Source organism: Salvelinus fontinalis, chromosome 41, assembly GCF_029448725.1.
Source record: "Salvelinus fontinalis isolate EN_2023a chromosome 41, ASM2944872v1, whole genome shotgun sequence".
Taxonomy (NCBI): domain Eukaryota; kingdom Metazoa; phylum Chordata; class Actinopteri; order Salmoniformes; family Salmonidae; genus Salvelinus; species Salvelinus fontinalis.
In genome coordinates this window covers 22,578,217-22,843,049 of record NC_074705.1, presented here as the reverse complement: position 1 = coordinate 22,843,049, position 264,833 = coordinate 22,578,217, and the positions used below count along the sequence as shown (strand labels likewise).

Here is a 264,833-nt window from a genome sequence, read left to right as displayed (position 1 = left end):
ATACAAACTGTTATCTCATACCATTCTGATAAAACGTGGTTGTGATGTTAATCATTTGGTTTTTATTCCATTGGTCACCTCAAGGCAAATGGCATTGAATATGGCACTTTTAAATGTTAGAGCAATCACAAATAAAACCTTTATTGTGAATGACCTAATTACTGAGCGCAAAGTTTATTGCATGTTACTCACTGAAACATGGCCGTCATCAGACTGTAGTGCTGCTCTTATTGAAGTCTCCCCCCGGACTACAGCTTTTCATGCTCTATCAGAAAATTGAAAAGTGGAGGGGGACAGTCTCTATTTTCAGTAATGCTCTCAGCTGTAAGGACTTTTTGTTTGGCGACTTTGGGTTTTTTGAGCATCGTGCTATACTGTTTAAATGTCAGCCACCAGTGCTGGCCATAAGACTCAATAGGCCACCAAAGCACTGCCCCACTTTCTTTACTGATTTATCTGAACTATTGTCTATTGGTCTTGAGAACTATGATAAAATCATTGTGTTGGGCGATTTTAATATTCATGTTGACAAAGAGACTGACTCCAAGGCCATTCAATGTATTAATCTTTTAAGCTCTATGGACTTTATCCAACATGTTACTGGGCCCACCCATAACCGCGGCCATTCTCTGGACCTGGTAATTACCAAGGGGCTTTCTATTGACATATCCTCCATTGTTGGTGTTGCTTTATCTGATCACCACTTTCTATTTCTTGCTACCTTGTTGCCCATAGCACAGGGTAATACTGAACGCATTATTAAGAAATGTTATCTTACCTTGCTGCAGATTTTTTTGAGTGTATGAACAATACTCCACCACCTCTTGTGATTATTTAGTTTATAACTTTAATAGCAAATAAAGGGCAACCATTGACGCCATAGCTCCAGTGGCATCAATGAAAGTAATCATTTAAAGAGAAATTGCAGAAAGCCAGAGCGGAAGTGGAGAAACTCAAAGTTGCAGGTCAATTATGATATTCTGAGAGAGCAACTTGGCATATATAATAAGGCAATTAGAAATGCCAACCAGGGTAATTTGTTGAACTTCATCACTATTAATCAGAATAATTTGAGTCTCGACCAATAATGGCCTGATGAATCCTACCCCCGCAAACCTATTTGAACTTTCCTCCACATCTAAATGTAATGAGTTTGCAATGTATTTCAGAGATAAGATTAGATAACATTAGGCTTGGTATCAGTCAAGCAAGACCTGATTAGAAGTTTGATGATATGTGCCCTAGCCTACCAAGCAAAGGCACTATGGATGACACAGACATGCTCAGGAAAGTGATATCACAACTTAAGCCTTCTACCTGCCTTCTCGATCCTATCTCCACCACCTTCTTCACAACCGTTTTCAATTGCATATCTGAAGAAGTGCAAGCTATAGTTAATTACTCCCTGTTCACTGGCACTTTCCCCACTGCACTAAAAACTGCTAGGGTGAAACCCCTTCTGAAGAAAAGTAATCTATTATTCAGCTCTTAGCAATTTTGGGGCAAATCTCCAACTTTCCATTCTTAAGCAAAATTCTGGTGAAATTAGTGTTTGAACAGCTACATGATTTTTTAAGTGCCAACTGTATTTTTTTTAAAATCTAATCTGTTTTTTATGCCCACCACAGCACAGAGACAGTCTTAGTTAAAGTGGTAAATGATCTTAGAGCCAACACAGATGCCAAAATACTTTCTGTCCTTGTACTCTTAGATTAAGGTGCTGCATTTGACACTGTTGACCATGATGTCCTTCTGGAAAGACTAGAGAGCTGGGTCGGCTTCTCCGGTCCAGTTCTAAATTGTATTAGGACCTATTTAACCAGTCAAGTGTTTTTTGTAACATAACTTGGAGAAAATACATATCACATGTGCGTTCCACATGGCTCGATTTTGGGTCCGGTACTGTTCAGTTATTATATGTTATTATATTGGCAGCTGTGGACATATTTTACAAATTTATTTTTACCTTTCCTTTTCCTTAGGGTTCTTTTTAGTTGTTCAGTTGGGTGTCATCATATTTTTCCTGTCTATTAGACACATACCCAGAAAGACTCACAGCTGTAATCACTGCCAAAGGTGACTCGGGTGTGAATACTTACGTGAATTAGATATTTCTGTACTTAATTTTCAACACATTTGCAAGAATTTCAAAAACATTTTTTCACTTTGTCATTATGGGGTATTGTGTGCAGATGGGTGAGGATTTCAAAAAATATTTAATACATTTTGAATTCAGGCTTTCAGCACGCTTATAGGGAAGGACACTCAACAAGCACAGCGCTTACACAAATGACTGATGATTGGCTGAGAGAAATGTATTTTATTTTTATTTTTATTTCACCTTTATTTATCCAGGTAGGCTAGTTGAGAACAAGTTCTCATTTACAACTGCGACCTGGCCAAGATAAAGCAAAGCAGTGTGAACAGACAACAACACAGAGTTACACATGGAGTAAACAATAAACAAGTCAATAACACAGTAGGAAAAAAAACTAAATGAGTCTATATACATTGCGTGCAAAAGGCATGAGGTAGGCAATAAATATGCCATAGGAGCGAATAATTACACTTTAGCAGATTAACACTGGAGTGATAAATCATCAGATGATCATGAGCAAGTAGAGATACTGGTGTGCAAAAGAGCAGAAAAATAAATAAATAAAAACAGTAAGGGGATGAGGTAGGTAAGTTGGGTGGGTTGTTTACAGTTGGACTATGTACAGCTGCAGCGATCAGTTAGCTGCTCAGATAGCAGATGTTTAAAGTTGGTGAGGGAAATAAAAGTCTCCAACTTCAGCGATTTGCAAATTGATGATAAAATGATTGTGGGGGCTGTCTTGTTAGACTTCAGTGCAGCTTTTGAGTCTGCTGCTGGAAAAGCGTATGTGTTATGGCTTTACACCCCCTGCTATAATGTGGATTAAGAGTTACTTGTCTAACAGAACACGGAGGGTGTTTTTTAATGGAAGCCTCTCAAGCATAATCCAGGTAGAATCAGGAATTCCCCGTGGTAGCTGTTTAGGCCCCTTGCTTTTTTCAATCTTTACTAATGACATGCCACTGGCTTTGAGTAAGGCCAGTGTGTCTATGTATGTGGATGACTCAACAATATACACGTCAGCTACTACAGCAACTGAAATGACTGCAACACTTAACAAAGAGCTGCAGTTAGTTTCGGAATGGGTAGCAAGGAATAAGCAAGTCCTAAATATTTCTAAAACTAAAAGCATTGTATTTTGGGACAAATCATTCACTAAACCCTAAACCTCAACTACGTCTTGTAATGAATAATGTGGAAATTGAGCAAGTTGAGGTGACTAAACTGCTTGGAGTAACCCTGGATTGTAAACTGTCATGGTCAAAACAATTTACAACAGTAGCTAAGATGGGGAGAAGTCTGTCCATAATAAAGCACTGCTCTGCCTTCTTAACAACACTATCAACAAGGCAGGACCCACAGGCCCTAGTTTTGTCGCACCTAGACTACTGTTCAGTAGTGTGGCCAGGTGCCACAAAGAGGGACTTGGGAAAATGACAGTTGGCTCAGAACAGGGCCGCAGGGCTGGCCCTTTAAAGTACAGAAGCTAATGGGGTTCCCTAATAAATACAAATACAACAAAACGTGAAATAAGTCAAGGGCTATGAATAGTTTCTGTATGTTGTGCCCATATGAATGGTAGTAATCATTGAATAGTCCAGCCTTGTTTTCTGGTGGAGTGACAACAGCTACTTTCAAATGAAATAAAACAGAGAAAAGTTTAGCAAAATATGGTGTTCTGTTTCTAAGAAAAATTCCTGAACATAAATGTACAACTAAATTTTACTCTCGTAAGTGCTTCCTTATGAACCTGGATCTGAGGGCAGTTATGGTAACTAACATCTACAGTATTTCCATAGACCTAGATAGATATCTTCATAGACCTAGATAGATATTTCATAGACCTAGATAGATATCTTCACTATCTGGAATGTACCTAGATTGAATGGAAAGGAATAATGATAAGAAACAAGTGCAGGCCTATTCTATCCCTATTTGTTAATAACATAAACACATAATAGAGTACAGGATACATTCCATTGTCACGCCCTGACCTTAGTTATATATGTTTTCTGTATTATTTTGGTCAGGTCAGGGTGTGACGAGGGTGGGTATGCGTGTTTTGTGTTGTCTAGGGTTTTTGTAGATCTATGGGGTTTTTGTAAGTCTAGGTGTTTGTAGGTCTATGGTGGCCTGAATTTGTTCCCAATCAGAGGCAGCTGTTTATTGTTGTCTTTGATTGGGGATCCTATTTAGGTTGCCATTTTCCATTTAGGTATTGTGGGTTATTGTATATGTGTAGTTGCATGTCAGCACTCGTTTGAGTAGCGTCATGTTATTTTTGTTAGTTTGTATAGTGTTTAAATGTTCATTTATTAAAGAATGTATTCAAATCACGCTGCGCCTTGGTCTCCTCGTTACGATGAACGTGACATCCATGCCATCCTGTTACAGTATTCCATTGAATGTCAAGGCTGGCTTCCTCTCCATCAATAATAAATAGTTGAAAGAAGGAAGGGTTCACAGGATATCAAGCACAGGTTATTGTAATTTGTTTGTACTTTTACCCCTTTTTCTCCACATTTTCGTGATATCTAATTGGTAGTTACAGTCTTGTCGCATCGCTACAACTCCCATGCCGACTCCAGAGAGGCGAAGGTCGAAAGTCATGCGTCCTCCGAAACACGACCCTGACAAGCCACACTTCTACTTGACACACTGCTCGCCGAAAGCGAGCCCCACCATTGTGTGGGAGGAAACCGTACAACTGGCGACCGTGTCAGCAAAAAAGCACAGGTTTTTGTAGAATGGGGTGATGCCATATTCCTCACTAATTGGTCTCCTGGGACCAGTCCCTTTTCTTGATGAGCGGATCTCTGTTTCACCGCCTCTTTCCTTGTATGGTTTTCCATATTTTCCCTGCCATCAACCTCGATGTTGGCGCATTTGGAGAGATGAGGATAGAAACTACCCCGGTCTCTATTGTTTTCTGATGTTGGCTCTGATAGGGACGTGTGAGGAGGAGTGAGTTCTCTCGCCAAGTCTTTATGGTGATCCATGCCCCAGAGTGCGCTTTCACACAACATCCCTGTGTAGAACAAGACAGTAAATATATATAGTATGAGTTTATACTGTATGTTCCGCTGTAGATGTAGAGTTACTCGGATTGCAACTGAAAAGCCCCCATGCTCTAAACTGTTTTTTCGCTGTGATTTAGTATCTCTACCTTATCAGTTACACCACTGTCCCTGTAACGATTGTATACTCTTCCTCCTCCTCGGACGAGGAGAGGAGAGAGGGATCGGAAGACCAATGTGCAGCGAGGTATGTAGCCATAATGAATTTATTAAACAAGACGAAAAACCACGAAACGAAATACACTTGAATAAATAACAAAACGGAGTAGACAGACCTGGACATGGAACTTACATTAAACACGAAGAACTCACGAACAGGAACAGACTACATAAACCGAGACAGTCCCGTGTGGCGCGACAAACACTGACACGGAAGACAACCACCCACAACGAACACTGTGAAACAACCTACCTTAATATGACTCTCAATTAGAGGAAACGCCAAACACCTGCCTCTAATTGAGAGCCATACCAGGCAACCCTTAAACCAACATAGAAACAGAAAACATAGACTGCCCACCCAAACTCACGTCCTGACCAACTAACACATACAAAACTAACAGAAAACAGGTCAGGAACGTGACAGAACCCCCCCCCCCCCCCTCAAGGTGCGAACTCCGGGCGCACCGCTAAAACTCAAGGGGAGGGTCTGGGTGGGCATCTGTCCGCGGTGGCGGCTCCGGCGGTGGGCGAGGACACCACTCCACCACTGTCTTTGTCCCCCTCCTTAGCGTCCTTTGAGTGGCGACCCTCGCCCCCGACCATGGTCCAGGAACCCTCACTAAGGCCCCTCCACAATAGAGGAGACAACTCAGGACAGAGAGGTAGCTAAGGACAAAGAGGTAGCTAAGGACAAAGAGGTAGCTCAGGACAGAGGGACAACTCAGGACAGAGGGACAACTCAGGACAGAGGGACAACTCAGGACTAGTGGCAGCGCCGGACTGAGTGGCAGCTCCGGACTGAGTGGCAGCTCCGGACTGAGTGGCAGCTCCGGACTGAGTGGCAGCTCCGGACTGAGTGGCAGCTCCGGACTGTAGGGCAGCTCTGGACGGACTGAGTGGCAGCTCCGGACTGTAGGGCAGCTCCGGACTGTAGGGCAGCTCCGGACTGTAGGGCAGCTCATGACTGTAGGGCAGCTCATGACTGTAGGGCAGCTCATGACTGGTGGGCAGCTCATGACTGGTGGGCAGCTCATGACTGGTGGGCAGCTCATGACTGGTGGGCAGCTCATGACTGGTGGGCAGCGCATGACTGGTGGGCAGCGCATGACTGGTGGGCAGCTCATGACTGGTGGGCAGCTCATGACTGGTGGGCAGCTCATGACTGGTGAGCAGCTCATGACTGGAGGGCAGCTCATGACTGGAGGACAGCTCATGACTGGAGGGCAGCTCATGACTGGAGGGCAGCTCATGACTGTAGGGCAGCTCATGACTGTCTGGCGGCTCTGGCAGCTCCTGAATGGCTGGCGGCTCTGGCGGCTCCTGACTGGCTGGCGGCTCTGGCGGCTCCTGACTGGCTGGCGGCTCTGGCGGCTCCTGACTGGCTGGCGGCTCTGGCGGCTCCTGACTGGCTGGCGGCTCTGGCGGCTCCTGACTGGCTGGCGGCTCTGGCGGCTCCTGACTGGCTGGCGGCTCTGGCGGCTCCTGACTGGCTGGCGGCTCTGGCGGCTCCTGACTGACGGACGGCTCTAGCGGCTCCTGACTGACGGACGGCTCTAATGACTCGGGACAGACGGGCGGCTCTAATGGCTCGTGGCAGATGGATGGCTCAGAAGGCGCTGGACAGACGGATGGCTCAGAAGGCGCTGGACAGACGGATGGCTCAGACGGCGCTGGACAGACGGATGGCTCAGACGGCGCTGGACAGACTGATGGCTCAGACGGCGCTGGACAGACGGATGGCTCAGACGGCGCTGGACAGACGGATGGCTCAGACGGCGCTGGACAGACGGATGGCTCAGACGGCGCTGGGCAGACGGATGGCTCAGACGGCGCTGGGCAGACGGATGGCTCAGACGGCGCTGGGCAGACGGATGGCTCAGACCAGCTGAGGTGCACAGTAGGCCTGGTGCGTGGTGCCAGAACTGGTGGTACCGGACTGGAGACACGCACCTTAAGGCTAGTACGGGGAACAACAACAGGGCACACTGGCCTCCCGGGTGGCGCAGTGGTCTAGGGCACTGCATCGCAGTGCTAACTGCGCCACCAGAGTCTCTGGGTTCGCGCCCAGGCTCTGTCGCAGCCGGCCGCGACCGGGAGGTCCGTGGGGCGACGCACAATTGGCATAGCGTCGTCCGGGGTAGGGAGGGTTTGGCCGGTAGGGATATCCTTGTCTCATCGCGCTCCAGCGACTCCTGGGGCGGGCCGGGCGCAGTGCGCGCCAACCAAGGGGGGCCAGGTACACGGTGTTTCCTCCGACACATTGGTGCGGCTGGCTTCCGGGTTGGAGGCGCGCTGTGTTAAGAAGCAGTATGGCTGGTTGGGTTGTGCTTCGGAGGACGCATGGCTTTCGACCTTCGTCTCTCCCGAGCCCGTACGGGAGTTGTAGCGAAGAGACAAGGTAGTAATTACTAGCGATTGGATACCACGAAAATTGGGGAGAAAATGGGATAAAAATGTAAAAAAAAAGAAGTAAAAAAATAAATAAATAAATTTAAAAAAAAAACAGGGCACACTGGACTCTCAATGCGCACCATAGGCCTGGTGTGTGGTACCGGAACTGGAGGTACCGGGTTGAGGGCACGCACATCAGGGCGAGTGCGGGGAGAAGGAACAGTGCGTACAGGGCTCTGGAGACGCACAGGTGGCTTAGTGCGTGGTGCCGGAACTGGAGGCACTGGGCTAGAGACACGCACCATAGGGAGAGTGCGTGGAGGAGGAACAGGGCTCTGGAGACGCACTGGAAGCCTGCTGCGTGGTGTAGGCACTGGTGGTACTGAGCTGGGGTAGGGAGGTGGCGCCGGATATACCGGACCGTGTAGGGTACTGGCTCCCTTGAGCACTGAGCCTGCCCAACCTTACCTGGTTGTATGCTCCCCGTCGCCTGACCAGTGCGGGGAGGTGGAATAACCCGCACCGGGCTATGTAGGCGAACCGGGGACACCATGCGTAAGGCTGGTGCCATGTAAGCCGGCCCAAGGAGACGTACTGGTGGCCAGATATGTAGAGCCGGCTTCATGGCACTTGGCTCAATGCTCATTCTATCCCTACCAGTGCGGGGAGGTGGAATAACCCGCATCGGGCTATGCACATGTACAGGAGACACCGTGCGCTCTACTGCGTAACACGGTGTCTGCCCGTACTTTTGGGTTGTACTTGCGGGCTTTTTGGGCTTCCGTGCTAGACACGTCCCCTCATAACGCCGGATAACGCCGGTTCCTCTCTCCGGTTTCCTCCGCTCTCAGAGCTGCCTCCAGCTGTTCCCATGGGCAGTGATTTACTCCAACTTTAGCCCATGGTCCTTTTCCTTCTATGATTTCCTCCCAAGACCAGAAATCCTGTTTCGTGCGCTGTCCGTTTACCCGCTGCTTGATCCGGGTTTGGTGGGTGGTTCTGTAACGATTGTTGTACTCTTCCTCCTCCTCGGACGAGGAGAGGAGAGAGGGATCGGAAGACCAATGTGCAGCGAGGTATGTAGACATAATGAATTTATTAAACAAGACGAAAAACCACGAAACGAAATACACTTGAATAAATAACAAAATAACAAAACGGAGTAGACAGACCTGGACATGGAACTTACATAAAACACGAAGAACTCACGAACAGGAACAGACTACATAAACCGAGACAGTCCCGTGTGGCGCGACAAACACTGACATGGAAGACAACCACCCACAACAAACACTGTGAAACAACCTACCTTAATATGACTCTCAATTAGAGGAAACGCCAAACACCTGCCTCTAATTGAGAGCCATACCAGGCAACCCTTAAACCAACATAGAAACAGAAAACATAGACTGCCCACCCAAACTCACGTCCTGACCAACTAACACATACAAAACTAACAGAAAACAGGTCAGGAACGTGACAGTCCCTCCATGTCAAATGACTCACGCTGATTACAAAACCCATATAACACAAAAAGCGTTGAGAATGGTTGTGATCTGTTGTCGATTGTAAAAACTCAGTATTTAAAGAAATAAATGTTCAAGGTCTTGCCTGCTTCTCCTTTGGCAATGCTGCACTTGATTCAGCTGTAGGCTATTGATTCTTCTCTTCCTGAAGTTACACCAGAGATGGTCTGGGAATGATTTCTCTACTGTCTCTGGATACACACCGCGCATAAGCACTTTGCTGATGGAGGGGATTTCTTTTGGAAAAGTACATTGAATTAAAGATTAACAGAAAATACTGCCAACTGTTAAGATCATTGTAAAATAAAAATTGCTGTGATGTAATGTCAGAGCAATTTTAAGTCCGTTAAAAAAAAGTAGTTCGCTTGTTGGTTCACTCCAAATCAATGTTTGTTTGATTACAAATCATCTTGACATTTGACCCTCCTTAAGGGGTCTGGAACTTTCCGACAAACTGAACATGAACGTTACTTTGATCCTGAGCAAATCCACCTTTTACAACAATGATCAAAGTAACTTTGCGTCAGTTCACACTTTATTTTAGGGAGCCATTTGTTTTTTGGAAAGCATACCAGGAAGTATCAGTTTTTACAATTTAGTGTCTTGTTTTGTCTTGTCTTGTGTTACATGTGATATGTTGTGTCACTGGTAAAATTTTATTGGGGGAACAACAGCATTTATAGCTCGTGGGAAAGCATAGGCAGCGCAATCATAATTGTTTCTTTGTATGTTTATGGGGGCAGTGTCTAGTATAGGTGTTTGTATGCCTATGGCTGCCTAGATTGGTTCTCAATTAGAGGCAGCTGTTGTTCATTGTCTCTGATTGAGAGCCATATTTAGGCAGCCATTTTCATTGGGTATTTGGTGGGTAATTGTCTATGTCTATGTTGCATGTTAGCACTTAGTTTGTATAGCTTCACGTTCGTTGGTTTGTTGTTTTGTTAGTTTGTATAAGTATTTGTTTCGTCTTCATTTTATTAAAGAAGATGTATTTATATCCCGCTGCGCCTTGGTCCACTCCTTCACGTAACGACGATCGTGACAGAATTACCCACCACAAAAGGACCAAGCAGCGTGATAAGCAGCAGCAGGAGCAGCGAACACAGGATTCATGGACTTGGGAAGAAATACTGGACAGTAAGGGACCTTGGGCACAACCGGGATAATACCGACTCCCTCGTGAAGAGCTGGAGGCAGCTAAAGCCGAGAGGAGGCGGTATGAGGAGGCAGCACGGAAGCGAGGCTGGAAGCCTGAGAGTCAAGCCCAAAAATGTCTTGGGGGGAGGCTACAAGGGAGTGTGGCGAAGTCAGGTAGGAGACCTGCGCCAACTCCCCGTGCTTACCGTGGAGAGCGAGAGTACGGGCAGACACCGTGTTATGCGGTAGAGCGCACGGTGTCTCCTGTACGTGTGCATAGCCCGGTGCGGTACATTCCAGCTCCTCGTATCGGCCGGGCTAGATTGGGCATTGAGCCAGGTGCCATGAAGCCGGCTCAACGCGTCTGGTCTCCAGTGCGTCTCCTCGGGCCGGCATACATGGCACCAGCCTTACGCATGGTGTCCCCGGTTCACCAACACAGCCCAGTGCGGGTTATTCCACCTCCCCGCACTGGTCGGGCTACGGGGAGCATTCAACCAGGTAAGGTTGGGCAGGCTCGGTGCTCAAGGGAGCCAGTACGCCTGCACGGTCCGGTATATCCGGCGCCACCTCCCCGCCCCAGCCCAGTACCACCAGTGCCAACACCCCGCACCAGGCTTCCAGTGCGTCTCCAGAGCCCTGTTCCTCCTCCACGCCCTATGGTGCATGTCTCCAGCCCGGTACCACCAGTTCCGGCACCACGCACCAAGCCTCCTGTGTGTCTCCAGAGCCCTGTGCGTCCTGTTGCTGCTCCCCGCACTAGCCTTGAGGTGCGTGTCCTTAGCCCGGTACCACCAGTTCCGGCACCACACACCAGGCCTACTGTGCGCCTCAGCCGGCCAAAGTCTGCCGTCTGCCCAGCGCCGTCTGCGCTGTCCGTCTGCCCAGCGTCGCCTGCACTGCCCGTCTGCCCAACGCCGTCTGAGCTGTCCGTCTGCCAAGCGCCGCCTGCGCTGCCCGTCTGCCCAGCACCGTCTGAGCTGCCCGTCTGTCCTGGCCTTCAGAGCCGCCCGTCTGTCCTGAGCCTTCAGAGCCGTCCGTCAGTCAGGAGCCGCTAGAGCCGTCCGTCAGTCAGGAGCAGCCAGAGCCGCCCGCCAGTTAGGAGCAGCCAGAGCCGCCCGCCAGTCAGGAGCAGCCGGAGCCGCCCGCCAGTCAGGAGCAGCCAGAGCCGCCCGCCAGCCAGGATCTGCCAGAGCCGTCAGTCAGCCAGGATCTGCCAGAGCCGTCAGTCAGCCAGGAGCCGCCCGCCAGCCAGGATCTGCCAGAGACGCCCGCCAGCCAGGATCTGCCAGAGCCGTCAGTCAGCCAGGATCTGCCAGAGCCGTCAGTCAGCCAGGAGCCGCCCGCCAGTCAGGAGCTGCCAGAGAAACCCGCCAGTCAGTCATGAGCCGCCCGCCAGTTATGAGCCGCCCGCCAGTCATGAGCCGCCCGGCAGTCATGAGCCGCCCGCCAGTCATGAGCCGCCCTTCAGTCCAGAACTGCCCCTCAGTCCGGAGCTGCCCCTCAGTCCGGAGCTACCCCTCAGTCCGGAGCTACCCCTCAGTCCGGAGCTGCCCCTCCGTCCAGTGGCGCCCTCTAGGATAGTCTTCAGTCCGGGACTCGCTGAAAGGGTCGCCGCTCCAGAGGCGCCACCAAAGCGGGTTTTAACTATGGTGGAGTGGGGTCCACGTCCCGCACCCGAGCCGCCGCCGTAAGAAGGCCCACCCGGACCCTCCCCTTCTATGTCAGGTTTTGCGGCCGGAATCCGCACCTTTGGGGGTGGGTACTGTCACGCCCTGGCCTTAGTTATCTTTGTTTTTCTTTATTATTTTAGTTAGGTCAGGGTGTGACATATGTGTTTTGAATTGTCTAGGGGTTTTTGTATGTGTATGGGGCAGTGTTTAGTCTAGGTGTATGTATGTCTATAGTTGCCTAGATTGGTTCTCAATTAAAGACAGCTGTCTATCGTTGTCTCTGATTGGGAGCCATATTTAGGCAACCATAGTCATTAGGTAGGTTGTGGGTGATTGTCTATGTCTTTACATTAGTTGCTTGTGTCTGCACTTTCGTTTTATAGCTTCACGGTCGTTTGTTGTTTTTGTATAGTTTGTCAGTCTTCGTGTCGTGTTCGTCTTCGTTAATAAAAGATGATGTATTGTTATCACGCTGCGCCTTGGTCCTCCTCTCTTCCACAATATGACGATCGTGACACATGCAGACTGTAACATTGACCTGGACTCTATTTCAGGACCATGGACAAGGACTTCCAACCAATAAAAGTTCAGGCAGCTGTACAGACTACAAAACATTAGGAACACCTTCCTACTATTGAGTTGCACCCCCTTTTGCCTTTAGAACAGCCTCAATTTGGTCGGGGTATGGACTCTACAAGGTGTGGAAAGCATTCTACAGGGATGCTGGCCCATGTTGACTCCATACTTCCCACAGGTGTGTTAAGTTGGCTGGATGTCCTTCTGGGAGTGGACCATTCTTGATACAGATGGTAAACTGTTGAGCGTGAAAAACCCAGCAGCGTTGTAATTCTTGACACAAACCGGTGTGCCTGGCACCTACTACCATCTCCCGTTCAAAGGCACTTAAATATTTTGTCTTGCCCATTCCGCCTCTGAATGGCACACATGCACAATCCATGTCTCAATTATCTCCAGGCTGAAAACCCTTTCTTTAACTTGTCTCCTCCCCTTCATCTACACTGATTGAAGTAGATTTAACAGATGACATCAATAAAAGAACATAGCTTTCACCTGGATTCACTTGATCATTTTATGTAATGTTTTGTACACTCAGTGTGTATTTTATCCACAGGAGATTGGTGGCACCTTAATTGGGGAGGACAGGCTTGTGGTAATTGCTGGAGCGGAATAGGCAGAATGGTATCAAATATATCAAACGTGTGGTTTCCATGTGTTTGATGTCATTCCATTCACTCCGTTCCAGACATTATTATGAGCCGTCCTCCCCTCAGCAGCCTCCACTGATTTGATCAACTACCAAGAGAAAGAATACACATTGAGAAAAATAAAATAGTTGGAAGAATTGAAGACAGGATTCATGAAAAAAGAAGATGGGACTGGATGCCATGCAATGTCTAATTCTCACCATATGGTGGCAGAATAATTCCATTGTGTGTGTGTGTGTGTGTGTGTGTGTGTGTGTGTGTGTGTGTGTGTGTGTGTGTGTGTGTGTGTGTGTGTGTGTGTGTGTGTGTGTGTGTGTGTGTGTGTGAGAGAGAGAGAGAGGAGTCAGGGGTTCTGTACATAGAGAGTACAAACCAGGAGGACGAGGACAGAGAGATACCAGAGAGATGGTGAGTACCAAGATGTCTGTTTGTTGATTTTAACATCAAGTCATTCTAGTTTTGCTTTTGACAACTATGATATCTCATATCGCTCTCTTCTTCGCTGTTTGCGTTCACAGTACGGATTCATAAACACCTGTCTGAAATCTCTGGTCATTGAGAAATTTGGTGAAGAAACATGGGAGAAACTGAGGTCTGGTGTTTTGTGTACTAAGTTGATGTAAATTTGAAACGATTCAGGACATGAGTATGCCAATTCTCTCTATCTCTTCAGGACCCTGGCAGAGGTCCAGGACACGTTCATGACTTATGAGATATACGATGATGTCATAACTCTGCGTCTGGTGCAGGAGGCATGTACAATGCTGGGTAAGTACCAGTCTCTACATTCTTTACAATTCTAAAACGATGTTTCATCTTGAACCAGAAACACAGGTCAGTGTTTTTGATACCCTTATATCAGTGGTTAGGAGTGTCTACCTCCTCGGGGGGGGGGTGTAAGGCCAGGGGTTAACAACGTCCCTGCTGAGGCCCTCCAGGTGAGGTCAGGTGTTAACAACGTCCCTGCTGAGGCCCTCCAGGTGTGGCACAGGTGACCCAAGTGTGTCCCAGGTGTCCTGTATCTGAGGAGTCACCCCAGAGCCTGTGGACATGACACGGTGTCAGGGTTAGAATTACGTGACAGTCCACAGTCCCAAACTAAAAGAGATAGGCACCATTTAGTTTGATAGTTGGTGATGATATAGTGATGACAATGATGATGTGGTGGTGTTGTGGCCAGAGACATGCCTTCTGAGGTGGTGCTGAAGCTTTTCGGGGAGTACTTCTTCAGCTTCTGTAAGATGGCGGGGTACGACACCATGCTGCGTACGCTAGGGGGGAACCTGGTGGAATTCATTGAGAACCTGGATGCCCTTCACAGTTACCTGGCTCTCTCCTACCAGGTGACCTTCTCTTTACGGCCTCTACAATGGATTATCTACTATGTATTTCAATCCATTAGAGCCCAGAATTAAAAAAAGATGATGTATGCAATAAATATCCTTCTTCCAGGAGATGAACGCTCCCTCGTTCCGTGTGGAGAAGAACGACGATGGGAGGATGTTGCTTCATTACTACTCGGACAGGAAAGGCCTATATCACATTGTGCCAGGTACGGTAATCATCCATACCTAAAATGTACCTTTAATCCAAGGAGGTTATCTCTTTTCTCTCTGTGCAGGCATCATTGAGGCGGTGGCCAAAGACTTCTTTGACAGCGAAGTGTGCATGACCATCCTTAACCAATCAGAGGAGGATGAGCGCACAGGGAAGAAAGAGCATGTGGTCTTCCTGGTCTCTCAGAGGAGCAGAGGGTCAAAGAGGGATTTCTGTCCCCAAAGAGAGAAGGAGGTAACCAAGGAGGATGAGGAGATTGATAGGAGTGTGAGAAGTTTATTTTTTATTTAAATTTGTCATGATTCAAAACAAGAGTCAAGTAGCAGTGTTTAAGTATTAAATGTTTATAATGGAATTAAAGTAGAATGAGGTCCAGAGGGTTAAAAAATAAGAGCAAAGTAGTCTACACCCAACAGACACTGTGGCCTCTAGGGGTAGAGTGTGAGATCTCTGGTGTATTCCTCTGGTCTGGTAACAGCATCAGGCAGAGGCATTGGAGAGGAAGAGAGCCAGGTGTGCCAGTCTGCCCCACTGCCCTGCTGGGAAAAGATCACGCTGGGACATGGTTAGGAGCGTTGTCATGTTTGGAAAAGGTTGGGCACTTTTTTTTCCTTTAAGTGTTCACTCCAAAATCAACGTTTGTTGAATGCTATCATGTTGATAATGAGAACGATTGAGAAGCTTCTGTGTCCCCCCCACAGACAACCTTCTGAAGTCGTTCACACCCTGCTACCCAGATAAGCTGTGGATGGAGGAACAAGCATTCTGCAATGCCTTCCCTTTCCACATTGTCTTTGATAAACAGGTAAGGCAACTTGTATCTTTAAGTTTATGCAAAACGATAATTAAGCAGCTATTAGTCCTATTTGTACATTGTTACCAGTACTCTTCTCTGTGTGTGCCCAGCTCAAGGGTGAAGCAGACTGGGATTAACATCCAGAAGTTTGTCCCTGGGCTGCAGACGATGGACATACGTCTGGATGAGTACTTCAGCATTGTCCATCCGCAGGTGACCTTCAACATCGAGAGCATCAGGAAGTTCATCAACAGCCAGTTTGTCCTGAAGACCAGATGGGAGATGGTGCCACTGGCCTCTCAGCATCAGTCCATGCTCAAACTCAGAGGTTCAGTCAAACTCCCCTTCTCTGATCCGATGTCTGATTGTGCAGGTTGGCTCTGCATTGTGTCCATGGTATGACTGAATAACGCCCCTGTACCCAGGTCAGATGGTGTGGATGGAGTCTCTGGGCTGTATGGTGTACCTGTGCTCTCCGAAGCTGCGCAGCCTGCAGGAGTTGGAGGAGAGGGGTCTGCACATCTCCGACATCGCCCAGCACGACACCACCCGGGACCTCATCCTGCTTAACCAACAGCGTCTGGCCGAGATGGAGCTGTCCAATCAGCTGGAGCGCAAAAAGGGACATACATCTCCCCTTCTTTGTCCGTTTCTCATCTCCGTTTTCTCATCCTCTTTGTCTATCATGTGGTAATTTCATAGGAGGAGCTGAGGATCCTCTCACGCCACCTCGAGGCGGAGAAGAAGAAGACGGAGACTCTGCTCTACGCCATGTTGCCTCGCCACGTAGCCAACCAGCTGAAGGAGGGCAAGAGGGTGGAAGCAGGTACGATAGCAATGTCTGGCTAATTCCATATCTACCTGGTCCTCCAGACAGGGCCAGCATATCTGCTGCCTTTTATTTTGTTCTACTCTTCAAATGAGCTAGAAGACCTGTGTAATGAAAAGTATGGCCGTTACAAACATCTCTGCTTCACCTTTCTCCCTCTATTTCAGGTGAGTTCCAGGTGTGCACCATCCTGTTCAGTGATGTGGTCACCTTCACCAATATCTGTGCTGCCTGCGAGCCCATCCAGATCGTCAACATGCTCAACTCCATGTACTCCAAGTTCGACCGCCTTACCAGCGTCCAAGACGTGTACAAGGTATACAGAGAGAAAGAGAGAGGTACATGAAGAAGTAAATGAAAGGTTGAATGAAGGAGAGGAGATAAGGGAAGGAAAATACTTTAGATTATTGAGATGTAACCAACCTTTCAACGAGTGCTATGAACGCCTCGGCTCTTCCAGGTGGAGACTATTGGAGACGCCTACATGGTGGTGGGTGGGGTTCCCATTCCAGCTGACAGCCATGCAGAGCGGGTGGCCAACTTTGCCCTGGGTATGCGTATCGCTGCCCGGGAGGTGACCAACCCTATCACTGGGCAACCCATCCAGGTGACTTTATAGTCCAAAATGAGCTGTTCTTTAATGAAGCTATGGAATTGTGATTTAAAGTGGCGGTGTGTGTGTGTCTGTGTGTGTGTGGCGTGCGTGTACCAGATTCGGGTGGGTCTGCACACAGGTCCAGTGCTGGCTGGTGTGGTAGGGGACAAGATGCCTCGATACTGCCTGTTTGGAGATACGGTCAACACTGCCTCCCGCATGGAGAGTCACGGACTGCCTGACCACATACACCTCAGCCCCTTCACATACAGGTAGTGCCAACATGGCTCCCATTCAGATTTGCCAATAAAGTTGGCCGAAGAACTTAGTTCTTGGTTCTGATTCTCTCTAACTATACCTATCTGCAGTGCGCTGGAAGATAAGGGCTTTGACATCCTGGAAAGAGGAGAGATCCAGGTGAAGGGAAAAGGCCTGATGACCACCTACTTCCTGCTGCAGAACCTGTGTGTGTCTGAGGACACCATCATGGCCAGAGGGACAGGAGAGCCCTGCGTGTACAGAGACAACCAGCAGGGGGCGGGAGAGAGCGAGAGAGGTGAGGCAATTTGGGTTTGTTCGAATTGCTAGCTAGTAGAGAAAAAAAAGGTTATTAAACAACAAAATGTGTTTATTATTGGACAAGTTATACAGCCTTCATTACATATCAGAAGATATGAACGATTCAGTTTCATATGATACAGCCAGATAAAGGAGTCTTTCTTGTCCCATTTAGACACAGAAGAACCAGACAGTGTGAGAAAGGAGGAAACGACTGGCCAAACCACGGCATCTGCTTCTTCTTGCAGTGACCTCACCAACGAAGACACACCTTTTCTGGGAGACACTACACCTTTTCAAAAGGGCTACCTCAACGACGTGAACTCACGATTCTGCCGACTGCTCTAAGTATGTGGAGTTGGACTCCATTTGGAAGCACATCATTTGAAAATCTGAGACCATTTAGAAAATGAAATGTTGAACTCCACAAAGGCATGCTAGTTCTGACAGTTTTCAAAGAATCAACAATGTTTCTACACATGCTTACTAACCCACTGGGCACAGATGTCAATTCAATGTCTATTCAATGCTGGTTCAATGTAATTTCATTGAAATTACGTGGAAACAACATTGATTAAACCACTGTGTGCCCAGTGGGAAGTTTTATAAATACTGTAGACAAAAAGTGATAAATCGGTATCTCAAATTTTTGTTGATGATCCAATGGTCTCCACGTTGATTCAACATTGTAACCACATTGACAAAATTATGTTTAGACATTATAAACAGGTTGATTCAATCTGTGGGAGACTCCTGGGTGAGCTCTGTGTTGTTGTCGTGACTGCCGCCTGCTGGGGGACACCTGGGGTTGCCATGGGGTGGGGACACCCTGTCGGTGCATCATTGATTTTCCGTCATTAGCACTTTCCTGGGCCTTCAAATGAGTGTAAATGAAATAAGAGACGAGGAAAGGTAGCAGCCATTATAGAAACGACAAGCTCCATGTGCAGCTGCTGTCAACACCAGAACTCTGCCATAGCTAATACAAGCCCCCCAGGCTTGTATTCGATAGCAGAAAGATAGCAGAGAGACGGATCTATTGAATAGAGATGCTGTAGTTTTGGGCTCCCGAGTGGCGCAGCGGTCTAAGGCACTGCATCTCAGTGTAAAAGGTGTCACTACAGTCCCTGGTTCAATTCCAAGCTGTATCACATCCGGCCGTGATTGTGAGTCCCATAGGGCGGCGCACATTTGGCCCAGCGTCGTCCGGGTTTGGCCGGGGTGGGCCGTCATTGTAAATAAGAATTTGTTCTTAACTGGCTTGCCTAGTTACATAAAGTTTACATTTTTTTTTTTTTTAATGTTATAGTTTGGGATCTGCTAGACAACAGCAAGGAAAGTCTCCTTTCTCTCCTCTCAGCCTTTCCAGATGCTAATCATGAGTACACAGTAACTGTAATCTGCATAAGGAGGTGTTGATGTGTGATCTTATATAGTCTAAACCTTGTACAGTTGGGATGTTCTTAGACGTGTTTACTTTAGGTCTGGTTCCTCATTTTCCAACTCCCTGTGGCCCTTTTCGCTGACTAAAGTAAACAGTTAACAGTTGAGAAAAATGGTCATGTGGTGTGTGTGTGTGTCTATGTATGTGTGTATATGTTGGGAAAGTGGCTGTCATTAACATTTAACCACCACAAATACCAGCGATAGCGCAACAATTGACTCGTGAGTGGGAGAGGTGGAGACTCTTGTGACTTAAGCGCACCTAGGTGCTCCCGAGTGCTATAGAAAACACTCTAAAATTATATGAAATTCTAATTTCTTGGTGAGTGATGGTGTGTATCTGCTGCTTTTCATAATTTGACAAAAAAAATTGATATATTTCTATTTGGTTGATAGGCTAGAGATTAGAATAAAAATGATTATGAATGAGAAAACAATATTGTATGGTATGGATATCGAAATATTTAGTATATGTTGAAAAAAAACACTGCATTTGTTATGACTGCCTCGTGTTGGCTAGACGTAAAAGCTTACCATACTCTTCCCAGTCGAAATAGTTCACGGATATATTATGACGACGTTTTAGTGACGTTTTGGTCTTTTTTTCGTGAAGGGTATAATTGCAGACCGCAATTAGGGGCGTTTTCTGAGATAGGTGTTTCTTGATATCAAGTTACACCAATTGATGCAAGCCATTGGTCTGTGGCCGTTTCTTTTATGTCGGGAGTTAAGCCTAACCCTTTTCCTAACTTTAACCGTTAATTATCCTAACCTGACACGTACGTTATCCTAACCTTTACTTTTTAAATTGTAAATCAATTCAAAATGTCAAATATAGAAAGAACAAACAAAGATTATACAATTAGCATTCCTTGTCTGGTCTTACCAGAGTTTCTAAACGGTCGTCACTAGTTACCACAGCCACAAAGTTCTAAGGCTCCCTATTTCTACAATTTCTCTTCTTAAAATGGGATTTTGAACCTAACCATAACCACATTGCTAACCTTATGCCTAATCATAAATTAAGACCAGTTATAGATCATTTGTAGTCAGCAATGGAGTGATTTCTTCCTACAAGAGCACAAAACGTGTACATTTGAAAGAAAATCTAGAGCTTTTTTTGTCTTAAAGGCGCAGTAGCCGATTCTGTAATAATGGTATGTCAATAATAATGCATTTTATTTTGTAAAGTGGTTCCTTGCATCAAACAACACGAACCCTTTCAGTCACCTCCTTGTCTGAAGGACAAGTGGATAAACAGGTTAATGTCAAACCCTGATTGTTCCCCCCCAAAGGTCTCGTGGAATGTAGGCCTACATTGAACACAACACATTGGCTGCTACCGTAGGCTGAATGATAGAACAGCCATTTCCAAGTTAACTGTTATGGAATGCATTTTCTCAGTTGTTTTTGATGGTAAGACACACTGGTAGGCCTATATTATGATCAAATCGCCACAGTAGCTTACTTGAACACTGTCTGAAACTGTAACTTAAAGCGGGTATAGCCTCAGTGTTGACAGTAAACTCGAGCTGGAAGTTGAAATTTGCTCAGTGGCAAAAACATTTTGAGGAAACAATGCTTCTATTTATGTGGATTAGTCCACATTAGTTATCCTAAACTGCGATGTAAACAAATCATCTGTGGCAAGAGCCCATCAGTCTAGTCTGACTAGTTTTCATGCACATTTTTTCACTTGAGAAATACTGCACCAAACATCTAGATGTAAATAGACATAAAAAATGTCAATTTATTACAGATTTCTTGATTTATCTTAATTAATTTAAGCTATTTTGAGGAACTGTACTGGCTATGTTATTGCTATGATGACACGAGCGACAAACAAAAGTAATATTGCCGCTTTTTCTTTTTTTCAAACAAAGGTTTTAGGGAGTATGCGAGCAGAGATGTTCGCCTACCTGAGTTCTGCTAGGCGCAAACCAAACCTATGTATGCGGACGCCTCTACCAAATATTTTTTATAACTAACCCAAGATAGACCAGAGCCTGTCGTTTCCAATGGGAGCAAATAAATCATAGTGGGCGTGCTGCCATCCTGTTAGAAGGTAACAGATTATTTTATTACAATGGTTAAAATGGATCTTCATTGTGTTCCATGGTATTATTCGCCCCCTAGTGGAGCTTTCTGGTACTTAGAAAGACTGTACGCAAACAGGAAGTAGATAATTCGTTCTGCACGCATAGAAGCAGCTAAAAACAACGCAAGGTCTCTGTGTAGTTATTTCTTGTCACGCTTCAGCCTCGGAAAATATTTGTTTGTAAGTTCGATTCAAGCATTTAGCTAGTGATTAAAAGTCTTGTTATTGATAGAGTTGCTTACATATCAATGATGGTTGGTTGCATTTACTCACACAAATTGCAATGCCTTTCATGTATGCTGTCAGCTGTATTACTTTGCTCGTGTGTCATGCAAACGAATTGTAAAATATACAATACTGTAGTTTTGTTACTGTTTCTAGTGTAATATGCTTTGTTATTCTACAGAGATGGTTGTACATTATTAGAGTAATGAAAGGAGTTAGCCAATTACCACAATTAGCTATATGGTTTGGCATCATGCCAGATGCATGGTACCTTAGCACGTGCTTTGTATTCATGCAACTTCAAATGTATAATGTACAGCTACAGTATGTCCGTGTGAATTGAATACTAAAGTATATTCTTTTCTGTATTTTGCAGTTTCACAACATAAACGTTTTCAATATATTCATTCAAGAAAAGTCACGCTGTGTGTGTTTTATTGAATACTTAGTTGTTAGTTATCTGTCTAGTTTTGGGAACGCAATTCAAGGGCAGACTAGTGAAAAAACGTCATCATGGCGGACTCAAGCACAAGAATAACTGCACATCAGCCCTGTTCCTAGGGAAGACCAACAGTCTATGATGCAACAACCAGAGCCAGGTGTTCACAGAGAGAGATGGATGAGCCTCTTCAGCACATTGGGACCAAGTCTCAGTCTACAAGATCAAGGTCATCAAAACAGTCAAGCAGATCCTCAACGGTGAGTTCTGCAGCCATCAAAGCACGCGCCAAGGCGGACGCAGCATGTGCTCAAGTCTCCTATGCTGAGAAGGAAGCTTCTGTGATGAAGCAAAAAGCTGACCTCGATGCAAGTTTATATGTTCTCCAAGTTGAGAGAACAGCTGCTGCTGCGTTGGCTGAAGCTGCAGCCTTTGAAGAAGCTGTAGGATCAGAATGCAGAGAGCTTCACAAAGAACTAGACACAGGGACACAGCCCTTAAGTCCAGTCCAGCGTACCTGTGAATTTGTGCAACAACATGCTAGGCCCTACTTTGCTGAACTTCCATTTGAAGTAGAGAAACAAGTGCTTAGTGTTGACCCAGCTACATGCCATAATCCAGAAAGTAGCAAACAACAGAGCATGAGCAGAGACTCTCCGTTCAAAAGATATGAACAGCAGCATGGTGGAAATGGAAAACAAGCCCACTTCCAGTCACACACACAAAGCATCCCTGAGTCACAAGTGGCACCAGACCTCATCAAGTACCTCCTACGCCATGAGATGGTGAGTTCCGGACTCCTGAAGTTTGATAATCGCCCTGAAAATGATTGGCCATGGAAAGCATCCTTTCTCAATGCGACCAGAGACTTGAATTTATCAGCCAGGGAAGAGTTAGATCTAATTACCAAGTGGCTAGGGGCAGAGTCGTCTGAGCAAGCAAAGATAATTAGATCTGTCCATATTTTCAACCCAACAGCAGGGCTTAACATGGTCTGGCAACGACTAGAAGAGTGCTATGGTACACCCGAAGTGATCGAGAATGCACTGTTGAAGAAAATTTATGATTTTCCAAAACTAGCTAACAAAGACAATCACAAACTAAGAGAACTAGGTGACATTCTTCTCGAACTGGAGTGTGCTAAAGTAGAAGTGTACCTTCCAGGCCTCGCTTATCTGGACACATCTTAGGGGTAAACCCTATAGTAGAGAAACTTCCATTCAGTTTACAAGAAAAAGGGATTGCACAGGGATCCAAATACAAGGACGACTATCGGGTAGCATTCCCACCATTCTCGTTCTTCTCGAGATTCATCAGGAACCAGGCGAAAACTAGAAACGACCCCAGTTTCACCCTCTACACCTCAACTAACCAGGTGTCTATGAAAAGTGAGAAACCTGTCAGGTACACCAGCAAGACACCTGTGACTGTATACAAAACCAATGTGTCATCTGAGCCCTCAGACCACCAAACCAAACCCAGTAAGACAAAGGTTGAAAGCCCTGACCATCACTGCCCGATACATAACAAGCCTCATCTTCTTAAAAAGTGTCGTGGGTTTAGAGACAAATCTCTAGAGGAGCGCAAATCATATCTCAAAGAGAATGGCATTTGTTTCCGAAGTTGTGGGTCAACTCCGCTAAAGACTGTAATGTGTCAATCAAGTGCTCTGAGTGCGACAGCGACAGCCATCTTGCTGCTCTGCATCCAGGCCCAGCCCCTTCAAATACAGACACCGCTACAGCAGAGAAAGAGCATGGCGGGGAGCAAGGTGACGATGCTCTTCTGTCTGTCACCTCAAAGTGTACGGAGATCTGTGGTGAGGCAGTCAATCCAAGATCATGTTCAAAAATATGCCTAGTCAAAGTTTATCCGGCTGGGAAAAGAGAGAAAGCTGTCAAAATGTTTGTAGTGCTTGATGAACAGAGCAACAAATCTATGGCCAAGACAGAGTTTTTCAATCTCTTCAACATCAATGACAACTCTGCTCCATACACCATGAAGACCTGTTCTGGGGTAACAGAGACTTCAGGCAGGAGAGCCGTCAACTTCATGGTGGAGTCTATAGACGGACACATGCAGCTCACTCTCCCTACTCTGATAGTGTGACATGATGATAGGATGGAGATTCCCTCCCCTGACATTGCGTATCATCATCCCCATCTGCAACCAGTTATGGACAAAATTCCAGCTGTGGACCCAGACGCTCCCATCCTCCTGCTCTTAGGACGAGACATCTTAAGGGTACACAAGGTACGAGAGGAAATCAATGGGCCCCACGGCACTCCTTATGCACAGCGACTCGACCTCGGGTGGGTCATCGTGGGTGAGTCTGGGAACGGCTCACCGACCAGCCAATGTTAAGGTGTTCAGGACAAACATACTTCAAAATGGTCGCACATCCTATCTGAGTCCTTGCCCTGACATCATCCAGGTAAAAGAGAACTACAACAGCCTAGCTCAGAAACACATCTCTCCCTCTACAGTGCACTCGAGAGATCCAAGCACAACTGTGAACACAGACAGCCTGGGATGTTCCGTGTTCGACAAAACACCACACTATGATCAACCAGCACCATCAGTGGAGGACAAAGCCTTCTTGGACATAATGGACAAACAGGTTTTCCAGGATGATGGAAACAACTGGGTGGCTCCACTACCCTTTCGCCCCACTAGACGTCGCCTTCCTAATAACAGGGAGTAGGCTATGAACCGTCTCACATCACTTCGCAGGACTTTAGACAAAAAGCCTGACATGAAGCGTCATTTTATTGACTTCATGCAAAAGATGCTGGATAACGACCAAGCCGAACCTTCTCTGCCACTAGAGGGAGACAAAAAACGCTGGTATGTGCCCATATTTGGTGTTTACCATCCACAAAAAAAACGGAACAAATAAGAGTAGTATTTGACTCCAGTGCTAGGTGTCAAGGCGTGTCACTTAACGATGTTCTGCTCAGTGGTCCAGACTTAAACAACACACTCTTGGTTGTTCTAATGCACTTCCGCAAGGATTGCATTGCACTAATGGCAGATGTGCAACAAATGTTTTACTGTTTTGGTGTACGTGAGGATCACAGATTACTTAAGGTTTCTCTGGTATGAAGACAACAATCCAGATAGAAACATAACTGAGTACAGGATGAAAGTCTATGTATTTGGGAACAGCCCCTCACCAGCCGTAGCCATCTACTGCATGAGACGAGCAGCTCTGCAGGGTGAGAAGGAACACGGGTCAGAACCCAAGCAATATGTATTGAGGAACTTCTACGTCGATGATGGGCTGACATCAGTAGCTACTACAGAAGAAGCTATCAACATTCTAAGAAAAACACAAGCAAGGTTGGCAGAGTCCAACATGAAACTACACAAGATTGCATCCAATAGCAAAACAGTTAGGGAAGCCTTCCCTATGGAGGACCGTGCTAAAGACTTAAAAGATCTGGACCTAGGAGTGGATCCTCTCCCCTTTCAACGGAGTCTGGGACTTTCCTGGAACCTGGAAACAGACAGCTTCTCATTCCAGGTGTCCCACAATGAGAAGCCTTTTACGAGGAGAGGCATCCTGTCCACAGTGAATAGTCTTTATGACCCCCTTGGGTTCGTGGCTCCAATAACAATGCAAGGTGAAGCCTTAATCAGAGAACTCTCTTCTGATCTTCCCACAGATAAAGAAGAGGAGTGGAAAATGTGGAAGGAATCTTTGATGGATGTATATTCAGCGGACTTAAATCCCAGTTTCTTTGTCTACCACTCAAAGAAGAGAGCTACACATCTTCTCGGATGCCTCTACAGTGTCACGACTTCTGCCGAAGTCGTTGCCTCCTTGTTTGGGCGGTGCTCGGTGGTCGACGTCACCGGTCTTCTAGCCATCATTAATCCATTTTTCATTTTCCATTGGTTTTGTCTTGTCTTCCTACACACCTGGTTTCAATCCCATTCATTACCTGTTGTGTATTTAACCCTCTGTTTCCCCTCATGTCTTTGTCGGAGATTGTTTTATGTCAGTGTTGTTTCTGGTTGTATAGGTGCGCGACGGGTTCTCGTACCCATGTTTATTTTATGTATGTACATATTAGTGTTTGGAGCATGTTAAGTGGACATATATTAAAAGACTCCATTTACACTCTGTTTGACTCCTGCGCCTGACTTCCCTGCCACCTATACACACGACTCTGACATACAGTAGCCATAGGAGTGGTAGCCTACCTGAGAGTTATTGACTCGGAAGGTCAATGCCATGTTGGATTTGTCATGGGGAAATCAAAATTGGCCCCTCGTCCGGCCCACACTATCCCACGCCTAGAACTGTGTGCGGCTGTTGGGATGTATGAATTGATCAGAGACGAAATGGACATTGATGTAAATGCGGCAAAGTTCTACACAGACAGTAAGATAGTTCTCGGTTACATCCACAATGTCACCAAAAGATTCTATGTGTATGTTGCCAATAGGGTAACTCGCATCAGGAAGTCTACCCATCCAGATCAGTGGTGTTATGTAAACACTGACAGCAATCCAGCAGACCATGCAACCAGGCCTATACTTGCTGCACTCTTAAAGCACACCAGTTGGTTCTCAGGTTCACCTTTCCTGACCCAAACAAACTCAAGTGAGACTGAGAACATAAGTTTTGACCTTGTAGAGCCACACGCAGACGCAGAGATTCGACCAGGCGTCACTGTCTTCGCCTCTAAGGTTTCTGGAGCTCAACGTGGCTCTCATCGCTTTCAGAGGTTCTCAAGCTGGAAAGCTCTCAATCGAGCCCCAGTACGACTCATTCATGTTGCCAGATCCTTCCATGACGGTGCGGACAACACCAGCTGCAGAGACGCAGAAAATGGACAGCAGAAAAGCCAAATGTAAAAGTAGGAGATGTTGTCTTATTGAAGAAATGTCAGTTGGGCTTGTGGTCAAAACCTTTCCCAGTACTGACAAAAAGGTTAGGAAAGTAGAACTAAAAATTATCTGGTGTAGAACTAAAAAAGGTGTTTCTGAGACCAATCTCAGATTGTTGTTCTTCTTTCTGAAGCATCCTAGAGACAAAAGATAAAAATAGAAAGAAGGACATTATTTGTTTCTTGATATGTTTTATTTCATAGTGGCACAATTTCATTATACCAGGCGGGGAGTGTGCTGCCATCCTGTTAGAAGGTAACAGATTATTTTATTACAATGGTTCAAATGAATTTTCATTGTGTTCCATGGTGTTATACATCAAGCCCTATAGCCCTTGTTTAGACTGTGGATCCCAGGACCAGGATTGAAGAGCACTGTTCTTAAGAAATAGTGGGTTTTAAAAGGCTACAAGTTGTAAAAATGTTTTATAGTTAGACAGTTTTTTGATAGCACTACATACTCCTACTGTAGATAGATACTGCATTAAAGTAAGTTAGTCGACAGCCCTATCAAATATAGTTGTGAACGCGAGTTCTAATACTGGTCGACCGTTCATGGGTGGACTCCATTACACGGGCACATACAGAACTCTAAGCTTGTGACACATCCTGTTCTCAGGGTCTCAGACGGTCCTAGACGGCTGAGTCAGGAGTCAGGGCTTGGGTCAGGGCCCACCATGTGGTGCGTGGGTGTCCGGAGCAGTCTGCAGTCTGGCTTTAGAGGTTGTCCCAGGATGTATGGACCCCCAACCCACTCGTTACACTCTAGCATGTCTCCATTGTTTCCTAGGAGTTCTAGATAAAGTGCAAGATGATTAATTCAATAATTAATTCATCCATTGAGTCATCGTCTGTAATCTGAATTTCAGTTATTACCAGTTGTGGCTAATTGAAGACAATGTAGCCTGGCAGGTAGCCTAGTGGTTAGGAGTGTTGGGCCAGTAACCAACAGATTGCTTGTTGGAATTCCCGAGCCATCAACAGGGTGAACAATGTGCCCTTGAGCAAGGCACTTAACCCTAATTGCTCCTGTAAATCGCTCTGGTTATTAAGAGTGTCTGCTAAATGACGTTAATGTTCTGTCTACATGTGTTGTCTTTATGTACACTATGTATTTGACTAATAGGTAATGACAGCCTTCTGAACTCTGATCCAATCTTAACTGCAACTCTGGAAGTATTACAAAAAGTATCCTTTCTTTTCAAATGATATTCTCTAAACCCTGCACCTGTATGGAGTGATGTGATGTGTGTATACTGTGTCTATGTCCATTTGAATGGCTCCAGACAGAACCTTTGTGATAGCAGGAGAGACATGCAGTGACTCACCATTGTGGGAAAACTGTCGGTTCAAGAATCTGTCCCACAGCAGCATAGGGCTGTGGAGGTGCTAGACAGTGGGCGGTAGGTGGTGGTCAAAGGGAATTTCCCCCCCTGGTCTGATATGGGTCTAGGTAGTCCCTGACAGCTGATTGGACCTGTAACATGTTCTGTTTTGGTAGTTTAGTGTTAGCACTGTAAACCACATAGAGGGTTGTTAAAACGTCCTGGCAGTTTCGGTATCGTTATCAAGTTTCTACGTCTAGCGGAATGAAATCCCCGGGAAGAGAGTCACCGACTGACGGACAAGTCACGAGTCACCTTCTCCTCTCCTGGGGTGGGAAGGGTGATGTCATGGCTTAGATGTTGGTTGCCATGGTTGCTGCACACAGAGCGTGTGTGTGTGTGTGTGTGTGTGTGTGTGTGTGTGTGTGTGTGTGTGTGTGTGTGTGTGTGTGTGTGTGTGTGTGTGTGTGTGTGTGTGTGTGTGTGTGTGTGTGTGTGTGTGTGTGTGTGTGTGTGTGTAAATGTATGCGTGGGTGGGGGACTGAATTGACTAGTGGGTTTTCGTCCATGATGTCATTCTTGCAGGGTGACTTTGGCATGTGTGAATATGTGACTGATTGGGATCTGCTTTTTACCCCACAGAAGCAGTCCAAGAAATGACGTGCCTGCTTCTTGTGTACCCTCCAGAGAGACTTAATAATGATTTGATTTATAACCTTGAGATGGTCATTTGATCAGCCGCACACCTCAACCCCTCATGCCTCTCTCCCCTTCCTCCATCACTCCTCTAAGGCGCCGTTCACAAAGGTACTCAATTCAGATTTTTTTTCTCTCACTAATATGTCTTTTGACTAATCAGATCAGCTCTGAAAAAAGAGTTTGATTGGTCAAAAGACCAATTAGTGCAAAAAATATCAGAATTGTGCTGTCTCTCTCAATTCAATTCAAAGGGCTCCATCTCTTCATCTCTCTCTCTCTTTCCATCACTCTCTCTTCTCATCTTTCTCACTCGCTCTCTCTCCATCTCTGTCTCTAATTCCATCTCTCTCTCACCATCTCTCTCTTTCCACCTCTCTCTCATCTAGCTCTCTCTTTCCATCTCTCTCTCATCTATTTCCCTATCTCTAGCTGGAGGGTAGTAAGGCTAGTACAAAGTCAGTGTACGCTTTTAGGAAGGAATCACATTCATTCTCATTAGATCTGGATTATGTCAAATGGAAGGAATCACATTCATTCTCATTAGGTCTTGATCATGTCATGTGGAAGGAATCACATTCATTCTCATTAGATCTTGATCATGTCAGATAGAAGTGGAGGGAGCATGACAGGGCAGAAATCCATAAAACCCAAACCGCCTCCAGGCTTCATGATGACCTCATACAGATACAGAACACCCTGACGCCATCAGTTTGTCAGTTTCACCTTCACTTATTGAGGGGCAGGGCCGGCTCTAGCCTTTTACGGGCTCTAAGCGAGATTTGGTAAGTTTTAGATTTAATTTCTTCCAATTCTACACATTTTGCCATGGGTGTAGAGAAAATGTTGCAGTTTTATAACAGATTACATGCAATTCTACCCATTTGCCATGGGATGTAGAGAAAACGTAGCATTTTTATAACACATTTCATGCAATTCTACCCATTTGCCATGGAGTGGAAAGAAATGGTTGCAGTTTTAAAGCAAATTTCCTGCAATTCCACCATTTTTTTATGACTTATGCCATGCTAACATGATATCTGAGTGAGAATGACTAACAAAATTAATAGGGCCTCCTGGAGGTCAGGGCCCATGGGCACGTGCTCTGTGTCCCCGGTCGGTATTCGGCCATGACTTACTACACGTTTAGATACCATTCAAATCATTGTTAGCTGACATGGCTAATGGGGAGTGACTGACATACAGTAGCAAGAGAAAAACTGCTGATGCACAACTACATTTCCAAATTGCACCTGCTGTATTCTAGTATTCTTAGTATATTCAATAGTAAGTGGAGACCCCGGGGGCCCTAAGCAACCGCTTATGTCGCTTAGGACTTTGACCCTGTTGAGGGGAATTATCTACTGGACATGAAACAGCTAGAGACGGTTCATTTAGATGAGGATTTAGAATAGACTACAAGGGAATCAGTGAGTCAAGTTTCACTGAGGGGGTTTTTCGTTTCTTGTCGTGTATTAACAGTAGTAGTTCCTTATTTTTAGTCGAGTACACTACCATTGCTTTAGAACTTTTATAGCACTTTGTTTTCCCAAAGCAACTGCAAGATCAGATCCCTGCCTTGAACGAATTCCCAGCCCAGGTCTCTAGGGACTCACTGGTCTCAGTCTTTGTTTAGTCTACTACTGCACAACAGACAAAACACACCACTGGGGACGAGATGATGAGACGATCACTCGTCACTTCACTTCTGACCTCTCAGCTCTCTCAACACTGTCTTTACCAACCGATACTGAGCCTAGTATCTGTGTTGTCATGACAACGTTATACGCTTACAAGAGATTTCCATGTCAATGGAGGAATTACGTGACAAGAAGCCTCAATGTGTATCTCTGTGTTTAAGAATCCAGCAACGGTCGCTTAAGTTCGCTGCAATCATAAACCTTTGTTGCAATCATGATTTTTTTTTGTGACCTTACAACAAATAATGGTTTCTATGCCGACCCCAAAGACATCTGTGACACAGGAGACCAGACCCTGTCCACCAGTAGACCCCGGTCCACCAGTCGGAAAACTCACTCTCTGCACTACAATGCCTGTCACACGATCCAATTTTCCAATCAGAGTGATTGATAACCTTGTCTATACCAATCACCCTGAGGGACTCATTGTCTCATTCAGCAGATTAACAAAAGTCAGTGAGATGATACATTTTCTTTTCACTCAGTCAGTCTGCAAAGCGATGATATCATCCTATAGAATGAGTGTAATAAATGCTATGACAATATAGGTCCAGTATTCATCCCAGTAGTTCTATAATATACACTCATGGCTCATCTTCTGTTTTGATAAGCATTGAATTTCTTCAAAACACCCATATTGATTTGAAAACCATGTTGAACTGTTGTAAAAGGAACCAATGAAATGTATGACTGGGGAATAAAAGAGCAGCCATCCAGGGAGATAATCAATGTCAGTTCTCTCAGTCTGAGACGTGATGATGTCACCCTGTTCTGTAGAGTGCAGTGGGAAAGATAAACCGAGGCAGACTGAGAGACGGTATTCATCTCATTAGCTGTTTTTAGACTCATTAATCATTTCAGACTCTGGGGATCAGGGTGAATTACAGGGGCATTCCCATTAAAACCTCAGACCTCAAAAGAACCTTCAAATGCATACACACACACACTCACACAAACAAACACATGGTTTTTAGGTCAAACTGAGTCAGTGTATGAAGCCCAGCTTGGGACATCATACCAACACTACTACCCTATATTAGCAGATAAACATTCTCCCTTCTCTTTGTCTGCCACAGACTGAATGTAATTTCTCTCCCAGTGCATTTGTCACAAAGGATGCTCATTCAGACATTCACAGTATATACACCAGGGGTCAGTTAAACTAATTTAGACAACAGTGCTAACTAACCACGCTTAATTGTGCCATATATATACTGATCAAAAATATAAACGCAGCATGTAAATTGTTGGTCCCATGTTTCATGAGCTGAAATAAAACATCCCAGAAATGTTCCAAATGCACAAAAAGCTTATTTCTCTCAAACTTTGCCAAGAGAATCTATCCACCTGACAGGTGTGGCATATCAAGAAGCTGATCAAACAGCATGATCATTACACAGGTGCCTCTTGTGACCAGATCCTGAGGACCATTTTTTAAGGTATCTGTGACCAACAGATGCCTATCTGTATTCCCAGTCAAGTGAAATCCATAGATTAGGGCCCCCCAAAAAAAAATTCTCAATTGACTGATTTCCTCATATGAACTGTAACTCAGTAAAATCTTTGAAATTGTTACATGTTGCGTTTACATTTTTGTTCAGTATATTTGGGCGAGGACATTCCTGGGATGCTTTGTGGCTCTGTGTCATCACACCAGGAGCAGTTAATTGTTGGGAATGACCTCATCAGAATGCTGAGGTGATTGTATTCCTGTTTGACTGTCTTACGTTCTTGCGGTCAGAAACGTAAGACAGTCAGTAAGGAATTCCGAGGTTGAGGAATGAATGGAGAAATACAGGCTTAAAGACCCCAGACTGCGACCCAAACGGAGGCAGTCGGAATGAACGGCAGGATGTGTGGGTCATGTCTCATTAGACATTGCAGGTTAGTGTGACTCACTGAGACCCCAATAACCACTCATACACACATGCGCACACACACAACACAACACACATACCACTGATATACAGACAGGGTATTGTGACCTGTTGCTCTTAGGTGACGTGAGACTTAACCGGTAATATGTCTTCCAAGAGGCCCAGAAGACTAACTGATTTTATTTTATATGTGGCTGTTTTCTAACAGTGTCGTATTCTAGGTTTCTAATTTCCTCCATGCCGCTCCCCTCAGAGGCTTTTTGGATATGTTTGCTGCAAGTCGTAATTGCGGTTGAGAACAGTTTATGTAAGAAGGGACATGGAATAGTTTGTTGAAAACAATAATTACCGAGGCAGTTTGTAAAATGTAGCGTGAGATAGTTAATCTAACAAAGCCCATCTTTGATGATCTTCTCTCCTTAAAGTAACTGTAAAGTGTTTCCAGATTTCTATGCAATATGACCTAAAATGAACTACAATATGAGTGAAATCGTTTTCCTTTCAAACAATTGTAATGAAGTATGTTAAAAGATTTGATGTGTTTGAATGGTGAGGGGGTACCCCAACAACAGAATGGTGAGGGGGTACCCCAACAACAGAATGGTGTGGGTGTATACGCCAGCTCAGCCAATGAGCCAATATGACATCATGTTCTATGAGGAAATAGCAAGCATTTTTTAAATGTTCTGTTTGAGATACAAGTTTGAGGTGATTTTGAAGTGTTTTTTCTCCAATTTATGCTTTGGCCACAAATACAAGTATAGGAAAAGTCAACAACATTATTTGTGTATGAGTTAACAGAATATGAACTTTTTGATTTTCACTCCACAGTTACTTTCAATGAAAGGAAACATGGACACCTTCACGTACTGTAACTCACCAAGCCTTTTGGAAATGTGCTGAGGGCTTATGTCAGCATTCATGTAGTTTTTTGGTTGTAAGTCACAAATTGACGCTGGCCTGTTTTTCCAAAGGAAATATGAAAGGAAATGTGTTCTGTTCTTTCAAAATAAGGATGTTGTTCAGTACTACAAGTCCCAGGTCACATACCTTTGATCCATCATGAAACAAAATAAAAAATAATGGAAATAGTTCCACAAACGACAGCCAGTTCTACAAAACATTTACTTTAAAGGTTGGGGGTCAGAAAAACAGGCCAGTCTTTAGGTATGAGAGAGAAAATACCTCTGTGATGACTTAGAGAATACCAGACATTCCATTCACGCTTTCCATTCATTCCTTGGCAGAATGTTGAGGCGACATTAGACACGGGCCCATCGTTATGAATGCACACACATACACACACACACACTGGATCACCCTGCATTCTTTCCTAAAACTACAGTAGGCCATTCTTCCTGCCTATATTTGGTCGAGTGAAGAAGGGAATACCCTGTGATGACATCATGACTTTCTCCTGCCAAAGGGGAGCTTACAATCCGGAGGAGGACTTTGTAAAGTAAACTACATCTGTGTGTTTTTCCACCTGACATTCATTTGAATGGTTATCAATTCAAAGTTGCTTTTCCACTTAAATAAACCATGTTGATCTGTTAGTCAGAATGAAGCATGAAACAGTGTATACTGCAGTATTATAGATTCACCATGCATCTCAAGAAGACAGGTCATCAACCGTGCAGGGATGTTTTGGTGGGTTATTCTTTTAGCTCTGTCTTGGTCTTGGCAGGCATTTTCCACACTTCAGAGCTCCTAATGTAAACCTTGGTGGGTTTGAAAACAAACAAACAGCAAAGCCAGAGATTATAATCAGGGTGAATGTGGAGTTTAACAGCACTCAGATTCAACTGTTGTTTTTCCATTCTCTGGACACGCCCAATCCTAGAGGAATATTGTGATGCTGGCTCTTTTGTTGCGGGGTGGGCGGTGGGGAGGGTTGGAAAGCGGGGCTGTCTAGGGAAGTTTGTGGCCTGTCTGCCACTTTTTTGGGCACCGGCCAATGGAGCCGACCAAGGGCTGCCTGCCTTTCAATACCAAATAGTTTCCCCCTCTACTCTGCTCTCTGCCCTTGCTCACTTCTTGTCACAGATCTGGCTAAAACAAATAGGTGAATTGCAGTATAGCCTCAGCTAGGTGGACCTATCGCTAACTTACTTGAAGGGAAGTGACGGAGGATAGAGGGCATAGGAGGAAAGGGAGCGACTTTCGGGATTGAGACGAGGCCCTGGGCTCTGAAAGCAGTGAAGAGAGAGAGAGAGGCCTGTTATTTCCCTGGCGCCCACAGGACTGAGCGGTGTGAGGGAAGGAGGGAGGGAATGACGCCTGTCCTTTAATTAACTTCTACTACTACTCCATCATCCACTAGAAAGCAGCAGCAGGCTGGCTGGGTACACAGATCAACAGACTGTTGTATTGTGGAAATGGTTCGTTTTCTAGTTGAGCTGTTGGCTATATGGCTATAATAATATTGCTATGAATTTGGTTTATTTGCTATTTTAAAAAAGTACTTTAAACACTTAAATTAACAATCATGTGGATTTTAGAACTGTGTACACTTCTATTGGTTCTATTTCTATATTTGGAGTTCCCAGCCTCTCTAACCGACTCTCATGATAAAGACTCCCTTTGTTCTCTCGCAGACATAAAGAGAGAGCGAGAAAAAATTCGATTTTTCTTTTAAAGAGAATATAAAAAGGAAGGCCTCCCGTAGTTCCTCTCAGACAGCTACTGTCACGGCGCGTTACTAGCTTTCCCTGAAGATGAAGACATCGGGCCAGCGTCAGAGAGAGAGAGAGAGAGGTGGAGAGAGAGCGTCCACCTACACCTCCATGTACAGTGAATGATTCACTCACCCATGGTGTTAGTAGCTCTTCAGAGATATTGTAATAGAATGACTTCAAAGCTGCCCTGATCACATAGTTGCCTTTCCCTAGCCTTGGGGTAAACAAGCTAATTAGCTAACACCAAGTTAATAGGCCATGCCATTGAAGCCATTAAGATTAGTGGGCATTACACACGGTGTTGGGCAATGGAGACATATGGTAGCACAGTAATGTCGGTGGTTAAGAGACAGACACTTTGGGCTGTGGTGCACCTAAAGTGGTGCACAAGGGGGGCGATGATGACACTGCATGGTGAGGTCATTAAACATGACATCATTGTCTGGACAGCAGCCAGGAGAGATGGTAGGCTATCATCTCTCTCATTCTCTCTTTCTCCTCTCTCTGCGCCCATTTCTCTTAAGACAACACAGACTACCTCTGTCAATCAGTCTCTCTTTTCTGTCTCTCTTTTTATCTCTTTGTTTTCTCTCTCTTTTCTTTTTAAGTGTCTATATTCGGTGTAGCCATTTACCTAGCCAGGCTGCCTGACTGCTTCTACATTCAACAACGAGTTAGCCCAAACAGAAACGGAAAAGACTCTCAGGAAACCAGGCAAGCCACTATTCATACTTCTCCTCAATTCATACAAATTGGGGTTCAACCCTGAGGGCAGATTGTGACTGTTGGGCCTCTCTGGACTGTGTTCAGAGTCACGCGATGGTGGCAATGGTCCCCTCCAGAGGCCAGTGGCCCCCCTCCATTTATACAGAGCCCTGTTCTGGTGTGACGGCTGCTGTTGTCTGTGGCCTGGCTCTCTGAATAACCAGCTTTCTCCTCTGTAGGACCACCATGCTAATAGGGAGCATGGGTTATAGGGGGACAGAGGGGCACTGTAGACTGGGCGCAAATGGAACACGCTAACAGAATGTTAGACTGACTCTCTGTCTCTTTCTGTCTCTTACACTCTCAATAAAGCTTTTTCTCGCTCATATTATTCTCAACCACACTCTCTCCCTGTCTTTCTTTCTCTCTCTCTCTCTCTCTGGCATGTTATCCTTCTTGGATGTCTGCCGACATACAGTATGGTTGCATAGGTTTTGATGTACTAACACACACACATACACACACACACGACTAATGCCACTAACGCGTGCCCAAACTTGCGCCATGCTTCAGATTACTTCGACAGGGTGGAGCGTTGGCTGAACGAGGGAATATTCCAGAAGTCAGAATTTCAGGCATTTGCTGTCATTTGCTCCGGCACCTTGGTTATGCAGGCAGGGAGCAGCTGCTGTCATTACAGACACTGTACTGTGTGTGTGTGTGTGTGTGTGTGTGTGTGTGTGTGTGTGTGTGTGTGTGTGTGTGTGTGTGTGTGTGTGTGTGTGTGTGTGTGTGTGTGTGTGTGTGTGTGTGTGTGTGTGTGTGTGTGTGTGTGTGTGTGTGTCTTTCCCTACCAACGGCTTGGGAGAAACACTCTTTCTGCATCACCCAGCCACTCCCACACTGGGAGGAATGGGAATAGGATGATGTTGACCCCAAGCCACTGATCTTTGTGTTTTATATAGAGCTTTTATTTACGTACATTTCCACATGAAGTAACAGAAAACTAGTACTAAAAAAACGAACCTAATTGGTCCATAAAAATGTACTCATAGCAGAATACCTGAGAGACTAACTACAGGTTAATAACCATAATTAAAACTAAGGTTTGGTTTGGACTACATAGATATGAGACTACTTTTAAAACCTGACGATGTTCTCAGTATCAACACACAGACACACGTTATTCCCCATATCGCCTCTCACAGCCCCACACTGCACTTGCTGGACATTCCCCAAACTTAAAGAGTTAAGACCTGGTGACAACTTGTTCTGGCTTTATTTCTGTACATCGCGTTTGTCGGCCATATTTGTTTATGCTGTGGTGTCTGGTGATCACAACCCTGGATCTGGATTCTGTGTCCTGTTTTGTGTTGCATTGACGGGTTGGGCTACTGCTACTGCATGGATACTGTTAGGCCCAGTCCTAAAAGAATCTCTAGAACCTTCTCTCCCTACAGATGTAGGATCTTAAATTGATCAGCCTGTTGCAAGAGAACTTTCCTGCAATGCAGGGGGGAATTTAACATTTGTGGTGTATTTGAGGTTTAAAAAGTCTTCTGAAGTTTGTAATTTCCACTGTTAAATTTCAGTCTTGATTTTCCCTTTCAAAAAATGTATCAACCCCTACAAAAATGTATTTGAATTATAATCCACATAATAATTCAAATGCCCTGATGCTGCAGGATTATTTTCTGGCTCAAATTAAGATCCTACATCTGTAGTTCCACTCTGGTGTTTGTAGATCTGAGGGAAGTGGATAATTGTAAGCAACATGGTGGAAGTTACCCAAGTCCATTTGGAAGACTGTAATAAAATCCTTATTTTATTGCTTAAACCTATCCAGCCCCTTCATATTTGAAATCTCTAAATGGGAAGGGGCCTATGGCTAGAGGATAGGTCTCAGTATGGAAAGGGATGGGTACTAGTGTAATCAAAGAGGGTAGCAACTAGTCCTTTATAAATAGTCAGGAAGCAAGCACACGTGGAATGATTGCTCAGAAATGCAGACAAACATTTAACCTGATGGGACATGAAGAAAGATAAAGATAGACAGAGAGAGATAAAGATAGACAGAGAGAGGGGTTGAGAGGTGCACAGGGGATATAGGACACCTTTTGCTCCTGTGTTGTCTTGTCTCCATGGACTTTAGTCCGCCATTTTTACCTCATCAGTTGCCATGTAGATATTGCTTATACAGAAATGAGCTTCATTATCTTCTTTAGTTTTCATGAACTAATCTATACTGAACAAAAATATAAACAAAACATGTAAAGTGTTGGTCCCATTTTTCATGAGCTGAAATAAAAGATCCCTGGATACCTCGAAATTGGGGAGAAAAAGAGAGAGAAAAATAAATAAAATATATACGTTTTTTTAACATCCCTGTTAGTGAGCATTTCTCCTTTACTAAAGATAATCCATTAACCTGACAGGTGTGGCATATCAATAAGATGAATTGGGGCCTCCCGGGTGGCGCAGTGGTCTAGGGCACTGCATCGCAGTGCTAGCTGCGCCACCAGAGTCTCTGGGTTCGCGCCCAGGCTCTGTCGCAGCCGGCAGCGACCGGGAGGTCCGTGGGGCGACGCACAATTGGGCTAGCGTCGTCCGGGTTAGGGAGGGTTTGGCCGGTAGGGATATCCTTGTCTCATCGCGCTCCAGCGACCCCTGTGGCGGGCCGGGCGCAGTGCGCGCTAACCAAGGGGGCCAGGTGCACGGTGTTTCCTCCGACACATTGGTGCGGCTGGCTTCCGGGTTGGAGGCGCGCTGTGTTAAGAAGCAGTGCGGCTTGGTTGGGTTGTGCTTCGGAGGACGCGTGGCTTTCGACCTTCGTCTCTCCCGAGCCCGTACGGGAGTTGTAGCGATGAGACAAGATAGTAATTACTAGCGATTGGATACGACGAAAATTGGGGAGAAAAGGGGATAAAATTAAATAAAAAAAATTAAATAAATAAGATGAATAAACAGCATGTTTATTACACAGGTGCACCTTGTGGTGGGGACAATAAAAGGCAACTCTAAAATGAGTGGTTTTGTCACACAACACAATGCCACAGATGTCTCAAGATTTGAGGGAGCGTGCAATTGGCATGCTGACTGCAGGAATGTCCACCAGAGCTGTAGCCAGAGAATTTAATGTTCATTTCTCTACCAACGTTGTTTTAGAGAATTTGGCAGTACAATCAACTGGCCTCACAACCGTTGACCACGTGTAACCACGCCAGCCCTTGTGGGGAAAAACGAATTCTGATTGGCTGGGCCTGGCTCTCCAGTGGGTGGACCTGGCTCCCAAGTCGGTGGGCCTATGCCCTCCCAGGCCCACCCATGGCTGCACCCCTGCCCAGTCATGTGAAATACATAGATTAGGGCCTAATGAATTTACATCAATTGACTGATTTCCTTCTATGAACTGTAACTCAGTAAAATCTTTGAAATTGTTGCATGTTGCGTTTATATTTTTGTTTAGTATATACTTTATGCATACAGGAGATCCCCACTCTACCAAGTATTTAAACATGAATACAATCTTCGGGTCGCACGCGGACGGCAGGTGTCACAGATTAATGGGGAATTTGGTAATAGGCATGATATTTTACAGTATTTTATCCATAGGCCTATAATAAAGATTTGGATAAATGAAAAACACCTTTGTAAGACCAATGTTCCATTACATAGGCCTCCGATACATTACATACATTATTTCAAGGATTAAAAGGGTTCATAGACTATAAACTATATAATGCATTCCAAATATTAGCTCATTGCTATTCAAATGAAGACGACAAATTCAAAGTTTTGTTTTCCAACACATTTTTCTTTTCGATAATCAGACTGGGCTAACTTATTTCAGTGAGCACGCGAAAATACTATTCCAATTAATTGAACTGTAATGAAACAAATTATGTTGTAATTTAACAACTAGCTAGAAATGTACTACATTTCATGTAGCCTAAGTAGTGTGACATCAAAATGTAACATTAAAATAGATTATTTCAAATAAATTAATAAACTACGCGTGAAACTAAGCGGAAAAATTGATATAATTTACGACTAAACACATGCACCTTCAAAATACAACATTTTGCTCTTACAATTTTGATCACAGAAAACGAGAAACAAAGTGATGATATTGAAAATGTGTGCTACATGGAACGAGAAGGATGTGGACAACAATGGAAAAATTGAAAAGATTAAGACAATTTCACCAACAACACTTTCAACTGCTATTTCATTGTATGAAGCAACTTTAAAACGACATTATCAACGAATGGAATATTTTCATCATCATTGCAATGCAGTGCAGCCAGCGTTCGTTGGCGTTGACGCGCGAGATACAATTCCCCACTGTAGGGCCTCGGCCTATTCAACCACGCAAAATGACGCCCCAAATAGTGCATAATACAGAGTTAAAGAAAAGGCCTGACAGCTCCTGACGACCAGCGGTGGAACAAGTACTCAATTAGATGCCTTAATAGAAAATGACTCAAGTAAAAGTGAATGTCACCCAGTAAAATACTACTTGAGTAAAAGTCTAAAAGTATTTGGTGTTAAATATACTTAGGTATCAAAAGTAAATGGAATTGCTCAAATGTACTTAAGTATCAAAAGTAAAAGTACCAGTATAAATAATTTCGACTTCCTTATATTAAGCAAACCAGACGGAACAATCTTCCTTTTTTACAGATAGCCAGGGGGCACACTCCAACACTCAGACATCCTTTACAAGCAACGCATTTGTAGGGATGACCAGGGATGTTCTCTTGGTAATTATGTGAATTTGACCATTCTTGTCAAAATGTAACGAATACTTTTGGGTGTCAGGGAAAATGTATGGAGTTAAAAGCACATTATTATCTTAAGGAATGTAGTGAAGTAAAAGTAAACGTTTCCATAAATATAAATAGTAAAGTACAGATACCGAAAAAAACGGCTTAAGTAGTACTTTCAAGTATTTTTACCTAAGTACTTTAAACCACTGCTGAAGACTATAGTCATCACTTAACCGAACTTCGAAAGGCGACTTCTTCTCTCCCCGAAGCGCACGTCTTTGGAAGAGGGCTCGCCGATTATGGTTTTATAGAGATGGGGGGTGGTAGTCGCGCTCTGTCTATATATAAAGTCGATGGAGGATGCGTTGATGTATTGGTTCGTGTGTATTATCTCTTGTGTCGGCTGAGGTCAAGTGATCTCCCTTTTTTCTTCAAATGCCTTCGCCCCGCCTCCCTCGCAAAACTAGCGCTATGGGGTAGCTTATAAATAGGCTACTACAGTAGTAACAAAAGAATAGAACTTCCTTGAAGCGTGATGACCGGCTGGTTAAACTCACTGGAATATTATGTTGTTTCAATCCTCAGCTTCCTGTGCACATTGGGAAGAGTCTAAACGGGATCATTGGCTATAGGCTACCGTCTCCAGGTGTCATACGCGCAGGTAAGTAGAACGATGTCTACTCATTTATTGTCGGTCTGTAACATTTTTTTCGTCAAGTCGTTTTGTGACAGTTGTTGTGACCGTTATTCTCACTCAGTCGGTCTGTAACGTTTTTTTCATCAAGTCGGTGTGTGACAGTTGTTGTGACCTTTATTCTCACTCAGTCGGTCTGTAACATTTTTTTCATCAAGTCGGTGTGTGCAGTTGTTGTTATGATCGCCGTGTGTGTTCCTCAATAAATACATTGCTTGAAATAGCCTACCTTAAAATATTATTACATTTCATAAATTACAATTATACTATTGCCTGTACACTTCCTTATTTGTATTTGATTAACAGATACATACTAATGCTTGATGTGGAGGGTCGACTGTTTACAATAACAATGACCTCGTGTAACAGACAGTAGACTCAGCCATTGGAGAAAAACAACTTTTGAGGCATCAACAACTAGATCAATTTAAAAACGGGTTACATCATCAACTGTAACCAATATGAGGCGGGACTTCCGTTTCAGTTGCAGTGGAGTTCTCCACATCAACTGCCGTTTTATCACTGCCAGAGCCTAAGAAAATATGTAATAAGTGATAGAAATAAATATAAATGATAAAAAAATATATACATTATATAATGCAACAATGCATGGGCTTGTCAATTTCAACTGTTCATTTCTGTATTATCAATAGTGGTGCTTAGGGTAGACCGAGGCTAAATGAACACTTTTTTCCTTTTACTTATTTCTGAAAAGATTGTTTGAGCTAGATGAAAAATATTTTTATACAAACAACACACATGTCTCAGCTACCATTACACACTGTAACTCAGTTTCTCTGACATACAGACGTTTACAGTTCAACGAGAGTGGCGGAAGTGAAATGTTACAATTGACCCCGTCAGCAGGGTTAAATGTAACAGGCTGCATGCAGGGTTCAATGTAACACTCTTCAATTGTGAAAAAATAAGTGATAATTGAAAAATGTTATGATTTGAAACTGATATTTAGATGGAAATACACTAAGCTGACAAAAAATATTTTGATTAAATGTTTTGGGCATGTCATATTGGCCAAAAACAAATTATCCAAAATTAATATGAGCATTCAAAAAGGTATTATCTTAGTTGTACTGGGAAAATTGATGTAAAGAAGTGAAATGTTATATCATTATGTGAATGTGTCTAAATACTATTTAAAATACCAAATTATAAAATGTGTTTCATTTGACCCCCAATTACTAATTTTAATCTAATCTGAGTCTTTTGAAAAAAAATACTTGAATAATTATTGTCATCAACTAATCAAAAGATCTATTCTTACGGATAAATTATATATGATTAGATACATGGGGAATGTTCCACTGGTCATAAAAAAATGGAGGCATCAAGACTATTCATGTTAGGCCTCAAAACACTTTTTGGTCAATAAAATAAAAAATGATTGACTGGTACTCCTAAAACGTCTCAGGTATGTAGAGACATTAACCAAGTATTAGCACATTGAATAACAGCTTTCTAAGTGGTTTCTAATTTGTAGCTGTTACAACTGACCCTGTGCATACTACCACTTGTGCCATAAAGGCCCATACCGCATGGCAGAGGACGCAGCATGCTGTTATTGTTCCATGACCATACTATCCCAACCTCATTGGCTTTTCTTGTCTTGTTTCAGATAGAGGAGAACTCTAGCCATCTTTCATACCCAGCTGATGGGTATGTGTGAATGTGTTAGTGCAGATGTGTCAGGCCTTGCAGTGCTGAAGCAGCACAGAATGGTTTGTGGGTAATACAGGGATACAGGCTGTACTGTGCTGTTGCAGTAACGCCTGGAGAAACATGGAAAAAAGGTTTGGAAGAGTGAAAGCAATACACAAATAGTTCCACCTGCTAGGCTAAGTCCTGGAGGGCCACGGTGTATGCAGGCCTTTGTTACAATCCAGCTCTAACACATCTGATTCAACTAATTGTGGTTTAAGACCACAATCAATTAAATCAGGTGTGCCGGAGCAAAACCCTGCATACACCGTGGCCCTCCAGGACCAGAGTTGCCCAACCTGTGCTTACACCCATCCTATCCTCTCAGACCTATGATAAGTGTCTAAGGCAAGGGCTTGAGAGTTCAGACTGGGTACAAGAGAGGATGGCTGTGGTGTTACGTGCATGTCTGTGACAACGTGAGCGAAGCCTGGACATCCGAGGCTTGTGACCGCCATTCTGTGACTGGCTGCCTTGCTGTAGCAGCACGTAAATATTGGAGTTCACCACTGCTGAAGCCTCCAGTATTGACGGTGCTGTTGAAGCAAAGCATTGCCGTTCGACATCAGTCTATGGGCTACCTGGTTGAATTAAACAAAAAAATATATATATTTTTAAATGTTTTATTTGTGTTCTTGATCAAATATATTCTCAATTCTATTTCAATTTAGAGAATTGTACTTTTGGAAATATACTTTAGGACACAGGAAATTGTTGTCAAATAAAATATACTGTATAAATTGAGACTAATGGTGAGGTGAAGCATATTGACATTATGGCCCTCAACATTATTATCCTTTGTCGCCATCTGCTGGTCAATCCAGTCTGACTCGCAGAGAATGGATCCATCTCAATAGTCTGAAGTCCACTGATATTACAGAACTGGACATGGAAAGGGAACCACTTCAGACTTTTGAGATGCACCCTGACACTGAGTTCACTTTTTCTTTTCTTCACCAAGCTGGCTCTGTGTGTCCTCTCTTCTGAGATGTTCTGCCCTGGGGGTTTCACTCAGTACAACGATCTGGGTATTCCTGCTCCTTTCAAACATGTAGCATTCAATCTTCTCCTCTTGGGAAACTGTCCTTGTGTCGATCAGGCGAAACCCATCCTTCAGAAGGGTGTCTACCAGCAGGCCCAGGACGTTGGTGCTGTTGAGAAGCTTTCTGTCATCCGGCTCAATAGTTACAAACCTGTAAGAGTAAAACAATGCAAGTTTGGTCTTTAAAAACTGTGCATAATATAGTGCTTTGAATAAACATACAAGAGTTATTACAGATCCAGTGTTTCCCCTAACATTACACAGTCGAGTGCCTATACACTAGGCAGCTACCTGCTCCCCCTATCCCCCTCCTGCCCCCCGGACTTCTCACTTCCCCTCTGCTGCTCCCCCAATGGACAATCCCTCAGGGACATTCTACCTGCCCCAATGGACATTTACCCTGCCCCCACCCCCCAATGGACATGTATTAGTGTTACAGTTGTAAATATGTATATATTTTAATTATTATTTGTATTGTTTCATTCACTTCTCTTTTTGACCTGCACTGTTGGAGCTCGGAGCTTAAGAATTTCACTGTACCCTGCAATTACATCTGCAACTCTGTGCATGTGACTAATAAACTCATCATACAGTATGGAGCCCTTGAGGAATTGGCCAATGGGAGACACTGAGATGGGTTTAATAGCCTACAGGTGAGTGTAACTTCCCCTCACCTGGCAGAGAAGTCGTCCCTGGCTAGTTGGTCAGTCCCACATTGGAACACCATGTCGTGGTGAGAGGGTCTCTGGACCGGTACAGGATGAGGTGTGCTGGAGTTCTGAGGCAGGTGTGGGAAATTTCCATTCAGATTTGGATGTTCCACGAAAATGGATATCCTTGTCGCCAAAGCCTCCAGAGTTTTGTTGTTGGAGCAGAATATTTGGAAGAATCCGTGAGTATCCTGGACAGAGAAGCGCAACTCTAGAACCTCAACTCTGGATCGATGGATGTTCCTTTCAACCCAAAGTGCCAATGGATGCAAACCGTAGAACTGTGCTTCTTGAGCCAAGCCATTGTAGTCAGAGAATTCTGCTGGCAAGGTGATTTGACCTGTCCTCATATAATCCAGGATGTATTTAAAGAAAGTCCAATCTCTATCTACAAAAACTTGTCCACTGATAACTTTAAAATCTGTGTCTTTGCCATCCAGGATCCTAGCTATTCTTGAGTCTTGGTGTCTTCTGAGAGTTGACAGAGTAGTGGTGAATTTCTTACCTCCAATATTGAATGTTATTAAGTCCTGGGCACTCATGTTTAGATGACTGACAGTTTAAATCATTGCAGACAAGAATGGGTCTAAGGAGAGGAGTGGTATTCAGTGAACATATCCTGGCAACACCAACCGTAAACAAAACAAATCTCATGCTAGGTGAGTGCAGCACATAACTTCAGTTGGAGAGGCTGGTGACAGTACAGAATGTTACCACTAGGGGCTAATATGAGCCACAAATTGAGATTGATCATTGAGCCCCAATGGAGTAAATCGAGTAATAAAACACAGGAGATTGGAGGCACCTTAAGTGAGGAGATTAGCATTATCCTTTTGTTTTGTTGCATTGTTTTTTATGTTTTAGCTTTGTGTCTCTTTTATTCAGACTACCCTCCTGTCCGTTTATTTCAGTAAATGACAGTGAGTTGCACTTAATCTGAAAAAAACAGGATGGGTAATATGTGAGAATATGTTTCTGTAGTTTCCCCAAATTCAATATGATAATGTTTATTTAGTTGTAGGTAATACATTAAAACAATGCTAAACAACAAACTGTAGTAGTGATTTGATTGTTTTTCTGTTCAAATATTAGTGTAGCTACATTTGTGTGGATTAACAGTAAAGTCAATTCATTTCTTGTTTCATTTGTGAAGCATTGATCTTTAGTGATTCTTCATAATGAAGTCCTCCTTTTGGGCTCAAATCAAACCTATCTGTCAACAACAGCAAGCAATCAGTGTAAAGTAGCCAGTCATAGCAGAGATGATTAGCAAGTCGTTTGGTAATAATGTACAGTATCTTCATTGGAGACTAAAAAACAACTGATATATTGCAGCAATTTAAGGGTATCAACTAGTTACATTGCGCAACAATGTTGCAAGGAAGTCGGTTACACCAGGGGATGCACACATACTAGCTAGCCATAGGTCCTCCTCCCCCAATTTGACAGGATTCCGTGGCTCCTCCTTGACGAGATTATCCCATCGCGGTGTATCACGTCTGGCCAGCCACCCTCGGCAAAACAGCAGTACGTTTTCTCTTTTCCCACCAGAGCTTCAAGTGTAGGACTAGCTAAACATCCCGAACACAGACAGTCATGGCAGAAAACGCCGACTTGGATAACCACCGAATTAAGAGCTTCAAAAACAAGGGGCGCGATGTCGAGGTGAGAATCTAGCTAGGCTAACGTTAGCTGGCTGGCTAACTAGCCGTTAGCAACTAGTGCTAGCGAACACTCGGTTACCTAGCTCTCAATTCGGTTTGGTTGCTGCAGTATTCATTGTCCGTCCTTGTTAAAGTTGTATTTTTCTATAATGTGTCGCCGATTATGATATATCATCCACATACACTAACTAGCTAAAGTTTATCATGCGGAGCGGGCGCGGCTTTCGCAAGGCCTGCTAACTAGCCAGGAAAGTTGCTAACTCTGCTTGCTAGCAGCTAGCTAGGTTGTGAGAAACATATTTTTGGAAATTAACTATTCTGGAATCAACTAAATGAAAGTAATAGTTCTAATTGGTAAAAGGCACCAGACAACTAACTATCTTGATGTTGGTCATGGGCATGACATTTCATATTTCGACTTGTCAAGTCAGTCACTGTAACTTAACTGAGCTAGATACGCTTACCAGTCAACTATAGCTAGTTGTATGTGTCAAAATGGGCGGATGATGCACATTAACTGTTACAAAACAACTAGCACAACTCAACTTCCACGGCTGCAACAGTTGAGATACTGCGTTATTAATCAGTTTATAATAATATACCCAGCTAACTAACTCATACGTGAATGAACAGCTTGCAATTCAATATCCCAGTGACCGCAGGGTGGGTGTTTAACAAACAGTGAGTTAGAGCAGTTGCACCATAAACACCATAGCACATCTGGAACTAAAGCTAATGATGCTACTGCCACCATGCTGATTCAATACACCTCCCGAGTGGCGCAGCGGTCTAAGGCATTGCATCTCAGTGCTAGAGGCGTCACGACATACCCTGCTTCGAATCCAGGCTGTATCACAACCTGCCGTGTTTGGAGTCCCATAGGGCGGTACACAATTGGTCCAGCGTCGTCCGGGTTTGGCCGGGGTAGGCAGTCTTTGTAAATAAGAATTTGTTATTAACTGACTTAACTGCCTACTTAAATAAAGGTACAATTAAAACCTCATACTCGATGATTAGGGCCACACATTTAATTCAAAGGGACACGCCATTTCCCTTGTATCTGTATTGACCACACATCCTTAACATAAATATTCCACTTTTGGAATTACATAACATGACTACATAACATGTTGACTATCCCATATTCTTATGTATTAGAAACACAGTAATCTCGGACGTAAGGCATGATGGATTACTGTCCATCTGGTATGTGCTATATTGAGCGAAGAGGAAACAGAAGTGCGGCATGGTTGTTTTGGGGCCAAGTGCCAGTGTGACTTGCACATGTCTGACGACCCACCAGCCCCGCTGATAAGCTTGCAGCAGCTAAGCCTAGAATACGAAATGGATCACTTGTTGTCAGAAATGAAAGGCCTTGTCCAGATACAGCCCCTATCCTTTAGGCACAGTAACCTATCAGATCTATAGAAGTGCCCCAGGCCAGGGCAACACACACTCACCCTGAATTCTACTGCATCAGAGAGGACACACATACACACAGCATCTTCAGTGAGATTTAGGCTGTGTTTAGACTTCAAGGAATGTTAAAAGCTGTAGGTTACAGAAAATGTATCCCTTTCACAAGTTCTGACCTATGCCACCACAGAGGGCCCCAGTGACTACAGTGTATGGCGTTGTTACAATACAATAATAATCCCAACATATAACAGGATACTCCACAATCAACATTGGCTTTGCAGAATAAGTAGTATTCAAATGTATAGAAAGGTTGAAGACCTCTGGTGTGTTGTCCAGGAGCTGAGGCATTCTTCCCTCTCACAGGAAGTCGCCCTCTTGTCCCAGCATGGAATGAGTGTCCCAGAGAAATGCCTGGAATTCCAAAGATTTGATCGATCGTTGTTGAGTTTCAGAGGTCTCTGACTTCATCCTCCCAGCTGGCAAGCTGAGCCACTCTCAGGCGTTCTCTCATGGCTGATTCACTATCCTCCCTAAACACAGTTCCCACAAAAGGCAGTGTTGACAAAACATTGTGTTCTGTCTTCAATAGATGGAGCTTTTGAAACGCATACGGAACCACATCAGATTTTTACTGCGACCTTGAGTTCGGGTGTCATATCAGGGGCAGGGTTTTGCCAGCATCAGCGGGTCACACCTTTGAGTTGGTAAACGTAAACAGAATAATTTCTTGCATGAGGGAGGTTACACAGCGTTAGTAATATGAACCAGGATGCCCCGACTGGCAATCAAGTTAACATGATCCTCTGCCGCCTGTTGTCAACATGCAGCAGGACACTTGTAATCTAAAGCCCAGTCTGTAAACAAAATGGAGCCAGTTCCAATTGACTAACATTGCATGGGGTTTGTTTTAGTGTATGGGCTGTCTTTTTAATGGTCCAGTAGTTAGGATCTTCCCTGACTGTCCTCCTCTCTCTCTTACAGACTATGCGAAGACATCGCAATGAAGTGACAGTGGAGCTGAGAAAGGTGAGCCTCAGCATCTCAATTGACTGTTTATAGTTCAGTCGCATCCAATGGACTAACCCATTAGCCTATTTCTGCTCCTCCCCACACTGAAATTGATACATGCAGGCCCTTTTTCCAGCCTGTTAAGTCTCTCTGGGACTTGGATGTTAGGTGGAAGCAGGGTTATAGAATTAATTCATCTTTATTTTGACAGAAAATGTTGCAGTCTCTGTTAATCCAATTGGCCGAGACAGAGCAGCCTGGTCCACCCCCTTATGGGCTGTTCTGTCTGCCGAGTCATTTTGTTTCTAAATAGGTGTGTGTGTGTGAGAAAACTACCCCCCCCCCCCCCTCTTATGCTCAGGTTGTTGAAGAGTCAGGATGCCTTGGCTATATTTAGGTCATCCCTCTTTCGCTCTCCCACCCTGTCAGAGAGGCCGGACTGGTCTTACCCCTCCGCCTTGGAGAGGGTTTCCCTCTCCTGGCCTGCGGAAGCGCAGGGCTCTGGCTAGGGGCCATTAAGCAGGTTCATCAGACACACAGGCTTGTCTTGGACGTGTGACTCTATAGCAGCTTCTCTGGGTAGAACCGTGACCATTCCTCTGGATGTATGACTGTATAGCAGCTTCTCTGGGTAGAACCATGACCATTCCTCTGGATGTATGACTCTATAGCAGCTTCTCTGGGTAGAACCATGACTATTCCTCTGGATGTATGACTCTATAGCAGCTTCTCTGGGTAGAACCGTGACCATTCCTCTGGATGTATGACTGTATAGCAGCTTCTCTGGGTAGAACCGTGACCATTCCTCTGGATGTATGACTCTATAGCAGCTTCTCTGGGTAGAACCGTGACCATTCCTCTGGATGTATGACTCTATAGCAGCTTCTCTGGGTAGAACCGTGACCATTCCTCTGGATGTATGACTCTATAGCAGCTTCTCTGGGTAGAACCGTGACCATTCCTCTGGATGTATGACTGTATAGCAGCTTCTCTGGGTAGAACCGTGACCATTCCTCTGGATGTATGACTCTATAGCAGCTTCTCTGGGTAGAACCGTGACCATTCCTCTGGATGTATGACTCTATAGCAGCTTCTCTGGGTAGAACCGTGACCATTCCTCTGGATGTATGACTGTATAGCAGCTTCTCTGGGTAGAACCATGACTATTCCTCTGGATGTATGACTCTATAGCAGCTTCTCTGGGTAGAACCATGACTATTCCTCTGGATGTATGACTCTATAGCAGCTTCTCTGGGTAGAACCATGACTATTCCTCTGGATGTATGACTCTATAGCAGCTTCTCTGGGTAGAACCGTGACCATTCCTCTGGATGTATGACTCTATAGCAGCTTCTCTGGGTAGAACCGTGACCATTCCTCTGGATGTATGACTGTATAGCAGCTTCTCTGGGTAGAACCGTGACCATTCCTCTGGATGTATGACTCTATAGCAGCTTCTCTGGGTAGAACCGTGACCATTCCTCTGGATGTATGACTCTATAGCAGCTTCTCTGGGTAGAACCGTGACCATTCCTCTGGATGTATGACTGTATAGCAGCTTCTCTGGGTAGAACCATGACTATTCCTCTGGATGTATGACTCTATAGCAGCTTCTCTGGGTAGAAACATGACTATTCCTCTGGATGTATGACTCTATAGCAGCTTCTCTGGGTAGAACCATGACTATTCCTCTGGATGTATAACTCTATAGCTGCTTCTCTGGGTAGAACCATGACCATTCCTCTGGATGTATGACTCTATAGCAGCTTCTCTGGGTAGAACCATGACCACTCCTCTGGATGTATGGCTGTATAGCAGCTTCTCTGGGTAGAACCATGACCATTCCTCTGGATGTATGACTCTATAGCAGCTTCTCTGGGTAGAACCATGACCACTCCTCTGGATGTATGACTCTATAGCTGCTTCTCTGGGTAGAACCGTGACCATTCCTCTGGATGTATGACTCTATAGCAGCTTCTCTGGGTAGAACCATGACCATTCCTCTGGATGTATGACTCTATAGCAGCTTCTCTGGGTAGAACCATGACCATTCCTCTGGATGTATGACTCTATAGCAGCTTCTCTGGGTAGAACCATGACTATTAGAGGGGATGGTGCCAAACTGAACTTAGATCAGCATCTGGGGGGGACTTCATTCCACTGGAATATGACTCTGAGCTAGAGCTGAGATGATACAATGAAAATGATTGACACCGACCATACCGGTCACTTATTGCAGGCATTTATCTGATATCGTTCATTACGAAAAGAAGCCTATATTAGAGAAAAGAGAAATTTGAAATCAAATACATTTGCTACAATGGGTGATTTGAGCAAATGTACAAGCATCATACTAGTAGTTTAAAGGATCATTTTAAACTGTGGTGCACATCAATGTTCCAAACTTATCGTTATTGCATCAATTCAGACAATTTATCGCGGTATGGATTTTTGTCCATATCGCCCAGCTCTACTCTGAGCCCTTGGTTTTTGCACTAAGGCCCCAACGTGTCCTCTGAATGCGGCTTGCAGAAGTGTTTCAGGAAGTCTGAGCTGACCAGTAGAATTGTAGAAACATATACAGTAGGCCTGTGTGATTTGACGACAAGTGTGAGAGAAGTTGTTTTTTTCTGCTAAAAAGCCATGTCCTACCCTTACAGAAGAGCAAACCACTAATGTAGGATGAGTGACACAGCAGTTCTCTCATATAGCAGCATGTGTGCTGCAGAAGAGAACCGTCTGTGCAGAGATGGAAGCACGAGGGAGGAATGCAATCTGCCACTAACGTCACTGGGAGGTTATGGGAGCAGTCTTTACCTGTAGGAGTCAAGCAGGGAATCTGTTCCCTCACTGTGTGGGTGAATGTTTCCAATAGCATTCACTCCTATATTCCTTCTAGGGTTAAACACTTAAAAAATATATATATATATTATTTCCCCCCAGAACAAACGAGATGAGCACCTTCTGAAGAAGAGGAACGTTCCACAGGAGGAGAGCCTGGAAGACTCAGACATAGACTCTGACTTCAAAGGGGTGAGTCAGTCCTCATTATCTCTCACACTACGACTTCAAGTTCAGGAATGACAGGAATATGTTTCCTAGCTCTAACCTTGCAACATGTAAACGCGTAGCTACAGCAAATCTCACAACTCTAGTTTTTTGTTTTGCAGCAAAATGTAACACTGGAAGCCATCTTACAGGTAAGCCTGCATTCTGTCAGTGTTGTTGATCCATCCCGTACATACATCTTGAGCTGTTGGAGCTAACCTCGTGTTCTCGCTCTCCTTCCTGTCAGAATGCTGTCAGTGACAATGGACTCATCCAGCTCAGTGCCGTGCAGGCAGCCAGAAAACTCCTGTCCAGTGACAGAAACCCCCCCATCGACGACTTGATTAAGTCCGGCATCCTGCCCATCCTGGTCAAATGCCTGGAGAGGGACGACAAGTAAGTCTGCTTTATGGGGGGAGGAAGAGACTGTATGGGTCATGGGGCACCTTTGCCCTGGAAGAGTAATTAAAAGATGAGGGCGGTAAATTGCCCCTGTGGTAATTCTGTGTGATGCACCCATTCAAATGTCGGAGAAGTGCGAAAGGAGAGAAGGCTGAAAACCGGAGCGTGAATGAGTGGGTAGACTAGCACCGTATGTGTCAGACTGCTCTCTCCATTCTCTCTCTCTCCATTGTCTCTCTCCATTCTCTTTCTACATGCTCTTGGGCTACTGGTGTGCCCTCCCTCTCCTCCGCATGGCTGGGCTGATGTGAACACTGTAGCAGGCTGCAGACACACAGATGGATAGGAGAGAAAGTGTGTGTTCCGCTCTGCTGCACTAGTGCTGCCCCACAGCTGACAGCTCTGTCTCTTCAGTGGTGGGGTGGGGAGCGATTAGGGGGGACTCCCCTGGACAGGGACTGGTGGATGGGGTGGGATGAGACGGGGGGGGGTCAGGGGCTTAATGTGCAGGGTGGGGTGTCACGCTTGGACAGGCGCAGGGCTGCTGGAGACATGGGGGGATTTATGTGTTGTGTAGAAAGGGGAGGTTGGGTGATGGAGGCAGGAGCGTGAGGCAACGCCCTTTAGATATATATATATATATACACTGCTCAAAAAAATAAAGGGAACACTTAAACAACACAATGTAACTCCAAGTCAATCACACTTCTGTGAAATCAAACTGTCCACTTAGGAAGCAACACTGATTGACAATAAATTTCACATGCTGTTGTGCAAATGGAATAGACAAAAGGTGGAAATTATAGGCAATTAGCAAGACACCCCCAAAACAGGAGTGATTCTGCAGGTGGTGACCACAGACCACTTCTCAGTTCCTATGCTTCCTGGCTGATGTTTTGGTCACTTTTGAATGCTGGCGGTGCTCTCACTCTAGTGGTAGCATGAGACGGAGTCTACAACCCACACAAGTGGCTCAGGTAGTGCAGTTCATCCAGGATGGCACATCAATGCGAGCTGTGGCAAAAAGGTTTGCTGTGTCTGTCAGCGTAGTGTCCAGAGCATGGAGGCGCTACCAGGAGACAGGCCAGTACATCAGGAGATGTGGAGGAGGCCGTAGGAGGGCAACAACCCAGCAGCAGGACCGCTACCTTCGCCTTTGTGCAAGGAGGTGCACTGCCAGAGCCCTGCAAAATGACCTCCAGCGGGCCACAAATGTGCATGTGTCTGCTCAAACGATCAGAAACAGACTCCATGAGGGTGGTATGAGGGCCCGACGTCCACAGGTGGGGGTTGTGCTTACAGCCCAACACCGTGCAGGACGTTTGGCATTTGCCAGAGAACACCAAGATTGGCAAATTCGCCACTGGCGCCCTGTGCTCTTCACAGATGAAAGCCCTGGCTGTGTGTTTCGGGTCGTTGTCCTGCTGGAAGACCCAGCCACGACCCATCTTCAATGCTCTTACTGATGTAAGGAGGTTGTTGGCCAAGATCTCGCGATACATGGCCCCATCCATCCTCCCCCCAATACGGTGCAGTCGTCCTGTCCCCTTTGCAGAAAAGCATCACCAAAGAATGATGTTTCCACCTCCATGCTTCACAGTTGGGATGGTGTTCTTGGGGTTGTACTCATCCTTCTTCTTCTTCCAAACACGGCGAGTGGAGTTTAGACCAAAAAGCTCTATTTTTGTCTCATCAGACCACATGACCTTCTCCCATTCCTCCTCTGGATCATCCAGATGGTCATTGGCAAACTTCAGACGGGCCTGGACATGCGCTGGCTTGAGCAGGGGGACCTTGCGTGCGCTGCAGGATTTTAATACATGACGGCGTAGTGTGTTACTAATGGTTTTCTTTGAGACTGTGGTCCCAGCTCTCTTCAGGTCATTGACCAGGTCCTGCCGTGTAGTTCTGGGCTGATCCCTCACCTTCCTCATGATCATTGATGCCCCACAAGGTGAGATCTTGCATGGAGCCCCAGACCGAGGGTGATTGACCGTCATCTTGAACTTCTTCCATTTTCTAATAATTGCGCCAGCAGTTGTTGCCTTCTCACCAAGCCGCTTGCCTATTGTCCTGTAGCCCATCCCAGTCTTGTGCAGGTCTACAATTTTATCCCTGATGTCCTTACACAGCTCTCTGGTCTTGGCCATTGTGGAGAGGTTGGAGTCTGTTTGAGTGTGTGGACGGGTGTCTTTTATACAGGTAACGAGTTCAAATAGGTGCAGTTAATACAGGTAATGAGTGGAGAACAGGAGGGCTTCTTAAAGAAAAACTAACAGGTCTGTGAGAGCCGGAATTCTTACTGGTTGGTAGGTGATCAAATACTTATGTCATGCAATAAAATGAAAATTAATTACTTAAAAATCATACAATGTGATTTTCTGGATTTTTGTTTTAGATTCCGTCTCTCACAGTTGAAGTGTACCTATGATAAAAATTACAGACCTCTACATGCTTTGTAAGTAGGAAAACCTGCAAAATCGGCAGTGTATCGAATACTGGTTCTCCACACTGTATATACGGTATATACACTGCTCAAAAAAATAAAGGGAACACTAAAATAACACATCCTAGATCTGAATGAATGAAATATTCTTATTAAATACTTTTTTCTTTACATAGTTGAATATGCTGACAACAAAATCATACACATTATCAATGGAAATCAAATTTATCAACCCATGGAGGTCTGGATTTGGAGTCGCACTCAAAATTAAAGTGGAAAACCATACTACAGGCTGATCCAACTTTGATGTAATGTCCTTAAAACAAATCAAAATGAGACTCAGTAGTGTGTGTGGCCTCCACGTGCCTGTATGACCTCCCTACAACGCCTGGGCATGCTCCTGATGAGGTGGCGGATGGTCTCCTGTGGGATCTCCTCCCAGACCTGGACTAAAGCATCCGCCAACTCCTGGACAGTCTGTGGTGCAACGTGGCGTTGGTGGATGGAGTGAGACATGATGTCCCAGATGTGCTCAATTGGATTCAGGTCTGGGGAACGGGCGGGCCAGTCCATAGCATCAATGCCTTCCTCTTGCAGGAACTGCTGACACACTCCAGCCACATGAGGTCTAGCATTGTCTTGCATTAGGAGGAACCCAGGGCCAACCGCACCAGCATATGGTCTCACAAGGGGTCTGAGGATCTCATCTCGGTACCTAATGGCAGTCAGGCTACCTCTGGCGAGCACATGGAGGGCTGTGCAGCCCCCCAAAGAAATGCCACCCCACACCATGACTGACCCACCGCCAAACCGGTCATGCTGGAGGATGTTGCAGGCAGCAGAACGTTCTCCACAGCGTCTCCAGACTCTGTCACGTCTGTCACATGTGCTCAGTGTGAACCTGCTTTCATCTGTGAAGAACACAGGGCACCAGTGGCGAATTTGCCAATCTTGGTGTTCTCTGGCAAATGCCAAACGTCCTGCACGGTGTTGGGCTGTAAGCACAACCCCCACCTGTGGACGTCGGGCCCTCATACCACCCTCATGGAGTCTGTTTCTGACCGTTTGAGCAGACACATGCACATTTGTGGCCTGCTAGAGGTCATTTTGCAGTGCTCCTCCTGCTCCTCCTTGCACAAAGGCGGAGGTAGCGGTCCTGCTGCTGGGTTGTTGCCCTCCTACGGCCTCCTCCACGTCTCCTGATGTACTGGCCTGTCTCCTGGTAGTGCCTCCATGCTCTGGACACTACGCTGACAGACACAGCAAACCTTCTTGCCACAGCTCACATTGATGTGCCATCCTGGATGAGCTGCACTACCTGAGCCACTTGTGTGGGTTGTAGACTCCGTCTCATGCTACCACTAGAGTGAAAGCACCACCAGCATTCAAAAGTGACCAAAACATCAGCCAGGAAGCATAGGAACTGAGAAGTGGTCTGTGGTCACCACCTGCAGAACCACTCCTTTATTGGGGGTGTCTCGCTAATTGCCTATAATTTCCACCTGTTGTCTATCCCATTTGCACAACAGCATGTGACATTTTATTGTCAATCAGTGTTGCTTCCTAAGTGGACAGTTTGATTTCACAGAAGTGTGATTGACTTGGAGTTACATTGTGTTGTTTAAGTGTTCCCTTTATTTTTTTGAGCAGTGTATATATATATTAGACAGGGGTGGGGGTTAGTGGTGATGCAGGTTGATATGGATTGTTGATCAGTAGCCATGTGCTGTTGATGGGCTTATTGGTCGTGTTTTGTTGTCTGGGGACAGCTTCTGTTTGTCTCGTCATATAGCTAGCCTCATTTACTCTCTCCTCTACCCCAGTCCCTCTCTCCAGTTTGAGGCTGCCTGGGCATTGACCAACATAGCATCAGGGACGTCACAACAGACTCAAGCTGTGGTCAAATCTAGTAAGTAGTTTCTAGTTCTTCTGTGGCCCAGTTTCAAACTGACCCATCAGGCATACATAATGGACCGGTCTATATGAGCCAATCTATCCATCTGGTTCCTGGTATAGAAACACTTGCTCTCAACTGTCTTCCCCATCTCTTTGTTTCTTGTCTGCCTGACCCTCACTCTACCTCTGTCTAACTAATGTCTCTCTCTCTGTCTCTGACTGATGTCTCTCTCTACCTCTGTCTAACTGATGTCTCTGTCTCTCTGTTGTCTGCAACGTTGTCTAACATATGGGTCTGCCTTTCTCTCTACATGTCCAGATGCTGTGCCTCTATTCCTGCGGCTGCTACAATCTCCTCACCAGAACGTATGTGAACAGGCCGTGTGGGCGCTAGGCAACATCATCGGTGAGTGATGGCTCACACACATGCATACACACACACACTGGCCGATGCCAGTCAATGACACCTGTGTTCTTCCGTGCAGGCGATGGACCGCAGTGCAGGGATTACGTAATCTCCCTGGGCGTGGTCAAGCCCCTGCTGTCCTTCATTAACCCCTCCATCCCCATCACCTTCCTCCGCAACGTCACCTGGGTCATCGTCAACCTCTGCCGCAACAAGGACCCACCACCCCCCATGGAGACAGTACAGGAGGTAAGACAGACAGAGATGTGTGAGACCCAGCACAGTCATTCAATCTAACTGAATTTCATTAATATCCAATTACGATCTTGTCTCATCGCTGCAACGGGCTCTGGAGAGGCGAAGGTCGAGTGATGCGTCCTCCAAAACATGTCCCGCAAAACCGCGCTTCTTAACACCAGCCCGCTTAACCCGTAAGCCAGCTGCACCAATGTGTTGGAGGAAACACCGTCCAACTGACGACCGAAGTCAGCCTGCCCAGCCCGCCACTAGTTGCTTAAGTGCGATGATCCAAGTAAAGCACCCCCAGCCAAACCCTCCCCTAACCCAGACAACACTGGGCCAATTGTGCGCCGCCCTATGGGACTCCTGGTCACGGCCGGTTGTGACACAGCCTGGAATCGAACCCGGGTCTGTAGTGACGCCTCAAGCACTGCGATGCAATGTCTTAGACTGCTGCGCCACTCGGGAGGCCAATCTGACTGAATTATGATCTTCACATAGACGTTTGTGTCGTCAATATTAGCTGAACCCTTTGCCCAACAGCTCTGGCTGTGTTCCATGTGTTTGGCTCTGAGGACAATCAGACGATGGGGGGTTTGATTAGGGAAAGTGGTCTGGGACTTTGGGTGCTGCCTAGCATTCTGCTTCCCTGTTCCCAACCATCCTCTAGCCTCGTCCTGGAGGTCTGCAGTGTCTGCCTGCTGAAACAGAAAACACCCTGGGTGTGTTGATCTGCTCAATAGAGTCGCTTCATTGTACGCCTCCACTCATTATGCCTGACTCTCTCTCTCCTCCTCTTCCAGATTCTACCTGCTCTATGTGTATTGATATACCATACTGATATAAATGTAAGTATCACCCTATTATCACAACATCAAAGCTAGTTGCTTTGCCATTTCCTATGGAAATTCCCTGGTTCTAACACTGTCCTCGCCCTCTGTGGTCAGATCCTAGTGGATACAGTGTGGGCCTTGTCCTATCTCACAGACGGAGGGAACGAACAGATCCAGATGGTCATCGACTCGGGGGTCGTCCCCTTCCTTGTCCCCCTGCTCAGCCACCAAGAGGTCAAAGTTCAGGTATGTCTGCTTCCTTTCCCCTGATTGGAAGTAGGATTAGGGCTGTTACGGTGACCGTATTACCGCCACATCAATGGTCATGAGTCATGTCCGCAGTCAAATTCCACGTGACTGTTTAGTCAGGGTAATTAGGCTTCTCCAAGCTCTGATGCTGCTGCTGTTCATTAGTAGCCTACCAAACTTGCTAACTGCCTGGGACTCAGCACTCTATTGTCCCTGTAGTAACTCTGAAATCAATGCAAATGTATTTGAAAATCTAATCAAACACTTCATGAGAGCTCATGTTGCGCAACATTTTAATAGGCAATGCAATTGTGTGAGAAAACAGTGATGGCTTCTATTAAAAAGAGGAGGATCCCATCAGCTTTCTATTGGCTAGGCCTACTATATTTTATTTTTAAACTTTCCTAATATTAAGCACATTGCTTCTCTTTACAACAGGAGTATAGCCTACTTGGCTGGCATGAAAATAAACCACGAGGAAAGCGTCCTCCATTCGCTATACAAGTGCATAGATTGCATAATTGTTTCCCCCCTACACCTGTTCCGAGACAGCATTAAATCAAGAATAGTCTGATGGGTGACAATATTAGCCTATCATTTGTGAGGATGTATTATCACTTGTGAATGATGCCCAGCGTGTGCAGTAAGACAAACAGCGCATGCCTTTCTTTTTGCCCGATTTTTTTTTTCTCCATTCACCTCATGTAGACTATCCCATAGGCCTATATGTTTTATTAAGGTTTGTATCACAACTAAAGTGGCCAAATAATTTCTTAAAATGAAGCACATTAATCCGCTTTACAACCTGTGTAGTGCCTAACTGGCATACATAGGTGGCACTTGAGTTTCACGTTTGAGGAATTACATTTTCACCATAGAAATGCACCTGTTAATATTAAAGCATTACATGCAGAATCACATTTACGTTCACTTTGAGAGGTGTTTTTCTGCTAATTGATTGCATTTTGGAACATTCATGCTTATAGCCTACTGCCGTGTGCGCGTTGCTGCACCTATGTGATGAAATAGCCTAATAGTTTATCAACATTTTAAGCTATTCTGTTCTTCTGAAATAGACTACATTTTCTTTAGAGCTGTCTAAAATAAATAGTCTATTTATTGTGAAGGTGTGGGCTATATTACATGGATTTATTAGATGTTCCAAAGGTCTGCATCAGTGACTTGTAGGCTGTGTGGAAGCCAGGAGATGCTAAACGTGTTTATGTTAAGTAACGGTCAATTACCGTGTGAATGACAATCCCCGACTGACAAAATTTCATGACCGCCACAGCCCTAAGTAGGATGAAGTCACCCCTACTCTGATCTAAGGTCAGTTTCCAGTTTTCCCTCTGATGGTTGGGCTTGTAGGAAGGGTAATATACCTGGAACTTACTGTACGGAATGTGTGACTTCCTGTGACGTCATTAACCACCTATGATGTCTTATCCTGTAGACTGCAGCTCTGAGGGCAGTGGGGAACATTGTGACGGGGACAGACGAGCAGACGCAGGTGGTGCTCAATTGTGACGTCCTCTCGCACTTCCCCAACCTGCTCACACACCCCAAGGAGAAGATCAACAAGGTAACAGGCACACTTTTAGATGCTATAGGTGGCATATGTTTGTTTTGCTGTAACTAAGTCCTGTAGCGTTGAAATGGGATGGACCCCAGTGTCGTTTATTTCCAACAGTATCTATACCTCTGTGTAACGGTCTCAGTCGTACTCATGTGGTCCATGGTGTGCGTGTCTGTGGGTTTCTCTCAGCTGAATGGCTTCCTGTGTGTGTGTGTATCCCTCCCGCCCACTAGGAGGCGGTGTGGTTCCTGTCCAACATCACAGCAGGCAACCAGCAGCAGGTGCAGGCCGTCATCGACGCTGGCCTGCTGCCCATGATCATCCACCAGCTGGCTAAGGTGAGTCACTGAGCCCTTATGTAGCCCTACGAAGCATTATGTAGCCCAAATGTCCTTGTGGAGATCTGTAAGGAACACTACCCTAACCACTGACAATATCTCTCTGTGTTTGTCTGCAGGGAGACTTTGGCACACAGAAGGAGGCAGCCTGGGCCATCAGCAACTTGACAATAAGTGGAAGAAAAGATCAGGTATGTTCTACCAGGGCTGTTTCCATCAATACCCAATCCATACAGCGTTGTGCTTTGTATGGTCCTGATTGGCTGGTTAAGTTTACCCATCTGTAGGCTAAGCAAGGCCCTGATAGGCTGATCTGCTATGTTCCACATAGGTGGAGTACCTGGTGCAGCAGAATGTGGTTCCTCCGTTCTGCAGCCTGCTGTCTGTTAAGGACTCCCAGGTGGTTCAGGTGGTCCTAGACGGCCTCAAGAACGTCCTCATCATGGCCGGGGACGAGGCCAGCACCATCGCTGAGATCATAGAGGAGTGTGGAGGTCAGTGTGTGTGTGTTAGAGGGGGAAGTGCTTGTATGTCAGTTCACCATGTTGCCATTGTATGACAGTGTAGTGTTGCTACTGTGAAGCACACATTCTAGATTGATTCACTGTGATGGACTTTCATGCTAATTTCTCTCTGCCCATCAGGTCTAGAGAAGATCGAGAACCTTCAGCAGCATGAAAACGAGGACATCTACAAACTAGCCTTCGAGATCATCGACCAGTACTTCTCAGGAGACGATGTGAGTATCTCTGCTCTAACAGAAGCCCTAGTTTGCACACTGTTAGAACCCAGCGCTGTCCTGACAGTGCTGTGCTGGGTGTAGGATGTGTGCTACAGAAACGCAGGGCCTTTTTCGTCCACTTCCTCTGTCAATGGGGTAAGATGGAGGAATCAGCTATAGGCCTTGCTACATAATTCTATATAAAATCTAATGAAAAATTGACCTATGTTTTCTGTAGTGACAGTGAATCTAGTCTCTGTGTGTTTGTTCATCTATGGCACCACCTTGATCCATTTCTTTTCCTTCTCTCTTTTTAGATTGACGAGGATCCCAGCTTGATCCCCGAAGCCACTCCGGGCGGAACCTTCAACTTTGACCCCGCCACCAACCTGCAAGCAAAGGAGTTCAAGTTTTAAAGGCAAAAGTCCACCTAGTAGGTCTAACTCTCTAGCTGCTCTGAACCCTCCAGTCACCTCCTTCCCAACATCAATCACTGACTCACTAACAACAGTTCAAGCACTGAAGGAAGGATCATTGTTATCCATCTCTTTTCAAGCATCTCACAGCGATGCTTATAAATGTTCCAGAAAGAGAAAACGCCTCGTCCGTCATTCCTGCAGTTGCCAAAAAGTTGCTATTATCCTCTCTTACTCAGACACGTTCTCACACACACACACACACATACACACTGAAGAGACTGAAGTCATCTGTGTGCATGGGCCAATGATCTTGTTCTACCAATCATCATATCAGCAAAGAAGAGGAATGGTCTCATTTAAAGGCGTGCTCTTCTCTGGAGTCTGGTCTCATGGTCTGGGATCAGAGCACGTTGGACACAGCGACTGAAGGCACTCAACCTCCGAGTTAATTGACTCTTTTGAGGAGTACGGACAGCATCTAGGCCGTCCTTTGTTAAACATTCTAATTGATGACCTCATCAAAGGGCTGTTAATTATTCAGTCCTCATTGAACTAGTTTTTTTGGAACAGAACATTGAGAAGGAATGCTCTCAAAACCCTTCTCAGAGGGTAGAGAAGTGAGCAGTTGACATATTCCCAAGTGGACTGAACAGAATTCAACAACCACCCACCACTATAATATTATTCCTTTTTCCTTTTATTTGTGAAATCATCATGAAAAACAATGGATTTAAAGTACAAAAAAAATATATATTTAAAATTATGCAACAGGGAAAGTCTGAAATGAATAACAAGGAAGACTTTGTAGCATTGATCTATGGATGGCTTGCTGATGGAAAGGTTTTTGGGTTGAGAGGAGGGGGAAGGGGAATGGAGTTGAGCTGGAACCAAACGCACCTCTCCTCAGAACCTCTAAACTGGGTTTTGGATCAGTCCCTCTTACCAGGTTCTATCCTCTGAACGAGAAACCCCCCCCCAACAAATAAGCCTTAACATGGCTTTCAACTGGGCTTTTTCAAAAGACACATCTCCTCTTGCAGGCGAGACATATCGTTGGACATTGAATTTAATGACTCAAGAATTTGAGGAAATATTTTGGAAAGTTATATCGGTAGAGGGACAGAGAAAGGCAATGTAACACTGATTTCATCTGTGTAGATTCCACATCTGCAGTTTCTATTCAGTCTTATGCACACTTCAGAGTCACCCCTCCCTCTGCTTACTGTGTGTGGAAAGCAATGTTTGCTTCAATAAGTCAAAGCTATGGTTGCATTGCAATGGTCCATTGACCATACAGTTGTTCTATATGCTACTTCTAATTATACAATTTAAGAGTATTTCCCCAACTGTCTGAAGTTCGGTCTGTACAAAGCAGCTGCATTTTGCCAGTCATCCATCGATCGGTTCACTTTGCGAGGCTGTAATGTTTTTACTGTTAAAAGATTAACAGGAAGTTTGTTTTTAAATGTGTAACGTGATCGATGACTTGATTGAAAATTCTCTTGTGAACTGGACTTTTGTCTTGATTTCCCTCAAGCATTTATTTGTGAAAGGACCGGAAAAAACTAAAATTACATTTGGACTAATGTAGTTATGTTTTGGCTGCTAACTACTGAGAAGGAATGGGGATTATTTCAGAGGAGCGGCCCACGCCTTTTTGGACTAGCCATTCACAACTGATGAACAAAGTCTAGCTGGTGTACAGTCATTGATCTAGATTCTAGAGACATAGAATGAGAGCCACTTTAAAGAATGGAATTTTTTGTCTTGTATCAGAAACTGATACAAGCTTATGCTTTTGGGCAAGATTTTTACTTGCTAACGAAACATGTACTAAAGACGAAAAAGCAACAGATAGCATTTTGGCCTCTGTCTTACTTTTTATACATTTTAGAATCCATATCTCTTTAAGGTGGCTCAATGTCTCTTTCAACTCTTGTGCATATTAAAGAAAATGAGTTGAAATCCATTTTGCCTTTTGTTTTTTAATCAAAGTCACTCAGTAAAATAATACTTGAGTAAAAGTCTAAAAGTATTTGGTTTTTAAATGTACGCAAGTATCAAAAGTATACATTTCAAATTCCTTATTAAGCAAACCAGACAGCACCATTTTCTTGTTTTTTTTAAATGTACGGATAGCCAGGGGCACACTCAGACAATTTAGAAATTAAGCATTTGTTTAGTGAGTCGGTCAGATCATAGGCATTAGGGGTGACTAGAGTTGTTCTCTTGATAAGTGTGGGAAATTAACCATTTTCTGTCCTGCTAAGCATTCAAAATGTAACGGGTACTTATGGGTGTCAGGATAAATGTATGGAGTAAAAAGTACATTATTTTCTTTAGGAATGTAGTGAAGTAAAAGTAGTTAATATGAATAGTGAAGGACAGATACCCAAAACTACTTAAGTACTTTACACCACTGTAAAATACGGTATACAAACAGTATAAAAAATTCTGACTAGTCAAATGTACTATGCTTTATTTATACTATTGTCAATCGCTGTCCAATTTGCTGTCCGAGGTTCTGATTCCTGACCCTCTCCTGGCTTAATCTACAATCGGCGTGGCAAGATGGTCGACTGACCGCTAACAATTTCGCAAAGGCGAAAGGCATGCTGCAGGCGAGATCAGATGGGAACATTCTAGCCAATGAGAGTGCAGATACCCGTGTGAACTGGCACAACCGATAGAAAAAAATCGTCGCAATGTCACGTGCAGGACATCAGTACACTCTTAGTAATTTAAGTATTATGAAATTTATATTTTATCAAATAAGCCTTACCTATCAAAATAGCAATTAACTTGTATCTTCACTAGATTCGACACTCATTGCTGCCCCCCCCCAATATAAAAACTCCTCACTTGGTCTGCTTAAACGCTTATTTTCAAGCGGACAGATTTTGGGCGGAGTCAACACTCGCTTCGCCTCTGGTTCACCAACTTCAGCTCCCTCTTCATTTTCTCTTAAGGGGGGCCACAAAAGTAGAGATTTATCCGACAGCCAATCATGTACTTCTCACTGCGTGACACTGGTGCAGGGGGGAGTCGGCTACGGAATCCTTTTGGAACAAGACCATAGAGAAGGATAGAGGCCTCTAGTGGCCAAAATATATATTAAGATGGGAAGCGCCATTGAGGGCTTCCACCATTGTAATGAAGTCAACTGGGTGGGACTTCCAACTTCATTGAATGATCCCGCCTGGTGTCTCTGTTAGCGTCTTGTCCAACCGGGTCATCAGGACGGATCAGCCAATCATGAAGAAGAAAATATACTACTTCAAAATTGAGATTGACAGCATCGGCAGAGCAGGCAGACGCTATAATGGCACAGATACAAAGATGAGTCCTCTATCTAGCTTTATGGACGAGACAGTAGTTGTAAATTCAAATAGTAATTTGCATGGTTTGGGTCGAGTTTTCTGTGAAAATGGTATCGGCGGCGTTTAAAGAAACCCAATCTCTCTTTACTCGCGTGACGGTTTATTCTCTGTTGGCCTGCTCCGCTCAGTTCGTCGTGGGATACATCCTCGCGCAGATATGGGGAAGAAAATGCACTGGAACTGATAGATGGGTGCTCGTGTGGCTTTTCTACGACGCAATTGTTCACATTACCTTGGTGAGTGTGTGCCGTGAGTGAGAAGGCGTTGTCAACATAGAAAGTTAATTTGCAGCTCTTATTTGACTCTTTCTACTGTTTGTTCGTACAGGAAGGACCCTTTGTTTACATGTCACTTGTTGGAACCGTGGCAACTTCAGACAATATTTTTGCTGAACTTTAAGTAGGCTACATTTGACTGTGCAATATAGAAAAAATGGATTAAACAAAATAATTTATAGTACTGTATTGTTTTTTTTTTTTTATCATGCAAAATAAATTATTAACAATGGTGCGTGTGTTTGAGATGTGCTTTGGAGCCTGGTTGTGGGGAGACATCTAGTGGGCATAGTATTAAAATGCTCACAAACTGAATAATATACAGGAATAGAATATCAATCACTGTTGGAGTAGAACAAAAACGTGCACCCTCTGGCCCTGGGGTCCCCCAGGAATCTATTGAGATACTGCTCTAACAGATATCCTGTCTATGTAGGGAAGGAGTATGGAAAGGCAGATGAGCGCTGGCTCCACTCTGACCCCACCATTGTCTCCTTGGAGCTGCTGACGGTGGTCCTGGATGGCATCCTGGCGCTGGTGCTTGTCTATGCCATCGTCAAGGACAAACACTACAGGTAGGAACACTGGTACTAAATATGCTTCATTGTTAGGCTTTTCTCATGCTTTATTGCATTCATTTCTATATTGGAACCATATTTCTTTATAGAGAACACTAATTATATACAGAATTGTCCCACTACACAAACGAGTGTTTACATACCATTAGCAAGTCACAATTTACATTTTTATAGCGTCTGTCTTCAGCATGTGGTGTGTTGAATGACCTATTACCATATACATAGATGTAATTTGGAAAGTATTCAGACCCCTTTTTCCACTGTTACATGACAGCCGTATTCTAAAATGAAATACTGTTTTCCCCTCAATCTACAAACAATACCTATAATGACAAAGCGAAAACAGGACAAACACTTTTTAAACATTTATTCAAATATAAAAATATACATTATTTACGTAAGGATTTTTTGCTATGAGACTCGAAATTGAGCTCTGGGGGCATCCTGTTTCCATTGATCATCCTTGATGTTTCTACAACTTGATTGGAGTCCACCTGTGGTAAATTCAATAGATTGGACATGATTTGGAAAGGCACACACTTGTCGATGTCCCACAGTTGGCAGTGCATGTCAGAGCAAAAACCAAGCCATGAGGTCAAAGGAATTGTCCGAAGTGCTCCGAGACAGGATTGTGTCAAGGGACAGATCTGGGGAAGGGTACCAAACATTTTCTGCATTGTTGAAGGTTGCCAAGAACACAGTGGCCTCCATCATTCTTAAATGGAAGAAGTTTGTAATCACCAAGACTCTTCCTAGAGCTGGCCGCCCATCCAAATTGAGCAATCGGGAGAATGGCCTTGGTCGTGGTGACCAAGAACCCGATGGTCACTCTGACAGAGCTCCAGAGTTCCTATGTGGAGATGGGAGAACCTTCCAGAAGGACAACCATCTCATCATCACTCCATCAATCAGGCCTTTATGGTAGAGTGGCCAGGCGGAAGCCACTCCTCAGTAAATTGCACATGGCAGCCCGCTTGGAGTATGCCAAAAAGCACCTAAAGACTCTCAGACCATGAGAAACAAGATTCTCTGGTCTGATGAAATCAATATTGAACTCTTTGGCTTGAATGCAAAGCATCACGTCTGGAGGAAACCTGGCAGCATCATGCTGTGGGGATGTTTTACAGCGGCGGAAACTAGGAGACTAGTCAGGATCGAGGGAAAGATGAGCGGAGCCAAGTACAGAGAGATCCTTGATGAAAACCTGCTCAGGACCTCAGACTGGGGTGAAGGACTGGGGCAACAGGACAACCACCCTAAGCACACAGCCAAGACAACAGGACAACCACCCTAAGCACACAGCCAAGACAACAGGACAACCACCCTAAGCACACAGCCAAGACAACGCAGGAGTGGCTTCGGGACAAGTCTCTGGATTTCCTTGAGAAGCCCAGCCAGAGCCCGGACATGAAATCGATCAAACATCTCTGGAGAGACCTGGAAATAGCTGTGCAGTGACGCTCCCCATCCAACCTGACAGATCTTGAGAGGATCTGCAGAGAAGAATGGGAGAAACTCCCCAAAAACAGGTGTGCCAAGCTTGTAGCATATCCAAGACTCGAGGCTGTAATCGCTACCAAAGTACTGAGTATAGTGTCTGAATACTTATGTAAATGTGATATCAGTTATTAATACATGTCAAACCTGTTTTTGCTGTGTCATTATTGGAAATTGTGTGTAGATTGCTGAGACCCCCCCCCAATTTAATCAATTTTAGAATGTGGCTTTAATGTAACAAAATGTGGAAAAAGTCAAGGGGTCTGAATACTTTCCTAATGCACTGTACATGGAAAATATAGCCTGGGCTCAAGTTGGTTATCAACCTAAGTTAACTTGTCATTGTTTGTTTTGAATCTCAACAGTCAACGTGTGTTTTTAGCTTGTCTTGTTGTTGCACAGTCTGGCCCCCCGGGTGAATAGTTCTCCATGTTTGTTTTCAGGCACTTTGTCCAGATCACGTTGTGTGTGTGTGTGAGTTGTATGGAGGCTGGATGACCTTCTGTCCAGACTGGCTGGCAGGCAGCCCCAACCTCAACACAGACCACTGGCTCTACTTATGGATCTACCTGGTCTTCTTCAATGGGGTGTGGGTGGTGGTGCCTGGACTGCTGCTGTGGCAATCATGGTTGTCACTCAAACGACTTCACCCCTCCTACCAAGCCCCAAAGAAGCAGAAATAGACATTATTTTGTATGTACATAGGCATTAGCACGCCCACTACACAGAAAAGCCTGGCTACACACAAATAATATGCCATTTAGCAGACAGACATTTACAATCGGTTTAGCATGTTTTATTAGTTTATCATTAATATTTTTGTTTGAAGATACTTAACTTTATATTAGTTTCCCTAGCTATCTTTCCCCACATCTCCACAGTGTAACAATACTCGCCAGTCTCCCTTATTAGGCACATTTAACTGCTGTGATGTTAAGTGTTAAATCTCAACCATGTTGATCGCACAATCAAAATGCCCAAATATGGATCCTGCGCTTAGTTCATAATTGGATTGAGAATCCTGGCTCTTCCACAATCATTGTTCCGTTATAATCTGCATTTCAAATGGCACCCTATTCTCTTTATAGTGCACTACTTCTGAGGTACTTTCATATTGTTCTAGTTTGAGGTAGTGCACTATATAGTCAGTATCTCCGACTTGTCAACTGTCTCTCACACAGTGATATCTCCACTGATGTGTCTCCTCTCAGCTCTTCTTGATGAGTTTGGCCACAGAGAGGAAGGCTTGCTGGAGCCCCATTCCCTTCAGGCCGCTGCATGCCTGGATCTGCCAGGCTCTGTCTTTGTAGGTGGGCAGCTCCAGCTGGTTGGACACCTCTCTGATGTTCATGGTGTTGGGGAGGTCCTTCTTGTTAGCCAGCACCATCAGAGGTATTCCCTTCATGTTGTCGTCTGACAGGACATTCTTCAGAGCTTTCTGAGCGTCCCCTATACTGGCCCGGTCACTACTGTCCACCACAAACACCATAGCCTTACAGCCCTCCAGGTAGTACCTGCCAATTATAGAACTAGGGTAGTGTCTAGCTAATGATATAGCAATTGTAGCAAGTCATTAGTTGAGAATAAAAGGTTATTCTATTCTAGTACTCTACCAACCTGATCATGGGACCGGAGACAGAATGTGCATGTTCTAGACTTTAACTATCTCACCTGCTTTAAACTACACTGAACAAAAATATAAACTCAACATAGTGTTGGTCCCATGTTTCATGAGCTGAAATATAAGATCCCATACATTTTCCATACGCACAAAAAGCCTTATCTCAAATTTTGTGCACAAATTTGTTAACATCCCTGTTAGTGAGCATTTCTTCTTTGCCCAGATAATCCATCCAGCTGACAGGTGTGACATTAAGAAGCTGATTAAACAGCATGATCATTACACAGGTGCACCTTATGCTGGGGACAATAAGGCCACTAAAATGTGCAGTTGTCGCAACAAAATTCCACAGATGTCAAGTTGAAGGAGCATGAAATTGGCATGCTAACTGCATAAATGTCCACCAGAGCTGTTGCCAGAGTATTGAATGTTCATTTCTCTACCATAAGCTACCTCCAACGTCATTTTAGAGAAATTGCGTCCAACTGGCCTCACAACCGCAGACCACGTATAACCCCGCCAGCCCAGGACCTCCACATCCGGCTTCACCTGCGGGATCGTCTGAGACCAGCCACCCAGACAGTAGATGAAACTGTCTGTAATACAGCCCTTTTGTGCAGGGAAAAGCATTATTCTGATTGGCTGGGCCTGGCTCCCCTAGTGGATGGGCCTATGCCCTCGCAGGCCCACACCCCTGCCTAGTCATGTGAAATCCATAGATTAGAGCCTATTTAATTCAATTGACTGATTTACTGTGACTCAGTAAAATTGTTAATTGTTGTTTTATATTTTTTATTCAGTCTAATAACAGGCATTATGATTAGTGGAATGGGATGTGTTCGTAGTACTGGGCTAAAACAGAAATAGAATAGCACAGAACCAACAACTCACCTCCAGTTGTCCCTCATCTCGCCCTGTCCTCCCACATCCCACACGGTCAAGGCCGTTTTCTTGTTCAGATCCAGGGTCGCCACGTTGAAGCCCACGGTGGGGGAAGTATCCATCACCAACCCTGTCTTGAGCCTGAAGAGCAGGGTGGACTTCCCAGATGAGCCCAGGCCCATCAGAACAACCGTGGGAGTTCTCTTGATGTCCCTCTTGGATAGAAGCAGCCCCATGACAGACACACTTGGCTAGGCAAAGCAGGGTCTGATGTAAAAGGTAAATAGGAAGTACGGCAGTCCCACCTCAGCTTCTGAACAATGTTGGTTTGTTGGGTCTTCCTCGGTAGTCTCTGATTTGCATCAACAAAAGGAGATTCGGTGATATGTGCAACCAGTGGCTCTTCTCGATTTTAAATAGTTTTTGTATTTTTGTCTGGGAGTAGGCGTGAAAGCGTCAGGTGTGCTCACTTGCTGCTGCCCTCCGGTGACTGGAGACTCACTCAACGTGAATAAAACTTGAGTTTGAGTTTCAAAATATTAACATGGTCACATGAGAACCAGTCTTTTCACATTCTTCTTTTAGAGGCTGTACCAACAGGCTTTCTCAGTTTCTCTATACTCTAAATGCATCCTCCCTCATTGCACAGATCTAGGGTTTGATTGGTGAAGGCAGTGGGGTGATTATTACCGCAAGGGAGGAAAGTATATATATTTTTTATTTTAATTGGGCCTATGTTTTTGAAAATTATTTTTAAACACCAGAGGGCTGAAAACTGTTATTCTTAATTCCCATTTATTGCGTTAGGAGTTGGCAAGAGAACAATAGACTGGCACCCAGGCTAGGCGCATGTGTCCTAAAATCTTCTCAACCGTGGACTCTGCCCACGGAGTCCGCCGATGACCTAAACCAAGCGCGCCTTCTTTTGCCCATGACGTCAGAGTGTGTCCATCTGGACCAACGATCTGGACTGGGGCTCGAGCACAAAACTCGCTAAACTCAAAGCTGCTGCCTGATACATTTGTCATCCTTACATCAGCGACGACAACAACGAAGTGACAGCTTTATTCTGGTAATCGTGCTTTCAAATCATATTTACTTGAGGTAGGTTTATTAATATTCGAGTGGTTAAATGTATCTTTCTTGTTTCTCTCCTCAGTTTTCTTGATGATATGGAGCGATGCTTTAGGTACAGTAACGTTACAGCTTGTTAGCTATTAGTCAGCGCTGAATCTAGCCAGCTAGGTGCTAGGCTAGCTTGCTTTGTAGATAGCCAGCGAACGGTAAACAGCAAAGGGAGGCTGCCATGGGTGCAGCCTTCAACGTAGTGCATCGCTAGCTTGACCAGACATGTCGCAAGCTAGTTTGCTACCTGGCAGAAGGTAAGCTAACTAACGTTACTGTTAGCAAGATAGGAGGCTAATGGATGCCGCATATATTGTGGCTAAGATTCACGATTGTAATCCCGATGGTAAACGGAGTGCATGGCCAGGGATGCATTGGATCTGCAGTACTTACGTAGTTAGCTAACGTTACCTGGCTAGTCATCCAATTATTTCACCAACTGTATGAGACAGTTAAAAGATCTGGATGGGAACGTTTGCCAAATAAAGTAGCCATTCCATCTGCATGTTGTCTGTATGGCCCAAAACTATTTAAAACCATGTCGATATCATCGTGAGCATCCAGAGATAGACATGACTTCAGGACTTTATAATGCTAACTTACTGCACAAGCCTTTGATCAATTATTAACATATTTATGAATACCTTCATTGAAACCAGGGTACCTCACCACTGAGGTTTAGACTAAGACACAGTGTTTTGTACGTGTCGGTCTTTTGATGGTTGTCTTGTAACAGTGTTAGCGGGGACAGTGGTGGCCTCACAGCCCCTGCTTCTCCCTCCCCTGTGTCCCCCGTCCTCACCCCGACCCCCCCACCGCGGAGAGCCAGAGTGAGGTACCCAGCGATGGTGGACGTGGGGAAGTGGCCCCTCTTCACCCTGCTGGGGGCTCAGGAGGTCTCCCGCATCAGGCAGGCCTGTGTCTTCGGAACCTCAGCCAACGAAGCCATCTACATCACCCAGGACGATGAGGTGAGACTGGGGATGTCTCGATTGTATAGAATAACTTTTTATGTAGTGCAGAACTCTCTGGAAAGCAGTGGAAATGGTTACTGAGTGGAGTTTCTTGGTTAAATAAATATAATTACATGTAATGGCATCCTCTCCCTGCCTTCTTCATCTTTGTCGCTGATCTCCCTGTAGGTGTTTGTGTTTGGGCTGAACTGCAGTAACTGTCTGGGGACAGGAGACAGTCAGAGCACCATGGTCCCTAAGAAACTAGACTTCCTCCGAGGCAAGAAGGTGGTCAGTCTCAGCTATGGCAGTGGACCACACGTCTTACTGGCCACAGAAGGTATGCTGCCCACTTGCCTAACCTGTTTTTACCACCACCAAATGGCAACATTGGCACGTTACTAGAACTTTACCAAAAGTCAGTATAATTGTCATAGTGCAGCTCACTTAAATAGCTCTGTGTTACTTTGGTGCGTTTGTCTCCCAGGGGGAGAGCTGTTTGCCTGGGGGCACAATGGATACAGCCAGCTGGGCAACGGGACCACCAACCAGGGGGTGTCACCCATCCTGGTTTCAACCAACCTGCAGAACAAGAAAATAACACACGTGGCCTGTGGGTCCCATCACTCTCTGGCCCTGACACACGATGGAGAGGTGAGGGGATAGAAGAGGGGAAATGCTTGTTTAAGTCCTTTTACATGCACTTGTAACCCTGAAATAAGCCTGTTTCAAGATGGCAGCGTTTTAATGCTACTGCCACAGTGCTACTGCTAGGTACATAATGTTCAAGAGGAAAAAAACACTGTTGGTGGAGGTCGTGTGTAGCCTGTCAGTGTGTGGAGTGCACTATGGAACTATGGCACTATGGAACCCTGTCAGGTTCAAGTTTTCTGACCAGGGCTGATCAGCGATCACTTGTCTTGGCTGTCTGTCTCTTTAAGTGGTTTATGTTTGTCCCAGCAGCAGGTTAGGAAGGTATTATCTCAGTTCACTGTGTCCAGGCAGGCTGCATCTAACCCAGGCCCACTGGCCTGGTCTCACACACGATCTGTTCAGTGTCCAGGCGGGCTGCATCTAACCCATGTCCACTGGCCGGGTCTCACACACGATTGAAGAGTTGATGTAGAAATGACTAATGATTTCCAAAAGTAGCACTAAATATCTATCTTGGATGTGCTTCTACACCTGCATTCTAGCTGTTTGGGGTTTTAGGCTGGGTTTCTGTACAGCACTTCGAGATATTATCTGATGTACGAAGGGCTATATAAAATAAAATTGATTGATTGATTGATGTGTTGAAATGTTACTCAGCACTGTAAAGGGGTAGTTACAACATTACCTAATATCATCGTTACCTAGGATTACTGGTCACGAGGTGTGATTGTGTGTACAGGGTTGATAGTCAGTGTGTATATGATTGTATCTGCTAGGTGTTTGCGTGGGGTTACAACAACTGTGGCCAGGTGGGTTCAGGTGCCACAGCCAACCAGCCAACCCCCCGCAAGGTGACCAACTGCCTGCAGGGTAAAGTGGTGATGGGCATCGCCTGTGGACAGACCTCCTCTATGGCCGTGCTCGACAACGGGGAGGTGAGAGACCAAGCCCTTGGGAAGGATGGGTTTATATTGGATAGTTCCCTTCAGTCCAGTGAAAGTCAAAGCAAAATGTTATATAGCACCATACACATAAAGGAAGATATTGCTGACTACCGTGGCCTGTGTGTGTTGCAGGTGTTTGGCTGGGGCTACAATGGGAATGGCCAGCTGGGAGTGGGCAACAACGGTAACCAGCTGACCCCCTGTCGCCTGGCAGCCCTCCAGGGTCTCTGTGTACTACAGGTAAGACTGGACAGTAGTGTACACTACTACCACCTGTACAGTGGGGTAAAAAAGTATTTAGTCAGCCACTAATTGTGCAAGTTCTCCCACTTAAAAAGACGAGAGAGGCCTGTAATTTTCATCATAGGTACACTTCAACTATGACAGACAAAATGAGAAAAAAAATCCAGAAAATCACATTGTAGGATTTGTAATGAATTTATTTGCAAATTATGGTGGAAAATAAGTATTTGGTCACCTACAAACAAGCAAGATTTCTGGCTCTCACAGACCTGTAACTTCTTCTTATTTAACAGGCTCCTCTGTCCTCTACTAGTTACCTGTATTAATGGCACCTGTTTGAACTTGTTATCAGTATAAAAGACACCTGTCCACAACCTCAAACAGTCGCACTCCAAACTCCACTATGGCCAAGACCAAAGAGCTGTCAAAGGACACCAGAAACAAAATTGTAGACCTGCACCAGGCTGGGAAGACTGAATCTGCAATAGGTAAGCAGCTTGGTTTGAAGAAATCAACTGTGGGAGCAATTATTAGGAAATGGAAGACATACAAGACCACTGATAATCTCCCTCGATCTGGGGCTCCACGCAAGATCTCACCCCGTGGGGTCAAAATGATCACAAGAACGGTGAGCAAAAATCCCAGAACCACACGGGGGGACCTAGTGAATGACCTGCAGAGAGCTGGGACCAAAGTAACAAAGCCTACCATCAGTAACACACTACGCCGCCAGGGACTCAAATCCTGCAGTGCCAGACGTGTCCCCCTGCTTAAGCCAGTACATGTCCAGGCCCGTCTGAAGTTTGCTAGAGAGCATTTGGATGATCCAGAAGAAGATTGGGAGAATGTCATATGGTCAGATGAAACCAAAATATAACTTTTTCGTAAAAACTCAACTCGTCGTGTTTGGAAGACAAAGAATGCCGAGTTGCATCCAAAGAACACCATACCTACTGTGAAGCATGGGGGTGGAAACATCATGCTTTGGGGCTGTTTTTCTGCAAAGGGACCAGGACGACTGATCCGTGTAAAGGAAAGAATGACTGGGGCCATGTATCGTGAGATTTTGAGTGAAAACCTCCTTCCATCAGCAAGGGCATTGAAGATGAAACGTGGCTGGGACTTTCAGCATGACAATGATCCCAAACACACCGCCCGGGCAACGGAGTGGCTTCGTAAGAAGCATTTCAAGGTCCTGGAGTGGCCTAGCCAATCTCCAGATCTCAACCCCATAGAAAATCTTTGGAGGGAGTTGAAAGTCCGTGTTGCCCAGCAACAGCCCCAAAACATCACTGCTCTGAAGGAGATCTGCATGGAGGAATGGGCCAAAATACCAGCAACAGTGTCTGAAAACCTTGTGAAGACTTACAGAAAACGTTTGACCTCTGTCATTGCCAACAAAGGGTATATAACAAAGTATTGAGAAACTTTTGTTATTGACCAAATACTTATTTTCCACCATAATTTGCAAATAAATTAATAAAAAATCCTACAATGTGATTTTTCTGGATTTTTCTCATTTTGTCTGTCATAGTTGAAGTGTACCTATGATGACAATTACAGGCCTCATCTTTTTAAGTGGGAGAACTTGCACAATTGGTGGCTGACTAAATACTTTTTTGCCCCACTGTATGTCTCTGTCTGAATCGTCTACTTCAACTCAAACTAATACAAAACAGAATTGAGCCCAGAGCCTTGTTGCTGTCCACTCCCACTGTGTAAAACCCTTAAGGACTTGTCTTCCAGATCGCGTCAGGCTACGCCCACTCCCTGGCTCTAACCGACGAGGGCCTGCTGTATGCCTGGGGGGCTAACACCTACGGACAGCTGGGTACTGGCAACAAGAGCAACCAGCTCAGTCCTGTACAAATCATGGCTGAGAAGGAGAGGTAAGGGAGAGAACACACTCACAGGATTGAGATGTAGCTCTGGTGTCTACTACCGCCCACTAAAAGCCCCAGTTGATACTGTCATCTTTCAGAGACCAATGGTTAGTTCTCTTTTCTCTTCACCTTCTCTGTTGTATTCCATCCAGTATGGGTCCATACCGTAACACTGCATTGTCCAAACATTGGCTCACACACCAGATCTGGAATAATCTGTCTCTCTGAGTTTACATTATCCCTGTCACAATGAAGCAAAACTAGAATGGAAGGGAGAGATGGGGCCATTATGTTGTGGGCTGGGGTACAAATGGTTTTGACACTTGACAAGTATGAACTTTTCACTGAAAACATGCAAACCAGTTATTGGGATTTAATTCGGAATAGATCGTGGACATTTGTCATGTTCATTTCTATCTCTGAACGTTGTGTAACATGTCAACACTCTCGAATGAGCCTCAGGCTGGCCTTGAGATCAAGCTACAAGACAGAGGGCACAATAAAACCAGCAATCTTCTATGTCCATGGAATACGGTCATGGCTAGATAGAATAGAGTTTGTCAAATTGACGTCAAAGTATAATATTTTAGCTAACCCTAACCTAATACTCCTAACCTGCTATGTTAATTTTCCTAACCTGCTGGATAAGTTCTCCTAACCTGCTGCGAAAAATCTATTCTGACATAAGCTACACTACATGACCAAAAGTATGTGGACACCTCATCCAACATCTCATTCCAAAATCATGGGCATTAATATGGACTTGGTCCCCCCCTTTGTTGCTATAACAGCCTCCACTCTTCTGGGAAGGCTTTCTATTCGAGGTTGGAAGATTGCTGCGGGGACTTGCTTCCATTCAGCCACAAGCATTAGTGAGGTCGGGCAGTGATGTTGGCCGATCAGGCCTGGCTCGCAGTCTGCGTTCCAATTCATTCCAAAGGTGTTCGATGGGGTTGAGGTCAGGGCTCTGTGCAGGCCAGACAAGTTCTTCCACACCGATCTTGACAAGCCATTTCTGTATGGAATTCGCTTTGTGCCTGGGGGTATTGTCATGCTGAAACAGGAAGGGCCTTCCACAAAGTTGGGAGCACAGAATGGTCTAGAATATCATTGTATGCTGTAGTGTTAAGATTTCCCGTCACTGGAACTAAGGGGCCCAGCCCCAACCATGGAAAAACAGCTCCAGACCATTATTCCTCTTCCACCAAACTTTACAGTTGACACTATCCATTGGGACAGGTAGCTTTGTCCTGGCATCTGCCAAACCCAGATTCGTCCACCTGACTGCCAGATGGTGAAGCGTGATTCATCACTCCAGAGAACGCATTTCTGCTGCTCCAGAGTCTAATGACGCTCCAGTTGACGCTTGGCATTGCGCATGGTGATCTTAGGCTTGTGTGTGGCTGTTCGGCCATAGAAACCCATTTCATGAAGCTCCTGATGAACAGTTATTGTGCTGATGTTGCTTCCAGTGGCAGTCTGGAACTCGGTAGTGAGTGTTGCAACCAAGGACAGATGATTTTCACGCACTACACGCTTCAGCACTCAGCAGTCCCGTTCTGTGAGCTTGTGTGGCCTACCACTTCGCGGCTGAGCCGTTGTTGCTCCTAGACGTTTCCACTTCACTATAATAACATTACTTACAGTTGACTTGAGCAGCTCTAGCAGTGCAGAAATTTGACGAACTGACTTGCTGGAAAGGTGGCGTCCTATGACAGTGCCAAGGTTGAATGTCACGGAGCTCTTCATTCTACTGCCAATGTTTGTCTATGGAGATTGCATGGCTGTGTGCTCGATTTTTATACACCTGTCAGCAACAGGTGTGGCTGAAAGGGCCAAATCCACTAATTCGAAGGGGTGTCCATATAGTGTATATCCCATCTAGTTAAATTCATGGAACACCAGTGACTTCAGCAGTGTCCTGTCATTCTTCCTTCTCTTTTTCTGTTTCCTGTCTTCGTCTTTTAAGGGGAGAGGGAGAGAGGCCCGCTGTAGGCAGCAAAAGGACAAGGGAAAACACTGAAGAGGCGTGGCACAGAGAGACAGAGTAGGGAGACGTGTAAAGAAACAATGCACTCAAGAATCACAGAATTTCTTATAGCGGTCAAGACACAGGAGAGTACTGTTACTTGGTAGAGTGTGTGTGTAACACACTCCCCCCCCCCCCCCCCAGCAGGATAGTGGAGATTGCGGCGTGCCACTCCACACACACATCTGCCTGTAAGACCCAGAGCGGCCAGGTGTACATGTGGGGCCAGTGTAGGGGTCAATCCATCGTGCTGCCACACCTCACACACTTCTCCTGCACTGACGACGTCTTCGCCTGCTTCGCTACGCCGTCTGTCATGTGGAGGCTACTCTCCATGGGTGAGTTAATTTAATCACTTATTCAATGTTATTTAAAGGTGCAGTATGTAACTTGGTTATAATGTGTGATTTTTTTTTTTTCTTTTTTTTTCTGATCTCTAAGTAGGTTCCCCTAACCCAGTGCTTCTCAATTATTTTCTGTTACGCCCCCCCTAGGAAGAAGTAAATATTTTGCGCCCCCCCAACTCTCCGCCGCTACTGTAAATAGTATAATTTGTCTATAAAATTGTTTTAGGTACACCTCTGCATAACATTGTATCCTTATTAACATTAAAGAAAACCAAAAAATAAAGAAATATAGATCAACTTACAACAAAGAATAACTTTATTAACATTGTTTTTTAGTCTGTAACAAAAAAGACTTAAAGTGCCCTTTGCCTGAAAAAAAAAAAAAATCAAGCCTTATTTAAACTGTAAACATTTTTTGACCATTAGATACTGAAAAATAAAATATAATCAATAAATAATAATAAATTCAAATTGATCAGCAACATTAACTCAGGAGCACAATATATGAAACACTAACTTATGAAACAAAAATGAATAAAACAATTTGTGCAGATTTTTTTTTTTTTTTTTTTATCAAAATGAGGAAGTCAGGATTAATGGCTACAATGAGAACGTTTTGCAAAGCGGGACGATTGTTGGCAATATTCGGCACGTTTTCGCTGAAAAAACTCAAGCGGCTTATCAGCGTGATTGGGGTGTAATGTCTTTAAGTGACGCCTTCATTTATTTGGCTTCATGCTGTCCGCTGCCAACATTTTTAGACACAGTTAACATACCGGTCTTTTCTCCTCTCCCACCGTAGTCACAGTGAAGCCAAGCGCTACATACGCGTCGTCATATTTCCTCGTCTTAGCTTTCGTGAGACTTACGTTTGTCTCATTATCTCCGTCTCTCTCCGCCTTTTCATCTCTGTTAAATATTTTTCCATGGTGTCTCTTAAGGGTTTGTTATCTGCACTTCATATCTCCTGCTCTGTTGCTGTGTGCTCTTGTTCGGTGCAAAAAAAAAACTACTCCCTGCGGCAAAAAAAGCATGTTCCCCGGGGTCGCTCTGGCATCGCTCCGAGCCCCCCCAGGGGGGCGCGCCCCACTATTTGAGAAGGACTGCCCTAACCAATGGTCTAGGATAACCCTCTCTTACACACACACACACACACACCATGATTCCCAGCTAAGGTGTTGTGTTCTGTCGTAGAGCATGATGACTTCCTGACTGTGGCCCAGTCTCTGAGGAAAGAGTTCGACAGCCCTGAGACGGCCGACCTCAAGTTCAGCGTGGACGGGAAATATATCCACGTACACAAGGCCGTGCTCAAGATCCGGTATGTGAATTTTAGTCCCCCCAAATTATTTGTATTATACTGCTGAAGCAAGCACACACATTGTCTTTAAGAAATGTAGCTTTTCTAGTTTTAGCCTTTCCAATAGGACCAACCAGGTACAATAAAACCTGTCTGTAGACCTTAACGCGACAACATAAGTGTCCATTGTTTCTGTCAGGTGTGAACACTTCCGCTCCATGTTCCAGTCCCACTGGACAGAGGACATGAAGGAGGTGATTGAGATCGACCAGTTCTCCTACCCCGTCTACCGCTCCTTCTTGGAGTTCCTCTACACTGACAACGTAGACCTGCCCCCAGAGGACGCCATCGGTGAGTTGGACTGAAGCAGTAATCCTGTTTAGGATCCATCCAGACTCAAAACAAATGACTTTATTGAGTTAAAGTCCATCCATAGGAAAGCCGCTGTGTGTACGAACTATGTCTTTGTTTCAGGCCTGTTGGACCTGGCCACATCCTACTGTGAGAACCGTCTGAAACGTCTGTGTCAACACATCATCAAGAGAGGCATCACCGTGGAGAACGCCTTCTCTCTGCTCTCTGCCGCCGTGCGATACGACGCTGAGGTGAGACACACTGTGACAGAGTGTCACTACTAAGGGTTAACCACTCAAATGCTTACTGGTTACCACAAGCTTCTTGAGGCTGCCTTCTACGAGAGACGTTAGCCATGTCATTATGGACATATTAGTCAGATGACCTTGTATACCATCTTATACATATTTAGGTACTGTATACCAGGGGTAGGCAACTGGATTCAGCCGCGGGACAATTTTTTTTTTTTTATGCGTAGCGGATGGTCGGGGTTGCTGGAACATAATTATAAGTTGTACTCTACAAATTGGATAAAACTAAGCCCCAAAAATAGATTTGATTTGAAAATAACAAAGATACCTTGATTACCTTACGTTAAGCTGATGTTTTTCTTCAGAATTCCTGGTGACTTTAGTCTTTTCTGACCCAAAACTAAGGGGGCCCCAAAAAGTCATTTGGGGGCCAGTTTTGGCCCGCGGGCCGCTTGTTGCTGACCTGCTGTATACTGTACCCGTGTTCATACTGTGACTGGATGTGATCGCTTCCCTGTAGGACCTGGAGGAGTTCTGCTTTAAGTTCTGTGTGAACCACCTGACAGAGGTGACCCAGACTGCAGCCTTCTGGCAGATCGATGGCAACATGCTCAAAGAGTTCATCTGCAGAGCCAGCCGCTGTGGGGCCTTCAAAAACTGACTGACCACTAACCAGCCCCGAAGGAAGGACGAGGAAAGGGCTAGCATGAACTGGTTTGGCTTGACACTATTTGGCCATGGTAGAAAGGACAAAGAAGGAAATGGTATGAACATGGAAACGGCTAGCTTGAACCGGATCTCTAAATTGCCATATTATTCATCCATTGTGACAATGTCTGGAGTGGTCATCTGGTGACTATGGCTGACCTCGTTACACAGCCAAAGAAGCCAAAGCCAGTCCCTGCCTATGCACCTAATATTCCACGCGGACAGGTGGCACTGTGGGGAGGAAGTTCCTTTACCAGTCAAAACAGTGACATCAGAGTTCGTTGTCTGTCACTGCATGTTTACAAACCTGCTAAATGGCATCAGACTACTCAGTTAGCGTCAGTTTAATTGGAGGACCATAGATCTAGCTTAAGATGGACACTGTTACATTCCTGACAATGTCTGATGGCAGGGGATTGCAGTCAACCCCCCCCGATTGCCCCCTCCCACCCCGATTTGCAGATTATTATTATATATTTTTTTGCATCAAAGTTGTGTACTTTGCTCTACTGTTGAAGGGTTGGATGTAGCTGGACAGAAATATATTTTACAGGGTTTATGGTTCAGAGCCGGTGGATGTTTTGAGGAAATGACAGTTTCAATATGATTTGTAATATGCTGTGTACTGACAAAGTAGAGCAGAGCTTGTCATTTATTCATTCAGGCACGTTAATTCTCGAGACTTGAGATGAACATGATGATGCAATGCAACAATGAGCAGAAACTTGGTTTTCAACTCTTCAGTTCTTTTACCAGACAGAAAACAAAACATTTGGACCATATACAACTTGTTACTCTGTGTGAACTTTTTTATTCTTACAAAAATAGATATCTACATTTTTTTACTATTATTGCATTCCTTTGGTTGAGATTACCCCTCCACCCCAGCATTTCCAATCAATCTGCTGCTTTGAATATTGTTTTAATGGTTTAACGTTCATTACTACATTCTAATTTACTTTGAAGCGAGTGTTTGTACTGAAATTTAAATTCAACGCATTGTACTCTTAGATTATTATTCTTTTTTTCAAAAATAACTTGTTGCTTATGTTTTATTTTTGCGATTACATTTATTTTAGAAATATTTACAATTATTTAGGAAACAGTTGATATTGGTGCCACAATTCTCAACATGTTTATCGACTTGCAAGCCATGAGATGCTTTGAAATACCACTTTGAAATAAACAAAACTACATTATTGTATACATTTCTGGATGATGCAATAGAAATGACTTCAAATATTCTTGTTTTGAACATTCATATGAGCAATGACAGATAATTACAAACATGTCCTTATGCTCCCATCTAGAGTTCATCACATACATTCTCTAATCCTAGAGACACTAGCCTAATGAATACCATTTTTATTATAAACTGGGAGGGTTGAGCCCTGAATGCTGATTGGCTGACAGCTGTGGTATATCATACCTTATACCACGGGTATGATATAACATTTATTTTTACTGCTCTAATTACGTTGGTAACCAGTTTATAATAGCAATAAGGTACCTCAGGGGTTTGTGATGTATGGCCAATGTACCACGGCCAAGGGCTGTGTTCAGGCATTTCGTTGTGCCTAAGAACAGCCCTTAGCTGTGGTACCTCCACGGGCCTTATTGCTTAAGATTATCACGTCATGAATGAAATGACATACTAATAATGGAATGCAGATGTAATCTGACAATAGTTTTTTAATTGCAACCAAGAATGCAGAACATTTACAACAAACACACTGCGTTTGACCGTTCTGGGGGTTGGGTGCAAGACAAGCTCCGCCCATTTGTTCCACGTCAGAAGATATAGGAAGAAGCCTAGTTTAGCTGTTCAGAAACCTACAACATCAAATCATCATACGTATTTGCCTTGTCTGGTGACCTTCGCTAAATTTTACATTCAATTGATTGAATGGCAACGACGGATACTGTACAGTCGAACCAATATTTGAAACCAACCTGTGCCGCTTCATGCAACTGTAAAGGATATCGCGATGTAAGGGAAGCCAGCACACAAACCGACACCAAAGTACAAGGTGAGACTACTGCGCTGTCAGTTACTGGCGAGTTGACAGAGAATGCTACGAATGTTTTTACTGTTCAATATAATATTGCTACTCACACGGAATAATGAGCTTTGAGGCATATTAAAAATAAAGACGTGTCACCGTCTAGGCTTTTATTAGTTTGAACCCACACGTCTGTAACCTACGTAGTGACGGTCTAGAAACGTCCAAACGGGATCCTTGGGACGTCCTAACTGTGACGTCACCCCATTGAAGTTTATTTATTATTTTTGTATTTTTTATTAACAAATATCAACAAAAGATGAATAGTCACATGCAAACAAGCATACAAACTAGTTACATTGCCAGGAATCCTAAACAAACAAATCATATTCATGAATAATACAAGTTTGAATTGCCTTTTTGTTTTTCCTTTTAGGTAAAGTAGTGCCATATTGTTTAAACTCATTTATAAAGTGAAAAAAGTTAGGTTTTGAATTAGAACATTTGGGAATATGAAATGTACCTAGTATTATTAGCAGTTGAATTAAATATACTACATCTTTGTCAGAATTTCTGAAATGTATCATTATATCAAAACCATTAAATAGTACAACCGGTCCTATTTTTTTTGTTGTAACAATTCTGTCACCCCATTTAAGTTGAAACTTAAATGGTAGCGGTTTCGGGTAGTGACGTTCCAAGGATAACGTGACTGGTTCTGCAAAGAGGTCTTGAGCTTTATGGCACCGGACAGGTAAGCTGGGCTTGCTCTGTAATAGTAGGGTTGCTGGATCAAGCATCCGTTTGGTTGTTCTACCCTATGAATGCCAGAGTCACATACATGTTTTGAAGAGAAATGTACTGGCCAACAGTTTCACATTCTATGTCAGAGTTGGTGGGAAGAGGAAGCAAATGTCTGCCCAATGTTTGCTTTAACCTAAATAATTTCTTTGAGGTCAATGTGTTATCACTTGGGAGCAGCAAAGATATAGTGGACAAAAAACTCACTAGCCTTCCCTTTTTGTAATCCTGTTTTTCTATGGTGTGTTTTTAGGTCATGGACCCAGGCTGTCCAAGGTTAACCTCTTCACCCTGCTCAGTTTATGGATGGAACTTTTCCCCAAGGAGGAACCAGAAGACATAAACCAGAATGACTTTGTAAGTTTGACCTACAGTGCATTCAGAATGTATTTAGACCCCTTCCCCTTTTCCACATTTTGTTATGTTACAGCCTTTTACCCTCACCAATCTACACACAACACCCCATAATAACAAAGTGAAAACAGGCTAAGTATTCAGAGACTTGAAATTGAGCTCAGGTGCATCCTATTTCCATCGATCATCCATGAGATGTTTATACAACTTGATTGGAATCTACCTGTGGTAAATTCAATTGATTGGACATGATTTGGAAAAGCACACACCTGTCTATATAAGGTCCCACAGTTGACCATGCATTTCAGAGCAAAAAGCCATGAGGTCAAAGGAATTGTCCATAGAGTTCAGAGACAGGATTGGGTCGAGGCACAGATCTGTGGAAGGGTACCAAAACATTTCTGCAGCATTGAAGGTACCCAAGAACACAGTGGCCTCCATCATTCTATAATTTAAAAAACATATATTTGACCTTTTATTTAACTAGGCAAGTCAGTTAAGAACAAATTCTTATTCACAATGATGGCCTAGGAACAGTGGGTTAACTGCCTTGTTCAGGGGCAGAATTACATTTTTTACCTTGTCAGCTGGATTCGATCTTGGGACCTTTCGGTTACTAGTCCAACGCTCTAACCTGCCGACCCATTCTTAAATGGAAGAAGTTTGTAATCACCACGACTCTTCCTAGAGCTGGGCGCTCGGCCAAACTGAGCAATCGGGGGGGATAAGGGCCTTGGCCAGGGAGGTGACCAAGAACCCGATGGTCACTCTGACAGAGCTCCAAAGTTCCTCTGTGAAGATGGAAGAACCTTCCAGAAGGACAACCATCTCATCATCACTCCATCAATCAGGCCTTTATGGTAGAGTGGCCAGGCGGAAGCCACTCCTCAGTAAAAGGCACATGACAGCCCACTTGGAGTTTGCCAAAAGGCACGTAAAGGACTCTCAGACAATGAGAAACAAGATTTTCTGGTCTGATAAAACCAAGACTGAATTATTTGGCCTGAATGCAAAGCATCACGTCTGGATGAAACCTGGCACCATCCCTACGGCGAAGAGTGGATCTGCAGAGAAGAATGTGAGAAACTCCCCGAATACAGGTGTGCCAAGCTTGTAGCGTCATACCCAAGAAGACTTGAGGCTGTAATTGCTGTCAAAGGTGCTTCTACAAAGGTCTGAAAACTTATGTAAATGTGATATTTCATTTTTCTTTATTTTATACATTTGCAAGCATTTCTAAAAACCTGCTTTTGCTTTGTCAACATGGGGTATTGTGTGTAGATTGAAGTACATTTATTTAAAAATCTATTTTAGAATAAGGCTGTGATGTGGAAAAAGTCAAGGGGTCTTAATACTTTCTGAATGCACTGTGTAGGGGCCATTACATATTGTTGTTAGAACGTTGGGCCAGTAACCGAAAGGTCGCTAGTTTGAATACCCGAGCCAACAAGGTGAATAATCTGTTGATGTGCCCTTGAGCAAGGCACTTAACCCTAATTTGCTCCAGGGGCGCCGTACTACTATGGCTGACCCTGTAAAACAACACATTTCACTGCACCTATCAGGTGTATGTGTCAATTATTTTTAATTTTTTATAGATAACATGCACTAAATGACCATATTGAGCATCAATTATATGATATGCATCCTCTCCTGTCTGTTTCTGTGTGTCAGACGCGGGGTACAGGCCTGGTGGTGGTTCGGGACCAGAGGGTGGTGGGTCTCCACTGCTCCGGTCCAGAGCTCCACGTGGGGCAGGTAGCTGTGATCAGACACGGGCCCAGGCTGGCTGCCTCAGACCTCTACTTCTCTAGGAGACCCTGCGCTACCTGCCTCAAGATGCTTATCAATGGTGAGGAGATATATATATATATATATATATACACACACACACACACACACAGAGAGAGAGGTCACTTGTAATGTCTTGTCTCTTGTCTGTCATCTCCAGCTGGGGTGAGCCGCATCTCCTTCTGGCCTGGTGACCCTGAGATGAGTCTGCTAGCGGTTAGGCCTAATGGGACGGACTCCACTTCCCAGGAGGCCATGCTGGACGCCATTGCGTCCGAGAAGCTGAAGTCCAACAGCCGGCCCCACATCAGTGTGGTGGTGCAGCCCGTGGCCCCCGGCCTGCAGCAGTTTGTGGAGGAGACCTCCAGGGGGTGTGACTTCATGGCGAGGGTGTCGGGGGACGACCCCGAATTGGACGCCGGGGACTTCTACTGGAAGCAGAGGAGACGGAACCTGGACACTTTCTCCAAAGAGTTCCTAATCCCACATGAACAGTGCCACCGTGACATTCTCACCAAAATAGGTACGTAGTACAATCATTCAACCATACTTGTTAGCTAGCTTGTGTTCACCGGTTAGCTGTATTTGGGCTATATTGGCTAACTCAAGATGGGTAGGTTTGAGGATCTCCTTTGCTCAAGAGGCCACGTGCCACGCCATCTGTTGTGTAGATCCTGTTGAATGAATGGTAAACATACTGTTTACAGATGAGGATTTGACACTGTCTTGCTACAGGTCTGGAGAACTTCTGCATGGAGCCGTACTTCTCCAACCTGCGTCAGAACATGAGGGAGCTGGTCGGTGTTCTGGCCTCAGTAGCTGCTAGTGTGCCTCTTCTCCAGCATGGCTTCTACAGGAAGGACTCCCAGCCTGCAACCTCGGAGCAGCCCCAGCCTCAGGGGGTGTCCCAGGAAATTGCCAGACACTGCATCGTACAGGCCAGACTGTTGGCCTACAGAACAGGTACCTGAAATATCTGTTTAGTAGTCTATATACTAGCCAAATTACTCATTCAAACTAGGAAGTCATTTTGTAAATATGACATGTCACCACATTTTGTGGGGAATCACATAAAGGAGTTCCAGGCAATTAAAAATAAAAATTGCAGGAGAGAAGACTATTGTTATGACTATTGTTATGACGAGACTATTGTTATGACATAACGTCCCATGGTTGACTGCGCGTTTGTTGGAGAGATGTGTTGCCCTGGGGGGGGGGTATCGGGTGTCCGATGAACAGAAAGTATCCCAAAAGACATTCTAGTTTCATTAGTGGTTAGCGACAGCTGCTATGAAAAGGAGTTCTTTGATTGTTTGGTCAGCCGATCACTCAAGAAATCAACATTTCATTTTTTGAAAAGGTTAACTATATGTTCATGTTTTAAGGCTAACAGGACAAACTGTGATGGGTGGTTCAACCTGTCTGAAGGTTGAAACAGATGAACATGTCTGAGTGTTACTTGTTTGTTGATATTCCAGAGGACCCTAAGGTTGGGGTTGGTGCTGTCATTTGGGCAGAAGGGAAATCAGTGAGTAAACCATTGTTGTATTTTCTAAGCTCATAACTATACATGAATATTATGTATTTTGAATAAGGTCAAACTGCCATTCACTGTGTTCTGTGCTCACCGGTTTTAGGGTGGTTGTGATGGCACGGGGCGGCTGTACCTGGTGGGTTGTGGGTACAACGCCTACCCAGTGGGCTCAGAGTACGGAGAGTACCCCCAGATGGACAACAAACAGCAGGACCGCCAGAGGAGGAAGTACCGCTACATCATCCACGCTGAGCAGAACGCACTCACCTTCAGGTCAGGAGGAGAGGGAAGACATGGGCTCCATCTCAATACTCCTAAGTGACTTCCTCCCCTTATATCCACCCTTCATCTCCACTGATATGAGAGGACAGGATACAGATGTAGGAGCTTAATTGCAGCAACAGGAAATGTGGATTATAATTAATGGACATTTTTGTAGGTTTTGATACATTTTTCGTAAGGTATTGACATTTTTAAAGTGGAATTGGCAAACTGCAGAAGCCTTTTTAAACCTCAAATACACTACACATTTTACATTTCTTGCATTGCAGGAAAGTTTTTCTGCAACAGGGTGATCAAATTAAGATCCTACATCTGTAGATGAAGGAAATACAGGGAATGTGTACATGCGTATATTTGCTCTCGACCTGTCCAGTCCTTACAGGTCAGCGGAGATGGCAGAGAGGATGCAAGGAGCGGAAGCAAGGAGGTACATCCGAGAAGTCGGACCAGGGGGCAGGAATTAGTAGCTGGGCATGAGGATTTATGACGTAAATAAATGTGATTGACTGTCGTTTCTAGGAGTGACGAGATACGCGAGGAGGAGAACACCATGCTGTTTGTGACTAAGTGTCCGTGTGATGAGTGTGTCCCTCTGATCCGAGGAGCTGGGATCAAGCAGATCTACACCACTGACCTGGACAGCGGCAAAGACAAGGGAGACATCTCCTACCTCAGATTCCACAGCCTCCAAGGAGTCCTGAAGTTCATTGTGAGTACCTACATTGATTGACGGATGAATAGTTTTTCTATGGGTGTAGCAGCATCTCAATAGTCTATTCCTCTCATTTTCTTAATCTGTACTGATGAGGGAAAAAACTGGATGGATTCCTCCTAGATGTTTTCCATTCAGCTTTGACCTATTCTTGTGTTTTCCTTGTTAGGCTATTGAGGTATACTTAAGATAGTGCTTTCTACAGATGCAATTTTCTTAGTGTGTTTACATGTTTTTGTCACAGTGGCAGAAGTCTTCTCTGGCCAGGAGAGCCTCTGAACATGCTGGTCTTCATCTAGCCAGTGAGTTGTCCTTCTCTGTTCCATTAGTTAGCATGACATTTGTCACTTTGTAGAGAGTGATGTTACATCTTCTCCTCCTTCTCTAATAAACTCAGAAAAAAAACAACGTCCCTTTTTCAGGACCCTGTCTTTCAAAGATAATTCGGAAAAACCCAAATAACTTCACAGATCTTCATTGTAAAGGGTTTAAACACTGTTTCCCATGCTTGTTCAATTAATGAACATGCACCTGTGGAACGGTCGTTAAGACACTAACAGCTTACAGACGGTAGGCAATTAAGGTCACAGTTATGAAAACGTAGGACACTAAAGAGGCCTTTCTACTGACTCTGAAAAACACCAAAAGAAAGATGCCCAGGGTCCCTGCTCATCGTGCCATAGGCATGCTGCAAGGAGGCATGAGGACTGCAGATGTGGCCAGGGCAATAAATTGCAATGTCCGTACTGTGAGACACCTAAGACCGCTACAGGGAGACAGGATGGACAGCTGATCGTCCTCGCAGTGGCAGACCACGTGTAACACCTGCACAGGATCGGTACATCCGAACATCACACCTGCAGGACAGGTAGAGGATGGCAACAATGACTGCCTGAGTTACACCAGGAACGCACAATCCCTCCTCCAGTGCTCAGACTGTCTGTATTAATTTGCTGAGAGAGGGTGGACTGAGGGCTTGTAGATCTGTTGTAAGGCAGGTCCTCACCAGACATCACAGGCAACAATGTCGCCTATGGGCACAAACCCACCGTTGCTGGACCAGACAGGACTGGCAAAAAGTGCTCTTCACTGATGAGTCGCGGTTTTGTCTCGCCAAGGGTGATGGTCGGATTTGCATTTATCTTCAAAGGAATGAGTGTTACACCGATGCCTATACTCTGGAGCAGGATCGAATTTGGAGGTGAAGGGTCCGTCGTGGTCTGGGGCGGTGTGTCACAGCATCATCGGACTGTGCCTGCAATGACAACAAGCTATCTCAACGCTGTGCGTTACAGGGAAGACCTTCCTGCAGGCTCATCCTGACATGACCCTCCAGCATGACAATGCCACCAGCCATACTGCTCGTTCTGTGAGTGATTTCCTGCAAGACAGGAATGTCAGTGTTCTGCCATGGCCAGCGAAGAGCCCGGATCTCAATCCCATTGAGCACGTCTGGGACCTGTTGGATCGGAGGGTGAGGGCTAGGGCCATTCCCCCCAGAAATGTCTGGGAACTTGTTGGTGCCTTGGTGGAAGAGGGGGGTAACATCTCACAGCAAGAACTGGCAAATCTGGTGCAGTCCATGAGGAGAAGATGCACTGCAGTACTTAATGCAGCTGGTGGCCACACCAGATACTGACTGTTACTTCTGATTTTGACCCCCCCCCCCCTTTGTTCAGGGACACATTTTATTTATGTTAGTCACATGTCTGTGGAACTTGTTCAGTCTATGTCTCGGTTGTTATGTTCATACGAATATTTACACATGTTAAGTTTGCTGAAAATTAACGCAGTTGACAGTGAGAGGACGTTTCTTTTTTTGCTGAGTTTATATTGCTGGTCGCACAAATATAATGTGCATGCAGCCACCTAATCACCACAATACTGATGATGGATCAGCCCTTCTAACCGTCTCTGATTTGACTCTGCGATGTGTCCCACCTCTGACCATGTCTTGTTATGATTACAGATGGATGTGTGGGGAAGCATGGGAGACAGCCTGAACAGGCCCTTCAATCCAATAAGAGGTTACGGTCAGCAACAAACCCAGACCGTTCCCCTGTTTGTTGAACAATGGTACCTGTAGTTTTCAGTCTGGTTTCACCAGGCTACGGTCCCCGGGCTCTTGTTGGCATTGTAAATATTTCATTTATCCAATTGCATATTGATCAGTGATTCAAGTAAGGAAGGATGCATTTTAACAATGTTGGAAATTCAAAGGCCTTTCATACTCCCCTGTAATGGACAGTTTCAAGGAGTAAACTCAAGGTGATTAAAGGACTGACTGTATATTGAAAGGAAATGGTACTACGTAGATATTTAAAAAAAAGTATTTGCAAGGCTTGTATGTATAAGTGAACTGTAAATGCGTGTTTCCTAATTGTTTGTCTGAGGAGTTTACAATGAAAGTTGTATGAAGGCTACTGTTGATTGTAGCTTTAAGTTTACTATAGTTCTTCCAGACTTGAAGAATCCAAGTCCCATCCCAGCCAGTGCAGGCTACCGACACTATATTGCACTTTTGCCTCAAAGGATAATAACTCCTAGACCCATGAAACTGTGCTTTGTCTGTTGTTTTTTTGTTACATGGTTGGCTCCTACATCCTGGAATTGTTTCATCCTGTTTTGCCAAACTGCTTTTAACTGACAACAATAAGCATCTAACAGCAAAAAAAAACTATAAAATATGACAAACCGGGAAAACAATGTATGCATTTCTTTTATTGGTGTTGTGGTACAGTAGTAGCAATGTGATAAAAATAAATAATAATCCCATGGTTGAAAAGGGTCAATATTACTTTAGTACAGTATGTTAAGTAAATCTGTTTTGGCTCGGGTGTAAGTTCCTACTGATATAGCCTGAATCTTTTAAGTCTCTTTATCATTTTAATCCAACGTCACAGTTTGTGCCATTTGAAGCCCCGTATATACCTGGTGTTAACATGGGTCCTGTGTCTTGATATTGTCCATATTCTGATTGTGAACATTTCTAGACCTGTGTAGAATATTACAATTATTGATGGTGATTCTTCCTGACTACCTCCAGAGGTCATTGAGGACTAATTGTATCTTGATGTCTTACAAGTGTAAACCGATCTGGATTGTCAAACCATGTTAAATAGTCCCTCTAAAATCATTGATTTAAGGGATCAATATGTCTTAACATTGGGAATCTCATAATTTGAATACAGGGAGGGACTAGGGTTCAAAATGTAACTTTTGAGAAAGGTCATTGGCATGGCAAGACTTGAACCTATGACCTTGTGGTCTCTGTCCTAGTCCACAGCACCATTATTGTTTTTGTACATTTTAAAGCTGTTCATTCCATTAGTCATTTTAGAATGTCAGTAGATATGTACTAAAACATTTAAGTGGGTTGGAAAACAAACTGGCAACACCATCTGTCGCAACCTGTTTAACACCCTCCCACAAGCACTCCACCTCCCTGAAACACTTGTAAACTCCACCCACTGAACTTTCATCCAACCAATCAATTTGTCCCCGGCTACCTCGAGAGGGTCAGGAAGATCTGTTCACAATTAATTATTGTCTACACTGGGCTAGAAATGTGGTCAAGATTGCATGTAAGCACCAGATATAGGAGTTTCACCAAAACGACAAGGGCATTGAGGATTCCATCCCTTGTGTGTCAAGTCCAATCTAACAATTGAAAAAAATAAGTATTTGACAATTTAAAGAACAATCACTTGTCCGTGGCATGGTGCCCATCACATTTATTATTCAATATTACATTGAAGAGCCATATTCATTAGTTCATATTTTCAATTTAGATGTGATCGTAACTTACAAGCTCAACCACCACGATTAAAATATGCATTGGATCAATTTGTCTGAGGTTATTTAATTTAGATTTCCCCCAAAACAAGCTACATGTAAAAAAATAAATAATATTCAGCGCAAGATGCTTCTACCTTATTCAGTTTACTGGTATGTTAGCTTTCCTGGACAATCATAGTCCTGAGTTTTGGCCTCCTGGTTCCTAGTTTTATGATGTGATCAATGAACTTCAACAAGTTTTTCAAAGTAAAATATTCCTTCAACCGCACAACTCACTATATTTGAGTTCAAGGTTCATTGCTTAATCACGACTAATATGTTCAACCAGACCATATTTTTCGAAATAAGAAATAAGCTCTGCCTAGAAAAGTATTTAAAATACAAAAAAAAGGGAAAACACAAACAAAGGCACCACTGTATGTACCCCTACTGTTAATGTGTTCCACCAACCATCCCCCTCCACCATCTAAATAAGAAAACAAGTTAAAGAAATCACTTTTGTTCAGGATTTCTGTCACCTGCAATGGCACTCACTTATGGGTTAAAACCAGCTTTTATACACAAGACAACACTTTTTTTTAATCATCATGATAGAGTCCTGTTGATCAGGAAACTACTTCATCAGCTTAAAATAAACCAAAAAGGAATACATCCTTTAGCGTTGAATGATACAGAAAATGCTACCAGCCATCTGTGGAGAATCAATTATCAAAACTATTGATAAGTCATATTCTATACGAAGGTTAGCAGTAAAAGAATGGCCCTGCTGATCACCAGACATCTAATATGTTCCTTGTAAGATCACATTTCGAGTTGTCATGTCAGAGGACCTACTACAGCGTTGAAACATAACTTAAGTGTAAATAGTGGAAGTACAACCACAGGAGTAAGACTAGCAGGGAATGTGAGTCTGAAGAGGAGTTCCACAAATACCATTTAGATCCTCTAATAGAGAAATAGCAATTCCTTCTATGATTCTGGATACTTCAGTTGTACTGTGGTTAGATTAGGAGAGTATTAGAAAGAAGTCAGAACTATCTAGATGGCTCGTGCCTGCAAGTGGCAATGAAAAGAGAACATTTGCAATTAAAGTGATGACCAGTGGTCTCCACAGCTCACTCAGCCAATCACCTAGAGGTCTCTTACCATTGGTTCCCCCCAAGAGAGGAAATCCCCTTCCCGTTTTGGAACACTACACACTAATAATAAAAGGGTTAATTTAAAAGTAAAAACAATGAAAATAAATCTGTGATTAAGAACTATTCTCAGCAATGTTTAGGGAACCAAGAAAAAGACTGTCTTCGATATTAAGAAATTGAATCATTATTGTCAATGTATTTTTGTCGACAATAAAAAGTAAAGGTTAGGGTAAAGGTCATAGCTAAGGGGAAGGGTTTTGTGGACGAATTGGGGTAAGGTTTTAAGAGGCTGGTTTCTTTAGGTCTCGGATCTGTTTGATTAGGTAGGTCTTCTCGTCGTTGAATTGCTCGTCGTCCATGCGGTCCTTCTGGAAGTTGCTAAGGAAGTCGATGAGTTTGGGCTGGTTCTTCAGCAGGATGTCTATGATGGGCTGCGTCTTGTTGGGGTTCGCCACAAACACCTGGTTGGAGGGGTTAGCCTGTCAGCTCTGTACATTACATTGATATCGGCAATTACATTCTAGTAAGAACCCAATGGTAATGCCATGGAATGTTTGGGGCTAACATGGGTGCCAGTTTGCCAGACTTTGTATATGAACGGCTCAGGGAACGTCTTTTGTGTCGTACCTTGAAGACGTGGAAGGCCTCAAATTGTATGTTAGGGCTCTTGTCCCTCAGTAGGTTCATCATCAGCTTCAGGTTCTCAGGCTTGCTGATGTACCGGGTCATCACTGTGAAGTTATGCCTGTCCAACAGAAGCTCTCCCAACAACTACACAAACACACAAAGACCAGGGTATGCAAATGTTTACTATGAAGCAAGATGATCAACACCATAATAGCATGCAAAGTTTTAGTCTATAAATAATCCATGTAAAATGTGAATAATAGAACACACCTTTAATGACTGTCTCTTTGTCACATAGTTATCAGAGTGTAATAACTTCTCATACTGGTCAAAGATCTGCAAAGATATAAAGGAACAGGCTGAGTGGTGGCTGCATCTCAACAGTCAAAAGTGGCTCAAAATAAATTCACACATTTTTTTTTTTTCATAGAATGAAATAGGTGTTTCAGATAGTTAAAAGGGATGGAATGTCTGTTGAAGTTGATATATTCTCTAACATCTGTCAGGTCTGAAAGGGCCCTTATCAGGGGTGCTGTTTGGGCCTCTGTGTGTGTGTGTGTGTGTGTGTGTGTGTGTGTGTGTGTGTGTGTGTGTGTGAGAGAGATAAGCCTCCAGCGGCTTTTGGCATGAAAGCAGCCAAAGTAATAGTGCGGCCCAGTGTAGGGTAGTGTCTGGCCTGTAACCCGAGCAGCCTCCAGGTCTGCTCTCCCCTGGGGTCTTCCCTGAGCCCCACACTACAACCAACGGACAAGGTGGTCTTATGCAAGCAGGGAAAGCCAGTGACCACAGATGCCTGGAGTGTATGTGGCTAATGTGTTAAGGGTGCTATAAATGCACTCATTCATTGTGGCGTATGGGTCATCAATCAACATGTTTTGTTTATCGGCACACACGCACTTCAGTGTATTCATCTGGTAAATGGCAATGAGAGTTCGAGTGTGTGACGTCGTAAATGCATTCACCCATTCCTTCATGAATTCTGTCAAGAGGGCAGAGGATGGATGGTGTAACAACAAAAAACATTTTCTTTCCATGAAGTCCATCTGATAAAGGTAAATGCTCCCAGGGCAGCAGAATGTTGAACATGTCACTTACTGCGTCATAATTCTGTTCTAGATATTCAGCTACCAGGACCTTGTGTCTTGTGAGCAGGTCCTGTGAATGGGGGAGGAAACGTGCTCACTTTAATTCACACAAAACAACATTGTAGATTGCATATCATCTGCTGCATCGAATCATTTCTGATCTATACATTTTGTCAACTGTCAAACAAATGGGCATGGACAGATACAACAGTCATGTAAAGATTAGCATATCATCACGGGCCCATCCTAGTCTTATTAATATGGGTTTAATACAAGGCTTTTCCAGGACCCAAAGATGCTTTCAAATCTTGTGTAATCTGACCTTGAAGGTGGCGAAAGCGTCTGAGGCGATGTCGAAGGTCTCCATCTCTACGTAATTGAAGAAGTCCTGGAAGTGTTCTGAGTGGAGAACCAGCTTGGCCAGTGGCTCGTGTCTGATACACTCCCTCAGCATGATGCCACAGTTCAGCGCCGACCCAGGGGTCTCATACCTGCAGGAAGAGGGACACATGCAGACGTCACTGAGTATCATACCAATGGCTGTGGTCAGCTGTGGTACATGGAGTGTGTGTGTGAGAGAGAGAGAGAAACTCACCCTTTTTGCAGCACAAACAGCACCTCTTGGTGAGAGCAGAAGTACTCGACGGTGGGGCTGCGAGTGCCGATCTGCCTCCGCAGGATGTTGTTGAAGATCTGACACACGTCCTTCTTCCCCTGAGGGCATGCAATGGAAAACGTTTAAAAATGGTGCCTAATGAACACGACCCTGATGGTCCGGCTTTGGCTCAGTCTCACCTCAAAGTCGATGACCTGCAGGTTTTCCACCAGGGAGATGAGCAGGCCGCTGTTGTAGAGCTCCTGGGCCAACTGGGCCACCGTCTCTGTGTGAGGCTCCTTGTCACCGGTCCCATATAGTATCTCCTTCATGGCCACAAGACACTTAGACACCTCCTCTGATGCCTGGGACAGGGACACCAGTTAGACACACAGGCACAATATGTACTTCTAACAGTATTGCTGCTAATACCTCCCAGGTGGCGCAGTGGTCTAGGGCACTGCATCGCAGTGCTAGCTGTGCCACCAGAGTCTCTGGGTTCGCGCCCAGGCTGGGCTGGGTTCGCGCCCAGGCTCTGTCGCAGCCGGCCGCAACCGGGAGGTCTGTGGGGCGACGCACAATTGGAATAGCGTCGTCCGGGTTAGGGAGGGTTTGGCCGGTAGGGATATCCTTGTCTCAGTATGTAAAATGTAATAAAATGTATGCACTCTACTGTAAGTCGCTCTGGATAAGAGCGTCTGCTAAATGACTAAAATGTAAATGTAAATGTAATAATGTTATGCTGTTTATAAAAAAAAAAATGCCATGGTATTATACTTGAGTTGACCAGTAGAGGGAGACATTTAATTGACTACATCTCTGTAGACACTTATGTCTCAGCCTCAGGCCCAATCATAAGACACATTATTATTGACTTGCTCTGGATATCAGCATTGCATATGACAGGAGTGGACTGTATTGAGATCACTATAGCCGGGCTGTGTGTGGAAGCAGCCTGGTTAGAGCTGAAGCAATTCCAGCACACAGCCAGGTTACTGCGAGTTCTGTCTGGACAGAACTCTAACAGTCCAGTGGTGGCGAGGGCCTTTACAGCTGGGTGTCAATGAAGGAACGGCCAGGCAGCGATGCTACTTTCACAGCCCAGTGTCAGCTAGAGGCGCACCGTAATAATAACCACACCAACTGACTGATCGGATCAAATAGAAGAGGTACACCGAGGCCCCAACAGCAATGTTACACCTGCTTGTGGGCCTTTTCTAAGGGAAGTACTGGTTTGTGTGGTGAGGACTATTATAAGGACTTGTGTTGTAAGGATTTGTTTAGTGAGGATTCGTGGTGTAAGGACTCATGTTATGAAGATGCGTCACACCTTATCTGTTTTCTTGTCATGTTTGACCAGGATGGCCATGTTCTCCTTCAGAGTTCGGACGATGTCGGCGGGATTCTTGTGGGATTTTCCAAACAGCGGCATGGTGGCTGGGCCTCTCCTGACAGCCTTAAAAACACACACAACACACACATTATACCCCATCTATCGATAACATATAAATTACACAACTGGGTGGTTTGAGCCCTGAATGCTGATTGGCTGACAGCCGCGGTATATCAGACAGTATACCAAGGGTATGACAAAACATTTATTTTTACTGCTCTAATTACATTGGTAACCAGTTTATAATAGCAATAAGGCACCTCAGGGGTTTGTGATATGGCCAATATACCACAGCTAAGGTCTGTATCCGCGTTGCGTAATGCATAGGAACAGCCCTTAGCCCTGGTATATTGGCCATATACCACACCCCCTCGGGCCTTATTACTTATTTATACCGTCCGTCCGATTGAAACTCAGAATTTTTTTGCAGGAAAAAACTATCAGTGGCAGATAATTTATTTAAAAGTCCCAATTCAGAAAAAATTAATTGGAAGATGTGATGCTTCTCATTTCCTCAGATAGGATAGGACACGGTTTTGATCTGAAAATCCTTCGGGAGAATACATACACACTACCATTCAAAAGTTTGGGGTCACTTAGAAATGTCCTTGTTTTTTAAAGAAAATCCATTTTTTTGTTCATTAAAATAACATCAAATTGATCAGAAATACAGTGTAGACATTGTTAATGTTGTAAATGACTATTGTAGCTGGAAACGGCAGATATTTAATGGAATATCTACAGAGGCCCATTATCAGCAACCATCACTCCTGTGTTCCAATGGCACGTTGTGTTTGTTAATCCAAGTTTTTATAATTTTAATAAGCTAATTGATCATTAGAAAACCATTTTGCAAATATGTTAGCACAGCTGAAAACTGTTGAGAATCAAATCATTTTCTTCTGAAGCTCATCAGTCTATTCTTGTTCTGAGAAACGAAGGCTATTCCATGTTTAGAAACACTACAGGAACAAGTATCCGTACCCATTGAATGCAGTGATCACAATATAGTGGCTATATCCAGGAAAGCCAACGTTCCAACAGCTGGGCCTAAAATAGTGTATAAGAGAGTTAGCTGTGACTTATGTGGATGATGTTAAAAATATTTGTTGGTCTGATGTGATTAATGAGGAGCATCCAGACGCTGCACTTGATCAATTTATGAAATTGCTTCTTCCAATTATTGTTAAACATGCACCTGTTAAGAAACTGACTTAAGGCTCCATGAGGAATTGAAAAACCCTATGGTTGAAAGAGATTGGGCAAAAGAAGTGGCTAATAAGTCTGGCTGCACATTGACTGGCTGACTACTGCAAAATGAGAAATGTGACTAAACTCAACAAAAAGAAGAAACTGTATTATGAAGTTAAAATCAAAAATATAAAGAATGATGGAAGTACTTTAAAATGAATTTATGGGCAGAAAGACAAATTCAACTCCATCTTTCATCGAATCAGATGGCTTATTCATCACAAAACCATTTAATTTTGCCAATTATTTTTAATCATTATTTCATTGGCAAAGTGGGCAAACTTAGGCAGGAAATGCCAACAACGAACAGTGAGCCAACATATTCATGCATAAAAAATAAAAAAATAATGAAAGAAAAGCATTGGAAGTTTGAATTTTGTAAAGTTAGTGTGGGATAGGTGGGGGGGGAAGAATGTTATCGATCAATAATGACAAACCTCGTGGCATTGACAACTTCGATGGAAAGCTACTGAGGATGGTAGCGGACTCTATAGCCACTCCTATCTGTCATATCTAATCTGAGCCTAGAGGAAAGCCTTCGTTCTCAGGCCTGGAGGGAAGCCAAAATAATTCCGCTACCCAAGAGTGGTAAAGCAGTCTTTACTTGTTCAAACAGCAGACCTATAAGCTTGCTGCCAGCTCTTAGCAAACTGTTGGAAAAAAATGTGTTTGACCAAATAGATTGCTATTTCTCTGTAAACAAACTAACAACAGACTTTCATGCTTATAGAGAAGGAAACTCAACATGTACTGCACTGACAAATTATAATATGAAGATTGTGGGAGCTGTACTGTTAGATTTCAGTGCTGCCTTTGATATTATTGACCATAAACTGTTGTTGAACCTCAGCTCAGCTTTCAACCTCCGCTCTAAATCCACGATATGGCAATTTAATATAAAACAAGGGTTTTCTTTAATGGAAACTGTAAAGTGTGCTGTACCGCAGGGCAGCTCTCTAGGCCTTCTACTCTTTTTTTGAAAATCCCAAATTGTTTGCATAGTCAATTTACACAAGCTCTGACACACACTTACCCCACCAGACATGCCACCAGGGGTCTTTTCACTGTACCCAAATCCAGAAAAAATTCAAGAAAACGTAATGTTATACAGAGCCGTTATTGCATGGAACTCCATTCCATCTCATATTGCGACACCTCACAGCACAACGCCTCTCCCCTATTTGACCTAGATAGTTTGTGTATGCATAGATACGTTGGCTACTTATGCCTTTAATTTTTTTTTAAGTAGTTCTGTCCTTGAGCTGTTCTTGTCTATTAATGTTCTGTATTGTTTCAAGTTGTGTGGACCCCAGGAAGAGTAGCTGCTGCTTTTGCAACAGCTAATGGGGATGCTAATGAAATCCCAAAATACCCCTGCGGTCCAACTCATCCCAAACCATCTCAATTGGGTTGAGGTCAGGTGATTATGGAGGCCAGGTCCTCTAATGCAGCACTCCATCACTCTCCTTCTTGGTCAAATATCCCTTACACAGTCTGGAGGTGTTTTGGGTCATTGTCCTGTTGAAAAACAAATGATAGTGGGACTAAGTGCAAACCAGATGGGATATTGCTGCAGAATGCTGTTGTAGCCATGCTTGTTAAGTGTCACCAGAAAAGCACCCCCACACCATCACCTCCATGATTCATGGTGGGAGCCACACATGCGGAGATCATCTGTTCACCTACTCCGCGTCTCACAATGACAGAGCGGTTGGAACCAAAAATCTCAATTTGGACTCAGACCAAAGAACAGATTTCCACTGGTCTAATTTCCATTGCTCGTGTTTCTTGGCCAAGGCAAGTCTCTTATTGGTGTCCTTTAGCAATGGTTTCTTTGCAGAAATCCAACCATGAAGGCCTGATTCACGCAGTCTCCTCTGAACAGTTGATGTTGAGATGTGTCTGCTACTTGAACTCTGTGAAACATTTATTTGGGCTGCAATCTGAGTTGCAGTTAACTCTAATGAACTTGTCCTCTGCAGCAGAGGTAACTCTGGGTCTTCCTTTCTTGTGGTGGTCCTAATGAGAGACAGTTTTTTTTATAGCGCTTGATGGTTTTTGCGACTGCACTTGAAGAAACTTTCAAAGTTCTTGAAATGTTCTGAATTGACTAACCTTCGTCTTAAAGTAAGGACTGACTGTCGTTTCTCGTTGCTTATTTGAGCTTGTCTTGTCATAATATGGACTTGGTATTTTAGCTATCTTCTGTATACCCACCCTACCTTGTCACAACACAACTGATTGGCTCAAACACATTAAGAAGGAAAGAAATTCCACAAATGAGCTTTTAACAAGGCACACGTGTTAATTGAAATGCATTCCAGGTGACTACCTCATGAAGCTGGTTGAGAGAATGCCAAGAGTGTGTAAGCTATGATCCCTTATTGATGTCACTTGTTAAATCCTCTTCAATCAATATAGATTATATATTTTTAAGCCTTGGGACAATTGAGACGGATTGTCTGTTTGCCATTCAGAGGGTGAATGGGCAAGACAAAATATTGAAGTGCCTTTGAACGGGGTATGGTAGTAGGGGCCAGGCACAGTGGTTTGTGTGAAGAACTGCAACGCTGCTGGGTTTTTCCACACAACAGTTTCCTGTGTGTTTCAAGAATATTCCACCACAAAGGACATCCAGCCAACTTAACACAACTGTGGGAAGCATTGGCGTCAACATGGGCCAGCATCCCTGTGAAACGCTTTCGACACCTTGTAGAGTCCATGACCCAACGAATTGAGGTGCAAGCCAATATTAGGAAGGTGTTCTTAATGTTTTGTACACTCAGTGTATATCACACGTTATAAACTGGGTGGTTCGAGACCTGAATGCTGACAACTGTGGTATATCACGGGTATGACAAAACATATTTTTACTGTTCTAATTACGTTGGTAGCCAGTTTATAATAGCAATAAGGCACCTTGGGGGTTTGTGGTATATGATCAATAAACCACGGCTAAGGGTTGTATCAGGGCACTCCACATTGCTTTTAGCCGTGGTATATACCACACCCCCTCAAGCCTTATTGCTTAATTATACCATATATCAGTGTACCACAGGCATTTCTCCCCTTACTTGCCATGGGGTGCATCTCAATAGTATTAAGTATCTTCTTCTAATCTCCTCTCGTTCATCTACATTGATGTGAAATAAACAAACAGAAGCCTGCATCCCCTGTGGGTGTCCCAGACCAGGATTGAAGAACATTAGTAGTGATGGAGGAGAGGAGACAAGGAGAGGAAGGCAACTGTATTGAGATACACCCACAGAAAGAAGAGTGCAGTCTTCCCCCTGGGATCTAGCAGTGATTTATAAAAGGGCATAAGCAATACCGCTTACGCTGAGTCAGACTACACTCTGCACACCTCACTGCATTCAGCATGGTTGTCATGACAACAAAACAAAGGCAGCCAGACAACAGATAATAGGTGTGTGCGTTTCATCACTCAAGAGGATGTCTCAACAATGTGCGTCCGAAATACTGAAATAGCCTACTCATGGCCAGTGTAAAGTTAGGCCAACTGTGTAAAGTTTAGGATTCCAATAGTTCGCCATGTTGGCACCTAGAGTTCTAAAACAGTTTACATTCTAGCAAGAATCTTACAACATTATTGTTATGGAGTGTTTGATGCCAACATGAAGGATAACCTAGCTGCTGAAACAAACTCTCCGAGAGAGTGTGAGGGAGAGGGTGGGGGTGAGTAGAACTTGTGACTGTTAATCCTTAGTGCTGAGCGTGACAGTATTACCTCCATTCCTCCCAGAACAGAACAGACAGACTGATGTCAGGAGCTTGTTACTTTGATCACAGCCCACAGCAGGAGACTATTCAGTGAACTGCATCCCTCACAGCCTTGCACATCATGTAGAGCAGATGGGATTCCCTATTCCTATTTTATTCACGCAAGAGAATGTCTGTTCTACACTATCCATTTCTATCTGGATGTTAGGTATGCTTGCAGTCACCCCTGAAAAATCCCCAGCGCAAAATGCAGGACAGTGAACCCAAGAAAATTATTTTCCTATCCCACTCACTGACTACAAGCAAGAAAGGAGCCCCCTCTCTACCCAACCCCGCTCTCCCCACCCAGACCTGTTCAGAAAACTGCATTTCCCATGAAGCTGTGAAGTAAACACAGTATAAGTAGTATCTTTGTCTCTGCATTGTTGGGAAGCATTTCACTGTTAGTCTACACCTGTTGTTTACGAACCATGTGATAAATAACATTTGATTTGATTAATGCAACTTTAATAACAACCCATCAATCAGAATTAAACAAGAATGAGGCTAAATGTCTCTGGACAGGCAACTGCATGAGTTCATAATGGAAGGGATAATCCTGATTCAGACACGCCACAACATGCTCAACCAGGAAATAAAAGGCTGCTAGCCTACTTTATAAACATACCACGAAGCCTACGGATATGAGGAGCGATTGGATGAAAACAAGGGGCCTGGATGTAGCCTAGGCCCAGTTGGACACAATTCACAGACTTGTGTTCATTATCGGACCTCTAGTAACAGACTAGGGGCCTACAGTATGTAATATTTTACAAATAAACTGATTTTCCCTGGATTATCTGTAACCTTAACCTGGTCTAATGTAGCCTAGAAGGATAGAGTTAGGTAACAGACATATCCTATGTATACAATCTACAGTATATGTGATCCTTTTTAGAGCATGGTGCTTGTGATGCCAGGGTAGTGGTTTCGATTCCCGGGACCACCCATACGTAAAATATATGCACGCATGACTAAATTGCTTTGGATAAAAGCATCGGTTAAATGGCATATATTTATATTGATTTCCCCCATGCTAGATTGCGGAGACGTAATTTATAGATCGGCAGGTAAGGGTGCTCTCGAGCGGCTAGATGTTCTTTAACCTTCGGCCATCAGATTTGCCACCAATGCTCCTTAAAGAGCACATTACTGCACTCTACACTCCTCTGTAAACTGGTCATCTCTGTATACCCGTCGCAAGACCCACAGGTTGATGCTTATTTATAAAACCCTCTTAGGCCTCACTCCCCCCTATCTGAGATATCTACTGCAGCCCTCATCCTCCACATACAACACCTGTTCTGCCAGTCACATTCTGTTAAAGGTCCCCAAAGCACACACATCCCTGGGTCACTTGTCTTTTCAGTTCACTGCAGCTAACAACTGGAACGAGCTGCAACAAACACTCAAACTGGACAGTTATCTCAATCACATCATTCAAAGACTCAATCAGGGACACGCTTACTGACAGTTGTGGCTGTTTTGCTGTTGTCTGTGCCCAATAATGTTTGTACCATGTTTTGTGTTGCTACTGTGTTGTCATATGTTGCTGCCTTGCTATGTTGTTGTCTTAGGTCTCTCTTTATGTAGTGTTTTCTCTCTTGTCGTGATGTGTGTTTTTTCCTATATTTATATTTGATTTATTTTTAATCCCAGCCTGTCCCCGCAGGAGGCCTTTTGGTAGGCCGTCATTGTAAATAAGAATTTGTTTTAACTGACTTGCCTAGTTAAATAAAGGTTAAATAAATATATTTTAAAAAATAAGGAGGAATCCTTTTAGCCTTTCCTAAAGGGAGTGCTTGTATTTCTTGTCATGGGCCTAGAACAGCAAGGTTGTTATCCTATACTGACACTAGAGCTGGGACGATAAACTGAAAATGATCGACACCGACCACTTATCGTGAACATTTTGCTGATATCGGTCATTACATAAATATCCTATAGGGTCCTACTAGAGAAATGGGAATTATGAAATTATATAAATTTGCTAATATGGGTTATTGTTTATGGGACAAGTGATTGCTACAGCATTCAAAGTAGTTGTGTTAGTTTTAAGGGTAATAAAAAATAATAACTGTGGTACACATTAAATGTTATAAGCGTATCGTTAAATGTATTGTTATCGTGATAATTCAATGAATTTAGCTGGATATGGATTTTTGGCCAGCGCTAACCCGACACCCTGGTATTACAATTAAATAAACTAACCTCATCTAACCAACACCCTGGTATTACAATAGGCATATTAAATAAACTAACCTCATCTAACCGACACCCTGGTATTACAATAGGCATATTAAATAAACTAACCTCATCTAACCGACACCCTGGTATTACAATAGGCATATTAAATAAACTAACCTCATCTAACCGACACCCTGGTATTACAATTAAATAAACTAACCTCATCTAACCGACACCCTGGTATTACAATTAAATAAACTAACCTCATCTAACCGACACCCTGGTATTACAATAGGCATATTAAATAAACTAACCTCATCTAACCGACCCGCTGGTATTACAATAGGCATATTAAATAAACTAACCTCATCTAACCGACACCCTGGTATTACAATTAAATAAACTAACCAACACCCTGGTATTACAATTAAATAAACTAACCTCATCTAACCGACACCCTGGTATTACAATAGGCATATTAAATAAACTAACCTCATCTAACCAACACCCTGGTATTACAATTAAATAAACTAACCTCATCTAACCGACACCCTGGTATTACAATAGGCATATTAAATAAACTAACCTCATCTAACCGACACCCTGGTATTACAATAGGCATATTAAATAAACTAACCTCATCTAACCGACACCCTGGTATTACAATTAAATAAACTAACCTCATCTAACCAACACCCTGGTATTACAATAGGCATATTAAATAAACTAACCTCATCTAACCGACACCCTGGTATTACAATAGGCATATTAAATAAACTAACCTCATCTAACCGACACCCTGGTATTACAATAGGCATATTAAATAAACTAACCTCATCTAAACGACACCCTGGTATTACAATAGGCATATTAAATAAACTAACCTCATCTAACCAACACCCTGGTATTACAATTAAATAAACTAACCTCATCTAACCAACACCCTGGTATTACAATAGGCATATTAAATAAACTAACCTCATCTAACCAACACCCTGGTATTACAATTAAATAAACTAACCTCATCTAACCAACACCCTGGTATTACAATAGGCATATTAAATAAACTAACCTCATCTAACCGACACCCTGGTATTACAATAGGCATATTAAATAAACTAACCTCATCTAACCAACACCCTGGTATTACAATAGGCATATTAAATAAACTAACCTCATCTAACCGACACCCTGGTATTACAATAGGCATATTAAATAAACTAACCTCATCTAACCAACACCCTGGTATTACAATAGGCATATTAAATAAACTAACCTCATCTAACCGACACCCTGGTATTACAATTAAATAAACTAACCTCATCTAACCGACACCCTGGTACTACAATTAAATAAACTAACCTCATCTAACCGACACCCTGGTATTACAATAGGCATATTAAATAAACTAACCTCATCTAACCGACCCGCTGGTATTACAATAGGCATATTAAATAAACTAACCTCATCTAACCGACACCCTGGTATTACAATTAAATAAACTAACCTCATCTAACCAACACCCTGGTATTACAATTAAATAAACTAACCTCATCTAACCGACACCCTGGTATTACAATAGGCATATTAAATAAACTAACCTCATCTAACCAACACCCTGGTATTACAATTAAATAAACTAACCTCATCTAACCGACACCCTGGTATTACAATAGGCATATTAAATAAACTAACCTCATCTAACCGACACCCTGGTATTACAATAGGCATATTAAATAAACTAACCTCATCTAACCGACACCCTGGTATTACAATTAAATAAACTAACCTCATCTAACCAACACCCTGGTATTACAATAGGCATATTAAATAAACTAACCTCATCTAACCGACACCCTGGTATTACAATAGGCATATTAAATAAACTAACCTCATCTAAACGACACCCTGGTATTACAATTAAATAAACTAACCTCATCTAACCAACACCCTGGTATTACAATAGGCATATTAAATAAACTAACCTCATCTAACCAACACCCTGGTATTACAATTAAAAAAAATAACCTCATCTAACCGACACCCTGGTATTACAATAGGCATATTAAATAAACTAACCTCATCTAACCGACACCCTGGTATTACAATAGGCATATTAAATAAACTAACCTCATCTAACCGACACCCTGGTATTAAAATAGGCATATTAAATAAACTAACCTCATCTAACCGACACCCTGGTATTACAATTAAATAAACTAACCTCATCTAACCAACACCCTGGTATTACAATAGGCATATTAAATAAACTAACCTCATCTAACCGACACCCTGGTATTACAATAGGCATATTAAATAAACTAACCTCATCTAACCGACACCCTGGTATTACAATAGGCATATTAAATAAACTAACCTCATCTAAACGACACCCTGGTATTACAATTAAATAAACTAACCTCATCTAACCAACACCCTGGTATTACAATAGGCATATTAAATAAACTAACCTCATCTAACCAACACCCTGGTATTACAATTAAATAAACTAACCTCATCTAACCAACACCCTGGTATTACAATAGGCATATTAAATAAACTAACCTCATCTAACCGACACCCTGGTATTACAATAGGCATATTAAATAAACTAACCTCATCTAACCAACACCCTGGTATTACAATAGGCATATTAAATAAACTAACCTCATCTAACCGACACCCTGGTATTACAATAGGCATATTAAATAAACTAACCTCATCTAACCAACACCCTGGTATTACAATAGGCATATTAAATAAACTAACCTCATCTAACCGACACCCTGGTATTACAATTAAATAAACTAACCTCATCTAACCGACACCCTGGTACTACAATTAAATAAACTAACCTCATCTAACCGACACCCTGGTATTACAATAGGCATATTAAATAAACTAACCTCATCTAACCGACCCGCTGGTATTACAATAGGCATATTAAATAAACTAACCTCATCTAACCGACACCCTGGTATTACAATTAAATAAACTAACCTCATCTAACCAACACCCTGGTATTACAATTAAATAAACTAACCTCATCTAACCGACACCCTGGTATTACAATAGGCATATTAAATAAACTAACCTCATCTAACCAACACCCTGGTATTACAATTAAATAAACTAACCTCATCTAACCGACACCCTGGTATTACAATAGGCATATTAAATAAACTAACCTCATCTAACCGACACCCTGGTATTACAATAGGCATATTAAATAAACTAACCTCATCTAACCGACACCCTGGTATTACAATAGGCATATTAAATAAACTAACCTCATCTAACCGACACCCTGGTATTACAATTAAATAAACTAACCTCATCTAACCAACACCCTGGTATTACAATAGGCATATTAAATAAACTAACCTCATCTAACCGACACCCTGGTATTACAATAGGCATATTAAATAAACTAACCTCATCTAACCGACACCCTGGTATTACAATAGGCATATTAAATAAACTAACCTCATCTAAACGACACCCTGGTATTACAATTAAATAAACTAACCTCATCTAACCAACACCCTGGTATTACAATAGGCATATTAAATAAACTAACCTCATCTAACCAACACCCTGGTATTACAATTAAATAAACTAACCTCATCTAACCAACACCCTGGTATTACAATAGGCATATTAAATAAACTAACCTCATCTAACCGACACCCTGGTATTACAATAGGCATATTAAATAAACTAACCTCATCTAACCAACACCCTGGTATTACAATAGGCATATTAAATAAACTAACCTCATCTAACCGACCCGCTGGTATTACAATTAAATAAACTAACCTCATCTAACCGACACCCTGGTATTACAATTAAATAAACTAACCTCATCTAACCGACACCCTGGTATTACAATTAAATAAACTAACCTCATCTAACCGACACCCTGGTATTACAATTAAATAAACTAACCTCATCTAACCGACACCCTGGTATTACAATTAAATAAACTAACCTCATCTAACCAACACCCTGGTATTACAATAGGCATATTAAATAAACTAACCTCATCTAACCGACACCCTGGTATTACAATAGGCATATTAAATAAACTAACCTCATCTAACCGACACCCTGGTATTACAATTAAATAAACTAACCTCATCTAACCGACACGCTGGTATTACAATAGGCATATTAAATAAACTAACCTCATCTAACCGACACCCTGGTATTACAATAGGCATATTAAATAAACTAACCTCATCTAACCGACACCCTGGTATTACAATAGGCATATTAAATAAACTAACCTCATCTAACCGGCACCCTGGTATTACAATAGGCATATTAAATAAACTTACCTCATCTAACCGACACCCTGGTATTACAATAGGCATATTATATAAACTAACCTCATCTAACCGGCACCCTGGTATTACAATAGGCATATTTAATAAACTAACCTCATCTAACCGACACGCTGGTATTACAATAGGCATATTAAATAAACTAACCTCATCTAACCGGCACCCTGGTATTACAATTAAATAAACTAACCTCATCTAACCGACACCCTGGTATTACAATTAAATAAACTAACCTCATCTAACCGACACCCTGGTATTACAATAGGCATATTAAATAAACTAACCTCATCTAACCGACCCGCTGGTATTACAATAGGCATATCAAATAAACTAACCTCATCTAACCGACACCCTGGTATTACAATTAAATAAACTAACCTCATCTAACCAACACCCTGGTATTACAATTAAATAAACTAACCTCATCTAACCGACACCCTGGTATTACAATAGGCATATTAAATAAACTAACCTCATCTAACCAACACCCTGGTATTACAATTAAATAAACTAACCTCATCTAACCGACACCCTGGTATTACAATAGGCATATTAAATAAACTAACCTCATCTAACCGACACCCTGGTATTACAATAGGCATATTAAATAAACTAACCTCATCTAACCGACACCCTGGTATTACAATAGGCATATTAAATAAACTAACCTCATCTAACCGACACCCTGGTATTACAATTAAATAAACTAACCTCATCTAACCAACACCCTGGTATTACAATAGGCATATTAAATAAACTAACCTCATCTAACCGACACCCTGGTATTACAATAGGCATATTAAATAAACTAACCTCATCTAACCGACACCCTGGTATTACAATAGGCATATTAAATAAACTAACCTCATCTAACCGACACCCTGGTATTACAATTAAATAAACTAACCTCGTCTAACCAACACCCTGGTATTACAATAGGCATATTAAATAAACTAACCTCATCTAACCAACACCCTGGTATTACAATTAAATAAACTAACCTCATCTAACCAACACCCTGGTATTACAATAGGCATATTAAATAAACTAACCTCATCTAACCGACACCCTGGTATTACAATAGGCATATTAAATAAACTAACCTCATCTAACCAACACCCTGGTATTACAATAGGCATATTAAATAAACTAATCTCATCTAACCGACCCGCTGGTATTACAATTAAATAAACTAACCTCATCTAACCGACACCCTGGTATTACAATTAAATAAACTAACCTCATCTAACCGACACCCTGGTATTACAATTAAATAAACTAACCTCATCTAACCGACACCCTGGTATTACAATTAAATAAACTAACCTCATCTAACCGACACCCTGGTATTACAATTAAATAAACTAACCTCATCTAACCAACACCCTGGTATTACAATAGGCATATTAAATAAACTAACCTCATCTAACCGACCCGCTGGTATTACAATTAAATAAACTAACCTCATCTAACCGACACCCTGGTATTACAATTAAATAAACTAAACTCATCTAACCGACACCCTGGTATTACAATTAAATAAACTAACCTCATCTAACCGACACCCTGGTATTACAATTAAATAAACTAACCTCATCTAACCGACACCCTGGTATTACAATTAAATAAACTAACCTCATCTAACCAACACCCTGGTATTACAATAGGCATATTAAATAAACTAACCTCATCTAACCGACACCCTGGTATTACAATAGGCATATTAAATAAACTAACCTCATCTAACCAACACCCTGGTATTACAATAGGCATATTAAATAAACTAATCTCATCTAACCGACCCGCTGGTATTACAATTAAATAAACTAACCTCATCTAACCGACACCCTGGTATTACAATTAAATAAACTAACCTCATCTAACCGACACCCTGGTATTACAATTAAATAAACTAACCTCATCTAACCGACACCCTGGTATTACAATTAAATAAACTAACCTCATCTAACCGACACCCTGGTATTACAATTAAATAAACTAACCTCATCTAACCAACACCCTGGTATTACAATAGGCATATTAAATAAACTAACCTCATCTAACCGACACCCTGGTATTACAATAGGCATATTAAATAAACTAACCTCATCTAACCAACACCCTGGTATTACAATAGGCATATTAAATAAACTAACCTCATCTAACCGACCCGCTGGTATTACAATTAAATAAACTAACCTCATCTAACCGACACCCTGGTATTACAATTAAATAAACTAAACTCATCTAACCGACACCCTGGTATTACAATTAAATAAACTAACCTCATCTAACCGACACCCTGGTATTACAATTAAATAAACTAACCTCATCTAACCGACACCCTGGTATTACAATTAAATAAACTAACCTCATCTAACCGACACCCTGGTATTACAATTAAATAAACTAACCTCATCTAACCAACACCCTGGTATTACAATAGGCATATTAAATAAACTAACCTCATCTAACCGACACCCTGGTATTACAATAGGCATATTAAATAAACTAACCTCATCTAACCGACACCCTGGTATTACAATTAAATAAACTAACCTCATCTAACCGACACGCTGGTATTACAATAGGCATATTAAATAAACTAACCTCATCTAACCGACACCCTGGTATTACAATAGGCATATTAAATAAACTAACCTCATCTAACCGACACCCTGGTATTACAATAGGCATATTAAATAAACTAACCTCATCTAACCGACACCCTGGTATTACAATAGGCATATTATATAAACTAACCTCATCTAACCGGCACCCTGGTATTACAATAGGCATATTCAATAAACTAACCTCATCTAACCGACACGCTGGTATTACAATAGGCATATTAAATAAACTAACCTCATCTAACCGACACCCTGGTATTACAATTAAATAAACTAACCTCATCTAACCGACACGCTGGTATTACAATAGGCATATTAAATAAACTAACCTCATCTAACCGACACCCTGGTATTACAATAGGCATATTAAATAAACTAACCTCATCTAACCAACACCCTGGTATTACAATAGGCATATTAAATAAACTAACCTCATCTAACCGACACCCTGGTATTACAATTAAATAAACTAACCTCATCTAACCGACACCCTGGTATTACAATAGGCATATTAAATAAACTAACCTCATCTAACCGACACCCTGGTATTACAATTAAATAAACTAACCTCATCTAACCGACACCCTGGTATTACAATTAAATAAACTAACCTCATCTAACCAACACCCTGGTATTACAATAGGCATATTAAATAAACTAACCTCATCTAACCGACACCCTGGTATTACAATTAAATAAACTAACCTCATCTAACCGACACCCTGGTATTACAATTAAATAAACTAACCTCATCTAACCGACACCCTGGTATTACAATAGGCATATTAAATAAACTAACCTCATCTAACCGACCCGCTGGTATTACAATAGGCATATTAAATAAACTAACCTCATCTAACCGACACCCTGGTATTACAATTAAATAAACTAACCTCATCTAACCAACACCCTGGTATTACAATTAAATAAACTAACCTCATCTAACCGACACCCTGGTATTACAATAGGCATATTAAATAAACTAACCTCATCTAACCAACACCCTGGTATTACAATTAAATAAACTAACCTCATCTAACCGACACCCTGGTATTACAATAGGCATATTAAATAAACTAACCTCATCTAACCGACACCCTGGTATTACAATAGGCATATTAAATAAACTAACCTCATCTAACCGACACCCTGGTATTACAATAGGCATATTAAATAAACTAACCTCATCTAACCGACACCCTGGTATTACAATTAAATAAACTAACCTCATCTAACCAACACCCTGGTATTACAATAGGCATATTAAATAAACTAACCTCATCTAACCGACACCCTGGTATTACAATAGGCATATTAAATAAACTAACCTCATCTAACAGACACCCTGGTATTACAATAGGCATATTAAATAAACTAACCTCATCTAACCGACACCCTGGTATTACAATTAAATAAACTAACCTCATCTAACCAACACCCTGGTATTACAATAGGCATATTAAATAAACTAACCTCATCTAACCAACACCCTGGTATTACAATTAAATAAACTAACCTCATCTAACCAACACCCTGGTATTACAATAGGCATATTAAATAAACTAACCTCATCTAACCGACACCCTGGTATTACAATAGGCATATTAAATAAACTAACCAACACCCTGGTATTACAATAGGCATATTAAATAAACTAACCTCATCTAACCGACCCGCTGGTATTACAATTAAATAAACTAACCTCATCTAACCGACACCCTGGTATTACAATTAAATAAACTAACCTCATCTAACCGACACCCTGGTATTACAATTAAATAAACTAACCTCATCTAACCGACACCCTGGTATTACAATTAAATAAACTAACCTCATCTAACCAACACCCTGGTATTACAATAGGCATATTAAATAAACTAACCTCATCTAACCGACACCCTGGTATTACAATAGGCATATTAAATAAACTAACCTCATCTAACCGACACCCTGGTATTACAATTAAATAAACTAACCTCATCTAACCGACACGCTGGTATTACAATAGGCATATTAAATAAACTAACCTCATCTAACCGACACCCTGGTATTACAATAGGCATATTAAATAAACTAACCTCATCTAACCGACACCCTGGTATTACAATAGGCATATTAAATAAACTAACCTCATCTAACCGGCACCCTGGTATTACAATAGGCATATTAAATAAACTTACCTCATCTAACCGACACCCTGGTATTACAATAGGCATATTATATAAACTAACCTCATCTAACCGGCACCCTGGTATTACAATAGGCATATTTAATAAACTAACCTCATCTAACCGACACGCTGGTATTACAATAGGCATATTAAATAAACTAACCTCATCTAACCGACACGCTGGTATTACAATAGGCATATTAAATAAACTAACCTCATCTAACCGACACCCTGGTATTACAATAGGCATATTAAATAAACTAACCTCATCTAACCGACACCCTGGTATTACAATAGGCATATTAAATAAACTTACCTCATCTAACCGACACCCTGGTATTACAATTAAATAAACTAACATCATCTAACCGACACCCTGGTATTACAATTAAATAAACTAACCTCATCTAACCGACCCGCTGGTATTACAATAGGCATATTAAATAAACTAACCTCATCTAACCGACACCCTGGTATTACAATTAAATAAACTAACCTCATCTAACCGACACCCTGGTATTACAATAGGCATATTAAATAAACTAACCTCATCTAACCAACACCCTGGTATTACAATAGGCATATTAAATAAACTAACCTCATCTAACCGACCCGCTGGTATTACAATTAAATAAACTAACCTCATCTAACCGACACCCTGGTATTACAATAGGCATATTAAATAAACGAACCTCATCTAACCGACACCCTGGTATTACAATAGGCATATTAAATAAACTAACCTCATCTAACCGGCACCCTGGTATTACAATAGGCATATTAAATAAACTAACCTCATCTAACCGGCACCCTGGTATTACAATTAAATAAACTAACCTCATCTAACCGACACCCTGGTATTACAATAGGCATATTAAATAAACTAACCTCATCTAACCGACACCCTGGTATTACAATAGGCATATTAAATAAACTAACCTCATCTAACCGGCACCCTGGTATTACAATAGGCATATTAAATAAACTAACCTCATCTAACCGGCACCCTGGTATTACAATTAAATAAACTAACCTCATCTAACCAACACCCTGGTATTACAATAGGCATATTAAATAAACTAACCTCATCTAACCGACACCCTGGTATTACAATTAAATAAACTAACCTCATCTAACCAACACCCTGGTATTACAATAGGCATATTAAATAAACTAACCTCATCTAACCGACACCCTGGTATTACAATTAAATAAACTAACCTCATCTAACCAACACCCTGGTATTACAATAGGCATATTAAATAAACTAACCTCATCTAACCGACACCCTGGTATTACAATTAAATAAACTAACCTCATCTAACCGACACCCTGGTATTATAATTAAATAAACTAACCTCATCTAACCAACACCCTGGTATTACATAGCATATTACATTAACCTCATCTCACCAAATATCTAGCATTGGTTGAGTAGATGTGAAACCGGAAAATAGTTGATCTACAGCCAGACAGGTTAGCTGACAACGTCACGAAAACAATGCACTAACTCTTTTTGACTCTATGCATACACACTGGACTCTACCCACACACACTCCAACACATACACACGCTCACAGGCACACTGTCGCCACACACACACACTCATCACATATCATCTATCCTGTTAACAAGTCACTTTACCCCTACCTATAAGTACATATCTACCTCGATTACCTCGTACCCCTGCACATCCACTCGGTACTGGTACCCCATGTATATAGCCAAGCCATCATTGCTGATTTAATCCTTGTGTTAAATTTTTTTCTACTTTATTGTATTCTGCATTGTTGGGAAGGCCTCGTAAGCATTTCACTGTTAGTCTACACCTGTTGTTTACTAAGCATGTGACAAAAATATACGTTTACATGTCAACGATCCATTGATTCTAAGCCAACCCCGCCTGTTTTGCTCCATGGTTGCGAATGCATAGATTTTTTTTGCTAAACAAGCTTTTGGGAGTCATTTATGGAGCTCTAGGGAGTCATTTATGGAGCTCTAGGGAGTCATTTATGGAGCTCTAGGGAGTCATTTATGGAGCTCTAGGGAGTCATTTATGGAGCTCTAGGGAGTCATTTATGGAGCTCTAGGGAGTCATTTATAAATCATGAGAATGGTTACGGTAGTAGGAGAGAGAGACTGAAGCAGGAGAGGGGAGAGGTACTGCCCTTCACAGGGCCTGACGTGATTCCATCTCCCTCAGTCAAGATGGAGTCCAGTCCCAGAGCTCCATGAACAAACACACACGACCTCATCACAGAAAGAATACAGACAGAACAACTCAGAACTCAGACTGAATGCAAACGGAACCCAGACAAAACAAAAAGACTGATGGAACACTCCAATGGGTTGTTCTATTTCAGGGGATGTTCTGCAGCCATTTTGCCTGTTATCTTTATCATCAAACCACCATCATCATTCTGGCCTCTAATCACCCCTAACCACAGATAAAGGGTCAGATATTTTCCAACCCCTAATGGTGAAGGCTATGATTGGGGGTAGGGTAATCTGGTCCTAGATCTGTGGTTAGAGCCAACGCACAGTACATGGTGCTGCTGTTGAAATAAAACTCCCATAAGGCCTAGAGTTACCTAAAGCATCACTGAGCATCATGATAGACGCTGCACTGACTACATCACTGATGACATAAGCCTATGCAGCTTGTCAGACATGTCATAGGGTACTCTTTAAAAAAATGGTGAGACAATCTATCCTATGTGAGGTGCAGTCTGGGTGACAGTTGTTCATGCCTGGTCTAAGATTGGCTACCAACATTCACAATCTGACACTTTCAAAACATACATTTACATTACACATTCTGTCTAATGACACGGACTGTCTGATTTAGAAATATGGAGGCACAAATAATTATGCATTAAAGCTGGAGAACACAAAACTAGTCTGGCGGGATAAATACATAAATAAATGAATAATAACAAAACAAGGAGCCAAACAAAACATGTAACATGTTAGGTCAAGGTCCAATGTCTTTAAATTAAGAAATTATTTATAAAACGAACATTTCGATTAGGTTGTTACTGTAGGCGTAATAGAGAATGACAGTTGGCCAGACAGAATAGCAGCCTATGCGACGGCTTCTCTCCGTCTTCACTGTTCATTGGTGTTCCTATCCTACTGCACGGAAAGCTAAGCTCTGCTAGTGTTAAAGCAAAACAAACACTGTACAAACAAAGCCAGACTTGACACATTCGATGCGTGACATTACGCATACACACTCTACTTGTCCTGTGTGTTAAAGGACCATCAAACATGTTTAGGGAAGAGCGTTCCCGGATGAAAGCTTCACATGACATGTAGATTAATGTAGACATGCAGAAATAAAACAAATGAGACATGTGCGAATATGTCAACTATGGGATACACCCGTTTGGGGTTTTAAACTCCCTTTAACAGAATGGATGTCACATGCATACATCGGACCGTTTTAGCAGCTAATGGTTTTACAGAAATGCAGCTAAACAGATTGGCAATGGCTGCATTTAATTAAAGTAGAAAGATTGTTTCAAACTTGAATCGATTGAATACAATGTTAAGGGCAGCATCAATTTGAAACATTTGAACAATAATCGTGGGGTAAAATTGCCTAACTTTACCTAGCTAGCTATCTCGTAAGGATCTAATAAATTACGACTACTTACGGTGCAAGAGTCTATTTTGTATTCTTTCTCTCGGATGTCTTTGTTGCTGTCTCGATTCTCAATGTAACCGAGCAGCTTTTTCTGGTCACGCCAGCGGTGTGTTGTATGCTGGGCAAAACGTCAGAGGAATATGTGTATGTGCGAATTAAAATGTACGGAATCTTTTAAGAAGGCAGTGCAGAATTCCATTTGGTCTGATTCGATATGAGCCACAGTCCCAGGAAAGGCGGCGCACACTGAATATTTATCTACCAGCCCATTGGTCCTTTCCCCTGTGACGTTGAGGGATTTTCATATCCGGATCACAATTGTTTTTTTTAGATTTCATGGATAATAGCAGCTATGCTCTAGAAAAACATGCTCGAACAATGTTTTGATTATGGCTGTGTTTTTTTGTGTACAAATTATTTATAAATGGGGAAAAAGTCAATTTGACCCTTAAACCGGCGAAACAAGATGGCCCTACTGTAGGTCTATCAGTTACAGCTCACAAAACAGGTATTCACCAAACCTCCGTGAACGCTGGAAATCACTCTTCTAGAGTTTAGCAACTAGGGGTGAATCATAATCTGTTCTAGTAATATACACTCAATAAAATATTTCATAAAATATTTTTGGTAGAAGCCTAACTTGAGTTGTGCGTGGTGTATTCTATTCATATACTGTACTGTTTTTATGTTGTGTCATGTCAAAATCACAAAAAGATTGAAAATATGAAACAATTTCAAATGTATACATTTTCAAACATGTCTAGGCTGTGAGTGGGAAAATCGACATTAAAATAAGACCGTAGCTGCAACGTTAAATGATTTAAAAGAAACTAACGACCACACAGGGAGCAATGATCGACTACATCATTTAATGATATCTGATGGTTTTATAATGAGAAAAACAAACAGTCATTGGATTAAAGCGAAGAATGTTTGTCTTTATTCAGCGGCTTTAATAATACACCTCAGAGATACATATTTACACATATACACAGATATGAATGCATATCATTAATTATATAAGATCTGTATCAATACTTGTTACCGTAGGAAAATAAAGAACTAAATAATGCGGCAAGGTGCTGCATAACAATGTGACACACAGTAACAACATTGTCATCTCACTGGGTGCAAATCGAAAAATATATACAGTAGAACAATAAGTTATAAAAACAGTTATAACTAAAACGGTTATAACCAAAACAGTTTAAAACCTTTTATTGTGCGTGCTGAAATTTGAGACAACCATCATTCTGAGTTGAACTCTCAGTACAGGACGTATAGTTAACCTCATCTTCGGTTTTCAGTGTACAGACTGCATTCTCAAAGGAGCAAAATTATGATATTTCTATTAATATATGTCCTCTCAGGAGTTAAGAAATTACCATGGAAACATGCTCCGCCAACCAATTAATAAAATATCTTTGATATACTTAGACCCACGAAAACATATCCATGGTCCTCATACACAACATACACATTTTAAATGAAAAATACGAGGTATAGGATAATAATATCTGTACACATCTTTCTCAAATAAATGAACTTACACACATTGATTAACACATACAAATAATTCCTTTTAAGTCTATACTCTCTTGTACAGTACACAGTTATTTCAACATCAATCGACCTGACATTAATCTTTTTATGGGAACCTCAATCTTCAGGGGATTTCTGTGTAGTGTATAAGATTTCACTTTGAGCCAAGAGAAAATGATTCAGAAGAACATCCTGAGCACTGTTATTGTTGAAGTATCTATGATATCTGACCGTCCTGTAATATCGCCCCTGCCTAAAGAACACCTGGTAGTTTAAAGCCCAGCTCTCTCAGATCACTGGGAACAAAGCCAAGAGTTCCCTAATAGCTCAGACAGCACAGGTGGAGGAAGGAGAAACAGGGAGGGAGGGAGAGGGACTGGAAATGTACTGGAGGGCCTCTGGACAAAGCCATAGATATACACAGTTGACCAAACTCAAAAAGTATTTCATGACAATTCCATTCTAATTTGCATTCTTGCTACAATGTGATTGTCTCGACACTTTTACAGTTTAGTTTGTCTTGGGGAAACATATGAAATATAAATCCCTCATCTATTTTTAAAGTCACTCAGGAGAGGACTGAGGACATACTGAGGAGGTTGACTGCCTGACACAGAGAAACATTGTGACACAACTGGTTACGAGTCCACAGGAGAGAGACTGAGGCGTCTGTTTGCTTGTCTGTTGAAGTGTTGAGTTCAGTAGAGGAGCTCCTGGCTCCATATCACTGTCACCTTGTTGGAGTGGGAGGAGCGGTACCACGCTAGGCTAACAAAGCCTGCCTGTGTGTGTGTGAATGGAGCGGGTGTGTCCTTCCTTGTTCATCTCTGTCAAACAGGTAGGGGAGAGGCCTGAACTTCCTGTTCTCAATGTGTGCTAGCCCTCAATCACAGTAACAAGGCCAGGACACTACCTCTTATCCCTGAGAGTAGAGTATGTCCAGAGGAAAGCAGTCCTTCATTACCTTCCCTTCACATTGACAGATAAGCAGCTATTAGACTGCTTTCTGCTACATTCCAGGCAGCCTCCACTTCAGTATGAGTGAAGTATCTATGGACTGTAATGAAAACTAACGTGTGCAAGCATTTCACTGTAAAGGCTACACCAGTTGTATTCGGCACATGTGATAAATACAATTTGATTTGAACAGTAGTAGAGGGGAAAAGTGCACGTGTCATTTGAACCGCCAACCACTGGGTGGCGCTGTAGCTGTGTCTCAGGGCTTAGAGGGGGTGGGACTTTAGGGCTTGATGTCCGAGAAACTTGTGTAGGTTTCACTGCAGCTGGAGGAGGTGCTGAGGTTGCCAGTTACACTGCCCTCTGTAACACACCAAAACACACACAACTTAGTTTTCATTAGAGTCCACAAATACTTCTAAAACAAACTAAAATAGACACATTCCTGTTACTTTTCAAAATAGCTATTTGGGTTGCAAGATACAGTTCCCTCTTGCACAAACCGAGAGAGAGACTGAAGAGAAAGAGGCAGACAGACAGACGGAGCCAGTGTACCTGAGCTGCAGAGGGACTGCGAGGACTCTGTGATGAGGGTGAGAAGGTTGGCTGCTGCTACCCAGCCATCTTTGTTGCTCCCCATGTTTCTAACAAACCACTGTCCGTCATCTCCCTCTTTAATGAGCTGCACCATGTCTCCACTCTTCACTGACAGGTCCTGAGGACCTCCTTTCTCCTTCTCATAGTCTGCCACCACTGTGAACCTGTCGCCGACAGCCTGGGGTCACAGGGTAAAGGGCAAAGTTCATATGTTTGCGTCCAGTGTGTCATGTTACTATGTGTGTTGCTAAGGAATAACAAGTAACATTCATAACATGTTGTAGACATGTTGGCGACCATGACTCACCAGCTTCCTGCCTCCCTCATCCTCAGGGTCAGAGTTCATGGGGTCCTCGGCGCTGGAGTACCCATCATGCACTTCTGGCACGTCCATGGAGAAAGAGGCCTTGTTCCAACCTAGGGGGAGGAGGGTAAGAGAGAAGGAGAGTAGGAAAGAGAGAAGGAGAGTAGGAAAGAGAGGAGAGTAGGAAAGAGAGAAGGAGAGTAGGAAAGAGAGAAGGAGAGTAGGAAAGAGAGAAGGAGAGTAATAGAATTCAGCAAACTCGATTTGATATCTAGATAAAGATTTAATAACAGTGGCACCAAAAATTCCAAGACACATCCAAGATAGATTGCAATTTAGAGAACGTTATTGTCATGGAATGTTTGATCCCAACATGGAGGATAGTTTGTCAAACTAGAGAAAGGGAGTGACACTCAAGAGGAAAGGAAGAGTGGACACTAACACAATCGTACACAAGACAAGGTGATATGTACAGTGATAGGTGACGTGTGTGGTGAGAACTTGATGCAAACACATCCATTGACAGAGTACACTGTAAATCCAGAACCACAAGAACCAGATTAGAACCCAAAGAACATGATTGAATAACCAAGAAGAACAGACGTGGAGTCCTAGCATCCAGTGAGACCTAGATCAATGCATTGTGATCCGTCAGAAACATAGACACACAGCAACCAACACGACAACACATGCCACAGAGAGAGACACACAGCAACCAACACGACAACACATGCCACAGAGAGAGAGACACACAGCAACCAACACGACAACACATGCCACAGAGAGAGAGACACACAGCAACCAACACGACAACACATGCCACAGAGAGAGAGACACACAGCAACCAACACGACAACACATGCCACAGAGAGAGACACACAGCAACCAACACGACAACACATGCCACAGAGAGAGACACACAGCAACCAACACGACAACACATGCCACAGAGAGAGACACACAGCAACCAACACGACAACACATGCCACAGAGAGAGACACACAGCAACCAACACGACAACACATGCCACAGAGAGAGACACACAGCAACCAACACGACAACACATGCCACAGAGAGAGACACACAGCAACCAACACATGCCACAGAGAGAGACACACAGCAACCAACACGACAACACATGCCACAGAGAGAGACACACAGCAACCAACACGACAACACATGCCACAGAGAGAGACACACAGCAACCAACACGACAACACACGCCACAGAGACACACAGCAACCAACACATGCCACAGAGAGAGACACACAGCAACCAACACATGCCACAGAGAGAGACACACAGCAACCAACACGACAACACATGCCACAGAGACACACAGCAACCAACACATGCCACAGAGAGAGACACACAGCAACCAACACATGCCACAGAGAGAGACACACAGCAACCAACACGACAACACATGCCACAGAGAGAGACACACAGCAACCAACACGACAACACATACCACAGAGAGAGACACACAGCAACCAACACGACAACACATGCCACAGAGAGAGACACACAGCAACCAACACATGCCACAGAGAGAGACACACAGCAACCAACACGACAACACATGCCACAGAGAGAGACACACAGCAACCAACACGACAACACATGCCACAGAGAGAGACACACAGCAACCAACACGACAACACATGCCACAGAGACACACAGCAACCAACACATGCCACAGAGAGAGACACACAGCAACCAACACGACAACACATGCCACAGAGAGAGACACACAGCAACCAACACGACAACACATGCCACAGAGACACACAGCAACCAACACATGCCACAGAGAGAGACACACAGCAACCAACACGACAACACATGCCACAGAGAGAGACACACAGCAACCAACACGACAACACATGCCACAGAGAGAGACACACAGTTTGCCTTACGGTAAACAAACAACCCAAATCAGTATTTTCCGGCTGTGAATATCACACAGATATTCAACAGCAAATCTCAGAGAGAAGATTTGTCTGTGATTGTGGAACAAGCTAGTGATTTGTGACTATGTGTTGGGGGGGGTGTGTGGAAGAAGCAGAGCAGGGTCCAGGCCAACCACACAGTGCAGCAGCGTGTTCCTCCCAGGCATGTTGTCACACTACCTCTCCTTTTGGCCTGTAAGAGACTAGAGGTGCTGAGCCACTTGGCCCTGCTCAGAGTGATGTGAGGAGTCTGACCAGGCTCTGAGGAGAAGAAGAGCAGTCAGCAACATCGTCCAGGTGAACGCTGTGTCTGCCACTCAGGTGGCTTTGAAGTACACAGGTGTAGGTTGACTCATCCATCAAACTGTCTTACAAAGGCCTTTCAGGCCAACAAGGCTTTCATAGATCTTTCACTTGTTTAAAACAAGACATTGTTGCATCTTCTGTGTCAACGATCGTCAAATTTGAATTCTCTTATCTGGTTCATCTCCATGTTGCAGTCCCTCGTCAGTCCAGTGTCTTTAGCTAGACAGTACCAATGCACTCAGCGGGCTGTGGTGGCTGAATGTCTTACATTGATCTACCACAATTCATTCCCTCTCCAGTTTACTCAAATAATGCTTGCATGATGGTCACACAGAGATATATTTTGGGATGATGGGGAGTTGACATGGTGCTGAGATGACTACAGTGAGGGAGGGTCAGGATGGATGACTACAGTGAGGGAGTGTCAGGATGGATGGATGACTACTGTGAGGCAGGGTCAGGATGGATGACTACTGTGAGGCAGGGTCAGGATGGATGACTACTGTGAGGCAGGGTCAGGATGGATGACTACAGTGAGGGAGTGTCAGGATGGATGGATGACTACTGTGAGGCAGGGTCAGGATGGATGACTACTGTGAGGCAGGGTCAGGATGGATGACTACTGTGAGGCAGGGTCAGGATGGATGACTACAGTGAGGGAGTGTCAGGATGGATGGATGACTACAGTGAGGGAGGGTCAGGATGGATGACTACTGTGAGGGAGTGTCAGGATGGATGGATGACTACAGTGAGGGAGTGTCAGGATGGATGGATGACTACTGTGAGGCAGGGTCAGGATGGATGACTACTGTGAGGCAGGGTCAGGATGGATGACTACTGTGAGGCAGGGTCAGGATGGATGACTACTGTGAGGCAGGGTCAGGATGGATGACTACTGTGAGGCAGGGTCAGGATGGATGACTACTGTGAGGCAGGGTCAGGATGGATGACTACTGTGAGGCAGGGTCAGGATGGATGACTACTGTGAGGCAGGGTCAGGATGGATGACTACTGTGAGGGAGGGTCAGGATGGATGGATGACTACAGTGAGGGAGGGTCAGGATGGATGGATGACTACAGTGAGGCAGGGTCAGGATGGATGACTACAGTGAGGCAGGGTCAGGATGGATGGATGACTACTGTGAGGCAGGGTCAGGATGGATGACTACTGTGAGGCAGGGTCAGGATGGATGACTACTGTGAGGCAGGGTCAGGATGGATGACTACTGTGAGGCAGGGTCAGGATGGATGACTACTGTGAGGCAGGGTCAGGATGGATGACTACTGTGAGGCAGGGTCAGGATGGATGACTACAGTGAGGCAGGGTCAGGATGGATGACTACTGTGAGGCAGGGTCAGGATGGATGACTACTGTGAGGCAGGGTCAGGATGGATGACTACTGTGAGGCAGGGTCAGGATGGATGACTACTGTGAGGCAGGGTCAGGATGGATGACTACTGTGAGGCAGGGTCAGGATGGATGACTACTGTGAGGGAGGGTCAGGATGGATGGATGACTACAGTGAGGGAGGGTCAGGATGGATGGATGACTACAGTGAGGCAGGGTCAGGATGGATGACTACTGTGAGGGAGGGTCAGGATGGATGGATGACTACACTACAGAGTCAAACACAGGTATGATATGGACTAGATAGAATACCTTTACACCCAAAGGGAGTTGGGTCACTCTTAATCTCGTGGCGTTTGGCTTTATGGTCAGGGCTAAGGAGGGATCCTGTCGGCCGAAGAACAGAGACAGAAGAGAAGGAAACAGAGAGAAATAATAAAGAGAGCAATAGAAAAACAGCTGTGAGAGAGGGAAGAGCTTCCTGAAACTGACTAGATTAATTAGCTACTTGCTAATACTATTGGAGAAATCTAAATAATGAGGCTGGGGGACAGGCCCACTAAAACAGACACTAATTCTAATATTTGATGTATTAACCGCAAACTATACTGTAGTATACCTGGTTGAGAGAATACCATTGGTAATGTCAGACTTTTACCAGCAGGGTGAAGAAATTCTGCAAAGGAAAGCATGCCAAAATATCAGTCTTTAAAAGCCCTGATGCAGTCGACTACTGGAAAGGATGTGTCCTGTCTAAAATCATATCAGGGGGGTAGGTTAAGAGAGCTTGGGGTTGACTTCAAAATGGAGAACATATCTTTGCCATATATGATGACGACAACATGGGGGCTGCCTCCAGGACACTAGTGTTACCTTTCTGACTCTTCAGATTGCTGAAGCCTTGAAGGGTAAAACGCTTTTTAGCCACTGATGCCCTGTCAGTGGTGGGACTGGTGACTGTCTCCTCTACAACCACGGTAGAGAAAGAGGGACAGGAAGGAGAGACAGAGTAAAGTGGTTTGAAGAGGAAGAGAAAGAAAGCTCAGATTAAAGGAGGAACAAGGAAGTAGGAAAAGATTCAAGGACGGCTTGGCTACCTAACCAGACGAGGGGGGTCACTAAAACTGCAACAGAAGTTTGCTTTCTTGTCATGATAGAAGTAAAAAACATTTTCTTTACTCAACAAAATAGGGCAACTCACCTTTGTGTTTTGGGGAGGAGGGGGAGTTGGGGTCAGAGAAGACAGCATCTGTCTTCTTCTCTTCTCCCTTCTTCACGCTCTTCTGACAGTTCCTAAATGGACTAAGAGGGAGAAACAAACAGGTGAAAAAGAGAAGAACCAACCATGTTGATTCCTTCTCTCTAACTGGCTCTAGCCATGGTCTCTCTGTAAAATCTGACCTGAGACAGATCGGTGGGCTGTTGCTGGTTGGACTGGGAGACATTGTGTCTGACGCCTTCTTTTGACTAGATTCTGGAACAAATCATCACAGTTACTAACAGAACACAGACACAACAACAGAGAAGTTAGCATCCAGATGTGTATCAACTCTGGAATGTGTGTGCGTGTGTCTGTAATGCCGCAGATCCCCCATCTTACCCCTGCAGGCCTTCAGCTGGCCAGTCAGAACCTTCCTGATCTCGTTCAACCAAGATGTTTTGATCTCAGGTGTCGCAGCCTGGACGATAAACACCTCCTCTCTGGAATTACACCAGATCTCAAACTTCTTGTTGTCACCCTTGGCGCTCTCCGTGATGCCCACCGCACTCATCTGTTTGAGAGAACCAAAGAATATTACACTTTTATATCACTGTTGAACTCATAACATACTAAAGATCCAAGTAAAATTCAAAGGAGAGCCAGCCAGACAGCCAGCCAGCCAGCCAGCCAGCCAGACTGCCAGAAAGTCAGTCAGGACATTGAGGAAGTGTTTGAAGCTGTACGAGGGGGCTTTCTCGTAACCCTCCCCCAGACAGTGAGCCAGCCAGCCAGACATTAACAGACTCACGTTGAGGGAGTGTTTGAAGCTGTAGGACGGGGCTTTCTCGTAACCCTCCCCATTCTCCTCCCGTCTCTTACAGAAGAGCAAGGCTTTTTCATGCAGGAACAGGTGTCTCTGCATGGGCTTGAAGCGGGCCAGGTCCTTGACCTTAGCGTGACCTTTCTTGTGTTCCGTCCACACGCTGAACGACCCCTGCATCAGCAGCCTGCCCAGCTCCGTCAGGCTCCCCTGGGGATCAATACATTAACACAATCAATCACAAGTAGGAAAAATAACTGAGCGTTGTCTGTGGTACAGAAGATGTTACACGGTTGGGTAACTTTTTCCTCTCCACCCTAAAGCATGAGGAGATTAGGGGTGTCGTGGTTAGCTGACCTCATATCCTGTGATGGCGATGAGGTGCATGGAGTCGTTGACGGCCTTCAGGATCCCCAGGATGGAGGACAGCGCCTCCTGCAGGTCCTCTGAACCCTCACAGCCCTTACTGTACTTCAGTAACTCCTTCAGTATCAGCTGGTATTTGGTTATCCTCTGGACTGGCTTGAGGAGGTACGAGTCCAACCCCAGTTTGTGTTCCAACTTTCTCTGGCACTCCTTCGTAAAAACAAACAATCACACGTCAATACATGTATTTTTTGATATTTTTTTTTACAAGCTTACAGTAAACTGAGCTTGAGGATCCTATCCAAGATACACTGAGGGCCCTGGAAGAAAGGTGAAAGGTTACCTGGAAGAAAGGTGAAAGGTTACCTGGAAGAAAGGTGAAAGGTTACCTGGAAGAAAGGTGAAAGGTTACCTGGAAGAAAGGTGAAAGGTTACCTGGAAGAAAGGTGAAAGGTTACCTGGAAGAAAGGTGAAAGGTTACCTGGAAGAAAGGTGAAAGGTTACCTGGAAGAAAGGTGAAAGGTTACCTGGAAGAAAGGTGAAAGGTTACCTGGAAGAAGGTGAAAGGTTACCTGGAAGAAAGATGAAAGGTTACCTGGAAGAAAGGTGAAAGGTTACCTGGAAGAAGGTGAAAGGTTACCTGGAAGAAAGGTGAAAGGTTACCTGGAAGAAAGGTGAAAGGTTACCTGGAAGAAGGCGCAGTCGGAGCACTGTCTCCACAAGCTCTCGGAGCGAGGTTTATTCTGACAGTACTTCTCATAGATCTGCAGGTCGCCCATCCTCTCCAGGAAACAGCGTCCCACCAGCTCAGGGATGTCTGTGTAGGTCTCCAGCTCCCTGAGGAATGTCCTGATGAGAGACACAGACAGACAGCGGGATACAGGTTAGTACTACCGAGGTTGGGAAGCAGTGGGGGGCTTGAGGTAATGTTAACCAAATTAAATATTGTTGAAATTGGTCCCTATAAATCGATATGGTTGAATGAATGTGCCTCTTCTGTAACAGCTGTTCACAATGACAGGACATTTCTCAGTAAACATTATGTAACATGGGTGTTGCAGTGGAGTAAAAGTCACCTCTTGTGGAACTGGTAGATCTCTGGCATGTTCCCAAACAGGACATCCTTCCTGTTGAGCAGCGCACTGGGGAGGAGGTGGGCCATGGCTGGGTTGTCCATCTCTGCAGCATAACCCTGGAATAACAACACATACTAAAATGTTAACACAGGACAATCTGAAAATGCACATCTATGATAAGTCCATTTTCAACAAAAACATATAAATATATATATTACTACTTTTAGGACAGTAAGTGAAGAAGTGGCGACCTCTAGTGGTCAGAAGTGACACACCTGCAGTACACAGAGTAGCTCCTCTACATACGCCCTCTCAGTCTCCAACAGCTCGTTCATTACATGTCTGTAGGAACAGAACAACAACATTCTATTTAACATCAACATAATGTATTATTATTAGAGGTCGACCAATTATGATTTTTCAAAGCCGAAACCGATTATTGGAGGACCAAAAAAAGCCGATACCGATTAATCGGCCGATTTTTATGTATATATTTGTAATAATGACAATTACAACAATACTGAATGAACACTTATTTTAACTTAATATAATACATCAATAAAATCAATTTAATCTCAAATAAATAATGAAACATGTTCAATTTGGTTTAAATAATGCAAAAACAAAGTGTTGGAGAAGAAAGAAAAAGTGCAATATGTGCCATGTAAAAAAGCTAACGTTTAAGTTCCTTGCTCAGAACATGAGAACATATGAAAGCTGGTGGTTCCTTTTAACACGAGTCTTAAATATTCCCAGTTAAGAAGTTTTAGGTTGTAGTTATTATAGGACTATTTCTCTCTATACCATTTGTATTTCATATACCTTTGACTATTGGATGTTCTAATAGGTACTTTAGTATTGCCAGCCTAATCTCGGGAGTTGATAGGCTTGAAGTCATAAACAGCGCAATGCTTGAAGCACAGAGAAGAGCTGCTGGCAAATGCAGGAAAGTGCTGTTTGAATGAATGCTTACGAGCCTGCTGCTGCCTACCACCGCTCAGTCAGACAGCTCTATCAAATCATAGACTTAATTATAACATAATAACACACAGAAATACGAGCCTTAGGTCATTAATATGGTCAAATCTGGAAACTATCATTTCGAAAACAAAACGTTTATTCTTTCAGTGAAATACGGAACCGTTCCGTATTTTATCTAACGGGTGGCATCCCTAATTCTAAATATTGCTGTTACATTGCACAACCTTCAATGTTATGTCATAATTATGTACAATTCTGGCAAATTAATTACGGTCTTTGTTAGGAAGAAATGGTCTTCACACAGTTCGCAACGAGCCAGGCGGCCCAAACTGCTGCATATACCCTGACTCCGCTTGCACAGAACGCAAGAGAAGTGACACAATTTCCCAAGTTAAATCACCCGTTTGGAGAAGTAGGCTGTGATTCAATAATAAATTAACAGGCACCACATCGATTATATGCAACGCAGGACACGCTAGATAAACTAGTAATATCATCAACCATGTGTAGTTAACTAGTGATTATGTTAAGATTGATTGTTTTTTATAAGATAAGATTAATACTAGCTAGCACCTTACCTTGGCTCCTTGCTGCACTCGCATAACAGGTTGTCACAGCCTGCCACGCAGTCTCCTCGTGGAGTGCAATGTAATCGGCCATAATCGGTGTCCATAAATGCCTATTACCGATTGTTATGAAATTAATCGGCCATTCCAATTAATCGGTCAACCTCTAATTATTATTTTGATAAACTATACCAAGTATGAAATATCTAACTATCTTTCTAACCATCTCTTTTGAATTGTGTTTCACAAGAGGATTAATTGATATTGTTTTTTTAATATATTTTTTTTAACCCCTTTTTCTCCCCAATTTTGATCTGGTCTCATCGTTGCAACTCCCCAACGGGGTTAGGAGAGGTGAAGGTCGAGTCATGCGTCTCCCGGAACATGACCCGCCAAACCGCGCTTCTTAACACCTGCCCGCTTAACCCGGATGCCAGCTGCACCAATGTGTTGGAGGAAACACTGTCCAACTGACAACCGAAGTCAGCCTGCAGGTGCCCGGCCTGTCACAAGGAGTCACTAGAGAGTGATGAGCCAAGTAAAGTCCCCCCGGCCAAACCATCCCCTAACCTGGACGACAATGGGCCAATTGTGCGCCGCCCTATGGGACTCCCGGTCACGGCCGTTTGTGACACAGCCTGGGATCGATCCTGGGTCTGTAGTGACGCTTCAAGCACTGCGATGCAGTGCCTTAGACCGCTGCGCCACTCGGGAGGCCGTTCATTGATTTATTTTAAGGCATTTCAGGCTATAGTATGACATCATTGACCTTTGACCCCTAACCCTACCGTCGGAGCACAGCCAGGTTCTCCTCCTCAGACAGAGAGCCGTGTCTGCTGCCGCCGTTCTGCACCTGGACCTCCACTATTCTGCAGTTTTCTACGTTCAAGATGTTGTCCTCTGCATTCCTCGTCTCTTGACTCCTGTGAGCTACAAGAAACAGAAAGACGGGACAAGAACTACTCATCTGAACTTCAAACAACCAACAAAAATGTCATTTCAATCAATCAATGATATATTGTCGGGGAATGAGATATTGTTTAAGGTGCAGTTCTTACATGCCACTAGATGGCAATGAATGGATCAGAAACAGGAGAGGCTGCTGCTGACCTGCAAAACAACTCAACAAAATGTAAAACTGACCCTTACCTCAACCAAACCCTTACCCCTACCCTAACCCAATTTTAAACTATTCTGAAATAAAATATTAGGAGTGTCCATATAGCCTTTTCCATCAGAACCAGAGAGAAGGAGGGAAAGACAGAGAAAGAACCAGAGAGACAGGGAGGGAAAGGTAGAGTCAGAACCAGAGAGACAGGGAGGGAAAGGTAGAGTCAGAACCAGAGAGACAGGGAGGGAAAGGTAGAGTCAGAACCAGAGAGACAGGGAGGGAAAGGTAGAGTCAGAACCAGAGAGACAGGGAGGGAAAGGTAGAGTCAGAACCAGAGAGACAGGGAGGGAAAGGTAGAGTCAGAACCAGAGAGACAGGGAGGGAAAGGTAGAGTCAGAACCAGAGAGACAGGGAGGGAAAGGTAGAGTCAGAACCAGAGAGACAGGGAGGGAAAGGTAGAGTCAGAACCAGAGAGACAGGGAGGGAAGGGGTAGAGTCAGAACCAGAGAGACAGGGAGGGAAAGGTAGAGTCAGAACCAGAGAGACAGGGAGGGAAGGGGTAGAGTCAGAACCAGAGAGACAGGGAGGGAAAGGTAGAGTCAGAACCAGAGAGACAGGGAGGGAAAGGTAGAGTCAGAACCAGAGAGACAGGGAGGGAAAGGGTAGAGTCAGAACCAGAGAGACAGGGAGGGAAAGACAGAGAAAGAACCAGAGAGACAGGGAGGGAAAGACAGAGAAAGAACCAGAGAGACAGGGAGGGAAAGACAGAGAAAGAACCAGAGACAGGGAGGGAAAGACAGAGAAAGAACCAGAGAGACAGGGAGGGAAAGGTAGAGTCAAATGGTGACGACCAGTGTGACATGTGGAGCAGAGTGTGGTACTCACCAGGAGGGGACATGGGGAACTTGATGATGGCTTCAGGCCTGGGAGCCACTGGCTGGACGGGCCGTGTCTGTTTGGCTGCCAGCTTCTTCAAACTGACCCTCCTCTTCTCAAACATCTCCTGCATGGACACCTGCTTTTGAAACACCTTCTCTACCTGCTCCTGTTAACACACACAGAGGGGAGGGAGGGTTAGATGCTGACATTTTAAGGGTGTAGCTCAATAGTCAAAAACAGCTTCCTCTCCTCGTCTCTATTCAATCGTTTGATTATACTTGGGGCCAGGAGTTTTTCCTGACCACGTGGAGAGGGGAGGAAAAATATCTCGACCTCCTGGTCAGGTCTCGTGTTCAAAACAACTGGCCCACCAAATACAATGTTTTCTCATGTAATGTATATCTGGTGCCTCCATGGGGCGCCACCTACCCTGAGCTCTGGGTTGAGGATGGAGTCATAGTCCCTCCAGATGGCGTTGAGGTCGGTGATCTGGTGTTGGGCGGCCGTGTCCAGGTACTTCTCCAGCTCCTGCAGCGCGGCCTCCGCCCCGTCCTGAGACTGACATCTATCTACCGGCTGGGAGGCAAGGAGGTAGATCCCTTCCTCACACCACCTCGATGCCTAGGGAGGGAGGGAGGGGGAGATAGAGAGGGGTTCATTATACCACAGGTCAGAGGGAGAATGAATCCTTGACTGGCTGAACTCAAACCCTAACTCGTATACCTTGACACTTGTCAAACATCAGAAATATTCAATCAGCTCTCACCTACTAGAGGGCTACATTGACCAATCACCCGGTTACTGATCCCCATCTAAACCAGGGGTTGCCAGTGTTTCCATAACCCTACTTCCCCCCTCCAGCCCTCACCTTCTCCAGACAGTGGTGCAGCTCCATGGCCCTACTTCCCCCCCTCCAGCCCTCACCTTCTCCAGACAGTGGTGCAGCTCCATGGCCCTACTTCCCCCCCTCCAGCCCTCACCTTCTCCAGACAGTGGTGCAGCTCCATGACCCTACTTCTCCCCTCCAGCCCTCACCTTCTCCAGATAGTGGTGCAGCTCCATGGCCCTACTTCCCCCCCCCTCCAGCCCTCACCTTCTCCAGACAGTGGTGCAGCTCCATGACCCTACTTCTCCCCTCCAGCCCTCACCTTCTCCAGACAGTGGTGCAGCTCCATGACCCTACTTCTCCCATCCAGCCCTCACCTTCTCCAGACAGTGGTGCAGCTCCATGACCCTACTTCTCCCCTCCAGCCCTCACCTTCTCCAGACAGTGGTGCAGCTCCATGACCCTACTTCTCCCATCCAGCCCTCACCTTCTCCAGACAGTGGTGGAGCTCCATGACCCTACTCCCCCCCTCCAGCCCTCACCTTCTAAAGACAGTGGTGCAGCTCCATGACCCTATTTCCCCCCTCCAGCCCTCACCTTCTCCAGACAGTGGTGCAGCTCCATGACCGTACTTCCCCCCTCCAGCCCTCACCTTCTCCAGACAGTGGTGCAGCTCCATGACCCTACTTCTCCCCTCCAGCCCTCACCTTCTCCAGACAGTGGTGCAGCTCCATGACCCTACTTCCCCCCTCCAGCCCTCACCTTCTCCAGACAGTGGTGCAGCTCCATGGCCCTACTTCTCCCCTCCAGCCCTCACCTTCTCCAGACAGTGGTGCAGCTCCATGGCCCTACTTCCCCCCTCCAGCCCTCACCTTCTCCAGACAGTGGTGCAGCTCCATGGCCCTACTTCCCCCCTCCAGCCCTCACCTTCTCCAGACAGTGGTGCAGCTCCATGGCCCTACTTCTCCCCTCCAGCCCTCACCTTCTCCAGACAGTGGTACAGCTCCATGACCTACTTCTTCCATCCAGCCCTCACCTTCTCCAGACAGTGGTGCAGCTCCATGGCCCTACTTCCCCCCTCCAGCCCTCACCTTCTCCAGACAGTGGTGCAGCTCCATGGCCCTCAGGAGGAGGACCTTCTTGGTCTTGAGGAAGGAGGTGACCTCATCACACACGGCCCTCAGCTCACTGCACTTAGGCAGGATGGAGTCCTCAGCGTAGTGAGCACTTTCAATCAGCCCATCCCCCTCAGTGGCCAGGGCCAGAGCCCAGTCCAACACATCCTGGAGAGAGAGACACACAGGCAGGTGAGAACACACACACACACACACGACTACTACACAATAAAACAAAATAAATATGAACAAAGCAGTCATAATGGAAAGCCATTAAATCCATGTTACTTCCTAGTTGCCTCTGAAATAAGGACCTATACATAACAGCCAACTCATCATTTTACACAACGTATACAGTCTGTAAAGATTTCACTGTGGATGTTCTGGGCCTTATCGCAGGCATTGTAGATTCAGTTCATGTCCATATATATGATGAGAATGTAGAACGAGGGAGCAGGCTGTTTCTGTGGTGCAGAACCAGAAGTAGCACCATCCACTCTACCACCACACACACACACACACACACACACACACACACACACACACACACACACACACACACACACACACACACACACACACACACACACACACACACACACACACTCTGTCCCCTTGAATGAAGTAGCACCATCCACTCTACTACCACCACACACACACACACACACACACACACACACACACACACACACACACACACACACACACACACACACACACACACACACACACACACACACACACACACACAATCTGTCCCCTTGAATGAAGCAGCACAAGACATATGATGTCATTTCTCCAAGATAATAATAGCAGCACATGTAGCAGGTGTTGTACATGTTTAGATACACAGTCATATCCATGACAACAAGCCATGTTTTCTAGTCACATAGGGACTACAGCAGTAATGTATGTGTGAACCAACCAATAGAGGTATGGTCCACTGTACGTGAGTCATCTGTAAAGTCAATACTGTCATTGAGATGAACAGTGTCCATAATGTACTGGGGTACAACGAGAGCGGAAACAGGATACGACCCATGTCAGCTGGTGGAATCTCATAATTTCAAGTTTCTACATTCATTTCTCTCATCGTGTTTTGGATCTGTTAGACAAGTTGATGAGGTATGGGGAGGATGACGTGTGCTATTGGGATGAAGTGTGTGTGTGTGTCTTACGCAGGCTTTCTCCTGCTGGCTGTTGAGTTCTCGTAGGATGTGTTCTGCATGGGCGGGACTGATGCCAACCTCCGAGAACGTCTCTACCCGCTCTGACACCACATCCAGCTGGGCACGCACCTGAACACACACACACACACACACACACACACACACACACACACACACACACACACACACACACACACACACACACACACACACACACACACACACACACACACACACACACACACACACACACACACACACACACACACACACACACACACACACACACACACACACACACACACACACACACACACACACACACACGGTGAGGGACAGGTAGAGTCAGAACACACACACTCACATACTACACACACACAGACAGACAGACACACACGCACAAACTACAAATTGACAAACAGTGACTGGGACTACATCTCCCATGATGCTCCTGTGTCCCTGTTCCCCTCACCTCACGGAAGTAGTATTCAAAATGGCGGAGCTGCAGACACTGTTCCAGCTTGGTCTGGTGTCTCTCCCAGAAATCATCAAACGCCGTCTCTGTCTCATCCAGCTGGCCCAGCAGTCTACACACGGATGGAGGAAGAACGGTAGACAAATGTAGGGATGGAGAGAGAGAGATGGATGGATGGATGGAGGGAGAGAAAAGGAGAAAAATGGAAAGGGAATGAAGGATAGAGAGGAGAACCTGATTCAAAGGAAAAAAGCTAACAATGGTATTTCAGCTTGGATCTCAAAGTATCACTAAGTGAAACCAGAAGTACCTATTCATTGAAACCAAACCAAGTCCTGTGTTTAATCAAATCCCTTACATAACCTACTCCTCCAAGAGCAGAGCGCTTTACAGTATAACCAACATCATGTTTTGGGTTATGAAACACTGCACTTTCTTTCCTTTGTTCTCCCAATTCTGCTCTGCAGCTGTGAGTGCTGCCACTATGCATCCTATCCCTGTACTCCCAAAATACACCAGAATGGCACAGGGGCAGATTTCACTGCAGCGCGGCAGAACACAGCCTAGAAGGTTCAGGGTCATGGTGGGAGATGAGAGAGTAGAGTTCTAGGTAACTTCTAGCAAGACACACACCACCATTGTTACTAGAGAACATGAATTTTGACTGTTCCATAACCAGTTGGACCTCAGGATATCTCTGTCTTCTTTCCTATCTCTGTTGTTCCTACTGTACCCTGTCCCTTTCTCAACCTACTTCATTAGCATTAAAGGGACAGTTCACCCTAAAATTGATATGGCGCCAAACTTTCCCATTAATTTAGGATTGAGGCATACATACAGATTTAGTATGATCTAAACAACACATCTTTAGACCACTTCGTAGGTATGAGAGTACCTCTAAGCCTGACCCTTGACCCCTGTCCCCTCTGACCTCTGCACGGTGGCCAGGTTCTCCAGTTCGTCCTGGTTCATTATATAGTCAGGTTCTCTCTGCAGTGGCTCGTTGATGCTCTCCAGGAGCCGGCCCCCCTGGCCCAGGGCCACACACAGGTCCTCCTGGGAGAGAGACAGGACATGGACACATCCGTTAGAGGGATCTACCATTGGACAGTACAGAGTATACAGTCTCAGCTACAGCCAAAGTCTGTTCTTCAGTATATCTTTCCCCTGAGAAACACAAACATCAGGAACAAATCAGGAACTGAATGTTTAATCGTGCCTTGAATTTCAGATGAATTGACCTCAACACTATCACTTAAAACATGGAGTTTTTGGTAATAGTCTGCATATTAATGACTTGGTCCCTCCATGCCCTTACCTTCATCTGTCCCTTCTTCTCGGTGTGTGTGGCCAGCAGGTTGGATGTGGCCTGGGCGTTGTTGGGTAGCTCGGTTTCGGCCAGCTCCGTCCCAAACGACTGCAGGGTCTGTGCCGTGGTCTTCACCATCAGAGCAAAGGCCTCGATAGCCTGAGGACCGGACAAACACAACCCAATTGTGTCATCACTGGTTATAAACACACACACACATCCCATTGAGATGGGGCGGACTAATGGGACAGTTTAGAATGAGTTCAGATCAGTGCGCAGATATCAGGTTAGGATTGGGCCCTATGTATTTAGTCAGGGGTCTGGTGTTAAGGGTGTGGTAGTAGGGTACTCACGGTGCGGTGTGAGATCCAGGTCTCATGGCAGTAATCCTGGGTTCCTCCCAGCTCCTGGGGCAGCTGCGTCCGGTCGATGTAGGCATGGAGCTCCGTCACAGAGCTCAGCATCACCACCTGAGACATAGGGAGTCAACACACATTAACCTACGTATGAGACGCATACAAACGTCCACTAACGTCCTCACATCAGACGAGCACGTGCACATGCATATAACAAAACATACCGGCACCTTCATCTTGAACTCATCCCTGTTGAACTTGAAGAAGATGTCGGAGAGCGTCCGCTGGAATAAGGTGGAGGGCCGCAAGACCAGAACCAGCTGTAAATTCACTGGGAATGAGCCCTGTGGAACACACACATTCATTACTTTGTGTTGTTATTGTTGTTGTTGATGGGGGATAAACTTTCAGAAGTCTTATGGACTTCTTTTTATCCTACAAAACTCCCTAGTCCTTGCCGATGACAAGCATACCAATAACATGATGCAGCCACCACCATGGTTGAAAATATGAACAGTGGTAGTCAGTTTTCTGTTGGATTTTCCCCAAACATAACGCTTTGTATTCAGGACAAAGTTAATTTCTTTGCCACATTTTTTGCAGTTTTACTTTAGTGCCTTAATGCAAACAGGATACATGTTTTGGAATATTTCTATTCTGTACAGGCTTCCTTCTTTTCACTCTGTCATTTAGGTTAGTAAATGTTGTTGATCCATCCTCAGTTTTCTCCTATCACAGCCATTATACTCTGTAACTGTTTTAAAGTCACCATTGGCCTCATGGTGAAATCCCTGAGCGGTTTCCTTCCTCTCCGGCAACTGTGTTAGTGACTGGGTGTATTGATACACCATCCAAAGTGTAATTAATAACTTCACCATGCTCAAAGGGATATTTAAATGTCTGCTTTGTCCATTTTTAGTCATCTACCAATAGGTGCCCTTCTTTGCGAGGCATTGGAAACCTCCCTGGTCTTTGTGGTTGAATCTGTGTTGGAAATTCACTGCTCGACTGAGGGACCTTACAGAAAATGTTATGAGGTAGTCAATTATGGTAAACACTATTATTACACACACAGTGAGTTCATGCAACTTATAATGTGACTTATTACGCACAGTTTTACTCCTGAAGTTATTTAGCCATGCCGTAGCAAAGGGGTTGAATACTTACTGACTCAAGACATTTCAGCTTTTTATTTTTAATGGATTTGTAAATATTTCTAAAAACATAATTCCATTTTGACATTATGGGGTATTGTGTGTAGGCCAGTGACACAAAATATAAATGTAATCAATTTTAAATTCAGGCTGTAACACAACAACATGTGGAAAAAGTCGAGAAGTGTGAATACTTTCTGAAGGCACTGTAAGCCAGGTTGTTAGTGGCTTGTTGTAACAGGAGTTGTGAATTACTCTGCTCTACAGGGGGGTCTAGCTAGAGTAGGACAACCTTTCTCAGCCTAGGGCACACAAACAACACTACCCACAGTAGAACCAACATACCCACAGTGATGTAGCATCACAACACTCCGCTGCTGCTGGCTACAGCTGACATATATAACAGGCTGAGTGGACAGAACACTGATCCCTGGAGGAGTGGAGGGGGGGGGGGGGGGAAGATAACGCTGGGGGGGGAGATAACGCTTCAACTAACATCACTGGAGGTGCAGCCAAAAATATCTAGTGCATGTTATAAAACAGGTGCATCTCTCTCTTGTTTTATAACAGATACTTTTATTGAATTCTTTGGGTTGAAAATACTGAGAAGAGATTTCGCCAGAAAACCCAGAATCCACACAGCAACTGACAGCCTGAATATAGCCTATTGTCTGATTGGAGGAGCCAGAGTCATATATACACACACACACACACACACTATACATACAGTTATATACACTCCCCTATGTATTTACCTGGACAGTGAAGATAAAAGTGCATTTGCAGTTTATTTTGGTGGGGTTTATAGGCATAAAATTATACCCCCCCAAAAATGCTAACCTCCCCTGTTATTGGTAATGGTGAGTGGTAAGCATGTTTTGGTGGCATGATCTCATTAACGTAGAAGTGTTCAGAAACATATTCTATTCTTATTTACAGTAAAAGTGACCAAAAAATGACAATACGTTATTTACCATTAATTTCTATTGGGCACAACAATCTGAAACACAGACAAAACAAACTGCAAATGCATCCAAGTTTATTGTGCCTCAAACTTGATGTAGTCATTGCGTGCTAGGAATATGGGACCAAATACTACATTTTGAACTACTTATGACACCTTCAAATTGGGGGACTTCAATTTTTAAACGGTAAAACAGTGCCTTCAGGAAATATTTATACCCCTTGACTTATTCCACATTTTGTTGTGTTACAGCCTGAATTTATCTCACCCCAAATCCAGAAACAAGATGTAATCGCCGTCAAAAAGTTATTCTACAAAGTATTCACTTAGGGGTGTGAATACTTCTGTAAATGAGATATTTATGTATTTCATTTTCAAGAAATGTGCAAAATTGTCTAAAAACCCATTCTCACTTTGTCATTATGGGGTATTGCGTGTAGGTGGGTGAGAAAAAAACAGGACTTAATCCGTTTTGAATTCAGGCTGTAACAACAAAATGTTGCATAAGTCAAGGGGTATGAATACTTTCTGAAGGCACTGTATGTATGAAAATACCCTCAAATAAAAGGTGACATTCTGTACTGTCGCCTCATATTAAACATTTGATCTCAAATTCAAAATGCTGGAGTATAGAGACAAATTAAAAGTTTTTGCCTAACTGTTCAAATAAATACGTGGAGGTTTAAAACCACAGTAAAACCTCTGCAAATCACAATTCCAATTAGCAGCATAAGGCTCTATTTCAGCAGTACGATGTCATCTCATATTGCCAAACGGCTGCTTCCCAGAGACTAGCCCACTACATCCACACACAGCTGCTCACCAACCCTGCAAGACCACGTTGCCATGGAAACTGCACTCCTTGGGAGAAAGAGATGAGGTTCTACACAGCGAAGGTTTCCACGTCTGTCACACAGCCAGTCTATTTTTTATTAATTAATTGCATCTAGTAAATAAAGGACTGCTCTTTCTCACTGAAAAAAATGTGTCAATGACCAGGTTTCAAACCTGGATCTCAAGACTGCTTTAGCCCACTGAGCTAAAGACCTAGGCATTTGCTCGGGGAGCTAACACGTGTCTTCAGGTGTCAGGCAAGGTCACTCAAATCTGAATGTATTACTGAACTACCACCGCAAAATCAATGAAGAGATCCTGAGAGATAAAACGTGTTCATCTTCATTCCCTCACTCTCATTATTTATCTCCTAATCAATAATCCAGCGCACGGTCAAACTGTCTATCCTGTACATGACGTGACACTCAAACAAATGACTTGATCTGTTTGGGACTGATGGCTGTATGGGACTGGAGCAAGCCTGCTGTGATTGGAGCTTGACTGTTATTAGGCTCCTCATCTCAGCAGATTTGAACCCTATTTGCATATAATATGGCCCTTTTCTATCACAGTAACCCATCAATATTTTTGGAGAGCTTGAGGTTTGCTGACACTAAAATCCTAAAAGCACTTTAACAGCGGGCGGGCGGACGTTAAAAAAACATTTAATGAGAACATGGAACGAGGGGCTGCTTCTTGACCTTCAAACTGTGATTTCCATAACAATACCATTCCACGTAGTCCGGTATATCCAATGAAAGCTCATGTTAAACCCAGCTACACAGTATATGATATACTGTAGGAAGTAATAATGGAACACATATTAGAATAAGGATTTTCACTGGGGTCTGTCGGTAGGGAACTCACCCCATCCACCGCTAACGTGTAGCAGCACCCACTTAGATGATAGGTGGTGGCCATGTTGTAACAGAACACTCAAACCACACATCAGCTAGCTGTTACGGTGGAACAGCTGATTTGGTCATTTATTCTGAACATGTTTTTCGATCTCCAATGTCGTTCTGTAGGGAGAACCATATAGACAGAACACTGATCAGGATAACCTTGACATATGTCTGCTACAGAGGAAGATGCATGGCCTCCAGCCTACAGTATAACAAACACAATCACGAGATATGCCATCACACACACCCCGTCCTTTCACTAGGAAGCCCCTACAAACAGATACATACACAAGCACACACAGACCAATATATCCTATCTACAGTAAGTATCTTCCCCATCACACTCAGCTGAGTAGCCTGACACCACTATCGCTCCCCATCACACTCAGCTGAGTAGCTGGACACCGCTATCTCTCCCACACCACACCCAGCTGAGTAGACTGATATCACTATCTCTACCCCATCACACCCAGCTGAGTAGACTGATATCACTATCTCTACCCCATCACACCCAGCTGAGTAGCCTGACACCGCTATCTCTCCCACACCACACCCAGCTGAGTAGCCTGACACCGCTATCTCTACCCCATCACACCCAGCTGAGTAGCCTGACACCGCTATCTCTCCCACACCACACCCAGCTGAGTAGCCTGACACCGCTATCTCTACCCCATCACACCCAGCTGAGTAGCCTGACACCGCTATCTCTACCCCATCACACCCAACTGAGTAGCCTGACACCACTATCTCTCCCCATCACACCCAGCTGAGTAGCCTGATACCACTATCTCTCCCCCATCACACCCAGCTGAGTAGCCTGATACCACAATCTCTTCCCCATGCTGCTCATCTCCCTAGCGGGTTCCATCTCTCTCACATGCCCCCCCCCCTCCTCTTCTCCATAGCCCAGCCCCTCTCCCTCTACGCCCCCTCCTCCTCTCCATAGCCATGCCCCTCTACCTCCCCCTGCCTCTCTCTTCCTCTCCATAGCCCAGCCCCTCTACCTCCCGCCTGACTCCCTCCCTCCCTCCTCCTCTCCATAGCCCAGCCCCTCTCTCTCCCCCTGCCTCCCTCCGCCTCTCCATAGCCCAGCCCCTCTCTCTCCCCCTGCCTCCCTCCTCCTCCTCTCCATAGCCCAGCCCCTCTCTCTCCCCCTGCCTCCCTCCTCCTCCTCTCCATAGCCCAGCCCCTCTACCCCCCCCGCTTCAGTACCATGCAGTGCAGTGCCTAGGGGTGAGTAATGACACCAACCCTCTGCTCCTCACACTGCAGGCCCACAGGGACACAGTCACAAATCATACTGGTAATCACAATCACAATCAAAATCACAGACACTGCATGCTTGAGTGTGTGTGTGTGTGTGTGTGTGTGTGTGTGTGTGTGTGTGTGTGTGTGTGTGTGTGTGTGTGTGTGTGTGTGTGTGTGTGTGTGTGTGTGTGTTTGCCCTTGGAGCCACCACACTGATACTGTACTCTACTAATCAGCAGGTTTCCCCAGCCTGTTTACACACTACTATCACTGTAGGGAAATCAATGAACACACACACACTTAACAGAGGCTTACAGAGGACGACTGTCCTACCTCAGCAATGTTAACAGCTCAACACCAGCCTCCTCCCCTCCCTTGTCACATGGACAGACCCAATGGGTTGGAACAGCCAATTATTACTGGGGGGCTGACAGGCCCATATAAGGAGAATGATGGAGACATGGTTTGCTGATGGGAGATGGGTGAGCTAAAAGGTTAACATTTGTCAATGTTATATTTATAGAAAAGTAATATTTCTGTTTTGTTTGTCTGTTTCATAACTCTGCATTTATTACCAACATTATAAAAAACACTTAGATGTGAAGCCTGTATCAAGTTATTATGATGGTGATTCCTAGAACTCATTGTGGGTGTTTCATGTTCATCAGCCTTACTCAAATCACCCTATCCCCTCCCTAGTCAAATCACCCTATCCCCTCCCTAGTCAAATCACCCTGTCCCCTCCCTAGTCAAATCACCCTATCACCTCCCTAGTCAAATCACCCTATCCCCTCCCTAGTCAATTCACCCTGTCCCCTCCCTAGTCAAATCACCCTATCCCCTCCCTAGTCAATTAACCCTATCCCCTCCCTAGTCAAATCACCCTATCCCCTCCCTAGTCAAATCACCCTATCCCCTCCCTAGTCAAATCACCATATCCCCTCCCTAGTCCAATCACCCTATCACCTCCCTAGTCAAATCACCCTATCACCTCCCTAGTCAATTCACCCTACCCCCTCCCTAGTCAATTAACCCTATCCCCTCCCTAGTCAATCACCCTATCCCCTCCCTAGTCAATTCACCCTGTCCCCTCCCTAGTCAAATCACCCTACCCCCTCCCTAGTCAATCACCCTATCCCCTCCCTAGTCAAATCACCCTACCCCCTCCCTAGTCAAATCATCCTTTCCCCTCCCTAGTCAATTAACCCTATCCCCTCCCTAGTCAAATCACCCTACCCCCTCCCTACTCAATCACCCTATCCCCTCCCTAGTCAAATCACCCTTCCCCCTCCCTAGTCAATTCACCCTACCCCCTCCCTAGTCAATTCACCCTACCCCCTCCCTAGTCAATTCACCCTACCCCCTCCCTAGTAAATTACCCTATCCCCTCCCTAGTCAAATCACCCTACCCCCTCCCTAGTCAAATCCCCCAATCCCCTCCCTAGTCAAATCACCCTATCCCCTCCCTAGTCAATTCACCCTGTCCCCTCCCTAGTCAAATCCCCCAATCCCCTCCCTAGTCCAATCACCCTATCCCCTCCCTAGTTAAATCACCCTATCCCCTCCCTAGTCAAATCACCCTATCACCTCCCTAGTCAAATCACCCTACCCCCTCCCTAGTCAATCACCCTATCCCCTCCCTAGTCAAATCACCTTACCCCCTCCCTAGTCAAATCATCCTTTCCCCTCCCTAGTCAATTAACCCTATCCCCTCCCTAGTCAAATCACCCTACCCCCTCCCTACTCAATCACCCTATCCCCTCCCTAGTCAAATCACCCTTCCCCCTCCCTAGTCAATTCACCCTACCCCCTCCCTAGTCAATTCACCCTACCCCCTCCCTAGTAAATTACCCTATCCCCTCCCTAGTCAAATCACCCTACCCCCTCCCTAGTCAAATCCCCCAATCCCCTACCTAGTCAAATCACCCTATCCCCTCCCTAGTCAATTCACCCTGTCCCCTCCCTAGTCAAATCCCCCAATCCCCTCCCTAGTCCAATCACCCTATCCCCTCCCTAGTCAAATCACCCTATCCCCTCCCTAGTCAAATCACCCTTTCCCCTCCCTAGTCAAATCACCCTGTCCCCTCCCTAGTCAATTCACCCTGTCCCCTCCCTAGTCAAATCACCCTACCCCCTCCCTAGTCAATCACCCTTTCCCCTCCCTAGTCAATTCACCCTGTCCCCTCCCTAGTCAAATCACCCTACCCCCTCCCTAGTCAAATCACCCTATCCCCTCCCTAGTCAATCACCCTATCCCCTCCCTAGTCAATCACCCTATCCCCTCCCTAGTCAAATCACCCTACCCCCTCCCTAGTCAAATCACCCTACCCCCTCCCTAGTCAATCACCCTTTCCCCTCCCTAGTCAATTCACCCTGTCCCCTCCCTAGTCAAATCACCCTATCCCCTCCCTAGTCAATCACCCTATCCCCTCCCTAGTCAATCACCCTATCCCCTCCCTAGTCAAATCACCCTACCCCCTCCCTAGTCAAATCACCCTACCCCCTCCCTAGTCAAATCATCCTTTCCCCTCCCTAGTCAATTAACCCTATCCCCTCCCTAGTCAAATCACCCTACCCCCTCCCTAGTCAATCACCCTATCCCCTCCCTAGTCAATCACCCTATCCCCTCCCTAGTCAAATCACCCTATCCCCTCCCTAGTCAATTAACCCTATCCCCTCCCTAGTCAAATCACCCTATCCCCTCCCTCGTCAAATCACCCTATCCCCTCCCTAGTCAAATCACCCTACCCCCTCCCTAGTCAATCACCCTATCCCCTCCCTAGTCAAATCACCCTACCCCCTCCCTAGTCAAATCACCCTATCCCCTCCCTAGTCAAATCACCCTACCCCCTCCCTAGTCAAATCACCCTATCCCCTCCCTAGTCAAATCACCCTACCCCCTCCCTACTCAATCACCCTATCCCCTCCCTAGTCAAATCACCCTACCCCCTCCCTAGTCAATTCACCCTACCCCCTCCCTAGTCAATTCACCCTACCCCCTCCCTAGTAAATTACCCTATCCCCTCCCTAGTCAAATCACCCTACCCCTCCCTAGTCAAATCCCCCAATCCCCTCCCTAGTCAAATCACCCTATCCCCTCCCTAGTCAATTCACCCTGTCCCCTCCCTAGTCAAATCCCCCAATCCCCTCCCTAGTCCAATCACCCTATCCCCTCCCTAGTTAAATCACCCTATCCCCTCCCTAGTTAAATCACCCTACCCCCTCCCTAGTCAAATCACCCTACCCCCTCCCTAGTCTATCACCCTATCCCCTCCCTAGTCAAATCACCCTACCCCCTCCCTAGTCAAATCACCCTACCCCCTCCCTAGTCAAATCACCCTACCCCCTCCCTAGTCAAATCACCCTATCCCCTCCCTAGTCAAATCACCCTTTCCCCTCCCTAGTCAAATCACCCTGTCCCCTCCCTAGTCAATTCACCCTGTCCCCTCCCTAGTCAAATCACCCTACCCCCTCCCTAGTCAATCACCCTTTCCCCTCCCTAGTCAATTCACCCTGTCCCCTCCCTAGTCAAATCACCCTACCCCCTCCCTAGTCAATCACCCTATCCCCTCCCTAGTCAATCACCCTATCCCCTCCCTAGTCAAATCACCCTACCCCCTCCCTAGTCAAATCATCCTTTCCCCTCCCTAGTCAATTAACCCTATCCCCTCCCTAGTCAAATCACCCTACCCCCTCCCTAGTCAATCACCCTATCCCCTCCCTAGTCAATCACCCTATCCCCTCCCTAGTCAAATCACCCTACCCCCTCCCTAGTCAAATCATCCTTTCCCCTCCCTAGTCAATTAACCCTATCCCCTCCCTAGTCAATTAACCCTATCCCCTCCCTAGTCAAATCACCCTATCCCCTCCCTAGTCAAATCACCCTATCCCCTCCCTCGTCAAATCACCCTATCCCCTCCCTCGTCAAATCACTCTATCCCCTCCCTCGTCAAATCACCCTATCCCCTCCCTAGTCAAATCACTCTATCCCCTCCCTCGTCAAATCACCCTATCCCCTCCCTAGTCAAATCATCCTTTCCCCTCCCTAGTCAATTAACCCTACCCCCTCCCTAGTCAATTCACCCTACCCCCTCCCTAGTCAATTAACCCTATCCCCTCCCTAGTCAAATCACCCTACCCCCTCCCTAGTCAATTCACCCTGTCCCCTCCCTAGTCAAATCACCCTACCCCCTCCCTAGTCAATCACCCTATCCCCTCCCTAGTCAAATCACCCTACCCCCTCCCTAGTCAAATCATCCTTTCCCCTCCCTAGTCAATTAACCCTATCCCCTCCCTAGTCAAATCACCCTATCCCCTCCCTACTCAATCACCCTATCCCCTCCCTAGTCAAATCACCCTTCCCCCTCCCTAGTCAATTCACCCTACCCCCTCCCTAGTCAATTCACCCTACCCCCTCCCTAGTCAATTACCCTATCCCCTCCCTAGTCAATTAACCCTATCCCCTCCCTAGTCAAATCACCCTACCCTCTCCCTAGTCAATTCACCCTATCCCCTCCCTAGTCAAATCCCCCAATCCCCTCCCTAGTCAAATCACCCTATCCCCTCCCTAGTCAAATCCCCCAATCCCCTCCCTAGTCAATTCACCCTATCCCCTCCCTAGTCAAATCCCCCAATCCCCTCCCTAGTCAATTCACCCTGTCCCCTCCCTAGTCAAATCCCCCAATCCCCTCCCTAGTCCAATCACCCTATCCCCTCCCTAGTCAAATCCCCCAATCCCCTCCCTAGTCAATTCACCCTGTCCCCTCCCTAGTTAAATCACCCTTTCCCCTCCCTAGTCAATCACCCTATCCCCTCCCTAGTCAAATCACCCTACCCCCTCCCTAGTCAATTCACCCTACCCCCTCCCTAGTCAATTCACCCTACCCCCTCCCTAGTCAATTAACCCTACCCCCTCCCTAGTCAAATCACCCTACCCCCTCCCTAGTCAATCACCCTATCCCCTCCCTAGTCAAATCACCCTATCCCCTCCCTAGTCAAATCACCCTATCCCCTCCCTAGTCAATCACCCTGTCCCCTCCCTAGTCAAATCACCCTATCCCCTCCCTACTCAAATCACCCTATCCCCTCCCTAGTCAAATCACCCTACCCCCTCCCTAGTCAATCACCCTATCCCCTCCCTAGTCAAATCACCCTATCCCCTCCCTAGTCAAATCACCCTATCCCCTCCCTAGTCAATCACCCTGTCCCCTCCCTAGTCAAATCACCCTATCCCCTCCCTACTCAAATCACCCTATCCCCTCCCTAGTCAAATCACCCTATCCCCTCCCTAGTCAAATCACCCTACCCCCTCCCTAGTCAAATCCCCCAATCCCCTCCCTAGTCAAATCACCCTATCCCCTCCCTAGTCAAATCACCCTATCCCCTCCCTACTCAAATCACCCTATCCCCTCCCTAGTCAAATCACCCTATCCCCTCCCTAGTCAAATCACCCTATCCCCTCCCTAGTCAATCACCCTGTCCCCTCCCTAGTCAAATCACCCTATCCCCTCCCTACTCAAATCACCCTATCCCCTCCCTAGTCAAATCACCCTATCCCCTCCCTAGTCAAATCACCCTACCCCCTCCCTAGTCAAATCCCCCAATCCCCTCCCTAGTCAAATCACCCTATCACCTCCCTAGTCAAATCACCCTATCACCTCCCTAGTCAATTCACCCTGTCCCCTCCCTAGTCAATTCACCCTGTCCCCTCCCTAGTCAAATCCCCCAATCCCCTCCCTAGTCCAATCACCCTGTCCCCTCCCTAGTCAATTCACCCTGTCCCCTCCCTAGTCAAATCCCCCAATCCCCTCCCTAGTCCAATCACCCTATCCCCTCCCTAGTTAAATCACCCTACCCCCTCCCTAATCAATTCACCCTATCCCCTCCCTAGTCAAATCCCCCAATCCCCTCCCTAGTCAATTCACCATATCCCCTCCCTAGTCAAATCACTCTCTCCCCTCCCTACTCAATCACTCTCTCCCCTCCCTAGTCAATCACTCTCTCCCCTCCCTACTCAATCACTCTCTCCCCTCCCTACTCAATCACTCTCTCCCCTCCCTACTTAATCACTCTCTCCCCTCCCTACTCAATCACCCTATCCCCTCCCTACTCAATCACCCTATCCCCTCCCTACTCAATCACCCTATCCCCTCCCTACTCAATCACCCTATCCCCTCCAGCTACAGCTGTTGAGCTGTCACAGCCTGTACCACATGCAGTGAGTGAGAGAGGGAGGGAGAGAGAGAGGAAAGAGAGAAAGACGGATTATTACGAAATATTTTCTCAGATCGTTCTGGCAATTCTAACATAGAAACTTCATTGGGAGGAAGGATGTTCAACAAGCTTTTTACATTTGTATCATAAACAATATGAGAAAATCAAGATGAAAGTGGCCATATAAGGCCCTTTTTAGACCTATACATGCCTCCTGTGAGACCCTACATGATACAGACAACATCTTGGTGCAATTATACAGTTCCCTCCTGCAGAACTAGGCTATTAGTTAGTTTCACCAGACAGCAAGACACCTCACGGCGAAGTCTGCACTGTGCCACTACTCTGATATACAAAGGTTTCCTGTCGCTCAGCACATCTCTAACACCTGTTAACGTGCATGTTCTAATTGATTACACAACAGATTACACACACACCCTCAGCATACAGTGTTAATGAGGCGTACACACACACACACACACACACACACACACACACACACACACACACACACACACACACACACACTGGGTTACTCACTGCAATGCGTAGCAGGGTCCCCTTGACGGCGGTCCATCTGTCTTGGCGGCGGTCGATGACCAGGATGAAGCCCACTCCAGACGCTGTCACACTGCAGGAGAGCGAGACACGGTCACCACAACAACATGGATGTGTGTGTATGTTACCACGGTTACATGGGTGTGTGTATGTGTGTATCCTCCTAATGACAGGACCCTTGACTGCTCCAAGATCACAGGCTACCCACAGGCTGTGGCATTAGAACGGCCCGCTCAATCCCTGTGTGTGAATCCCTCTCAGTCAATTAGAAGATGCTCTTAACAAGAGAGACAACCACACACACAGAAATGTGAAAGAGTCAATGCTGCTGAGGTGGTGCATCTAGTAAGGTGGTGAGGTGGTGCATCTACCAAAATGTAGCCTCTTCCTCAGGTTAATCCCATTGATGTCACACGACAGGATACATCTGTTATTCCCAAATGTTATTCCCAAAACCTCCTCAATAGAATGTCATCTCCTTCTCCCATTCCTTTTCTCTGTTATTCCGGTATTCTGGTTTTCCCTCTCTGCAGATCCCGTTTGTTAAGCACCAGCGTTCTGTTTACAGCTCTGATAGAACGGGAGCCAACCGCCAAGCCCCCCCGAGAACAACTCTCCTCTGCCTACCCGCTTCTCTACACCAGCCAATCAACTCAGCCCTGCATCTCCCCCATAGCCTATCACAGAGCAGCATACGGGTGATGGACAGCGGTGGCGGGAGTGTGTTTGAATGGCTCATGAGCAGAGGGGGGCGGGACATCTGATGGAGAATGAGATGGGATCCACCCCCCTTTAGCTGGTAGGTGAGGGAACCGCAAAATTGTCATTAATTCAATTGCCGCCATGACAGTGGTGCACACACACACACACACACACCTTTCTTCTCGCTTTAGGTATAGAGCTCCCCCCCCCCTCGTCTCATTGGCTCTATCCCTCTCTCTCCCCCTCCTTTCCTCTCTCTCTCTCCCTCTCTGCTCAGCAGCATGTGTGTTGGCAGTGAGGAGAGCACAGAGGTAAAGGACAAGGAGGAAGCCATAGAGATAGAGAGAGATTTATAGAAATAAAGGTAGAGAGATGAACAAAGAGAGAGAGGGAGAGGACAGAGAAAAAGGAGAGGAGAAAGTGAGAGAAAGAGGAGAGAGCATGCATCTTGTGAGATAAAACGGACGGTGATATGATTTTATCCAGTGGTACTAATCAGGACCGTCCATAGGGCTGAACTGGCAGCATGATGGATGTTTCTCTATAGGACACAGTGTTAAATACAACACTCTGATTCATAGATAAACTCATAGTAATTAAACACCCAGGACACCCCGTCTATACCCCCACAATTCCCCCTCTTTCATATCTCCTCTTCCAGCTCCCTTTTTCTACCCCCTTATTGTCACTCACGCTTTCGGTCTGGCGAGCGCGCTAGAGAGAGAGAAAGAAAGAAAGAAAGAGTGAGTAAGTAAGCTAGAGAGAAAGGGAGAGGCACAGAGAAAGAGAAGGAAAGTGAGGGAATAAATGAAAGCAAGCTAGAGAGCACAATAGAGAAGGAAAGCACCCCTCCTCTCTCAATTCAAGGGGCTTTATTGGCATGGGAAACATATGTTAACATTGCCAAAGCAAGTGAGGTAGATAATATACAAAATTGAAATACACAATAAAAATGAACAGTAAACATTACACTCACAGATGTTTCAAAAGAATAAAGACATTACAAATGTCATATGATGTATATATACAGTGTTGTAACGATGTGCAAATAGTTAAAGTAAAAAAGAGAACATAAATAAACATAAATATGGGTTGTAATTTACAATGGTGTTTGTTCTTCACTGGTTGCCCTTTTCTTGTAGCAACAGGTCACAAATCGTACTGCTGTGATGGCACACTGTGGTATTTCACCCAGTAGATATGGGAGTTTATCAAAATCGGGTTTGTTTTTGAATTCTTTGTGGATCTGTGTAATCTGAGGGAAATATGTGTCTCTAATATGGTCATACATTGTGCAGGAGGTTAGGAAGTGCAGCTCAGTTTCCACCTCATTTTGTGGGCAGTATGCACATAGCCTGTCTTCTCTTGAGAGCCAGGTCTGTCTATGGTGACCTTTCTCAATAGCAAGGCTATGCTCACTGAGTCTGTACATAGTCAAAGCTTGCCTTAAGTTTGGGTCAGTCACAGTGGTCAGGTATTCTGCCACTGTGTACTCTCTGTTTAGGGCCAAATAGCATTCTAGTTTGCTTAGATTTTTAAAAATTCTTTCCAATGTGTCAAGTAATTATCTTTTTGTTTTCTCATGATTTGGTTGAGTCTAATTGTGTTGCTGTCCTGGGTATCTGTGGGATGTGTTTGTGTTTGTGAACAGAGCCCCAGGACCAGCTTGCTTAGGGGACTCTTCTCCAGGTTCATCTCTCTGTAGGTGATGGCTTTGTTATGGAAGGTTTGGGAATCGCTTCCTTTTAGGTGGTTGTTGAATTTAACATCTCTTTTCTGGATTTTGATAATTAGTGGGTATCGACCTAATTCTGCTCTGCATGCATTATTTGGTGTTCTATGTTGTACCCGGAGGATATTTTTGCAGAATTCTGCATGCAGAGTCTCAATTTGGTGTTTGTACCATTTTGTGAAGTATTGGTTGGTGAGCGGACCCCAGACCTCACAACCATAAAGGGCAATGGGCTCTATGACTGATTCAAGTATTTTTAGCCAGACCCTAATTGGTATGTTGAAATGTATGTTCCTTTTGATGACATAGAATGCCCTTCTTGCCTTGTCTCTCAGATCGTTCACAGCTCTGTGGAAGTTACCTGTGGCGCTGATGTTTAGGCCAAGGTATGTATAGTTTTTTGTGTGCTCTAGGGCAACGGTGTCTAGATGGAATTTGTATTTGTGGTCCTGGCAACTGGACCTTTTTTGGAACACCATTATTTTGGTCTTACTGAGATTTATTTTCAGGTTCCAGGTCTGACAGAATCTGTGCAGAAGATCTAGGTGCTGCTGTAGGCCCTCCATGGTTGGTGACAGAAGCACCAGATCAGCAAACAGTAGACATTTTAACTTCAGATTCTAGTAGGGTGAGGCCGGGTGCTGCAGAATTTGGGGGTGGGTGGGGATTAAGCTGCATCTCTGTCTCACCCCACGGCCCTGTGGGAAGAAATGTGTGTGTTTTTTGCCTATTTAACCGCACACATGTTTTTTGTGTACATGGATTTTACAATGTTGTCTGTTTTTCCCCCAACACCGCTTCTCATCAATTTGTATAGCAGACCCTCATGCCAAATTGAGTCTAAGGCTTTTTTGAAATCAACAAAGCATGAGAAGACGTTGCCTTTGTTTTGGTTTGTTTGCTTGTTTGTCAATTAGGGTGTGCGGGGTGAATACGTGTTCTGTCGTACGATAATTTGGTAAAAAGCCAATTTGACATTTTCTCAGTACATTGTTTTCACTGAGGAAATGTACGAGTCTGCTGTTAATGATAATGCAGAGGATTTTCCCAAGGTTGCTGTTGACGCATATCCCACGGTAGTTATTGGGGTCAAATTTGTCTCCACTTTTGTGGATTGGGGTGATCAGTCCTTGATTCCAAATATTGGGGAAGATGCCAGAGCTGAGGATTATGTTAAATGAGTTTTAGTATAGCTAATTGGAATTTGTTGTCTGTATATTTGATCATTTCATTGAGGATACCATCAACACCACAGGCCTTTTTGGGTTGCATTTGACACAGATGGGTTCCCTCCGGCTGTAACGCATGGATAGTATATGATACTATATTACTTAGAAATATATGTGTTTTTTCTTGTTTTGTCAATTCAAATTAGTCTGAAATTACATCTTTACAGAACTCATTTGTATGACAAACTGCTTCCATATAGCAGCTGAGCCCTGGAGTCTTTTAACTAACAGACCCCATTAGATACACAGGGAGTCTCTTTCATTAACACCTCCACCTCCTGTCCTCCACACAAGTCATGCTCTCTCTCCAAGCCCCCCCCCCCCAGGAGTCAGGGGTTAAAGGTTTCACCATTAGCTAATGGGGAGGGGAGGATATGATCCATTTTATGACTTTTTTTTAGTTATTCAACATTTGTTAATATCAGGAATTCCTATTGAGATAGAGAATATCGTGGGATATCTGGCCAATAAGGTAGTTCCTGTATAGAAACAAACAGGACTAGCATAACGTCCAGGACATACACCACATGTACCAGGACATACACCACATGTACCAGGACTTACACCTCGTGTACCAGGACATACACCACATGTACCAGGACTTACACCTCGTGTACCAGGACTTACACCTCGTGTACCAGGACTTACACCTCGTGTACCAGGACTTACACCTCGTGTACCAGGACTTACACCTCGTGTACCAGGACATACACCTCGTGTACCAGGACATACACCACGTGTACCAGGACATACACCACGTGTACCAGGACATACACCACGTGTACCAGGACATACACCTCGTGTACCAGGACATACACCTCGTGTACCAGGACATACACCTCGTGTACCAGGACATACACCACATGTACCAGGACATACACCTCGTGTACCAGGACATACACCTCGTGTACCAGGACATACACCACGTGTACCAGGACATACACCACGTGTACCAGGACATACACCTCATGTACCAGGACATACACCTCATGTACCAGGACATACACCTCATGTACCAGGACATACACCTTGTGTACCAGGACATACACCTCATGTACCAGGACATACACCTCGTGTACCAGGACATACACCTCGTGTACCAGGACATACACCACGTGTACCAGGACATACACCACATGTACCAGGACATACACCTCATGTACCAGGACATACACCACGTGTACCAGGACATACACCTCGTGTACCAGGACATACACCTCATGTACCAGGACATACACCTCGTGTACCAGGACATACACCTCGTGTACCAGGACATACACCACATGTACCAGGACATACACCTCGTGTACCAGGACATACACCTCATGTACCAGGACATACACCTCATGTACCAGGACATACACCACATGTACCAGGACATACACCACGTGTATCAGGACATACACCACATGTACCAGGACTTACACCTCGTGTACCAGGACATACACCTCGTGTACCAGGACATACACCACATGTACCAGGACATACACCACATGTACCAGTTGCAGCAACGTTGAGGTGTAATACAGATGCCAACTATAATGGTTAAGATATAGTCCTGCATAAGACAAGTTCACTTTGTTGTAGGGAGATTCATTGTTCTGTTCAAACAAAGGAACTGTGAAAATAGTTCTACACTGACATCTGCTGGTAGGCATTGTTACCACACCACTTCCTCAACTATACAAAGTAATGACAAGTTCAAGCATCAGAGTGTGCAATGCATTGTGTGTGTGTGTGTGTGTGTCACCTTGGCACACTGGTCAGGTAGGTCAGCACGTTGTGGAACTCTTCCTCCTCGAGCTCGCCAAACGCAGGGAATTCTGGGAACACGATGATGGGACTGCCGTTCTCAGCTCGGCCCCCTGGGAAAGAAATGGGGACGTTTGATTGATTAATTGATTAAATTTGTTCAACAAGGCCATCATTTTGCCCTCAATTAGACAGCACGTACAAACCCCCATATCCCCCTTTCAGACCCCACAGAATAGACAGTGACAAGCTTTGGAATCCTTTTATTTAATGTGTTTTAAAACATTCATCTACATCATATTCATAATGTCCATTATTCTTCTGATAGAAATAGCTAACCCACCCCAGTGGAATGAACACACAGAGCAGCGGTTCAAGCCTCTCCTTGGGGACCCCCAGCTGTTCCATCTATTTTAACTATTCCACAGCTAGCACACCGGATTCAACTTGTCAGCTAATCATCAAGCCCTTTGTGAAACGTCTGGGGGTCCCCGAGGAGAGGTTTTGAGAACCACTGACCCAGAGGAATCATGTGACGGTCTGAGTGACGGTCTGAGTGGGGGAGGGGAACATTAAAGGATGAGATATAGGATCCATCTTCTCTCACAAAGCCTGGTGTTACTGCGGCTCTGCAGGCTGCAATAAGTCTCTTCTATTTTTATTCTTCCTTTTTAACTCTGCGTTGTCGGGAAAGGACTCGCGAGTAAGCGTTTCACGGTAAAGCCTACACCCGTTGTATTCGGCGCCTGTGACAAATCAAATTTGATTTGATTTAGTGCTAGAGGAGGGTACAGGGAATGAGAAATGAACAGGTGTGAGTAGAGACAAAGAGACAGACGGTCTGTGTGAATCTCTGCACCAGCCGTGCCACTAGAGCAGAACCATAGCACTGTGCCCTGATCCATCTGGTACCATGTGTGTATGTGTGTCAGGCAGACACCTGCCTGAGTAGGCAACTAGAGGAGGACCAGAGGTTAATGATTACAACACAAAACAAGGCCTGGAGACACATACAACCTCCAGGGTAGAGGACATACAGAGAGAACAGGGAAGAAACAGTAACACAGCAGGAGTCTTTAATGACACAGCTAAAACAGTATTGCTGCGTCACTGTTACGGCTGTCCTCGCTGACAGGAGGTGTGGACCAAAACGCAGAGTGGTTAGTGTTCATTCTTTTAATGAAAGTCAATAAAACAATTCAAAATACAAAAACAACCAACGTGACAAAACCGAAACCGTCCTGTGTGGCAACAAAACCTCCACAGGAACAAACACCCACAAAACACAAGTGAAACCCAGGCTGCCTTAGTATGATTCTCAATCAGTGACAACTATAGACACCTGTCTCTGATTGAGAATCATACCAGGCCGAACACCAAAATCCCAACATAGAAATAGAAAACATAGACTGCCCACCCAAAACTCACGCCCTGACGAATAAACACATACAAAACAAGAGAAAACAGGTCAGGAACGTGACAGTCACACTCTCACCCGCTGGGCTTGGAGTCAATCTAGTGGCGTACCTAGGCTGTAGCGTAGAAGTATGAATTAGAAATAGACCAAGGGTCATCTTCATCAGACTTAGCTGTGTGCTCTATGACTCCTCATCAGAGGGTGGGCAGCTGTCATGAACACACACACGCATCACCCCTGGCAACCACAGAGTTATTAAACACACTGACAGAGAGATGTGAAGACAAATAGACTCTACACAGACTGTACACAACCTAAGAACAGGTTCCGGGCAAGTAACAGCAACCATAAAACATAGACAGTTAGGAACTGAAGCTTGTGCCATTCAGTTAGAGACACACACACACACACTCTCTCGCTCTCAACGGGTGGAGTGTTAAATTCAGTCACACACTCAGCAGCCAATTACAGCAGCGAATAGTGCCACACACACTTGGCTCTTCCAACCGTTGCTGGGCCAGGTTGCCAAGTGGATCGCCGTGTCGATTATTTATTCACGGGCCGTCTCCGTGCCGTTATTATCCGTGGTAACCCGACATGGGGCCCTATCTGGGTTGGCATCGCCGTAGTAACGGAACAAACTGAGTTGGCCCAACTCTTTGGAAATATGGGTCTGGTGTAGAACAGTTTCCCTCAGTTTTCCCCCAAAGGTCAGGTCGTTACAAAAGTCTTAGTTTAGTTAAGTCATACAACAGAAATCAGTTTGAAAAACACTGCTGTACTCTATCTGGTAGCCAGAGTGCTATTCCTGTACTTTTATAAATAGGAAAATGCTGACGGATTATGTTTTGATGTTTAGGCCAGCTACTTCACTCAGCTACTTCACTCAGCTACTTCACTCGTACAGTGTGATATGATTGTTGCTCCATCAGAGGCTGTCAACTTTGGGGATGGTTCACTGTTATAAGCTTCTGCCATATTGCTTAAGCTTTTTCCATCTGTGACGGGAGATCTTCAAGGGCCTTGGCATAGCGTTGGGATTGGCTCACTCAGATGTTTGGGATTGAACCACTATGAGGTAACTATGAAGGAGGGAGCAATGGAGGGAAAAGAAAAAGACTGACCTGAGAGGAAAGCAAACCGTTTCCTGAGGTCAGGATCGATGTCTGCAGCAAACAGACGATCACTCTCCTGCTGCATGATGTCATCTGGAAGATAAGAGACAAAAAAACACATCAACTACAGTTACATACAGTATTTACAACAATAGATGACAGTTACAGTAACATACAGTATTTACAACAATAGATGACAGATACAGTAACACAGTATTTACAGTAGATGACAGTTACAGTAACACAGTATTTACAACAATAGATGTCAGTTACAGTAACATACAGTATTTACAACAATAGATGACAGATACAGTAACTGATAAGGGAATGTATATGTTTAAAGTAATGACTAAAGAATTCCACCCTGAAACGCAATTATTAGACTATGTAAAATCTATTAGAATAATTAGACTAAAATCCAATAAAGGTTTGGTTGAGACAAGTTAAAGGTGATAAATGTGTGACTGAGAAAACACAGCGGACAATTGAACTATACATGCATGACTTGACCTGGTTGGAACTCTGAAAAACCTACGACAGGAAAGAGGCCCTGTCAAGGCCCCTTTAATCTAGGGAGGAAGGGAACGGCATGGAACTGCCAGCTTGGTAGAATCGTGATAAACGAGGAATGTGAACCGTGGAAAAAGATACAGCCCACCTACTGTTTGTGTGTGTGTGTGTGTGTGTGTGTGTGTGTGTGTGTGTGTGTGTGTGTGTGTGTGTTAGAAAATTAATGTCTTTGCATTTTTGACTTTAGAACGTTCTCTGAATAAAGAACAACGAACCCGTTTTGCAGAATCTGAGTCTTTGCCTAATTATTATTAAACCCAGGGTCTTACAAACCTCGGGATTTGTCAAAGCATAAATGATTGTTTAGTTATCATTGGGATTGAACATTCTCATAACAGTAACATACAGTATTTACAACAATAGATGACAGATACAGTAACATACAGTATTTACAACAATAGATGACAGTTACAGTAACATACAGTATTTACAACAATAGATGACAGTTACAGTAACATACAGTATTTACAACAATAGATGACAGTTACAGTAACATACAGTATTTACAATAATAGAGCATAGTATTAGTCACACAGAGCACCTGGAATGACATGACAGAGAGAGGAGCAGAGACCCCACTGACCCACTTCTCAAGGAGAAGTCCCCCCAAATCCCCCCTTTTCTCCAACTTTCAGTCCCAGTGAGGAAGAGAGAGCGGGAGGTGAGGCTGAGGAGAGGAGTAGAGAGGGGAGAGGCTGAGGGGAGGCAAAGAGAGTATTGTTGTAAATACTGTATGTTAATGTAACTGTCATCTATTATTGTAAATACTGTATGTTACTGTACAGGTCATCTATTATTGTAAATACTGTATGTTACTGTAACTGTCGTCTATTATTGTAAATACTGTATGTGCCTATCTGAGTGAGTGAGTGAGTGAGAGAAAGAGAGAGAGAGAGAGGGTGAAAGGCTAGTGATAAGAGGGGGGTTGTTGGGGGGGGGGGGGGGGGGGGGTTGTTAGCGGTCCTGGGAATTGGCAATGCTGTGTGTGTGTGTGTGTCATGCTGTGTGTTGGCTGGCAGTAGGGGAGTGTACTGGTGAGGGTGGTTGCAGGGGGTAGTGTATGGTGCTGTGGCATCATGTGTGCTGAGGGATGGAATCAGAGTACTAAACAAACACACAGTTCAATGGGTTTCTCCAGCTTTAGTATGATCTGTAACAGTCACCGAAGACATTAGCCAACATATTCTGACATCACTGGTATTTTATGCCAGCTAAGGGATTAAACAGGCACACTTTCCCACTACCCTCCTCCCTCCCTCTATCTTTTAGTGTGTCTAGGCCCTGCCTGGGAAACGAATCCCACTGATTGTCCCAGTAAAAGCCGCCGATGTTTCTCACACCAGGGCAGAGTGAACCACAAAACCAACCATCTACCCACATAGGCTGAAAGAGCATCAAAGGATCACCAAGGTATATTGAGACATTGATGGTTGCATGAACACCAACTCACACAAACGGTAGAGAGACCATTGTTCCAACAACAGTAGCATCTCCAGGATAAAGAGCTTATAAAACACCCATCAGGTGTTGAAACACTCCGCTGCGTAGTAACTAACTCTCTTGCCAGCAAAGCGCTGTGTGTTTACTCTGTCAGTGGGTCATTAAACCAGGCTTTTCATCTGTCTAGATATAGCCAAGGTGCAGTGGCGACCCGTCATTCAAGGGGTGGTTGCAGTTTTGAGCCCCACCTGTTTAGCTAAAAAAATTATGTTTTACGTGTTATTTTGGTATTTATACCTTTCACATATCAGTTTGCAAACAATGTTAAAAATAAATAATTGAGTTAATAAAGCCGCATACAAACATGTTCTCTTTTTATCTTTCTTGAGTAAGGGAGCTCCAAAATGCAGGTGTTCAGCCTAGCTCAGTGCTTTCTGTGGTGGTGGGGCAGCCAGCGGAAAATACGGAGCGTACGGGTTGGTAATGTTCTCTAGTTGTGCCGTGATTGGCTCAGTGTTCTGTCACTCATGGGGACACTATGTCACCACAAAATCTACAGGTAGAGCTCAAAAATTCAAGCACCTGGGGTGCTGCCATAGTTACATTAGAAGTGCCCATCCAAGAAGGCTCAAGGTCATTGGCCACAGATAAAATGACGTCAAATCCCCTTATATCTACCGTAGTTTTGATTGGACTGATCATGTCAACATCATACTTTCAAAATCTTAGCTAGCAGTCATCATCATGAATCAATCAAATGTATTCATAAAGCCCTTTTTTCCATCAGCCGATGTCACAAAGTGCTGTACAGAAACCCAGCCTAAAACCCCAAACAGCAAGCAATGGAGATGTAGAAGCACGGTGGCTAGGAAAAACTCCCTGGAAAGGCCAAAACCTAGGAAGAAACCTAGAGAGGAACTAGGCTGAGGGGTGGCCAGTCCTCTTCTGGCTGTGCCGGGTGGAGAATATAACAGAACATGGCCAAGATGTGCAAACGTTCATAGATGACTAATCAAGTCGACAATCTACTGGCAAATCCTTTTCAATCCTTGTCCTATGAAGAGAAATTATAGATAAAACGTATCGGTGCTCATCGGTCATGAACATTACACAACAAGTTGGAAATCACAAATTCAACAATGAGTGGTTTGGAAGGAATCAGTGCCTAACTGATGTGTTGCAAAGCAATCACTAGCCTGCTATTCAGACGAGTGGGCGTGTGGTCCAAGTCTGGGTTTAAGGGTCTCTTTTCCAAGCTTAAAAGGATAAACATTCAACACCATGGTTGAATACATTGAACATGCTGTCAATCCAACATGACTTCTGCCGCGTTCAAAAAAACTGGAAACTCGGAACTGGGAAATGGGAGACTTCAGTGAGTTCAAGACAACTGGGAACTCTGAACAAAACTAGCTCCGACTGGGAAAATACGGTCATACAATTCGGAATTTCAAGTCAGGAACTTGGGCTTCTTGCTTGAGCTACGACCTGAAGATCACTGATGTCATGATTCAACCTTGTGTTTTTCTGAGTTCCCAGTTGTCTTGAAAGCACCATAAATCCAGAGTGCCAGACTTTGATGACAAAGTTTGATGACAAAATTCGCCCACGAAGGACCACCGCACCACCTTCCTGTTCATTTGAGCACCGCACAAGGTGAGTCCAAAAATGTCTTGTATGCTGCTGCATCAATGATGTAATATGCCAGGGAGATATGTATACTGTAGCTAAGAAAGTAATACTAAGTGTATGTTGTGTGGTAAGCTGTTAGTAGCCCATGTGTCTCACTAATAATTTGTTCCTTTCCCCCTCATAATTCAGCGTACTGTTCTGACTTGGTGGTGCACATGTAGCCTATAACCTGTTTTAGAGAAATGTAATCATTGAATATTATAAGAGCTTTCATTGTCTGCTTATATGCCTCCTTTATTTATCCTACGGTTCTGACTTGGTGTACAGGGAGAATACTGTAAGAACGGCCCATGTTCTGAATTCTGTCGCTGTACCTTTCAAAAGTGCTGAACAAATAGTTATATTGACTATGTCTGTCCTAGCTCGCTCATTAATGTCTTAATAGAAATTGCCTCTTATCCGCTCGTCGTCCCATTTATACATCTCAATTGTCAAAAGAAACCACATTTGTTTAAGCAAGTCAGCCATATCAGCTATGTGTTTTTAAAGGGTAGTAAATGAGGCTGAATGAACTGTTTCGATGCCAGACAAGGCTTCGCTGATAGCCAGGTGTAGAGGTGGTAAGGATTCACTCCATGATGCTGAAAAGAAAGCTCTGCTGTTGGGACAGCTTTATGTAGGCCCTAACAGTTTGGGCACCGTTTGTCACCGTTCTAGTGCAATTCATGTATTGTGTAGTGTTGTGTAGTGTGGCTTTGCTGGCATGCATATATATATTTTTGGGAGTTTGCCCTACCAAGATTTACATGCTAAAATCGCCACTGTCAAGGTGAGCTTAAAAAAATACTTTATTACTCTTTATTCTTAACTTATTTTAATAAAAACAATTTGCAGTGATACTCTATTGTTTCTAACTAATGCTTATGTACCTGTTTGGTTTTATACCATGCCCTCCCAAATCAACCACCATCAGTACAAACCAGAAAACCCTGTGGTCACGTTTCAGAAGGGACCGACTTCAGGTCTCAGGGAAGGGGACGTCAATCTGTCAGGCTTAGCTAGCTCCAACCAGCTGGAGCCGGTAAGACTAGCATCCACACAGTGAGTGGGTCCATAGGGATCAAGGTTGAGAAACACTAATGCAGTCTATTCTAGAACCATAGACATGCATGTTGGCAGTCACTGTCAGTATTCAGTCTGATGTTGGTGTAATGCATCAGGACAGGTGGACAGGCAGCCCTGGGCGGTAGGTAACAGCTCAGTCTTACAGCCCTGGGCGGTAGGTAACAGCTCAGTCTTACAGCCCTGGGCGGTAGGTAACAGCTCAGTCTTACAGCCCTGGGCGGTAGGTAACAGCTCAGTCTTACAGCCCTGGGCGGTAGGTAACAGCTCAGTCTTACAGCCCTGGGCGGTAGGTAACAGCTCAGTCTTACAGCCCTGGGCGGTAGGTAACAGCTCAGTCTTACAGCCCTGGGCGGTAGGTAACAGCTCAGTCTTACAGCCCTGGGCGGTAGGTAACAGCTCAGTCTTACAGCCTTGGGCGGTAGGTAACAGCTCAGTCTTACAGCCCTGGGCGGTAGGTAACAGCTCAGTCTTACAGCCTTGGGCGGTAGGTAACAGCTCAGTCTTACAGCCCTGGGCGGTAGGTAACAGCTCAGTCTTACAGCCCTGGGCGGTAGGTAACAGCTCAGTCTTACAGCCCTGGGCGGTAGGTAACAGTTCAGTCTTAAAGAGTTAGTTAGTTTAATAGCATGGTTAGGATAACACTTTGGCCAAAACCCAGAAACTCAGACAATCAGACACTCAGACACTCAGACACACACCCTAGAGAGAAGCTGCCACAGAGCGAAGGGTGTGTGTGAGTATATATTTCTAATTCTCTAATAAATCTAAATTAAGTTTATACAAACATGTCTTCTAAAAATAGACCTTACAGTACTTCTCTCTCTGTGTTTACCCCTCTTTCTTCCTGGTATTAGAGGTAAGGAACGGCTCTTTCATTAGCATCTCTAACCCATTCAGTTCCATTGAGAACTAAGGGCCCTACCCTCCTCACTGAGTGCATTGTATATGATGTGTAGAGACGTGTTCAGTCTCGTCACTGTGGTCTGAGCGCTCCAACTGAGACCCGGAGTAAAGCCACCAAAACAGGCCTGTGCCAGCCAGGAAACTCTTAAGTAGCACAAAACCACACAACACCCCCAACTTCCTCCCAATAAGGCCAGCACAGGCCCCACGTTTTCAGATTGTGAATGAGTGGAGAGTGGCGGGGGGGGGGGGGGGGGGGGCATTCTTGCCCCCCCGCCACCTCTCCACTCATTCACAATCAGGTCAGGGGCTTAATCAGTGAAGGTCAAGGTTTACAATGTTGTGGATAGAGCTGACATGAAAACAGACAGAATCATTTATACTCTATGCAACACATTTCTATCATGTAAGGTTTTATATCTTGTCATATTCCTTCCTGTCTGGTAACTATTGTATAACCTCACAGATTACAGCTCAGATCTGGATGGATGACAGTTTACAGAGAAGAGGGGGAGAAAAGGGGAAGATGAGGAGGGGGAGAAAAGGGTAAAAAAGGAGGTATGGGTAAAAAGGAGGAGGGGGAGAAAGGAGGAGGGAGATACTCCATTGAAAGGAGGCTAGGGTTCTATTACTAATGCCTACATTGTTAATGTGGAGACCTGGCTCTGGTTGAGCTGTGGGGACTGGGAAGACAACCACACAGCTCTTTCCAGTAAAGGAGATTCTACACAGGCCTCTCTCCATGCTTCTTCTATGCGTTTTATCGAATGCCATCAAAGCTAAAACAAAAGATCCAACCAACAGTTTTTGTTGAATAGTTTACAAAGTATCTTCACTCCAGTAATGACATTCCTTTCACATGATTGTGTGACCCCACTGACACAAAAGTTCACCACCAGTTTCACACATGCACCAACATGGTAGTTACCATGCCTCTGTGCAGTAGACAGAGTGCTACTCCCTCTCCTGTCCCATGAATCTCTTTGTTCGCTCATCATGTTCCCACAAGCAGCAGGCGGTAAAACACATGTTAGCAGCCTGGAAAGACCTCCTTGCCTTTACACGTCTGGTCTGAAGGACAAAGTCATGATCACAGGTGGTACAGTCCTTGATTGTCGCCCCTTGAGAAATACAGTATAATCACCCAGTCTGACATGAACCCCTAGACCCTAACCCCTCCCTTCCCCTCCACATTATTTAACCCCTACAGCTAACCCCTCCCTTCCCCTCCACATTATTTAACCCCTACAGCTAACCCCTCCCTTCCCCTCCACATTATTTAACCCCTACAGCTAACCCGTCTGTTCGCTGGGCCATGCAGTAACTTCATGTGTTGTTGTGGTATGTGGTGTATGGGCAGGGTGGGCAGGGCAGTCTTGGTATGTGGACTGAAATGCAACAGATTGTATTGGGGATGTGGAAGTATGTGTGTGTGTGTGTGTGTGTGTGTGTGTGTGTGTGTGTGTGTGTGTGTGTGTGTGTGTGTGTGTGTGTGTGTGTGTGTGTGTGTGTGGTGTGGAGCACCATGCTGTGTGGAGTGCCATGCTGTGTGAAGTGCCATGCTGTGTGGGTATGAGCTGGTGATGGAGCCAACTGTTGGTGGTGGTGTGGCAAGAAGAAGGGCAGCTGTGTGAGTGAGTGAGAGGACAAGTAAGGGATGAACAGCCATTCCACAGCTGTGTGTGTGTACTATTGTGTGTGTGTGTGTGTGTGTGTGTATGTGAGGGGAACCCAGTTCTAATATGGTATTACAGTCTGGGTTTACCAGGTCCCCATCTGCCATGGGGATAACAACACACACGACAATAACAACTGGGTCAAACGGCCACCGTTGCCCTGTTGCCATGCGTGCTCACTGTGTGTGTGGATGCCCTGTTGCCATGCGTGCTCACTGTGTGTGTGGATGCCCTGTTGCCATGCGTGCTCACTGTGTGTGTGGTTGCCCTGTTGCCATGCGTGCTCACTGTGTGTGTGGATGCCCTGTTGCCATGCGTGCTCACTGTGTGTGTGGATGCCCTGTTGCCATGCGTGCTCACTGTGTGTGTGGATGCCCTGTTGCCATGCGTGCGCACTGTGTGTGTGGATGCCCTGTTGCCATGCGTGCTCACTGTGTGTGTGGATGCCCTGTTGCCATGCGTGCTCACTGTGTGTGTGGATGCCCTGTTGCCATGCGTGCTCACTGTGTGTGTGGATGCCCTCTGCCCAGCCCATAAATCTATGGATAAGATTAAATCTGTAATATTCTACATGATGAGCTGCAATATGTGGCTACTGTTCAGTCTTTGTCAAATCCTTTTTTGTCACGGAGCGTCAGGTGCCAACATGGTGGCTAGTCTGCTGCACTGTAAGCTACACTATATACACACAGCAGTATGTGGACACCACTTCAAATGACTGGATTCGGCTATTTCAGCCACACCCATTGCTGACTGGTGTATAACATTTGGCACACAGTCATACAATTTTCATAGACAAATATTGGCAGTAATATGGCCTTACTGAAGAATTTAGTGACTTTCAACCTTGGCACCGTCATAGGATGCCACCTTTCCAACAAGTTAGTTCGTCAAATTTCTGCCCTGCTAGAGCTGCCCCGGTCAACTGTAAGTGCTGTTATTGTGAAGTGGTAGGCCACACAAGTTCACAGAACGGGACCGCCGAGTGCTGAAGTGTGTAATAATCGTTTGTCCACGGTTGCAACACTCACTACAGAGTTCCAAACTGTCTCTGGAAGCAACGTCAGCACAAGAACGGTTCGTCTGGAGCTTCATGAAATGGATTTCCATGGCCGAGCAGCCGCACACATGCCTAAGATCCCAATGCGCAATGCCAAGCGTTGGCTGGAGTGGTGTAAAGCTCGCCGCCATTGGACTCTGGAGCAGTGGAAACGCGTTCTCTGAAGTGATGAATCACGCTTCCCCAACTGGCAGTCCGACGGACTTATCTGGGTTTGGCAGATGCCAGGATAACGCTACCTGACCCAATGCATAGTGTCAACTGTAAAGTTTGGTGGAGGAGAAATAATGGTCTGGGGCTGTTTATGGCTCGGGCTAGGCCCCTTAAATCTAGTGAAGGGAAATCTTAACGTGACAGCCTACAATGACACTCTAGACCATTCTGTGGTTCCAACTTTGTGGCAACAGTTTGGGAAAGGCCCTTTCCTGTTTCAGCATGACAATGCTCTCGTGCACAAAGCGAGGTCCATACAGAAATGGTTTGTTGAGATCGGTGTGGAAGAACTTGACTGGCCTGCACAGAGCCCTGACCTCAACCCCATCGAATACCTTTGGAATGAATTAGAACACCTACCTTCAGCCAGGCCTAATCGCCCAACATCACTGCCCGACCTCACTAATCACTGCCCGCCTGTCCAACATCACTACTTTGGACGGCTCTGACTTAGAATATGTGGACAACTACAAATACCTAGGTGTCTGGTTAGACTGTAAACTCTCCTTCCAGACTCACATCAAACATCTCCAATCCAAAGTCAAATCTAGAATTGGCTTCCTATTCCGCAACAAAGCATCCTTTACTCATGCTGCCAAACATACCCTTGTAAAACTGACCATCCTACCAATCCTCGACTTCGGTGATGTCATTTACAAAATAGCGTCCAAAACCCTACTTAATAAATTGGATGCAGTCTATCACAGTGCCATCCGTTTTGTCACCAAAGCCCCATATACTACCCACCACTGCGACCTGTACACTCTCGTTGGCTGGCCCTCGCTTCATACTCGTCGCCAAACCCACTGGTTCCAGGTCATCTACAAGACCCTGCTAGGTAAAGTCCCCCCTTATCTCAGCTCGCTGGTCACCATAGCAGCACCTACCTGTAGCACGCGCTCCAGCAGGTATATCTCTCTAGTCACCCCCAAAACCAATTCTTCCTTTGGACGCCTCTCCTTCCAGTTCTCTGCTGCCAATGACTGGAACGAACTACAAAAATCTCTGAAACTGGAAACACCTATCTCCCTCACTAGCTTTAAGCACCAGCTGTCAGAGCAGCTCATAGATTACTGCACCTGTACATAACCCATCTACAATTTAGCCCAAACAACTACCTCTTTACCTACTGTATTTATTTATTAATTTTGCACCCCATTATTTCTGTCTCTACTTTGCACTTTCTTCCACTGCAAACCAACCATTCCAGTGTTTTTTTAGTTTTTATTTGACTTGCTGTGTTGTACTCACTTCGCCTCCATGGCCTTTTATATTTTTATTTATTTATACATATATTTGTTTGCCTTCACCTCCCTTATCTCACCTCACTTGCTCACATTGTATATAGACTTATTTTTTTTCCCACTGTATTATTGACTATATGTTTGTTTTACTCCATGTGTAACTATGTGTTGTTGTATGTGTCGAACTGCTTTGCTTTATCTTGGCCAGGTCGCAATTGTAAATGAGAACGTGTTCTCAATTTGCCTACCTGGTTAAATAAAAAAAAATAAAAAAAATAATCAGTCCCCACATCAATGTTCCAACATCTAGTGAAAAGCCTTCCCAGAAGAGTGGAGGCTGTTATAGCAGCAAAGGGGGGGACCAACACCATAATGATGCACATGATGTTGGAATGAGATGTTTGACAAGCAGGTGCCCACATACTTTTGGTAATTAGTGTAAATCTGTGTCTGTGGGCTAGCCCTGAGAGACTGGAGGAAATGTGGCACAATGTCCTTCCGCTTGGCCAGCGGACCAGTCTCTGTGTGTTGACAAGCATATCTCTGTTACTGAATGGAAGTAAGAGACAGACAACACACCACTGTTCATCACCCTCTCCACTGTCACACACACACACACACACACACACACACACACACACACACACACACACACACACACACACACACACACACACACACACACACACACACACACACACACACACACACACACACACACAGGATATTCCAAGGAAACAGAACATCTCTTTTAGGACACCTCTAGTCAAACGTTCCCTTGGTTTGACAAAGGAGAGATACATTCCAAAGAAGAGATTCCAGGGATGTGTTTTTACTTGTACTCTAAAACCTCTCTTGGAGCTTAATAGTTCAGGAGATGGAAGTGGGTTCACCGTCTTGATCAATGTCAACTCAGGTGTTAAATAAAAAGCATGAGCTGGTGCACACCCAGAGAAAATGATGTAGAGGTGCTGACTAACGGTGAATAAACTGTAAGCTATACAAACAGAGAGAGTCGCACACTCCATATGTATTAACCTCCCAGTCATTTATTGGGTAAAAAACCACCAACGTTTCGGCATCACTGTGCATTCTTGAGGGTGGGAGAAGCTCTGAAGAAGGCACAGTTACGCCGAAACGTTGTTTTTTTACCCAATAAATGACTGGGAGGTTTTATATATGGAGTGTGCGACTCTCTTTGTTTTATAACTCATGTGTTTAAGACAACATGTTGACTCATGACATGAGCCAGGCAGAATATACTGAGAAAAAGCGCTTCCTTAAGCTCCCGGAAAGGATTTGAAAAACTTTTGGAATCAATTCAAACAAAGCAAAATACAACAACAAAACAAACTGCTACAGTTTTATCAGATGAATGAACAGTCAATGAAGTGAACGTGTTGGCATGACAACGTGGCACAGATTCCTGCTGGTGCTGCCCATGTTATGACCAAGCCATCCAGATTGGCAGATTGGTAGAGAGCGAAGACTCTTCCGTAGTGAGGGTGACTCTTCCGTCACCCTCACTGCCTCTTCCATGTGACGTAGCAGTGAGTATGACACCGGCGGTGCCAACTGCGAAGGTTCGGTGTTGAGGGGCTCGGGTGAGTTTAAACCCACATTATCCCAAAGCCTGTCCTTCTGGCAGTGGAGAAACGGAGACAAGAGACTCTCACTGTGCAACGGCCTGGGTGTGCACAGCATGCAAATTAAAACAGCCAATTTGTAAAATATATGGGGGGGGGGGGGGGGGGGGGGGGGTGTTTTCATTTGAATTCTCTTGTTGAACATTTACTAGAATCTAGTCCTGATTGCTTGGCGCAGGGCAACAAACACAGTCATTGGGAGTTGAAGATTGTTAGTAACCAGATACCAATCAACTGCTGGGACAGTATTTCCATTTATGCAAATAGAGTAGTTTTGCAAGAGGGAGGGATAGATTTAGATGTTCCACATGGAATGACAACAAAGCGAAAATAAAGTGTAAAAAAAAAAGTGCATTAAACTGAAGTAGAACTTCCTCACCTCTCTGACAATACCGTTCAGTCACACACACAGCTGCACACGCACCGTATTCTGTCACGTGCACTGTCAGTCACAAACACCGCCCCCCTGCCACACAAACACACATCTTACCTGTTATCAAGTTGAGTTGCAGCCACATCCTGGTGATGTCATGGCAGAGCAGGGACACTCGGTTGAGGGCCATCCTGTCCCCCCTCTCCCCCCGGGAGAACACACACACACTCCCAAACACACACACACACTCTCAGAATAAGCAGTCGTATGAGCGACAGCCATCCATTCCTCCACAGCCTGAGTGCTGAGACTTCAGCCGTACACTGAACGCTCCGTCGCTGGGCGGCACACACACACACTCACCACCCCCCCCCCATCCCTCCCCCTCTGTCTCCATATACACACTCAGCTAGACTGGGCTCAGTTTCAGATTACACCTCCCACTGATCCCTCTCTCCCAGGTACTGAAAGAGCGTAAACAAACAACTCAGAGAGAGAAATAGACAGACACAGAGAGATGGAGAGAGAGAGAGAGAGAGAAAGAGAAAGAGAGAGAGATGGAGGAAGGGAGGGGGAAAGAGAGAGCAGCCAGATGTAATTCCCTCAGATAAGCCTATACATGTGCACCTCACACATCTATAATCTGTGTGTAAGCTGGTCTGGGATCAGATCAAGGGGAGATAAAGACAAGTGACAGACAGAATGTGGTTGGTACCAAAGCCATCGTCCCTCACACAGCCCTCTGGAGGACCCCTCTCTGTCTGATACCCCTCAGCCAATCAGGAGCCAGGGCCTGAGTGATGTCACAGAGCAGCTGCCTGTATGGGACCGCCTCCAGCTCAATGCCACCTATGACATTTACTGGCCTTTCATGCAGCCAGAGATATGGAGAGGGATGCTGCCCCCACTGATCTAGGGTCAGTTTTGTGTTAAGCTGATCCTAGATCTGTCACACACACAACCACACGTTTGTTTTACTATCCTTGTGGGGACCAAACAATTCCCTGACCCCTAACCCTTAATTTAACCTTAATCCCAAACCCTAAAGTGGGTCGTTTAGAAATCCAAAGGGGTCAAAAGCCATCCACGGACCCCCCACACCAATCCCACATCAACAACGAGTATTTAGTGTCAGTTCTGTGTCTGACAAGTAGTATGGAGTTCTGTTTCTTCATCCTATGTAATGTATTCTCAGTGAATTTTGTGTTTTTTTTCCTTGTTCAGAGAAATTAGTAATTGTATTTGTTGGGTTTATTTCCCATCCTACATCCTGATATTACCAGGTTCTGACCACTAGATGGTGCTGTTCCTGCTATTTAAAGAATTCCCACATCCATTGTTAAAGGGATGGTTCACCCAAACTACATATTGTTTTTTTTTACTGTATAAGCAGTCTATGGACCAGGTATGACAGCAACCCATGCTTTGCTTTTGTTTACAGTGGCACTGTTTCAAATGCTAACTTTTTTGCATTTGTGTCACAATTCCAACCCAAGTCAATGGTACCGACACAGAGTACAAAACATTCGGAACACCTGCTTTTTCCATGACATAGACTGACCAGGTGAAAGCTATGATCCCTTATTGACGCCACATGTTAAATCCACTTCAAATCAGTGTAGATGAAGGAGAGGAGACAGGTTAAAGAAGGACTTTTAAGCCTGGAGACAATCGAGACATGGGTTGTGTATGTGTGCCATTCAGAGGGTGGATGGGTGAGACAAAAGATTCAAGTGCCTTTGAACGGGGTATGGTAGTAGGTGACAGGCACACCGGTTTAAGTGGGTTAAGAACTGAAATGCTGCTGGGTTTTTCACGCTCAACTGTTTCCCGTGTGTATCAAGAACGGTTCACCACCCAAAGGACATCCAGCCAACTTGACACAACTGTGGGAAGCATTGGAGTCAACATGGGCCAGCATCCCTGTGGAACGCTTTTGGCACCTTGTAGAGTCCATGCCCCAATGAATTGAGGCTGTTCTGAAGGTAAAAGGGGGTACAACTCAATATTAGGAAGGTGTTCTTAATGTTTTGTACACAGTGTATATTAGCACACACACACACACACACACACACACACACACACACACACACACACACACACACACACACACACACACACACACACACACACACTGCAGGAGGAGAGCAAGGGACCCAGTGTGCCACACACAGAGAGCAGGCAAACAGAAGAGAGCCATTACTGCTGGGACTGAATAAACCAATAGGTTCTGTATTCAGAGGAAAAACACACAAATCTTTACAGTTCCAATAGGAGGACAGCAAAACCTTGATGAAACAGAGGGCACATTGGAGGGAGGGAGAGAAGGGGGTGATAAGGGGGGTGTAAAGAGGGGCGAGAGGGAGAAAGAAGCGAGGAGCTTGTAGACTTCTCTCCCAGTCTTCCCTTTTACCAGCTCTGTTCTAGACACTCAGACACCAGGTGATCTGGACCCCTGACATTGACCTGTTGTCTCCTGACTCCCCTTGTGTGTCTGTGTGGTGTGTGTGTCTGTGTGGTGTGTGTGTCTGTGTGGTGTGTGTGTCTGTGTGGTGTGTGTGTCTGTGTGGTGTGTGTGTCTGTGTGGTGTGTGTGTCTGTGTGGTGTGTGTGTCTGTGTGGTGTGTGTGTCTGTGTGGTGTGTGTGTCTGTGTGGTGTGCGTGTCTGTACTTAGCCATAGATCTACAGAGTTTTGATTATTTTACTGTCAATGAGGAAAACTCTGTTAGATAATGTGAAATGCAGAATGTTTACAGTCAGTGTTAATGGCCGGTGGTCCTGTCTACTGAGCCTCTCCTTGACATAAAAGTCCAGAGGGACTTGGTGCATGGATCACAGCTAGTGAGATAGTGAAGCAGTGGGCTAATCTCCTCAGGAAGTAATACGAGACTCTAGCTGAGACGGTTACACACAGACGAGCACTGTGTGGGAAATCCCCTCAACTCACTACACAGATCCTATCGCACATGGCAATCAACTAGAGGTCGACCGATTAATCAGGGCGAATTTCAAGTTTTCATAACAATCGGTAATCGGCATTTTTGGACACCGATTGTGGCCGATTTTTATTATATATATTTTTTTTTACCTTTATTTAACTAGGCAAGTCAGTTAAGAACACATTCTTATTTACAATGACGGCCTAGGAACGGTGGGTTAACTGCCTTGTTCAGGGGCAGAATGATAGATTTTTACCTTGTCAGCTCGGGGATTCGATCTTGCCACCTTCCGGTTACAAGTCCAACGCTCTAACCTCCTGCCTTACATTGCACTCCACAAGGAGTCTGCGTGGCAGGCTGACTACCTGTTACGCGAGGGCAGCAAGAAGCCAAGGTAAGTTGCTAGCTAGCATTAAACGTATCTTATAAAAAACAATCAATCTTAACATAATCACTAGTTAACTACACATGGTTGATGATATTACTAGTTTATCTAGCGTGTCCTGCGTTGAGTATAATCGATACGGTGCCTGTTAATTTATCATTGAATCACAGCCTACTTTGCCAAACGGGTGATGATTTAACAAGCGCATTCGTGAAAAAAACACTGTCGCTGCACCAGTGTAACCATAAACATAAACATCAATGCCTTTCTTAAAATCAATACACAAGTATATATTTTTAAACCTGCAAATTTTGTTAATATTGCCTGCTAAAATGACTTTCTTTTAACTAGGGAAATTGTGTCACTTCTCTTGCGTTCTGTGCAAGCAGAGTCAGGGTATATGCAGCAGTTTGGGCTGCCTGGCTCGTTGCGAACTGTGTGAAGACCATTTCTTCCTAACAAAGACCGTAATTAATTTGCCAGATTTGTACATAATTATGACATAACATTGAAGGTTGTACAATGTAACAGCAATATTTTGTTTTTTCGAAAAAATAGTTTCCAGGATTTGACTATATTAATGACCTAAGGCTCGTATTTCTGTGTGTTATTATGTTATAATTAAGTTTATGATTTGATATTTGATAGAGCAGTCTGACTGAGCGGTGGTAGGCAGCATCAGGCTCGTAAGCATTCATTCAAACAGCACTTTCCTGCGTTTGCAAGCAGCTCTTCGTTGTGCTTCAGCTGGTGTAACCGCTGTGAAATGGCTAGCTGGTTTGCAGGGTGCGCGCTAATAGCGTTTCAATCGGTGACGGCACTCGCTCTGAGACCTTGAAGTAGTTGTTCCCCTTGCTCTGCAAGGGCCTTGGCATTTGTGGAGCAATGGATAACGATGCTTCGAGGGTGGCTGTTTTCAATGTGTTCCTGGTTCGAGCCCAGGTAGGGGCGAGGAGAGGGATGGAAGTTATACTGTTACACTGGCAATACTAAAGTGCCTATAAGAACATCCAATAGTCAAAGGTATATGAAATACAAATGGTATAGAGAGAAATAGTCCTAGAATTCCTACAATAACTACAACCTAAAACTTATTTCCTGGGATTATTGAAGACTCATATTAAAAGGAACCACCAGCTTTCATATGTTCTCATGTTCTGAGCAAGGAACTTAAACGTTAGCTTTTTTACATGGCACATATTGCACTTTTACTTTCTTCTCCAACACTTTGTTTTTGCATTATTTAAACCAAATTGAACATGTTTCATTATCTTTTTTGAGGCTAAATTGATTTTATTGATGTATTATATTAAGTTAAAATAAAAGTGTTCATTCAGTATTGTTGAAATTGTCATTATTACAAATAAATAAATAAATAAATAGGCCAATTAATTGGTATCGGCTTTGTTTGGTCCTCCAATAATAGGTATCGGCGTTAAAAATACATAATCGGTCGACCTCTACAATCAGTCCCCCCCTACGCTACAGCCATCCAGACATAGGAGACAACCATCTGTCTGGCCATGGTGGAAAGCACAGAGTCATGTACTTCCTCTGCTGTTCTATTTATATTGTCATTGTGGTCCTTTATGAGACGGCCACCTAGTGATGAAGTCATGTATCTGACAGTGCTCCATGTTTCCACAGACTACAGAACAGATTAGGAGACCCCTCTACATAGAGGATGTTGTATAATCCCAGGCAGTATTCAGACAGAGTGGCATTAGGTTTTTCATTTAATGTAAAAACTGAAATGACTGAGAGATTAGAGATGAGGGACGATGGGGTTAGAACGGTAAAATGAATTGGTTTCATCCCATCTCTCTCTCCAGTCTGTGTCCTATAGACTCCCACAGTCCAATATATCTAGAGACAGAGTATTACCAGCAACCTAGTCTCTCTCGTCAGGCTGGTTCTGGCTCCCAGACTACAGCAGACAAGACTGTGGTTTCATGGGATAATATAAAAGGATCATTTGACCTGTTACTGTCTCTCTCTGCCCCAGGGCCACTCCATCCCTCCCTCTCAATCGTTTCCCCATCCCTTCCCCAATACTTATCTACCTCCTGTTACACAACATTATAATAACGTCATAATGAACATACCAATAACATAGGTAATGTTATGAGTAATTGCTACGCATAAATATGCATCACTTCAATTACTTTTGAAAGACATTAATCCAGGCCCTACAGTAATTAGTCAAATACATCTGATGTCAGTCAACAGGGAGAGACTCAGGAGTAAACAAGCTTGCATCCCAAATAGCTCCCTAGTCCCTATACAGGGGGTCAAAAGTAGTGCACTATAAAGGGAATAGGGTGCCACTTGGGAAGCACACCAAGTGTGTCTGATCCAAATCCTTTTACATTGTCTCTCTGCCGGCGTAGTGATGAAAATAGACTGCCGTTACTGTATTTGTCCCCATTATGAGAAGCCTGTCCCAGGAACCAGGAAGCATATGGAGATTCAGCTTGTCAGCTGTTCTACTGTATTATGGGATGGCTGACAGCCTTCCTGTCACATGGTCCCACTGTAGGGGTGCGTCTCATCTCATATATCTGTACTGACCTGATAACTGATATGAAATCCAGGGCAGAAGATGGGAAGTAGACAGGGACAGTGTGTGACCTGTGTGACACTGAACGCTGACTCTAGGAAAGGAAGTGGTAGTTTATAAACGGACAGTTTCCTGTGGCTGCTGGATTGCTTTGGGACACGAGGCGTCTATTCACAGGGCATGGTGCACAACAGACCGGTCAGCATTTAATTTCCAAGAAACAGATTGTTAGGCAACTTAGTTGTGACCCATGCCTGGCCTGCTATGTTGTAAATTGTAAACATTGACACCCCTGGACTAGATGCTTCTGTCAATGTTTACAATGTAGACCAATCGATTGGTACGATGCTCTCGATTTGTTTGCATTACGTGCAACACTTGTACCTGTGTGATGAATAATAGAGGATTGATTGTCTTGTTGTTGACTGATGGAACTAAATACATGACTAATAGCAGCTGGAGCCAGGTACTATTAACATGACTTGATGTTAGTGTTATGGGTGGGGTTCCCACGGTCTCTGAGACAACTGTGAAGTGTGTGTTTGTGTGTCCATTATGTGTGAGACAGAAGCTGGTCCTGTGGGTGAGAGAAATTGACCTGTCTTAAGTAATCCAAGGGTCAAACATACTAGCTTTATTCTGGGTGGAACTTGTGGACAACTGAGCTTAGTACTTAGGCCACAGGTGTCAAACTCATTCCACCGAGGGCCAGGTGTCTGCAGGTTTTTGTTTTCGCCCTTTCAATTAAGACCTAGACAACCAGGTGAGGGGAGTTCCTTACTACTTATTCCATCAATCAAGTACAAGGGAGGAGTGAAAACCTGCAGTCACTCGGCCCTCCGTGGAATGAGTTTGACACGTGATCCAGGCGGTTGATATCAACTTTTAACTGATAACATGAGATTAGTGCTGACCGTTGGCAGGCCTGTTCAGTTGAAGGAAGTAATTGTTGTGGTTGATAAACCGATAAACATGTACTGGTCCTTTTAGTGGCCTGAGATGAAACAGTGGGTCTGGGGGGCATGGTGGAGACTGGACCCAGACTAACTGCTTTGATTAACTGTTTATGCCGGGCTTTCCCCGTCTCTTTATTCAAAAACCATTTCTTCCCTCCCCCCATAAACTTACCAGGAAAAGAAACATTGAGGTGTGACTTAAGGCCTGTGGGATCTGTGTAGGTGTAAGATAACAGCCACCTGAGAGCTGACATGATCTCAGGGGAATTTCTAGAGCGGGAACACCGGGACATGTAGGACTCATAAGACAATTGACCATCCACTGAGTCAATAAAGGATTAGACTTGTCTCTAGTTTAGCTGTCAAACCATCAGACAGGAAAACACCTAAAAATGAAATGTTGCTTTTGAGATCATTTATAGTACAAGAGAACAACAACCAATCTTTCATATTTCCTTTCTCTGACACTGTATGTGTATTTGTTTACCAAAGGGACTGGCTGGTCACTCCCCGTCTCCGTCTCTCTGTTTCTCAACCTCTCTATATCCCCATATCCTTCTCCGTCCCTCTATGTGCATCAGTTCAGAATGCCAGACGGTCATTAAGGCCAATTAGCTTGTTCCTGGCCACTCCCAGTCACGTCCGCCTCACCAGCAACCTGGGTGGTGCTACCAGGGCAGGCAGGCTTGTGTCCTTATCAAGATATCTTACTCGGAACCTGGGCGTCGTGACACATATTTGGGATAATGATTAAATAATCATACTTCCAACATTCATCATGTATAAAACACTATCAATAGCCTGACCCACCTGGGATTACCAGCTGTGGGGATTAGTATACGACTGCATTGAAAGACAGACAACTTGGGAAAGGAGGGATGGAAGAACAGATGGCAGACAAGATGGAAGGGAAAAACAAGGGAGGGAACAACAAACAAGAGAACAGGATAGAGGTAGAGAGAGCACAGCCAAAACAAGCAGACAAGCCTTCATGGTGGACAATGATTAATCTGAACATTTCACAGACAATTCAGTCAACCTAATGCAACACCTATTGCACACGCCCTGCTCAATCATAAAGAAACATCGATAGCATCCTATCAGGCACGGACAAAAAAAAACACCATTATCCATGCCACTTCTTAGCAAGACAAACACTGAAATCTTACCCGAGTCTGACAGAGAAAGCCTCATCATCTTTATCGGATACCGTAGCCGAGTCAAAAACATATTGCCTCTTTCACAAGCACAATACCAAAGGACGCACGCAACAGTCTACACTGGACTCGAGTAACACGAGTTGGATAAAGGATAGGACAGGAAAAGGGTAGACTATGTGTCAGTGACTGGGCCTGAGCTGTTCAGTATCTAGAGATGCTGACACTGCAGAGCGCTACAGAGGGGTCACAGTGAGGTTCAGAGGTCAGGGAAAGGTCACCGCTGGGCCGAGGAAACCAAAATCTACACTGACAGATAGAGAGGGTGTTCTATGGGATGAAAAGGAAACTGAAATATAAATGACTAGGAATCATGGTCATGTGATTGAGGTGTAACAGAACAAAAGTGGCGGAAAGTGTATCGGGACAGTTTTCTGGACACAGATAAATACTGGTCCTGAAGATTCCATTGAGAATGATTTCTAATCCAGGCCTAGCTTTAATCTGTCTGGGAAACTGGCCCATAGTGTGTTGTTAGGGCTGAATCCTACCATTAGATCCACACTTGAAACTCTGACTTTTAAGTAAACCATGCATGGATGTCAGTGGAGGCTCCTCAGAGAAAGGGGGAGACCCTCAGTGAATTTCATTTAAAAAAAAGTGAAACATTAAAAAACCTATAATTTTTTTATAAAACTATACTAAATGTATCCAAATATGTGTCACCAAATAATTGATTAAAACACACCGCTTTGCAATGAAGGTCTACAGTAGCCTCAACAGCACTCTGTAGGGTAGCACTATGGTGTAGCTGGAGGACAGCTAGCTTCCGTCCTCCTCTGGATACATTGACTTCAATACATAACCTAGGAGGCTCATGGTTCTCACCCCATTCCATTGACTTACACAGTAATTATGACGATTTCCTGAGGACATCTTCCAACCTGTCAGAGCTCTTGCAGCATGAACTGACATTTTGTCCTCCCAATCAAAGGATCAGAGAATTAATATAGTACTGAAAGCATAAGCTACAGCTAGTGCATACAATATGGTGAGTAGTTGACATAAAGAGAGAGAAAGACAATAGTTGAACAGTTTTGAACAATTACTGTCAGAAGGTGGGTGTAGCTGGTGCATGAAGTCAGGCGCAGGAGAGCAGAATGAGTGAGCAACGTACTTTACTCAAAATAAAGGCACAAGGTCACAATACACTTGACCAAAAATAAACTGTAATCAATTACGCACGGGTGAAAACAGCACCCGTCGAAATACTAGCCATAACGTACCGAATGAACATAGAAACAATCACGCACAAAAACATGGGGGAAACAGAGGGTTAAATACATGAACATGCAATTGGGGAATGAAACCAGGTGTGTAGAAAACAAAGACAAAACAAATAGAAAATGAATGGTGGATCAGCGATGGCTAGAAGACCGGTGACGTCGACCCCCGAACGCCACCCGAACAAGGAGAGGGACTGAATTCGGCAGAAGTCGTGACAATTACATTTCTTCAAAAATGAAGGAGAAGCAAGAGAGAGGGAGAGAGAGAGAGCTAGCTAGCTTTCACTTACTTAGCTAGCTAGCTAGATTAGCCTATTCAAACACCCGGTTCAAACTGAGAGGGCTTCTAGGTTAGCTAGTTGGTTACGGCTATCCAACACTGGAACTCTTCCAAGTCAAGGTAAGCCTTTGGTTTAATTAATTTATTGCCACCAGGACCTGCTGGTGTAGTTGAAAGTACTTGCTGACTGTACACTGTACTGTATGATTGTAGCGGGTTTACTAATGTGTTAGTTCTATTAGCTATGTTGACTATCACGTTAGATAATATGGTGACAACTATGAAGGCTGTGCGTAGTGGTTATGATATGAAGCTTTGGCTTGGAAAATATTTTTTTGCCTGGTCACAGACAGCTGATGTGTTGTACTAAAGTCCACAAGCGAAGGGAAAGGGTGAGAGAGGACAGCACGTAGATGCGAGAAGGAATTACAACAAGCAAAGTGATCATGCTGTTTGTATGTGGCTGCTATGAAAGTGAACTGTGTTTGCGTGTGATTAGGGGTGTATTCATTCCGCCAATTCTGTTGAAAAAAATGTTTCTCAAAACGGAAGCAAACGGAATGAAACATTGATAAACATACCCAAATTTTGTACAATAGAAACTCTTTGCAACTGTTGGACTAATGATTACGCCCTATATCAGCTAGATGCAGGCAGGAGGGTGCAAGGCGGTTATGAATGTGTCACTGTCTGTCACCTTGATTACAAAAAATGATCATCTTTACCTGTGCACCTACGTTGTAAACTTTCATTCATAGGCTAGGTTGTAACAACCTCATGATGGGTATAGGGAAATTAGAGTATCATGTAGTAGCCTAAACCCATCACTGTTACATTGAACTGGGTGAATGGAACATGAATGACAGTCATCCAACATGCTGTAATAGAAATAAGGCCATGCTCATAAAAAAATGAATCGCCCTCATCTTAAACGGCTCCGACCACCACTGATTGATGTCAATGGGAAATGAATGCAGAAATGTGAGTGGCTTACAAAGACTGAAATTAAGTGGAAATATTGGCACTGTCTAATGCCATCCAATAACATGGTGACAATCTTTCCTGTTTGCTTAGGACGGGCGCCTGCAGAATTCTCTCTTTAGCGAGTTCTACCCAGTAGACGGCGTGTGGAAAACAATCTCTGAAGCTCAACTTCAGACGGCTTCAGAGATATAAGAACATCTGACAAACTTTTGGTTTCGGGCTGAACTAAACCTTTAAATAGCGGCCATTCCCTGACAGCATGACACAGCAATCCAAGTCCCTGACAGGATGACACAGCAATCCAAGTCCCTGAGGTGCACATCAATGAGGCTAAAATTAACTCTTATCTTTTTTTCAGTTTAACAGACTTTGTAGTCCAAGGCAGGGTGAATGTTTTATGTCAAAATATTCAGGCAAAAATGCACTCTAATAGTATAGCTCAGCTGGGGTTTGGATTAGCACTGACTCCCATTATCCTTTCCTACGCATATTCAGCAACACCCTGAGCAAATAAGGATATAACCATGTAACAATTACCAGTGAACACAATAGGGATTTCCTGACACAGCTTGCCTTGTGCAATAAAACTGACTACAGCGAAAAGGAGATGAACGTCTCAAACACACCATATAGGTCCTGCATCCTGGCACATAAAACATTCAGATCAGCCTCATCCAGGAATGCATTACTTCAGAGCTGACCAATAGGCTGATGTTGAAGTCAGTGCTTATTAGTGCCATGATGAGAAACTCCACCAAGCATTACAAGGTTATGTACTGTATGTTATTACACTCTGGTGGGTGGCTGAACAGACCCTTTAACACTGTAAACATACAACCCTGGGTAATACACACACAGTACAGTAGTGCAGAGGTGCACGATGAACACACAGAGGCTCACACAAACACACTTTCACCACTGTCTCAAAGCAGTGAGCGTAAGAGCTAGCCACACATGACACACACATGCACACACACACACACACTCACTATGCAGCCGCTGACAGCTCTGTGAGAACCGGTAGAAGCTCTTCACTTCCTCCAGAGAGATGTGGACACATCCTCCTCCTCCGTGTCCACTGGACTGCAAACGCACCTCCATCTCATCCCTCTCTCCCATCTTCTCTTTTTCCTTCATATTCTCATCACTCTCTCCCGTCCTCATCACCACCTGTCACAGAGATATGAACCAGTGCTGCTCTGTCATCCCTCTCTTCACACCTCTATATTATGATGTCCCTCCCTCCCTCATTCCCTCTCTCCCACCTTCCAAACAGCTGCAGTAAAAATGAGTAGCTCTGAACGCTTTGTCGGTCCTCTCTCGAGTTTTTTTTTTACCTTTGAGAGCTACGCCTACACACACACACACACACACACACACACACACACACACACACACACACACACACACACACACACACACACACACACACACACACACACACACATACAGTTTCACTTCTGCCATTGAGCTGGATTTACCTGACTGCCTTACTCAGCTACAGTGCAACAGAAACAGATCTCTCCACCCTAACCACACAACAAGACTCCTGTAAGGTTCCAGTCACATTATAGCCATCTCTCTTACTCAGCTACTCACAATAAAGAGTATTCTGACAGGGAGGCTGTAACAAAACACAGTACCAGCACCTACAGGAAACCAACCCATACAAGTGCTTTTACAAGAACCCCTGTCCCAACCAACAGAGCCACCTTAATCATAGAAGACAAACACAACGAATCAGAGTCTTCCAACGTGACGTAACCTGAAACAAACCAAAATGGAATATTCCACTGCCAGTCACAGAACCACTGACCTCGGGGCCACTGACCTGAATGCTCCTACAGCTCTGTCTCAGACCAGCAGCAGAACCACTGACCTGAGTGCTCCTACAGCTCTGTTTCAGACCAGCAGCAGAACCACTGACCTGAGTGCTCCTACAGCTCTGTTTCAGACCAGCAGCAGAACCACTGACCTGAGTGCTCCTACAGCTCTGTTTCAGACCAGCAGCAGAATCACTGACCTGAATGCTCCTACAGCTCTGTTTCAGACCAGCAGCAGAATCACTGACCTGAGCGCTCCTACAGCTCTGTTTCGGACCAGCTGCAGAACCACTGACCTGAGCGCTCCTACAGCTCTGTTTCAGACCAGCAGCAGAATCACTGACCTGAGTGCTCCTACAGCTCTGTCTCAGACCAGCAGCAGAACCACTGACCTGACTGCTCCTGCAGCTTAGTCTCTTCTCTTCTTAGACCAGCAGCAGAAATGGCTAGCTGCCATCCTGACCCAATCACACACACAACAGAGACTATCTAGTGTACAAACCTTGTGAATGGAGGCCAGTAGTTGTAACTACACCACTATAGGAAATACTCTCAGCATGTTGCCCTCTACAACTGTTTCAACTCTTCACACGGTGGTTCCAGAGAGGTTATCCATTAAATCAAATCACATTTCATTGGTCACATACACGTGATTAGCAGATGTTATTGCAGGTGTAGCGAAATGCTTGTGCTTCTAGCACCGACATTGCAGTAATATCTAACAAATTACACAACATATACCCAATACACACAAATCTAAGTAGGAATGAATTAAGACTATATACATATGGACGAGCGATGAATTAAGACTATATACATATGGACGAGCGATGTCAGAGTGGAACGGATACAGTAGAATAGCATAGAAAAAAACTGTATATAAACTACCATTCAGACATTGTTAATGTTATAAATTACTATTGTAGCTGGAAACGGCTGATTTTTTATGGAATATCTACATAGGTGTACAGAGGCCCATTATCAGCAACCATCACTCCTGTGTTCCAATGGCACGTTGTGTTAGCTAATCCAAATTTATATTTTTAAAAGGCTAATTGATCATTAGAAAACCCTTTTGCAATTATGTTAGCACAGCTGAAAACTGTTGTTCTGATTAAAGAAGCAATAAACTGGCCTTCTTTAGACTAGTTGAGTATCTGGAGCATCAGCATTTGTGGGTTCGATTACAGGCTCAAACTAGCTAGAAACAAAGTACTTCTTCTGAAATTCTTGTTCTGAAAAATGAAGGCTATTCAATGTGAGAAATTGACAAGAAACTGGACATCTCGTACAACGCTGTGTACTACTGCCATCACAGAATAGCGCAAACTGGCTCTAACCAGAATAGAAAAGGTCCCGTTGATGTGGATAGGGGGGTGCTCCCTTTGCTGTTTCCTGAAGTCACCGATCATCTCCTTTGTTTTGTTGACGTTGAGTGTGAGGTTGTTTTCCTGACACCACACTCCGAGGGCCCTCACCTCCTCCCTATAGGCTGTCTCGTCGTTGTTGGTAATCAAGCCTACTACTGTCTTCTGCAAACTTCATGATTGAGTTGGAGGCGTGCTTGGCCACGCAGTCATGGGTGAACAGGGAGTACAGGAGGGGGCTGAGCACGCACCCTTGTGGGGCCCCAGTGTTGAGGATCAGCGGAGTGGAGGTGATATTTCCTACCTTCACCACCTGGGGGCGGCCCGTCAGGAAGTCAAGGACACAATTGCACAAGGCAGGGTTCAGACCCAGGGCCTCAAGCTTACTGATGAGCTTGGAGGGTACTATGGTGTTGAATGCTGAGCTATAGTTAATGAACTGTCACGTTCCTGACCTATTGTTCCTTTTTCTTTTATTTATTTAGTTGGTCAGGGCGTGAGTTGGGGTGGGTTGTCTTTGTGTGTTTTTGTATTGTCTAGGGTGTTGTATGGTTTAGGGGGTTAAGTAGAGTAGATGGGTTAGTGTTTAGTATAGGTGTCTAGGAAAGTCTATGGTTGCCTGAATTAGTTCTCAATCAGAGACAGCTGGTTATTGTTGTCTCTGATTGGGAGCCATATTTAAGGCAGCCATAGGCTTTAGCTGTTTGTGGGTAATTGTCTATGTGTAGTGTTTGTGTCAGCACTATTTGTCTGTATAGCTTCACGGTCGTCAGTTTGTTATTTTGTTAGTTTGTATATAGTTGTTCGTTTCTCTCTTCTTTAAATAAAGAAGATGTATTTTGCACACGCTGCGCCTTGGTCCAATCTCTCACAGCAAGACGATTGTGACATGAACAGCATTCTTACATAGGTATTCCTCTTGTCAGGATGGGATAGGGCAGTGTGCAGAGTGATGGTGATTGCATCGTCTGTGGATCTATTGTGGCGGTAAGCAAATTGAAGTGGGTCTAGGGTGGCAGGTAAGGTAGAGGTGATATGATCCTTGACTAGTCTCTCAAAGCACTTCATGATGACAGAGGTGAGTGCTACGGAGCGATAGTAATTAAGTTGTTACCTCTGCCTTCTTAGGTACAGGAACAATGGTGGCAATCTTGAAGCATGTGGAGACAGCAGACTGTGATAAAGGAGAGATTGAATATGCCCGTAAACACACCAGCCAGCTGGTCTGAGCATGCTCTGAGGACGCTCTGGACCGGCAGCCTTGCGAGGGTTAACACATTTAAATGTTTTACTCACGTTGTCCACGGGGGAGGAGAGCCCACAGTCCTTGGAAGCGGACCGCATTGGTGGCACCGTGTTATCCTCAAAGCGTGCAAGAATGTGTTTAGCCTGTCCGGAAGCAAGACGTCGTCTGGAAAAGTGGCTGGTTTTCCTTTTGTAGTCCTTGATTGTACGTCTTGTGTCTGAGCCATTGAATTGCGACTCCACTTTCTCTATACTGTTGTTTAGCTTGTTTGATTGCCCTGCGGAGTGAATAACTACATGGTTTATATTCTGCCATATTACTAGTCGCCATTGTTAAATGTGGTGGTTCTTGCTTTCAGTTTCGCGCGAATGCTGCCATCTATCCACGGTTTCTGGTTAGGGTAGGTTTTAATAGCTACAGTACATAGTACAGTGGGTACTACATCTCCTATACACTTCCTTATGAACTCAGTCACCGTATCCGTGTATGCGTCTGGATAGATAGATAAATAATTTCCGCATGCCTTCCGGAACATATCCCAGGCCACGTGATCAAAACAATCCTGAAGCGTGGATTCTGATTGGTCAGACCAGCGTTGAATAGTACGAAGCACAGGCACTTCCTGTTTGAGTTTCTGCCTATAGGACGGGAAGAACAAGATGGAATCGTGGTCAGATTTGCCAAAAGGAGGGCGGGGGAGGGCCTTGTAAGCATCCCGGAAATTTGAATAGCAATGGTCGAGAGTCTTAGTAGCGCGAGTAAGACAGTCAATATGTTGTAGAATTTCAGCAGCCTAGTCCTCAGATTTTCTTTGTTAAAATCCCCAGCTACAATAAATGCATCCTCAGGATATGTGGTTTCCAGTTTGCATAAAGTCCAGTGAAGTTCTTTGAGGGCCGTCGAGGTTTCGGCTTGAGGTGCGATGTAAACGGCCATGGCGATAACAGAGGAGAATTCTCTTGGGAGATAACATGGTTGGCATTTAATTGTGAGGTATTCTAGGTCGGGTGAACAAAATGAGTTGAGTTCCTGTATGTTCCTAGAATTACACCATGATTCGTGAATCATGGAACATACCCCCTGCCCTTCTGCTTGCCTGAGAGATATTTATTGTCTGCGCGATGTACTGAGTATCCTGCTGGCTTTACTGACTCTGGCAGATTATCCCGAGAGAGCCATGTTTCCGTGAAACAAAGTATGTTACAGGCCCTGATGTCTCTCTGGAAAGAAATCCTTGCTCTAAGCTCATCAACTTTGTTATTCAAAGACTAAACATTAGCGAGTAATATACTCGGAAGCGGTGGGTGGTGTGAGCGCCTCCTAAATCGAACCAGGAGGCCGCCTGGAATGCCTCTCCTCCGCTGGTGATGTTTTGGGTCGGCCTCTGGGATAAGTTAAATTGCTCTGGGGAGAGAGAACAAAGGATCCTCTCCAGGGAAGTCGTATCCCTGGTCGTAATGTTGGTAGTTCTGGTGAGTTACCGCCGCTCTAATATCCAATAGTTCTTCCCGGTTGTATGTAATGACACAAAACATTTCCTGAGCTAATAATGTAAAAAAAATAGCACATAAAAAATGAAATACTGCTAGTTTTCTAAGAGGTAGTCGCGGTGCTGCCATCTCCGTCGGCGCCATCATCATTAATTAGATATCAGGGTCAAGTGAGGCAATGAACTCTCGAGGGCAAATACTGCACTTCATTAAACCACCCAAGTAGTTGCAGGGAGATTCCTGTAGCAGCCATTTCAAACTGACGGTAGCTTTCTGTAAACACAGGCCGACAACAGTGTTTCACACACACACAGATTTATGCACGCACACACAGTCCGCAAAAGAACACCCCACAGAAGTACACCCAGGGTCCGAAGCACACACACACACAGACTCCTAACCTGTGTCCCGGCGGTCCCAGTAGGTGCTCTTGTGTCTGTAGCTATAGCGGAGGTTGTCTGTAGCTCTGTGGGACAGGACAATTACATTTACATTTAAGTCATTTAGCAGACGCTCTTATCCAGAGCGACTTACAAATTGGTGCATTCACCTTATGACAATGACAGACAGGCTGTGTAGGACCTGACCCAGTCTGGACAACAGATGTGATGAAGCCTCCTGCAGCTGTCCCTGACTCACAAACTCCGCCAGAGACATGACAGAGTGTGTGAGGGAGAGAGTGTGTGTGTATGCAGCTTCGTGGGTGAGTGTTCCGGAGTCCCCAAGTCGAGCCAGGTCACACTAAGCTACGCTCAGTGTGTGTGTGTGTTCCAGTCTCTCCAAATCAAGTCTAAATGAGTCAAACCAAGCCGCACTGTGCCAACCAGTGCCTCTGATTCCTCCACTCCTCAGCCAGTCTGTCTGTGACTGTGTGTGTGACTGGGGAACACATCTTAGTGGTGGTGGTACGTCCGGTTGACAGCAGAGGAAGAGAGGGGTGGGACCCGGGATGGGGGATGGAGGGAGCACAGCGCTGGCTGCTGTTTAAGACCACCAATCCCCTTCTGCTGCGCTAATTATACCAACAGCCAGCCAAGTGTAATCTGTGCATGCTCAGGGACCAACGCACGCACGCACACACAGACAGTTTACGATGGGAGCACACTGTGAACAATGCCATTGCCCACTTCCTCCACAACAGCACCACGCCAAGTCTGTGACAATAAAGGACGCATTAGTTCCAGATTCAGAGACTTCTCAACATCAGGACTCGCTCTTTCCTCAGTCAACTCTATTGCCTTGGCCTACCACATCTGATAGCATGATATGCAGCCAGACATACAGTGGGTATCCCTCCACACAAGATGGGTATCCTCCACCCCCCTCTTATCACATAGAAACAAACTGGGATTTACAGAGCCAATCACCCAGTACAACATCCCTGGGTAGTCAATGGATCCCTGATGCTTATCTCTCACAAGCAGGCTCTCTGTGCGACTCGCTCGGTCTGTCTGGGGAAACACTTCATTATCACACAACAGAGCCAACACTCTAGAGACAGACAGACTCAGGCAGAGGGAATGGCAGCTACTGTACACCAGGCACTTATTTTATTATGGAAAATGTTCAGAGTTGTAATAGAAATGTATGGTCTATGACTGACTGAGGTCATTTTCCCATGATAGGAAGTTAGAAAGGTCCTTGTCTGCACAATGTACCTCCATCTGCCTGGAATATAAATTCAGCTGAACTTTGAGCACTTTTGAGGTACGGAAACTTCTGACAAGCTTTGACTTTGGTGTGAACTACTCCTTTAAAAAGGGATAGTTCTCCCAAAGCTAGTCCATGGACAAGGTAAGACAGCAATCCAATCCATTGCGTACCTGGCCACTGTCTCCAAACTGTTTAGATTTTTTTATCAAATGCCAGTGTAAGTCAATACCCCAGATATTAGCATTTTTTGCTTAGCTCAAATAATTTACTTTAAGATTATCTATTGTTTGGAAATGTGGGTGAACTATCCCTTTAAGTGGGTCTGTTCCTATACATTAGGTCTGTCTGGCTCCAGTCTGGGCCAAACTTGACCCCAGGCCAGACAGCTGAGGAGTGGTGTGACAACAGCTGATACAACCCCTCCAACCCCCCACCCGATACCCCTGTCCAACAACTATCCAAAGCTCACTTGGGTAATCTAACTGGAGTTTCCCAAACATTTTAAGTATCTCACAAACCTGTATACTGGCCTCGACTGAATGGGACACTAAAGGCCAAGGGTGGGCAAACTTTTTGGCTCGAGGGCCACATCGGGATTTTGAAATTCAACGGAGGAACCAATTGTTTGTTAAAATCAATTTGCGGGGGCCTCCCGAGGGGCGCAGCGGTTTAAGGCACTGCACAGCGACTCCTGTGGCGGGCCGGGCACATGCACGCTGACACGGTCGCCCGGTGTACGGTGTTTCCTCCGACACACTGGTAAGGTTGGCTTCCGGGTTAAGCGGGCATTGTGACAAGAAGCAGTGCGGCTTGGCCGTGTTTCAGTGGACGCACGGCTCTTGACCTTCGCCTCTCCCGAGTCCGTACGGGAGTTGCAACGATGGGACAAGACTATAACTACCAACTGGATACCTTGAAATTGGGAATATATATATATATATTTTTTTTTGGTTTGTTTGTTTAAATGTATATATTTTTTAAATGTAACACTTTCAACCTTGCTCTGCCCAAACACTTAGTCAGACAATATCAGAAAGTGTTACAACCTGAATTCATAAATGGCTCTTTTAGAAGATGGAGCCCCTCTGATTACACTGCTACTGTAAACTAGGTCAACATCGTGCAGTAAGGACAAATAATACAATGACTTTAGGCCATTTTCACTCTCTATGCTAATTAGAAGCCATGGGTCATTGATTGTGATGCACAGAATCCCTCTCTGCAGCCCCGTGACAAAGTGGGAAAACATTCATTTGCAACCAGTCACAAATCAAGGAGATTAGAATTCTTCAGAACACAGCTCTTACAGTTAAGAATCAAGTCATTATGAGATGCAAATGGGAACTTAAGAAGATATGGAGATTCATCTCTAATACTGAACATGAAAAAGGGACAATTACTTTATTGATAATCATTCATGCAATCCCTCATTGTTTCGCTAGGCAGCTGTGTGTGTTGCTGAAGGCATGAGGCTGCACCCCTCTCATGTATTAACCATGAGTTTCATGTGGTCACTCTCACCTAGTTCACTATGCATCATTGTCCTACACTTTATCATCTACCAGATGATCACGCCCGCAGGTTCATCACAGGGTCAGTAGGGACCGTCCAGAAAGTTATACAGACACACAGATCCATTCCCTCAGTGACTTTGATAAGCCTAACATCTCATATTCAGCCAGAATTCAAAGGTCGTGTGTAAACTGTACTGGAACACCACTAAAAGTGTCCTGTATAGCTAGTATATATCATCCACTGAGAATAAAAACCAAAGTGTTGTAAAAGCTAAGGTTGATCTGTGTGTAAACAAAGCTTGGTATCCTCTCTGCTTCAAGATGGCTGCTGCAGGCCAGAACATCACATTTAAAGAACAGCAACATGGACCTAGTTATTTTTGTTTTATTTAGCAGACGCTCTTATCCAGAGCGATTTACAGGAGCAATTAGGGTTAAGTGCCTTGCTCAATGGCACATCGGCAGATATATTCACCTAGTCAGCTAGGGGATTCGAACCAGCAACCTTTCGGTTTGTGGCCCAACAGTCTTAATCGCTAGCAGTTACACGTCACACATCAAATGTGAAGCACTGCAAGTGTACATTTATAGCCTGCACCTACAGGCTACTGAGCTGGGAAGTAGTGCCCTTGTGACATGCAAGGCTGCTTCAGGGACCACACACACTTGCATTCTCTTTGACTGCTTGATGTGGCTGCTGGCTACACCAGCAGGAGAGTTTGATTCATGTCATCTTAAATGGTCTTTCACCCCCTCCTCCACTCTGCCTGCCAGTGACTGTAGTGGATCAGACGATGCGTCTATGGATCAGAGTTATAAAGCATTTTATTAAATATACTGATCCCGAGATCAGCTAATTAAGTTTACCACCAGCAACAGAAACACAGGCACCAGAACACAGACAACAAACAGGGATACTAATGAAACAAAGTGAGTTAGTGTAAAGAACAAGGACACCATTCATCTCAATGGGGGGGAAATAGTGTCATGGGTCTTGTGACGTGTCCAAATAAAGCCAGGCTGCAGTGAGACATCCACTGACATTGTGACACCTCTCCTACCAAACATATATCTACTTAATAAAGCTGCTCTGTCTATTCTACTCCAACACACAGCAAAATGCTTGAGCGCTGACTACGTATCATATTGTGGATAGAAAAGTGAATCTACGGTTTCACAGATCAACATGAGCGATCAATCAACTAAACGTCATTATCTCGCATGTATTGAGCTACACTGCCACCACGTGGTTAAATACTCAAACTCGTTCTACCTCAAATATCTCAAGACAGCTCTTGTTGGAAGTGTCTAGCTAGTATAAGTGTAGCTACTACTACTACTGTATACTCCAGTTATCTGTAATAGTGTTTGTTTTCTAACCATGACAGTTGTCTACAAATGATTTAGTTACTAGATTCAAACAAGCGGGAATTGACATAGAACTTGACGCACAGACTTGTCAATCTACCTAGAAAACATTATCTGAAGTCTGCCCCGTTCATGTCTACTTTCCAAGTTTCTAAAATCACTTAGATGTTAACTATTTAAGTAAACTTACCTGCTATATCATGGATTTCCACTGTATAACTTCACATGCGTTCTGCTGCGTTCTCGAACTCCAGCACAATGGCCAAGTCACATGCATCCTTCAAACTAATTAGGCCTCAACTCTGAATGCGTCCTGCAAGAAAAGAAAATCAACGGGAGCGCGATGTATTCAATTCAATTTATTAGAAAATATAAATATATATTTTTTAGACAAAGGCCCTCTTATGGTCTACTTAGAATGCACCCCTGATGCTGACCAAAAAAACGAAGTACAAACTGTTAAAAAACTTGACTTTATTATTAAAGAGATGACAGGATGTTTGTGTCCATTGCATGTCATTTCTATACATCTGTGCTATACAATGGACAGGATTTACAGACAGAGGTCTTCCGGTAGCATCTTCTCTTGGCACGCCCTGATGAGAACTTGTGATTGGAAAGAAAGACAGGGGAGCCTGCTTGGAGGGGTTAAAACACTAAAGGGTGCATCTCTAACTCAGCATCTCAAATGGCACCCTATTATGTATGGTGCCATTTAGGACGCATCCAATAGCTTCATTGCCTCCTTCCCTTCATCTGCTCTGCAGACAGGTGAATGAAAGCAAGTCCTGGTAAGCGTCTTCCATGTCGCTTTCAGATCAGTGACAAGGGAAGGGAGGCGAGGAAGCCACCTTTGACTATTGAGACGCACCCGAATACTACAGTATACTCCATCATAGAAAGGTTTTGAAAGGCTAGTTATGTCACCATACAGTTACCATTCCACTTGTAGCTTCTTCAAGGTTTAATGTCGCAGTATGACAAAAGTATTTTCCCAGGTTTGTCTGAGTGGTCAGGAGAGAAAAGTGGCATAAGTTGGGTGCAACACATTTGACAAATCTGTCTTGTACAATTAAGGAATTGAGCTGGTTCAACATGACAGTTTGACATGCAGAACAGAGGCCACAGTCTGCAAGGAGAATCAAGAGAAACCCAGCTAAATAATACAAAACACTATTAAAATCCTAACGTCTGTCCATCTTTTAGCCTTAGGGGATGTGGGCATTATTCTTGAATCTCTTTAGAGAGGTGGGTGGGAGCCTGCTGTGTTGGTTCCATAATACAGTTGCTAAACAGCTATAACAGTGTTTATTAACAGTTATAAAACACACCGCAGACTTTAAGACACTGGTATGAAAAACGTCAGTAAGAAAAACGAAACAAAATATTCACAGAACATGTAAACAAACCAATCAAATCAAGACATTCTGTTCATTATTAAATGTACAATATGAAATTCACACGGTGATGGTAGCCTATCAGACACCTCGAAGAGGTGAGGGTGAACACAGCTGGATGCTGGAGGCAGAGTACTAAAATGACAGGTTTCTAAAACCACATCTCCCAAGAGGGGACTGTGAAAGAGTGGGAAACGTGGATGTGTGTGTGTATGGTGAATTGAGCGTGTGTGTTTGTTTGTGTGAGTCATTTGCCAATGACATTGGGGGAGGAGGCAGGGTTTCAAAATGTTCTGTTTGTTTATGTCATAGTGAAATGAATCCCAGTTAGCCCTATTTGTCTTGAGGTGTTAAAATGCAGGGCCAAATGGAATCTGTGAAGTCACCACTACATCATCCTCCTTTGGCGTCTCTTCCCAGAGCTCCGACTTATGACCTGAAGACCACTGACGTCATGATTTGACCTAGTTTTTTTCAGAATTCCCAGTTGTCTGTTGTCTGTTCAAGACAACTGGGAATTCTGAAAAAAACTAGGTCAAATCATGAAGTCAGTGATCTTCAGGTCGGAAAGTCGGAGCTCTGGAAAGAGGCCCGAGTTCCTGACTTGGAATTACGAGTTGGATGACCGTTCAAAAAGATTTTTCCCAGTTGGAGCTTGTTTTTTTACCAAGTTCACAGTTGTTTTGAACGCACTGAAGTCGGAGATTTCAGAGTTCCTAGTTGTTTTGAATGCGGCATTCTCTCCACCTGGCTCTATTATGATGTCATCACAACAGATTCTGTCTGGCTCTTTTGTGATGTCAATGTTCTGTCTGGTTCTATTGTGATGTCATCACAACAGATTCCATCTAGCCCTACTTTAATGTCATCTTCATGTCATATATAAATAGTATCAAGGCAGATTCTGTGTGGCTCTCTGTCCCTATGTTGTGACATGGTGGTGTGCGTCAGGTCAGATGTTGGAGGGCCGCCGGCCCCTGGTGGCCCCCAGTGAGGCCCTCAGACGGGGGTCTCTGGCCCGGTAGTGCTCGTTGAAGTCCAGTCTGAAGCTGAGGAAGCGTAGGCTCTCGTCTGGACTAGTCATTATCAGCACCAGGAACTGCTGCACTATGCCCTGAGAAGGAGCACAACCAACCACAGATATTATACACTGAATACTACCACAGACAACCAGACGGTCCTATCCACTGAACACTACCACAGACAACCAGACTGTCCTATCCACTGAACACTACCACAGACGGCCAGACGGTCCTATCCACTGAACACTACCACAGACGGCCAGACGGTCCTATCCACTGAACACTACCACAGACGGCCAGACGGTCCTATCCACTGAACACTACCACAGACGGCCAGACGGTCCTATCCACTGAACACTACCACAGACGGCCAGACGGTCCTATCCACTGAACACTACCACAGACAACCAGAGGGTCCTATCCACTGAACACTACCACAGACAACCAGACGGTCCTATCCACTGAACACTACCACAGACAACCAGACAGTCCTATCCACTGAACACTACCACAGACAACCAGACGGTCCTATCCACTGAACACTACCACAGACAACCAGACGGTCCTATCCACTGAACACTACCACAGACAACCAAACGGTCCTATCCACTGAACACTACCACAGACAACCAAACGGTCCTATCCACTGAACACTACCACAGACAACCAGAGGGTCCTATCTACTGAACACTACCACAGACAACCAAACGGTCCTATACACTGAACACTACCACAGACAACCAAACGGTCCTATCCACTGAACACTACCACAGACAACCAAACGGTCCTATACACTGAACACTACCACAGACAACCAGACGGTCCTATCCACTGAACACTACCACAGACAACCAGACGGTCCTATCCACTGTACACTACCACAGACAACCAGACGGTCCTATCCACTGAACACTACCACAGACGGCCAGACGGTCCTATCCACTGAACACTACCACAGACAACCAGACTGTCCTATCCACTGAACACTACCACAGACAACCAGACGGTCCTAGTTTAAGCCACTGTAGCAGTGAGAAGAGAGTAAGACCCATACCTGGTAGAAGTGTGTTAGTATCCGCAGCTGAGAGCGCATTTTTGGTATGGTCTCCTGGAACTCTTGGATCCTCCTCTTCTCCTCTGCCTCCTGTTCAGCTGTCACGCCCCACTCACCCTGAAAACACACACACAGACAGGCAACATTAGAGGTGTCAAGTTTCAGAAGGAACTTTGTTGCTGCAGCATCAGTGTGGTATCAAAGTGTGGTACCAGAAACCCTAGACCCACTCCAATTTGCATACCGCCCCAACAGATCCACAGACGATGGAATCTCTATTGCACTCCACACTGCCCTTTCCCACCTGGATAAAAGGAACACCTACGTGAGAATGCTATTCATTGACTACAGCTCAGCGTTCAACACCACAGTGCCCTCAAAGCTCATAAATAAGCTAAGGACCCTGGGACTAAACACCTCCCTCTGCAACTGGATCCTGGACTTCCTGACAGGCCTCCCCCAGGTGGTAAGGGTAGGTAACAACATATCCGCCACGCTGATCCTCAACACAGGGGCCCCTCAGGGGTGCGTGTTCAGTCCCCTCCTGTACTCCCTGTTCACATATGACTGCATGGCCAGGCACGACTCCAACACCATCATTAAGTTTGCAGATGACAACAGTGGAAGGCCTGATCACCGACAATGACAAGACAGCCTATAGGGAGGAGGTCAGAGACCTGGCCGTGTGGTGCCAGGACAACAACCTCTCCCTCAACGTGATCAAAACAAAGGAGATGATTGTGTACCACAGGAAAAGGAGGACCGAGCACGCCCCCATTCTCATCGACGGGGCTGTAGTGGACCAGGTTGAGCTTCAAGTTCTTTGGTGTCCACATCACCAACAAACTAACATGGTCCAAGCACACCTAGACAGTCGTGAAGAGGGCACAACAAAACCTATTCCCCCCCAGGAGACTGAAACGATTTGGCATGGGTCCTCAGATCCTCAAAAGGTTCTACAGCTGCACCATCGAGAGCATCCTGACTGGTTGCATCCATCACTGCCTGGTATGGAAAATGCTTGGTCCCCTGCCATCCAGGACCTCTATACCAGGCAGCGTCAGAGGAAGGCCCTAAAAATTCTCCAGCCACCCTAGTCATAGACTGTTCTCTCTGCTACCAGACGGCAAGCGGTACCGGAGCGCCAAGTCTAAGTCCAAGAGGCTTCTAAACAGCTTCTACCCCCAAGCCATAAGACTCCTGAACATCTAATCAAATGGCTACCAAGACTATTTGCATTGCCCCCCTCTTTTACAACACTGCTACTCTCTGTTGTTATCATCTATGCATAGTCACTTTAATAATTCTACCTACATGTACATATTACCTCAACTAACCGGTGCCTCTGACTCTGTACCAGTACCACCCTGTATATAGTCTCGTTATTTTACTGCTGCTCTTTAAATTACTTGTTACTTTTATTTATTATCTGTATTTTTTTTAACTGCATTGTTAGTTAAGGGTTTGTAAATAAGCATTTCACTGTAAGGTCTACACCTGTTCTATTCGGCGCATGTGACTAATAAAATTTGATTTGAAAGAGTAACCAGTGCCATCTCTTCACTTCAGTAAATGAGTAACTAACACCCATACTAAACTGTTACAGATTCCCGCTCTATGACCCCAGCATTCTCCCCATAGAGACATGACCTTCAATGTCTTCTCTACTCACATACTTCTCATTCATGTAAACACACTCAACGGCCAACATTTAAAGTTAATTTAAAATCCAATATCCCCCATCACTGACCAACAGCTTCTGTCACCCCAAACCCTCTTACCTTGGACCTCAGCCTTATTTACAAGCTATTAAAAGAGAAACTTGGCAAACACCGAGGCTGTGTTTGTTTTTCTAACACTTAGAGTTTAATAGTCTGATGCTCAGGGCCTGTTAAATCAATAAAATGACAACAACACCAGCATGGCCAATGGCCATTAAGGAGGGAACTTGAGTTGGCCCCTGGCTGGGTTCCAGACGACTTAGAACAAACAGGACATGTGACTCTCTGAAGAGTACATGGCCCTCCAATTGCGCTCTATAACTAAAAGTTATCATTATAGGTACTTGAATTGGGCCAGTACACACCGGTGCTGAAAACCAACACCTCAAATGCTCTACTGCTTGAGTACTGGCACCTCTTAAAGAATATTGGCTTAAATATATTGCAGAGTACCGGAACCTAAATATAAACTTCGTCAGCCGGTGATTGTCAAGCAAATAACTGCCAGTCTCACAGTAACTGACCGTTAGTGAACATTATCACATTTAGTATCTCCTGGCTTCCACACTGATGCAGACCTTTGGAACATCTACATTTCAAAAAGTCGAATAAATCCATGTAATATAGCCGACACTTTCACAATAAATCCATTCTTTATTTTAGACAGGTCTAAAGAAACATGATATGAAGAAAATGTAGTCTTTTTCAGAAGAACAGAATAGCATACTCTGAGTTGTCCTTATGATAGGTCCTGATCTGGCTATGCCATATGGCTGTGGGCTACACTCATTTAGCAGACAAGATTTGCTTAGAATTCCGTGGCATTAATTTATAGTTTTTTATAGTATGAAGAATACAATTGAACAAAGCTGAATAAAATATTAAGGATACTTTCTCCAAACGATTTGAGGGAGCGCCCACATGGGCTACTCTGTGTTGAGCAGTTAACAAAAGAAACAGGTACTCCTATATGCTAAATTTAGAGTTATTTATGTACCTTTAGTTGTGATACAAATGTTGGGCTGTATGTTTTGATTTTTAATACATTCTAAGGCTGCATGATGCGACTCTAATGATGATTTGAGAAAAGTTGCTTGAAAGGCATGAGCTCTGCTTTGTTTTTTTGTGCAGGCTGTACACACTTCAGTCTCTCATTCACAATTTGACAAGCACTTGATAATGACTCGAATTTCCCGCCGGCATCCCTTTCATGTGGCCGTAATGCCCCTAAAAAAAGCAACTCTCACTCACTTGGCTCTCTGTCACATGATCTAGTCTTTCTTACAGGCTACAAGTGAAGAGACACATCGGGGGCGCAACTGCGCCGGTCCTTATCTAATTACAAGGTGCATATTGAAGATATGGGAAGAACTGTCCACATTTACTTTTCGTCAGCCAACAAGATGAGTAGGCCTAACAAACAGCAAAAGCACTGGCCTATGTCAATCAACTATCCCCCATAGTACAAATGTTGACCTATTCTATATTTTGTGTGAGAAAAAAATATTTCAAACAGTCTGGGACAGTTGTGGGATGCGATAGATCCCAAATTAATACAACCACTTGCATCAAAAAAAAACATTTTTTACGCAATGAGGCTGACGCAACAGATCAGAACATTTAGCTTAAATTGTTGATAATTGGCTATTTCTTCACATTATAACTGCAGCAATGTGCACAAGGCTACAAGCGCAAATGTTCCATTAACATGGAAAACACCATTATCAAAAGTTAGATTATGCATGTAATGCTTTTATTATAAAAAGGTGCATTTTTATGGTGAAAATGATCTTCCCCAAACTTGAAACTCCCGCGCTGCGTATTTATGCCAGTTAGGCTCTACACCCATTGTAAAGCGAATTAATGTGCTTAATTTTAAGAAGTTATTTGGCCACTTTAGTTGTGATACAAACCCTATCAAAACATATAGGCCTATGTGCTAGGCTACATGAGGTGTGGGACTATGATAGAAAAAGTCGCAAGTGATAATATATAATTCATAAATGATAGACTAATATTGTCACCCATCAGACTATTCTTGATTTAATCTGGTCTTTACATAAAGTATACTAAATAATATATGTGAAATCTGTTTTGTTTTAGAATGGACCATTATCATGCACCTGTCTCAAAACTGGGGCAGAGGGATAAAAATACATCTAGGCACTTAAATAGCAAATGGAGGACGTGTTTATTTTCATGCCAGCCAGCAGGCTATACTCCTGTTGTACATATAAGCAATGTGCTTAATATTAGGAAAGTTTAAAAAATAAAATATAGTAGGCCTCGCCAATAGAAAGCTGATGGGAACCTCCTCTTTTTAATAGAAGCCATCACTGTTTTCTCACACAATTGCATTGCCAATTAAAATGTTGCGCAACATGAGCTCTCATGAAGTGTTTGATTAGATTTTCAAATACATTTGCATTGATTTCAGAGTGACTACAGGGACAATAGAGTGCTGAGTACCAGGCAGTTAGCAAGTTTGGTAGGCTACTAATAAACAGCAGCAGCATCAGAGCTTGAAGAAGCCTAATTACCCTGACTAAACAGTCATGTGGAATTTGACTGCCTTCATGACTCGTGACCGCCGGTGTGGTGTTAATACGGTCACCGTAACAGCCCTAAGTGCTGGCACCCATTTAAGTCCACTTCAAGCCCTGATCCTTCTACCTCAGAATCCCTCTGCTTCTTCCGCTCCTCGTACTGCAGCCGCAGGGTGAGTTCCTCCAGGGCAGAGCGGTACAGAGAGTCCTGGGCACTCTGGAACTCTATGATCTGGTCAAAGATTGCCCTCAGCTGGTTCAACAAGGACTGGAGAGAGGATAGCGGGAGAGAAAAACATTTTAGATTACATTAGAGTTTATTAGTCACATGTACAGGGTCGCAGATGTAATAGCTGGGTACAGGAAAATTCTTAAAGGGATACTTAGAGATTTTGGCAATGAGGCCCTTCATCTACTTCCCCAGAGTCAGATGAACTCGCTGATACCATTTTTTAAGTCTCTGCGTGTACTTTGAAGGAAGTTGCTAACTGCCTCTAGCGCAATTGCTAACTAGCGTTAGCACAATGACTAAATCTATGGGCTTCCAATCATTGCAGTAAGACTAGTTAGCATTGGGTCACGAAACTACCTTCAACTTCCTTCATACTGGACACAGAGACATGAAAGTTTATCCACAAGTTCAGCTGACTCTGGAGAAAATAGATAAAGGGCCTCATTGCCAACATCTCGAAGTATCCCTTTAAGCGCCAACAGTGCAGGTAAAAGAGAAGTGGATGTCAGTAAGTGCCTGTTAGAGTGTATGAGCATATGTGTGTGTGTCTCACCCTGCTGTTAGTGTCCAGTAGGCAGCGGGAAATCACAGAGTCTAAGAATCCTTCGTGGGCAGCGATGATGTGGTCTAGATCCTGGGCCTTCTCTACCTTGTTCCACAGCTCATCCCAACAACACTCTAGCACCTGTACACACACACACAGCCAGAGACCCAGGCAGCCACAGACCCAGACAGACAAGGGAGGAGGAAGAGTGTGAGAGGAGTGAGAGGACTAGAGAGGGAGAGGCTAGGTGAGCCCAGTGGTCTCTAGATAAATGAATGAAAAGTATGGCCCCTGACCTCGAAGGTGATGTAGTACTGCATCTGGTGGATGAAGTGGACCATCTCATTGGCCAGGATGTGGCACTGGTGCAGCACGCCAGACAGCTCTGTAACACAACATCTAACATGTTACCCTGGCTGCCTTATCTATAGCTCTTCGGTACATGACTCCCTCTGCTGGAGGTCAGAGGGAACTGCATGGTTGTGTGTGTGTGTGTGTGTGTCTCCGTTCTCACCTGGCATGCTCTTAAGCAGCTTGGCGTTGCACATCTGTCCCTTCCAGATGTCAGTGAGGATGTACTCCATACGCTTGGCTCGCCACAGGAAGTTGAACACGCGCAGGTAGTGGCTCATGCACTCCCGTGTGAACACCTGCCACAGCCAGAACCAGCGAGAGAAACAGAAAGCAAGAAAGAGAGAGACAAAGGAGAGAGAGAGAGAGAGACAAAGGAGACAGAGTGAAGAGAGAGAGAGACTGCGTGAACACCTGTCACAGGGTAGCACAGCATTTACACATGTTTTCTCGCCACCTCACAGAACAACACAAAACCAGCCAGCACTTGACTTCATCTAACATGGTTGACTGGTGGCCTGTGAATGAACATGTATAACAGAGCAGAAAGAAACAACGTTCTGATGATCCAGGTGAGCTTTTATGGATGAATGAAGAGAGAAGAGGAGAAGCTTATTGGATTGTTTGTGAGGGTGTGTGGGTGTGTGTGTGTGTGTGTGTGTGTGTGTGTGTGTGTGTGTGTGTGTGTGGAGAGAGACAAGGCAACACCAGATAGGATGGTATGTGTATGTATGTAAAGTGCTGTGGTTACCGTGGCGATAGGACCCTCTACGTGGTAGTCTAAACTGAAGACGTCCCAGCCCGTATCCCCGGGAGACACCTACAGAAGGAGCACAGATGGGTTGATGACCAGGCTTTAGTTCAGAGGGATAACATGGTGCAAAGTTGACAGTTTGAAATCCAATAGGTAACTCTGACACGTGTACATCCAGCATCCAGACATCAACCATCTAGGCTTCAGCTCAGAGGGCTAACAGTCTTGAGCCACGGGTTACCAGGTTGTGTTTCAAAACCGTGACTCAATACCGTGTTAGCCCACTGAGATAAAGCTTATGGACAGTAGTAATGGTATGAGCTGTAGCCTATGACAGCAGTAATGGAATGAGCTGTAGCCTATTACAGTAGTAATGGTATGAGCTGTAGTCTATGACAGCAGTAATGGAATGAGCTGTAGCCTATTACAGTAGTAATGGTATGAGCTGTAGTCTATGACAGTAGTAATGGTATGAGCTGTAGCCTATGACAGTGGTAATGGTAAGAGTGTAGCCCATGACAGTGGTAATGGTATGAGCTGTACCCCATGACCGTAGTAATGGTATGAACTGTAGAAATGGTATGAGCTGTACCCCATGACCGTAGTAATGGTATGAGCTGTAGCCTATGATAGTAGTAATGGTATGAACTGTACCCCATGACAGTAGTAATGGTATGAGCTGTACCCCATGACAGTAGTAATGGTATGAGCTGTAGAAATGGTATGAGCTGTAGCCTATGACAGTAGTAATGGTATGAGCTGTACCCCATGACAGTAGTAATGGTATGAACTGTAGAAATGGTATGAGCTGTAGCCTATGACAGTAGTAATGGTATGAGCTGTAGAAATGGTATGAGCTGTAGCCTATGACAGCAGAAATGGTATGAGCTGTAGCCTATGACAGTAGTAATGGTATGAGCTGTAGAAATGGTATGAGCTGTAGCCTATGACAGTAGTAATGGTATGAGTTGTACACCATGACAGTAGTAATGGTATGAGCTGTATAAATGGTATGAGCTGTAGCCTATGACAGTAGTAATGGTATGAGCTGTACCCCATGACAGTAGTAATGGTATGAGCTGTAGCCTATGATAGTAGTAATGGTATGAGCTGTAGCCTATGATAGTAGTAATGGTATGAGCTGTAGCCTATGATAGTAGTAATGGTATGAGCTGTAGTCTATGATAGTAGTAATGGTATGAGCTGTAGTCTATGATAGTAGTAATGGTATGAGCTGTAGTCTATGATAGTAGTAATGGTATGAGCTGTAGTCTATGATAGTAGTAATGGTTTGAGCTATAGCCTATGACAGTAGTAATGGTATGAGCTGTAGTCTATGACAGTGGTAATGGTATGAGCTGTAGCCTATGATAGTAGTAATGGTATGAACTGTAGTCTATGATAGTAGTAATGGTATGAGCAGTACCCCATGACAGTAGTAATGGTATGAACTGTAGCCTGTGATAGTAGTAATAGTATGAGCTGTAGCCTATGACAGTGGTAATGGTATGAGCTATAGCCTATGATAGTAGTAATGATATGAGCTATAATAGCCTATGACAGTAATAATGGTATGAGCTGTAGCCTACCTCCAGCAGGCGTACGTCCAGTCTCTTGAGGATCTCAGCGTTGTCATACTGGGCGTTGGTGGCCCTCACGGCTGTCTCCAGGATGCCTGTCAGGTTGTGTTGGTACAGAGTGGTGGCTGGGCGGGCCAGCTCTGGTCTGAAGGGACAAACACTAAGGTCAATATATATGACATATAGGTTGGGGTTGGTGTGTGTGTGTGTGTATTTGTGCGTACCCATCTGTCTGTACACCTGTGTGTGTGTGTGTGTGTGTGTACTAACTTTAGCAGGTCCATGAGATGGCGTATGAAGTCTCCCTGGCCCAGCAGCAGGTATCGTCTCATGGCCTGCAGGTGCTCCAGCAGCAGATAGTTCTGGTTGAGGACATTCAGCAGGTACTTGCTGGTTTCAAAGTAGGCTGCATCTATCTTCCCCTGGAACGCCCCCTCCAGGTCTGATAACAGCTCTGCAGCTACAGAGAGAGAGTTATTATCTGTGGTCATTATGTGGGTACTGGACTTGGCACTACATGATGCATATTAAACTCATCTCTCAGCTTGCTGAACTCTGTATCTATAATTCAAGATAGAGTCTGCATCCAAAATAGCACCCTATTCGCTTCATAATGCACTACCTTTAACCCATAAGGTTATGGTCAAAAGTAGTGCACTTTAAAGGGAATAGGGGGGCATTTGGGACAGACAAGGTAAAACTACAACCCAACCAACGCCAGTCAGTGTGCAGTCATTCCCCTCAAGGACGAGGCTAAGGAAGGAACTGTAAAACCATTGATCAGCGACGGAGAGCGGAGTGAGATTAAACCCAGTCGATACGACCGTAAGTACCATAACAGTACAACCAGTTCTGATGCCAAACAGATCAATGCAGCTCTGCTCTCACTAGCTACAAACACTACTATGGCAAGACCAAGGCTTCTCTACTCTGTCGAAAGACACTGCCTGCTCAATACACACTCTCTGGAGATATATTATGTAGAAATTTGTACCAAACACCAAATGCCAGTGTGTTATTAAGCTAGCCCCTTTCACAGTGTGTTGGGGTGGGGGAGAGAGGTCAGAGAGCGTACCATCTTTGGGGGAGCCTGTAGACTTGGAGGCCGGGGTGATTTTCCCTGGTGAGGTTCTGTCATGGCACACCTGATGCAGGAAGTTAATGGACTTTCCAATGAGCAGAACCTACAGTGACAGAAGAGGGAGAGAGAGCGAGCAAAAGTAACATGTGAATGTAAAGTTTATATTTTTTTACATTGAGGATGAGATAATTGGTGTTTGTGTGTGTGTCTACCTTGCGGGCCTGGTCCATGGTGATGAAGGTGGGTATCATGGACTTCCTCAGTGAGTACTTGTCGTGCCACAGTCTGTCTGTCTTCACCGTGGGGTCAGACGCCACAAAGAACTGCAGGGAGAGGAATCGCCATCATAATCACACTTTTAAAAGACAGGACTCAGCTATATCCGAACAACACAGGAGATTCCTACAACAATGGTTACTTATTACAGTAATGGAAAGAAAGTGAATGGTGGTTCCATCTCTCAATCATGATCTTGATCGTCACTGAGCCAGTGGTTCAACTTGAAAACCAAAATGGATGCCGATAAATAGACATCAGTGTTACAACGTGAAGACTTCTCTCCTAGGGGGTACAACAAGGGGGATTGAAAAGCCTTTTAGTAAACAAAAAGTATATATAAAGTTTTATTTAAATTTCGGCTCTTCTTGTCATAATGAGTGTTTACAGTCTAACGCCACCTCCCAGCCGCCCTCTGGGCTGACAGAGGTGCCTGTAAGCTTCAGAGCCATACCCTCATTCCCCTCTGCTGGGAAGGAACAGCTCCATAACTATCACTTAGGCCTGCTACAGGGGGCTTAAATACAGTGTGCCCTTTGAAGCGTTCCCTTCTGAGAATAGCTCGGCAGTCGGTCTTGAAAGCCGCTACAACTCTCCTGTGCTCGCCCAATCAGCACTTAGTCTCAGGTAGACGGAGTCTGAGAGGGCGATTCAGCAGCAGGTGCATTAGGACTAGATTCACGGCCTTCTACTGTCCTGTAGTTGTGGAGACAGGGAGATGGATGGAGAGCAAGGACAGAGATGGGAGGAGAGAAAGAAGAGAGGGCCATCACTCAGTTCCCCATTACCGTCGTCTCATCCATCCTCATTTGGAAGGCCGCCGTATCCCTCCCCCTCTCCCCCACTCCCCCACTCCCGTCCCCCTTTCCCTCCATCTCAGCTCGGAGATGAACCTGTCTGACGTCTGAGTCCACTTCAGCCTAAGCTCAGCTACTACCATCCGGACTCTGACCATGACAAACTAATGGAAGTGTGTGTGTGTGTATTATATTTAAGCAAAAAGGCAAAATAGGGTGTGGTATATGACCAATAAACCATGGCTACGGGCTGTTCTTACACACAACGCATCGCAGCGTTCCTGGACACAGCCCCTTAGCTGTGCCTTATTGCTATTATAAACTGGGTACCAACTTAATTAGAGCAGTAAAAATAAATGTAAAAGCTGTCATCAAGGCCACCCTAGTTTGAGAAACAGAAACAAGTCCTCAACTGGCAGCTTCATTAAACAGTACCCGCAAAACACCAGTCTCAATGTCAACAGTGAAGAGGCGACTCCGGGATGCTGGCCTTTTAGGCAGAGTTCCTCTGTCCAGTGTCGGTGTTCTTTTGCCAATCTTAATATTTTTTATTAGCCAGTCTGAGATATGGCTTTTTCTTTGCAACTCTGCCTAGAAGGCCAGCATCCCGGAGTCACCTCTTCACTATTGACGTTGAGACTGGTGTTTTGTGGCCTGTAACCAAACCCACAAATTCTGATGCTCCAGATACTCAACTAGTCTAAAGAAGGCCAATTTTATTGCTTCTTTAAATCAGCCTAACAGTTTTCAGCTGTGCTAACATAATTGCAAAAGGGTTTTCTAATGATCAATTAGACTTTTAAAATGATAGACTTGGATTAGCTAACACAACGTGCCATTGGAACACAGGAGTGATGGTTGCTGATAAATGGGCCTCTGTACGCCTATGTAGATATTCCATTAAAAAAAAAAAATCTGCCGTTTCCAGCTGCAATAGTCATTTACAATATTAACAATGTCTACACTGTATTTCTGATCAATTTGATGTTATTGTCATGGACAAAAAATGTGTGTGTGTATATATATATATATATATATACACAGTTGAAGTCGGAATACATTTAAACTCAGTTTTTCACAATTCCTGACATGTAATCCTGGTAAAAAATTCCCTGTCTTAGGTCAGTTAGGATCACCACTTTATTTTAAGAACGTGAAATGTCAGAATAATAGTAGAGAGAATGATTTATTTCAGATTTTATTTATTTCATCACATTCCCAGTGGGTCAGAAGTTTACATACACTCAATTAGTATTTAGTAGCATTGCCTTTAAATTGTTTAACTTGGGTCAAACGTTTTCAGGTAGCCTTCCACAAGCTTCCCACAATAAGTTGGGTGAATTTTGGCCCATTCCTCCCGACAGAGCTGGTGTAACTGAGTCAGGTTTGTAGGCCTCCATGCTCACACATGCTTTTTCAGTTCTGTCCACAAATGTTCTATAGGATTGATCCAATACCTTGACTTTGATGTCCTTAAGCCATTTTGCCACAACTTTGGAAGTATGCTTGGGGTCATTGTCCATTTGGAAGACCTATTTGCAACCAAGCTTTAACTTCCTGACTGATGTCTTGAGATGTTGCTTCAATATATCCACATAATTTTCCTCCCTATTTTGTGAAGTGCACCAGTCCCTCCAGCAGCAAAGCACCCCCACAACATGATGCTGCCACCCCCGTGCTTCACGGTTGAGATGATGTTCTTCGGCTTGCAAGCCTCCCCCTTTTTCCTCCTAACATAATGATGGTCATTATGGCCAAACAGTTCAATTTTTGTTTCATCAGACCAGAGGACGTTTCTCCAAAAAGTACGATCTTTGTCCCCATGTGCAGTTGCAAACCATAGTCTGACTTTTTTATGACGGTTTTGTACCTTTTTCCTCCAGCATCTTCACACGGTTCTTTTCTGTTTTTCTGGGACTGATTTTCACACCAAAGTACGTTCGTCTCTAGGAGACAGAACACGTCTCCTTCCAGAGCGGTATGACGGCTGCCTGGTCCCATGGTGTTTATACTTGCGTACTATTGTTTGTACAGGTGAACGTGGTACCTTCAGGCTTTTGGAAATTGCTCCCAAGGATGAAGCAGATTTGTGGAGGTCTACAATTATTTTTCTGAAATCTTAGCTGATTTCTTTTGATTTTCCCATGATGTTAAGCAAAGAGGCACTGAGTTTGAAGGTAGGCCTTGAAATACATCCACAGGCACACCTCCAATTTACTCAAATTATGTCAATTTGCCTATCAGAATCTTCTAAAGCCCTGACATAATTTTCTGGAATTTTCCAAGCTGTTTAAAGGCACAGTCAACTTAGTGTATGTAAACTTCTAACCCACTGGAATTGTGATGCAGTGAACTGTAAGTGAAAGAATCTGTCTGTGAACAATTGTTGGAAAAATGACTCGTGTCATGCACAAAGTAATGTCCTAACTAACTGGCCAAAACTATAGTTTGTTAACAAGACATTTGTATATATATTTTTACATTTACATTTAAGTCATTTAGCAGACGCTCTTATCCAGAGCGACTTACATTTAACCTTTATTTAACTAGGCAAGAACAAATTCTTATTTTCAATGATGGCCTAGGAACAGTGGGTTAACTGCCTTGTTCAGGGGCAGAATGACAGATTTGGACCTTGTCAGCTCGGGAATTTGAACTTGCAACCTTTCGGTTACTAGCCCAAGGCTCTAACCACAAGGCTACCCTGCCGCCCCATATATATGGTGTGTGTATTAAATATATGGTGAATGTATTAAATATATGGTGTGTGTATTATATATATGGTGTGTGTATTAAATATATGGTGTGTGTATTAAATATATGGTGTGTGTATTAAATATATGGTGTGTGTATAATATATATGGTGTGTATATTAAATATATGGTGTGTGTGCGCGTCACCTCATGATAAGTGTCCTCCAGCTCTCCATCGTAGATCCAGCGGTAGAGGAAGTTGAGGATGGGATGTGACACCAGGCTGAGGATGTGCTGCACCAGAGCTCTCATCTGAGGGTCCCCTGTCTTCCCATAGGCATGGACCGCTGACGCCAGTTCACCTCCCTTCCTCCCTACACACACAACATTTCAACCACACACACACTGTTTAAATGGATACTTGATGGTACCAATCAGCAGGCACCACAGACACACACAGACATACACACACACAGCTCTACCTTGGCAGAAGTCAACGAGGGCAGCCAGGGTTTTGAGGCGGACTTTAGGGTCGTAGGTCCAGACTAGGAGACGTCTGAGGGTCAGACTGCTCTCCACTCCCAGGTTCACTCCCTGGTCATCCTCCACCTGCAACTGTCAAACACACCTTTACATGTCCTGTAGCCTACATGGGTTTTCCTCTTGAAGGGCTAAGAACAAAGTTCATTCACTAAGGCGGTAGTGTTTTGAGAGGTAGAGAAAGGTGTGTGTCTTACCTGTGAGTGCAGCACTGCCAGAAGTCTGTAGTATTCCTTCAGTTCCTGATGCAGGGAGGCACAGAAGCTCTGTCCCACCAGGCCGAAGGCTCGGTCCAGACTGCGCGAGTCAGTGTACTTCCTGATCTTGTTGTGGAGCCAGCCCAGCTCAGCCAATCGGTTACTGGTGTCCCTTAGAGACTTACAGAGCACGACCTAGGGACACACTGGAGAAGTTACGACAGGAGAATGCACACGCAGGCACACACAGGCACAAAATACTGTGAATATCTGTCAAAGTAACTAGAGGTCGACCGGTTATGATTTTTCAACGCCGATACCGATTATTGGAGGACCAAAAAAGGCTGATAGCGATTAATCGGCCGATATTATTATAATATTTTTTTTTTAATATAACTATTTATTGGTAATAATGACAATTACAACAATACTGAATGAACCCTTTTATTTTAACTTAATATAATACATCAATCAAATAAATGTAGCCTCAAATAAATAATGAAACATGTTCAATTTGGTTTAAATAATGCAAAAACAAAGTGTTGGAGAAGAAAGTAAGTGCAATATGTGCCATGTAAAAAAGCTAACGTTTAAGTTCCTTGCTCAGAACATGAGAACATATGAAAGCTAGTGGTTCCTTTTAACATGAGTCTTCAATATTCCCAGGTAAGAAGTTTTAGGTTGAGGTTATTTTAGGAATTATAGGACTATTTCTCTCTATACCATTTGTATTTCATATACCTTTGACTATTGGATGTTCTTATAGGCACTTCAGTATTGCCAGTGTAACAGCCACCCTCGAAGCATCGTTACCCATCCCTCCACAAAAGCCGCGGCCCTTGCAGAGCAAGGGGAACAACTACTCCAAGTCTCAGAGCGAGTGACGTTTGAAATGCTATTAGCGCGCACCCCGCTAACTAGTTAGCCATTTCACATCGGTTACACCAGCCTAATCTCGGGAGTTGATAGACTTGAAGTCATAAACAGCGCAATGCTTGGAGCATTGCGAAGAGCTGCTGGCAAACGCATGAAAGTGCTGTTTGAATGAATGCCGACGACTGCTGCTGCTACTCAGTCAGACTGCTCTATCAAATATCAAATTAAATTATAACATAACAACACACAGAAATACGAGCCTTAGGTCATTAACATGGTCAAATCCGGAAACTATAATTGAGGAAAAAAAAGTTTATTCTTTCAGTGAAATACGGAACCGTTCCGTATTTAAACTAACGGATGGCATCCCTAAGTCTAAATATTGCTGTTACATTGTACAACCTTCAATGTTATGTCATAATTATGTACAATTCTAGCAAATTAATTACGGCCTTTGTTAGGAATAAATGGACTTCACACATTTCGCAACGAGCCAGGCGGCCCAAACTGCTGCATATACCCTGACTGCTTGCACAGAACGCAAGAGAAGTGACAATTTCCCTAATTATAAGAAATTCATGTTAGCAGGCAAAATTAAATAAATATGCAGGTTTAAAAATATATACTTGTGTATTGATTTTAAAGAAAGGCATTGATGTTTATGGTTAGGTACACTGGTGCAGCGACAGTGCTTTTTCGCAAATGCGCTTGTTAAATCATCACCCGTTTGTCAAAGTAGGCTGTGATTCAATGATAAATTAACAGACACCGCATCGATTATACTCAACGCAGGACACGCTAGATAAACTAGTAATATCATCAACCATGTGTAGTTAACTAGTGATTATGTTAAGATTGATTGTTTTTTATAAGATAAGTTTAATGCTAGCTAGCAACTTACCTTGGCTTCTTGCTGCCCTCGCGTATCAGGTAGTCAGCCTGCCATGCAGACTCCTCGTGGAGTGCAATGTAAGGCAAGAGGTTAGAGCGTTGGACTTGTAACCGGAAGGTGGCAAGATCGAATCCCCAAGCTGACAAGGTAAAAATCTGTCGTTCTGCCCCTGAACAAGGCAGTTAACCCACCGTTCCTAGGCCGTCATTGAAAATAAGAATGTGTTCTTAACTGACTTGCCAAGTTAAATAAAGGTGTACATTTTTTATAAAATAAAAAAGAAATTAAATTGGCAAATCGGTGTCCAAAAATACCAATTACCAATTGTTATGAAAACTTGAAATAGGCCCTAATTAATCAGCCATTCCGATTAATCGGTCGACCTCTAAAAGTAACCCATTTACTCTGTGAGGGGTTGCCAGGTTGGTAGTTAATTATCCCAGTGTGTACCATCTGTCCTGTATGGCTCCCCACAGACACGAGGCACTCACAATCGGAAAATGAGCTTCTCCTGCTGCCAGGTTACCATTCAGTCACTACACACATGTACGCCACAATCCCCCATGACTACAGCAACACCAAAGGAACAGCAGCTCCGCTCTTCAGCCCAGAATCATGAATAGGAACACATCAGCCGTATTATTACAGAGCCCTTTGCCAGCTGGAGGACCATTCCAATTCAGGGTTCATCCCTTTCACACCAGTTTGTTCAGAATTAATTTCACTTTTTTTAAATGGTAGTCAGCGTGGCCCTTGTTTCACAGATTGAAGACATTCACCAAGAAGCCTGGAGCCCAAACTGTCTGCAGTGTCTCTCTGCTGACGGAGTCGTCTTATGAGGACGAGGTGTTGATACTCACCTTCTCTACTTTAGACAGAATAATAAAACATGTCTCTAGTAACGTTCCATTTCTGTATTCTGTTCTAATTATTCCGGAAACCGTGTTAGATTGAATAGGGCTTATAGCGTAAATGATGACTTCAAAAAGACCTCAGGAAACACCCTTGATGGCTAGATTTGGCTCCAGTGTTCTCGTCCGATACAGTGCTCCTAGGACAGCGCATTGACAGCAGGCTATATATATATATAACGCTGAGAAGATGTATAGCTGAAACAGGTCGACTGTAATTTGTAGGAATATTAGAAAGGAGGAAAGTTGTAATGAATCCTTGATGGATGATAGAGGGACGCCATCGATGTGGCTCCTAACCAAAGAGCCAACTATTGATCTGTCGAGCTTTTTACCCTTTTAGAAACAGATCATCAGCCTTGATGTCAGCAGCACTACAGCTGAATCTGAAAAACGCTGTCGGTCAGCCGGTTCTACATCAGCCATGATGTCAGCAGCACTACAGCTGAATCTGAAAAACGCTGTCGGTCGGCCGGTTCTACAACAGCCATGATGTCAGGGAGTCAGCTAGCGATGAAACAGGGTAGTCTGTCAATAACTGGTCTAGCTAGTATGGATGGAAGTACGGCGCTGTCTACATTAAACATTTCAGTCATTTAGCAAGACGCTCTTATCCAGAGAGACTTACAGGAGCAATTAGGGTTAAGTGCCTTGGTCAAGGGCACAGACAGATTTTTCACCTAGTCAGCTTGGGGATTCAAACCAGAGACTTTCGGTTTCTGGCCCAACGCTCTTAACCGCTAACCTACCTGCCATGGTGCGTCTAAACACAACATGTTGACTAACTCTAACATATACGCAGTGCACAAAACATTAGGAATACCTGCTCTTTCCATCACTTGTTAAATCCACTTCAAATCAGTGTAGATGAAGGGGAGGAGACAGGTTAAAGAAGGATTTTTAAGCCTTGAGACATGGATTGTGTATGTGTGCCATTCAGAGGGTGAATGCGCCAGACAAAATAATTAAGTGCCTTTGAACGGGGAAGGGGGTGGGGGGTAGTAGGTGTCAGGCACACCGGTGTGAGTGTGTCAAGAAGTGCAAAGCTGCTGGGTTTTTCACACTCAACAGTTTCCCGTGTGCATCAAGAAGGGTCCACCAACCAAAGGACATCCAGCCAACTTAACAACTCTGGGAAGTATTGGAGTCAACATGGGCCAGCATCCCTGTGGAATGCTTTTGACACTTTGTAGTCCATGCCCTGATGAATTGAGGCTGTTATGAGGGCAAAAGGGGGTGCAACTCAATATTAGGAAGGTGTTCCTAATGTTTATTGCACTCGGTGAAAGGTCAAATAGCTTAAGAAGTTGGTCCTCAGTTTTTGCATTCGTCAGGGAAATATTTCAGGAACAAGGGGCACAAACTGAAATACCAAAGACACCTTGGCATGGACATTGTTCACGTATGACCGAATGTTCAAGTCACCTTGGAGTCGATCTTGTAGCAGTTGTCTGTGTTGCTCATCTTAATGAACTTGCCGTCGATCCCCTGGAAGACATACAGGATGTCTCGGACCAGCGCAGCCTCACCAACCTCCGCTGGAGAGAAGAAGAAGAACGAGGGATTCAGAAAAACAACAAGTAGGACAACATTAACGAAAGACAGAAAAAAGTTACAGTACCAGTCAAAAGTTTGGACACCTACTCATTCAATTGTTTTTCTTTATTTTGACTATTTTCTACATTGTAGAATAACAGTGAAGATGTCAAAACTATGAATGAACACATGGAATCATGTAGTAAGCAAAAAATCACATCATCATCTCTTTCTGTTTAATATTCAGTATTCAGTTTGCAGAGCCACTGTGCAGAGAGCAATGTATTTTACCATTACAGGCCCCCTGCCCAACTTCTGCCTTCGTTACAACATTTCCTCCAACCGTGAAGCATGTCCTAACAACGCCATTTGGTTTCATACACTAAAAGTAGGCCTATACATCCCAACAATGTCGATCCCCACCCCCAACTCACCAGTGAGGTCCCCGTCATGGCGTGGCCTGGGGGCCCGGGTGGACAGGGGTGGGGGGCCGAGCGGGGCCCGTGAGGTAGGTGCCAGGGCGGAGGTGTTGGGGAGGGCCCACGCCAGCCGAGAGCCCAGCTGCTGCCCTGCTGTCTGGGGTGGGTGTCTGGAGAGCACACAGAAATGTTTAATGGATCATTTTGTATGTTTACATCCGTGTAACTATAGACATTTTTTCTCCCCCTCGACATGCATAACTCTTCCCCTATACATGTTGGTTCTCCTAATGCAAACTGTCTTGTAGGACCATTACCATTAATAGCCTGTTAATGAGGGACTCTTGCCTTTCAACAGCAGAGAATGGCTTTAGAGTCACACCACCGTAGCGATGCCTCAGCTCCAAATGACTTTTATAGTGTTGATGATGATCCACTCAACCACCCACTAATCAGATACGTACCCTGGCACTAGACGAGTATAGCCAGACTAATTATGTGCTGGTGGGGTTGTGGAGAAAGACATGCATAATTGATGCTTACAACGGAATGGAAATATCCTGCTACAACAAATGGCTACAAAGAAAAATATATTTTTTAAACATGTCCTACTAATTTAAGACCCCTTCATATTCTGAAGGTTCAGTGGTTATGCAGGTGCGGTGCTGAGCTACAACAAACACATGCACTCCCTGTGAGTCCACAGGAACAAGACTGGAGAAAGTCTAGAGTCATGTACGACTGACTATGGAGTCCTGGGTGCTGACCGGACAAACAGGGTTCCATCAATAGGTCTTACCCGGCCAGCAGGGGCTGAGGGGTGGGTGTGGGCCCGTTGAGGGAGTACACCCCCAGGCTGCTGATGCCACTGGTGCCCATGCTGGTGGAGATCTGGACGCCCCCGGGCCCCGAGCGCTCGGGGTAGCTGAGGGGCAGGCTCCCAGGCCGGGTGCAGTAGAACGGGGTGGAGTGGGCGTCCCGGGGGAGGGCCTGGGCAAACAGCGCCCCATAGCTGCCAACCTGGGAATGACACATGCTATCAATGATGTATCAATTAAATAATCAAATGTGGAATAATATGGAACATTTAATAGAATAGCTATTTCTGCTATTAATGGAGTTCTACAGAACTAACATGGCCACAATGGAATTACTATTTGTGATGATGCAGTCTGGAGGATTATACTGCTTTCATTTTCTGTATCTACAGTACCAGTCAAAAGTTTCTTTATTTCTACTATTTCCAACATTGTAGAAAAATAGTGAAGACATCGAAACTATGAAAAAACACATATGGAATCATGTAGTAAAAAAAAAAGTGTTAAATAAATCAAAATATATTTTATATTTGAGATTCTTCAAAGTAGCCACCCTTTGCCTTGATGACAGCTTTGGACACTCTTGGAATCTCTCAACCAGCTTCATGAGGTAGTCACCTGGAATGCATTTCAATCAACAGCTGTGCCTCGTTAAAAGTTCATTTGTCGAATTTCTTTCCTTCTTAATGCATTTAAGCCAATCAGTTGAGTTGTGGCAAGGTAGGGGGGGTATATAGAAAATAGCCAAATTTGGTAAAATACCAAGTCCATATTATGGCAAGAACAGCTCAAATAAGCAAAGAGAAACAACACTCCATTGTTACTTTAAGATATGAGGTCAGTCAATACGGAACATTTCAAGAACTTTGAACATTTCTTCAAGTGCAGTCGCAAAAACCATCAAGCGCTATGATGAAACTGCCTCTCATGAGGACCGCCACAGGAAAGGAAGACCCAGAGTTACCTCTGCTGCAGAGGATAAGCTCATTAGAGTTACCAGCCTCAGAAATTGCAGCCCAAATAAATGCTTCACAGAGTTCAAGTAACAGACACATCTCAACATCAACTGTTCAGAGGAGACTGCGTGAATCAGGCCTTCATGGTCGAATTGCTGCAAAGAAACCATGACTAAAGGACACCAATAAGAAGAAGAGACTTGCTTGGGCCAAGAAACACAAGCAATGGACATTAGACCGGTGGAAATCTGTTCTTTGGTCTGATGAGTCCAAATTGGAGATTTTGGGTTCCAACCGCCGTTTCTATGTGAGAGTAGGTGAACGGATGATCTCCGAATGTGTGGTTCCCACCGTGAAGCACGGAGGTGGTGTGATGGTGCTTTGCTGGTGACACTGTCAGTGATGTATTTAGAATTCAAGGCACACTTAACCAGCATGGCTACCACAGCATTCTGCAGTGATACGCCATCGTATCTGGTTTGCACTTAGTGGGACTATCATTTGTTTTCCAACAGGACAATGACCCAACACACCTCCAGGCTGTGTAAGGGCTATTTGACCAAGAAGGAGAGTGATGGAGTGCTGCATCAGATGACCTGGCCTCCACAATCACTCGATTTCTACCCAATTGAGATGGTTTCGGATGAGTTGGACCACAGAGTGAAGGAAAAGCAGCCAACAAGTGCTCAGCATATGTGGGAACTCCTTCAAGACTGTTGGAAAAGCATTCCAGGTGAAGCTGATTGAGAGAATGCCAAGAGTACAAAGCGGTCATCAAAGCAAATGGTGGCTACTTTGCAGAATCTAAAATATATTTAGATTTGTTTAACACTTTTTTGGATACTACATGATTCCATATGTGTTATGTCATAGTTCTGATGTCTTCACTATTATTCTACAATGTAGAAAATAGTAAAAATAAACAAAAACCCTAGAATAAGTAGGTGTGTCCAAACTTTTGACTGTACTGTATATATAGCTATGGTTAGTGTGTGTGTGTGTGTGTGTGTGTGTGTGTGTGTGTGTGTGTGTGTGTGTGTGTGTGTGTGTGTGTGTGTGTGTGTGTGTGTTGAGAACAATGTGGTGTAATGACAAGTATACCCACCCTGGACGGTTTCCTGGGGTCCTCACAGAGACTGAGCAGCAGGTATAAAACGGACCACCTGTGTTTCAGCACCCCCTGTTAATGGAAAGCAAAACACACAGATTCTCAATTGGTTCTCCTTTCAAAGCCAATACAAGTATGCATATGCACCAGGGTATTTGGAACAGAAGAGTGACCTGAGTCTGCAGCTTTCTGTGGAGCTCAGAGAACAGGGCAGCGTCACCCTCTCTCCTCTGCTTCAGCACTGGAGAACCAAAGGACAAGACAAACAGAATCAGACCCCTAAATAACCAGACATAGACCAATTCCAAAAACACAAGTTGATTAAAGGGGGCTCAACTCCACTCCGAACAAGGGTAAGTGCTGTTTCTTTTTCTTTACTATGCTTAGCGATCGATGAGATGGTCATTAGTGGCATTACTCCGACTACAAACAAAATGTATTGAGATTTACTATTATGGAGACTCTTAACAAACGTATTTCTTTATTGTCAAATGTACCTTTAACGAGACAGAAAATCTCTACTGGGAAAACAACAACAAAAAGACCACATTAACAAAGGATGCATGTTTGCAAAGGTAACAGAGAAAGTGCAAACCAGTGATGTGCAGATGCCACTTTCGACTGTCGAAATGGACCCTCAAAGAGGATTCACTCAGCAAACCTGTCCAGTTTAGGTCACTCACATTATTGTCTCTAATAATAGGTCACTCACGTTCTTTTTTGATCTTCTCTGACACTAGGAACTCATCCCTCTCAATGGTGGGAGCATAGTTACTCCCGACGACTCTCACAGCATACTGGAACTGGTGGGCTACTTCAGCTGAAATGTGAAATAGGGTTGAGTTGAAGTATTGAGCACGGAATATCGGCTTTTCCTAAACCATATGTCACTACTAGTGAATCTAGCTCCCAATCTTACACTTTCTGGTAGTCATGCCATGTGATAGAAAATTAAACTTTAGTACCTGCGCTCTAAAAAGTCCTGGTAAACAATACTTTCGGGTTAATATTTTGTCTCACATTTCGAGCAGCTGAAAGACTAACTGCACAGACAACCGGTATAGTAAGTTCAAACGCAATTGTATTCAACATTCTGGCTTGTAAGGAAAATGTCCACGATTGTGCAGTGCTTTGTTTCAGACTGTATACCAAGAATTGATATCAAAGTCAGATTTATTAGGCAAACTTTCTGTCAGCCTTGCAAGCCAAGCTAGCTATCCCTAACTAGCTAACTTACTTGAACAAGGCGTGGTTGGACTGTTGTCAACCGTATCTGCAGCTACCTATATCTAGCTATGACACACTTTTGCCTTGGATATAGCCATCACCTAAATACAAATAAGGGTCGAGCTAACGTTAGCTAGATGGCTAGCTAGCTGTGGTCCATACATAGCCTACCATCTCTGACTTGGCTAGCTTGGTGTACAGTTACTAGCTAGCCTAAGCTAACTAGCATTGGCACTGCGTTGGCTGTCACACAAACTTGACTTAACTACAAACTTCGTTAGCTACTGTAGCTAGATGGCGAGTTGAACGCTGGCATACAACTGTTATATCAGCATCACTGTTAATGTTAGCTAGCTAGCAACAGACCAGGCTAGCTGCACATAACCGCGCCCGGGCAATCTAACTAGCTAGCATCATAGCTACCTTCGCTCTTCCCAGTGATCCTGCAGCAGAGACTTTGAAGGAGGACGTTGGGGGACTTTTGATCTAGGGCAGCCATTGCGTTGCAGTCATTTATTTTCCTTATCAGACACCAGCGATACTACTGGATGCAGTTGTACCCACTACGATTGTTCTTGCTTTGGGTTTCCACTCTCAGTAACAGCCATTTTAACGGAACCCGCCGAAAGCGTCCTGACTGGAGGCGTTGCTAGCAAGAAGAGATGGGAAAAATAAATGAAAATATTACCCTCCAAAACAAGGCAATGGCGCTAAAAGTTCCCATGTCAGTTGTTCCTAGCCTTCGCCCCATGCTTATGGTGGTCAAATTGTAAGCTAAGTAGATAGCCAGTTGACTGTTAATTTTGAAATACATTTTCAATGTTAATGTTGAATTATTTTATTGGAATTAATTGCAATGAAATACAGCCTTATCGAAAGACAGTTATTTTGCATATTTGCATTTCAGAACCAGGAGAGTGGACAGTTCCCAGACTTAAAAGACTTGGGGTACAAGGCAAGCATTTCATGACCCAAGTAGTGGACAGCTCTCTCTCTCTCTCTCTCTCTCTCTCTCAATTCAATTTCAATTCAAGGGCTTTATTGGCATGGAAAACATATGTTAACATTGCCAAAGCAAGTGAAGTAGATAATAAATAAAAGGGAAATTAACAATACAAATTAACAGTAAACATTACACTCACAAAAGTTCCAAAAGAATAAAGACATTTCAAATGTTATATTATGTCAATATACAGTATTGTAACAATGTGCAAATAGTTAAAGTACAAAATGGCAAATAAATAAACATAAATATGGGTTGTATTTACAATGGTGTTTGTTCTTCACTGGTTGCCCTTTTCTTGTAGCAACAGGTCACAAATCTTGCTGCTGTGATGGCACACTGTGGTATTTCACCCAATAGATATGGGAGTTTATCAAAATTGGATGTGTTTTCAAATTCTTTGTGGGTCTGTGTAATCTGAGGGAAATATGTGTCTCTAATATGGTCATACATTTGGCAGGAGGTTAGGAAGTGCAGCTCAGTCTCCACCGCATTTTGTGGGCAGTGTGCACATAGCCTGTCTTCTCTTGAGAGCCAAGTCTGCCTACGGCGGCCTTTCTCAATAGCAAGGCTATGCTCACTGAGTCTGTACATAGTCAAAGCTTTCCTTAAGTTTGGGTCAGTCACAGTGGTCAGGTATTCTGCCACTGTGTACTCTCTGTTTAGGGCCAAATAGCATTCTAGTTTGCTCAGTTTTTTTGTTAATTCTTTCCAACGTGTCAAGTAATTATCTTTTTGTTTTCTCATGATTTGGTTGGGTCTAATTGTGTCGCTGTGCTAGGGCTCTGTGGGGTCTGTTTGTGTTTGTGAACAGAGCCCCAGGACGCTTTGTTATGGAAGGTTTAGGAATCACTTCCTTTTAGGAGGTTGTAGAATTTAACGTCTCTTTTCTGGATTTTGATAATTATAGGTATAGGCCTAATTCTGCTCTGCATGCATTATTTGGTGTTTTACGTTGTACACTGAGGATATTTTTGCAGAATTGAGCTTGCAGAGTGTCAATTTGGTGTTTGTCCCATTTAGTGAATTATTGGTTGGAAAGCGAACCCCAGACCTCACACCCATAAAGGGCAATAGGTTCTATAACTGATTCAAGTCTCTCTCTCTCAATTAAATTCAATTAGCTTTATTGGCATGACACTGTCCCTCATTAAATGGCAGGCAGCAATGTAGTGCGCTGCCAACCCACAGCTCTCTGCTTCCTCCCCCAACAGGACGGTTAGCCTATCCTCATCAGAGAGGTCTTTTTTCCTCTACAGGGTGCCATGTTTTGTTTTGACTGTGTTGTAATTTGGTTTGATCTGATTGATTGGATGTTCTGGTCCTAAGGTGTCAGTGTGTTAGTAGAGCAGGTTTGTGAACTCTCTCCCTCTCACAAACACGCACACTTTTTGATGTAAGTTTATTGTAGCCTGCACGTGCCAAAATAAATTAGGCTTTATGGTCCAAAACTTTACCATGGTGCGCTGCCATGCATTAATGGGGAATTTGCCATTCCATTTGGTTTCTAACTCTTAGTGAATGCAACAGTTTTGTGAATTAGTTAAGAACCTCTTTAGGATTGGCCCCTTTTTTCAATTTTTGCCTAAAATAACATACCCAAATCTAACTGCCTGTAGCTCAGGCCCTGAAGCTAGGATATGCATATTCTTGGTACCATTTGAAAGGAAACACTTTGAAGTTTGTGGAAATGTGAAAGGAATGTAGGAGAATATAACCCATTAGATCTGGTAAAAGATAATACAAAGAAAAATCCAACTGTTGTTTTGTATTTTTTTTGTACCATCATCTTTGAAATGCAAGAAAAAAGGCCATAATGTATTATTCCAGCCCAGGTGCAATTTAGATGTTGGCCACTAGATGGCAGAGGTGCATGTGCAAATTTTTAGACTGATCCAAGGAACCATTGTATTTCTGTTCAAAATGTTGAATCAAGACTTCCCTAATGTGCCTAATTTGTTTTTTAATACCTTTTCATGTTCAAAACTGTGCACTCTCCTCAAACAATAGCATGATATTATTTCACTGTAATAGCTACTGTAAATTGGACAGTGCAGTTAGATTAACTATAATTTAAGGTTTTTGCCAATATCAGATATGTCCATGTCCTGGGAATTGTTCTTGTTACTTACAACCTCATGCTAATCGCATTAGCCTACATTAGCTCAACCGTCCGCAGGGGACCCACCAATCCTGAAGAAGTTTTTTAAGTGATTCTGCTGAGAAAAGACATGAGCATGCATGCCTGACCGAAACTGATACATTCCAGTTGGCAAGTGTGTGACACTAGAGTGCGCAAGCGCTTACGGCTCCCAGTGACGTAGCCTATGATGGAAGAAAAACGGTTACTTCCCACAGCCGAGAGCCAAGAAGATTACCAGCGCGAGGAAGGTGAGAGAGAGAAGGCAGTAGATAAAACAGAAGACGCTACTTTTGACTAGTAGAAGTAGGCGACTTTGCGTCTGAAACATTAGGGGAAAAGAATACCGCACTGGTTGCTGAATCATAGACTAACATGTCAGCATATGAATGAAACCAGAACTATGAAAGCGCGTGGGCATTTGAACTTTACCTTTCATAGAGAGACCAATAGGTGACTGATCGTATAGGATTACAATAGTCGCACCCAGACTATTATAGATCTTAGGCAGAAAAGGAGGACCGTCCGAAAGTCATGGAGTATAGAGTAGAAATAAAAATTAGCTAGCGTCAAAAGATTAAAGAAGACGGCAAAAAAGAAATTGCTTGGAGCATCTGGAACCTGTTAAAGAATGGATTTTAGCTCTATTCGCAAGTTCATCACCAGATGGGTAAGTAGCCTATTGCACTGAATTACTTTCTTGGAATCCATTTGGTTGTGCCAAAGCAAAAGTATATGGGGTTTAGCCTACTATTGCATAGTACTATTGCGTAGGCTACCAACTTGTTGGTCAGGTGGTTGCGGCTTTACAGTCTATTCTCAATGAAACATTGTTGCGTTTCTATGAACAATTGTGAGTTTCCATTTCCCATGTAGCCCTTTACACATGTACCCATATACCGGTTGAAATAAGCAGATTTCCGCACTAATAAGCTCCTAAATTGGAATGTAATGGCTGTACAGGAACACTCAATACATGACGTCAGAGCTTCGGCTCTGCACTTCACGGCGCTGTGTGGGTTTTGACTGACAGCCTTTATGAATTTGAGTACCACGCACGACAAAAAGTTGCTCCTATCCCACCCTCTAATTGGGCAATATTGTGCATTTTTTTTGTTTTCTGAATAAATTAAGATGACTTAATGTATTTTGAAAGATGAGACATTGAGGATTATAGTAAATACCGCTTCGATGTCATACCAGCAAGCCAAACAGTGAATCCAAATGTGAACTTTTCGAAATAAAACTCATGCCGTGTACAGTGTCAACGTTTATGATCATTATGTTTTATGTACAGTTACAAGATACCCTATGTTGTCATACCCTATGTTGTTCTGAACAGAATGAGACTTTGTTTGTTTATTGTGAAGAAAATGTATCGTGGCACACGCACCTAAATGCACTAATGACTCCTTTCTATGTACACCAAAATTATGATTTGTTTCTCCGAATTGCCTTGTGAAAGCTGTTAGATCGTATTTTATAACTTAGCAATCGAACAAGCTTTCAAATCATGCCCACCTGACCCAGATTGCGATTTATAACGGGCCATTTTTGGGTTGTGTAAACAACAACAGTAATTGTGTGATGGCGGCGATTCAGGGTTGTGTTCCAAATGAAAGAATTACAAGTGTGCTTGCTCTAGTTCCTCAACGTCACAGCAAGCAGAGCAAAAAAAGTACCTTATAGTTGAAGACTGTTCTTTGAGTCATTAAAAGTGCATTGAAAATGCTTAGGAACTGTGCACACTTTGGAGAGGTGTGGCGCATTGGAGACACCAGTTAGTCCTCTCACTCAAACCCTTGTAATGTTTTTGTTTTATGTTGCACCTACCCCACATTTTCCAGGTATAGTCTTATCAGGTTACTGAATGTGTCCAGAGTATTTTCCGATTTCGTTATCAACAAATGTGGCATAAATGTAAAATGCACATAAAATCAAGTTTAATGTTGGATTTTTTTTTTGTCAGGTGAGCTCTTGTGTACTCACCTTTCGTCTCATAGTTTTCTCCAAACTGTTCCCTTTCAATTGCTACAATGGTTATGCATTTTTAATATTTCTTCTGTAAGAAACATTTAAATTTAACCGTATCCATATAGGCCAATTCCTTAGAGTGTAAAAGCTTAAATGGGCTACATCATAAAAAGTTTAATTAATTCATCAAAGATATTGTAATTGGTTGGTTTAAACTTTTTGAATTGCACAATGTCACTATAGTCTTGACTCTGTGGGTGAAGTATGGACTCACGCTTAGAATACGGAACGAGCAAATCATCATACTTGCATTTAAACCACAATTTAAGGGTATAGGGTTCTACAATTCCGTTTTTCTTCGAGCTTGGCAGAGTAGTCACTTGTAGCCTATTAGAATTGTTTATTTTAATTTATAGGCTAGTTGCTGACAAAATCATTTGTTGATATATATTTTTCTTCTGACATCACCAGGAACCTGTGCTGAATCATTGACTGAAATGTAAACATAACAATAATGGAATTGAACTCATGAGGTAGAGACCCCTGGTAAAGTTATGTAAAACAGCAACAACCCAAGAATGCATCCGAGGAGGCTGGTGGGAGGAGCTATAGGAGGACGGGCTCATTGTAATGAATGGAATAAATGGAACCGATTCAAACATGGTTTCCATATGTTGGATGTGTTTTGATACCGTTCCATTTGTTCTATTCCAGCTATTACAATGAACCCATCCTCCTATAGCTCCTCCCACCAGCCTCCTCTGGCTTACCTAAAGCAAACAAACACTCCTTTTGTCTTTATGACCAGGCAGGAACACATCCTATTACCACACATTAGACCATATGACTAGCGTAGTTGTGTGGAGTTTTACGTAATCCAGTGGTTTTAGGGCTGATGTGTGCTGCTGGGGAAATCAATAGGTTACAGCGGAGCCTATGGGCTGTGGGTTATCCAGTTCAGTACAGTAATGCGTGTTTGGCGCTAATCCAGAGGGCTGCTCCCATGAGCCCACGGGGTCCGAGGCATTTGGAGAAGCTTATGGGCATATTACGGACTGTAGCCATTAACTGAATGAAGGAGACACAGTGTGGTGCTCTCAGGTATTAAAGGGGAGCTGCCCGGTGCACACACCTGGCTCTCTGGGTTTAATGAGCTTACTGCTTATAGATCTGAATTGTGGCGGAGAGAAACTTCAGTTTATTACATTTTGTGCCTCAGTGATTATTTTTGATGTTTCACATGAAGTTGGATCACCTCAATAACATGGCATCTTTGGCTCAACAACAAAACTACACAGAACATCAGTGGACTAGTCGGGGTATACATGCGAGTCGTCCAGCGCGTCACCTCTGAAGGCCATGACTGTAGCCGCGTGTTGAGACGTGTGTTTATCAGCAAACAGACGGGCTGACAGACAGTCAGACTCTGATTCACACAGCCTCGCTCTGTTGAGGGATGATGGGCGTGAATTAAAGAATAGCAAATAGTGACGTCGTCTTGGTGATTAGCTACAAACCTACACCCATAGGACTTCACTACATACATGACTATTGAATAACATACTGTAACTTTTGATGTGCATCAATGATGTCTATTAGAGAGCGGTCCCGTGACAGTGAGTAGAGGGAGGCAAGCCATTGGACGCACTGGGTTAGTTAGTCACGAGGGGACTGTGGAGAGAGCGAGAGTGTAATGTGTAACGAAAAGCTCGGGCCCCCCTGAACTTTGATCTAATGCGTAGTAATGCTGTCTGGCGTTAGGAGAGGAGAAGATTTCCACACACACACACACACACACACACACACACACACAGTTATGCAAGTGTACCTTTTTTAGGTTGACAATTTCAAATTGTCATTCCCGCAAAAGTGTTCAAAGGCAGCATTGTAATCTTTGTAGCTGTCAGTTTGCACAAGGTGCCCGCTGTTCCTCTCCTGGTCTTCTTTTTATGCATTTTTCCATCATCTCCTCTTTGTCAACATGTCCTCTTCACCCCCACTCTGCCTATGATGTATTGGTGGGTTATGAAACCCAAATACTAATTCAACCATAGAGATGAAGCCATGAGTGAAATTGCTGTTTCTTACAATGATGAGGCTCGTTGTACAGACTTTTTTCTGTGTGTAGCACTGTGTTTTGGGCTCATCCCCTGACAATGGCTTGTTACTGATGAATACATTATTCCTTTGGGGTAATTCCCTCGGGAACGTGTTCTGCCTCGGGGGAAATCAGCCAGGACACAGGAATCAGGACATTATCAATGATTCTGTCATCAGTCTCAGCCAATGACATCTGTTCGCTATTCAATTATTTGGTTCCCAGAGCAGCTACTCTTCCATATTCCTGAGGGTTCACTCAAAACACAATTACAAAATCATACACAGAAACATAGAAACAACAACAGCATAGAGACAGTAATGTATTATTCATTAACACGAAGGTGAGCGATGAAACATGTATGAAGCAGATCGGGCGACCGACAGACAGACACAATCACATAGGAACAATAACACACTGGTCAATACTAGTAAGGTGGGACAGATCCTGAAACTCTCAGGCCGTGGCTGTCTGGCTGCTGACTAATCTGCTCGTCTGGACAGGAAGTCTCTCTCCTGCTGACTTCCTGTCTCCTGGGGATTAGGTTAGGAGTGGGGGAGCTCTCTCTCTCTCTCTCTCTCTCGCTGTCCACAAAGATATATAATCTCATTTATACTCGCCAGGGGGAGGGACCTTAATGAAGCACTAGAACCATATCATGATATAATGGGGTCATGTTGTTGAGAGGTGATTATGAGGTGAATATACAGACATGTAAATAATCAAAGTTGACTGCACAATGGATCTCTCCAACTGAGACAAGAAGATATTGAATTAATTTGCTTTGAAAGAGAAACTCATGAGCATGTAATGTTACCTTTATGTAACTTAGCCTATACTCTGTTACATTAGATGTACTGTATAGCATGTTCTTAGTGTTTAATTATTCCTGATAGTCAGTAACACAGTACTACAGCATCTGTGTCCACCAGTGGGATATTTACACAGGATCTACTGCCTATATGGCGTTGTGACTGTTGTGCTGTGTTTCTAGGGACAGAACGGGACAGGAGGGACGTTTTGGGATTAGTAGGATCTGAGCTAAACGGATAACGGGCCATGACACCACTTGTCGTTAGTAGTTAGACTTAGGATCCGGTCAGGGGTTTCTAAAGTTCACACAAACATTTTATCTGAACAAAAAAAATATTTTTGTTGTTGTGTAAATTACAGCAATTCAAAAGCTGTACTGTACATTACAATATGATGTAATATGCTTGGTCTGTTTAAAACCATTTTTCTGAGATAAAGAAAAAAAAAGCTAATTTCCTTGATGTAGGCTTGCTGCATGAAAATACTATGCAACTCTCAATGGACATGAGTACATATATTTCTCCTGATGACCTCACTCATAGAGCTTCGACTCAAGCTTCCCGTATTGATCTAGCTGTAGCCAGGTTAAATAGAGGTATTATGACTGTGTGAGCTGTGTAATCACAGTGTTATCACACCTCGCAGCACCCACCCTCTGTGTCTCTCGGTCCAGGGCCTTTCAGCCAGGTGGTAATAACATATGACTTAACACCCTCATACTGTTCGTGTGTCTGTCTGCCTCTCTGTGCGGACAGACTGGACTGCTTCTTGAACAGGGATTCACAGAGCTCCTCCTTAATACATTTTGTCTTGTTGCTCTCCTTTAAGTATCCGGTTAAATCCTTTCCTTTCCATCCAATAACAATAACATTCTACTTTCCATTAATTTGGTTCCAACATGGTGCCCATCATAATTCTAGAATCTCAAAGCTGACCACCAAACTCTGTATATCTTTGGCCCTGCCTATAACTATTGAGCTGCTACAGCTCCAGTATTACCAACCGTACTGCTGAGTATTAACCTACACAGGGAGGGCCTTGTGGACCAAGAGGCTGATGATGGATTGCAGTGATTTAATGGAGCAGAAAAGGCCACATCAGGAGAGATTGAGCCAGTGAGTGTTTGAACTTGGTAATGTCCCGCGTGTTGGTTCCGGGCCCTTGGATAGGAACACTAAAGAGTGCTGATAAATGGGGGCATAACCCTTAATGCCGTCCCCCTCAGAGAATCATATCTCACTTCACAGCACACACTCATTCTTTAGAGATCATACAGAGACAGGAACATTGCTCAGGTGTATCTCAATAGTCTGAAATGGCTTTGGGCTCAATTCAATCAAATCTCAATGACAGTACTCTTTTTCTTTTAACAGTGTTTTGTTATTAGGTCACTGGTCCCAGAGCCCAGAGGGAGCTGCTCAAAACCTGTTCCATGTGATCCAACTGAAACCGTTCTAATCTACAGTGATGTTAGGATGAAAGCAGCCCAGCACGACACATTCATAAAACTGAATGTAGATAGAAATGTGATAGAATACTGTGTGATAGAACATTGTCCATTCTACGCAATACATTTCTATGTGGATGGATCGTTCAGGACATTCTGTCCTAGAGAACAGAGCCCCTCTACCTATCTACAGCAGTGTCAGAGGAGAATGAGCAAGCCTAGCACAGCAGACAGTGGTGATGTAATAGCAATGGATGGTGGATGAGCGTTTGTCAGTTTGATAGGACCTTAGTGAAGTGAAGTGTGAAAGTCCTCACTGTTCGAATAGGAGAGATTCTCAACTTCTAGACTTGATGAACGGCACGCTCAGCCTGGAAATACATAATGAGAGAGAAAGAAAGAGCTTGACATTCCCTTTGATCTATTATGACTGATATTAATCAGATTATTGACGAGCGACTAGTTAAAACAGGACGTCCCTCCTCATGGTCCCCTGCTGGGATGGAAATGATGAGCTAATGGTTAAATAATTGTCAGAATTCTTGAAGAATGTGCCATGACAACTTGGAGACACACTGTGTCCTTGGAATAAATTGTGTGAATGAGTGTAAGACAGGGAGGGGGGGGGGGGGGGGGGGCGTCTTGAGCCTCCTTGAAACATGCTGTCACTGAGTAAAAGAGGAAGAGATGGCGAGAGGAAGTGAAAGAGAGGGGGAGCGGCTGAGGGCACAGGTGGCAGCTTTATTTCACGGCTGATAGGGAACTAATGAAACACACTGAGGCGTAGTACTATTTTATCCACTGTGTCAACACCATAGGTGAGAGCCGTGGTGCAGCGTACCATAATATAGATCCTCCTCCTGTTCCCACAGTGACGACCAAGGACATCAGGGTTCATGCAACCAGCTCTCTGGCCCGTGCCCGGACGAACGGAGCGGAAAATCAGTGTGTGTGATCCCCTTTTCAGGGTTATAATGGAGCACAAAGACTAGTTCGATTAGAAGTCAATGGTTGGTTCTATAGACGTCACGCTGCTGATGTGTTTAGGCTGTGGCCTCTGACCTTTCAACATTGGTTGTCGTCATAGAAAACATGTTAAACACTCATGTGATTGACTGTCTATGGTTTGTCTGTCATACATAAAGTACAAGAAAGGTCGTCTGAAAACTAGAACAAAGACATGGCAGTCTGAATTTTAACTTGGTCTTTATCACTAGGATGTGTTCTCTGCAGCAGAAAACTGATAGTGTCAAACTGTCCTTCCGTTTTGAAATGGAAAACACACACCATCTCCTATCAGTCAAAGATAATTATATTTTCCTAAATTGTACCATGTTCTAACAAGATCCTGCTACAACTCTGTTGTCTCTGATCATCAGAGGGAGACCTCAGTCTCATAGAGGAAGACCTCAGTCTCATAGAGGAAGACCTCAGTCTCATAGAGGAAGACCTCAGTCTCATAGAGGAAGACCTCAGTCTCATAGAGGAAGAACTAAGTGTAGACTGAGGGATTTTGTTTCCCTGGAGTACTGGGTCATTGGATCATCATGTGACCGCCCACCAGCCAGGAGGCCTGGGGTGAGACAGCAGCATTACACACACACACAGGAAAAGGGGAAAGGTTTTGCCGACTGAAGCCGGTAACAAGAGAGAGAAGGGTTGGGGAATGAGAGAGAGGCTTTAGAATAATGTGGTGATGGAAGTCAAATTGAATTGTCTGGTAATAAAAACAATCTCTTCATGCTCTGAACTGTGGTTGAGTGGATTGTGAGGACATGGAAAGTGCTGGAATGGGGGCTTTCTGAGGTCATTGTTTCACCACTGACTAAAGTAGACTTAAATATACACTGAGTGTACAAAACATTAGGAACACCTTCCTAATATTGCGCCCCCCCCCCCCCGCTACAGAACAGCCTTAATTCATCAGGGCATGGACGCCTAAAAGGTGTCAAAAGCATTCCTAGGGGATTGTGTCAAGTTGGCTGTATGTCCTTTGGGTGGTCGACCATTCTTGATACACACGGGAAAAACACAGCAGCATTGCAGTTCTTGACACACTCAAACAGGTGCGCCTGACACCTACTACCATACCCAGTTCAAAGGCAGTTCAATGTTTTGTCTTGTCCATTCACCCTTCCATCCATGTCTCAATACTTAAAAATCCTTCTTTAACCAGTCTCCTCACCTACACTGATTGAGGGGGATTTAACAAGTGAATTAATAAGGGATCATAGCTTTCATGCAGAGCTGCTGTGAAGGAAGTTGTCAAAGAAGTGAGTTTGTGTTTAGGAACTACCGCCCCCCCTACCGTCAACCAATCATTATAGCTATACGGAACCCCGCCCTGTGCAATTGGGTTCTGGACTTCCTGATGGGCCGCCACCAGGTGGTGAAGATAGGAAACAACATCTCTACTTCGCTGATCCTCAACACTGGGGCCCCACAAGGGTGTGTGCTCAGCCCCCTCCTGTACTCCCTGTTCACCCATGACTGCGTGGCCATGGGTGATGTCGATTATGGCAGCCCCCCGCACCTCTCTGATTCAGAGGTTGGGTTAAATGCCGAAGACACATTTCAGTTGAATGCATTCAGTTGTACAACTGAGTAGGTATCCCCCTTTCCCTTTCCCAAACTACCTGGCCTCCAGGACACCTACAGCACCCGATGTGACAGGATCATCAAGGACAACAACCACCCGAGCCACTCCCTGTTCACACCGTTACCATCCAGAAGGCGAGGTCAGTACAGGTGCATCAAAGCTGCGACCGAGAGACTGAAAAACAGCTTCTATCTCAAGGCCATCAGACTGTTAAACAACCATCACTAACATAGAGTGGCTGCTGCCAACATACAGACTTGAAATCATTGGCCACTTTAATAAATAGATCACTAGTCACTTTAGTAATGCAATTTAATAATGTTTACATATCTTGCATTACTCATCTCATATGTATATACTGTATTTTATACCATCTATTGCAACTTGCCTATGCCGTTCTGTCATTGCTCATCCATATATTATATTCTTATTCCATTCCTTTACTTAGATTTGTGTGTATTAGGTAGTTGTTAGGGAATTGTTAGATATTGCTGCTCTGTAGGAACTAAAAGCACAAGCATTTTTGCCACACTCGCAATAACATCTGCTAACCATGTGTATGTGACCAATAACATTTGATTTGATTCACCTGGTCAGTCTGTCATGGAAAGAGCAGGTGACCTTAATGTTTTGTACATTCAGTGTATGTATGTTTGTGTATATCTGTCATATCCTGTGATCAAATATCACAGATGGCCGTGTTCGTTGTCCACGTATTGTGAGTGGGTCGAGGCACCGTAATGATACAAGTATTCTAATCTGATCTCACAAAGACATTATTTTTCAACTCTTACTTTGCGAGCTCCGTGAACTTCAGAACAGATTTCCATTGTTTCAGTATCACTTCCCTACCATGTCCCTTTGTCTCTGCGTGCTTAGAAATTCCTCAGTCTAGGCCTGTAATCTGCTAAATGATCTATTTAAAGATAGCTGGCTCTTGCTGGCAGCCTTTGTCTATCAAACGCCTGGTGAGGTGAGTGGATACAATGTGCCCACAGATCGATTTGAAGCGTTTAGGAGAGAAGAGGGAGGCTGCTATCAGGCTGCTGTCAGTGATCTGACGGAGAGGTATTGGGTTGTTATGCCTGGCTGCACGTTGAGTGAGTGTGAGAGAGATTTCTGCTAGTCAAAACAATTCAGCTTCAAGTCAGAAAAAAATAACCTCAACTCTCTCCGTTCAAAACTTTTACTGGTATCGATTTTCAATGTTTTCATTCAAACTAATTAAATAAAGGGTTAAAGGAGTCAGAGCTGTGACTGTGGTCTGTGTTGTCCCCTAGCTGGCTTCTAGCTCTATGACAGGGAGGTTCCTGACAGGTCTATGCTATTTTTGGTCCTGGCTTTAGCTGTTGAATGTTTTATAGGTAGTAGGAGATTGACTGACTGGCCGGCTGACTGGTGCTGCTAAGGTGAGAGTGTAGTGAAGTGATGCCACAGGGCCAACACACACACGCCTGGCTCTAGTCTGGAGGATTATATAACACCACAGACAGACAGCCTTAAAGGCTCTGTATGGTCAATCTGACGTCTGCAGTGGCTGTACAGCATTTACTGAGATACGGCCTCTGCAGAAGTCAGGGCATTTATACTTCGTACGCTGAGCAGAGCTGTTGTGAAGGAAGTTGTCAAAGAAGTGTTTGTGTTTATACAGGAAGTCCCAATCAGGTCAATGCGGAGCTTTACGAGCCATCCGCATTGTTACAATATGTGGGCGGTGCACGGCGACGTAACCTTTTACACTGAGACCAGAGAGACACTTTCACTGTGACGCTCACACTTACACCTCCGCTAGGTTTTTGAACACGGCCCTGGACTTAGAATTGACAGGTCTATTTTTGGCATTTCTGTTCTATTGTCATTTGATACATTCTTAGCTACTTTTATTTAATCAGTGGAGTCCAGTTGAGACCAGGGTTCATTTTCAATGGTGGCCTGAGACCACAAAGCAAAAGATTTAAAGAAATATAACAAGATCCAATAACAAGTACATTACATTAGAATATCAGCAACATCACAGCCTTCATTAACAAGTTACTAAATCAGTCAGTCAAAACTATTGCACACCTCTGTGAACTCATTCATCATCAGGATTTCAAACTGCCCCAGTGGCACCAGGGAATCTAAATGTAATGAGTTTTGTAAGGGATTCCAAAAATGTGGAGCGTGAGAACTAAAAGCGGATTTACCTAATTCCATGGAGACCTGAGGAATCTGAAGAGTTAACCAACAACGTGAACGGGTTTGGTATCTCATTAATTGATATGTTGGAAGCTTGTGTAGTTTATAACGTTTGAATTGATGGGAGTGGAGGTATAATCAAACCTGGCTGAGCACAGAGCTCTGAGGTGTTCCTCACAGTGCCTGTGTTCAGTAGAGCTGAGCAGATTAGGTCTTAACATATTTACCCCTGCTGAAGGGTCAGCTGGTCTGATCCCACCACACAGGCAGTCCCCCATCACATGACTAAGGCCTGTGTGATCATGTGACTGTTTAGCTCAGAACATAACTGCCTCTATGGTGTAACATGCACACTAGTGTGACCATGTAGATGATCAGTCATGGGGAGCTTTGTTAGGATTCATAGCTGTGTTCAACGGATTCCAAAGGCTAAAATCTTTTGGCGACAACATCTAGAGTTTTTATGTGCACTTGGTTTGAGTGTTGTCGGGTTGACTTGAATGGAGTTGAGTTGGATGATTTCCTGTCTCTGGAATGCAGTGCATCGTGTGTGTGTGTGTGTGTGTGTGTGTGTGTGTGTGTGTGTGTGTGTGTGTGTGTGTGTGTGTGTGTGTGTGTGTGTGTGTGTGTGTGTGTGTGTGTGTGTGTGTGTGTGTGTGTGTGTGTGTGTGTGTGTGTGTGTGTGTGTGTGGTAGCTTTAGACAAAGGGGGTTTGTTTGAGGAAGTCACACAGAGACCATGTGAGTGGATGACTGGCTGCTGTGGCCATCCTGGGATTTATGTTGCTCTCTCAGACACACTGCCTCTTAGGCCTGGAAAACACACACACACACACACACACACACACACACACACACACACACACACACACACACACACACACACACACACACACACACACACACACACACACACACACACACACACACACACACACACACACACACACACACACACACACAGAGACAGAGACGATAGCTGGGGAGACCGAGCAGGAAGAGAGACAGAGAGGAGAGGACCAAACCTGGCACCACTCTACAGACAAACAGACTAGCTGCCGTCACACAGCCATTCCTGGGAGTCATACTGCTTGTGAAGCCACATGAACGCACTGATAACCTGCACCTTTTCCACTTGACTTTAGTAATGCATTGTGATGGAAATGTTCTGTGTGTATCCAATCGTATGTTTAGAATAATGCTGCTTTCTAATAACCTGTACAGACTAGCTGCGAGTGACAGATTGACTAAGCAATTTGGCAGTATGCCCAGAACATTGCTCTGGGAACCAAAAGGAGTATCTCAGTTTCAAGGTAAGAAGCCTGCAGGAACTTATGCTTATATGACTTGTTTGTGTAGCAGTATTTAAAAAAGTATTTTCTCCCCAATTTCTTGATATTCAATTGGTAGTTGCAGTTTGTCCCAACGCTGCAACCCCTGTACGGACTCGGGAGAGGTGAAGGTCAAGAGCCACGCGTCCCCCGAAACACGACCCAGCCAAGCCGCACTGCTTCTTGACACAATGCCCGCTTAACCTGGAAGCCAGCCGCACCAATGTGTCAGAGGAAACACCGTACACCTGGCGACTGTGTCAGCGTGCATTGCCACAGGAGTCGCTAGAGTGCGATGGGACAAGTACATTTCAGCCGTCCAAAACCTCCCCGGACAACACTGGGCCAACTGTGCGCCGCCCCATGGGTCTCCCGGCTGTGACAGAGCCTGGACTCGAACCATGATCTCTAGTTGCACAGCTAGCACTGCGATGCAGTGCCTTAGACCACTGTGCCACTCGGAACTCCCCTTTTAAAGTTTCATCAGGCTTGTATTGAGTTTGGGAACCTCTTCGTCCATGATTAAACAGATTGCTTCATTTACTTGACATTAGTAATAAATTGTACTTTGAGGAACAGCATTTTTGATTCCCGTCCAAGCATTGACAGTGAAACAGCGTCTGTCACAGTGTGCCATGTATCAGTAGGATAATATGATCAGTCTTCTCCCCATGTAGCAGACGGCCAGTCGGCAATTCATGGAAATAGACTAATTAGTCTGGTTCCGTCCTGCTACACCCTAATATCCACCACTTCACACCCCCTGGAGCCTGTCTGGTCCTGCCTGGGACAAAACAAAGCCTTGGGAACACTCAGCTCTGGGTGGACTGACTTATAGCCCTGGGACTGGGACAAGTCGGCCTCTAGAATAACAAAGAGCCTGGGACGCTGGGACTTAGGTGTTGCTGTTTCCTATCACTCTGTGCTCTTGTCATTCCCTGCTGACTACAGTATCTCTGACTATGCTAGAGGGATACAGGTAGAAAACTTTCCTACCACACATCAGTTATTTACTGCTAACCCCAATCAGCTGAGCAGGTCCCAGAAAACACTATGACCCGCCAACACAATGGTTTATCACTTATCACTATGGGTTAGCCATCTCTAAGATGGCTACGATATCATCTTGTGCCATGGTCTCTATGTGTAGTGTCTCCTAGAACAAAAGGAGGAAGTGAGAAGAGGATTTATGAGGAGATGGTGTAGCGAAGGCCCAGGAGGTTTGGGCTAGTATAGCTTAGTATAGCCTCTTCCTCTGTCCTACCCTCTGTAGCATGGAGGAAGGAGTTTATTAACAGAGTGATTCAGCAGCTGTCCTGTACTGAGCCTTACAGTAGACTACAGTATGACTCCATGCATGGTGCTGTCCTGTACTGAGCCTTATAGCAGACTACAGTATGACTCCATGCATGGTGCTGTCCTGTACTGAGCCTTACAGTAGACTATGACACCATGCATGGTGCTGTCCTGTACTGAGCCTTACAGTAGACTATGACACCATGCATGGTGCTGTCCTGTACTGAGCCTTACAGTAGACTATGACACCATGCATGGTGCTGTCCTGTACTGAGCCTTACAGTAGACTATGACACCATGCATGGTGCTGTCCTGTACTGAGCCTTACAGTAGACTATGACACCATGCATGGTGCTGTCCTGTACTGAGCCTTACAGTAGACTATGACTCCATGCATGGTGCTGTCCTGTACTGAGCCTTATAGCAGACTACAGTATGACTCCATGCATGGTGCTGTCCTGTACTGAGCCTTACAGCAGACTATGACACCATGCATGGTGCTGTCCTATACTGAGCCTTATAGCAGACTACAGTATGACTCCATGCATGGTGCTGTCCTGTACTGAGCCTTACAGTAGACTATGACACCATGCATGGTGCTGTCCTGTACTGAGCCTTACAGTAGACTATGACACCATGCATGGTGCTGTCCTGTACTGAGCCTTACAGCAGACTATTTACTGTATGACACCATGCATGGTGCTGTCCTGTACTGAGCCTTACAGCAGACTATTTACTGTATGACACCATGCATGGTGCTGTCCTGTACTGAGCCTTACAGCAGATTACTGTATGACACCATGCATGGTGCTGTCCTGTACTGAGCCTTACAGCAGATTACTGTATGACACCATGCATGGTGCTGTCCTGTACTGAGCCTTACAGTAGACTATGACACCATGCATGGTGCTGTCCTGTACTGAGCCTTACAGTAGACTAATGTATGACACCATGCATGGTGCTGTCCTGTACTGAGCCTTACAGTAGACGACTTACTGTATGACACCATGCATGGTGCTGTCCTGTACTGAGCCTTACAGTAGACTAATGCATGACACCATGCATGGTGCTGTCCTGTACTGAGCCTTACAGTAGATTACTGTATGACACCATGCATGGTGCTGTCCTGTACTGAGCCTTACAGTAGACAACTGTATGACACCATGCATGGTGCTGTCCTGTACTGAGCCTTACAGTAGACAACTGTATGACACCATGCATGGTGCTGTCCTGTACTGAGCCTTACAGCAGACTACTGTATGACACCATGCATGGTGCTGTCCTGTACTGAGCCTTACAGTAGACAACTGTATGACACCATGCATGGTGCTGTCCTGTACTGAGCCTTACAGTAGACAACTGTATGACACCATGCATGGTGCTGTCCTGTACTGAGCCTTACAGTAGACTAATGTATGACACCATGCATGGTGCTGTCCTGTACTGAGCCTTACAGTAGACAACTGTATGACACCATGCATGGTGCTGTCCTCTACTGAGCCTTACAGCAGACTAATGTATGACACCATGCATGGTGCTGTCCTGTACCGAGCCTTACAGTAGACTACTGTATGACACCATGCATGGTGCTGTCCTGTACTGAGCCTTACAGTAGACAACTGTATGACACCATGCATGGTGCTGTCCTGTACTGAGCCTTACAGTAGACAACTGTATGACACCATGCATGGTGCTGTCCTGTACTGAGCCTTACAGTAGACAACTGTATGACACCATGCATGGTGCTGTCCTGTACTGAGCCTTACAACAGATTACTGTATGACTCCATGCATGGTGCTGTCCTGTACTGAGCCTTACAGTAGACTATGACACCATGCATGGTGCTGTCCTGTACTGAGCCTTACAGTAGACTACAGTATGACACCATGCATGGTGCTGTCCTGTACTGAGCCTTACAACAGATTACTGTATGACACCATGCATGGTGCTGTCCTGTACTGAGCCTTATAGCAGACTACAGTATGACTCCATGCATGGTGCTTTCCTGTACTGAGCCTTACAGTAGACTATGACACCATGCATGGTGCTGTCCTGTACTGAGCCTTACAGTAGACTACAGTATGACACCATGCATGGTGCTGTCCTGTACTGAGCCTTACAACAGATTACTGTATGACACCATGCATGGTGCTGTCCTGTACTGAGCCTTATAGCAGACTACAGTATGACTCCATGCATGGTGCTGTCCTGTACTGAGCCTTACAGTAGACAACTGTATGACACCATGCATGGTGCTGTCCTGTACTGAGCCTTATAGCAGACTACAGTATGACTCCATGCATGGTGCTGTCCTGTACTGAGCCTTACAGCAGACTAATGTATGACACCATGCATGGTGCTGTCCTGTACTGAGCCTTACAGTAGACAACTGTATGACACCATGCATGGTGCTGTCCTGTACTGAGCCTTACAGTAGACTATGACACCATGCATGGTGCTGTCCTGTACTGAGCCTTACAGTAGACTACAGTATGACACCATGCATGGTGCTGTCCTGTACTGAGCCTTACAGTAGACTAATGTATGACACCATGCATGGTGCTGTCCTGTACTGAGCCTTACAGTAGACTAATGTATGACACCAGGCATGGTGCTGTCCTGTACGGAGCCTTATAGCAGACTACTTACTGTATGACACCATGCATGGTGCTGTCCTGTACTGAGCCTTACAGTAGACTAATGTATGACACCAGGCATGGTGCTGTCCTGTACTGAGCCTTATAGCAGACTACTTACTGTATGACACCATGCATGGTGCTGTCCTGTACTGAGCCTTACAGTAGACTAATGTATGACACCAGGCATGGTGCTGTCCTGTACTGAGCCTTATAGCAGACGACTTACTGTATGACACCATGCATGGTGCTGTCCTGTACTGAGCCTTACAGCAGACTATTTACTGTATGACACTATGCATGGTGCTGTCCTGTACTAAGCCTTACAATAGACAACTTACTGTATGACACCATGCATGGTGCTGTCCTGTACTGAGCCTTACAGTAGACTATGACACTATGCATGGTGCTGTCCTGTACTGAGCCTTACAGTAGACTATGACTCCATGCATGGAGATGTCCTGTACTGAGCCTCACAGCAGACTACCTTATGACTCCATGCATGGTGCTGTCCTGTACTGAGCCTCACAGCAGACTACCTTATGACTCCATGCATGGAGCTGTCCTGTACTGAGCCTTACAGTAGACTATGACACCATGCATGGTGCTGTCCTGTACTGAGCCTTACAGTAGACTATGACACCATGCATGGAGCTGTCCTGTACTGAGCCTCACAGCAGACTACTGTATGACACCATGGATTTTTTTTCCTTCATTTTTTAAATTTCACCTTTTTTTAACCAGGTAGGCTAGTTGAGAACAAGTTCTCATTTACAACTGTGACCTGGCCAAGATAAAGCAAAGCAGTTTGACACACAACAACACAGAGTTACACATGGAATAAACAGACAGTCAATAATACAGTAGAAAAAGTCTATATACAGTGTGTGCAAATGAGGTAGGATAAGGGAGGTAAGGCAATAAATAGGCCATAGTGGCAAAATAATTACAATATAGCAATTAAACACTGGAATGGTAGATGTGCAGAAGATGAATGTGCAAGTAGAGATACTGGGGTGCAAAGGAGCAATATAAATAAATAAATACCGTATGGGGATGAGGTCGTTGGATGGGCTATTTACAGATGGGCTATGTGCAGTGATCTGTGAGCTGCCTCTACAGCTGGTGCTTAAAGCTAGTGAGGGAGATATGAGTCTCCAGCTTCAGTGATTTTTGCAGTTTGTTCCAGTCATTGGCAGCAGAGAACTGGAAGGAAAGGCGTCCAAAGGAAGAATTGGTTTTGGGGGTGACCAGGGAGATATACCGGCTGGAGCGCGTGCTACGGGTGGGTGCTGCTATGGTGACCAGTGAGCTGAGATAAGGCGGACTTTACCTAGCAGAGACTTGTAGATGACTTGGAGCCAGTGGGTTTGGCGACGAGTATGAACGAGGGCCAGCCAACGAGAGCGTACAGGTCGCAGTGGTGGGTAGTATATGGGGCTTTGGTGACAAAACGGATGGCACTGTGATAGACTGCATCCAATTTGTTGAGTAGAGTGTTGGAGACTATTTTGTAAATGACATTGCCCAAGTCGAGGATCGGTAGGATGGTCAGTTTTACGAGGGTATGTTTGGCAGCATGAGTGAAGGATGCTTTTTATGTGAAATAGGAAGCCGATTCTAGATTTAATTTTGGATTGGAGATACTTAATTAATGTGAGTCTGGAAGGAGAGTTTACAGTCTAGCCAGACACCTATGTATTTGTAGTTGTCCACATGTTCTCATATTCACATAAGTCATAACCGTCCAGAGTAGTGATGCTGGACGGGCGGGCAGGGTGCGGGCAGCGATTGGTTGAAGAGCATGCATTTCATCTTACTTTCATTTAAGAGCAGTTGGAGGCCACGGAAGGAGAGTTGTATGGCATTGAAGGTCGTCTGGAGGTTAGTTAACACAGTGTCCAAAGAAGGGCCAGAGGTACACAGAATGGTGTCGTCTACGTAGAAGTGGATCAGAGAATCACCAGCAGCAAGCGCAACATCATTGATGTATACAGAGAAGAGTGTCGGCCCGAGGATTGAACCCTGTGGTACCCCCATAGAGACTGACAGAGGTCTGGACAACAGGCCCTCCGATTTGACACACTGAACTCTATCAGAGAAGTAGTTGGTGAACCAGGCGAGGCAGTCATTTGAGAAACCAAGGCTGTTGAGTTTGCCGATAAGAATGTGGTGATTGACAGAGTCGATGAATACGGCTGCACAGTAATGTCTCTTATTGATGGCGGTTATGATATCGTTTAGGACCTTGAGCGTGGCTGAGATGCACCCATGACCAGCTCTGAAACCAGATTGCAGAGCGGAGAAGGTACTGTGGGATTCAAAATGTTCGGTAATCTGTTTGTTAACTTGGCTTTCGAAGACCTTAGAAAGGCAGGGTAGCATACATATAAGTCTGTAGCAGTTTGGGTCTAGAGTGTCTCCCCCTTTGAAGATGGGGATGACCGCGGCAGCTTTCCAATCTTTGGAATCTCAGACGATACGAAAGAGAGGTTGAACAGGCTTGTAATAGGGGTTGCAACAATTTCGGCAGATAATTTTAGAAAGAGAGGGTCCAGATTGTCTAGCCCGGCTGATTTGTAGGGGGCCAGATTTTGCAGCTCTTTCAGAACATCAGCTATCTGGATTTGGGTGAAGGAGAAATGGGGGAGACTTGGGTGAGTTGCTGTAGGGGGTGCAGGGCTGTTGATCGGGGTAGGGGTAGCCAGGTGGTAAGCATGGCCAGCCGTAGAAAAATGCTCATTGAAATTCTCAATTATAGTGGATTTATCGGTGGTGACAGTGTTTCCTAGCCTCAGTGCAGTGGGCAGCTGGGAGGAGGTGCTCTTATGGACTTTACAGTGTCCCAGAACTTTTTTAGTTTGTGCTACAGGATGCAAATTTCTGCTTGAAAAAGCTAGCCTTAGCTTTCCTAACTGCCTGACTTTCCTAACTGTGTATATTGGTTCCTAACTTCCCTGAAAAGTTGCATATCACGGGGGCTATTCCATGCTAATGTAGAACGCCACAGGATGTTTTTGTTCTGATCAAGGGCAGTCTGTTCTGGAGAGAACCAAGGGCAATATCTGTTCCTGGTTCTACATTTTTTGAACGGGGCATGGTTATTTAAGATGATGAGGAAGGCACTTTTAAAGAATAACCAGGCATCCTCTACTGACGGGATGAGGTCAATAACCTTCCAGGATATCCGGGCCAGGTCGATTAGAAAGGCCTGCTCGCTGAAGTGTTTTAGGGAGCGTTTGGCAATGATGAGGGGTCGTCGTTTGACCGCAGACCCATTACGGATGCAGGCAATGAGGTGGTGATGGCTGAGATCTTGGTTGAAAACAGCTGAGGTATATTTGGAGGGCAAGTTGGTTAGGATGATATCTATGAGGGTGCCCGTGTTTACGGATTTGGGGTTGTACCTGGTGGGTTCATTGATAGTTTGTATGAGATTGAGGGCATCAAGCTTAGATTGTAGGATGGCCGGGGTGTTAAGCATGTCCCAATTTAGGTCACCTAGCAGCACTGGAGCTGTCCTGTACTGAGCCTTACAGCAGACTACTGTATGACACCATGCATGGATGATGTGTTATTTAATTAACGCTAGGCTACACATTCTATGAACCACATGCGTGGAATGCAGTTAGTACCTAGGCCTATGTTTCGTCATGCCCCAAATGTCATTTCACTGCAACATTACAATTCCAGTAGCTGACTAAAAGACTTGCTGTATGTGCAACTATGATAATGTAAAAATGTAGTGTGACCATTGGTTTTGATTGAATAGGACAGGACTGGATACGTAGGCTGAGTTACTGTAGCCTCCCTCAGAATAAGGCTCTATAGACAGATCCCTCTACCTCTGTCAGGTGGGCTTTTATAAAGAGCAGCTGCTACTGTGTTCTGCCCTGGTGACCCCGATAGACACAGAAGTAGGTGAATATCTGGGTATATCTTTCTCTATGAAACTTTGTCCCCAGTGAATAACCGGCATGTTAATAATACGGTGCTGATGTAGAGTTTATGTTGTAGCGTTAAGCCACGAAAACGAAAAGGGAACATATGTGGTTTGTGTAGCAACGCGGAGTCATATGCCTTTTTCTATTGTCTTTTTAATGCAACAGTCACCTTCAGTGTGCAGGAGTATTGATGATATGTCAGCAGTGTAGTTATGGCATTCCAGAGTTGGGCTGGTTCAGTGTGACATAAAGACTAATGGGAACCTGGAGCAGGTATTACGTAATAGCCACACCCTGGCTTCCTCTCCTCTCCTTGTCTCCTTTCCTTTCCTCTTCAGTGAGATGAAACAACTGGGACAGGCGAGAAGTTTTCTCCAAAGACAATCTCTCATGGACTGTTTACACTCCTTAGTTCACTGTTAGCTCATGGCTGGGAAACAGTGCAGTGTCATGCAATACCATTCAACTGGAAAACTCAAGTGTGTCTGTGTGTAATGAGTGACTCAGTGTAACGATAATCCTCCTCCTCTTCATCAGAAGAGGAGGAGCAGGGATTGAACCAAGGCGCAGCGGATAGTGAAGACATAATGATTTATTAAAGACAAGACGAAAACACGAACTTCACTATAAACTAACAAAATAACAAAACGAAAGTAGACAGTCCCGAACGACGAACTTACATACAACGTAAAGAACGAAATGAACAGGAACAGACTACATGAAATGAACAATCCGTATACAGTCCCGTATGGTGCAAACATTGACACGGACACAGGAGACAACCACCCACAAACAAACAGTGTGAATGCCCTACCTAAATATGACTCTTAATTAGAGACAAACGCAAACCACCTGCCTCTAATCAAGAGCCATACCAGGCAAACCAAAACCAACATAGAAACAGATAACATAGAATGCCCACCCAACCTCACGTCCTGACCAACTAACACACAAAAACTAACATAAATAGGTCAGGAACGTGACAGTACCCCCCCCACAAGGTGCGAACTCCGGACGCACCAGCACAAAGTCTAGGGGAGGGTCTGGGTGGGCATCTAACCACGGTGGTGGCTCAGGCTCCGGGCGCGGTTCCCACCCCACCATAATCCATCCTAACTTCCTCCCACAAAGAATGTCCACCCTCTTTCTTCCCCCACACAATTCTCTTAATAATATATTAAATAAGGATAACACCAGGACAGAGAGATAAATCAAGATAGAGGGATAGATAAGACTATAGAGATAGATGAAGATAGAGAGGGAGATTAGGATAGAGGGGCAACTCCGGACTGAAAGGCAGCTCCGGACAGAGAGACAGCTCTGGACTGATGGGCAGTTCTGGGTATCCAGCCTTTTCAGGCTGAAGGGCAGCTCATGGCTGACTGACGACTCTCGATGCTCATGGCTGGCTGACGGCTCTCGACGCTCATGGCAGGCTGACGGCTCTCGACGCTCATGGCAGGCTGACGGCTCTCGACGCTCATGGCAGGCTGACGGCTCTCGACGCTCATGGCAGGCTGACGGCTCTCGACGCTCATGGCAGGCTGACGGCTCACGACGCTCATGGCGCTCTGACGGCTCTGGCTGCTCATGGCTCTCTGACGGCTCTGGCTGCTCATGGCTCACTGACGGCTCTGGCTGCTCATGGCTCTTTGACGGCTCTGGCTGCTCATGGCGCTCTGACGGCTCTGGCTGCTCATGGCTCGCTGGCGGCTCTGGCAGATCCTGTCTGGTTGGCGGCTCTGGCAGATCCTGTCTGGTTGGCGGCTCTGGCAGATCCTGTCTGGTTAGCGGCTCTGGCAGATCCTGTCTGGTTGGCGGCTCTGGCAGATCCTGTCTGGTTGGCGGCTCTGGCAGATCCTGTCTGGCTGACGGCTCTAGCGGCTCCTGTCTGGCTGATGGCTCTAGCGGCTCCTGTCTGGCTGACGGCTCTGTAGGCTCATGGCAGACGGGCGGCTTTGCAGGCTCATGGCAGACGGGCGGCTTTGCAGGCTCCTGGCAGACGGATGGCTCAGATGGCGCTGGGGAGACGGATGGCTCAGATGGCGCTGGGGAGACGGATGGCTCAGATGGCGCTGGGGAGACGGATGGCTCAGATGGCGCTGGGGAGACGGATGGCTCAGATGGCGCTGGGGAGACGGATGGCTCTGGCCGGATATGGCGCACTGTAGACCTGGTGCGTGACGCCGGAAATACCGGACCGTGCAGGCGTACTGGCTCTCTTGAGCATTGAGCCTGCCCAACCTTACCTGGTTGAATGCTCCCGGTCGCCCTGCCAGTGCGGCGAGGTGGAATAGCCCGCACTGGGCTATGCAGGCGAACCGGGGAAACCATGCGTAAGGCAGGTGCCATGTATGCCGGCCCGAGGAGACGCACTGGAGACCAGACGCGTTGAGCCGGCCTCATGACACCTGGCTCAATGCCCAATCTAGCCCTACCAGTGCGGGGAGGTGGAATAACCCGCACTGGGCTATGCACACGTACAGGAGACACCGTGCGCTCTACTGCGTAACACGGTGTCTGCCCGTACTCCCGCTCTCCACGGTTAGCCTGGGAAGTGGGCGCAGGTCTCCTACCTGCCCTTGGCCCACAACCCCTTAGCCCCCCCCCAAGAAATTTTTGGGAATTACTCACGGGCTTTTCGGGCTTCCGTGCAAGACGCGTCCCCTCATAACTCCGGTTCTTCACTCCAGTAGCCTCTGCTCTCCTCAGTGCCTCCACCTGTTCCCATGGGAGGCGATCCCTTCCAGCCAGGATCTCCTCCCATGTGTAGCAACCTTTACCGTCCAATACATCGTCCCAAGTCCATTCCTCCTTCTTGCGCTGTCCCTTACTCCGTTTAAACCGCTGCTTGGCTCTGGATTGGTGGGTGGTTCTGTAACGATAATCCTCCTCCTCTTCATCAGAAGAGGAGGAGCAGGGATTGAACCAAGGCGCAGCGGATAGTGAAGACATAATGATTTATTAAAGACAAGACGAAAACACGAACTTCACTATAAACTAACAAAATAACAAAACGAAAGTAGACAGTCCCGAACGACGAACTTACATACAACGTAAAGAACGAAATGAACAGGAACAGACTACATGAAATGAACAATCCGTATACAGTCCCGTATGGTGCAAACATTGACACGGACACAGGAGACAACCACCCACAAACAAACAGTGTGAATGCCCTACCTAAATATGACTCTTAATTAGAGACAAACGCAAACCACCTGCCTCTAATCAAGAGCCATACCAGGCAAACCAAAACCAACATAGAAACAGATAACATAGAATGCCCACCCAACCTCACGTCCTGACCAACTAACACACAAAAACTAACATAAATAGGTCAGGAACGTGACACTCAGCTGGTAGTACTATAGTTCTCTGGGCTCAGCGCTCTGGCTCCCAAAGTAACAGTGGGGAGGAGAGGAGGGGATGAGGATGGGAAGGGAGGAGAGGATGGGAGGAGAGGAGGAGATGAGAGTGTACCTGCTGTTGCATGTAGTAGCTCCTAGGCCGACATTTTATTTATTTGATTTAACCTTTATTTAACTAGGCAAGTCAGTTAAGAACAAATTCTTATTTACAATGACGGCCTACCTAGAGGCAAAAGGCCTCCTGCGGGGATGTGGGCTGCGATATAAAAAAATATATACATACATAAGGACAAAACACACGTCACGACGAGAGACAATACTACATAAAGAGAGAACTAAGACGACAACATAGCAAGGCAGCAACACAGCATGGCAGCAGCACAACATGGTAGCAGCACAAAACATGGTACAAACATTATTGGGCACAGACAACAGCACAAAAGGCAAGAAGGTAGAGACAACAATACATCAGGAGCAGCCACAACTGTCAGTAAGAGTGTCCATGATTGAGTCTCTGAATGAAGTGATTGAGATAAAACTGTCCAGTTTGAGTGTTTGTTGCAGCTCATTTCAGTCGCTAGCTGCAGTGAACTGAAAAGAGGAGCGACCCAGGGATGTGTGTGCTTTGGGGACCTTTAACAGAATGTGACTGGCAGAACGGATGTTGTATGTGGAGGACGAGGGCTGCAGTAGATATCTCAGATAGGGGGGAGTGAGGCCTAAGAGGGTTTTATAAATAAGCATCAACCAGTGGGTCTTGCGACGGATATACAGAGATGACCAGTTTACAGAGGAGTATAGAGAGCAGTGATGTGTCCTATAAGGAGCATTGGTGACAAATCTGATGGCCGAATGGTAAAGAACATCTAGCCGCTCGAGAGCACTGGGGATGACAGTAAATGATATTACCTTCTATTACCTCTGCACATTGATCATTACCATCCTGCCTCTCCATTTATCAATTGCTACAGTCCTCCAGTTCAGGCTGGCACTGGAGAAGGGAGTGCTTATTCATTTCCCCTCTTTCTCAGTTACTCTCTCTTTATTTATCTGTCCCTCTGCATCTCTCTCTTCTTTTGACTCTCTCTCTCTCTCTCTCTCTCTCTCTCTCTCTCTCTCTCTCTCTCTCTCTCTCTCTCTCTCTCTCTGTCTGTCTGTCTGTCTGTCTGTCTGTCTGTCTGTCTGTCTGTCTGTCTGTCTGTCTGTCTCTGTCTCTGTCTCTGTCTCTGTCTCTGTCTCTGTCTCTGTCTCTGTCTCTGTCTCTGTCTCTGTCTCTGTCTCTGTCTCTGTCTCTGTCTCTGTCTCTGTCTCTCTCTCTGTCTCTGTCTCTCTCTCTCTCTCTCTGTCTCTCTCTCTCTCTCTCTCTGTCTCTCTCTCTCTCTCTCTCTGTCTCTCTCTCTCTCTGTCTCTCTCTCTCTCTCTCTCTGTCTCTCTCTCTCTCTCTCTCTGTCTCTCTCTCTCTGTCTCTCTCTCTCTCTCTCTCTCTCTGTCTCTGTCTCTCTCTCTCTCTCTCTCTCTCTGTCTGTCTGTCTGTCTCTCTCTCTCTCTCTCTCTCTCTCTCTCTCTGTCTCTCTAACTCTCTCTGTCTCTCTCTCTCTCTCTCTCTCTCTCTCTCTCTCTCTCTCTCTCTGTCTCTCTCTCTCTCTCTCTCTCTCTGTCTCTGTCTCTGTCTCTGTCTCTCTCTCTCTCTCTCTCTCTCTCTCTCTGTCTCTCTCTCTCTCTCTCTCTCTCTCTGTCTCTCTCTCTGTCTCTGTCTCTGTCTCTGTCTCTGTCTCTCTCTCTCTCTCTCTCTCTCTCTAGCCAGTTGATGTTATGTTTCTACAGAGGTCAGGTGAGGTCACAACACAGGTGCAGGACTGGAGCTGAACACGTAATCAGCCTGAGATCTCTCAACTGGTGGAGTCAAACCAAACACACTGACACAGGCACGTATGCTCGTGCACTGTTGTTCTACGCGCTGGAGAGGGTGTTGATTTCAGATTACCACACGGTTGCCTAGAATGAGTCACACCAACCATCTCAGTTCACCCCGTACATGGAACACAATTCTGACATGCTAACATCTTGGTTGGTAGTTTTGAAAATCACCCTGGCCTCCAGACCGAGCCTGATGATTACTATAATAGCAGGAACAACCATATGAAGGTGCAGTGGGGCTGGGGAGGCCTGATCTCTCAACACGGTTGGCACGGTCACATTTTCAAAATGCAACAGTCAGTGCGGGACAAAAAAGCCCTGGGGGATCTCACACCGTCAGCCTGGCCGCTCGTCCAGATTGAGTCTTATAGACTGCCTGGCCGCCTGCCTGCCTCTGCTCTGCTCTCAGGGTTTTAAGTGATTATAGTTGATTATATATGTCGTCTACTTTACATGGCCTCTCTCTCTCACACACACACACGATGGGTTAATGGCTGCTGAAACATCTGGCCAACCACGCTGGCTATGCACACGCACACAAACACACACATCCTCACGCCCCTACCTGGGCTCGAACCAGGGAACCTCTGTACACATCGACAACAGCCACCCTCAAAGCATCATTACCCATCGCTCCACAAAAGCCGCGGCCCTTGCAGAGCAAGGGGAACAACTACTTCAAGGTCTCAGAACGAGTGACGTCACCTATTGAAACGCTATTAGCGCGCACCCCGCAAACTAGCTAGCCATTTCACATCGGTTACACCAGCACACACACCCTGCACATCTGGCCTACCATGCTCCTGGGCTCCGTAAAGCCTATTAGCTATGTTACCAGGACCAGGAGGCTGGCCCCTATGGTCCCACAGAGAGGGGAAGGTATAGACAGAAACACCATGGTAGATCAGGCCTGTTTTGCGTTGCCTTTTCCCTTTGCAAATCACTCCCATGGGTAGATGTACAGTATGTGAAAGAGCCACATGGTAAAGAGTAGTGACAGCATATTAGCTTCATGTTGTTTTGCATCATGTTGCTATACACAGTGACCCTGAGGCCGTGGCAGTACGGCAGTTGATGTATTGTGGATCAGTCTGAGCTTGTTTGGTAGGGCTGTTTATCTCCAGGCAGTACAAGACGCTGACAGATGGAGAGCACAGCAGGGGTGTAATCTGTGGGGTGTAATCAACCCACAGACAGAGTACAGTAAGGTTCATCTGCAGAGCTACAGAATTCAGCTAACTATCCTCCATTTTGACTCGGAACGTTTCATGACAATAGCATTCTAAGTGGTCTCTCTACAATTTGATTGTTTTGGAACCACAGAACTTTTCCAAAGCTTGGACTGAAAAACAGAAAGGTTACGGTTTTCTCAGGAGTTGTCGAGATTCTAGTCATGTTGAGCAGGACTCCCTGGAGATCTGGTGATTTACAGTAAGTTCTAAATGGCTCGGACAGAGAGAAAAGAGAGAGCAGAGACAACAGAGGAACACAGGCACCTTGGAAGCAGTCTGTGGTGAAAATCCTTTTCTCCTTGGCTTCCCTTGCCTGCCAACACATTCCTCTCCTAATCTCTGGAGCAACAGGGAGACCAGAATCGCACACACATATGCACACGGGCACACACGCACACGCACATGCATACGTACACGCGCACACGCACACGCACACACACACACACACACACACACACACAAATACGCATATGTATGCACACACCCATTCATGCAGTCACACCACCCATGCACGCGCACGCACGCACACACGCTGTGTGTTGTGTGCCGGCATATCGTTTGACTTGTTGCCAATGTGACAATGCTATTTCCCCAGCTCTTGTCTCTGCCTGTCTTCCTCCCTGATATTTCAAGCCTGCGAGACGGTCAGCTATTGAAGAGCTGGGGACTGGACAGTAGAGATTCTCCTTATCTCTCTACCTCAGAACCGACATTAAATGACAATCTCCATTCTCTGTTCCATTGTTCCTAGCTACCTAGTGTTTCATCCTCTGTAATGGTGATATAAATAGATCACCACTTGTATCTGTTTTTATCAGTTCTCCAGCTAGTGTTTCTGCTATGGCTATATGGCCGGAAGTGTGGGTGTATTGTACAACACACTGTTATCTTTCACACAACCTTGTGTAGTGGGGGACAGTAACACACTTTAACAGCCTGTTTCTATCTGAAAGCCGTCGACCCACAACAGAGTGTTGCTGTGCTGCTCATTGCCCAGTGAGTTGTTGGATTGGTCCCTGGTCTCTGTGTGACTGCAAATGGACCAGCAGGCAGTCATGGTCAAGAGTGAGTGAGGCTGAAATGTAATCTCCCCCGTTAAACCCCTACTCCCCCCTCACTCCCTCCTCTCCCCCTTAATGCTGCTGTCGATAGTCAGCCTGTATCTTCATTGATGCTTCCCATCAAATATTAACACGGCGTCTCCCTTCTTTATTTCGCTCTCGCTCTCTCGCTCTCTCGCTCTCTTGCTCTCTCGCTCTCTCTGTACTGAGGAGGCATTACAACATCTAAGTGCCTGTCTATTAGAATCCAGGAATTGTCCCAGCAGTGGGGGATGGGTTATCCTGCACTTCCTGTTTACGACAATTACAGCACTGTTTCCACCAGTGTAACTGTTACTGTCACTGTCTAGTATAGTAACTGTAATTCACTAAACACATTCCTACACTTACAGTACCAGTCAAAAGAATGGACACACCTACTCATTCAAGGGTTTTTCTTTATTTGTACTATTTTCTATATTGTAGAATAATAGTGAAGACATCAAAACTATGAAAGTAGTAACCAAAAAAGTATTCAAAGTAGCCGCCCTTTGCCTTGATGACAGTTTTGCACTCTCAACTAGCTTCACCTAGAATACTTTTCGAGCAGTCTTGAAGGAGTTCCCACATATGCTGAGCACTTGTTGGCTGCTTTTCCTTCAATCTCCTTCAGTCCAACTCAACCCAAACCATCTCAATTGGGTTGAGGTCAGGTGATTGTGGAGGCCAGGTCATCTGATGCAGCACTACATCACTCTCCTTCTTGGTCAAATAGCTATTATACAGCCTGGATGTGTGTTGGGTCATTGTCCTGTTGGAAAACAAATGATAGTCCCACTAAGTGCAAACCAGATGGGATGGCGTATCGCTGCAGAATGCTGTGGTAGCTATACTGGTTAAGTGTGCCTTGAATTCTAAATAAATCACAGACACTGTCACCAGCAAAGCACCCCCACACCGTCACACCTCCTTCTCCCTGCTTCATGGTGGGAACCAAACATGCGGAGATCATCCGTTCACCTACTCTGCGCCTCACAAAGACACAGCGGTTGGAACCAAAAATCTCAAATTTGGACTCATCAGACCAAAGGACAGATTTCCACCGGTTCTAATGTCCATTGCGCGTGTTTCTTGGCCCAAGCAAGTCTCTTCTTATTATTGGTTTCCTTTAGTAGTGGTTTCTTTGCAGCATTTTGACCATGAATGCCTGATTCACGCAGTCTCCTCTGAACAGTTGATGTTGAGATGTGTCTGTTACTTGAACTCTGTGAAGCATTTATTTGGGCTGCAATTTCTGAGGCTGGTAACTCTAATGAGCTTATCCTCTGCAGCAGAGGTAACTCTGGGTCTTCCTTTCTTGTGGAGGTCCTCATGAGAGCCAGTTTCATCATGGCGCTTGATGATTTTTGCGACTGCACTTGAAGAAATGTTCAAAGTTCTTGAAATTTTCCATATTGACTGACTTTCATGTTTTAAAGTAATGATGGACTGTCGTTTCTCTTTGCTTATTTGAGCTGTTCTTGCCAGAATATGGACTTGGTCTTTTACCAAATTGGGCTATCTTCTGTAACCACCCCTACCTTGTCACAACACAACTGATCGGCTCAACTGATCGACACATTAAGATGGAAAGAAATTACACAAATGAACTTTTAACGAGGCACAGCTGTTGATTGAAATGCATTCCAGGTGACTACCTCATGAAGCTGGTTGAGAGAATGCAAAGATTGTGCAAAGCTGTCATAAAGGCAAGGGTGTCTATTTGAAGAATCTCAAATATAAAATATATTTCGATTTTTATTTTTTTTACACTTTTTTGGTTACTACATGTAAAATATATTTTGCTTACTACATGATTCCGTATGTGTTATTTCATATGTGTTTTGACGTCTTCACTATTCTATTCTATAATGTAGAAAAATTTAAAAATTAAGAACCCTTGAATGAATATGTGTGTCCAAACTGTGACGCATACAAAGCCCTCCCCTGCCCTCTGTTCGGCAAATCTGGCCACGACTCCATTTTGTTGCTCCCAGCCTATAGACAGAAATGAAAACAGGAAACGCCCGTGCTCAGGTCTGTTCAACGCTGGTCCAACCAATCTGATTCCACGCTTCAAGATTGCTTTGATCACGTGGACTGAGATATGTTCCGGATAGCGTCGAACAACAACATTGATGTATACGCTGATTCGGTGAGCGAGTTTATTAGCAAGTGCATCGGTGATGTTGTACCCACGGCGACTATTAAAACCTTCCCCCAACCAGAAAACGTGGATTGATAGCAGCATTTGCGCAAAACTGAAAGCGCGAACCACTGCTTTTAATCAGGGCAAGGCGACCGGAAACATGACCGAACACAAACAATGTAGCTATTCCCTCTGCAAGGCAATCAAACAAGCTAAGCATCAGTATAGAGACAAAGTAGAGTCGCAATTCAACGGCTCAGACACAAGAGGAATGTGGCAGGGTCTACAGTCAATCACGGACTACAAAAAGAAAACCAGCCCCGTCGCGGACCCCGATGTCTTGCTACTAGACAAACTAAACAGCTTCTTTGCTCGCTTTGAGGACAATACAGTGCCACCGACACGACCTGCTACAAAAACCTGCTGGCTCTCCTTCACCGCGAGTAAAACATTTAAACGTGTTAACCCTCGCAAGGCTGCCGGCCCAGACGGCATCCCTAGCCGCGTCCTCAGAGCATGGCTGGTGTGTTTACGGACATATTCAATCAATCCCTATCCCAGTCTGCTGTTCCCACATGATTTAAGAGGGCCACCATTGTTCCTGTTCCCAAGAAAGCTAAGGTAACTGAGCTAAACAACTATCGCCCCGTAGCACTCACTTCCGTCATCATGAAGTGCTTTGAGAGACTAATCAAGGATCATATCACCTGACACCCTAGATCCACTCCAATTTGCTTACCGCCCCAATAGGTCCACAGACGACGCAATCGTAATCACACTGCATACTGCCCTAACCCATCTGGACAAGAGGAATACCTATGTAAGAATGCTGTTCATCGACTACAGCTCAGCATTTAACACCATAGTACCCTTCAAACTCGTCATTAAGACCCTGGGTCTCGACCCCGCCCTGTGCAACTGGGTCCTGGACTTTCTGACGAGCCGCCCCTAGGTGGTGAGGGTAGGAAACAACATCTCCACCCCGCTGATCCTCAACACTGGGGCCCCACAAGGGTGCATTCTCAGCCCTCTCCTGTACTCCCTGTTCACCCATGACTGCGTGGCCATGCACACCTCCAACTCAATCATCAAGTTTGCAGACGACACTACAGTGGTAGGGCCCTCGGAGTGTGGTGTCAGAAAAATAACCTCTCACTCAACGTTAACATAACAAAGGAGATGATCGTGGACTTCAGGAAACAGCAGAGGGAGCAGCCCCCTATCCACATCGATGGGACAGTAGTGGAGAAGGTGGAAAGTTTTAAGTTCACGGACAAACTGAAATCGTCCACCCACACAGACAGCGTGGTGAAGAAGGCGCCTCTTCAACCTCAGGAAGCTGAAGAAATTTGTCTTACCACCTAAAACACTCACAAACATTTACAGATGCACAATCGAGAGCATCCTGTCGGGCTGTATCACCGCCTGGCACGGCAACTGCTCCGCCCACAACCATAAGGCTCTCCAGACGGTAGTGAGGTCTGCACAACGCATCACCGGGGAAAAACTACCTGCCCTCCAGGACACCTACACCACCGGATGTCACAGGAAGACCAAAAAGATCATGAAGGACAACAACCACCCGAGCCACTGCCTGTTCACCCCACTATCATTCAGAAGGCAAAGTCAGTACAGGTGCATCAAAGCGGGGACCGAGAGACTGAAAAACAGCTTCAAGGCCATCAGACTGTTAAACAGCCATCACTAACATTGAGTGGCTACTGCCAACATACTGACTCAAATCTCTAGCCACTTCATAATAAAAAATTGGATGTATTAAATGTATCACTGGTCACTTTAAACATTGCCACTTTATATAATGTTTAAAATACCCTACATTACTCATCTCATATGTGTATACTGTACTCTATACCATCTACTGCATCGTGCCTATGCCGTTCGGCCATCGCTCATCCATATATTTTAATGTACATATTCTTATTCATTCCTTTACACTTGTGTGTGTATAAGGTAGTTGTTGTGAAATTGTGAGATTACTTGATAGATATTACTGCATGGTCGGAACTAGAAGCACAAGCATTTCGTTACACTCGCATTAACATCTGCTAACCATGTGTATGTGACCAATAAAATTTATTTGATTTGGTACTCTATATCCCATAGAACAGTGGTTCACAAATTGGTGGGTTGGAGTAACCTTAATTGAGTTTGACGGATTACTTTTGGAATGAGATTGTGGACTGGAAACTGGTTAGAAATGTGATTCTGGTTGACTTGGAAGGTCACAGGAAACTACTTCAGATAAACCATATCAAAACAATCATTGCCAATGAATTCACAAAAGGCTTTTGGGAATAGCGTATTCACTATTAGGGAATGGGGCTAAATGTATCCTCCTGCTACTGAACAGTGACAGGAAGTCCTTGGTTATCAAAAGGAAGCGGTGACTGATCTTTTAAAGGGGCGGCCAGCGAGAAGCAAGGAGAAAGTCAATGCGTCCACTAAGTGACGACGACAGAGAAAAGGCGGCCACTTTATGTCTAATAGCAAAAGGTTCTCCATTGATTTTTGTCTCCCCATGTTTTTCCCCTTAACTATAAATACGCTCCCGTCCTGAAACCTGACCCAGCACTAACTATTAAAACCTCTAGAATAGGAGATGTCTAGTATTACATCCGGCTGGATCAGAAGTCGGCCTTAATCATGGGACTTTGATTTTATTAGACGCAGACAGGTCTTGATGCAAAATGTCTTAAAATTCTTAAAGCTTAAATGTAATCAATAAAAGAATGTTGTCGGCTTAGCACTATATAAACGGGTGTCTGTGGCGGAGAGAGAGAGGGGCTGGGCTGGAACAGAGACTCAAATAAGGTTAGAGATGCATTACCTGGGGAGGCGGCATTACAGAACACTGAACTCCTGGGAGGACGATTGAACTGTCATCTACAGTATGATAAAGCGCATAATAAAGCATTACTCTGCCTTCTTAACAACACTATCAGCAAGGCAGGTCCTACAGGCCCTAGTTTTGTCATCCCTGGACTACTGTCCAGTTTGGTCAGGTGACACGAAGGACTTAGGACAATTACAATTGTCCCAGAACAGGGCAGGGCGGCTGGCCCTTAAATGTAGACAGAGAGCTAGCATTAATAATATCCTTGTCAATCTCTCCTGGCTCAAAGTGAAGGAGAGACTGACTTCATCACTACTTGTTTTTGTAAGAGGTGTTGACAAGCTGAATGCACTGAGTTGTCTGTTTAAACTACTAGCACACAGCTCAGACACCCGTGCATACCCCACAAGACATGTCACCAGAGGTCTGTTTAAACTACTAGCACACAGCTCAGACACCCATGCATACCCCACAAGATATGCTACCAGAGGTCTGTTTAAACTACTAGCACACAGCTCAGACACCCATGCATACCCCACAAGATATGCTACCAGAGGTCTGTTTAAACTACTAGCACACAGCTCAGACACCCATGCATACCCCACAAGATATGCTACCAGAGGTCTGTTTAAACTACTAGCACACAGCTCAGACACCCATGCATACCCCACAAGACATGCCACCAGAGGTCTGTTTAAACTACTAGCACACAGCTCAGACACCCATGCATACCCCACAAGACATGCCACCAGAGGTCTGTTTAAACTACTAACACACAGCTCAGACACCCATGCATACCCCACAAGACATGCTACCAGAGGTCTGTTTAAACTACTAGCACACAGCTCAGACACCCATGCATACCCCACAAGACATGCTACCAGAGGTCTGTTTAAACTACTAGCACACAGCTCAGACACCCATGCATACCCCACAAGACATGCTACCAGAGGTCTGTTTAAACTACTGGCACACAGCTCAGACACCCATGCATACCCCACAAGATATGCTACCAGAGGTCTGTTTAAACTACTAGCTCACAGCTCAGACACCCATGCATACCCCACAAGACATGCTACCAGAGGTCTGTTTAAACTACTAGCTCACAGCTCAGACACCCATGCATACCCCACAAGACATGCTACCAGAGGTCTGTTTAAACTACTAGCTCACAGCTCAGACACCCATGCATACCCCACAAGACATGCTACCAGAGGTCTGTTTAAACTACTAGCTCACAGCTCAGACACCCATGCATACCCCACAAGACATGCTACCAGAGGTCTGTTTAAACTACTAGCTCACAGCTCAGACACCCATGCATACCCCACAAGATATGCTACCAGAGGTCTGTTTAAACTACTAGCACACAGCTCAGACACCCATGCATACCCCACAAGACATGCTACCAGAGGTCTGTTTAAACTACTAGCACACAGCTCAGACACCCATGCATACCCCACAAGATATGCTACCAGAGGTCTGTTTAAACTACTAGCACACAGCTCAGACACCCATGCATACCCCACAAGACATGCTACCAGAGGTCTGTTTAAACTACTAACACACAGCTCAGACACCCATGCATACCCCACAAGACATGCTACCAGAGGTCTGTTTAAACTACTAACACACAGCTCAGACACCCATGCATACCCCACAAGACATGCTACCAGAGGTCTGTTTAAACTACTAGCACACAGCTCAGACACCCATGCATACCCCACAAGATATGCTACCAGAGGTCTCTTCACAGTCCCCAAGTCCAGAACAGACTATGGGAGGCGCACAGTACTACATAGAACTATGAATATGTGGAACTCTATTCCACACTGTACACCTTATAGAACAGCTGGACTGTGAAGAGACACACACACACACACAGGCACTGACACGCATACACACACATGATAACATACGCATTATACACACACATACACATGGATTATGTGTTGTAGATATGTGGTAGTAGAGGGCACAGATGTAATGTGTTGTGAAATGTATTGTAATGTTTTTTAAAATTGTATATAACTGCCTTAATTTCACTGGTTCCCAGGAAGAGTAGCTGCTGCCTTGGCAGGAACTAATGGGGACTAATGGGGATCCTTAATAAATACAAATACAAAAGCAATGAGTGGCACTTACAGGGTCAGAGTTCACCCAGACGTAAAGGTTTTCAGATGTTTTTCATACATCCAAGTCTACAGTAAATACCTAAATGTTTCAGACCTCGTGTGAATGAGAAATGACACCATCTAACTCTATTCAAATCTTGATTTTACAAATGAATTTGACCGTGCCAAATTTGATTTAATATTTACCAGCATTATTTAGAGTATCGGTCAGTAACGAACAGGGATATATTGTAAACTGAGCAGACCATGAACAGGCAAATGGAGTGATTAGAAGAGGTCACTAGCGGGCCACGGGGCCTAGTGTGAGAGAACAGAGGAGTGTGTTAGAGCATGAGGAGAGGGCTTGATTAAAACCCAGTGAAGAGACTATACTAGGCCAGTGGTATAATGGCATGCAGTGCTTAAGTTCCAAATGGAATGCTGAAAGAGGTCAGGCTGACCCTGCAGTCAGAGATCTAATCAGTGATTGTTGTGGACTTACTCACCAACGATCCTCTAGTCCAGTGATTCCCAACTCCAGTCCTCCAGTAGCCCCAACAACATACATTTTTGTTGTAGCCCCAGACAAGCAGACCTGATTCAACTCATTGAGGGCCTGATGATTAGTTGATAAGCTGAATAAGGTCTGCGTGTCTGGGGCTCCAATAGAAATGTCTACTGTTGGGGGTACTGGAGATGGGAAACATTGAACTAGAGTATAGTAGGTGAGGAAGCCCACAACAGTCATTGATTTGATCTCTCTGACTGCAGTTAGGCTGACCTCTTTCAGCATTCCATTTGCATAGCATTATACCACTTACTCTGCTAACCAGAATGACCCCTGGTTGGGGATGACCATTTATGGAATTACAAGTATCAATGGTTACTGAATCTGTATTCCTCTCCCACTTGATTCCTCGGTAAGCAAGACCCCCAACTGTCTTAGACCCCCAACTATCTTAGACCCCCAACTATTTTAGACCGCCATCTGTCGTAAGCCCCCAACTGTTGTAGACCCCCAACTGCCCTCATTCCTAGATATGTTCTATGAATCCAGTTTGTTCCTCATTCCATGCTCCTTAGTGGGACTGAGAGGTTCTGTACTGTAGCAACAGTGTTGTCTTCTTTAGAATGGAGGAAGCCCAGCTAGCACATAACGTTCTGAGAACCATACGTTTCTAAGAGCTTGGTGAGAGCCTGGTTGTCCTATAGTTATTTTGCATTAAACCTTCCCAGAATGTTTCCTACAGGTTTCTTCATGATTCTATTAAAAGTAATGTTCTCAAATTGTTCAGAGAACGTTAAGAAGTATCGATCCTCTATGGGAATTTCAGTACTTCAACATAAGGTTGTATTAAAAGTAATGTTCTCAGAATATTAAGAAACAATTCCATAAAAAACAAGAAAACATTAGTAACGCTCAAAGAACGTTGCAGGAATGTTATTTAAAAACATTTACATTCCGTTCTCAGCGTCAACAAAACGATTTGAATCTGTCCTCTATCTTAAGTGATTTTAATGAGTGCGTGTTTCCTTTAAAATAGGGTTTGAATAGTGTAAAATGAACAGCTTTGTATGAGTAAAAAAACACATGGCATGCTAGCTGCATCCTGGTGGAGCAGTGGACTAATTCCATGGATAGAGAATAGAGAACAGAAGATCATAGGTTTGAATCTCACTAACGCCATGCCACAATAAAAATGCATGTGTTTGCATGAATAATGCTTAAGCACATGAATTTCCATGTGTCCTATCTGTGCTGGGAGTTCAAAACCATTAAGCTAGCAGTGCTATTAAAAGTCTTAGAGAAACATGTTCTTAGAACGTTATTTAATTGCCTTCAAATAACCTAGAATTTCTGTTCTCAGATCGTTAATTAAACCTCACAGGAAAACTTTCAGGGAACCATAGATAAACGTTATCAGAACCTCCCTGCAACCTAAAAATGTATGTTCCCAGAACAGGCAAAATTTTCACCTCAGAACGGTAAAAAAAGAAATCAGTTTTAACCGTCAGGAAACTTATGGCTTTGTTCCCACAACTTCTAAGGAACCAAAAGTGCCAGCTGGGAGGAAGCAGATGGGGTGAGAGAGAGAGATGTGTGGGAGAATAGGTCAGGAGGCAGATAGAGAGAGAGATGTGTGGGAGAATAGGTCAGGAGGCAGATGGAGAGAGAGAGATGTAGAGAGAGAGATGTGTGGGAGACGAGGGCAGGAGGCAGACAGAGAGGAGAGGAGTGGGCGAGAAGAGGGCAGGAGGTAGATAGAGAGAGAGAGATGTGTGGGAGATGAGGGCAGGAGGCAGACAGAGAGGAGAGGAGTGAGCGAAAAGAGGGCAGGAGGTAGAAAGAGAAAGAGATGTGTGGGAGAAGAGGGCAGGAGGCAGACAGAGAGGAGAGGAGTGGGCGAGAAGAGGGCAGGCGGTAGATAGAGAGAGAGATGTGTGGGAGAAGAGGGCAGGAGGCAGACAGAGAGGAGAGGAGTGGACGAGAAGAGGGCAGGAGGTAGATAGAGAGAGAGATGTGTGGGAGAAGAGGGCAGGAGGCAGACAGAGAGGAGAGGAGTGGGCGAGAAGAGGGCAGGAGGTAGATAGAGAGAGAGATGTGTGGGAGAAGAGGGCAGGAGGCAGACAGAGAGGAGAGGAGTGGGCGAGAAGAGGGCAGGCGGTAGATAGAGAGAGAGATGTGTGGGAGAAGAGGGCAGGAGGCAGACAGAGAGGAGAGGAGTGGGCGAGAAGAGGGTAGGAGGTAGATAGAGAGAGATGTGTGGGAGAAGAGTGCAGGAGGCAGACAGAGAGGAGAGGAGTGGGCGAGAAGAGGGCAGGAGGTAGATAGAGAGAGAGATGTGTGGGAGAAGAGGGCAGGAGGCAGACAGAGAGGAGAGGAGTGGGCGAGAAGAGGGCAGGAGGTAGCTAGAGAGAGAGATGTGTGGGAGAAGAGGGCAGGAGGCAGACAGAGAGGAGAGGAGTGGGCGAGAAGAGGGTAGGAGGTAGATAGAGAGAGAGATGTGTGGGAGAAGAGGGCAGGAGGCAGACAGAGAGGAGAGGAGTGGGCGAGAAGAGGGCAGGAGGTAGATAGAGAGAGAGAGATGTGTGGGAGAAGAGGGCAGGAGGCAGATAGAGAGGAGTGGGCGAGAAGAGGGCAGGAGGTAGATAGAGAGAGAGAGATGTGTGGGAGAAGAGGGCAGGAGGTAGATAGAGAGGAGAGGAGTGGGCGAGAAGAGGGCAGGAGGTAGATAGAGAGAGAGAGATGTGTGGGAGAAGAGGGCAGGAGGCAGACAGAGAGGAGAGGAGTGGGCGAGAAGAGGGCAGGAGGTAGATAGAGAGAGAGAGATGTGTGGGAGAAGAGGGCAGGAGGTAGATAGAGAGGAGAGGAGTGGGCGAGAAGAGGGCAGGAGGTAGATAGAGAGAGAGAGATGTGTGGGAGAAGAGGGCAGGAGGCAGACAGAGAGGAGAGGAGTGGGCGAGAAGAGGGCAGGAGGTAGATAGAGAGAGAGAGATGTGTGGGAGAAGAGGGCAGGAGGTAGATAGAGAGGAGAGGAGTGGGCGAGAAGAGGGCAGGAGGTAGATAGAGAGAGAGAGATGTGTGGGAGAAGAGGGCAGGAGGTAGATAGAGAGGAGTGGGCGAGAAGAGGGCAGGAGGTAGATAGAGAGGAGAGGAGTGGGCGAGAAGAGGGCAGGCGGTAGATAGAGAGGAGTGGGCGAGAAGAGGGCAGGAGGTAGATAGAGAGGAGAGGAGTGGGCGAGAAGAGGGCAGGCGGTAGATAGAGAGGAGTGGGCGAGAAGAGGGCAGGCGGTAGATAGAGAGGAGAGGAGTGGGCGAGAAGAGGGCAGGAGGTAGATAGAGAGGAGTGGGCGAGAAGAGGGCAGGAGGTAGATAGAGAGGAGAGGAGTGGGCGAGAAGAGGGCAGGAGGTAGATAGAGAGGAGAGGAGTGGGCGAGAAGAGGGCAGGAGGTAGATAGAGAGGAGAGGAGTGGGCGAGAAGAGGGCAGGAGGTAGATAGAGAGGAGAGGAGTGGGCGAGAAGAGGGCAGGAGGTAGATAGAGAGGAGAGGAGTGGGCGAGAAGAGGGCAGGAGGTAGATAGAGAGGAGAGGAGTGGGCGAGAAGAGGGCAGGAGGTAGATAGAGAGGAGTGGGCGAGACGAGAGTGTTGTCAGCATCTCCAGACTCAAGCTAACCAGTCTATCTATATGTGCTCTCTCCTCCTCTCCTCTTCTCTCCTCCATGAGAGCACCAGAACAGACTGTGTACTATCAGCAGACATGCCATGATGATATGCCATGTACAAGAGATAGTGGTCCTGTACCAATACTTAAGGCACTCTTCCCTTCTCCCCCACTTAGTGTTCTAATCACAGATCCCACACCTTACTGGATGGGTGAAAAGAATGTAGAGGAACTCTTATTTTCACCTATCCTGTCATGTTACGTCGGTGTTTACTGGTTCTCTTCAGGCAGGGAGGATGTGCAGTATTTATGCGTGGGCTTGTACCCTTATTAATGTTGCCCCGCCTCATGTTCTAACAGGAACATGAGTTTGTGTCGTTAATGTGCTATTTCTTAGAGGATATATTTTAAAGCCCGGGGAAAAAATCTGTTTTGGAAGAGGGATGTTTTTTAGAATAGAATATAGAATAGATCTTTATCATCCATAAAGTCAATAGGTTCATTTGGTTCTAGTTGTGTGGATGGCTCAATGGCTGCGGTCTGTACCCGTTGTTTCTCTCGTTGAGGGTGACTCCCTTTCCGCTGTCAGGCAGAAAACAATACAGTGTTCATGGTAGAAGCTGCCTTCTCTGCTCCTGAACAATAAACACTCTCTCTCTTTCTCTCTCTCTCCTTCTCTCTCACACACACCCGCTCTTTCTTTCTCTCTCTCGCTCCCTCTCTCTCACACACACCCACTCTTTCTCTCTCTCTCTCCCTCTCTCTCACACACACCCGCTCTTTCTCTCTCTCCCTCTCTCACACACACCCGCTCTTTCTCTCTCTCTCCCTCTCTCGCTCTCACACCCGCTCTTTCTCTCTCCTCTCTCACACACACCCACTCTTTCTCTCTCTCTCTCCTTCTCTCTCACACACACCCACTCTTTCTCTCTTTCTCTCTCTCCTTCTCTCTCACACACACCCGCTCTTTCTCTCTCTCTCTCCCTCTCTCTCACACACACCCGCTCTTTCTCTCTCTCTCTCCCTCTCTCTCACACACACCTGCTCTTTCTCTCTCTCTCTCTCCCTCTCTCTCACACACACCCACTCTTTCTCTCTCTATCTTCTTCTCTCTCACACACCCGCTCTTTCTCTCTCTCTCTCCTTCTCTCTCACACACACCCGCTCTTTCTCTCTCTCTCTCCCTCTCTCTCACACACACCCGCTCTTTCTCTCGTGACTCATCTGAGATGGGGAGTGGTGTGTGTCTGAGAGTGAGCTGAGTGAGCAGGATAAATGTAGGGATTGTGAAAAGGAAAGAGAAAGCAAGAGTGTGAGCTGACCATGAGAGAGAGCGGACCAGCTCTTATCTGGGGAGAGGAGATCCCAGCTGTTCTCAGTCTGCTGCTGATACACACAGAACAGAAGGCTGCTCCTCTCTCCTCTCTCTTCCTCATGCTAGGTCTTCTCTCATCTCTTCTGCTGTTCAGATCACTGAAGCAGGCCAGCTACAGCTGCATCTCAATAGTCTATAGTGGTATCCTCTTCTCCACTCTAAACCCTTTGATTGGTGAACCAGCATCAGGATAATAGAAGACTTTGCCACTATAGACTATTGGGATCTACCCCCAGAATCACCAGTCAAAGGGTACGGAGACTAGAAGAGGGTGTCGCTATAGACTACTGAGATGCACCCTTGGATGGCCTGTTTCAGGACAGATAAGACCAATTTAAACCTCCTTAGGCTCAATGATCCAGAGGTGGAGTCTCCTCCTGTCGTGTCTGAGGTGTGTATAGGACAGGTGAGCTCAAAATAGCTGAGCACTAGTGGGGGTGACCAGAGTAGTCTAGGACACTAGGAGTGCTCAGTGACTTAACCCCGCGAGACACGGCTGGAGACTAGGAGTGCTCAGTGACTTAACTCCGCGAGACACGGCTGGAGACTAGGAGGGCTCAGTGACTTAACCCAGCAAGACACGCCTGGAGACTAGGAGTGCTCAGTGACTTAACCCCACGAGACACGGCTGGAGACTAGGAGTGCTATACGGCTGGAGACTAGGAGTGCTACACGGCTGGAGACTAGGAGTGCTCAGTGACTTAACCCCGCGAGACACGGCTGGAGACTAGGAGTGCTCAGTGACTTAACCCCACGAGACACGGCTGGAGACTAGGAGTGCTCAGTGACTTAACCCCACGAGACACGGCTGGAGACTAGGAGTGCTACACGGCTGGAGACTAGGAGTGCTCAGTGACTTAACCCAGCAAGACACGGCTGGAGACTAGGAGTGCTCAGTGACTTAACCCCGCGAGACACGACTGGAGACTAGGAGTGCTCAGTGACTTAACCCCACGAGACACGGCTGGAGACTAGGAGTGCTACACGGCTGGAGACTAGGAGCGCTCAGTGACTTAACCCCGCGAGACACGGCTGGAGACTAGGAGTGCTACACGGCTGGAGACTAGGAGTGCTCAGTGACTTAACCCAGCAAGAAACGGCTGGAGACTAGGAGTGCTCAGTGACTTAACCCAGCAAGACACGGCTGGAGACTAGGAGTGCTCAGTGACTTAACCCCACGAGACACGGCTGGAGACTAGGAGTGCTCAGTGACTTAACCCCACGAGACACGGCTGGAGACTAGGAGTGCTCAGTGACTTAACACAGCGATACATGGCTGGAAACTAGGGCACGTTGCTAGGGAAAAACAATCCTATTCCCCGGACAGGGATTACCATCACCTCTTTTTATACTGCAGCAGGACATGTGTGTGTGTGTGTAATGTCTGTTTGTCTGGGCAAGGGGAGGTTAGTGTGGTAATGATTTCACTATTCATCCTGTGAATGTTGTTATGACATCCATGCTATCTTTACTCAGGAGAAGATACTAACTCATATCAAACAACAAACCAATCTCAATGAGTTGCCAACAGCAACAAACTGACGCAGAGGCTATAAGCCACTCTAGTAAAGAGAGCAGTGTTGACAGCTGTAGTATAGTAATACTATGGTATATAGACAGCTGTAATGTTGTAATACTATGGTATGGAGACAGCTGTAGTATAGTAATACTATGGTATGGAGACAGCTGTTGTATAGTAATACTACGGTATAGAGGCAGCTGTAGTATAGTAATACTATGGTATATAGACAGCTGTAGTATAGTAATACTATGGTATAGAGACAGCTGTAGTATAGTAATACTATGGTATAGAGACAGCTGTAGTATAGTAATACTATGGTATAGAGACAGCTGTAGTATAGTAATACTATGGTATATAGACAGCTGTAGTATAGTAATACTATGGTATGGAGACAGCTGTAGTATAGTAATACTATGGTATGGAGACAGCTGTTGTATAGTAATACTACGGTATAGAGGCAGCTGTAGTATAGTAATACTATGGTATATAGACAGCTGTAGTGTAGTAATACTATGGTATAGAGACAGCTGTAGTATAGTAATACTATGGTATGGAGACAGCTGTAGTATAGTAATACTATGGTATGGAGACAGCTGTAGTATAGTAATACTATGGTATGGAGACAGCTGTAGTATAGTAATACTATGGTATATAGACAGCTGTAGTATAGTAATACTATGGTATAGAGACAGCTGTAGTATTGTAATACTATGGTATATAGACAGCTGTAGTATTGTAATACTATGGTATAGAGACAGCTGTAATATACTAATACTATGGTATAGAGACAGCTGTAGTATAGTAATACTATGGTATATAGACAGCTGTAGTATAGTAATACTATGGTATAGAGACAGCTGTAGTATAGTAATACTATGGTATAGAGACAGCTGTAGTATAGTAATACTATGGTATAGAGACAGCTGTAGTATAGTAATACTATGGTATATAGACAGCTGTAGTATAGTAATACTATGGTATATAGACAGCTGTAGTATAGTAATACTATGGTATAGAGACAGCTGTAGTATACTAATACTATGGTATAGAGACAGCTGTAGTATAGTAATACTATGGTATAGAGACAGCTGTAGTATACTAATACTATGGTATAGAGACAGCTGTAGTATAGTAATACTATGGTATAGAGACAGCTGTAGTATAGTAATACTATGGTATAGAGACAGCTGTAATATACTAATACTATGGTATAGAGACAGCTGTAGTATAGTAATACTATGGTATAGAGACAGCTGTAGTATACTAATACTATGGTATAGAGACAGCTGTAGTATAGTAATACTATGGTATAGAGACAGCTGTAGTATACTAATACTATGGTATAGAGACAGCTGTAGTATAGTAATACTATGGTATAGAGACAGCTGTAATATACTAATACTATGGTATGGAGACAGCTGTAGTATAGTAATACTATGGTATAGAGACAGCTGTAATATACTAATACTATGGTATGGAGACAGCTGTAGTATAGTAATACTATGGTATAGAGACAGCTGTAGTATAGTAATACTATGGTATGGAGACAGCTGTAGTATAGTAATACTATGGTATGGAGACAGCTGTAGTATAGTAATACTATGGTATGGAGACAGCTGTAGTATAGTAATACTATGGTATGGAGACAGCTGTAATATACTAATACTATGGTATGGAGACAGCTGTAATATACTAATACTATGGTATGGAGACAGCTGTAGTATAGTAATACTATGGTATATAGACAGCTGTAGTATAGTAATACTATGGTATAGAGACAGCTGTAATATACTAATACTATGGTATGGAGACAGCTGTAATATACTAATACTATGGTATGGAGACAGCTGTAGTATAGTAATACTATGGTATAGAGACAGCTGTAATATACTAATACTATGGTATGGAGACAGCTGTAGTATAGTAATACTATGGTATATAGACAGCTGTAGTATAGTAATACTATGGTATGGAGACAGCTGTAGTATAGTAATACTATGGTATGGAGACAGCTGTAGTATAGTAATACTATGGTATATAGACAGCTGTAGTATAGTAATACTATGGTATAGAGACAGCTGTAGTATAGTAATACTATGGTATAGAGACAGCTGTAGTATAGTAATACTATGGTATATAGACAGCTGTAGTATAGTAATACTATGGTATAGAGACAGCTGTAGTATACTAATACTATGGTATGGAGACAGCTGTAGTATAGTAATACTATGGTATATAGACAGCTGTAGTATAGTAATACTATGGTGTAGAGCAGATTGGGAGGTCTGCTGTGAGAGGTTCAGTGGACACACGGCCCCTCACCAGCTGTTATAGAGCCTACAGCATGGGGCTACTAGCCACTTTATTACAGAGAGAGAGGGGGAGAGTAGAGAGAATAGGGAGAGGAAGAGCGAGAGAGGGAGGAGAGAGAATAGAGAGCGAGAGAAAGAGTAGAGAGGGAATGAAAAAGAGAAGGATCTTGTCTGATGACTCGTAGGATCTCAGGTGTTGTCTGTAGTTGTGTGTGTATGTTCTTTGTTCAGTCTTTAGGCTGCAATCCTCTGTGACACAGCTCTTGCTCAGCAGCCAACCAACATAACAGGAGAACTTATTCAGGGATGAGAAAAGTAAGTAATTCACTTTAATACAGAATCTCTGGTAGCGCGTTAGACCCTAGCTAAATACAAACTAACGTGTTGACTTCCGATTGACTATTTCCAAAAAAATAGGGGAAAAAAATATTGAATTCAAATCTGGTTCTATGAATGAAATCATGTAGGGCACTAGGGCTGAACGTTTTATAAGAGAGATACACTGCCCAGGACAAGATAAGTAAAAAGGTTACGTTTTGTTACAGTACATTGATGCAACAAAGATACTGTATGATGAAACTGTAAGCCCGATTGTCCCTGTGCCACTTAGAAGACACTTTTATCCAAAGTGACTTCCAGTCATGCGTGCAGACATTTCTATGATTGGGTGGTCCCGGGAATCAAACCCACTACCCTGGTGTTACAAACGCGATGCTCTGCCAACTGAACTACAAAGGACAAACTAATTAACAAGAGCTAACGGATGTTTAATCTTTTTGGCCGATATACCACAGTGCCCTCTGTGGGTAAAAATAATATCTAAAGAGAGGTTAGCCTGTACTCGCCCACTTACATAACCGCTAGCTAAAGATGCTAATGCTACACATGTTGGCTCAATGTAATCCCTGTATAATCAAATCAAATGTATTTATATAGCCCTTCTTACATCAGCTGATATCTCAAAGTGCTGTACAGAAACCCAGCCTAAAACCCCAAATAGCAAGCAATGCAGGTGTAGAAGCACGGTGGCTAGGAAGAAACCAAAACCTAGGAAGAAACCTAGAGAGGAACCAGTCTATGAGGGGTGGCCAGTCCTCTTCTGGCTGTGCCGGGTGGAGATTATAACAGAACATGGCCAAGATGTTCAAGTGTTCATAAATGACCAGCATGGTCTATTAATAAAAATCACAGTAGTTGTCGAGGGTGCAACAAGTCAGCGCCTCGTGAGTAAATGTCAGTTGGCTTTTCATAGCCGATCATTAAGAGTATCTCTACCGCTCCTGCTGTCTCTAGAGAGTTGAAAACAGCAGGTCTGGGATAGGTAGCACGTCCGGTGAACAGGTCAGTGTTCCATAGCCACAGGCAGAACAGTTGAAACTGGAGCAGCAGCATGGCCAGGTGGACTGGGAACAGCAAGGAGTCATCATGCCAGGTAGTCCTGAGGCATGGTCCTAGGGCTCAGGTCCTCCAAGAGAGAGAAAGAAGAGAGAATTAGAGAGAGCATACTTAAATTCACACAGGACACCGAATAAGACAGGAGAAGTACTCCAGATATAACAGACTGACCCTAGCCCCCCGACACTGTCACGACTTCTGCCGAAGTTGTTGCCTCTCTTTGTTCGGGCGGTGTTCGGCGGTCGACGTCACCGGTCTTCTAGCCATCATCGATCCATTTTCCATTGGTTTTGTCTTGTCTTCCCACACACCTGTTTTCAATCCCATCCATTACCTCTGGTGTATTTAACCCTCTGTTTCCCCTCATGTCTTTGTCAGAGATCCTGTCAGAGTCGTGTGTATAGGTGGCAGGGAAGTCAGGCGCAGGAGAGTCAAACGGAGTGTAAAATGGAGTCTTTTAATGAATGTCCAAATACATGCTCCATAACACTAATAAGAAACGAACATAAACAAATATGGGTACGAAGACCCGTCGCGCACCTATACACATAAAAAACAATACTAACAAGAAAAAATCTCTGACAAAGACATGACAGGCAGGATATAACCCCACCCACTTTGCCAAAGCACAGCCCCCACACCACTAGAGGGATATCTTCAACCACCAACTTACCATCCTGAGACAAGGCCAAGTATAGCCCACAAAGATCTCCGCCACGGCACAACCCAAGGGGGGGCGCCAACCCAGAAAGGTAGATCACGTCAGTGACTCAACCCACTCAAGTGACGCACCCCTCCTAGGGACGGCATATAAGAGCACCAGTAAGCCAGTGACTCAGCCCCTGTAATAGGGTTAGAGGCAGAGAATCCCAGTGGAGAGAGGGGAACCAGGTTTAATTTTGATTTATACAGACTAGTCACATTTTAGGTTTTGACGTTATTATACCATGTGGGTGTTGGGAAGGATTTTTAACAGGAAGCCAGTGTAGGGAGGCTAGCACTGGAGTAATATGATCAAATGTTGGGGTTCTAGTCAGGATTCTAACAGCCGTATTTAGCACCAACTGAAGTTTATTTAGTGCTTTTACCTAGAAGTAACAAAAGCATGGATTAATTTTTCTGCATCATTTTTGGACAGAAAGTTTCAGATTTTTGCAATGTTACGTAGATGGAAAAAAGCTGTCCTTGAAACAGTCTTGATATGTTTGTCAAAAGAGAGATCAGGGTCCAGAGTAACGCCGAGGTCCTTCACAGTTTTATTTGAGACGACTGTACAACCATCAAGATTAATTGTCAGATTCAACAGAAGATCTTTGTTTCTTGGGACCTAGAACAAGCATCTCTGTTTTGTCCGAGTTTAAAAGTAGAAAGATTGCAGCCATCCACTTCCTTATGTCTGAAACACAGGCTTCTAGCGAGGGCAATTTTGGGGCTTCACCATGTTTCATTGAAATGCACAGCTGTGTGTCATCCGCATAGCAGTGAAAGTTAACATTATGTTTTCGAATGACATCCCCAAGAGGTAAAATATATAGTGAAAACAATAGTGGTCCTAAAACAGAACCTTGAGGAACACCGAAATTTACAGTTGATTTGTCTTAGGACAAACCATTCACAGAGACAAACTGATATCAAACTGATAACTGATATAGGCCGATAGTTTTTTATATCTTCTGGGTCAAGGTTTGGCTTTTTCAAGAGAGGCTTTATTACTGCCACTTTTAGTGAGTATGGTACACATCCGGTGGATAGAGAGCCGTTTATTATGTTCAACATAAGAGGGCCAAGCACAGGAAGCAGCTCTTTCAGTAGTTTAGTTGGAATAGGGTCCAGTATGCAGCTTGAAGGTTTAGAGGCCATGATTATTTTCATCATTGTGTCAAGAGATATAGTACTAAAACACTTGACTGTCTCTCTTGATCCTAGGTCCTGGCAGAG

General features: G+C 44.5%; 10 protein-coding genes and 1 pseudogene across 36 annotated transcripts in view; 6 read left to right on the top strand and 5 right to left on the bottom strand.

The window, feature by feature from the left end:
* The first annotated feature begins 12,299 nt into the window (after nt 1–12,299).
* Nucleotides 12,300–18,913, top strand: LOC129840521 (guanylate cyclase soluble subunit beta-2-like). Its single transcript, XM_055908445.1, has 16 exons — nt 12,300–13,698; nt 13,809–13,882; nt 13,964–14,058; nt 14,473–14,633; nt 14,743–14,842; nt 14,912–15,081; nt 15,326–15,440; nt 15,549–15,657; nt 15,760–15,971; nt 16,069–16,263; nt 16,344–16,469; nt 16,640–16,788; nt 16,933–17,079; nt 17,185–17,339; nt 17,436–17,623; nt 17,801–18,913. The coding sequence occupies exons 1-16, from the start codon at nt 13,696–13,698 to the stop codon at nt 17,971–17,973; spliced, it is 2,172 nt and encodes a 723-aa protein (XP_055764420.1). The 5' UTR covers nt 12,300–13,695; the 3' UTR covers nt 17,974–18,913.
* A 24,612-nt stretch (nt 18,914–43,525) lies between these two features.
* LOC129840738 (putative potassium channel regulatory protein) lies at nt 43,526–45,965 on the bottom strand. The gene is made up of 2 exons (XM_055908878.1): nt 44,605–45,965; nt 43,526–44,081 (listed from the first exon to the last, which is right to left on the bottom strand). The coding sequence occupies exons 1-2, from the start codon at nt 45,180–45,182 to the stop codon at nt 43,826–43,828; spliced, it is 834 nt and encodes a 277-aa protein (XP_055764853.1). The 5' UTR covers nt 45,183–45,965; the 3' UTR covers nt 43,526–43,825.
* A 253-nt stretch (nt 45,966–46,218) lies between these two features.
* Nucleotides 46,219–63,274, top strand: LOC129840735 (importin subunit alpha-4-like). 2 transcript variants are annotated; one of them, XM_055908873.1, is made up of 16 exons: nt 46,219–46,305; nt 48,705–48,749; nt 51,675–51,764; nt 51,902–51,931; nt 52,027–52,175; nt 56,451–56,536; nt 56,843–56,929; nt 57,009–57,178; nt 57,973–58,017; nt 58,117–58,248; nt 59,705–59,833; nt 60,061–60,165; nt 60,285–60,356; nt 60,497–60,659; nt 60,810–60,904; nt 61,204–63,274. In XM_055908873.1, exons 1-16 carry the CDS (start codon nt 46,237–46,239, stop codon nt 61,300–61,302), a joined length of 1,566 nt encoding a protein of 521 aa, XP_055764848.1. In that variant the 5' UTR covers nt 46,219–46,236; the 3' UTR covers nt 61,303–63,274. The 2 variants fall into 2 exon arrangements, with proteins under 2 accessions (XP_055764848.1, XP_055764847.1); XM_055908872.1 differs by having other exon boundaries at nt 56,451–56,538; nt 56,839–56,929.
* An 846-nt stretch (nt 63,275–64,120) lies between these two features.
* LOC129840739 (emopamil-binding protein-like) lies at nt 64,121–70,081 on the top strand (annotated as a pseudogene).
* LOC129840740 (ADP-ribosylation factor-like protein 11) lies at nt 68,243–69,774 on the bottom strand. Its single transcript, XM_055908879.1, has 2 exons — nt 69,548–69,774; nt 68,243–68,549 (listed from the first exon to the last, which is right to left on the bottom strand). The coding sequence occupies exons 1-2, from the start codon at nt 69,772–69,774 to the stop codon at nt 68,243–68,245; spliced, it is 534 nt and encodes a 177-aa protein (XP_055764854.1).
* LOC129840733 (RCC1 and BTB domain-containing protein 1-like) lies at nt 69,727–81,533 on the top strand. Of its 11 annotated transcripts, none has more exons than XM_055908866.1 (14): nt 69,727–69,817; nt 70,698–70,727; nt 71,415–71,634; nt 71,806–71,956; nt 72,104–72,270; nt 73,047–73,205; nt 73,347–73,454; nt 75,204–75,346; nt 77,310–77,387; nt 77,514–77,707; nt 78,911–79,037; nt 79,216–79,367; nt 79,491–79,621; nt 80,142–81,533. In XM_055908866.1, the coding sequence occupies exons 2-14, from the start codon at nt 70,711–70,713 to the stop codon at nt 80,280–80,282; spliced, it is 1,788 nt and encodes a 595-aa protein (XP_055764841.1). In that variant the 5' UTR covers nt 69,727–69,817; nt 70,698–70,710; the 3' UTR covers nt 80,283–81,533. The 11 variants fall into 11 exon arrangements, with proteins under 11 accessions (XP_055764841.1, XP_055764839.1, XP_055764840.1 ...); XM_055908864.1 differs by having other exon boundaries at nt 71,400–71,634; XM_055908865.1 differs by lacking the exon at nt 69,727–69,817 and adding an exon at nt 70,109–70,610.
* On the top strand, nt 79,535–90,591 carry LOC129840736 (cytidine and dCMP deaminase domain-containing protein 1-like). Of its 3 annotated transcripts, none has more exons than XM_055908875.1 (10): nt 79,535–79,621; nt 83,387–83,490; nt 85,162–85,339; nt 85,439–85,801; nt 86,014–86,241; nt 86,757–86,806; nt 86,916–87,085; nt 87,614–87,803; nt 88,051–88,108; nt 89,776–90,591. In XM_055908875.1, exons 2-10 carry the CDS (start codon nt 83,440–83,442, stop codon nt 89,874–89,876), a joined length of 1,389 nt encoding a protein of 462 aa, XP_055764850.1. In that variant the 5' UTR covers nt 79,535–79,621; nt 83,387–83,439; the 3' UTR covers nt 89,877–90,591. The 3 variants fall into 3 exon arrangements, 2 of the variants coding, with proteins under 2 accessions (XP_055764850.1, XP_055764849.1); XM_055908874.1 differs by lacking the exon at nt 79,535–79,621 and adding an exon at nt 81,628–82,359; XR_008757256.1 differs by lacking the exons at nt 79,535–79,621; nt 88,051–88,108; nt 89,776–90,591 and adding an exon at nt 81,628–82,359 and having other exon boundaries at nt 86,916–87,521; nt 87,614–87,701.
* On the bottom strand, nt 90,508–116,698 carry LOC129840737 (calcium-binding protein 39-like). Its single transcript, XM_055908877.1, has 9 exons — nt 116,467–116,698; nt 96,381–96,506; nt 95,251–95,415; nt 95,051–95,169; nt 94,778–94,946; nt 94,466–94,525; nt 93,641–93,706; nt 93,371–93,514; nt 90,508–93,204 (listed from the first exon to the last, which is right to left on the bottom strand). Exons 2-9 carry the CDS (start codon nt 96,480–96,482, stop codon nt 93,025–93,027), a joined length of 1,005 nt encoding a protein of 334 aa, XP_055764852.1. The 5' UTR covers nt 96,483–96,506; nt 116,467–116,698; the 3' UTR covers nt 90,508–93,024.
* A 675-nt stretch (nt 116,699–117,373) lies between these two features.
* On the bottom strand, nt 117,374–179,172 carry LOC129840754 (guanine nucleotide exchange factor DBS-like). 10 transcript variants are annotated; one of them, XM_055908909.1, is made up of 29 exons: nt 178,954–179,172; nt 155,545–155,628; nt 153,002–153,116; nt 147,571–147,661; nt 135,937–136,056; nt 135,710–135,826; nt 135,366–135,515; nt 134,979–135,103; nt 134,045–134,159; nt 133,582–133,701; nt 132,380–132,571; nt 130,892–131,083; nt 130,469–130,628; nt 129,261–129,402; nt 127,201–127,267; nt 126,926–127,041; nt 126,536–126,698; nt 125,841–126,059; nt 125,472–125,693; nt 125,063–125,234; nt 124,864–124,936; nt 124,664–124,764; nt 124,336–124,428; nt 124,082–124,138; nt 123,775–123,849; nt 121,989–122,069; nt 119,860–119,969; nt 119,511–119,730; nt 117,374–119,318 (listed from the first exon to the last, which is right to left on the bottom strand). In XM_055908909.1, the coding sequence occupies exons 1-29, from the start codon at nt 179,126–179,128 to the stop codon at nt 119,239–119,241; spliced, it is 3,747 nt and encodes a 1,248-aa protein (XP_055764884.1). In that variant the 5' UTR covers nt 179,129–179,172; the 3' UTR covers nt 117,374–119,238. The 10 variants fall into 10 exon arrangements, with proteins under 10 accessions (XP_055764884.1, XP_055764885.1, XP_055764889.1 ...); XM_055908910.1 differs by having other exon boundaries at nt 135,943–136,056; XM_055908914.1 differs by lacking the exon at nt 178,954–179,172 and adding an exon at nt 167,535–167,712.
* Nucleotides 179,173–188,884: 9,712 nt separating this feature from the next.
* LOC129840270 (gamma-tubulin complex component 3 homolog) lies at nt 188,885–214,649 on the bottom strand. The gene is made up of 21 exons (XM_055908026.1): nt 214,377–214,649; nt 213,439–213,546; nt 212,900–212,967; nt 212,724–212,798; nt 210,644–210,864; nt 209,860–210,014; nt 209,315–209,427; nt 205,211–205,405; nt 204,956–205,088; nt 204,681–204,847; nt 200,920–201,030; nt 200,702–200,810; nt 199,897–200,086; nt 199,636–199,771; nt 198,044–198,112; nt 197,456–197,591; nt 197,238–197,326; nt 196,951–197,082; nt 196,293–196,433; nt 191,899–192,015; nt 188,885–190,936 (listed from the first exon to the last, which is right to left on the bottom strand). The coding sequence occupies exons 1-21, from the start codon at nt 214,450–214,452 to the stop codon at nt 190,775–190,777; spliced, it is 2,703 nt and encodes a 900-aa protein (XP_055764001.1). The 5' UTR covers nt 214,453–214,649; the 3' UTR covers nt 188,885–190,774.
* Nucleotides 214,650–217,296: 2,647 nt separating this feature from the next.
* Nucleotides 217,297–264,833, top strand: part of LOC129840224 (phospholipid-transporting ATPase IH-like) — an 80,557-nt gene continuing 33,020 nt past the window's right edge. For all 5 annotated transcript variants that reach the window (XM_055907902.1, XM_055907901.1, XM_055907903.1 and 2 more), the window contains exon 1: nt 217,297–217,766. In XM_055907902.1, the coding sequence (XP_055763877.1) occupies nt 217,728–217,766 (39 nt within the window). In that variant the 5' untranslated portion in view covers nt 217,297–217,727. The remainder of the gene's footprint in view (nt 217,767–264,833) is intronic.

What these genes read in the sequence shown, in the direction of transcription:
- LOC129840521 (XM_055908445.1), top strand. An exon ending in GGAGGCATGTACAATGCTGG is followed by an intron (nt 14,059 to 14,472) that starts GTAAGTACCAGT and finishes TTGTGGCCAGAG; the next exon opens with ACATGCCTTCTGAGGTGGTG. An exon ending in GCGTCCAAGACGTGTACAAG is followed by an intron (nt 16,789 to 16,932) that starts GTATACAGAGAG and finishes CGGCTCTTCCAG; the next exon opens with GTGGAGACTATTGGAGACGC.
- LOC129840738 (XM_055908878.1), bottom strand. Translation starts at nt 45,182, where the DNA reads ATGAGTGCCCAGGACTTAATAACATTCAATATTGGAGGTAAGAAATTC. An exon ending in AGGGACGACTTCTCTGCCAG is followed by an intron (nt 44,082 to 44,604) that starts GTGAGGGGAAGT and finishes TTACTCTTACAG; the next exon opens with GTTTGTAACTATTGAGCCGG.
- LOC129840735 (XM_055908872.1), top strand. Translation starts at nt 46,237, where the DNA reads ATGGCAGAAAACGCCGACTTGGATAACCACCGAATTAAGAGCTTCAAA. An exon ending in CCATGGAGACAGTACAGGAG is followed by an intron (nt 57,179 to 57,972) that starts GTAAGACAGACA and finishes CTCCTCTTCCAG; the next exon opens with ATTCTACCTGCTCTATGTGT. An exon ending in CCAAGGAGAAGATCAACAAG is followed by an intron (nt 59,834 to 60,060) that starts GTAACAGGCACA and finishes CCCGCCCACTAG; the next exon opens with GAGGCGGTGTGGTTCCTGTC.
- LOC129840740 (XM_055908879.1), bottom strand. Translation starts at nt 69,774, where the DNA reads ATGGGGCTGCTTCTATCCAAGAGGGACATCAAGAGAACTCCCACGGTT. An exon ending in GAGATGAGGGACAACTGGAG is followed by an intron (nt 68,550 to 69,547) that starts GTGAGTTGTTGG and finishes TATAATTGGCAG; the next exon opens with GTACTACCTGGAGGGCTGTA.
- LOC129840733 (XM_055908860.1), top strand. Translation starts at nt 70,889, where the DNA reads ATGTCGCAAGCTAGTTTGCTACCTGGCAGAAG. An exon ending in AGTTTGCTACCTGGCAGAAG is followed by an intron (nt 70,921 to 71,399) that starts GTAAGCTAACTA and finishes GTCTTGTAACAG; the next exon opens with TGTTAGCGGGGACAGTGGTG. An exon ending in CCGTGCGATACGACGCTGAG is followed by an intron (nt 79,622 to 80,141) that starts GTGAGACACACT and finishes GCTTCCCTGTAG; the next exon opens with GACCTGGAGGAGTTCTGCTT.
- LOC129840736 (XM_055908874.1), top strand. Translation starts at nt 82,236, where the DNA reads ATGGCAACGACGGATACTGTACAGTCGAACCAATATTTGAAACCAACC. An exon ending in ACATAAACCAGAATGACTTT is followed by an intron (nt 83,491 to 85,161) that starts GTAAGTTTGACC and finishes TCTGTGTGTCAG; the next exon opens with ACGCGGGGTACAGGCCTGGT. An exon ending in CCTCAAGATGCTTATCAATG is followed by an intron (nt 85,340 to 85,438) that starts GTGAGGAGATAT and finishes TGTCATCTCCAG; the next exon opens with CTGGGGTGAGCCGCATCTCC.
- LOC129840737 (XM_055908877.1), bottom strand. Translation starts at nt 96,482, where the DNA reads ATGCCGCTGTTTGGAAAATCCCACAAGAATCCCGCCGACATCGTCCGA. An exon ending in TGCAGGTCATCGACTTTGAG is followed by an intron (nt 95,170 to 95,250) that starts GTGAGACTGAGC and finishes GCATGCCCTCAG; the next exon opens with GGGAAGAAGGACGTGTGTCA. An exon ending in ACGCTTTCGCCACCTTCAAG is followed by an intron (nt 94,526 to 94,777) that starts GTCAGATTACAC and finishes CCCCATTCACAG; the next exon opens with GACCTGCTCACAAGACACAA.
- LOC129840754 (XM_055908909.1), bottom strand. Translation starts at nt 179,128, where the DNA reads ATGAGGACGGGAGAGAGTGATGAGAATATGAAGGAAAAAGAGAAGATG. An exon ending in AACCTGGCCACCGTGCAGAG is followed by an intron (nt 134,160 to 134,978) that starts GTCAGAGGGGAC and finishes ATCCGTGTGTAG; the next exon opens with ACTGCTGGGCCAGCTGGATG. An exon ending in CAATCTGAAGAGTCAGAAAG is followed by an intron (nt 124,139 to 124,335) that starts GTAACACTAGTG and finishes TTTCCTTTGCAG; the next exon opens with AATTTCTTCACCCTGCTGGT.
- LOC129840270 (XM_055908026.1), bottom strand. Translation starts at nt 214,452, where the DNA reads ATGGCTGCCCTAGATCAAAAGTCCCCCAACGTCCTCCTTCAAAGTCTC. An exon ending in CCATGACGGGGACCTCACTG is followed by an intron (nt 209,428 to 209,859) that starts GTGAGTTGGGGG and finishes TCTTCTCTCCAG; the next exon opens with CGGAGGTTGGTGAGGCTGCG. An exon ending in CCATGGACCAGGCCCGCAAG is followed by an intron (nt 200,811 to 200,919) that starts GTAGACACACAC and finishes CTGTCACTGTAG; the next exon opens with GTTCTGCTCATTGGAAAGTC.